This window comes from Saccopteryx leptura, chromosome 1 (assembly GCF_036850995.1).
Source record: "Saccopteryx leptura isolate mSacLep1 chromosome 1, mSacLep1_pri_phased_curated, whole genome shotgun sequence".
In the NCBI taxonomy this organism is placed as follows: Eukaryota; Metazoa; Chordata; class Mammalia; order Chiroptera; family Emballonuridae; genus Saccopteryx; species Saccopteryx leptura.
This window is the reverse complement of record NC_089503.1, coordinates 210,476,579-210,719,180: the sequence shown is the minus strand read 5'-3', so window position 1 is coordinate 210,719,180 and position 242,602 is coordinate 210,476,579. Positions and strand designations below refer to the sequence as shown.

Sequence of the window (242,602 nt, the reverse complement as noted above, 5' to 3'; positions counted from 1 at the left end):
GAAAGCGCGGCGGAGGGGTGGAGAAGCAAATGGGCGCTTCTCCTGTGTGCCCTGGCCGGGAATCGAACCCGGGTCCTCCGCACGCTAGGCCGACGCTCTACCGCTGAGCCAACCGGCCAGGGCGGTGTTGTTTTTTTTAAGGTTTCTTTTATAGAAACTCTTAATTTGCCTTGAAAATATTTGGTATCTACTGATAGGTTTCAGGATTGAGAGATTTGAGATTCTACGTGCCTGAAGTTTTCTAGTCTCTGAGGTCAGAATATGACAGTGCAGTAAAAAGCTTCAAGAGTTTTCATCTTTGGATTTAAGTTTTGTATCATAGGAATTGAGCTCTCTGTGCAACCTGCATTCACTTTAATTTTGCTATACTTTCACCTTACTGGAATATATGGAAATCTAGATTCTTGAGTTTTGATTTGTACTCATTTAAATAAAATTGGAAAATATCTAGTGCTTCTATGTTTATTCACTAATATTTATATGTATAAGTAACAGTATATATTAACATACACATATACAACATCACATAAATATTATCTAAGAAGTCATATAATCTTAGGAGGACTCTGCATATATTATACAACCTATGTGTCCTCCTGTCTATATTACATGCGGGCTGGGCTCATATTTTCCATTTCAGTTTAGCTTCGTTTAATCAATGTTTATTAAGGACTTACACTTTGTGCCAGAAATAATTTATTTATTCAACAAATATTAACAGGCCACCTGTAACATACCAGTTTTAAGTGGTGAGAATTAAAAAGAAAAAAAAAAGGACAAGAAGTCCTACCTCCCCAGTATGTAGTCTATGGTACGGTCAAACCATAAACAAAATAAACTTATTATCTACATAGTATGCCAGATACTGTCACTGTTTAAAAAGAAAAGTAACAAAAGTGAAGGGGTTGTAAATGTTGGTTAGGGGTGAGTTGGCATGTTAGGTAGGGCAGCCCGAGAAGGCCTTTCTAAGAAGCTGTCTTGTGAATAAAACCTGAAGGATGTACAAGGCACCAAGTCATGAACACATGGGTCGAGGGTGGGGGAGAATCATTCCAGATGAGAAGTGCAAAGGATTTTACACACACGCACACACACACGTACACACATGCACACACTTTTAAGAGAGAATTGCAAGGTGGCCAGTGTGGCTAACGTGGAAGGAAAAAGAGGAACAGTAGTTGGAGATGATTTAAGAGAACTGTTATGCTGGGCTGGACTGGATCACACAGGGTCTGGTAAGGTTCAGGCTGTCACTTAGAGTAAGTTGGGGAGTCGCAGTGGATGCTGTGGACGCTCTGCCTAGATCCCCTTCAGTGGGCCAGTACATTGATTCCCCGCTGCTGTGTTCACATACCCTCTTACCCCAGGCAGCTCACAGCAAAGGCTGACTGCCAGAGCTGTGCATACAGAAGGTGGGGCCCACTCCGTGGGTGGGACAGCACATGCTCAGAGCCCACCAGGCCGAAGCTGCTTTCTAGCGGACCTGACATCCTTGCATCGCTTTTCTCCCCTGTCTTACCTGGCTTTTCTCCTCCTGTTCTCCTGAGAGCACCCCTTCAATAAATCACTTGTCAATAACAGAAGCCAACTCAAAATGGGTTGAACAGCAGAAAGGTAGTTATTATTGTTTAACTAGATAGCCAGAGGTCGGGCTGCCCCCAGGGCTGCTTTATTCCCTGGCTCAAGGCTCCGTTGTCAAGAACCAGGCTGTTTCTATTATTCTGCTCTACTATCAAGAATGTTTGGTCTTTTTCCTTGGTAGGCTTTCCTCATAATCACAGGTGAGTCACCAGAATTCTAGGTATTTTGTTGATCCACAATAATGTCCACTAGAAGTCCTTCAAAGAGAAGAATTTCCTCATATTAAGAAAACATAATTTAAACACATTTTTTCCTTTTTAACATTTTATTGCAGAAAAATTCAAACAATAGTAGAGAGAACAGCATAACTTAATGTGCTCTGTATGCAGATTTACTAATGATCTTAACTCCTGGCAAACTTTGTATTCATAGTTGTACCCACTTAATCTTCTACCACCATTGCTGCCTGCATGTAAAATAATAACAACAACAACAATAATAATTTTCTAGTTGTACTAATTATCTAGTCAGTCATCAAATTTCCTCAGCTGCCCTATAAGGCTTCCCCTGCTTCAGTTTTTTTTTTTTTTTTTTGTATTTTTCTGAAGCTGGAAACGGGGAGAGACAGTCAGACAGACTCCCGCATGCGCCCGAATGGGATCCACCCGGCATGCCCACCAGGGGCTACGCTCTGCCCACCAGGGGGCGTCGCTCTGCCTTGACCAGAGCCACAGTAGCGCCTGGGGCAGAGGCCAAGGAACCGTCCCCAGCGCCCAGGCCATCTTTGCTCCAATGGAGCCTTGGCTGCGGGAGGGGAAGAGAGAGACAGAGAAGAAGGAGGGGGGGGTGGAGAAGCAAATGGGCGCTTCTCCTATGTGCCCTGGCTGGGAATCGAACCCGGGTCCCCCGCACGCCAGGCCAACGCTTTACCACTGAGCCAACCGGCCAGGGCCTTCAGTTTGTTTTTGTAATCAGAATCCAATTAAAATTTCAAGTTGTAATTTGTCAATATATTATTTGTGTGTGTGTGTGTGTGACAGACAGAGAAAGGAACAGTGTTGTAGTAATATAATGTTATAGCAATTAAATATATAGAAATATAAAAAACAAAAATATGGAAGATATATAAAAGTAATTAAAATATAATATTAAAAATGATTAAGGAAATTAAAGTTATGCTATATGGATAGAAATTAATATAGTGGGTGTAGATGTGATAAACAGACTCTGACTTTCAAGCAGGGCCCAGTTAGTGTGTGTGTGAAGTTATACATAGATAAGTGGCTTGGTGTCTGTTGGTCAAATAAGTTTGTAAATATGATATATATGTTTGCTCGCTTATAGTTTGCATTGGGTGTGGGGGACAGGCTGTAAGCAGGGAGGGTCATGATAGCCTAAGTTTTAAGAGTAAGCCTTTCCCACCCTTTTAATACTAAGATCTTCTCAACACTAAGCTTTTCCCCACACCCTTGACTGTTGCATGATGTGGGATGGTGCACTCTTATGAGGAATCCCATTACGTCTCAGATAAGTGACTTTGTTCAAATATTGATCGACTTACGACCCATGCAACTTACGACCATTCGACTTTATGAGCACAATTGCTAGCCATGACTGCTCCGCGTCTGGAGCGCAAGCATTGCCCAGCTGGGTGTACAACAGTGCTGACCATCTTCCGGCAGCACTGCCATCTCCGCGTGCACCATTTCAGCTGTTATCCCAAACTCGGTACAGCAATTTGTGTTTTGTGTCTTGGATATTTTCATCAAACCCCTCCCAAGATGTCTACCAAGAGGAAATTGTCTTTGCAAATATTAAACCAGTTATACTGGTAATGCATTGTTTTACTTAAACCTGACAAATGTAAAAGTAAGAAACAAAATGGTGTAGAGATGATACAAATGGCATAAAATGAACAAAGAAAATTATGATATATAACAATAATGAAAGAAAATTATGATAAAATATGACTTAAAGATTTTTATAACATCATTTTACAGTACTGTACATATAGCCTACTCAACTTACGACCAAATCGTGTTACAACTGGTCTGTCGGAACCAATCATGGTCGTAAGTCGAGCACTAGCTGTATCAGAGACTTCCTTGTTTGTTTATTGGATTAAAGGTTTTGATTTCTACTCTATAAAATGGGGCAGAGGAACCCATGCTGGAGGAGGGCAGAGAAAGGCCACATGGAGGAGAGGAGAAGCAGCCAAGATGGTGGAGTACTGAAGGAGAAGCCAGTTTGTGCAGTTCGTGCAGAGAGAAGGAGATGGGGAACAGAGGTGAATAAGGCTGGTAAGGTAGAAACCTTTGATTCTAGGAAACTCAGATAAGTCAGTGGCTTTGGGAGCCCTGAATGGAAAGGGAAGTGTTTTCCTACTGTGTGTATTTCTTGCCCACCGGGTGCAAGCTAAGATTAAAGCTAATTGCCCACCAATTCTTGGCTCTGTTGTTTCAATACTGTCTGTCTGAATCAAATGTGAACCTGCACGGGCCAGGCGGCTGAGATGGTGGCCGTAGCTACTGGCTTTACAGTGTCATAACTCTGTAATGTGATAAACAGACTCTGACTTTCAAGCAGGGCCCAGTTAGTGTGTGTGTGAAGTTATACATAGATAAGAAGTGGCTTGGTGTCATAACTTTGTAAGTTAACATAAATAAGAACATCTTAAAAAAGTGGTTTGATGTAACATTTCAGTAGATTAACATAAAAGGGGTTCCCTACGAGGAACTCCCAAAAAGGTGGTTTGAGGGGATAATCCTGTAGATTGACCCCTGTTAGAAGGCTTTGGCCAGAAAAGGTGCTAAAGCTGAGGGGCCCCCTGCTGAGGTAATCGCCCAGACTCCAACATGAACGTGAACTGTCTCCATGCTGCTCTGAACAAAGACAGCCGAGAAGAGCATGCCAATGGGGCCCCTTTAAGCTGTACCCAGGCACACCAAAAGGATTCGTGAGTAATAAATTACCCCTGTAATTATTGCAACCAACTCTGTGTGTTGGTCGTGTCTTTCCTCCGGTGGCATTTCTTGTTAGCACTGATTAGTAGCATCCTCATAGCTGCCTCAAGAGTCGTCTCAAAGAGGCTGCCAGCCTGCTGATAAGCAGGAGTGTCCCACTGTACAGGCAAATCAGGGATGCCTGATTGACGTAGAGCTTGGGCTCTACTGGGATAACAGATAGGGACAGACAGACAGGAGGGGAGAGAGATGAGAAGCAACAATTCTTTGTTGCAGGTCCTTAGTTGTTATTTGACTGCTTTTTCATATGTGCCTTGACCCCGGGTGGGGGGGTACAGCAGAACGAGTGACTCTGCTCAAGCCAGGGACTATGGAGTCATGTCTATGATCCCACGCTCAAGCCAGTGACCATGCGCTCAAGCTAGTGAGCCAGGGCTCAAGCAGGCCACCTCAGGATTTTGAACCTGGGTCCTCTGCATCCCAATTGGATGCTCTATCCACTGCATCACTGCTTGGTCAGTGGTCAATAAACTCTTAAGTCCCTTTTTCATTAGGCTCCCCCTACATTTTCTTTTTTTCTTTTAATTATTTTTTAAATAAACTGGGTCATTTGATCTGTAGAATTTTTCAGTCTGTGTATGATTTTTGGAATGTGTATTTTTTCGTTTTTTAATATGTTTCTCTCAGCTATACTGCCTATAAGTTAGTACAGTATTTAGTAGAGGTTTAATCAAAGTTAGGTTTATTGTTTTGGCAGGAATACTTCAGAGGTGGTGTTCTTACTTCCATTAGGCATGTACATATCTGATTTCTTTTTCTTTGTCATATTAGAAGTTATTTGTCCATTATTTCATTAGGAGTTGTAAAATAATGCTATTGCAATTTTATTATTTTTTATATATTAGCAGGACTAGTTTTTTAAAGAGGAATTTCTTTTTCTTTTTTTTAAGATTTTATTTATTTGGGGGAGGGAGTGGGAAGCATCAATTTATAGTGGTTGCTTCTAGTATGTTCTTTGACTAGGCAAGCCCAGAGTTTCAAACCAGTGACCTCAGCATTCCAGGTTGATGCTTTATCCATTGTGCCACCACAGGTCAGGCTAAAGAATTTGTTTTATCAACTGTCTGGTTACAATGCGGTACAGTTCATACAGGAAAGGTAGAATAAGTACTTGAATCATTCTTTTAATTTTCAGTTTTCAAAACAATATGATGGCTCCCTAGCATTCTCCATAAGTTATTCTCCAATACATTATTTTTAGCATTATAAACTCAACTATTTAAACATAATTTATGCACTTCAACAATTGCACTTATTGTCCTTATTGATGCTCAAAATTTCCATCATTGACAAATGGGGAATTCTTCAAGTGGGCTTCTGAATCCTTTTGACTCAAAGCTCAGTCTTGGATATCATCCTTGCTTTCTGGTATCACTTGTAATTATCCTACCCTACACCTGAAATCAGCTATTTCTTTAAGGAGCTCTGCATCTTTTTAATGTGATTGTGGTATTTAAGGATTTAAATATTTAAACTACAATCTGGGTGCTTAAGAGGTGTTCATTGCTGCTAATGGGTTGGCCATTGTATGTAGGCCTTGAAGTAGAGCTAAGAAGTTTCTTTGTGTATTTTTTTAAAGAGAAGACATATCATAAATTCATACTCATACTTTCAATTCAAAGTTAGGACCATAGGATTTTTATTTAACCTGATCAATCTTTTTGTCTACTCCAAAATTTTGCATCTCAAGGACACCAATGTAATTACTCAAGTGATTTATTCCACAACACGAACTGTACTCTCAAAGTAACAAGGACTTTTATTAGTAATAAAATTACTAAAAGCACTTCAGAATTTATTTTTGGAGTATTTTTTATTCTTAATGTATATATAGTGATATACTATAATTTAAAGTCACATGCAACAGTTCTCTGTACAGTTCTCTATACAGTTTTGCCATAACTCAAATCACAGTTTCATGTTGCATTTTAAGACTATTTTAAATTCTTCTTAATCATGTAAACTCTTTACTTGGTTCTAAAGTCAAATCTATAAAGCAAGATATATGCAGAGAAGTCTACCTTTTATTTTTATTCCTTTCATCTGGGTCCTTCCACTTTGCAGGGGTGGGAGCATTTTTCCATATTTTGGTAGAAGCTCTATGTATGTATATATCTGTTACCCTTCCTTGTTAGATAGACAGCTGTATGCTATATACACAATTCTCCATCTTTTTTCCCCCACTAAACTATGCACCTGGAGATGACTCTACATAGAGATAGTCCTCATTACTTTTCATGGTTGCATAAAACTTCATGTACAGGTACCACTGTTTAGTCTCCTACTGACGAACATTTATTTGAGTTGTTTCTAGTTTGTTTGTTTTTTGTTTTTTTTTTTACAGAGACAGAGAGAGAGTCAGAGAGAGGGATAGATAGGGACAGACAGATAAGAACGAAGAGAGATGAGAAGCATCAATCATTAGTTTTTCATTGCGACACCTTAGTTGTTCATTGATTGCTTTCTCATATGTGCCTTGACCATGGGGCTACAGCAGACCGAGTAACCCCTTGCTCAAGCCAGCGACTTTGGGTCCAAGCTGGTGAGCTTTGCTCAAACCAGATGAGCCCACGCTCAAGCTGGCAACCTTGGGGTCTTGAACCTGGGCCCTCCGCATCCCAGTCCGGCGCTCTATCAATTGCGCCACCGCCTGGTCAGGCTTTGCTATTACAAATATCGCCACAGTGAATAGCTTCATGCAATGTTTTATGTGGGGTTTTTTGCATATTTGCCAGTGTATCATTGGGATAGATTCCTGAAAGAGGGATTGCTAGGTCAAATATAGATGTAATTTTGCTAACTGTGTAACAGTCCTTCCATAGGAGCCATACCATTTTGCACTCTCAAAATCACAAAATATGTGAGTGCCTATTTCCTGTCAGAGTGTATAGTCAAGCATTTGGATTTTTGCTCATGTGATAGGTGAAAAATGATATCTCAGTGTAGTTTTAATTTCCATTTCCTTTATTAAGAGTGAGATTGAATATTTTTTTATTTGGTGAGGGCCCATGTGTATTTCTTTTTCAGCAAACTATCTGTTCATATCTTCAGTGAATTTTTAAGTGTTGTCAATACTTTCCTTTTTTAATTTTTTTTTAAGAGAGAGAAAGAGGGAGAAGAAGTAGGAAGCATCAACTCCCATATGTGCCTTGACTGGGTAAGCCCAAAGTTTTGAACCAGTGACCTTAGTGTTTCATTTTTTAAGACGTTCTTTATGTACTAGATAATAAACTTTTGCCTGTGATATAAATTATAAATATTTTCCAATTTGTCATTCATCTTCCTACTTATGGTATTTTTGTAGTGCAAGAGATTTTTAATTTTTAGGTAATGAAATTTCTGTGTTGTTTCTGAATTTTGAGCCATTGTTAGTATAGTGGACTGAGGAAAAAAAGCCACAAATTCTTCCCTCATATGCACTGTCTTTTGAAGTGTGACTTTGTATCTCCTCCCATCAAGAGATGAAGTCTGTTTACCATCCTCTTGCATTGGGGCTGGCCTTGTACTTTGTTTTGAGAGAGAACGTTTGGGACCCTGAGTCCAGCATGTGAAGAAGGCTGGACTAGCCTCCGTGAGAATGAGAGACCACACTGGGAGAGAGACCCCACCTCTAGCTCGCTCTAATCCCTGAAGTGAGGCCATCCTAGACCACCCAGCCCCAGCCTCAATGCCAGACAACTGCAATTGTCTGAGTGAGCAGAGGCAAGATCAGATAAGAACGACCCAGCTGAACACAGACCAGATTTCTGATGCACACTATTGTGATCAGATAAGATAGCTGCGTGTCAAGCCATGACAGTGGGGTAGTTTAAGCAGAAATGGGTAGTGAAGATAGGAAATGAAAGCTACCTCTGAATTTGGTGCAGACTTCCTTTCGGGTTGTTGCCTTTCACATTCCTCAGCAGGGAGGAAGAGAGAACTGGCCATGCCCAGAAGGTCCAGAACTCATCTGGCTTAACGTCCTGGCCCATTGTCATCTTTCCTGAAAACTCTTTTAGAACCACTAAATGCCAAATGTGACTTCATACCAAAGGTTCCCCTCCTATTCCATCCAATATTTCTTTAAAACAACCCTTTAAAGCAGCAGCTATCCAGTCCAAAGCAACCTATGGTCTATTAAACTTTTTGACTTTAACAAGCAATGTAATGCAAGTTTAACAACAGTATTCCATAGGCAGCACTTTTATTATCAGACCATTGACTGATTTTAATAAAATAAAAAAAATACACATTAAAAAGTCAAAGTGGCCTGACCGGGTGGTACACAGTGGATAGAGCGTCAGACTGGGATGTGGAGGACCCGGGTTCAAGACCCGGAGGTTGGTAGCTTGAGCGCGGGCTCATCCAGTTTGAGCAAAGCTCACCAGCTTGAGCCCAAGGTCGCTGGCTCAAGCAAGGGGTTACTCGGTCTGCTGTAGCCACCTCCCCACCCCCCCATCAAGGCACATATGAGAAAGCAATCAACAAACAACTAAGGTGCCGCAATGAAAAACTAATGATTGATGCATCCCCTCTTTCCCCCTTTCTGTCTGTCCCTCTCTCTTTCTCTCTGTCTCTGTTACAAAATAAATAAATTAATTTAAAAATTTAAAAAAAAGTCAAAGTGGCCTGATCTGTGGTGGCGCAGTGGATAAAGCATCAACCAGGAATGCTGAGGTCGCTGGTTCAAAACCCTGTGCTTACCTGGTCAAGGCACATATGGGAGTTGATGCTTCTTGCTCCTCCCCCTTCTTTTCATTCTCTCTGTCCCCTCTAAAATGAATAAATAACATCTTTTTTTTAAAAAGTCAAGTGGGGCTCAGAATGTGAAACTCAACCCATTGGAAAGGCTAAAAACTGGCAGCAGAATCAGAGAACCACGTTACTTCTATTTAATGAAGACAGGAATATAAAAGAAGACTAAGGTTACAAAAATGCAACACACGTTATAATGAGACGATGACCTGTAAATATTACTTTAAGTTTAAAATTAAATTAAAATATTACTTCAAATTTAAATATTATTTTAATTGTTGAAAGTAATGTATGGGCTATCATGAGCAATAGATCTGAGCAGTTACTCTGTCCATTTTGTCCATTTTTTTAAAATCTGAGTTTTCTATTACAAAGGACAGAGTATTTCAAGCCAGCTTTTGAGAGTTGCAGCTGGACTCAGGAAAGATTAGATTCTGAATGTGTTAGTAGTTTCTGTGCCAAGTATCTGTCCTGTCAGATAGCATCTGTCGACCAGAAGCAACTCTGTCCATTGTATAAAGCACATTATATAATGTTTTTCCTAGTTAAATATCCCTCTAAAAATTTCCAGAAATAAAAATATTTATTTTATTTATCTTCTTGGCTAAGTTTTGAGTGAATAAGTTAGAGACATTTGGAAAGTTATACATTAGCATTTAAATTTTTGGGCTATATTATTTTAAGTAATCATTGCCCAAATTAATGATTAAACTAATACAAAAACTTAACTTCTGTTTTCTGAGATTATTTTTTATAGATTTCTGGGGTGAGGGAAGAGAATGAAGAGAAAATTAATGTTTTTTCCTTTAACCCTTTACATGAAGATGAGAAGATTGTGGCCATTACTACTTCCCCTTTAAGAATGAGCATCTCTCCTTAGGAATCAGAAATGCTTCCTTTCAGAACTAGGGATTGCCTGACCTGTGGCAGTGCAGTGGGTAAAGCGTTGACCTGGAACTCTGCGGTCATTGGTTTGAAACTCTGGGCTTGCCCAGTCCAGGCACATATGGAAGTTGATGCTTCCTGCTCCTCCCCCTTCTCTCTCTTTCTCTCTTTCTCTCTCCTCTCTAAAATGAATAAAGTCTTCAAAAAAAACTAGGGAAAAAAATCCCCTTTAGAAAGGCAGATTCCATGTAGACTGTGGTATTATCTATATGTCTTAAGTAGAAACCAAAGAAACTAGCCAATTAGACTGATTTTTAAAATTCATCTTTAGATTAGAAAATAATTGATTGAATTTATCATGCAGTGATTTTATTCTTTTGTTAAGAGATTTAGAATAATGTTTTGCAAAGCCACAAACAAGTTATTTTAGTCATATATAACTTTCAATAAGGAAAATAGTAAATTTTTTTTTTTTTTTTTTGTATTTTTCTGAAGCTGGAAACGGGGAGAGACAGTCAGACAGACTCCCGCATGCGCCCGACCGGGATCCACCCAGCACGCCCACCAGGGGCGACGCTCTGCCCACCAGTGGGCGACGCTCTGCCCCTCCAGGGCGCCGCTCTGTCGCGACCAGAACCACTCTAGCACCTGGGGCAGAGACCAAGGAGCCATCCCCAGCGCCCGGGCCATCTTTGCTCCAATGGAGCCTTGGCTGCGGGAGGGGAAGAGAGAGACAGAGAGGAAGGAGAGGGGGAGGGGTGGAAAAGCAGATGAGTGCTTCTCTTGTGTGCCCTGGTCGGGAATCGAACCCGGGACTTCTGCACGCCAGGCCGACGCTCTACCACTGAGCCAACCGGCCAGGGCCGAAAATAGTACATTTTTAAAAAGACCTCAAACAATGGCAAAACATTTTGGAACCAGGCTCTTTTGAATTTACTGCCATCACCTCTCTCCCTCCTCCCAGCCCTCTCCATCCTCAAACTCTCCCCAACTGTTACTTTGGTTCAACTCTTCACCCCAGTAGCCAGTCTTCTTCCTACTCAATCCACAGTTATCCTTCTAAAATGGTAAGTTGATCCTAATTATCTCTCAGTGTAAAACTTTTCACTAGCTCACCAATATCCAATTGAGGATATTTAAACTTGTTATTCCTTATAGTCAAAATTCTTATTCCATAGTATAACATTCAAGGCCCTCGGCAAAACACATCTGTCCCAATTTTATTCTCTGCCCTTACTCCTATTTTCCTGCAGCCTCCAGCCACTTCCCTTCCCCCCACGATGCAGGCTGCATAAATGATTTGACAGCTTCATGACTTGAGCTCGCCATTCTGTTTGTTTTATGCCTCAAGAATCTTGTGCACATAGTTCATTCTGCCTGGAAGGATGCTCCCAATCCCTCAACTGGCTCGATTTCTAATTACTCAGTTTAACCAACATCTGCTTTGCCACTCCATTCCTCAGCAGACTGAGCTGAACCCATCACACACCTTCCTTTGTGTCAGTCTGTGCCTTACCCTATTATTGCCCTTATCATTCTGTTTTTCAATTCTTTGTTTATGTTTGAGACTTTCTGAATAGAATGGGAATTTCCTGAGAAAAAAAAGCACATTAGGACCCTCAATAAATGTTTGTTGAACGAAATTATAAGGTTCAGGGAATTATGGCCTGTTTTACAGAGTTGACCTCTATGAAACTGCCGATATTCATCCATTTTTGACCTACAGAAATAGCAGTTCCACAGGATTCAACCTAAATGTGCCCCAAGATGTAAATCTTGAGAAGAGTTCAGATTGTTAACTTCACTAAAATGATTGTAACTTCTAATGCAAACCTAGAATTTTCTCAGCTTATATGGAAACTCAACTGAAGAAATTCCCAAATATAAATGGGTTTTTTTTCCCTCATAAAAAGCCTATAGTCTTCTTCTCTTAGTACAAAGCCCACTTGTTATTCTGAATGGAATTTTTATCTGTCACTTGATTGCCTTACAATTAATATGGAGAGAGCTTCCCACTCCATTTTGAGATTGCTGGGATGACAGGATGAAAACTTTCGTATGATTACTTTTCATACATTTTGCACCTTTTTCTTAAAGAAGACATAATTTACAGATAGCTTGCTCAGGTCTCTATCCAGACGCTTTCTTTCACATCTTTGTTAATAGTTTAGAGAGGACAAGCATTGGGTTTTGGCTCAACAGTGCTCTGGGAAGCTGTTTCCGCTTTGGCACAGGCATCACCACACTCATCAACCTCCATGAGAACTGTAGCTGCAGGCAGATTCCAGTGCAATTACACCTGCCACCTCACATTATTTCAGCCTCACTGTTCCTGCAGACCTTGCTTCCCAAGTATTTATATATGATGCTTCATAACAGTAACTGGCTTCCTCCTAACCTGAAAGTGGAACAGAAGTACCCAATATCTTCATATTATTCCCCCAAACTCTTTCAAAACCCAAGTCAATACAAAAAAGTTCATACGAGAGCTTATATAAGTTCTTGCAGACATTTCATGTCCAACAATAACTTACTTCAAAAGATTTACCCATGAAAGCAGCAGTAATGAAGCAGGGTTCTGTCTTAACTGTTTTGTACCTATTGGTTATTTTGGTTACAGTAATAGTTTCTGCCTCTCCCTAAAATTCAATTTCCTGTTTCCTCATAACTCAGTATTAGCTGGAAGCAGAATTTCTCATATTCCTGTCAGCGTATGCTGTTGGCCATCATTTGGCCTGTGTGGAATATCTTCGTGTGGAATGAGCTTTGGCTAGTCAAGGCACCAAAGTTTGCAATCTAATATAAATATCTGGCCCTGGCTATTTAGCTCACTTGGTTGGAGTGCCATCCCCATATGCCAGGGTTGTGGGTTTGATCCTCGTTCAGGGCACATACAGGGATTAACCAATGGATGCATGGATAGGTAGAACAACAAATAGATGGGTTTTTTTCTCTTTCCCCCTTTCCCTCTCTCTAAAATCAATAAAGTTTTAAAAATATAATAAATAAATACATGGTGAAAAATATATGCTTAAAAAATGAAGGAGGGAGATGACGTCAGAGTAATGGCGTGGTAGAAAGCGATACTGATAAATCTCCCTCAAAACTCAACGAGATCTTCAACCAGAAACAGAAAAACCTATCCTTGGAGCCTCCAAATGTTTCGCAATACACCCGAAGGTATGGTTGAGCGAAAAATTGGCTAAATATATAATCAAAGCCCGAAGGAAATAGGGAATAAGAAATGCTCCGCCTTCCTCACTAACCTAAACAGGGCTGCTTTCTCTGGGAACTGAGAATATAGAAACTAAGGTGGGCAAAGGGGGTGAATAGATCCAGGCCGCGACACAAACGGCCGAACCAGGCTGTGGCACAGAGATCCAAGCCGAGGAAAAACTGTGCCTGTGGCAACCCAGTCAATACAAGCTAACATTCGCGCCAAACCCAGACAAAGAAAGACAAGCGGGGCAGCCATTTTCCCCGATCTCCGGGTCGGCGTGTGCAGATAGTGGGAGAGAGATTCCTCTAAGTGCCTCAGCAGTGGGCGCTAGTATTACCCCACAGAGAGGCAGAGGCAGGGGCCTTTGTGTGCGGAGTCTCCGGGCCGCCCCAGCGCCCTGAAAAAGCCGCGCACGGGGAGGGAGCGAGAGCAAATTCCAATGCTGGAACTTTTCCGTGCGGGCGGAGGTTTCACTCAGAGGGTGAGGCGGCCGGCCTGATATCCTGGTCAGTGCTCACAGAGAGTGGGCAAGAGACTCCTCTCAGCACCTCAGGAGTGGGAGCCCGTGTTATCCCACAGAGGGGCAGAGTCAGAGGCCTTTGTGTGGGCCAAAAGCAGAATCTCCAGACCACCCCAGTGCCCTGAAAAAGCCACGCATGGGGAGGGAGCGAGAGACAATTCCAACGCTGGAACTTTTCAGTGTGGGTGGGGGTTTCAATCAGAGTGTGAGACTGCTGGCTTGATATCCTGGTCTGCGGGCACAGATAGTGAGCAAGAGTTTCCTCCAAGCACCCCGGGAGTAGGCGCCCGCCCATGTTACTGGACAGAGTGGCAGAGCCAGAGGTCTTTGAGTGGGCGGAAGCCCCACCTGATTATGCTAGCAGCTCTGACTGACTGAGCCTTACCCAGAGCCTGGTGCTGAGTGGGAATAGAGTGGGGAGTTGCCAGCTCTTTGAGCCTCTTACTATCCAGGCAGAGGCAGCAGCAACCCCATAGCTGGATTATCAGGCTACTAATTGAGGAAGGAAAGACTAGGAGAGAGGCTCCAGGAACACAGACTCTCTCACTGTTGGAGCCTATAAATGCTAATGAGCCTCGACTGCCAACGAGACTGAAGCACAATACATGACATTGCCATAGAGACTTATCAACTGCAAACCTCTACCTGAGCGTGCCAAAGGGGCAGAACCCGGGGTACAGAGTCACTGACCAGGAAGAGGGAGAGAAAAGAAAAAACAAGAAGATAACCTCTCAAAATCAAGAATAATCTTCAGACTTTGTAACCTATCCCATTTTATTATATTTGTTCGTTTGTTTCTCTTATCTTCATTCTTGATTTTTTTTTTCCTCCTCCAATTTGGTCGTTTAACTCTCTGCCAGTCTTACTCTCTCCTCTCCTTGAACTAAACTACCCATAAGTGTTACATCTTCCATTATCTTTTCTTTCCTCTTCCTTTCTCTCTATGAGGGTTGCACTCCAAAACCCTTAACTCTCTCTCTCTCCTCTTTTTTCTTTTTTCTTCTTTTAGTGGTTCCCTCTCCCCCCCCCCCTCTTTCTTTTCTCCCTCTATATTAGTTTCTTCCTTTCTCCTTTACGTCTCCTCTCATTCAAACCTCAATAAGGAACAAATTATCTTATCTGGGACTCAAACTTATGTTTGAGGCATTTTGGGGGTTTTTTACTTCACCTTTTAAACTCACTAGCAGTGCTCCCATCCCTGGCTCTCCATTTTATCTAGTTCTTGTTCGACTAAATACAATAGTAACTTTTTAATTTGTCCCCCCATTTTCCTGTTTCGCTCTTATTCCTCTCATCATAACTCTTAGTCAACCAACACCTAAAAGTAAATCATTTTATTCTTGACCCAAATTTTTTTCTTATTTGCTTTTTGTGGGTCCATACCCCCCTTTTTTGTTTTTTACCCCTTTATTACTTCTCCTCAATTCAGGCCCTCCATTACAGGCATTGTTTGTTCTATTTAGTACAATATAATTCACAGTTCACCACAAGATTTTCTCAAGAAAGAGGGGAGAGGAGAGGAGAGGAAAAAAGAAGGGGGGGAATAATTTCCTTTTTTTAATTTTTATTTTATTTTATTTTTCTTTCTTTAATTATTAATTTTTAAAAAAAACAACATCTCTTTTCAATTTTTTATTTTTATTTTTTAACTTTTTATTCTTTATTAAATCTCATTAATACTATCAACAAAGCCACCCTCAGATGCCATTAAGGAAGAGAAAATCGAATATCATGAATACAAAAGAAAGAGAGGTAACACAGATAGATGAGGAAAAATCTATGGAGAAAAAATTTAATATATTGGAAACCTTGGAGTTAAACGACAGAGAATTTAAAATAGAAACATAAAAATACTCAGAGATATACAAGAAAACACAGAAAGTCAATTTAGGGAGCTCAAAAAACAACTCAATGAAAACAAAGAATATATTTCCAAGAAATTGAAACTATAAAAACAAATCAAACAGAGATGAAAAACTCAATTCACGAGCTGAAAAACGAGGTAACAAGCTTAGCTAATAGAACAGGCCAGATAAAAGGCAGGATTAGTGAAATAGAAGACAAGCAACTTGAGGCACAACAGAGAGAAGAAGAAAGAGACTCAAAAATTTAAAAAAATGAGATAGCCCTATAGGAATTATCTGACTCCATCAAAAAGAATAACATAAGAATAATAGGTATATCAGAGGGAGAAGAGAGAAAATGGAATGGAGAACATACTCAAAAAAATAATAGATGAGAACTTCCCAAGCCTGTGGAAAGAACTAAAGCCTCAAATTCAAGAAGCAAACAGAACTCCGAGTTTTCTTAACCCCAACAAACCTACTCCAAGGCACATCATAATGACACTGGCACAAACCAACGGCAAAGAAAAAATTCTCAAGGCAGCCAGGGAAAAGAAGAATACAACATATAAAGGAAGGCCCATTAGATTATCATCAGATTTCTCAACAGAAACTCTACAAACTAGAAGAGAGTGGACCCCAATATTTAAAGTCCTTTAAGAGAGGAACTTTCAGCCACAAATACTATACCCATCAAAGCTATCCTTCAAATATGAAGGAGAAATAAAAACATTCACAGATAGAGAAAAGATGAGGGAATTTATCATCAGAAAACCCCCACTCCAGGAATTACTAAAGGGAGTTCTCCAATCAGATACAAAGAACAAAAAAAGGCCCTGGTCAGCTGGCTCAGTGGTAGAGCGTCGGCCCGGCGTGCAGGAGTCCCAGGTTCGATTCCCGGCCAGGGCACACAGGAGAGGCACCCATCTGCTTCTCCACCCCTCCCCTTCTCCTTCCTCTCTGTCTCTCTCTTCCCCTCCTGCAGAAAGGCTCCATTGGAGCAAAGATGGCCCGGGCGCTGGGGATGGCTCTGTGGCCTCTGCCTCAGGCGCTAAAATGGCTCTGGATGCAACAGAGCGATGCCCCAGAGGGGCAAAGCATCGCCCCCTGGTGGGCATGCCGGGTGGATCCCGGTCGGGTGAATGCGGGAGTCTGTCTGACTGCCTCCTGGTTTCCAGCTTCGGAAAAATGAAAAAAGAACAAAAAAAAAAAAAAGAACAAAAAAAAAAACAAAGCCACAAGTAAAAGCTCCAAGAAGAACACAATAAAACCAAATTTAAACTGTGACAACAACAAAAAGAAAGGGGGGGGAAGAGGATGGAGATTAACAGTAGCAAAGGATGATGGAGTGCAAAAGTACTCACAAAATAGTGCACTACAATGAACAGGGTAGGAACGCTTTTCATTACTTAAAGGTAACCACCTTTAAAAAAACCACCACAGAAGCATATGATTTAAAAAAGATAGCAACAGAGGAAAGATGTATGGAATACAACCAAATAAAAACAAAAGATAGAAAAACGAAAGAGAAGGATCAAACAAGACACAAAACTAACAGAAAGCAAGATATAAAATGGCAATAGGGAACTCACAAGTGTCAATAATTACACTAAATGTAAACGGATTAAACTCACCAATAAAAAGGCACAAAGTAGCAGAATGGATTAAAAAAGAAAACCCAACTGTATGCTGCCTACAAGAAACTCATCTAAGTAACAAGGATAAAAAACAAATTCAAAGTCAAAGGCTGGAAAACAATACTCTAAGCAAATAACATCCAAAAAAAAAGCAGGCGTAGCTATACTCATATTTGATAATGCTGACTACAAGACAGCAAAAGTACTCAGAGACAAAAATGGCCATTTCATAATGGCTAAGGGGACACTGAATCAAGAAGACATAACAATTCTTAATATATATGCACCAAACAAAGGAGCACCAAAATATATAAGACAGCTACTTATTGACCTTAAAACAAAAACTGACAAAAATACAATCATACTTGGAGACCTCAATACACTGCTGATGGCTCTAAATCGGTCATCCAAACAGAGAATCAACAAAGATATAGTAGCCTTAAACAAAACACTAGAGTACCTGGATATGATAGACATCTACAGGATATTTCATCCCAAAGTGACTGAGTATACATTTTTCTCCAGTGTACATGGATCATTCTCAAGAATTGACCATATGTTGGGCCACAAAAACAACATCAGCAAATTCATAAAAATCAAAGTTGTACCTAGCATATTTTCTGATCATAAAGCCTTGAAACTAGAATTCAACTGCAAGAAAGAGGAAAAAAATCCCACAAAAATGTGGAAACTAAACAACATACTTTTAAAAAATGAATGGGTCAAAGAAGAAATAAGTGCAGAGATCAAAAGATATATACAGACAAATGAGAATGACAATACGACATATCAGAATCTATGGGATGCAGCAAAAGCAGTGATAAGAGGGAAGTTCATATCATTTCAGGCCTATATGAACAAACAAGAGAGAGCCCAAGTGAACCACTTAACTTCACACCTTAAGGAACTAGAAAAAGAAGAACAAAGACAACCCAAAACCAGCTGAAGAAAGGAGATAATAAAAATCAGAGCAGAAATAAATGAAATAGAGAACAGAAAAACCATAGAAAAAATTAATAGAACAAGGAGCTGGTTCTTTGAAAAGATCAACAAAATTGACAAACCCTTGGCAAGACTTACCAAGGAAAAAAGAGAAAGAACTCATATAAACAAAATCCAAAATGAAAGAGGAGAAATCACCACGGACACCGTAGATATACAAAGAATTATTGTAGAATACTATGAAAAACTTTATGCCACTAAATTCAACAACCTAGAAGAAATGGATAAATTCCTAGAACAATACAACCTTCCTAGACTGAGTCAAGAAGAAGCAGAAAGCCTAAACAGACCTATTAGTAGAGAAGAAATAGAAAAAACCATTAAAAACCTCCCCAAAAATAAAAGTCCAGGCCCAGACTGCTATACCAGTGAATTTTATCAAACATTCAAAGAAGACTTGGTTCCTATTCTACTGAAAGTCTTCCAAAAAATTGAAGAAGAAGCAATACTTCCAAACACATTTTATGAGGCCAACATAACCCTCATACCAAAACCAGGCAAGGATGGCACAAAAAAAGAAAACTACAGACCAATATCTCTAATGAATACAGATGCTAAAATACTAAACAAAATACTAGCAAATCGAATACAACATATTAAAAAAATAATACATCATGATCAAGTGGGCATTCATCCCAGAATCTCAAGGATGGTTCAACATACGTAAAACGGTTAACGTAATACACTATATCAACAAAACAAAGAACAAAAACCACATGATCTTATCAATAGACGCAGAAAAGACTTTTTTTTTTTTTTTTTTTTTTTTACAGAGGCAGAGATAGACAGGGACAGAGAGAGATGAGAAGCATCAATCATCAGTTTCTCGTTGCGTGTTGCGACTTCTTAGTTGTTCATTGATTGCTTTCTCACATGTGCCTTGACCGTGGGCCTTCAGCAGACCGAGTAACCCCCTGCTGGAGCCAGCGACCTTGGGTCCAAGCTGGTGAGCTCTTTGCTCAAGCCAGATGAGCCCGCGCTCAAGCTGGCGACCTCGGGGTCTCGAACCTGGGTCCTTCTGCATCCCAGTCCGACGCTCTATCCACTGCGCCACCACCTGGTCAGGCAGAAAAGGCTTCTGATAAAATACAACACAATTTTATGTTTAAGACTCTCAACAAAATGGGTATAGAAGGAAAATATCTCAACATGATAAAGGCCATATATGATAAACCATCAGCTAACATTCTATTAAATGGCACAAAAGTGAAGGCTTTCCCCCTTAAATCAGGAACAAGACAGGGTTGTCCACTCTCTCCACTCTTTTTTTTTTTTTTTTTTTTTTAATTTTCTGAAGCTGGAAACGGGGAGAGACAGTCAGACAGACTCCCGCATGTGCCCAACCGGGATCCACCCGGCACGCCCACCAGGGGCGGCGCTCTGCCCACCAGGGGGCGATGCTCTGCCCCTCTGGGGCATCACTCTGCCGCGACCAGAGCCACTCTAGCGCCTGGGGCAGAGGCCAAGGAGCCATCCCCAGCGCCCGGGTCATCTTTGCTCCAATGGAGCCTTGGCTGCGGGAGGGGAAGAGAGAGCCAGAGAGGAAGGAGGGGGGTGGGGGTGGAGAAGCAAATGGGCGCTTCTCCTATGTGCCCTGGCTGGGAATCGAACCCGGGTCTCCCGCACGCCAGGCCGACGCTCTACCACTGAGCCAACCGGCCAGGGCTCTCCACTCTTATTTAATGTGGTACTAGAGGTTCTAGCCAGAGCAATCAGACAAGACAAAGAAATAAAAGGCATCCATATCGGAAAAGAAGAAGTAAAGGTATCACTTTTTGCAGATGATATGATCCTATACATCGAAAACCCCAAAGAATCCACAAAAAGACTACTAGAAACAATAAGCCAATACAGTAAGGTCGCAGGATACAAAATTAACATACAGAAGTCAATAGCCTTTCTATATGCCAACAATGAAACATTTGAGAATGAACTCAAAAGAATAATCCCCTTCACGATTGCAACAAAAAAAATAAAATACCTAGGAATAAACATAACAAAGAATGTAAAGGACTTATATAATGAAAACTATAAACCATTGTTAAGGGAAATCGAAAAAGATATAATGAGATGGAAGAATATTCCTTGTTCTTGGTTAGGAAGAATAAATGTAATCAAGATGGCCATATTACCCAAAGCAATATACAAATTTAATGCAATTCCCATCAAAATTCCAATGACATTTTCTAAGGAAATGGAGCAAAAAATCATCATATTTATATATGGAACTATAAAAATCCCCGAATAGCCAAAGCAATCCTAAAGAAAAAGAATGAAGCTGGGGGCATTACAATACCTGACTTCAAACTATATTATAGGGCCATGACAATCAAAACAGCATGATATTGGCAGAAAAATAGACACTCAGACCAATGGAACAGAATAGAAAACCCAGAAATAAAACCACATATATATAGTCAAATAATTTTTGATAAAGGGGCCAAAAACACACAATGGAGAAAAGAAAGCCTCTTCAATAAATGGTGCTGGGAAAACTGGAAAGCAACATGCAAAAGAATGAAACTGGACTACAGTTTGTCCCCCTGTACTAAAATTAACTCAAAATGGATCAAAGATCTAAACATAAGACCTGAAACAATAAAGTACATAGAAGAAGACATAGGTACTAAACTCATGGACCTGGGTTTTAAAGAGCATTTTATGAATTTGACTCCAAAGGCAAGAGAAGTGAAGGCAAAAATTAATGAATGGGACTACATCAGAATAAGAAGTTTTTGCTCAGCAAGAGAAACTGATAACAAAATAAACAGACAGCCAACTAAATGGGAAATGATATTTTCAAACAACAACTCAGATAAGGGCCTAATATCCAAAATGTACAATGAACTCTTTTTTTTTTTTTTTTTTTTTCTTTTTCATTTTTCTGAAGCTGGAAACAGGGAGAGACAGTCAGACAGACTCCCGCATGCGCCCGACCGGGATCCACCCGGCACACCCACCAGGGGCGGTGCTCTGCCCCCCAGGGGGCGATGCTCTGCCCATCCTGGGCGTCGCCATATTGCGACCAGAGCCACTCTAGCGCCTGAGGCAGAGGCCACAGAGCCATGCCCGGCGCCCGGGCCATCTTTGCTCCAATGGAGCCTTGGCTGCGGGAGGGGAAGAGAGAGACAGAGAGGAAAGCGCGGCGGAGGGGTGGAGAAGCAAATGGGCGCTTCTCCTATGTGCCCTGGCCGGGAATCGAACCCGGGTCCTCCGCACGCTAGGCCGACACTCTACCGCTGAGCCAACCGGCCAGGGCACAATGAACTCTTAAAACTCAACAACAAACAAACAAACAATCCAATAAAAAAAATGGGAAGAGGACATGAACAGACACTTCTCCCAGGAAGAAATACAAATGGCCAACAGATATATGAAAAGATGCTCATCTTCTTTAGTTATTAGAGAAATGCAAATCAAAACTGCAATGAGATACCACCTCACACCTGTTCGATTAGCTATTATCAACAAGACAGGTAATAGCAAATGTTGGAGAGGCTATGGAGAAAAAGGAACCCTCATTCACTGTTGGTGAGACTGTAAAGTAGTATAACCATTATGGAAGAAAGTATGGTGGTTCCTCAAAAAACTGAAAATAGAACTACCTTATGACCCAGCAATCCCTCTACTGGGTATATACCCCCAAAACTCAGAAACATTGATACATAAAGACACATGCAGCCCCATGTTCAGAGCAGCATTGTTCACAGTTCCAGGACATGGAAACAACCAAAAAGCCCATCAATAGATGACTGGATAAAGAAGATGTGGCACATATACACTATGGAATACTACTCAGCCATAAGAAATGATGACATCGGATCATTTACAGGAAAATGGTGGGATCTTGATAACATTATACGAAGTGAAATAAGTAAAGCAGAAAAAACCAGGAACTGCATTATTCCATACGTAGGTGGGACATAAAAGTGAGACTAAGAGACATTGATAAGAGTGTGGTGGTCACGGGGGGGGAGGGGGGAGAGGGAGAAGGAAAGGGGGAGGGGGAGGGGCACAAAGAAAACTAGATAGAAGGTGACAGAGGACAATCTGACTTTGGGTGATGGGTATGCAACATAATTGAATGACAAGATAACCTGGACATGTTATCTTTGAATATATGTATCCTGATTTATTGATGTCGCCCCATTAAAAAAATAAAATTAAATAAATAAATAAATAAATAAATAAATGAAGGAAGTTGTACATATACGTGGGGTGGGTGGGTGGGTCTTACCCTACTAGATATAAAGACTTATAAAGCTATAGAGATTAAGGTAGTTGCTATAGGGATCTTGGCCGGTTGGCTCAGTGGTAAAGCATCGGTCTGGTGTGTGGATGTCCCAGGTTCAACTCCCTGTCTAGGCACACAGGAGAAGCAGCCATCTGCTTCTCCACCCCTTCCTGCTTCGCTTCTCACCTCTCTTTCTCTGTCTCTCTCTCTGTCTCTCCCCCCCTTCTGCAGTAATGGCTCGAATGGAGTGAATTGGCCCTGGGCACTGAGGATGGCTCCATGGCCTCTGCCTCAGGCACTAAGAAGAGCTCTGTTGCTAAGCAATGGAGCAATGCCCCAGATGGGCAGAGCATCACCTCCTAGTGGGCTTGCCAGGTGGATCTCAGTCAGGGTGCATGTGGGGGTTTGTCTCTGCCTCCCCTCCTTTCACTGAATAATAATAATAATAATAATAATAATAATAAAAGATGGTTCTGTTGGTGCATGGATGAACAAATAGCCCATGGAAAAGAGTTGGGGGGGGGGGCTGAGAAAGCCCAGAAGTACATGGGAAGGTGTAGTAACTACTGGGTATCCACACGGAAAAGTAAATGAAGTCAGCCCCTTACTTCATAACATACACACACACACAAACACACACACACACACACAATTGTAAATGGATTAACATTTTAAAAGTGAGGAGAGGGCCTGGCCAGTTGGCTCAGTGGTAGAGCGTCGGCCTGGCGTGTAGAAGTCCCGGGTTCGATTCCCGGCCAGGGCACACAGGAGAAGCGCCCATTTGCTTCTCCACCCCTCCCCCTCTCCTTCCTCTCTGTCTCTCTCTTCCCCTCCCGCAGCCGAGGCTCCATTGGAGCAAAGATGGCCCGGGCTCTGGGGATGGTTCCTTGGCCTCTGCCCCAGGCGCTCGAGTGGCTCTGTTGGAGGCAGAGTGACGCCCGGAGGGGCAGAGCATCGCCCCCTGGTGGGCAGAGCATCGCCCCCTGGTGGGTGTGCCAGGTGGACCCAGGTTGGGCGCATGCGGGAGTCTGTCTGACTGTCTCTCCCGTTTCCAGCTTCAGAAAAATACAAAAATAAATAAATAAATAAATAAATAAATAAAATAAAAGTGAGGAGAAAAATTCTGAATTTTTTGGAAGAAAATACTTCTTTGACTTCAGGAAAGGGAAGGATGCCTCAATCTGCATACGGACACAAAATGCTCATTAGCATGGTTTATAGACAGTGTGAGGACACATATTCACCTCAAGTTAGTTAATGATAATTAAAGAAATGTACTTTTACATTTGTTATTTAGTTATACTATTTACCTTTCTGGACTTCAAAAGGTATTTCTTTTATTGATTTAAGAGAGTGGGGAAGAAAGAGAAAAAAACATTAATTTGTTGTTCCATTTATTATATTGGCATAGAAAGGGGAATAATAATTGTTTTATTTTTCCTCTTTGGAATTTTAAGACTCAGACATTACTTGCTTCCCCCGCCCCCCACCCCCCCTTGGCAAGTTTTAATTAAAAAAAAACAACACACCACAACTTTTTCTCAGATTAGTTTGAAAATATTTGATTTTCTTCCAGGCCTTTTCTTGAAGTAATTTCCTGCTTTACTTTAAAAAATGTTAACTGTGGGATGGGGATAAAGAAAGATCTACCAGACTTTAGGACAAATAATCCTTACATCAGGCCAAATCTAAGTATCCCGAGAGAAGTACAGGCTTGCCATTTTTTACAATTGGTTAAAAAAGATGGGACTAGAAACATAAAAATCTGTCACTTGATCGCCTTACTATTTGTATGGGAAAAGCTTCCCCCTCCATTTTGAGGTTGCCAGGGCGACAGGGGGAAAGGAATCCCCTCTGATTCCTTTCTGGTGTCTGTTGCAGGTTTTGTGACTGGCCCAGTGATCAAAGACCGGTGGTTCCACTGTGCTGCGTCTGTGTTTTTCTGTCAAATGGCAGTTTAAGAACAACTTTTCTCCTTAACCATACGTGTTGCAGATTTGAGACTATAGGTGTGTGTGTGTGTGTGTGTGTGTGTGTGTGTGTGTCCCAAGGAATACTGAGCTCTGAAGAGAAGGAAAGGGCACCTCTTCTCCAGTACTTGGTTTTCATTTCCTACCAGTCATGTCCCCTCCCATACAGCAAAACCCTTGCTGAAAACACAAAAAAAGCTGTTTATCCTCATTCTTAGATTTTTCTGAGCATGAAAAGAGAGCCAAAGTGATGTCTTAGAGCCTTCTTGCAGAGAAGAAACAAAGAACACTGAACTGTGCTTCTCAATTACTTTTTTAATGAGCCCTGAAAAACTTCGCAGCACCAAGTCTTGTTAATTGAGTTCTCTAAGCAACTTCTTTTATTTGGTCAAATCAACACACTACCTTTCACAATTCTGAATAATATTTATTAATGGACATTTATGGAACGGCCTACTATGGTACTGACATTGTTCTAGTGTGGACAGACTGAGAAGTTTACATTTTAGTCGGGGAGAAAGAAGAGAAACAAAATGCTATAAAATACGTTGGGACACAGGAAGGTGACAGTGGCTATGGAAGCCTCTAGGAGGAGAGGGGGAGACTCATGGTCACAGGGGTTTTTCTGGGGAGGACAATTTCTCTCTCTCTGAGTTTTGAAGGATGAGTAGGATTAGCAAGGTGAATAAGTGGGGACTCAGGTCAGTGGGCATTCCAGGGCAAGGGAAGAGTCAGGGTGACCATTCAGAATCTGAGATGGCTGGGGTTCACAGGTGATCCTTGTAGACACCGCTACTGTTTTCATTCGAGTGTGTGCCACATTGTCTGTGGGATGCACTGCAGGGCACCTGGAACTCTAGTGTTTTGGAATAGAACCCTGATAATAACAGAGTAGGGACATGTTTGGACAGGACCATTGCCTTTCTGGTCCTCTCATACCATTCCTGCTGTCTGCATGCCTAAAGCATTTCCACGCTTTCACATGAACTAATTTTTTTAAATCTGGATGTTATAGAATCAGAATGCCAATACCTAGAGGCAATTCTTTTCGCCATTAGTCAAGTGTTTCATTGACTACTCGGTCTCAGCTAACCCATCTGGATTGCATTGTACTACTTTTCAACCATGAAAAGGTCTCCCTTTTTTTTAAGGCAATAAAACATTATGAATTATTCAGTATTTTTTTTTTTTGGTTCAGGAAACAGAAATATATAATAAGGTATTTTACTAAACATTTTAAATTTAAATCTTCATTTTCCAGGAACAATAATACATACATCTACAGCCTAAACATTACATTCTAAATATGATCCATTGAAGAGATAATTTTTAAAAAATCATTATTTTAAAGGATATTTCCTGACATCCTACCTCCCCATCCCACCCAACCCCCCAAAAAAACCAAAACTACTCAAAATTCCAACTATTTCTGAACCACACAGAGTGATCATTTGTTTTTGAAATTTGGCATGTTTCTATCTAGAAAACATTGTGATAAAAGTGAGTTTTTAAAATGCTACAAGAATATTTCATGGCTTTTTAACTTAAGCTCTTGCCAGTGTTTATTGTAAAAAGTAATATATAATTATTAAAATTAGAAAATAAACATAGACAAAAATATAAGGCCCTGGCTGGTTGGCTCAGCAGTAGAGCGTTGGCCAGGCGTGTGGAGGTCCTGGGTTCAATTCCTGACCAGGACACACAGGAGAAGTGCCCATCTGCTTCTCCACCCCTCCCCCTCTCCTTCCTCTCTGTCTCTCTCTTCCCCTCCCGCAGCCAAGGCTCCATTGGAGCAAAGTTGGCCGGGGCGCTGAGGATGGCTCCATGGCCTCTGCCTCAGGTGCTGGAATGGCTCCCAATTGCAGTGGAGCAACGCCCCAGAGGGGCCGAGACTCATCCCCTGGTCAGTATGCTGGATGGATCCCAGTTGGGCACATGTGGGAGTCTGTCTGCCCCCCCCCAAAGCTTCTCACTTCAGAAAAATACAAAAAAAGAAAAAAAATTTATAAGCCATCTTCCACTATCTGGAGGTAATGATAGTTATAATTCCAGTGCATTTTACACATTTTAACTTTTAATCTCTCAAAAACGGTTTAATTAAAATTTTAATTATATTGCCCCCAAAATATCAAACAGAAAGACAGAGTATGAACAAGTTCCTAGTTTTACCTACAATAGCATTTCTGAGAGTTAATCACTGTTAATAGGGACTATCCTAAACATTTTTTGCATACATAAACTTATTTTTTCATTTCTTTTTAATCTATTGGGGGTTATCTAGATTTGATTTATAAAATGTTACATTTCATTTTTTTCAACAGCTTTGTTGAGGCATATTTTATGTATCACATAATCCACTCATTTCAAGTGTACAATTCAATGATTTTTAGAAGTTTTTTTTTTACTATTTTACATGTGCAACTATCACCATACATGAGTTTTAGAATGTCACTCAGAAAGACCCTTCGTGCACATTTACTGCCAACCCCTATGCCTTGAGTCTTTACCCAGTGCAAATACTATCTCCTTTCTGTCATTAGAGCATTGCCTTTTCCGCACATTTCATAGAATGGTCTCATACACTGTGTAGTCTCTTTCATTTAGTGAAATATGTTTATTTTTAGAAAGTGCCGGAAAATGTTTATTGGATGCTTAATGAGTTTTATTTCAAAATAATACCTCACAAGAAGAAAATACAAAGGAGTTTTAAGTACTGTTACTATTAGAGGAAAAACAAACAGCAATTATAATTATCAGCCATTGAGAACCTGTGGAAGATATCTGTTTCTGACATTTCCACTCTTCCCCCTAGTGGCCAGGATGAAAAAAGAATGTATGTTTGTTACAATGCATCCCAGATTTTACAAAAATGTTCCTGAATGAGAGACATATTACATTTGGAAATATCCTATGAGAGATGCTTCCTTTTTGTTCCTGGAGGCCCTTTATAAAGCAAATTTCCTGGGAAGCTTAATTTATCATTTTCTTCAATTCTTCCCACCATCAAATCTACTGGTATCTTTGTGTGGAGGGCTTTAGAATGGTGTTAAGAGCTCAAGGCGGGTGCCCAACTGTGCAAGTTCAAATCTCAACTCTGCGGCTTGCTAGTGATGGACCCTGGGGCTTATCTGGGGTCCTGCTGGAGGCCGCATGGACCACTTAACACTGCCATTCACATCACTCTGAATAAGAACATCTCCACTGGAAGTGCCTGTTGACATGCCCTGCCTGCCAGATCAGAACTTGGGTATTGTGGGGGGTGGGGATGCTTTTGCCCTCTCAGTGCTGACGTATAGCCAAGTTTCACTTAGTAGATTTTGTTTATTTTTCAACAAAAACAAGGAATAAGTCCGTTCCCTCTCTTAGCACTGCCTCAAATCACTCCTACATGATAAAGAGCCTCCATCCGCCATCCCTTACCAGCAGGGCTGCAACATAGCACAGAGTCAAATAGAGGCCCACATACCATATGTCTATGTATGCAGATATTCTATTCTTATTTTAAAAAATGTTTTTCTTAAGTGAGAAGTGGGGAAGCAAAGAGACAGACTCTTGCATGCGCCCTGACCGGGATCCACCTGGCAAGCCCCCTACCAGGCGATGCTCAGCAACCAAGCTATTTTAGCACCTGACATGAGGCTATGGAGCCATCCTCAGTGCCTGGGCCCAAATGGCTTCAACTGAGCCATGGCTGTGGGAGGGAAAAAGAGAGAAGGAAGAGGGGAGGGGTGAAGAAGCAGATGGTCATTTCTCCTGTGTGCCTTGATTGGCAATTGAACCTGGGACATCCACACACCAGGCTGACACTCTACCACTGAGCCAACCAGCCAGGGCCTATGCAGAGATTATAAATCAAGTGGAAAAGTTGTTTAATAAAGTCTATCCTCCAACCTTGGAATATACCTTCAGAATAATAAAATTAAAATATGTGTAAAGCTATGGGTTTTTTTTCCTTCTTTTCCAAGTGAGAGGAGGGGAGAAAGACAGACTCATGCATGTGCCCTAACCTGGATCCAACCGGCAACCTCCAATGCTCTGCCCGTCTCGGACCATGCTTGCAACCAAGATATTTTTAGCACCTGAAGGGGAAGTTCCATGGAGCCATCTTCAGTGCCAGGGACCAATGCGCTTGAACCAACCAAGCCATGGCTGCGGGAGGAAAAGAGAGAGAGGGAGAGAGAGAGAGAGAAGGAGGAAGAGTGGGGAAGCAGATGGTTGTTTCTCCTGTGTGCCCTGATTGGGAATCGAACCCAGGACATCCAGACTCTGGGCTGACGCCCTACCACTGAGCCAACAGGCCAGGGCACTATGTTTTTTAATATGACTAAAAATTGACAAAATATGGCCTGACCTGTGGTGGCGCAGTGGATAATGCGTCGTCCTGGAAATGCTGAGGTCGCCGGTTCGAAACCCTGGGCTTGCCTGGTCAAGGCACATATGGGAGTTGATGCTTCCAGCTCCTCCCCCTTCTCTCTCTCTGTCTCTCTCTCTCTCCCTCTCTCTCTCCTCTCTAAAAATGAATAAAGAAAAAAAGAAAAAAAATCTCACTAAATGTTATGAGGTAGTTATGATTATGTTTAAAAAAAAATTGACAAAATATTAGTGATAAGTGAATTTAATTACTATTGCATGTCTGGGTGTTCTATTGATGAGTACAAAATAAAGGCAATCCAATCGTAGTTAGTAAATGTTTACATATTTTTATCTCTGGTCTTCATTTCAGCCAACCACCCATTAAGCTGTTATAATCAAGATTTTCAAAACGATTAGCCTTGCCTGACTGGGCAGTGGCGCAGTGGATAGAGCATTGGACTGGGATGTAGAGGACCCAGGATCGAGACCCCAAGGTCGCCAGCTTGAGTGTGGGCTCATCTGGTTTGAGCAAGGCTCACCAGCTTGGGCCCAAGGTCTCTGGCTTGAGCAAAGAGTCACTCAGTCTGCTGTAGCCCCCCCCCCCCCGCCACCCATCAAGGCACATATGAAAAAGCAATGAACAAACAACTAAGGGCTGCAACAAAGAATTGATGCTTCTCAATAAAAAAAATTTAAAAAATAGATAAATAAAAGAAATCAAAGTTAAAAAAAAAAAAGAATTGATGCTTCTCATCTCTCTCCCTTCCTGTTTGACTCTCTCTGTCACGAAATAAATAAATAAGTAAATAATAAAAAACAGCCTGACCAGGCGGTGGCGCAGTGGATAGAGTGTCGAACTGGGATGCGGAGGACCCAGGTTCGAGACCCCGAGGTTGCCAGCTTGAGCGCAGGCTTATCTGGTTTGAGCAAAAACTCACCAGCTTGGACTCAAGGTCGCTGGCTCGAGCAAGGTGTTAATTGGTCTGCTGAAGGCCCGCAGAGATGAGAAAGCAATCAATGAACAACTAACGTGTCACAAAGAAAAACTAATGATTGATGCTTCTCATCTCTCCATTCTTGTCTGTCTGCCCCTATCTATCCCTCTCTCTGTCTCTGTAGAAAATAAAAATAAAAATAACAATAAACAGGCCCTGGCCGGTTGGCTCAGTGGTAGAGCGTCAGCCTGGCGTGCGGGGGACCCGGGTTCGATTCCCAGCCAGGGCACACAGGAGAAGTGCCCATCTGCTTCTCCACCCCTCCCCCTATCCTTTCTGTCTGTCTCTCTCTTCCCCTCCCACAGCCAAGGCTCCATTGGAGCAAAGATGGCCCAGGCGCTGGGGATGGCTCCTTGGCCTCTGCTCCAGGCACTAGAGTGGCTCTGGTCGCGGCAGAGCTACGCCCCGGAGGGGCAGAGCATCGCCCCCTGGTGGGCAGAGCATCGCCCCGGTGGGCGTGCCAGGTGGATCCTGGTCGGGCACATGCAGGAGTCTGTCTGTCTCTCCCCGTTTCCAGCTTCGGAAAAATACAAAAAAACCCAAAAACAAATAAAAACAATAAACAAAAACAAAAAACGATTACGTTGACACTCACTGTCGAGTGCTCTTTGAGAATGGAGAAATATCCTTTGCTCTGGCTTCCTGTCCAAGGCGCCTGGCGCCTCAGCTCTTTTCACTTTCTGGTCTCCAGATGCAGAGGAAAATATTTGAATGGAGAGTTCGGGAGGAGAAGCTGAACATGTTCAAGTTCTTCCTCCTTGTTTCCTCTTTGACCTTTGTCTGCCCGCAGGGTGCACACCACTGCTCTGCTCTTCTGTGTGGTTGTCCAACACCATTTATGATGAGGTAAGCAAGTTCAATTCAGGGGTGAAATATTAGGAAACCCACTTGGCTAATCCACCTAATCCACATCCTTCAACTGCCTTTAACGGCAGTAAAGGTGGTATTTGTGCTCTCCTGCTGTCTTACTCTTTCATCTCTCAATTGGTTCCACATTTGAACAGAAAACAGGTCTCATTCATTGGGCCCTGTAAATTCTGACTGGCGGGTGTGTGTGTGTGTGTGTGTGTGAGAGAGAGAGAGAGAGAGAGAGAGAGAGAGAGAGAGAGAGAGAGAGAGAAAAGTTCCCGTGGACATCCAGTCTGGGCTTTGTGCTCCTTTCACAGATTTGCCCAAATGTGGGCACAACTATTTAATTCTCCATCTCATAACTTAAGCCATGGTTTTACTGGAGTCTCTGGGAGGGAGTAAGACACAGAAAATAACATAACCACAGCTCATTCCTGGGTTCCTGCCAGCTCCTGCACTATTGTAATTGACCCAGGACAGCTTATTTTGTGCCCTCAAACGTGCCCCACACTCTAATCTCCATACCTCTGTCTCAGGATCCAGACCCAACAACCCCCTGCCCTGCCGAGTCTCAGGAAAGGAGGAAGACCTTCTCTTTGCTGAGTCACACAGCCTACCTCTCTAAATCCTCGGCTCCTTTTCTGGTTTCTGAACTCAATTTTTCCCAAGTTGAATGACACTGGGAACATAGTTTCTCAGAGAAGAGTTCACCCCGCATGTGTAGGGGTGAATTCTAGTCCTATGGTTCTTACAGCGGAGCTCAAAAGTACATTTTCTACAGTCCAGGTTATATAGCGTTGAATATAGGTATTATCATGGTGGTAAACCAATCAGTTTCACCATTCGCAGTGAACTACATCAAGCCTAGGCTAGTTCTTTTCATAGTTGTTCCTTCTTCCAGAAGAGAAAATGAGGTCTGGGGCCCTGGCCAATTGGCTCAGTGGTAGAACATTGGCCTGGCATGTGGATGTACCAGGTTCGATTCCTGGTCTGGGCACACAAGAGAAGTGCCTATCTGCTTCTCCCTCTCCCCTTCTCGCTTCTCTCTCTCCCTTTCTCTCTTTCCCTCCTACAGACATGGCTTGATTGGAGTGAGTGATCCTGGGCGCATTGAGGATGGCTCCATGGCCTCCGCCTCAGGCGCTAAGAAGAGCTCGGTTGCTGAGCAATGGAGTAATGCCCCAGATGGGCAGAGTATTAACCAGAGTAGTGGGCTTGCTGGGTGGATTTCGGCTGGGGCTCATGCGGGAGGCCATCTTTGCCTCCCCTCCTCTCACAGAATAAAAAAAGAAAAAGAAAAAGAAAATTAGGTCTGACCCTCATTTCTACACTCTTTACCCTCTTAATTCAGCTACTCTAAAACAATGTGCAGGACTCCTTGGAAGCCAGGAGAGTCTGCTTGCCTCATGTTCTTAGTGGGACACTTAGTGACTCATGGCCTAAGTTATGACCTTTGTGGAGATATCTTTCATCAGATAGCCCAAACCTTATTATTTGGCAGGTGTTTCAGTAGGGTCCTAAGGAAAGCAGATACTGAGACAAAGTTAGGACATTTATGGGTGAAGAAAGCCTCTGAAAGACAAACGGGAGGTTATAGGGTTGGGCAGAGATAGCCATCAGAGCAATGTAGATCTGGCACTTGTAAAGGGAAAAGGAATAGGAAGCAAGATGTGACAGAGAGCGCCTCAGGCCAACACAGATCCGATAAAGCCTCAGCCAGTCCATCCAGAGCAGATTGTCTGTGAGAGGAGTCCAGCTCTGGGTGGAAGTGACCAGACCGAGAAGCCCTGCCATGCACAGTCATTGGCTGGGTCTGCCCAGGAAGAGCGAGGCTAAGCCTGAAAGCCCAGGTGAACACTTTCTTGCAGCTGAACAGCAGGTTTCTTCAAAAGAGATCTAAGCATCCTCCTCCTTGGCTTCCACAGCAGGGACATTGGTATTTCTCAGCCAATTTTCTATCTTGTTACAGAACTAAAGGAACCCTCAAAAATGTTTTGCCCAACATTTTGGCAAGATCCATTTTCTAACTATGCTTGTTCTCCTTGACCTCTTTCCATCAGTACTGCCCCATCCCAAGTCATTGTTTCTAATGCTTTTAAAAAATATTTTATTTATTGATTTTTAGAGAGAGAGGAGTGAAAGAGAGAGAGAGAGAGGAGGGGGAGGAGCAGGAAGCATCAACTCCCACACTTGCCTTGACCAGGCAAGCCCAAGGTTTCAAACCAGCAACCTCAGTGTTCCAGGTCGACACTTTATCCCACTGCACCACCACAGGTCAGGCTCAAGCCATTATTTCTTGCTAGGACTATTGCAATAATCTCTCCTGGTCTTTCTATACCCACTCTTGTACCTTCCACACTGTTCTTCCCACTGTAGTCAGTCATCTTTTCAAATACAAGTCTAATTAAAACCCCTAGTAGTGCCTGACCAGGCGGTGGCGCAGTGGATAGAGCATCGGACTGGGATGTGGAGGACCCAGGTTCGAGACCCCGAGGTCTCCAGCTTAAGTGCGGGCTCATCTGGTTTGAGCAAAGCTCACCAGCTTGAGCCCAAGGTCACTGGCTCAAGCAAGGGGTTCCCTGGTCAAGGCACATATGAGAAATCAATCAATGAACAACTAAGGAGCCACAACAAAGAATTGATGTTTCTCATCTCTCTCCCTTCCTGTCTGTCCTTATCTGTCCCTCTTTTTGACTCTTTCTGTCTCTGCCAAAACAAACAAACAATCAAACAAAAAAACCCTAGTAGCTTAGCATTACTCTGAAAAGGTACATTTAAGTCCTTGATATCACCTTCAAGGTCCTGAGCGTCAACCCCAATTATCTCTTCAGTTTAATCTCATATACTTCATTTACTCTGCTCTGACACAGTGGCCTTCTTTCTATTCCTAGAAAATGTGTCTTGCTTCTTTCTTTCCCAGGGCTCCTGTATATGCAGATCTCTTTCCCTGGGATGCTTTGTGAATCCTTTCCATGTCTGAGAAATACAGCACGATGCAGTTTGGTGTCTGTTTACTTTTTCCCTATTCAACATACTCTAAATTTATTTTTTAAAAATTAGGTAAAATATAGGTCACAGGGCAGAATTTTTATAAAACTAAAATTAAACATATCGAAAAAGTATAAATAGACATGTAAAATACTGAGGACAATATTACCACCCAAGTAATATGTAGAAAAAGTTTAACAAGGCCCTGGCTGTTTGGATCAGTGGTAGAGCATTGGCCTGGAGTGTGGATGTCCTGGGTTCAATTTCTTGTCAGGGCACACAGGAGAAGTGACCATCTGCTTCTCCACCCCTCCCCCTTCTCTCTCTCTTTCTTCCCCCTCCTGCAGCCATGGCTTGAATGGTTTGAGCAAAGTTGGCCTCAGGTGCTGTGGATGGCTCCATGGCCTCACCTCAGGCACTAAAATAGCTTGGTTGCTGAGCAACAGAGCAGCAGCTCAGAGAGGCAGAACATCGACTGGTAGGGGGCTTATGGGGTTGCATCCTGGTCAGGGTGCATGCAGGAGTCTGTATCTCCCCCTCCTCTCCTCTCACTAAAAGAAAAGAAAAAGTTAAACACAATGATTGTTTTTGAAGAAATAATTTATTAATTATACTTATTTTTCAGATTACTATAAAGAATACGTTTGCAGCCAATTATTTCTGTGGAACCATAAAAAATTATATAGTGTTCTGAGAAAACTGATAAATATAACACTTACATTTCTGGCAGGAGAGCCAGTGGGATGACCTGAAACTTCTTGCTATGTAATATCTAGAAATTTTGGATAAAATATAATTAATGTTTTTTTAAACACACATCTTGTAAATATCTCTAAGGGAAAGAGAGAAGATATTAATAATTGATAAAAGTAGGTGAGTTTTATAGAGGTGCTTTTTTTTACTTTTCTGTGTATTGATTTAGAGAGGGAGAGGAAGAAATAGATAGAGAAACATCAGTTTGTTGTTCCATCTAGTTATACATTCATTGGTTGAGTTGGTTTTTTTTGTTTTTGTTTGTTTTTTTTTTTTGTTTTTTTCTGAAGTTGGAAACGGGGAGGCAGTCAGACAGACTCCTGTATGCGCCCAATTGGGATCCATTTGGCACGCCCACCAGGGGGCGATGCTCTGCCCATCTGGGGTGTCGCTCTGTTGCAACCAGAGCCATTCTAGCACCTGAGGCAGAGGCCACAGAGTCATCCTCAGCACCCAGGCCAACTTTGCTCCAATGGAGCCTTGGCTGCGGGAGGGGAAGAGAGAGACCGAGAGGAAGGAGAGGGGGAGGGGTGGAGAAGCAGATGGGCACTTCTCCTGTGTGCCCTGCCGGGGATCGAACCTGGGACTCCCACACGCCAGGCCGACGCTCTACCACTGAGCCAACCGGCCAGGGCCTTTTTTTTTTTTTTTTTACAGAGACAGAGAGAGTCAGAGAGAGGGATAGATAGGGACAGACAGGATCAGAGAGATGAGAAGCATCAACCATTAGTTTTTTTATTGTGACACCTTAGTTGTTCATTGATTGCTTTCTCATATGTGCCTTGACCGCGGGCCTTCAGCAAACCAATTAACCCCTTGCTCAAAGCCAGCGACCTTGGGTCCAAATTGGTGAACTTTACTCAAACCAGATGAGCCTGCGCTCAAGCTGGCAACCTCGGGGTCTTGAACCTGGGTCCTCCGCATCCGAGTCCGACGCTCTATCCACTGTGCCACTGCCTGGTCAGGCTTCATTGGTTGAGTTGTTTATGTGCCCTGACTGGGGATTGAACTGGCAACCTTGGTATATCGAGATAGCACTCTAATCAACTGAGCTACCTGGCCAGGGCCTATATGTATCTGTTTTATAAGGCATAGCCTTATACATTTGAATAAGAGGCTAAAGGGTTGTTTCTCTTCTGCCTTAAGGTATTCACTGCAGGCGAAGCTAAGCTTGCTTTCCTGGCCACAGCAGATGGGGTCGAGAACTAGAGCACTAGTTATAATCTGAAGGCAACAACATAAGGCATGCAGTGGGCTGGCTGCTTTTATGGATGTTGGCTAGCATTCTGCCTCAGGATAATAAATGGTGATAAATCAACTTAAAGATCTCTTGAGGAATATAAGTGCTAGATGTACCAAAGTGAAGGTGAGTCATTTGAACTAAGATTGCTACCATGAATTGAAGTCCTGAGCTTGTGGTATGTTTTGCACAATCTCCTGAAGAATGAGCAGCTGCATGAGGCAATTTCCAGAGCTACCTTCCTTTCCTGTAACCCCAGGTTTCTACATATCCTGTGGCACATCTCATCATTGAAGGTGGTCTGCATGCATTCCTTTGATCTTCAACAAACTAACTGGTTAGCTTTCATTCTGGCAACCTTTAAGTTTATATTTTGGTAAAAATCACCATTTCACAAGAAAGCAAGTTTATCTCAACCTTGAGAATCATATCGGCAATGATCACTTTTTGGATCATGAGATCCAAAACATGTAGACACACCTGATGGCAATGTAATTTCATTGTGGTCAAGGTCAACGATACTTGACAAACACAAACCTTTGTAAAGTTATGGCTGATCTACCCGCACTTCTCACGGAACAGAATGTTAGTTCTGGGAGTTTGGGACCGGGCTTTGTCCATCTGAGTCTGGATCGTAGGGGACAGGAGGGAAGTTGAAGGTCATGCTGAGGAAGGAATCCTTGGTGGGCATTCGCAGGGTGACCTTTATGGCGTTCACATTCTCTGCTCTACAAGTATCTCTGTCTCAAATACTTTGAATGGTGCCTGACCAGGTGGTGGCGCAGTGGATAGAGCGTCGGACTGGGATGCCGAGGACCCAGGTTCGAGACCTCGAGGTCCCCAGCTTGAGCACAGGCTCATCTGGTTTGAGCAAAAAGCTCACCAGCTTGGACCCAAGGTTGCTGGCTCGAGCAAGGGGTTACTCAGCCTGTGGCCCGCGGTCAAGGCACGTATGAGAAAGCAATCAATGAACAACTAAGGTGCCGCAAAGCGCAATGAGAAAGTGATGATTGACTGCTTCTCATCTCTCCATTCCTGTCTGTCTGTCCCTGTCTATCCCTCTCTCTGACTCTTTCTCTGTCTCTGTAAAAAAAAAAAAAAAAAAAAAAAGATAAAAAAAATACTTTGAATGGACATCTTCCCCTTCTCACCTACTTATGATCAGATTGGAGGCTGCTGTAACTCTGTCTCCCTCCATCCCTCCAGCCGGTACAAGAAAAGGCAGTGGGACTGTCATCAGGAATACCCTATAAATGTAAACAAATATCCTCTTTTGTTAGAACAACTTTAAAAAATAATATTCATGTAACATACCCTGGCTAAAGAGAAAGGAAGCAAACTTAGTTTTGTCACCATATTTGGCTAAGTTGCTATACAAGGGTGCGGATGTTCACTAAATCAGAAATGTTGGGAATTCATTCATTTATTTATTTTTAAAACTAATTTGAGAATTTTTATGAGTTCATTTGAGCCAAACTGACCACACATGCCGGGAAGCAGGAAGGACCTCAAATGTCCCCAGAAATGTTGAGAATTCAAAAGGTACTAGGCATTATTTTGGAAAAGGAAAGTGAGACAAATCTGATTTTCAGACGTCCTGTTGTCGAGATAATGAAAATAAGTCCTTTTAAATTTCTTTGTTTTCCCCACATTTTTCAGAAAGTTCATTTACACAATTTTTTGTCCTGTGTACAAACGCATGAGGTTTGCTCCCAACAGTTTGAAACTTTCAGGAAGCTTGCTAACAAGGAAAATGGCTGGATGTGCACTGAAAGTTTTAAACAGAAGAGGGCACTAAGAGCGTCCAACACTTCTTTCACCCCAGGAGAGAGGTGAGAGGGAGAAAGGGGGAGGAACAGAGAGGGAGAGAGTGTACATCTGTTTCTCTCCTGGCAAATTGTGCCCAGAGACTGAGAGTGCTTTTGCCAATGACTTATTTAACACACGTCCGCTGCTGAACTTATAATAAATTATATTTCCCAAGCCAAAAGCACCCAGAATAATGTCTCTTAATAAGCCAATAAAGAAATAACATGCTCCAAACCAATGATAGATTAATAACACTGTTATTCCAAGCAAAGAAGAGATGAATAAAAGAAATGAAATCCAAATTTAGTTGTGGAGTACTTTTCTGTGAGTTGGTTTTCAGAAGAGGCAGTCCTATAGAGGGGCTAACAAGCAAACAGTCTAGGGAAGAGACAGCCCTACTGCCAAAGATTGAGGATCCAGAGGTGAGAAGCCTCTATAAACAAATCCCTGCTAATTTTACTAATTTACTGCCCTACTCCTCCATTCCACTTAATTTCCTTATTGACAACATACCCCAAACCTATGTTCCTTTGTCTTGTCAAATCCCCACACATTTAATGTTTCTTTTCTTTCTGTGTCTATAAGCTTTCTCTGTTTTTCTTTTTGCTCAATCCCTCCACCCCACAACCCAGCTCCAGCTCCCCTACCCCTGACAGCTGGCCATCAGCTTGTTCTCTATCTATACGTCTGTCTCTGTTTTGCTTATTCATTCATTTTTATTAGAATGTTTAGTCATGTGAAAGACATATAAATGGCATGTTCCACTTCTCTCACAGGTAATTATTATTTTTATTCTCTGTACACATAGCAAAAATTAGGATTTTCTCCTGTTATTCTACCTAATGCCAATTTTATTAGTAGACACAGAAACTCAAGAAGAATAGAAGGGCTATTCCCTTCTCCCCGATGGCCTGAGGGTCACAATCAATGTCTCAGACAGCAAGTTGGCTTAAGAGAATAAACCCAAATTGCCAAAAGAAAAAGAAAAGAAAGATGGAGAGGGAGCATCCTGAAAGTAAGTGTCTTTGTCACAACTGTCCTTGTCTGTCCTCTGGTTTGGATATGTGAGCCAATAAATTTGTCACCATATTTGGCTAAGTTGGCTCAAGTTGGTTTTTGTCATGGGCTGTCAAGAGTCCTGATAATTCAGTAGATGAAGTCCAAAGTTCTTTCTTTCATTTCTAAATTGATATTTAGAGAGAGAGGAAAGGAGGTAGAGAGAGAGAGAGAGAGAGAGAGAGAGAGAGAGAGAGGGACATCGATTTACTGTTCTACTTATTCGTGCCATCATAGGTTGAGTCTTGTATGTGCCCTGTTTGAGGATCAAACCCTCAACCTCAGCATGTTAGGACAACGCTCTAACCAACTGAGCTACCCAGTCAGGGCCAAAGTTCTTTCTTTATTCTTTTTCCTAAAGGCACAATGATAGTTCTATAACCCTCAGCACTAATTGCTCTCAGCATGTGCATTCGCACCAGGGAGAATGATTTTCACATTTCAGGGAGGCTAGACCAATCTAGTTTATAATGTTAAAGGGCGTGGATTCTCTCATATTTTAAAACTTCTCCAAAATGGCCATGTGCTTCTTTTTAAGTCAGTAGAAAGACCAACAAATAGCTTCTTGGAGTTTTGGCTAAGATCAAGTGTAGTATCTGTTCTACTCAGTTTAAAAAGGCCAACTTTGGGCCTGACCTGTGGTGGCGCAGTGGATATAACGTTGACCTGGAAATGCTGGGATCGCCGGTTCGGGACCCTGGGCTTGCCTGGTCAAGGCACATATGGGAGTTGATGCTTCCAGCTCCTCCCCCCTATCTCTCTCTCCTCTCTCTGTCTCTCTCTCTCTCCTCTCTAAAATGAATAAATAAAAATAAATAAAAAAATTACAACCTTACCCGTTTAAAAAAAAAAAAAAAAAAGGCCAACTTTGGTGCAGTGGCTAACCCATCAACCTGGAATGCTGAGCTTGCTGGTTTGAAACCCTGGGCTTGCCTGGTCAAGGCACATATGGGAGTTGATGCTTCCTGCTCCTCCCCCCTTCTCTCTCTCTCTCTTTCTCTTCCCTCTCTAAAATGAATAAATAAAATCTTATAAAAAATTAAAAAGGCCAAAAAAAGTTAGATCTTCAGATAAGAAAGGATAAAATGTATGTTTCTGTTTGAGGGCTCTTAAGATAGGATGTGGGTTGCCTGACTTGTGGTGGCACAGTGGATAAAGCGTAGACCTGGGATGCTTCCATTCTCTGTCTCTCCATGTCGCCAGTTCGAAACCCTGCACTTGTCTGGTCAAGGCACATATGGAAGTTGATGCTTCCTGCTTCTCCCCTTCTCTGTCTGTCCGTCTGTCTTTCTCCTCACTAAAATAAAGAAATAAAAATTAGCCTGACCGGGCGGTGGTGCAGTGGGTGGAGCGTCGGACTGGAATGCAGAAGGACCCAGGTTCGAGACCCCGAGGTTGCCAGCTTGAGCACGGGCTCATTTGGTTTGAGCCAAGGTCGCTGGCTTGAGCAAGGGGTTACTCGGTCTGCTGAAGGCCCGCGGTCAGGGCACATATGAGAGAGCAATCAATGAACAGCTAAGGTGTGGCCACGAGGAGCTGATGATTGGTGCTTCTCATCTCTCTCCATTCCTGTCTGTCTGTCCCTGTGTGTCCCTCTCTCTGACTCTCTCTCTCTGTCTCTTTTTAAAATAAATAAATAAATAAATAAAAGAAATAAAAATTAAAAGATAGGATGTGGGTAGGTGCTACAATACAGTAAAGCAATTTCTATTTTAAAGTACTTTCCCACATTTTGCTGAAAATTGTGAACATAGCAAGGAAGTTTTCTTCTTATAATTATTTCTGCTCTGATAGTGAGAAGTGGTCTCCCTGTGTTTTTTTTTTTGTTTTTTTTGTTTTTAATTTTTTTTTAAATTTTATTTATTCATTTTAGAGAGGAGAGAGAGAGAGAGAGAGAGAGAGAGAGAGTAGGGGGGAGGAGTAGGAAACATCAACTCCTATGCCTTGACCAGGTAAGCTCAGGTTTTCTCTTTTTTTTTTGTACTTTTTTCTGAAGCTGGAAACGGGGAGAGACAGTCAGACAGACTCCCGCATGCGCCCGACCGAGATCCACCCGGCACGCCCACCAGGGGCGATGCTCTGCCCACCAGGGGGTGATGCTCTGCCCCTCCGGGGCGTCGCTCTGCCGAGACCAGAGCCACTCTAGCGCCTGGGGCAGAGGCCAAGGAGCCATCCCCAGCGCCCGGGCCATCTTTGCTCCAATGGAGCCTCGGCTGCGGGAGGGGAAGAGAGAGACAGAGAGGAAGGGGGAGGGGTGGAGAAGCAAATGGGCGCTTCTCCTATGTGCCCTGGCCGGGAATCGAACCCGGGTCCCGCGCATGCCAGGCCGACGCTCTACCGCTGAGCCAACCGGCCAGGGCAGTCTCCCTGGTTTTGAGGAAAGTGCTCTACTGTTTAAAATGTTTATTTCTTATTTCCCCCATCCATTTCAGGAGTCATCATCTTGACAATAAGCTACCTTCATCTTAGTATTACTAGTAATGTAAGCCAGATGGAACTGGGACTGCCCCACCTGTCAGGGATTCAGGAAACCTTGGTGACAGCACTTACTTATTCTATGGATTTTTTCGAGAGTCCAGATCCTGCTTTTAGATTTCTGAGAATTCCTCGAAGGTTTGTTTCCTCAGGACGCCCTGTGTTTCTGCCTTAGGCTAAGATGGACATTAGATGCACACTCTTCACTGCTTTCCACTGAAATTCCATGCCCGCCAAGCACGGTGTGAGGTTAAAACTTTCGCCTGGGGCTGTGGGGTGGCTGGTTGCGAGCATCTCCCAGGACGCAGGCAGCTTTCTATGGTTGGGGCGGCTCCACCTCCACCCACGGCCTCCCCAGGGCAATCAGCACATCCCTCTCCTTATTCTAGGCTGGGCAGTGCTACCCTTAGGTTCCAGCTTCCAAGCGGGCTACTCACGGAATTTTCCCAACAAAGGTGGGTCTCATTCCTAAGAAAAACGATCAAAGCAGTTGCTAGGAGAATAACATTTCCCAGTTTGTTAAACAAAGACAGAGGAGTATTTGACACCTACCTGGGTTAACAGATCTCTATCTGGCTGACACCTCTGTTATCCCACAGATCAGAAAGGTAGTTGGGTGGGGCTGGGAGTCTTCCATTCTCTATCTCTCTCTCCACGTGGCCCATTTGGAAAAAGTGAGCTGTGAAACAGGAAAAACCGTCCTAAATAAGTCATGCATGAGGAAAATATCTCTGACAATGGAATCTTTTAACTAGTAGATGGTAGTCATATTAACAGCCTAAGAATTGTGTCAGTTATTTGTGACCGAATTTTGGGGTTCAGTTGGTGTTATTTATTTAAAAGATAGAAGACCTAAAATACAAAAAGGTTTGTAGTCAGTTTCAAATCTAGGATTATATATGTCTTGGTGCCCTGGTATCATTTCCAAGGTGCCTTCCAACCACAGATCATGAATTACTAGTTTTGGAGATGAGTTTCTATAATGAAAATGCCCCTAGTAAAACTCAGGGAAGCCAACCAAAGTCAACATTTATCCCCAAATCATTTACAGTCCAACTCTGGTACTTGAATAACTCTTTTTTTTTTATATATGCTTTTCCGAAGTGAGAAGCGGGAAGGCAGACAGACTCCTGCATGCGCCCAACCAGGATCCCCCTAGCATGCCCACCAGGGGGCAATGCTCCGCCCATCTGGTGCGCTGCTCTGTTGCAGCCGGAGCCATTCTAGTGCCTGAGGCAGAGGCCATGAAGCCGTCCTCAGTGCCTGGGCCAACTTTGCTCCAATGGAGCCTTGGCTGTGGAAAAGGAAGAAAGAGATAGAGCGAAAGGACAAGGGGAAGGGTGGAGAAGCAGATGGGTGCTTCTCCTGTGTGCCCTGATCGGGAATCGAATATGGAACCTCCACATGCCCAGCCGTTGCTCTACCACTGAGCCAACTGGCCTGGGCCTGAATAGTTCTTTATTAAGTTATTCAGTGCTAACTGGGGAAAGTTCTTGCTGTGAAGAATTTTGGAGATGATAAAGACAACTTAAAAGCGTAGGAAAGTTATTCAGGTATTCATGAATATACATTTCTTTTATTTTATTTTATGAACTTGTAAAAATTAAAATCAATATAATTCAATATTTTGGGGAGAAACATCTGATTTTACAATTTTTATTTTGTATTTTTCTGAAGTTGGAAACAGGGAGGCAGTCAGACTCCCGCATGTGCCTGACTGGGATCCACCTGGCACGCCCACCAGGGGGCGATGCTCTGCCCATCTGGGGCGTCGCTCTGTTGCAACCAGAGCCATTCTAGCGCCTGAGGCAGAGGCCACAGAGCCATCCTCAGCGCCTGGGGCATCTTTGCTCCAATGGAGCCTTGGCTGCAGGAGGGGAAGAGAGAGACAGAGAGGAAGGAGAGGGGGCAGGGTGGAGAAGCAGATGGGTGCTTCTCCTGTGTGCCCTGGCCGGGGATTGAACCCGGGACTCCTGCACGCCAGGCCGATGCTCTACCACTGAGCCAACCGGCCAGGGCCTACAATGTTTTTTAACTTTATTGATTTTACAGAGACAGAAGGGAGAGGGGAGCATGGAATGGGAAGTATCACCTCATAGTTGCTTCATATTCGTTGTTCATTGCTTGCTTGTTGTATGTGCCTTGACCAGGGAAGCCCAGGGTCTCGAACCAGCAACCTTGGCACTTAAGGCCAAAGGTTTACCCACTGAGCCACCACAGGCCAGGCTGATTTTATGATTTTTTTGAGTGACTCACATGTACCAGTACTTTTGAGTCACTGCAAGGATACAAAGTTGTGTATCCCTGTTCCTGTCCCCAAGAAACTTGAAATAGGGGAGACACAATAGTGGAATAATAATAGCCAACCCTTAAAGAGTACTTATTCTATTTTATGGGCACTTTTCTATGGGCCACTCATTTAATCCTTTATGAGCATTTGAAGAAAGGAAGACAGAGTGACTATAAGCTAATTTTTGTTGAGTACTAATCTATGCCAAAACACTATTGTAAATGCTTAAATATATAAAATCATTTCATTTTCACTGAAAGCCTATAAGGTTTGTAATATTATTTTACAGATTAACTATATTTATCCTTACAACAAGCTTATGAATTAGGCCGTACTAGCGTTCATTTTGCAGACATAAACTGAGATACAGAGAAAATAAGTGATTAAATAACTTGATCAAGGTTACATATCTAATAAGTGATGGAGCCAAGAATCAAACAAACTTAGTCTAATGCTAGTGTATCTTAACCACTATTTTATTTTATTTCTCATGAAAGTATGTTTATTAAAGCTGGGAACAGTGAAACAAAGGAGGGCTTAGGATACAAAAAGCAACAGGAGAGCCTAGGCAGAGCTGTTTGGGCTCACTGGAAAGTCAGAGAACAGGGGCCCTGGAGACGAGGGTAAGCCCAGGAACAGTTGCCAGTGCCCATTGCTCCCCTGGTTGCAAGTCTCTTGGGGTTTCTTAGAATTTAGGAGATGCTCGCCTGAGAGGGAAGAAGGTGTGGGCATGCTCCAGAGAGGGAGAGTGCCTAACCACTTTTTTTCCCCAATTTTTAATTGTTTTATTTTATTTATTAAAAAATTTTTATTGAATTTATTTGGGTGACATTGGTTAATAAAATTATACAAGTTTCAGGTGCACAATTCTACAATACATCATCTGCACACTGCATTGTGTGTTCACCCCCCCAAGTCAGGTCTTCCTCCACCACCATTTATCCCCCCACCCTCCTACACTTCTCTCCATCCCCTTCTTCCTCCTGCAATCCCCACACTGTTGTCTGTGTCTATAAATTTTTTCTTTGCTTAATCCCTTCTTTCTTCACCTGTCCCCCTAACTCTCATCCCCTCTGACAGCTATCAGTTTGTTTTCCATGTATCTGAGACTGTTTCTATTTTGTTTATAAGTTTATTTTGTTCATTAGATTCTACATATAAGTGAAATCATATGGTACTTGACTTTCTCTGACTGGCTTATTTCTTTTTTTTTTAATTTTATATAGTTTATATAGAGACAGACAGAGAGTCAGAGAGAAGGATAGATAGGGACAGACAGACAGGAACGAAGAGAGATGAGAAGCATCAGTCATCAGTTTTTCTTTTTTTTTTTTTTTTTCATTTTTCTGAAGCTGGAAACAGGGAGAGACAGTCAGACAGACTCCCGCATGCGCCCGACCGAGATCCACCCGGCACGCCCACCATGGGGCGGCGCTCTGCCCCCCAGGGGGCGATGCTCTGCCCATCCTGGGCGTCGCCATATTGCGACCAGAGCCACTCTAGCGCCTGGGGCAGAGGCCGAGGAGCCATCCCCAGCGCCCGGGCCATCTTTGCTCCAATGGAGCCTTGGCTGCGGGAGGGGAAAAGAGAGACAGAGAGGAAAGCGCGGCGGAGGGGTGGAGAAGCAAATGGGCGCTTCTCCTGTGTGCCCTGGCCGGGAATCAAACCCGGGTCCTCCGCACGCTAGGCCGACGCTCTACCGCTGAGCCAACCGGCCAGGGCCAGTCATCAGTTTTTCATTATGACACCTTAGTTGTTCATTGATTGCTTTCTCATATGTGCCTTGACTGGCAGGGCCTTCAGCAGACCAAGTAACCCCTTGCTCGGGCCAGCGACCTTGGATCTAAGCTGGTGAAGTTGGCTCAAACCAGATGAGCCTGCATTCAAGCTGGCGACCTCGGGGTCTCGAACCAGGGTCCTCCGCATCCCAGTCCGACAATCTATCCACTGTGCCACGGCCTGGTCAGGCTCTGACTGGCTTATTTCACTTAGCTTAATACTTTCCAGATCCATTCATGTTGTCACAGGAGGTAAGATTTTTGTTGCTTTTTTTTTTTTACAGCTGAGTAGCATTCCATTGTGTAAATGTCCCACAGCTGTTGTAAAGTAATGTTCTGCCGGGTTTATGTAGAGACACCAAGTCCAAATGAATTTTTAAGGAGTTTTATTAAAGGAGGAGATTTATTTATTTATTTATTTATTTTTAATTTTTTTGTATTTTTCTGAAGCTGGAAATGGGGAGAGACAGTCAGACAGACTCCCGCATGCGCCCGACCGGGATCCACCCGGCACGCCCACCAGGGGCGACGCTCTGCCCACCAGGGGGCGATGCTCTGCCCCTCCGGGGCGTCACTCTGCTGTGACCAGAGCCACTCCAGCGCCTGGGGCAGAGGCCAAGGAGCCATCCCCAGCGCCCGGGCCATCTTTGCTCCAATGGAGCCTCGGCTGTGGGAGGGGAAGAGAGAGACAGAGAGGAAGGAGAGGGGGAGGGGTGGAGAAGCAGATGGGCGCTTCTCCTGTGTGCCCTGGCCAGGAATCGAACCCGGGACCTCTGCATGCCAGGCCGACGCTCTACCACTGAGCCAACCGGCCAGGGCCAAGGAGGAGATTTATTAATATGCCGGCTGTATATGACAAACACGGGGCATAGCTGACCCAAATTGTGCCGCCCAGCATATAGCCCTGAGCCAGGTTATATACCTTTGATCGCACATAGGTCGGAGAGAAAAGGAGGAGGAGGGGAAGATGACACAATTCATTAGCAAGCTTATAACATTTGTCTATAGGATTTACAAAAAACATTTCTACTTGTTAAAACTTATAAGGTAATGCAATAGCGAGAAATGTTATTTTTCATATTAAAAGACATTTCCAAATCTTTCAGTGTTTATCTGCTATTCTTTTGTTTAGAGATATATACATTAACTATATGCTTTCCGAGAGAGGGCGGGGGAGCCTACATGGCACCAGGGGATAAGCGTTTGTGAATGGCCCATTAAAGAAGAAAGAAAGGGAAAGGAAAGGCTTTGTTCAGTCTCTTCCCCCCCCCCCCAGGTGTTTATTCTCTTCATCACCGGTGAAGAGGTAGGGGAGTCCAAGTTTCCTTTCCACTTCCACTCAAAACACAGCACAAAATCTTGCTATTTATAACTCAATGTTGTTGTCCATCCTGAGTTGGTGCAAATCACACACAAGTATAAAAATCATATTTACAAAATCTTTCTGTATGCTTAGCCCAAATTATAAAATGCCCTTTAAGCTTCCTAGTAAAGTGGGTTTCCTACACAGTATGTCTCTGCAAGCCAGGAAAATTTCACATTTCTCTCCCTCACTCCCTATAGAAAGGAGAAGACAAGAGAGGACAAGAAACCTGACTTTTTCTCTCAAAATTAATATTAATATCAATTTATCTATTCTTTGGCACCTTACCACACAGCTTTTTATCCACTCGTCTACTGAAGGGCACTAGGGCTGCTTCCAAATCTTAGCTGTAAATAACGCTGCAATGAACATAGAGGTGCATATATTCTTTTGAATTAGCGTTTTGGCCCTGGCCGGTTGGCTCAGCGGTAGAGCGTCGGCCTAGCGTGCGGAGGACCCGGGTTCGATTCCCGGCCAGGGCACATAGGAGAAGCGCCCATTTGCTTCTCCACCCCTCCGCCGCGCTTTCCTCTCTGTCTCTCTCTTCCCCTCCTGCAGCCAAGGCTCCATTGGAGCAAAGATGGCCCGGGCGCTGGGCATGGCTCTGTGGCCTCTGCCTCAGGCGCTAGAGTGGCTCTGGTCGCAATATGGCGACGCCCAGGATGGGCAGAGCATCGCCCCCTGGGGGGCAGAGCACCGCCCCTGGTGGGTGTGCCGGGTGGATCCCGGTCGGGCGCATGCGGGAGTCTGTCTGACTGTCTATCCCCGTTTCCAGCTTCAGAAAAATGAAAAAAAAAAAAAAAAAAAAAGAATTAGCGTTTTGGGTTTCTTTGGATATAGTCCCAGAAGTGGAATTGCTGGGTCGTTAGGCCGATCCATTTTTAATTTTGAAGTAACTCCATTACTGCTTCTCACAGTGGCTGCACCAACCTGCATCCCCACCAACGGTGTATAAGGGCTTCCTTTTCCCCACATCCTTACCAACACTTGTTGTTTGTTGATTTATTGATGATAGCCATTCTGCTAGGTGTGAGGTGATATCTCTTAGTGGCCTTAATTTGCATTTCTCTGATGATTAGTGATGCTGAGCATCTTTTCATATGTCTATTGGCCATCTCTATGTCCTCTTTGGAGAAGTGTCTATTCAGGTCCTTTGCCCACTTCTTAATTGGATTATTAGGGCTTTTTTGGTGTTGAGTTTTATAAGTTCCTTATAAATTTTGGATATTAAGCCGTTATCAGATGTATCAGTGAATATGTTCTCCCATTTAGTAGATGTAGTTTAATTTGTTGACCATTTCCTTTGCTGTACAAAAACATTTTAGTTTGATGGAATCACATTTGTTTATTTTTCCTTTTGGTTCCCTTGCCCGAGGTGATGTATCAGAAAAATATTGCTACAGGAAATGTCTGAGATTTTACTGTCTATATTTTCTTCCGGAATTTTTATGGTTTCAAGTCTAATACTTAAGTCTTTAATCCATTTTGAGTTTATTTTTGTGCATGGTGTAAGAAGGTAGTCTAATTTTTTTTTTGCACTTATCAATTTTTCCCACCACTATTTATTGAATAGATTGTCTTTACCCCATTGTATGTTCTTGACCCCTTTGTCAAATATCAATTGACTATAAAGATGTGGGTTTATTCCTGGACCTAACCACTCTTAAATGTACTTTCTCTACTATAAAAGCCCATTTTATGTGCATTTAATTTACATGAAGCCAACCACTGCAGTGAGAGACAGAGAAGAATTTAAATGTGTAAGGCAGTTCCTATGTTCATTTTACTCAGTTGGCTCACACTTTGGAGGGAACGTGTTCTGAGAGATCAACTGTCCTGCTCAGATCTGGTGACTCTCAAAGAATGGACATTTCATCAAGCTGAGAGTGACTGCAGGAGTCAAGGCACATATGAGAGAGAGGGGGGGGGGAGCAGGAATATCAATCTGTGTCCAGACTGGGGATTGAACCAGAAACCTCTGTGCTTCAGGATGACGCTCTTAAGCAACCAAACTATCCGGCCAGAGTGATATTTATTTATTTATTTATTTATTTATTTATTTATTTATTATTTCTATATTTTTTTGTTTGTCTGAGGAGACTAGCAGCATTACTATTTAGTTACAGTGTTAATTAACCTTCGACTATTTTAGAGAGAGGACAGGAGAGAGACAGAGAGAAACATCGATTTGCTGTTCCACTTATTCATGCATTCACAGATTGTATGTGTTTGACCCCTGGGGATCAAACCCACAACCTTGGTGTATCGGGACCAGTCTAAACTAAAGAGAGTCAGAGAAAGGGATAGATAGGGACAGACAAACAAGAACAGAGAGACCTCGAAGCAGACACTGAAAATATTTAAAAACAAACAAACAAAAAGAACAGAGAGAGATGAGAAGCATCAATCATCAGTTTTTCATTGCGACACCTTAGTTGTTCATTGATTTCTTTCTCATATGTGCCTTGACCGTGGGGCTACAGCAGACCATGTAACCCCTTGCTCGAGCCAGCGACCTTAGGTCCAAGCTGGTGAGCTTTGCTCAAACCAGATGAGCCCGCGCTCAAGCTGGCGACCTCCGGGTCTCGAACCTGGGTCCTCCACATCCCAGTCCGACACTCTATCCACTGTGCCACTCCCTGGTCAGGCCCTGTGAGGATATTTTTAGAGGAACACTTTACCTCTTTATAGCTCATCAAGAAGATTTGTATGCTACCTTTCTTTGTGTGTGTGTGTGTGTGTGTGTGTGTGTGTGTGTGTTTCTGAAGTTGGAAATGAGGAGGCAGTCAGACAGACACCCGCATGTGCCCGACCAGGATCCACCCGGCATGCCCACAAGGGGGCAATGCTCTGCCCATCTGGGGCATTGCTCCATTGCAACCAGGGCCATTCTAGTGCCTGAGGTAGAGGTCATGGAGCCATCCTCAGCGCCCGGGCCAACTTTGCTCCAATGGAGCCTTTGCTGCGGGAGGGGAAGAGAGAGACAGAGAGGAAGGAGAGGGGGAGGGATGGAGAAGCAGATGGGCGCTTCTCCTATGTGCCCTGGCAGGGAATCGAACCTGGGACTCCTGCACACCAGGCCAATGCTCTACCACTGAGCCAACCAGCCAGGGCCTGTATGCTACCTTTCTTAATGCTATCATTTCAGACTGATGTTCACTTTATAAATCCTAAAATTTTAAAAACTACGTGTTTGTTACCTAGCATACTAAATGGCCTTAGGCCCTGGTAAATATATGTATGTATACCATAAATTGTCATGTCTTTCATCTTAAATCCAATCTTTGAAATACTTTCCCCACAAGAATAGACACAGCTAGCATACCTAGAGTACACGAAAGACTTGCTTTCTTAACTCACTTTTTCATTCCTTTATCCCATTCACTTATCTCACGCCAAAAACCTGCTACTGGGAAACAGGGTCCTGGCTAAGGTATTTAAGTGGGATGAGGGGTCCATAAAGTCAATCACATATACTACACTCCTGTGAGTTAGTCATTAATCTCCTTTTAAGATACCCATTTACAGTCTAACCAGGTGGTGGCACAGTGGATACTGCGTCGAACTGGGACGTGGAGGACCCAGGTTTGAAACCCTGAGGTTGCAGGCTCATCTGGTTTAAGCAACGCTCAGCAGCTTGAGCCCAAGGTCGCTGGCTTGAGCAAAGGGTCACTCGGTCTGCTGTAGCCACCCCCACCCCATCAAGGCATATATGAGAAAGCAATCAATGAATAATTAAGATGCCACAACAAAAAATTGATGCTTCTCATCTCTCTTCCTTCCTGTCTGTTTGTCCCTATCTGTCCCTCTCTCTGTCTCTATCACACATACACACAAAAAAAGATCTATTTATAGAAAAACCTACTGTTGCCATTTAAAAACTTTGCCCTCAAAAACACTCAGTGCTACCCAGTTGGTCTGATAACCAGATGTGCATCTTACTTCAATATAAATCTGTCCCTTGCCTTCTCAGCATGCTGTCATTTGGAAGTTTAGTACTTTAGGGCTGAGAGGCAGGATTTAGTGCTTTTGCTATAGTATCTAGTTCCTGCCTAACTGCACAAGTATGACCTTAATGATTGAAGGGCTCTTTGGGTTAATGGTAAATTTAAAATATCAAAGACTAAAAATTTCAATAGAGTGATATAAAAATAATTAAGTTTTCCATCAGCGTAAGTGTTGGTAAAATACCAAAATTGGTTTATAATAAATGGAAATCACCTTATAAAAATATACAGGGCATTCAAAGGAAAAACTGAAAACCAAAATAGTTTTGAACAAATGGATATAGTTGGCTACAGACAAAATCGTCACGTTGATAACCATCTCTGTTTAAATCCACTGTTTGCCTAACCAAATTTAGCTCTTTCCTATGATTTGCCTAAACTCCCTGATTTCCCCACTCTTCCCCGCCCCATTAGAGCCAAGCCTGTTTCTGTCATTCTCCACCTGCCCTCCACGTCTCTCTCACTCCCCCTCTCTTGCTGGCCCCTATCTAGTCAATTACAGGCAGTCTGTTGTTGCCAACCTCCTTTCCCGAGGCTCAAGGACATCGACATTTCCAAAGACCTTCCTCTTCTCCAGCTCTTATCTCAGTGCGGTAAAAGAGAGCTTGTAAAAGTAAGAAAAATTTTGTATTCCAATTCCAACTCTGCTTAGCTGTATTAACAAAAGCAAGTCACATAGTATTTTGGGCCTCAAGTGTCCTCAGTGGGAAAATGAATAGGTTAGAGTAAATACCTTGTATTCCTGACAGCTCCCAGAGGCTAAGAGCTGGAGGTTGGGGACTCCCACCTTGCCTCTTTCACTGGTGGAAGCTTCCTTCTCTGGCTTGTACAGATCACAAAAGGACCCACTCAATCACACTGGGTGGGAGCAAATTAATCTTTGTTAAAATAATGATTTTCTTTCTCCACCCATGTAACCAAATGAAAAAGGAGACTTTGCAAGTGGGCTCTGAAATTCTCTACCAGCAGAATATAAGCCACTTTCAGGCTTTATTGAGTTGTGACTGGGCAGCTTCACCTACTTCAAATCCCATGTCAAAGGTATTGGCCTATTTATTCATAAGGAGAGCACAGGACAGGGCGGAGCTGGCCTGAGCAAACTTTCAACCCTGGAGATACAGTGAGGAGCAGGGGCTGGAGGCGCTGAGCGGCCCATGAAGAGCACCAGAGCCAGTAATGGTAACAGTACCTTCCCAACCGGGTTGTTATGACAAGGATTAAAAGGAAAGATAAAAAGTGCATATTCAATCAACACTTTTTAAGATGATGCTAAATTTCAAAAGCACGTTGTTGGTACTTAGGCCTCTGACCACATGTAGTGTAAGTAAAGGTATTAACAATTGCTATACCTACCTATTCATGGACTCTTGAGTATTAATTTTAACCACGAAACTATTTTTATTTTCTCTCTCTGTTACGTGAGGGGAGGTAACAGTCTTTCACGTAGATTCACAGTATTTTAAAACTCTCAACTCCCCTTCCCATTTATTCCATCGTTTTCTGTCTGGTATTCACATTTTAATTATGGTCTTCTTGTGACTATTTCATCCTCCATATTGATTGACTTCTTATCCTGGCCTTAAATTTCTCTCTCCTTTTGCTTAGCAGGCTGTCATCAGCAGATAGGGACAGTCCACTCAGCAGCCCTATGGCAGATGAGAAGAATGCAGGAGCCACAGGCCGGAGGAGAGGGATATGTTGGCAACCAGTGGGGAAGGGAGAGTCTGGAGAGGGAGTTAGGGAACAGGCCGGAAACGCTCAACTGGCTACAGTGGTGCGCGCTGTGTTGGGTAGAACAGGGATGCCAAATAGAGGTGAGCAGGGTTGCAAGGTGGCAGCAGTGTCCTATGAATTTGGGGGACTAGGACATGAGGCTGGTGTCATGAAAGCAATACTCTTCATCCCTGATGTTTGGACAAGAGCAGTGAAAAGAAGGCTGCATTTAAAAAGTACTAGTGGTTAAGAACACAGGCTCTGAAGAAGGATTCAATCTTGAACTCCAGTGTCTACCGTGGAACTGAATAAGTAGGTTAACATCTCTTGCCTTCAATGTGAATTGTAAGATAAAGGTAATTACCGCATTCCCCATGTATAAGGTGCACCTTAATTTGGGGGCCTGAAATTTGAAAAAAAAAGTATGACATAAAGTTATTGAACTCAAGTTTTATTCATCATAAAATTCATACAACTCCTCATCACTGTCAAAACTCCCATCCATTAGCTTGTCTTCACCTGTGTCTGATGATGAATCACTGTCTTCATAGATTGCCTCGTCCTCAGTTTCATCTATGGCATTTGAAATGCCACAACCACTGTTTAAGACGCACTCAGTTTTTAGACCCCATTTGTGTGTGTATGTATGTGTGTGTGTATATAGCAGCAGTCTGTTCATTGATGTATAGCATTCAATTACATGAATATATGACAACATAGTTATCCAACTGTAGGTGAATGCTTGGTCTTTTTCCAGTTTGGAGCTATCTGATGCAGCTGTAAATACTGTTTAGGATATATCGGTTGCACATGTTTTCTGTTGGGTCAAGTATATGCATATGTTCAACTTTAGGAAATAGCACCAATTAGTTTTTTGTGTTTTTTTTTTTTTTTTTTTTTTTTTTTTTACAGGGATAGAAAGAGAGTCAGAGAGAGGGATAAACAGGGACAGACAGACAGGAACAAAGAGACATGAGAAGCATCAATCATTAGTTTTTCGTTGTGACACCTTAGTTGTTCATTGATTGCTTTCTCATATGTGCCATGACCGCGGGTCTTCAGCAGACTGAGTAACCCCTTGCTCGAGCCAGCGACCTTGGGTCCAAGCTGGTGAGCTTTGCTCAAACCAGATCAGCCTGTGCTCAAGCTGGCGACCTCGGGGTCTTGAACCTGGGTCCTCCGCATCCCAATCTGACGCTCTATCCATTGCGCCACCGCCTGGTCTTCTACTTGGGGAAATACGGGTACATGGGACTGGTAGGATTAATGAACAGAAAGTATCTAGTGTTATGCTGATAGTGGCCAATATGACTGTTTTTATGACTGTTAGTATTTACTATAGCTGAAATAATGCCACCCACTCTGATTAGCTTGCCAATAGGAAAAGCTTCTAGAGAAGAAAACAAATAAATAATGGAAAAAACAAGGCTTTCCTTTGTTATTCCAATCTTTAAGGTAATCAAGGAAATAAATTTTAAAAATGCTATTATATTAACCCATTTTAACTTAGTAGCATGTAAGAAATGGAGCTAAATGCCCTGGAAAATTAGTCAGCTTACAAATATAGCAATTTATTTCAGATCATTCCCCATGAAAGACATTATCTTTGGGTTTTAATTAACTACTGTAGCATTTTTCTTGAATTTTATTTAGAAACTTTAAAGATGACTATGATCTCAAATCACTAATAAAATGTCTTCAGGTACATTTCATTTGGACTTTTTATAGTAAAGATAAGGAACAAAACCTGCTTACTAAAATTGATTTAAACATTGAAAATATTACAAATTCTAACTAGAATAAAGTGTAGTCCATCTTTTTTTTTTTTTTTTTTTTGTATTTTTCCGAAGCTGGAAACGGGGAGAGACAGTCAGACAGACTCCCGCATGCGCCGGACCGGGATCCACCCGGCACGCCCACCTGGGGCTGGTGCTCTGCCCACCAGGGGGCGATGCTCTGCCCCTGGGGGTGGGGGTCGCTCTGTTGCGCCAGAGCCACTTGAGCGCCTGGGGCAGAGGCCAAGGAGCCATCCCCAGCGCCCGGGCTATCTTTGCTCCAATGGAGCCTCGGCTGCCGGAGGGGAAGAGAGAGACAGAGAGGAAGGAGAGGGGGAGGGGTGGAGAAGCAGATGGGCACTTCTCTGTGTGCCCTGGCCGGGAATCGAACCCGGGACTTCTTCACGCCAGGCCGACGCTCTACCACCGAGCCAACTGGCCAGGGCCATCTTAAACACTTCAAATATTTTAATAAAACAATAAAATGTTCTTTATTTGTGGATAGAATTAATAAAATGCTTCCAAGTGAAGGACTATTCAAAAGAGAAGGTTGTTTTAAAATATATCAAGAACTAAAATGATGAAATTACTTTAAGTACTTATTTTATTAAAAATATTACAAGGTAAAAATTACATATGTAATATGCAATTTCCCTTGTATATTTCTGTATATTTCACCTGATTGCATTTGATAATACAAAAGCTATTCTTAGAAATTGTTTTATTGGATGCTGGTAACTTAAAATCCCCCCCCTCCCCGCAAATTATTTTGGTTTTGGTCATTCTCAAAGGCTAGTCTGTTTTAATTTGTTTAATATACAATGCTTACAATATTCTGATTCCTAAAAGGCAATACAACCAAAAGTGAGCTTGGTGAGTAGGTTCCTTTGGAGACCCAGAGTATGGGGGTTGTTATAAAAAGTAGCCACAAAGAAGGTCAGTTAACACCAGACTATGACTGGACAGTTGCCCAGAACCACTAATTTTTTAAGAAGAGGCAAAAGAAAAGATTTTTTCTGGCCGTTATTGCAAAGTCTACACAGTTGTTGGTAACGTGGGGATTTGCCACTTGTAATGAGGGAATAGAAAAATTTAAAGATTGTGTTAGTAACTCAAAATTTACAATAGTTTGGATGCATTTGTGGTGGCCAGTTCCCACTATGGTTCCCGATCGTCTTCATCTCCTGGTATTTGAGACCTTGTGTAGTGTAGTGTAACTTTTCACTGAATTAGGACTGATTTGTATAACCAATAGAATATGGCATAATGTGGCTGTGGCTCCAGAGGCTAGCTCAGAAAAGGTAGCACAGCTCCATCCTCTTGTCCTCTTAGACTATTCACTTTAAGACCTTCCAAAGATTAGCCCAAGAAAAAGCATTTCCAGTTTTGGAGGGGCAAATGATTTCCTGGCTACCACTCAAAGAATTTAGTCTTTTGTTCCTCATGTTGATTATCACTTCCACTCCTAAACTGTGCCCTAAAGGATCCTCGTCCTATTTAACATATACAAATGTGGTATAAAAACCTCCTCCCTTGGTTAACCTATTTTACTGAAGACAGGCTGAAATTTAAAAAAGGCTGTATTAGAACAAAGGGGAGCCTGACCAGGTGGTGGTAGAGTGGATAGAGCGTCGGACTGGGATGTGTAGGATCCAGGTTCAAGACCCCGAGGTTGCCAGCTTGAGCACGGGCTCATCTGGTTTGAGCAAAGCTCACCGGCTGGGACCCAAGGTCGCTGGCTTGAGCAAGGGGTTACTCGGTGTGCTGTAGCCCCACAGTCAAGGCACATATGAGAAAGCAATCAATGAACAACTAAGGTATCCCAATGAAAAACTAATGATTGATGCTTCTCATCTCTCTCCATTCCTGTCTGTCTGAACCTACCTATCTCTCTCTCTGTCTTTGTAAAAAATTAAAAAAAAAAAACCTTAAAAAAAAAGAACAAAGGGGAAATAAACAGAGAAAAGAAGTACAAAAGCATTCTGCCTAATACATGTTATATAGTCTCATTTATATTTAATCCCTATAAATGCATGGGTATGTGTGTAGATGCACAAAAAACAAGTTTGGAAGCTTAAGCCCATCATTATTTACAGTTATCTGTGGAAGAGTGGAGGTATGGTATGGCTGGGTATGTGTGGAGGGTGAGGAGTAGGAAGGGTAGTAGACAAAGAAAGGAGACTTGGCTTTCAAACAAATTTATTTTGTATTATTTGAAAATCGATGATGAGAGTATAAAAATGAACCTGTATAATTAAAAACAAATTGTGCAGTATTAAAAAAAAAGTAACGTTTAAGTAAAAGCAGTCTAGTTACAACACAGACACATCCTGTTCTGTGAGCATGTTCCTAGAACTGATGGCCACATCAGCCCTTTCCTACTGAACCAGAACTCTTTAGAATGCTATGCCGCAAACTTTCTGGGTTTCTTACTTGGCCAGCTTCCACAAGGGATGTGTCTTTCACAAGTCCTGTTATCAAAGAACTGCCTTGGAGATACCAAGTTTGGCACATTCAAGGCCAATACTAAGAGAGCAGATTGCTGTCTTCTATTGTAACAATGACGGCAACACTAACTCTGGGTAGGAAACCATCCCAAAACACAGTGTTTAACAATCCTTTTTTCCTGTCACTGGCTCCAAGCTGAGGGATAGTTCTAAACCTGCTTCAGGTCTTTCATTTTCCTTGGACCCACAGATTACCCAGGCATGTTCTTCACATTGTGAAAGGCAGATGTGGAGAGAGGCAAGCAGAATCATGTAATACTTTTTCTTTTGCTTTTAAAAAAATGTTTACTTTATTGATTTTAGGGAGAGATAGAGAGAGAGGGAGGGAGAGAGAGAGGAACATTGATCATTGATCTCTGTTCCTGTATGTGCCCTGACTTGGGATCGAACCAGCAACCTCTGCGCTTTGGAACGACACATGCAATATCTCTTAAGGTTAGGATCAGTACTGTCCCACTGTCACTTCTGTGCACAGTCCTGTGGTCAAAAGCAAGTGGAATGAGTGGAATGACCTTAAGCTCAACATCAGTGGGATGGAGAAACGTTCTATCTTTAATGAAAGGAACTACGTAACTACACAGCCACATTTCAAAGGGTATGCATGCCTGGAGCAGAGAAAAATTGGGAAGAATAATGTTATCTACCAAGGTTATCCACCTGGGGACTTCCAGCTTACTTCCAATTGGCAGTAAGGGAGATAGATATATTTCTTCAAATGGTAGCCAACAACAGTAATGATTTACTCTGCTGGTGAGATCTGCTCCTAACTCTAGGAATCAGGCTTTGTCCTTGTGTGCTCATAACACACCATGTTTTTGTCATGGAGATGCAGCAACATTGATTATTAAGTCCTTCAAATATCAAAGTGAACAATGGTTCCCACAAGTGATAGATTATTTAACAGGAAACAGGGTTAGAAATACTGCCCTAGAAAGGATGCTGTGCTTGTAGTATCCTGTTCACTGTGTATTAATGGTTTGTATGTTACAAGGCTTTATAAATTCTTTAGTTCAAAAGCATTACAAGACTTTCCATGCTTTAGAATTCAGGAATCCTAAAACTTCATTAGAGTTAAGAGAATCTTTTTGACCAACCCTATTTGCTATCCGGGTTTCTCTTTTGTTTAAAACTCGTTTAATTAAGAAAATAAGTCCCCAGAGTTGCTTTTTAAGATAGGGAAGGAAGAATCACCTTCCTCCCTCCAATAAATAAAGAAGCATTGATAGCTTTAAAAAAGAAAGAGCAGATCATTAAATTTTTAGGTTCTTTAGAGACTTAAATCGGTGGGGCCTCCTGTGGTTCTCTGACATTTGAGCCTTACTAGGGTTATTTCCATGGTTCCCACGTTACTTCCAAGAACAGCACCACTTAGACTCCTCCGGGTTTCTTCTTCGCTCAGCACTGGTTGTGGAACAGCAAAAGGAGTAAGGATAGTGCCCAGAAATGAACCCGGTGAAAAACGCGCCAGGTCCATTCGAGTGGGGCTGCAGGAGCCAGAGGGAACCAAAATCAGTCCCCACGCGCACGGGCAGTCACTGCTCTTTGTTAAAGAAACAAATACTGTACCAGAAAATGCAGCGGCGGAAAAGTGTGGAGGTGGTGTGGAAGAGATTGAGGGATTTGCATGCACAACTGTGTATAAGAAAGGTAATTAATGAGGCGCTTCTAACGCAGGACAACCCAGGGCACTGTGTCATTGGCTTTGTGCACTTGAAGGCGCGTGAGACCCTTTGTGTGAAAGTGGGTAAACCAAAAGCGTGCAGTTACTGCTGGCTTTTCATTTTCGAATTGTGGGGGTTCAGGCCCAGATACTACCGCGTCAATACATTCCGGCATTCTCGCGTCAACAATACTTGTACTTGAGTTACTTCTCCGTCGCTGACCGAGCAAGGAGCGACAATGGCTCGATGCGGCCGTTCGCAGCTCCGGGAGCCGCGCCAAGGGGCCGTCCGCCTCGCTCCGCAGCTGCGCGCTGAGCCCCGCCGCCCGACCGTCAGCAAACGCGGGGACCAACCGCCGCGCGGCCCGGCCGTTGGGCGGGTGGTAATTTCTGGGAACGGGGCGGGGCCCGCGGGTGTACAGGGCCGGGAGAGGAGGAGGAGCGGGCGGCGGGCTGGGCGGTGCGCCACGAACGTCAGCGGCCGGGGCGGGGCCGGGCCGAGCGGGTGGCGCGCGGATCCCCGCCGGTGCCCCCGCCCTGCACTCAGCCCCGCTGAGAAGTGGAGACGGGAGGGACGCAGTCTCAGAGCCTGCTAGCCCCGGGCCCCAGTAACTGTCAGACTGCCCGAGTGCTGGGCGGTCCGGGAGGAGAAGGGCGGGAGTCCAGAGCCGGGGATGGGGTGCCAGCCGGGGCGGGCCCGCGGGGCGCTCCGAGAGTGGCGAGGGTGTGTGCGTGCGGCCCCGGCCCGCTGGGAGGAGCGGGCGGGCGGGCGCTGCAGGTGCACGCGCGGCCCCGGCGCGTCGGAGTCCCTGCGCCAGTCCGGCCAGCGGCACGGGAGAGCTCCGAGCGGGGCGCGGGACGAGTGGGCAGAGTTAGCACCTGAGAAGGCGGGTTTGGGAGAAGTTGGGGGTCGGGGGCGGGTGAGACCCGAGAGAGCCATGGAGGCAGGTTTGGGCGGGCCGGTGGGGGCCGAGGGCGGCGGGCCCTGCAGGGTATATAAATAGCCGGCCCCGCTTTGACAGGCGCAGCGGTGACTGGCGGTGCCGCCCCCCCCGCACCCGCCGCGTGGGGAGGGGAGGAGCACTCGGAGCGGGCGGGGTGGGGGAGGCGGACTCGAGTGTCCTGGTGGCGGCGGCAGGAGGCCGAGGGGGAGGAGCCGACTTGTGGGGGGGTGGAGGAGGGTGGAGGAGGGTGGAGGGAGGAGAGAGGAGAGCGGGCCGAGGGCGGGGGCCACCATTGCTCCCCGCGCCGGGCTCTGTGTCGCCGCCGTCGCCTCGGCGGTTGGGGGTCGGTGGGGCGGCGCGGGCGGGGGGGCGCTGCTCCGGGCGGCGCGCGCTGTTTTGTCTCCTCCTCTCCCAGTGGAGCGGCTCGGGCTGCCGGGGAGGCCCCGGCTCCCTTCGGACGCCCGGCCGGCGGCGGCGGCGGCGGCGAGTCCGCGGCCCTGCCAGGAGGGAAAGCGACGCCGCGGTCTTCCCGGGAGACGCGGAGAGAGCAGGTAAGAGCGCGGGCAGCCGAAGCTGCGGGAGGGAGCGCCGGGGGCGCGGCAGGCAGCCTCGCCGTCCCGTGTGCCGCCTCCTCCCGCCGCGTCCCCCGCCCCGCGCCTGTGTTGTTTGCTCCAGGCTTTGCGGAGGGGTTTTCCGGAGGCTGTGGCTGTGACACCCGCCGGGAGCGGGGACAGGGGGCTGGTGCGGGCGGGCAACGGTCGAGGAGAGGAGAAAGGGGAAGGCGCGCTGCGCGCCGGCCCGCGGGGAGTGCGGGGCGTGCAGGGCACGGAGCTGGGCTGAGGGACCGGGTTACGGACCCCGGCGGGGGGGATGGGCCGCGCGCAGCTGGGCTCGCCGTGTTTACATCGCCGCGCGAGTCACTTCTGCCGAGAAGTGGACCGAACTGACCCGCCTTCTCCTGCGGGGAGGCCAGCCGAGGCGGGGGTCCGGCTCCGGAGGAAGCGCGTCCTGGGAGGGTCCGGTAGGGCGGGAGGCTGCGGCGGGCGCCGGGGCAGGGCGGCCAGCTCGGGGCGGGACCTGGGCGGTTCGGGCCGCTCGGGGTGGCGTGGAGTGCTGGCGAGCAGTTCCCTTCCCCGCGGGCTTGACCGCCGCCTCTCACCTTCCTTCCTTCGGCTGCGAGCTTGCCCGGCAGGTTGTACTCGCTCATTCTTTTATTCTCGCGCTCCACGCGGGCCCCCTGCTGCCACTTCCCCTGCTCCCCTGGGTTAGGGAAGCTTGGCTCTGTGACGGATGTTTTTAAACAAAACAAAAACGGGCTCTGTAACACGCGCACCCAGTGACTGCCTTCTGGATCCTCTCGGCGAAGCTGGCCCTCGGGGACCGTGCTACGGTCTGTTCCGGGGGGCGCAGGAGGAGCTCGGGGCGGGCTCTGCAGGGGCTGGTGGAGACTGCTCCGGCAGCTTGGCGGGCAGGGCAGCGGAGCTCCTCGTTCTCCAGTAGGGCATTTATATTCCGTGTTAGTGGAAGACGGAGAAAATATTCTAAAACGCCGAGAGTAATCCAGATTGCACAGTTTCTAATGTTTCTCATGGGCCGGCATCCTGAGCTCTCTTTTTCTAGGAGCTAGATTCACTGCGGAATAGCCTTTAAGTTTTTAGTACTTCGTTAAATGAGTAAGATGGAACACTTAGTTGTAAAGCTGTAGAATTTTCTTCCTTTCTCGGTACGTGAACATTTACTTAAACTGTGTGGTTTAAATTTTAATCCAGTGATGAGAGAACAGTAATCGTGTGTTTGGTAATCAGATTTGCTTTTTTTTTTTTATCGGTGAGTCTCTGTGGAGAGATAAATGAAGCACTTTCTCTGGAAGAGTGCTAGAAGCTTTGGAGAGTGTACTGTACACCCCTTACTAGGATAGGAATGGATGTTTTTTGTTTCAAAGTTTCTTCCTTTCCTCCAAAGGTAGGATGACTTTAATAAAGACTGGAAGCTGATGAATTACATTTAAAAGAAGTTAGGAGTAAATAATTTTATATATAGTGCAATCATTTACACAGTATGTTCATATGAATGTCATTGAGGTATCCTCCTAGTAAATGCATGAAGTAGAAAGTTGAAATACGGACATCTGAAGTAATTGATTAATTATTGCTTCTCATTAAGTCATACATACAAACTAGTGAGAGTTTCTTTGGAAAGAATTTGTAACTTTGAGGTTTTGGGTTTTTGTTTTTTTTTAAGATTTTATGGATTGATTTTAGAGAGAGGAGAGAAACAGAAAGGGGGGTTGGGAGCAGGAAGCATCAACTCATAGTTGTTGCTTCTTATATGTGCCTTGACCAGGCAAGCCTGTTTTTTTTTTCTCTTTCTTTTCTTTTTTCCTTCCTTCATTTTTCTGAAGCTGGAAACGGGGAGGCAGCCAGACAGACTCCCGCATGCACCCGACCGGGATCCACCCGGCGTGCCCACCAGGGGGCGATGCTTTGCCCCTCTGGGGCGTCACTCTGTTGCGTCCAGAGCCATTCTAGCGCCTGAGGCAGAGGCCACAGAGCCATCCCCAGCGCCTGGGCCATCTTTGCTCCAATGGAGCCTTGGCTGCGGGAGGGGAAGAGAGAGACAGAGAGGAAGGAGAGGGGGAGGGGTGGAGAAGCAGATGGGCACCTCTCCTGTGTGCCCTGGCCGGGAATTGAACCCGGGACTCCTGCACGCCAGGCCGACGCTCTACCGCTGAGCCAACCGGCCAGGGCTGGTAACAGCTTTATTGAGATATAATTCCCATACCATTCAGTTCACCAGTTTAAAGTGTAGTTCAGTGGATTTTAATATGTTGACAGAGTTGTGCCAGCCAACACCATGACTAACGTTAGAACATTTTCATCACCCCTGAAAGGAAGTACATACTGATTAGCAGCCACTTCTTTCCATTTTCCCCTAACACCCTCCATCCCAGGCACCGCTAATCTACTTTCTGCCTGTAGAGTTGCCTGTTCTGCGCATTTGATTTTTCCGGACTGGTTTCTTTCACTTAGAGTCAAGTCTGCAGAGCACATCCATCTGTATTGGAGCATGTGTCATTATCTCACTTCTTTTTATTGCTAAGTAATAGTCCATTGTGTGGATATACCACATGTTATATATTTATTGATTGGTTGAGGGGCATTTGAATTTCTACTTTTTAGCTATTATGAATAATGCTGCTATGAACATTTGTGTGCAGTTTTTTGTGTGGACGTGTCTTCATTTCTCTTGGGTATGTACACTTTAAGGAGAATCAGCCTTCTGAGTTATTTAATACCAAAACATTAATCTATTTTGAGTGCACAGTTCAATTAGTAAATATGTAGAATTGTGAAACTATCACCACAGCCAGTTTTAGAACATTTCTGATCCTTCCAAAAATTTCCTTCACTCTATTTGTAGTTAATCCTTATTCTCACCCCTAGCCCCAGGAATACACTGATAATGTGTTTTATCTATAGATTTGCCTTTTCTGAATATTTTTATATACATAAATGGAATCATGCGATATATAGTCTTTTGCATCTGGCTTCTTTCAGTTATAATATTTTTGGAGTTTATTTTTATTGTAGTATGTATCATAGTATTTTGTTGTTTTTTATTGCTGAATAGTATTTTATTATATGGATATACAACATTTTAATCTGTTGACCAGTTGATGGTCATTTGAATTGTTTCCAGTTTTTGTTGCAAAAATGCTGCTTGAACATTTGAGTACAGATCTTTATGTGGACAAATGGTTCCATATTCTTGGGTAGATACCTAGGAATAGAAATGCTGGGTGGGCCCTGGCTGGTTGGCTCAGTGGTAGAGCATCGGCCTGGCGTGTGGATGTCCTGGGTTCTATTTTCGGTCAGGGCATACAGGAGAAATGCCAATCCGCTTCTCCACCCCTCCCCTTCTTTCTTCTCTCTCTCTCTTCTCCTCCTGCAGCCGTGGCTCAGTTGGAGTGAGTTGGCTTTTGGGCTTCTGGTGCTGAGGATGGCTCCATGGTCTCTGCCTCAGGTGATAAGAAGAGCTGGCTTGCTGAGCAATGGAGCAATACTGCAAATGGGCAGAGCATTGCCCCCTAGTGGGCTTGCGATGGCTGGGGGGGGGCAGGGGGAGGATACCAGTCATGGCACATGCTGGAGCCTGTCTCTGCCTCCCCTTCTCTCACTGAATAAAAAAAAATAGAGAAAAAGAAAAAAGAAATGTTTTGGGGTCATCTGGTTACCTTTTTAAGACACTGTCAACCTGTTTCTAAAGTGGCTGTACATTTTACATTCCTAAGAACAATGTATGAGAGAGTTCCAGCTTCACAGTCTTGCCAACATTTGTTATTGTCTTTTTTATTATAGCCATTCTACTGGGTGTGAAGTGGTTAACTAATTTTGGTGGTTTTAACTTGCATTTTCCTGAAGACTCAAGGTGTTAAGCATTTTTTCACATGATTATTATCCATCTATATATACTTGTTAGTAAAATAGCTATTCAAATCTTTTGCCCGTTTATTATTATTTAGTTTTAACAATTCTTTATATGTTCTAGATGCTAGTTTATTAGATCCATTATTTGAAACATTTTATCTCAGTGTGTGTGGCGTGTCTTCATTTTCTTTTTAATGGAATGCTGTGAAGCACAAAAGTTTTAATTTCTTTCAGCAAAATTTTAAGTTTTAATGGAGTTTAACTTTCCAGTTTTTTATTTTACAGATTAATCTTTTATTGTCATAAGAACTCTGTCTAATGCAAGGTCTTGATTTTCTCCTTTGTTTTCTTCTACACATTTTATAGTTTTTGCTCTTATATTTTGGTTTATGATCTATTTTGAGTTAATTTTTATGTATGGTGTGAAATAAAGGTCAGTTGCATATTGGTTATCTTAGCACCATTTGTTGAAAAGATGGTCATTTCTCTATAGATGGTGATTTATTTCTGACTCTTAATTCTTTCCCATTATCTATATGTCTGTTCTTATGCCAGTACCATTAGGTCTGGGTTAATGTGCTTTATATCGATAGTAACTTACGCGACCAGGTAGTGTTAATTCTCCAATTTGTTCTTGTTTTTAAAAATTGTTATTCTGGGTTCTATATAAAACGGATTGGCTTGTCAATGTCTGCAGAATAGTCTTGGAATTTTGATGGGAAATGCGTTGAATCTGCACGGCAGTTTAGAGAGAACTGCTACCTTACAATATTGAATTTTCTAATACATGAACATGAAAATTTCTTTCCACTTATTGATCTTTAACTTTTCTCAGTAATATTTTTGTAGTTTTCAGTATACAAACTTTATACATTGTGGTAAGAACACAGTGAGATCTAGCCCCTTTTTTAAGTGCATAATATTGGTAAGTATAGACACAGTATTTTTTATTTATTGATTTTTAGAGGAGAGAGAGAGAGAGAAAGAGAAACAAACCGTTTGTTATATTCCACTTATTTATGCGTTCATTGGTTGATTCTTATATGTTTCCTGACTGGGTATCAAACGCACAACCTTGATGTATCTGAATGACACTCTAACCAAGAGCTAACCAGCCAGGTCATAGGCACAGTGTTGTTGTTTTGGTTTTTTTTTTTGTTTTTTTTGTATTTTTCTGAAGCTGGAAACGGGGAGAGACAGTCAGACAGACTCCCGCATGCGCCCGACCGGGATCCACCCGGCACGCCCACCAGGGGCGACGCTCTGCCCACCAGGGGGTGTCGCTCTGCCGCGACCAGAGCCACTCTAGTGCCTGGGGCAGAGGCCAAGGAGCCATCCCCAGTGCCCGGGCCATCTTTGCTCCAATGGAGCCTTGGCTGCGGGAGGGGAAGAGAGAGACAGAGAGGAAGGAGGGGGGGGTGGAGAAGCAAATGGGCACTTCTCCTGTGTGCCCTGGCCGGGAATCGAACCCGGGTCCCCCTCATGCCAGGCCAACGCTCTACCACTGAGCCAACCGGCCAGGGCCGGCACAGTGTTTTTTAAAAATATTTTTTTATTTATTCATTTTAGAGAGGAGAGAGAGAGAGAGAGAGAGAGAGAGAGGAGGGGGGAAGAGCAGGAAGCATCAACTCCCACATGTGCCCTGACCAGGCAAGCCCAGGGATTCGAACCAGCGACCTCTGTGTTTCCAGGTTGATGCTTTATCCACTGCGCCACCACAGGTCAGGCTAGGCACAGTGTTTTATAGCAGATCTCCATGTTTGCCAGAGGGTTCCTTTTTTAATCCTTGTGTCTTCAGAGTTTTTATCGTGAGGAGGCATTGGACTTTGTCAAATGCTGTATCTGCATCTGTTAGCATAACTAACTGTCACAGTTTGCCCAGGACTGTCCTCTTTTTAGCACTGTAAGTCCTGCATCTTGGGAAAACACTCATTTCTGGACAAACCAGTATGGTTGGTCATGCTAGTATCTGATGATTATGTAGTTTCTGTCTTTTATTACATTAATGTGCTGTATTATATTAATTGACTTTCAGATAATAAACCAGCCTTATATTCCTGAGATAAATCTCACTTGGTTATTGAATATCATCTTTTATGTTGCTGGATTTAGTTTGCTAGCGTTTAGTCAAACAATTTTGTGGCTATGTTTATGAAAGCTACTGGTCTGTAGTTTTCTTGTGATGTCTTTGGATTTTGTAGCAGTAATACTCATAGAATGAATTGAGATGTGTTCCTTCTACTTTCTAAGAGTTTGTGAAGGATTGGTATTATTTTTGTCCTTGAATATTTTTGATAGAATTAATCCAGTGAGAGCATCTGGGCCTGGCTTTTTCTCTGCGAAAATTTTGAACTACTAATTTTCTTTTTTTTTCTTTTTTTTTCTTTTTTTGGTGACAGAGAGAGGGACAGATAGGGACAGACAGACAGGAAGGGAGACAGATGAGAAGCATCAACTTTTTGTTGCGGCGCCTCAGTTCATTGATTGATTTCTCATATGTGCCTTGACGGGAGGGGGCACTACAGCGGACCGAGTGACTCCTTGCTCAAGCCAGCAACCTTGAGCTCAAGCTGGTGAACTTTGCTCAAACCAGATGAACCCGTGCTCAAACTGGCAACCCTGGGGTTTCGAGCCTGGGTCCTCCGTGTCCCTGTCCGACACTCTGCTCACTGCGATACCACCTAGTCAGGCGAACTACTAATTTCTTTACTTGTTGTAGGTTTATTCAGATTTTCTGCTAATTTTGAGTTAGTTTCAGTAATTGTAATTTTATGGATTTATCCATTTCATCTAAGTTACTTAATATTTTGACATACAGTTCATAATCTTATATATGTTTTTAATTCTGCTAGTGTAGACAGTGATGTTTTCTTTAATTTGTAATATCAATAGCATGTGTCTTTTTTTTACTTGGTCAGTCTAGCTAAAGGTTTGTCATTTTTGTTGTTTTTTTAAAAAAAACAAGTTTTGGTTTAATTTTTTTCCCATTGTTTTCTTATTTTCTATTTCAGTAATTTCCAGTTTAATCTTTCTAATATCTTTCCTTTTGCTTGCTTTGGGGTTAGTTTGCCTTTTTTTAGTTTTGTAAGGTAGAAGCTGATGTTATTGATTTGAGATGGTCTTTTCTTATCTAGGCATGTAAATCTACAAGTTTTCCTCCAAACACTGTTAGCTGTACCCCATATATTGTGTGTGTGTGTGTTTATGATTTTAGTGGGTTAGAAAGAGAGACAGGGAGACAGGAAGGGAGAGAGATGACGAGAAGCATTAACTTGTAGTTGTGTCACTTGAGTTGTTCATTTATTGCTTCTCATATGTGCCTTGATTATGAAGGGCTCCAGCTGAGCCTCCAGCTGAGCCAGTGACTCCTTGCTGAAGCCAGTGACCTTGGGATCATGTCAGTGATTTTATGCTCAAGGTGGTGACCCCATACTCAATCTGGCAAGCCTGTGCTCAAGCCGATGACCTCGGGGTTTCTAACTTGGGACCTTAGCGTCCCAGCTTGATGCTCTATCCACTGCACCCCCACCCGTCAGGCCCCCATATATTTTTTTATGCTTTGCTTTTTAACATTTTCATTCAATTCTAAGTATTTTTAAATTTCCTTTGTGATTTATTCTTTGACCTATAGGATACTTAGAAATGTAATGTTTATGGCCCTGGCCGGTTGGCTCAGTGGTAGAGCGTCAGCCTGGCGTGCAGAAGTCCGGGGTTCGATTCCTGGCCAGGGCACACAGGAGAAGCGCCCATCTGCTTCTCCACCCCTCCCCCTCTCCTTCCTCTCTGTCTCTCTCTTCCCCTCCCGCAGCCAAGGCTCCATTGGAGCAAAGATGGCCCCGGCGCTGGGGATGGCTCCTTGGCCTCTGCCCCAGGCGCTGGAGTGGCTCTGGTCGTGACAGAGCAACGCCCCAGAGGGGCAGAGCATCGCCCCCTGGTGGGCCTGACGGGTGGATCCCGGTCGGGTGCATGCGGGAGTCTGTCTGACTGTCTCTCCCCGTTTCCAGCTTCAGAAAAATACAAAAAAAAAAAAAAATGTATTGTTTAATTTCCAATTATTTAGGAATTCCCCAGATTTCATTGTTGTTGACTTTTAACTGAACTCCTCTGTAGTAGGAAAACATACTATGTATGAATTTTTCACATTTTTAATTTAATAGTAAGACATTTTAATAGTAAGACATTTTTATGGCTTACTATGTAATCTATTCTGAGGAATGTTTCATCTGTGCTAGAAAAGAGTATATTCTGCTGTTTTTGGTCTGAATGTTGTGTAGGTGTTGGGTCAAGTTGGTTGACAGTTTTTCAAGCCTTCCTATGTCTGTGCTGATTTTCTGTCTAGTTGTTCTATCAATAATTCAGAGTAAGATATTGAACTATAATTAAAGTGTTTATTTTTCTTTTCAGTACTATTGACTTTTGTTTCATGTTTTTTGGGTTCTGGCAATAGGTATGATATACATATATAACTGTTTTATATTACTGTTAAATTGACCTTTCATCATTATGAAAGATCCCTCTTTGTCTGTAACTTTAAAAAAAAAAAAAGAGAGAGAGTCAGAGAGAGGGATTGATAGGGACAGACAGACAGGAACAGAGAGATGAGAAGCATCAATCATCAGTTTTTCGTTGTGGCACTTTAGTTGTTCATTGATTGCTTTCTCATACGTGCCTTGACTGTGGGGCTATAGCAGATGGAGTAACCCCTTGCTCAAGCCAGCTACCTTGGGTCCAAGCTGGTGAGCTTTGCTCAAACCCGATGAGCCTGCGCTCAAGCTGGTGACCTTAGGGTCTCAAACCTGGGTCCTCCGCATCCCAGTCTGACTTTCTATCCACTGTGCCACCGCCTGGTCAGGTCGTCTGTAACTTTTTGTCTGGTTTAAGTATAGCCACTTTGGCTGTTTTATGCTCATTATTTACATTGCATATTTTTTATTTTTATTTTTGACATTAATTTTAGAGAAATAGGAAGAGAGAGAGAGAGAGAGAGAGACCGAAGTGTTATGTTTCTGTATGTGCTCTGATTGGGGATTGAACTAGCAACCTTTGTGTACGAGGACAATGCTCTACCCAGCCCAGCTCTGGCCAGGGCACATATTTTTTTCTATCTTTTACTTTCAACCTATTTGTATTTTGAATTTAAAATGTGTCTTATAGACCCCATGTAGTTAAAATACTTTTTTGTTTGTTTTGTATTTTTCTGAAATGAGAAGTGGGGAGGCAAGTCAGACAGACTCCCGCATGCGCTGGACCGGGATCTACCCGGCATGCCCACCAGGAGGCTAGGTGGAGACCCCTCTGGGGCGTTGCTCCATTGTGGCTGGAGCCATTCTAGCGCCTGAGGCAGAGGCCATAGAGCCATCCTCAGCACCCAGGCCAACTTTGCTCCATTGGAGCCTTGGCTGCAGGAGGGAAGAGAGAGACAGAGAGGAAGAAGAGGGGGAGGCATGGAGAAGCAGATGGGCGCCTATCCTGTGTGCCCTGGCTGGGAATCAAACCTGGGCTTGTACACACCGGACGGACACTCTACCACTGAGCCAACCGGCCAGAGCCTAAAATGTTTTTAAAAAAAATCTGACCATATCTGCCTTTTGATTGAAGACTTGAATCTGTTCACATTTAATGTAATCATTGGCAGTCAGATTTATGCCTACAGTTTTGCTGGTTATTTTCCATCTGTCTCACTTCTTTTTTTTTTTCTTTATTCATCTTCTGCCTCTTCTACAGTTAATAGATATTTTCCAGGATTTTGTTTTCCTTTGTTATTTTTTTTAACTAGATATTGAGTTTTCTTAGGTAGCTCTAGGAATTATAATATGTATCTTGATTTATCACAGTCTACTTCAGATGGACCCTAATTTATTTAGGGTAAAATATAGAAACTTTGCTTCATTTTCTCCCCTCTTTTGTTTGTTACTATTGTCATATATACTACATTTGCAAATATTAGAAGCCCAACAATACCGTAAAAATATTTAAACTTTTATATTTGCAAGTATATTTACTTTTTTTTTTTAGTATATTTACTATTTAAAAAAATATCACAACCTTTGCGTATGGAGACAACACTCTAAACAGCAGAGTTATCTAGCCAGGGCTGCAAATATATTTACGTTAATGTGTTCTTTATTTTTTCTGTGTGTGTGTACCAGGTTATTTTTGTTAGCTTGATGGACTTCTTTTAGGATTTTTTGTAAGGTCTGTTACCAGTGAATTATCTTAGTCTTTGTTTTCTTGGGATTGTTTTTATCTTACCTTTATTTTTCAAGAATAGTTTTGCTGGATATAGAATTCTTTATTAAAGATTTTTTTATTTCAGCATCTTTAAATATGTCATCTCCTGCTTTCTGATCCATTGTTTCCAGTGAGTTGTTTTTCTCTGTGCTTTCAAGATTTTCTTGATGGTTTTTAACAGTTTTACTATCATGTGTCTAGGTGTGGATCTCTTCGTGTTTATTCTATTTTGGGATAAATAAACTGAGATCTATAGATTAATATTTTTCACCAGTTTGAAATGTTTTGAATATAATTTCTTTAAATATTTTTTATGTCCTTCCCTCCCCCCTCTATTTTTTGTATGGGACTCTCATTACACATATGTTGTTGTATGTTCTCTGGTATCACATAAGTCTCTGAGGTTCTGTTCACTTTTTGTTTTTGTTTTTATTTTATTAAGTGAGAGGAGGGGAGGCAGAGACAGACTCCCACTAGCACCCCTGCTGGGATCCACCTGGCAAGCCCACTAAAGGGTGATGCTCTGTTGCTCAGCAACCAAGCTTCTCTTAGCACCTGAGGCCGAGGCCCTGGAGCCATCCTTAGCGCCTAGGACCAACTCACTCCAATCAAGCCATGGCTATGGAGGGGAAGAGAGAGAGAGAGAGAAGAAGAAAGAGAAGGGGGTGTAGAGAAGCAGATGGTCACTTCTATGTGTCCTGACTGGAACCGAACCCAGAACATCCACATGCTGGTCCGATGCTCTACCACTGCTAGTACATTACTCTTAAATGCTAACTTTTATCTGATAATTTTTATTTGAACACAATTAACAATTTACTTATAATTACTAATGCTTATAGATATGTAGGATAATTGTATAGGTTGAAAGACCTGCCATTAATTCTGAAATGATTATACAGTATAACATTTACTTGTTCATAGTTCTTGTTAACTAATTCCCTCATGGTAGGTGCTCATGGGTAGGAAAACAGCACAATAGAAGCCTAAGAGAGAAATATAATGTGTTAGAATGATTACAAAATATCAAAATCTTCTTATCAGCCTGCACATTTACTACAGTGGTATAGTGTTCATTTCATTTTAGGTCCTTGAAAGATTGCAGTAAACAAGGTAAATGCAGTGTCTGTTCTCACGAAGCTTACATTCTGGTAGAGGAGGCAGACGTTAACATATTAACAAATAAGATAATTTTAGAGAGTGGTAAATATAATGAAGAAATAAAATAGGGTAATGTGATATTAAATAGAGAATGACGGGGCAGCTACATGAAAATGGAATGTAATTTGGGGGAGGGGAGCCCAGAGGGAAATGTCTCTCTGAGTGGCAGGTATTGCAGTGAGCTCTGCGTGTGGGTGAGGAGGAAGGACCCTGTCTGTCCACCATCGGGGAGAGCCTTGTATCCCGGAACAGGAGGTTCAGAGGAAGCTTGCTGTGTGGTAGGAACAGGGCCAGTGCGGCTGGAGCTCAGTAAGCCAGTGAAAGGAGAGATGTGGGATGAACTTGGTCAGAGAAGTTGGGTGGGCTGTCTCTGGGTTGGTCTTTATATAGACCATATTAAAGAGTTTCGATTTTTTAAAAGTGTGGTGGGAACCTACTGCAAAAATATTGTAATGATCTTGATACTTGACTAAAAGTTTATTTACAGCTCAGTATTTAATTTTTTTCTTTAACAGTTTCCAAGTTTGAATAAATATATGTAGGATTTAAAAAAAATGATTTTAGCTTTATAAAGAATAGCAGGGAAAACAACTATTTCCTGATATTTCTTCCTTGAAATTTAACTCTCTCAGAATAAAATAAACACCAATATGTATAAAACCTTAAATTTGTAGTACAATTATAGCAATGGCAAAGTTTCTTGTGATAACAATTTTAACCAATTTATATTAGTATTATAAAATTATTTCAACTATAATTATGGGCTAAAAAATACAGAAAACTTTATGTAGTTGTATAATGACTTTCTAAATAATTTGGAATGTGAATATTTTTTATTTCACTATTTCACTAATAAAAACAATTATTTTTGTCTGGCTAACTAATATTAACAAAATTATAACTTCAAATTACTTCAGATTAGATATTGTGGAATAGAATCTTTCAAAGTTTTATGTGAATAAAATTTTTGAAGATTAGCTACCTTTTCAAAGTACCACGTATGGTTTTTATAATGTGAAGAGCAAATGCTAATATTTCTTTTTATAATGTCATACATTTTTTTATTTTTATTTTTTTTTTAGTGAGAGAGACAGAGAAAGGGACAGATAGGGATGGACAGATAGGAAGTGAGAGAGATGAGAAGCGTCAGTTCTTTGTAGCGGCACCTTAGTTGTTTATTGATTGCTTTCTCATATATGCCTTGACTGGGGGGAGGGGCTCCAGCTGAGCCAGTGACCCCCTTGCTCAAGCCCGCGACCTTTGGGCTTCAAGCCAGTGACGTTTGGGCTCAAGCCAGTAACCATGGGGTCATGTCTATGATCCTACACTCAAGCCAGTGACTTCGTGCTCAAGCTGGATGAGCCCATGCTCAAGCTGGAGACCTCAGGGTTTTGAACCTGGGTCCTCTGTGTCCCAGGCTGACGCTCTATCCACTGCACCACCTCCTCGTCAGGCATGTCACACATTTTTAATGTTTAAAGTACACCTTTCTTTAGGGAAACCAAATATGTTTCAGGTAAACCAGATATAGCAAATCAAGCCAGATACAAGTGACTCTTGAACAACACTGGTTTGAAATGTACAAGTCCACTGCCTGACGTGTGGTGGCGTAATGGATAAAGCATCAACCTGGAATGCTGAGGTCGCCGGTTCAAAACCCTATGCTTGCCCGGTCAAGGCACATACGGGAAGCAACTACTACGAGTTCATGCTTTCTGCTTCTCCACCCCCCCATCTAACAATCAATTAAAAAAATTTATATAAAAAAAGAAGTGTACAAGTCCACTTAAATATGGATTTTTTCCAGTAAATATATACAGAACTGTAAATCTATGATCTCTTCCTTATGATTTTCTTAATACTTTGTTTTTCCTAGTTTACTTTATTATAATACAATATATAATACATATAATATGCAAAATATACATGTTCATTAACTGTTTGTGCTATAGTGTGGCTTCCAGTCAACATTATGGAGTTAAAAGTTATATGCAGGTTTTTAACTGTGGGAGTCTACACCCTTAACCCCTTCATTGTTCAAGGATCAGCTGTATACCATAATTTGGAAGGTATTTTCAAATTAGTCCAATTATTTTTTTCTTTTTTTAACGCACACAGGAGAGGGACAGGAAGGGAGAGAGAGATAAGATGCATCAATTCGTAGTTGTGGCACTTTAGTTGATTATTGACTGCTTTCTCATATGTGCCTTGACTGGGGTAGCGGGGAGGCTGCAGCTGAGCCAGTGACCCCTTGCTCAAGCCAGTGAGCAGCCTTGGGCTTAAGCCAGTGAGCATTGGATCATGTCAGTGATTTCACGCTCAAGCTGGTGAACCCGTGCACAAGCGAGTGACCTTGGGGTTTAAAACCTGGGACCCCAGTGTCCCAGGTCTACGTTCTGTCTACTGTGCCACCGCTGGTCAGGCTCCAATATATATTTTTAAATTCCAATGTTTATTAAATAATGCGTATCTCAGAAAGTTTGGGGGAAAATGAAATTTCAACAGAAAGTCAGCAGATTCTCATAGTTTTTAGAGATTGGAATCTTTTTTTTTTTTACAGAGACAGAGAGAGAGGGACATATAGGGACAGACAGACAGGAACGGAGACAGATGAGAAGCATCAATTATCAGTTTTTCGTTGCGACACCTTAGTTCAGGGGTCCCCAAACTACGGCCCACGGGCCACATGCAGCCCCCTGAGGCCATTTATCTGGCCCCTGCTGCACTTCCGGAAGGGGCACCTCTTTCACTGGTGGTCAGTACTGTATGTGGTGGCCCCGCAAAGCGCAGCGTCGCTCACGTACAGCACTACTTCCGGGGATGCGGGACGCACACCTCACGGCTCCAGAAGCAAGTCATATCACTTGTTACGGCTAGCAGTGACAAATATGGAACCGGACATTGACCATCTCATTAGCCAAAAGCAGGCCCATAGTTCCCATTGAAATACTGGTCAGTTTGTTGATTTAAATTTACTTGTTCTTTATTTTAAATATTGTATTTGTTCCTGTTTTTTTACTTTAAAATAAAATATGTGTAGTGTGCATAGGGATTGTTTGTAGTTTTTTTTATAGTCCGGTCCTCCAACCAACCGTCTGAGGGACAGTGAACTGGCCCCCTGTGTAAAAAGTTTGGGGACCCCTGCCTTAGTTGTTCATCCATTGCCCTCTCGTACGTGCCTTGACCACGGGCCTTCAGCAGACCGAGTAACCCCCTGCTCGAGCCAGAGACCTTGGGCTCAAGCTTTGCTCAAACCAGATGAGCCCGCACTCAAGGTGGCGACCTCGGGGGCCCCGAACCTGGGTCCTCCACATCCCAGTCTGACGCTCCATTCACTGCGCCACTTCCCGGTCAGGTGAGATTGGAATCTTGATGGCAAATGTTCCCATCACTTGCCAAGGAAGTTCCACCCTTGCTCTTCTTCGTTACTTTATTTAGTGGAGATGATACTGATTCAGCTAATGATCCTGCTTCCTTTTGAGTCCAATTGGAAGGACTATCGCATACCAGCATGTTTGTGCAATTTATAGCCTCTCCATCACAGTTCTTCATAAGCAGTACTTTCCAACATTCATGAGTAGATTTAGAGCAAAAGCCTTTAAATTCTCTATTAAAAGCAAACTTTTTCTGATTTTTCCTTCTGGCACTTTATAAAAATCTAAATGAATTAAGTGTTGCTTCTAAATAACTGCTTTGTATTTCTTAATGGTCAATATCATGGAATTTTCAGGCTTCTGGATCACTGACATTGGTAGCGATTAATTTCCAGTCTGTTTCACCTTGAGGAATAGGAGCCAAAGTTGCCAGGCTCTTCATGTGAGTCTCTCCACAAGAAAGAACCTTTGAGCCTTTTTCACAAACATCAATAGGATCATCTCCACAACAGTCTGTGCTCTTAGCTTTTCGATAGGGATTGTCCCACCTAGGTCTGAGGGAGAGCACAGTAATTCCATATGTAATCCTCAGAAGGAAAGATATTTGCCACATGGTATATAGCTCGCCATCCTTTATGTCTTGTTTAATGGGATTCAGTGGCTCCTCCGTGACAATGTCTGTTTTAGCGTTTGTACTCTGGGATCCTTTGATAACCATGTTAAATTTTCACATCATGTTGTGCTTTCTTTGTAGAAATACCATTTTTCTCTATAGAGCCCACTTTCAGAGGAATATCATGAAAGGGGCAATGTAGTGATGAGCTTTATTCTTAAAGAGGCTGTCACAGCGGGTGGGGCTAGCCATGTTCCTCCATGTGGTACAGGGCTCTGCACTCACTCCCTCTGGCAGGCAGGACTACTCTAAGTCTGTGTTAATATCGATTTACAGTGAGTATCTGAATATGTTTCTTGTTTCTTTATTCACTAGACACTTACTCTGACTATTCAGTATTGTGTCTGGTTAAAAGGTACTTATTTTCTCCGCAAAACAATTTAAAGTGGTTTAAGGACACACACAGGCATACTTCATTTTTTTTTTTTTTTAATTATGGCAATTGTGGGTAGTCATGTTTTTTGTTTTTTTTTTAATTTTTTTTTAAACTTTATTTATTTATTCATTTTAAAGAGGAGAGAGAGAGAGAGAGAAAGAGAGAGAGAGAGAGAGAGAAAGAAGGAGCAGAAAGCATCAACTCCCATATGTTCCCCGACCAGGCAATCCCAGGGTTCTGAACCGGCGACCTCAGCGTTCCAGGTTGAAGCTTTATCCACTGCGCCACCACAGGTCAGGCGGCATACTTCATTTTATTGCACTTCACAGGTGTTGCGTTTTTTACAAATTGACGTCAAGACCCTCCACCAGCAGAATATGACGACTGGCTTTCTTGTGTTACGCAGTTTATTGCAGTGATCTGGAGCCAGACCCGCAATATCTCTGAGGTCTGCCTGTAGATATTACAGATAATAAAATAGAGGAAAGAAACCAGGAACAAGAATAAGTTGAGCCAAGGCTTAACATTGTTGTCTGTTATATGCCAGACACTGTTTTGAGAGGTATATATGCAATGGTGATTAAAATTGCAGGCCAGCTCTAATGGAGCTTACCATATTCCCCCATGGACAAGACACTCCCATGTATAAGACGCACCTTAGTTTGGGGGCCAGAATTTTGAAAAAAAAAAAAAGTATGACAAAGTTATTGAACTCAAGTTTTATTTATCATAAAATTCATACAGCTCCTTATCACTGTCAAAACTCCCATTCATTAGCTTGTCCTCATTTGTGTCTGATGACGAATCACTGTCTTCAACAATGAGTGCAAAAACAAGTGCGAAAAAGTGGGAAATGCAAGTAAAAAAAGTCTACAACCACGTATAAGACGCACCCAGTTGTTAGACCCCAAAAGTTTTGGGAAAAGGTGTGTCTTATGCATGGGGAAATGCAGTATATTTTGATTTGGGTAGGTGGGGTGGATAGAAAGATTTACAATAAGCATGTACAGTAATCTCCCTCTTATCCACAGTTTTGTTTTCCACTGTTTCAGCAACCTACGGATGGTTCATTGTGGTTCAAAAATATATATTAAATTACACAAAGAAACCGTTCATAAGTTTAAACTGTGTGCTAGTCTGAGTAGCGTGATGCTCCATCCAGCCCGGGACATGAATCATCCTACTGTCTGGCGTATCCACGCTGAACACGCCCCCTCCATCCTCACTGAGCAGCCCTTTGGTTATCAGATCTGCTGTCTAGGTATCAGCACATGTGTTCAAATAACCCTTATTTTACTTAATAATGCCACATTTACATAACTTTGTGGTATATTATAGTTCCATTTTATTACTATTGTTAACCTGTGACTGTGCTTAATTTATAAATTCAGCTTTATCAAAGCTATGGATGTATAGGGAAAATATAGTATATATATTTCTCAGTACTATTGGTGGTTTCAGGCATCCCCTGGGAGTCGTAGAGAGTACTGTATTCCCTGTGGAGAAGGGGAAACTACTATAAATAAAAATCTCACCTTGTTCTTCATTACAGAAGAAAGACAAAAAGCTGATAAAATCCAGACAGTGAAAAAATATTCTTTTTATTGCCTGAAATCTTTAATGTCCTCCATATGACTCATTTAAAATAGGGTAAAGCTAATCTGTTTTTGTTCCCAAGCTCGCATGTCTGTTTACTTTATTGGATATAAATGTGGCTAAAGAACAAAACCGAAAGGAAAACAACTTCTCTAATCTGATCATTTATGTGGTCCATAGACTTCTACTCAACCATAAGAAATGAAAATGAGGAAGCTTAGAGGAGCATTGTGGTAGATTGATTATAGGGCTAAGCTTTATAAATGATGTAAGAAGAAAAGTCACTTTCATGAATTGGGGGTATAACAAACACATAGTATAGTGATTATGGAATTAATATTAAATAACTCAGGATCTTTGGGGGTCTTATATGTATTTGAAGGGCAAAGTCCCAATGTTTTTTGAATAGCCTGACCAAATTTTGAATAATTATATTTATAACCTTGCAGTGGGTACAGTTTAGATACATGAATAAAAATGTAGGTTTTTCTTATAAAACTCAGTTCTGTGTTAAACATGTAATATTCTATAAATTCTTAAATTTCATGGTCATCTAAACTTAATTTTAGATTACAATTAGAACTAGAAAGCTTCATTTTAAAAAGGACTAGTGAATATTTTCATCTTACATTTTTTGTTCTCTCATAGTGTGCTTAGATAAACTTTCAGAGCAAGTTCACCTTTTATGATTTACAGTATTTAATAATCTGGATGAGATGAGAATGTTCCAGGAAGTTGGCCTTCATGAATTTTTACATAATATTTGGATGTGGAGATGTCGTTCTTCCTATGTTATGTCTAAGCATTTAAACTCAGTTGTGAGATCATTCTGTAATGATAAAGCATTTTAAACATCCCATATATTACACACAGGGAAGATGTTGTCTGTGTCCTCTTTATTCCAGATCATTATGGTTTCTGAGATTTCAGAAAGTTTAATTACTTGCTCTTCAGAAAATGATTAACATAGCAGGTCTGAAACGCTCTCCTTAGAAATGCCTGCTTGCAAGATTGGCCCGTGGCTGGCATCTGGGAACTTGGCTCTCAGGGTGTCCCCAGTAACTGATAAGTGGGATCCACTGTGCCTAGACTGTTTGTGCAAACAGTATGGTTTATGTTGAACACCTGCTTTCCTTCTGGGTGTGCCCCTGTGACCTGCCTGTTATGAAACTAGGTGCTGAGTGTCTGATGGGCACGCCTGGACAGAAACACTTCATACACACTGGCGCATTTTACTGCTGGAGGGAGGAGTGAGCTCTGCCTAACCTCTCCTAGGAAGGAGAGAGCAGAGGAAGCTTGAAGATTGATTCCTCCAGATTCCACCTTTTCCCTTTATGACCCATGGTATGTTCTTACTCTAGCAATAAGTGCAAGAATACGCTGGATTCCGTGAGACCCCTGACATACCTCTTCAAGACTAAAAGATTCTGCCCTGCTGAGGGTGAAGATTTGTATTTTTTAACCTCTGTGGAAGAACTCTGTTTTCCTTTGCCTGGTGATTAGAGTCCAGGTGCAATGGAGAAGATGCTATTTAGACCCTCAAATAAAAATAAGCATGCATTCGTTTGTTCGTCCATTCCTTCTGTGTTCTGCAGGTCTGTTAGTGCCGTGATTCAGGCCCTATGGAGGAAGCTGTAAACCTCTGGCTTAATTAGGCAAAGGAAGATAAATCTTATAAATAGTTGAATGGGAGTGTAGGTGCACTCTTCTGGCTGCTTTCAGAGAGGGCTGTTTTATTTAACACTATGGAAAAGTTTATGTTTTGGTTCCACGTAGTTCTTTTACTTGAAATTTGGGTTAATTTGAATTAGGATATAAGGCCTATATTTAAGAATCATTTTTTGCTAGTACAGAATTGCAGGCCAACATTTCTTTCTAAAAAACAATAAAAAAAATACAAATGCACTCTACACATAGTTGAATATTGCAAACATATAATTATATTAAGTGAAAGAAGCCAGTCACAGAAACCTGCATATATTATTCTATTTATATGAAATGGTCAGAACAAGCAAATCTTTTGACCCAGAAGGTAGATTAGTAGTTGCTAGGGACTAGGGGCTGGAGAAGGATGGAATGGGACTGCTAATGGAGGTGGCATTGGGGGCAGTGCTGTAAATGTAAAATTAGATTGTGGAGATAGCGTACAACTTTGTGACTATACTAAAAACCATTGAATTATACACTTGAAGTGGGTGAAGTTATATGTCAATTATGTCTCAGTAAAGCTGTTTAAAAATGACAAACGCATATGCAGTTTTGTTAGATATTGCCAAATTCTCCTCTCATAGTGTTATATCAGTTTGTCTTCTCAGTGCTTAGTAAATAAGTGCATAAGCTTGACCAATTTTACCAACAATATGATGTCATACATTTTGTCATTAATTTGATAGAAATGGTATATCATCTTTTTAATTATAAATTTGCATTTTTCTATGAATGAATTTGAACATCTTTCCATATGTTTAAGGGCTCTTTGTATATCTATTTTTGTGAACTGTTTACTTTCCTTGAGGTTTTTGGTGTTTTACTCCTCTTTTAAGTGTTCTTTATATATTGGTAATATTAGCCCTTTGTCCTATGTCTACTATTGTCATAGATTGGGTTTTCCTTGGTTTTGCATTTTATAAACATAAGATGATATACATAAACTTTGTGATGAGAATGTGGTCTGTACTCCAGGTGACTAAATTATAGTCTGAGCAGAATTTTCTTCTGGCAGGTACTTAGATTTGCTACCCTTTCCTGTAGAGTTTTTCTTCAGTCCTGAGAAATCCCTTAGTACTCACTATTCCAAGTTGTGTCTCTCACTGTTGCTATGCCAGTTTTCACCTATTCTTTCTTCTCAGGCCCACACCTGATGGTGGTTCCTTTCTGGAGTCTCTAGAACCGCCCCCCACCAGAGCTGACTTGGGTGCTCCTTTTGTATGTCCCCACTGCACTGTACTTTGTAGCTTCCTTTATAGCATTGACACTGTAATTGCTTCTGGGTGTTTTTCCTTCCCAGACTCCACAGTCTGTTTGAAGACTGAGTCTTGTCTCCCTTTTTGCGTTTCTGGCATAGTGGTGTTTAGTATGTAGTAAGTGCTTAATAAATATTATTGGAAGGACTGGTGCAGGAAGAGATAGGAGAGAGGTTATGTCACTGTAGGGAAAAAGTTGTTCTTGGTGGGCAAGTGAAATTTAAATAAGTGAAGAGGACATTCCCTGTGACAGAAGGGCATTGGCAAGGTGACAGGGATGTGAATGAATCCAGTGTGTGCCCTGAACAGTGGAGGTACTTGCCTGACTGGAGCGTGTTTGCTTATTGTATTCATCATGTCTTGACTACGTACCTACTATGTGAAAGGCCCTGGTTTAGGTAGTAAAACCAAAGATCTTAAAACCCAGATGCACAGGTTTTTAAAATGTGCTTTGGGAATGGTGTAGGGAGTAGATTAGGGAGGTAAAGAGGAGCAGGGCTCCAGGGAACATGGAAGGAGAGGTGTAGGCACTGGGCTTGGTGCAGTTGACAGGAAGTGGCGAGTGGATGGTCTGCTGGAGGCTGTCATTCTTTGGGTGTTTTCAGTGAGGGTGGTCTGTAATGTGATTGGAGGAAGAGAGTTATAGAAAATGATATTGAGCTCTGAGGGGATGAGGTTGCCTTCGAACTGTGACCTGTAAGACAGCTAGGAATTGGCCCAGTGGCTACACAGGGGAAGGACGTTCAGGATGAGAGAAGGATACAGGGAGCCACAGACAACTGGGGTCTAAAGGGAGTACAGTAGGAAAAGTAGGTGAGGCCGGACAGGTGAGCGTGGATGACATACATGATTTTAATGCCTGAGCATACCAGAATGGACGTTCCATAACTTCTACAAATAGACCTAGACCTCTTGCTTGTTCATGCTAAATCAGGGTGCTTGCAAAGAGGTTGGGATTTCATCTTGCAAGTGATGAGTGAATACTGAAGACTTAAGAAGGCCCTGACATTATTACATGTCGGATCACCCTGATATTGCAGGTGGTGGCCTGGAAGAGGGGGAAGATTAGAAGCAAAGAGCCAAGTTCTGAGGGTCTCTCAGCAATACAGAGAAATGACAGTAAGGACCTCAACAAGGGCAGAGGATACGAGATACTGGATAGAGAAGGAAGGGGTCAAGAGTGAGAGTACGATGGTGTGGATGTAGAAAAGAGTCATGGATCTTGGTTTTTTAGGCAGCTTGTGTGGGTTTTGGGGTAGCTTACTAAGCTAAGCACAGTAGGAGAGGTTCTACTTTTGGGAAGCTAAGCCAGGAAAAAAATGGGTTTAGTTTGGGACATACTGAACTTCTCCTCCCATACTTTCCCCATTCCATGTGACATAGCTTTGGAGTCATTCTTGACTATTTTTCTCTCACAACCCACAGCCAGTTTGCTAGCAAATCTTTCCATTTTACCTTAAAAAATATCTAAAGGTCGACCACATTTTATTCTCTCTGGGCCCTACCATGCTGATTGTAGCCACTGTCATTGCTCACCCAATTATTACAGTAGCTTCCTAACTGATGTCCCTGCTTCTGCCCTTGTCCCCTGTCTGTCCTCAGTGTGGCATCTGAATGATCCTTATGATAATCAGGTCGTCTTTCTGTACATAAAACTTTCCTCCTAGAGTAAGTCAGTCCTTGCAGAAGGCTCGCATGGCCCTTACCACTCTGTTATCATATTCTGTTCTTTCTTCCTTTTGCTCACTTCCTGCCCGCCATATTGGCCTCCTTGCTGATCTGTGAAATAGTCAGGTGTACTCCCGGTTGCAGATCTAGAATTTTATCTTTCCTTTGAAAAAGGCTCTTTCCCGAGTTATTAGCAAAGCTTACTTCTACTTTTGGGTCTTTAGTCATATGTGGCTTTTTCAGTGACTCTTTCTCTGGCCATCAATTTGAAATTGCAGCCTTCTCCCCTGCCTGACATTCTCCCTCTTTGGTTCCTTTGTCTCCTTAGCCTTTATCGCCATCTACACGTGTGCTGTACATACTGGGTTTGTTTTCATCCCTCCCCACTGGAATTTAAGATTCATAAGGACAAGGACTTCTGCTTTATTCATTGTTGTACCTATAGCACCCAAAACTATACTAATGTATAATAGGCGCTCAGTTAATATTTGTTACTGGATTAATTAATGATGTGCTTGGGATATCCTGGAATAGATGCTTATGATTTATTATACCCTCTTTAATTTCATAAAGAAATAGAGGCAAGAAAGTGTCTAGTAGACAAACTGGAGCCCATGAAATGCTTGAGATTGGAGTGAAGTCATGGCGATACAGAAGGCAGCTTAGAGAACATAGAGTCAGAAGAGGACTTGGGTGGCCTGGAAATACTTCCATGTGGGGGTTGACCAGAGAGTAGGACTGTCCCTAGACTTAGCCATGTGGGGAAGACTGCTCTGGGCCTTGTGCTTTAGAGTTGTTCATCTGGCCTCCCTCCAGCTATACCCCTCCTGACAAGATCAGGATTTGGGGGTAGCAGAGGGCACTAGTCCATCTGTTACCCATTTCTGAGTAGTTGAACCCGTGCCCACACGGCCCTTCATGGGCCTCTTTTCTGAGTCTCTTCTCTCGACTGTACTACATGCATGAGCTTCTCTAGGTCCAAGAGATGGCCAAAGGGTAGCAGTTTGCGGGCATGTGGCCAGAGCTTGGGATGTCCACAGGTGTGTATGTGCAGCTCCTGTGTGATGGAGTGGAGCCAGAGTTTGGAAGAGAAGAAGACAGGCTGCAGGCCAGGTGTGGGGGTATGGTTCTCCCATGCCCCCATAGAACACGAGGCAGTTTGAGAAATCCAAGCCAGAGCTTAGCCTTTTAGTATGTTATAAAAGTGTGTATGTCAAGATTGAAAGAAGAATAATTTAATACCTTGTTAGCTTGGTTAATAACTTTTTAAAAAAGATTTATTGATTTCAGAGAGAGAGAGGAGAGATAAAGAAAGAAAAGGGGCAGGAGTGGGAAGCATCAATTCATAGTAGCTGCTTCTCCTATGTGTATTGACCAGGCAAGCCCAGGGTTTCGAACCAGCGACCTCAGCATTCCAGGTTGCCACTCTATCCACTGCACCACCATATGTCAAGGTCGATTTCTAACATTAAAATATTTATACATGTGATATACAGGTTTTCATTTGTAATCTTGCTCCAACCTCCTTGAAAATTGGGGTGGGGGTCCGTAAGAGGAGTTGAAAAGGAGGAGCTGGGGAGGGAGAAGTAAATTCAGGCAGAGCTTCGAGGGGAGTATGAGCCACAGTGTCCGTGCTTCGGAGACGGTCAGTGCCGTGGGGACAGAAATGGGTCCCGTGAATTTGACAACCAGGATTCAGGAAACATTTCACTTTGTGGTGATGGATGACAAACCTCCATAGAAGGAGGAGTACCTGAGAAATTAGGAAGTGGAGACAGTATAGATAGATGATTTTTCTTCACGAATGTTATCTGAGAGAGGAACTGGAGCAGCATCTGCAGGGCTGTATGCAGGGTCAAGGAGGAGGACTTGGCCACGTTTAGTCTGGTAAACGTTTAGACCTCGAGGGAAAGGACCCCGTGATAAAAAAGGATAAGGTTAAGAAATAAGAGGAAAGAGTTGGTGGAGCGAGGCCGGAGCTCCGGTGCACAGGTCAGTTGATCAGCCTTTGGAAGGAGAGGGCGTTTGCAGTCTTGGGATGTGTGCATGTGTTTGGAATATAAGTGTGGAGGGGGAGGCAGGAAAGTGACTGAACAGGCAATATATATTGTCAACGTTGCTGCAGAGTAGTTTTCTTTGGCTAGTTTTTAAAAACTTGATTTTATATTTCTGGGGATTCGGGGGTGGTGGTGGTGGTTATACGTGTTGCTACTTCAAATATAAGCCCTGATGTGGGGCATAGGCTAGGTATGGTGACCCTGTCCTTACTCAGTAGTTATTATTTACAGGTAACTTGCAATTTTAAATTTGATAAAAAGTTCTGATTCCTCAATAGCCTGGAAATAAGTTGTCATTATATGCATTATATAATGTATGTCATCAGGCTTTGGCGATGGTTTGTAATAACTATGCACTGTCTGAATCACACTAATTTTGGGGGAAAATATTTTTAATAGAATTATATTAATACTGTCTTTTTTTCCCCACTACTAGTTCCAGAGAATTGCTGGTTTATGTTTTAGCTCTTGCCAAGTTGTGAAAACAGTGAAGGATGCTTAGACTACTTAACATTCAAATTGTAAGTAAAATTTATTTCTGCTATTATTATCTATATGTTTAGAAAACAGAAACTGAAAATAGTCAGCTTACATGAAAATGATGAGTTTCAGTGTGGGACTGTGGAGTTTTCTTAATTTTTATTCTTAAACTACAAATACTTTCTGCATTTTCTGTTGATAAGGTCAAAAAGGAGACTAAATTCTGAGTGGTCTTAGATAGTGAGGTGAAATTTCTGTTTTTTTTCAGGTATTTCTTGTCTGAGTTTATGGAAATTCTTTATTATTTTGTTTCCATATCTGTATGGTGCCAGTAGTTAATAGAGAACATAATATTAATGGAATGATTTATTAGAAATGTATTTTTTCCTTATATTTAATATTTCTGCACTCTTTAACTTTTATGTGAAAAAAATCCTGTTAGAAATAAATTTCTAATTTCTCCGTGAAAAATTTAACATATACAAAATCAAAGTGTCACTTTCTAAGAATAATCTAATGCATAAATCTAGATGTACATATTGACATTCATCTCTACTGAGGCAAGGTTGACTTCTGTTGACTTGAAACCATTTGCTATATTGCATGTTGAACCAATAGCAAAAAAAGTTACCAAGGAAAGAATGATAAAATAATATTAAGCATTCCAAGTGATTTCACAACTTTGTTTTCAAACCACTATTTGAAAGTATAAGCAAGTCCAGTGAATCTGTTTTATAGTTCTTGTAGTCCCAATGTGAACACAAAGTGAGTTTGCTGCCGTAGCAGAAGACAGTTCTAGTTACTCAAGTAAATAAACAAACTGAGCCAAAGAAGGGGAGTGAAGTATTTACAAACCAGTCAATTTTGAAATTTGTTATATAGGCCAAACATTTTGTTTTTAATGCATGAAAGATTTCAAAAATTTCTACGAAAATATTTCAGGAATAAAATTACATCTTCATAAAGATAGAAAGTTACAACATTTTGCTTCTTTGAATGTAAATATCATAATGTCATGAATGTGCAGTACCTTGGTGAGAACTTAGTTTCAGTATGTTAATTAACTGGAGAATGCTAAGAAGTAGAGTGCTCATTACTGCCCTCTTTACTGCCCTCTTTTGACACAGGGTTGTATAAGCCTATTTCTTTTTTCTTAGTTTATACAAATGTTAAAAATTAGGTTGCAGAAGAGGTTGTACTTTATATCTTTCCTATTTTTAATAACTTTTTAACTTCTTTCCTTTTTTAGGCTCTCTCATTAATCATCTTTAGAAGACTGGATTTCTGGATATCTACTCCAATCTTCTATTGACTTTGAAGACATGATGCAAACCTGTAACACTGGCAATCATCCATGAACCTTTAATTACACTGATTAATAGCGTTTCAAGCTTCCTCAGGGAATAAACAATGACATCAGCAGTGGTTGACAACGGAGGTTCTGTTTTGGAGCTTTCCAGCAATGGAGTAGAGAATCAAGAGGTTAGGCATCCAATGCATTATATTACTGTTTTGTTCACAGAATTCAATGCATGAACTGGTTTTGAAAATAATGGGAAATAGGTGTTTGAGAGTAGACATGTATAATGCATGATATTGTACACGTTCATGTCACGTGTCCTCATGTAATTTAGAAAAGAGAAAGTTGAGGGAATTACTCCAGGCCCACCTGAGCTGTTGGAGCATGCGTATGTTGGAATGAATGGGAGGAACAAATTGACAGAAAGAATACTGCAGGATTAGTTGAGAGATTTACCTTCCTGATAAAATGTATTGTTTTGGATGATAGAGAGTATACATATATATTGTACCTAAATTAAGTTCTTAAATTAGAACTTTGTATCTCTTTTAGTTGTTAACTTCGTTTTGTATTTTGTTCTATTTAATTCAGTGTGGGAATTCATAATATTTTAATCTAATATATATACTTAATACTTTAGATAATTGATAATTTGTAAATCAAAAGAAATCCAGGTTTTGAAATTTCATATATGTAGAATTTTTTTACATTTTAGCATTTTTGGTTATTTTCTTGTTAATAACACTTGGGAGTAGAAAAATAATAGTACCAGAAACATATGGACTTCCAGAGCCTGGTTTTTATTCCCACCACTCAGTAAAGACTAGACATTGAAAAGGAGCTGAGTTAAAATATACTAATGCTGGGACCCTAATGGACAAAAGTTTGGTAAGAGATGAGATGAGGTGGGAAAATGGAGAGTTGACTGTATTTAGAAAATCCGTTTTCTCTGTATTCTGTGACAAATACTGCTGTTCACCGGCACTCAGTACCAGCACGGTGCTATAGTGATGTGGCTGAGACACAGGTTAGATATGTGTCCTGGAGTCTGGGTTCTTTTTCTTGTTCGCATGGTGTCTGTTCAGTCTTCCAAGATAGCTATGGGCAAGTTCAGTGGGAAGAAGACAAAGCAAAGGTTGCTACTTTTTCTTTGTTTCCAGTGGACTTGGGAACTCAAATGTTTCTGTTGTATTGAAAGCTAAAGCTGGTTCAAGCCCATTAAGAGAAACCACAGCTACAGAACATACTTTATTCTTGTAATCAATGTCTGCGTCTTCCTTAAATTTTTGCTTTTTGTATCATCACTTCTAGGTGTGATTTGCCAAAGAGATCAGGGACTTGTGGAACTTCCATCCATATCACCCAAACCGTTTATTGCTTCTTCTTCAAGAGCTTTCTCTTCGTAGTGTAGTTTTACTCTATTGATATTTAATCCCACAAAGAGAGCTTTTAAGAACGATAGCAGAATATATTTACCTTGTGCTGATTGAGTGCTGTCAATATGAGAAAAGAGTACAATAATTTATTTCTGGAAGACCAATGAGAAGACTCATTGGGTGTTCTTGACCTGGACGACTGAATATTATGGAAGAAAGAATCTAATAAATGAAGTCATTTTATCAAGGCCTTATTGACTACTGATTATGTGGTAGCCTTACAGGGTGGTCATAAGCATTTTAGGTAGTGTGATACCAGAATAGAGGAAGCTGTTCTTGGGGAACTTTTTCTTCAACAAATATTAACTGACTACGTGCCTTGTGTCAAGTACTTTTCTAGGCACTAGGGATAAAATGACTGTGAAAAATCAGGGTTAGAGATGGATGGAGAGAGGTAGTCAGGGAAGGCTTCTCTGAAGAGGCAGTATTGTAGTTTAGACCTAAATAAAATAAGGTATTGGGCAATAGGAACTTCTGGGGAAAGAGAGTTCCAGGAGAAAGAAAAAGCCACTAGTCTCTGAAATAGCTTCTAATTTTACAAAGGGAGTTTTGGAGGTAGTGATATTTGAAAGATAGATTTTTATCTTATAAGCAACTTTTCAGGATTATATCTATAATATCCATACCTAAAATGTAGGGTAGGGGTGAAAAAACAACCTGTCAACATTTTATAATCATGGCTTCAGAATCTGAAGAAAGAATAAATATGTAAAAAGTGGTTGGCACTGTGCTGTAAACCTGAAACTAATATTGTATGCCAACTGTAATTGAAAAACAAATTTTAAAAAATAGGAGTTAGCTAAAAAGAAGTGGTGGGCGTTTGGAGAATTATTAATAGTTTTCCAGGCTTTATATTTTATAACTTTGTTTCTTACTATAAAAGTAATAGATTTTAAAAATTAGGATAACTCTGTTTCTGACAAAGTTCCCCCCCCAAAAAAAAACTACAATTATACTTGTGAGTATAGATGTAAAAATCATGAATAAAATAGTAGTAAATATACAAAATTCAGTTACTAAATAGGATTTAGATATATCATACAAGGATAATTCAATATTAAGAAAACCATTAATATATCTCCTGACATATAACATATGACATATTAGTAGGAATAAAATAATGAAATGGAGTTTTCTGAAATTCTTTATTCATTCCTGATAAAAACTCTTTAAAATATAAATATAGGTGTATACTTTCTTAATATTATAAAAAATAACATAACTCAGCTCTGTTTAATGGTGAAATCCTGGAGGATTTTCTTTAAAATTGGAAAGCAGATAAGGTAAAGTATTACCATTACTATAATATATTATTTTTTATTTTTCTGCAGTCAGACAAGATAATTAAAAAATATAAATATTTTAAAGGAGACCAAATTATTATTTGTAGATAATATGATACTCCACCTGAGAAACCAGAGGGAGTCCATAAAAAGTCATTAGAGCTAATAAAAGTTTGGCAGGTACAAAATTAACAAAATATATTTAACTTTATTTTGTAAGGACTATAATTAGTTAGAAAAGATCATGGAGAATAAGACTTTTTCCAGAAAATTAACAAAAAATATAAAATGTTGAGGAATAAATATAAAAGATATATGGGACTTGTTTGAAGAAAATTATTGATAATGAAGTGCATGAAAGAAGACTTTAAGAAACAAAGACATACTTTATACTTGGATAGGAGAGACAGGAAGAGCCAGTGTTGTGGAGGATGTCAGTGTGCTTCAATGCATCCATATATTCCATCTCTATCAAATGTTAGGGCAACTTGGGGGAAAAGTGATTATATAACCCTAATGGTTACATGCAGAAGTAGCTAGAGCACTGTTTGAAAAGGAAACGTGTAGCATATAGGTCTCATAGAAATAAAGGACTGATACGGGAAAAAGGGGGGGTATACTTTTAAATATATTTTTAAAAACACAGTGAATACAAGGTCTAGCAGTTATCTGCTTTCAGACAAACAGGATTGTACATTTTTCCACTTCAGATTTTAATGGAATAACAGAGACCAGATTATACTCCTACTATAAATAACTAGAAAAATGAACAAACATATGAAACTACTATTTTGAAACAGTAGTGCTGTGGTCTGAGTGTTTGTGTCCCTTCAAAGTTCATATGTTGACTCCCAACCCCCAGTGACGATGGCAGTAGGAGGTAGGACCTCTGGGAGGTGATTAGGTTATGAGGGAGGAATCCTTATGAATGGGATTCGTGCTCTTATAAAAAGACTCCAGAGAGATCCCTTGCTGCTTCTGCTGTGTGGAAATATGACAGTAAGTCTGTGACCAGTCATGCTGGCACCCAGAGCTTGGACTTCTAGCTTCCAGCTCTGTGAGCAGCATACTTTCCCTGAAAAGGTTTAAAAGCAGGCCTTGAAAGTAATCATAAGTGTCTGTCATAGTATATATTATTAAAATAAGACAACAAAATGTAGAACCTAACTGTAAAATTTACATATCAAACACACAACCATGTTAAATGCAAGTAAGCTGGAATAATAAAACCTATAACTTGGAGAAAAGAAAACTGTTAATGAAAATTGAAACACAAGCTAGAGATGATGGAATTAATGGAAAAGACTTCAAAACCACTGTTTTTGAGCATATGTATTGCTCAAGAAGTTAAAAGAAAACATGGACCAGTGGTAGAGCGTCAGCCTGGCGTGCAGGAGTCCCGGGTTCAATTTCCGGCCAGGGCACACAGGAGAAGCACCCATCTGCTTCTCTACCTCTTCCCCTCTCCTTCCTCTCTCTCTCTTCCCCTCCCGCAGTCAAGGCTCTATTGGAGCAAAGATGGCCTGGGCGCTGAGGATGGCTCTGTGGCCTCTGCCTCAGGTGCTAGAATGGCTCTGATTGTGGCAGAGCGATGCCCCAAGATGGGCAGAGCATCGCCCCCTGGTTGGCATGCCGGGTGGATCCTGGTCGGGTGCATGTGGGAATCTGTCTGACTGCCTCCTGGTTTCCAGCTTCGGAAAAATACAAAAAAAAAAAAAAAAAAGAAAACATGAACCTCAGAGGGGAGGTATAAAAGACATAAAAGAACCAAGTGAAACTTCCAGAAATAAAAAAAATATATATATATTATCTGAAAGGAAAATTTACTGAATAAGATTAAAAGTAGATTAGATAGTTCAAATGAAAGGACCAGGGACTTTGAAGAGAACAATAGAAACTACATTATGAAGCACAGAGAGAAAAAGCAAAACAAACAACAATAACAAAACGCAAAACATAAAAAACAAAGGCTTGGTTACCTGTGAGACAGTACCATGTTGTCTATCACACATGTAATCTGAGTTCCAGAAGGAGTGGAGAGGACAAGAGGAAAAAACTGAATAAATAATGGCTATAACAATTCCAAGTTTGACAAAAAATATAAACCCAAAGATCTGAGAATATTAAACCCCAAACAGGAAAAGCATGGAACAAATAGACCCTGAGGCATATCATCATAAAATTGCTGAAAGCCAGTTTCACAAAGGAAGTCTTAAAAGTATTCAGGAGACAGTTTCCTCTCATATAGAAGAACAAAGATAATGACTGCAGACATCTTGACTGAAACTATGCAAGTCAGAAGATAATGACTTCTTTAAAATGCTGAAAGACTAAAACTTTCAAGCTACAATTAGTATTCAGTAAAAATGTCCTTCAAATGAAGCAAAACTGAGAGAATTTGTCACCAGGGAGCTGTATTATAAGAAATAATAAAAGAAGTTCTTTAGGCAGAAGTAGATGAAACTTAGGTATACCAGATGGAAACTTAGATATCCATAAAGGAATGAAAAGCATTGGAGAAATAGCTAATTGTAGGTAACTAGAAATCCTTTTATCAAGCCTATGTAATGAAACCTTTGTAAAAACCCAGAAGAACAGGGTTTGGAGAGAATCTGGGTTGGTAAACACGTGGAGATATCAAAGAATGAAAATTCTGTGCCCTTTTCTGAATATCTTGCCCTGTGTGAATGTCTCCCATCTGGCTTACAATGTGAAGTAAAGATATGGCAACAGAACAAAGGATGGGTGGGAGGAGGGAATTGGAAGAATACTACTGTAAGCTTTTTATATTATACATAAATTAACATTATTTGTAGATAAACTTGGTAAGTTAAGAAGCATATTATAAAATCTAGAGAACCACTAAAAATAAAGCAAAGAAATATACATAAACCAATATTTGAGTTAAAATGGATACTAAAATTCTCAATTCGGAGGAAGACAGAATAACTAGTCCAAATAAATGTGGATATTGTCAGATTGGGTTTAGAAAGAAGCCAGACCAATTTATGTTTCATACCAGAAATTAATTTTAAGTGTTAACACAGCTTTAAAGTAAAACTATAACCATAGCTATACCATGCAAATTTAATCATAAAAAGGCTGAAGTAGTTTCAGGACAAGATTATTACCAGGGATAAACCTAGACATTTTATAAAATGATGAAAGGACCCTTTTGTCAAGAAGACTTAACAACCCTAAGCCTTGGCTGGTTGACTCAGCAGTAGAGCATGGCCCAGTATGTGGAAGTCTGGGTTTGATTCCTGGTTAGGGCACACAGGAGAAGCCACCATCTGCTTCTCAACCCCTATTCTTTCCCCCTCCCCCTCTCCCCCTCTCCCCCTCTCCCCCCTCCCCCCTCCCCTCTCCCCTCTCCCCTCTCCCCTCTCCCCTCTTCACAGAGAATCAGAGAGAGGGATAGATAGGGACAGACAGACAGGAATGGAGAGAGATGAGAAGCATCATTCATCAATTTTTTGTTGCGACACCTTAGTTGTTCATTGATTGCTTTCTCATATGTGCCTTGACTGTGGGGCTGCAGCAGACCGAGTAACCCCTTGCTTGAGCCAACGACCTTGGATCCAAGCTGGTGAGCTTTGCTTAAGCCAGATGAGCCCGTGCTCAAGCTGGTGACCTCCAGGTCTCGAGCCTGGGTCCTCTGCATTCCAGTCCGATGCTCTATCCACTGCGCCACCGCCTGGTCAGGCTCAGCCCCTACCTTTTCTTTCTCTCTCTCTCTTTCTCTCTTTCTCTCTCTCTCTTTCTCCCTCCCTCTCCCTCCCTCCCTCCCTCCCTCCCGCAGCCATGGCTCAAGCAGTTTGAGCAAGTTGGCCCCAAGCACTGAGAATGGCTCCATGGCCTCTGCCTCAGGCACTAAAATGTCTTGGTTGCAAGCAATGAAAGAGTGGCCTCAAATGGGCAGAGCATCACCCCTAGTAGGCTTGCCAGGGGGATCCCGGTTGGGACACATATGGGAATCTGTCTCTGCCTCCCTGCCTCTCATGTAAAAAAGGAAAGACTTAACAACCCTAAATGTGTTTGCACTCAGTATTAGAGCTTGAAAATACATAAAGCATAAATTGACAGATCTGAAAAAATAAATGAGTAAATCCACAGCATTAGTTGGAGATTGCAGCATTTCTCTCTTGGTAATTGATAGAAATCAATGAGAATATAGAAAACTTGAAGAACATTATTAACCACCTTCACCTAATGGATATTTATGGAACACTACCTACTAGCAGCAGATACACATTTATTTCAAGTGCAAATGGACAGTGAACCAAGATAGATCATAAGCTGGGCTATACATCTCAATAATTTTTAAAGGATTGAAATCATACAGAGCAAGTTGTTTGACTAAAGCAGAAGTATTAGAAAGTAGCACAAAAAGATGCCTGCAGGCCCTGGCCGGCTAGCATAGATGGTTGTAGCATCATCCTGACATACTGAGGTTGTAGGTTTGATCCCCAGTCAGGGCACATACAAGAATCAACCAATGATGGCAAGAAAGAGTGGAACGCCTGACCAGGCGGTGACTCAGTGGATAGAGCGTCGAACTGGGATGCGGAAGACCCAGGTTTGAGACCCCAAGGTCACCAGCTTGAGCGTGGGCTCATCTAGTTTGAACAAAGCTCACCAACTTGGACCCAAGGTTGCTGGCTCGAGCAAGGGGTTACTCGGTCTGCTGAAGGCCCCGCCAGTCAAGGCACATATGAGAAAGCAATCAATGAACAACTAAGGTGTCGCAACGAAAAACTAATGATCGATGCTTCTCATCTCTCTCCGTTCCTGTCTGTTCCTATCTATCCCTCTCTCTGACTGTCTGTCTCTGTAAAAAAAAAAAAGAATGACACAACAAAATTGATGTTTTCTCTCTGTCTCTGCCTGCCATTCTCTCTAAAAGTCAATAATAAAAAAATGATGCACTGACCTGTGGTGGCACAGTGGGTAAAGCGTCGACCTGGAACGCTGAGGTCGTCAGTTCGGAGTCCTGGGCTTGCCTGGTCAGGGCACATGTGGGAGTTGATGCTTCCTGCTTCTCCCTCCTTCCCTCCCCCCTTCTCTCTCTCTCTGTCTCTGTCTCCTCTCTCTAAAGTGAATAAAATCTAAAAAAATAAAAAATAAAATGCTTGCAAAATCCCCAAATATTTAAATATTAAACAGCTCACTTTTATATAACCCATGATTACAGAATAGTCACAAGGGAAATGAGGAAATATTGAAGCTGAATGAAAAATGAAAATATCAAAATTTTAGGTGTGCAGCTAATGCAGTGCTTAGAGGGAAACTTATAGCTTCAAATGCTCATATTAGCAAAGGAGAAAAGTAAAATCAATCATTTAAGTTCTCACCTTAACAGGCTAATATATAAAGATTACATTATTAAAAATACAAATAAATAAGTAAAGTAGAAAGTGAACAAATAATAGAGAAACTAAAGCAGAAGCTGGTTTTACCGAACATTTAGGGAAGAAATAATACCAATCCTACACCACTTTCAGAAAGCATAGGACATGGGAGCATTTCCTAACTGATGAGGCCAGCATTGCCCTATACTAAGACCAGACAAAAATACAGAGAAAGAAAACTACAGACTTCTATGTTCATGAACACAGAAACAAACATTCTTGATAAAATACTAGCAATCTAATTCAGCAGCACATAAAAGGGATCGTATGTCCCAAATGGGCTTTATCCCAGGAAGATAGGTTTAACTCTCCATATTAAGTAAAGAGGAAAAACCATGTGATAATAGCCACAGAAAACCTATTTGTCAAAATTCAACACCTATTTATTGTACAAATACTTTAACTGGTAATAAAAGGCAGCTTCCTCAGCCTGATGGTGCATCTGAAAAACCTACAGCCAACATCATGTTTAATGGCAAAAGACTGAATGTTTCCCTTTTAAGCTTAATAGCAAAGCAAAGATGTCTGCTCTAGTCACTTCTATTCAACGCTGCACTGGCAACCTGGCTACAGGGCAAGAAAAATAAAAGACCTATGGATTGGAAAAGAAGAAATAAAACCGTATTTCTAAATGATTTGTTCATGAACATAGAAATCCAGTGTACTTATACTAGCAAAAATATAACTGGAAAATGAAATTTAAAAAGCAGTACTATTAAACAGCATCAAAATAACATAGAGATAAGTTTAAGTAAGTAAAATGTCTGTACCAGAGAACTACAAAATGTCAAGATAAATTAAGGACCTGAATAAATGGAGAGAAGTGCATGTTTATGGAAGGGAAGACTTATGAGAAAGAACAAAGTTGGAGAGCTTCTATCCCTGATTTAAAGACATACTGTGAAGCTCCAGTAATTGAGACAGTGTGGCATTGGAGAAAGAATAGTCTTTTAAATGATTGATAGTTATAAACAACTGTATATACATATGCAAATAAATGAACTACACCGTTTTCTCACATCATCTACAGTGAGTAACTCAAAATTGATTGTAGAATTAAATGTTTAAACTATAAAAACTTCTGGAAGAAAACACAAGAGAAAATTGTCTCAGCCTTGAAAGAGTCAATGATTTCTTAGATTGGACATAAAAAAAAGTGAACTTTTAAAAAAAATAATGGTGACTTGAACTTCATTTAAATTAAAAACATTTCTTAAAATTCCATTAAGAAAATGAAAAGACAAACCAAAGATTTGAAAATGTATATTGACAAAGAACTTAATTCAGAATTTGTAAAATAATAGGTTGGAAATAATTCATTCAAATGGGAAAATGGTTTGAAGACAAAATTATAGGAATGGCCAATGAGCACACATAAAAATGCCCAATATTATTAGCCAATCAGGGCAATGCATATTAAAAACACAAGGAGGTATTCCTACATACTTACACAGAATGCTGAGTGTTACAAAGCCATGTGTTGGAAAGGATGTTGGGCAACTGGAACTCCTGTACATTTTTAGTGGGAATATAAAATAACCACTTTGGAAAGCAGTTTGACAGCCCTTTTAAAATGAAATGTACAGTTACTGTAGGATCCGGTAATTTGACTTGTGGGTAAATATGGGATGGAACAGAACGGAATGGAACGGAGGGAGCGGGCAGGCCATGGACAGGAGCCTCACAGCCACATGAACGTGGTGAAGAGAGAAACAGGGCATATCCTACAATAGAATTCTCAGCAATAGAAAGAAATGAACTCCTGATACATGCAGCAACAGGTACAAATCTCAATATTATGTTAATTTAAAGAACTTGGACCCAAAAGAGCATGAACAGTTCATTCCATATAAAGTTTCAGAAGAGGCGATTTATAGGGATAGGAAGCAGACTGGCAGTCGCTGGGCCTGTGTGCTTAGGTGGGTTGGGTAGGTGGCAGTGGTGAGGGTGTGACTGATAGGGGTGCATAGGAGCCTTCTGGTATGATGCAAACATTCTGTTTCCTGATTGTGATGGTAACTGCAGGAATGTCTACATTTGTGAAAATACCTAAAGTTGACTAAAAATAACTGACGTATTTTCTTTGTTGAGATAGAGTTTCCCACAAGTTTTGTATTATGCAAATCATATTTCTTTTTAAAGTTTTCAAATTACCCCTATATGCTTTAGGGTTTTTTTTTTGTTCTTGTTCCATTTGTTATTTTTAAATAAAAATATGTATTTTGAGTTTTCTTCTTGGTTATGTAGGATCATTGCTAAAACAACAGTAATCTCAGACATACTGAGAAATTGAAGATCCCTCTTTTACCTCAGTATATCTGTCTTAACTTATTTTTTCCAAACTTTTTAGTGGATATGTAAAATAAGTATTTATATAAATAGGATTATATAACAATACTCTCCTGTTACCTTTCCCACCAAGTTATTTATATCACTGATATTTTTCTGTGATGACACATAGATATATATGTACCTTAATTGTTTAATTGTGTGAATATATGGTAGTGATTCAATCCATTTCTGATGGCTGTACTTTTTTTTTCTTTTTTCTTTTTGCATTATGACCATCTTGGTTAGGGGACTTTTCCTAAAACTGTGTTTGCAATAGCAAGCACACTGCATTTTTTTTATTGACATATTTATTTGGCATGCCTTCTGGGGGCAAACAGTTGAGAGATTATGTTTTATTTATTTTTTTTTACAGAGGCAGAGATAGACAGGGACAGACAGGAACGGAGAGAGATGAGAAGCGTCAATCATCAGTTTCTCGTTGCGCGTTGCGACTTCTTAGTTGTTCATTGATTGCTTTCTCATATGTGCCTTGACCGTGGGCCTTCAGCAGACTGAGTAACCCCCTGCTGGAGCCAGCGACCTTGGGTCCAAGCTGGTGAGCTCTTTGCTCAAGCCAGATGAGCCCGCGCTCAAGCTGGCGACCTCGGGGTCTCGAACCTGGGTCCTTCCGCATCCCAGTCCGACGCTCTATCCACTGCGCCACCACCTGGTCAGGCTATGTTTTATTTTTGATAAGTTTGAAGGTGGCCTTACTTGACCACAAAAGAAGAAATGTGTAACAGATTTACGTATTTTTAATATACTCCTCAATTTCATGTCTTTCAGTGAATTTCTAACTGGTAAAAGGATTACAGTGTCCCTGCCTTCAGCCATTTATGGTATTTATCTTTGGAAACTTCTGCTACCCTGAGAGCAGTGACTTGAGTGCGTCATGAGAGCACTTTTTAGGTGAACACCGCGGTGTTGCACTTGTCCTGCCTCTTACACTAAGGATCTCTCTCTTTGAAGGGGAGTTTTTGAGATCACTGTTACTGCCTATAGCAGGGTTGCTGGATAAAATAGAGACTGTCCTGTTAAGTCTGAATTTCAGATAAACAACAAATAACTTTTTACTTAAAGAATGTCCCAAATTTTGCATGGAGCATCCTTATACCTATTATTCATTGTTCATCTGAAATTCAAACTTAACTGGGCATTTTGTGTTTTTATTTGCTCAGTCTGACAACCTTAGCTTATGGGGAACTAGCTAGACTGTGCCAAGCCCCACTGAATGTGGATTTCATGCATTTTAATGATTGCATATTTTTATGACTTGAGCCAGATTATAGTGATTCTAAGTATAATAACTTAGTGGATATGTGAGTTTGTTCTGTGTTCTTATAAAACGAAGATTCCAGATTCTTTTCTTTCCCACCCTTCCTCCCCAGTAAAAATAGCTAACTCCTGTACACAGTAAAAAGCAGTAACGACCTGCACACCTGCAGCAGTGGGCTCTGGTCCCTGTCATTTGGCAGAGGAAAAGCTCACGAAGTTAATACCTGGCGTTGGACATTAGCAAACAAATCTATTGTATGAGTACTGTACCTGTTAATATTAAAATGTGTTGAGCTTTATCATTCTTTGAACCAAGTTACAGATACTTAAATGACACTTGAGTTTATATGAAGTGCATGTTCTTGAGGATATAGAAGTTGACTAAGATCAGCACTCTTGCTCCCAGATATCTTACTGTCTTGTCAGGGAGTTGAATATATAATCGGGTAATTATAATACAGGATAATGAACAGTGGTACTATGAGGCAGACAACTCGTTCTGGAAGTCCTTGGATGGAAACACAGATTGGGGGATTATAGAAGGCACCCTGGAAGTTGGCCCTTAGTGGATGAAAAGGGTTTGGATAGTTATAGAAGGTAATTTTGGGCCATGAAATAATGGAAAAAAAAAAAGTCATAGAAGGTCTCATGTTTGGGAATTAGAACCAAAGCAAGTGATCCAACAGCTATGTAATGTAATTGAGGAAGTAAGGCAGTAAAGGCGGTGTGTTTGTTCCTTGGGGTCCTGTAACAAAGTACCTTAAACCTGGTGCTTAAATGGAAGATGTTTATTGTCTCACAGTTCTGGAGGCTAGAAGTTCAAAGTCAAGATGCTGGCGGAGTTGGTTCCCTCTGGTGGCTGTGTGGGAGAATCTCTCCCATGTCTCTCCCAGCTTCTGGTAACTTCCTGTGCTTGTAGATGGCATTCTGCTGTGTTTTCACATTGTCTTCCTTCTGTATGAGTCTCTTTATGTCCCAATTTGCCCATTTTATAAGTGCCTGCTCATTACTGGATTAGGGCTTATCCTAATGATCTCATGTTAACTGGATCATCTTGCAAAGACCCTATTTCCAAACAAGTTCAAATTCACAAGTACTGGTGGTTTGGGCTTCAGCATATTTGGGGGAACACAGTTCAACCCTGAATAGGTGGAATGAGGGCTATATTTCAAGGAGTATAAGGAGCCATTGTTTAGTATGTTAAACTTTCCTTTTAGACAGATGGGAATCGTGACAGCTTTTTGCATGAAGAAGTAATACAAACAGTTCTGATTGTAATGTGGAAAGGTGCCCTCCAAAGTTGAGAGGATGGTATAGTATGTTTGTCTACTGTTGTTACAATGTAAAATAGTTGTCACTAATTTGTGCATAGTTAATTTTTGGACTTTAAATGTGAATGTTATTATAATCTCTCTTTCTTAAATATGAAGAAACTGAGGCTTAGAGAAAAACACTGGGTGAGGAGAGGAAGAGAGATGTTGGTAACTTGTTCCAGTGAGACTTGTTAAGCTTGAAGTATTGACTGAATATTGCTGTAGTGATGTTAAGAGTTGGTAGTTTAAAATTCGGGTCTGGAGTTTAGGAGATGGGTCAGAGTGGCAAGCAACTATTTAGTAATCATCATTATAGACATGCTGTTTGAAACCGTAAGAATGGGCAAGCTTGCCTGGGATGGTGTACAGTCAGGAGTAAAAAGAAAGGAGATGCTGAGGACAGAACCTTAGTAAGTTGGCTACATTTGAGCCACTGGAGTTGGGAGACGAGTCAGAGGAGATGCTTAAAAGTAGAGCGGTAGCAAGAGAAGAAAAAAAGATGGAAGAAGTCCTGGCCAGATAGCTCAGTTGGTTAGAGTATTATCCTGAAGTATAGAGGTTCCCAGTTCAAACCTGGTCAGGGCACATACAGCAACAGATCTATGTTCCTGTCTCTCTTTCTCTCTCTTCCTCTCTCACTAAAATCAATAAAAAAAAGGAAATAATTTTTTAAATGAGGCAATGGTTAGTGTATAGTTTGCAGAATGGCAAAGGAGGATGAAGATTGAAATGGAATTGACATTTTGAGTGAGTAGTTTCAGTGAGGTGGTAGAATCCAGATTACAAGGCATATATGTAGCAAATGAGTCAAGGAGTTGGACCGTCTTTTTGAGAGGTATATGTAGGGATAAGGATCTGGAGTTTGGTGAAAGAAGAGATGTTTTCTTTTTCTTTTTTTATTAAGTGAGAGGCAGGGAGGCAGAGAGACAGACTTTTCTGCTTGTGCCCCGACCAGGATCCACCCAGCAAGGCCTCTACCAGATGATGCTCTGCCCATCTGGGGCTGCTGCTCCGTTGCTTGGCATACGAGCTATTTTAGTGCCTGAGGCGAGGCCATGGAGCCATCCTCAGTGCCCAGGGATAATTTTGCTTGAACCATTCGAGCCATGGCTGCTGGAGGGGGGAGAGAGAGGGAGGGAGGAAGAGAGAGAAGAGAAAGAGAGAGAGAAGGAGGAGGGGTGGAGAAGCAGATGATCGTTTCTCCTATGTGCCTGATCGAGAATCGAACCTGGGACTTCCACAAGCTGAGCTGACTCTTTCTTGCTGGCCAGGGCTCAAATTTTTTTTTTAATAAAAAGGATTCTTTTTTTTTTATGGTTAAATGGAAGGAACCATTGAAATACACATTAAAACAAAGATAAGAGTGGTTCCAGAATCCTAATTGGTGGGGAAGAGAGTCCTGGTCTTCTGCAGAATTCTAGTCCTCAAGTATTTAATGGTTTAGAAAATTTGACTTATTTTCTACTGGTAGGGTGGGAGATGGGTGGTTCACAATATAAAATAATCTCAGATTAATGTTACTATTAAATATACTTTTAAGATTTCTGAGGAATGAAAGAAGGCATATATCCCTTGGATTTTATATATATAAATAAAATACTTACTGCTTGGGTTAAAGTTACTAGTTCAGCTGCTATTTAGGATGCTGCTTTCTGAGTTTCTAGTGAGCAGAGACCTCATCAGTCTTGACGTGCCCCGTGCTTCTTCTCCTTAACAGCTATTTACTAGCTGGTGGTACTGCCTGGGCCGTGGTTGGGTTGCTTATAAAGCTGAGCAAGAGGTTTGGTGGTTCCACAGTTATGATATTCAATTTCGGGGAAAGAATATTTTTTAATGGTAAAAGCAGGGGTCCCCAAACTTTTTACACAGGGGGCCAGTTCACTGTCCCTCAGACCGTTGGAGGGCCGGACTATAAAAAAACTATGAACAAATCCCTATGCACACTGCACATATCTTATTTCAAAGTAAAAAAACAAAACGGGAACAAATACAATATTTAAAATAAAGAACAAGTAAATTTAAATCAACAAACTGACCAGTATTTCAATGGGAACTATGCTCCTCTCACTGACCACCAATGAAAGAGGTGCCCCTTCCAGAAGTGCGGTGGAGGCCGGATAAATGGCCTCAGGGGGCCGCATGCGGCCCGCGGGCCGTAGTTTGGGGACCCCTGGGTAAAAGATTGTATTCACATTTTTTACCTTTTATAGAATACGAAATTCAATGTTAATATTCAACATATTCTTTTTTTAATTTGCTATATCTTTGTTATTTAAAATTTTTTTGTGAAATGTTTGATGCAGAATGAAGAGTGTATAAAATACATATGTTTCAGCCTAAAAGTAACAAAAAAGAATACATATTACCTATCACTCAGGTTGAAACAGAAATAACTAGTATTTTAGAAGACTGTGTCCTTCTCTCATATTCCCACCCTGTTTGTCCCCAGAGTTGCCATTATCCTGACTTACGTGCTACCCCCCTTTTTTTTTTTTTTTGTATTTTTCTGAAGCTGGAAACGGGGGAGACAGTCAGACAGACTCCTGCATGCGCCCGACCAGGATCCACCCGGCACGCCCACCAGGGGGCAACGCTCTGCCCCTCCGGGCCGTAGCTCTGTTGCTACCAGAGCTACTCTAGCGCCTGGGGCAGAGGCCAAGGAGCCATTCCCAGCGCCCAGGCCATCTTTGTTCCAATGGAGCCTCGCTGTGGGAGGGGAAGAGAGAGAGAGGAAGGAGAGGGGGAGGGGTGGAGAAGCAGATTGGCATTTCTCCTGTGTGCCCTGGCTGGGAATTGAACCCAGGACTTCTGCATGCCAGGCCGACGCTCTACCACTGAGCCTACCGGCCAGGGCTGCTACCCCTTTTTTTATAAGATATGTTACTGTCTGTGTGTATATTCCTAAATGACATGCTGTTTACTTTGAAAAAATGAATAGTGTGACAAGCTGAGTTAGGGAAGCGCAGCACCTGCCCCGTTAGATGAAGTCTTCTAGGGAAAGGGCCGGCTGGTTTGGCATCAAGTTCAAGTTCATCAAGTTCATCATGAGTTTCAAGGGCTTCTGCTCAGGCTTCCAGTTAAGTGTGTCAGGAGTTAGTTCTTGGAAACCCAGGGCCACCCTGGTCAGGAATCTGACAGGGCTGCCGTGTGGACCCCGGGTTACGTGTTTTCTCAGCAGGTCTATGGGCATGGGAAAGAGTGCTGTCTTTGTTTTTCATTTCTAAACTCTCTGTGGTCTTGTGTCAGCATGGAGGAGCACAGCACAGCGCAGTGCAGCGCAGCGGAACACAGTGGGGAGGTGAAATGCCTGTGCTTAACTGACCCAGGGAGCAAGGCTAGCTGCGTGTGAAGAAACATCTGGAATAGGCTCATCAGGGTGTTCTGTGCTTAGGAACAAGGTCAGGGTGTCCCTAGAAGATGACAGTTTGTCATGCTGTCTCAGGATTCACATTGCTATAGTCCTGACTGGTTGTCCTTCAAACCCCGTGTGCAGCAGGTGTTCAGGGACTTCTGTGCCCAGGCCTCCTCGAGGGTCACTGTCGTCTGTCTTTTCTGCTGGCTCCCCTCTGTTCTGTATCCTGAGTCATTTTTTTAAATTAAAAATGTACTCTCTCTCTCTTTTTGATGGTAATCATCTTGAGAAAGGACGCAGGGAAGGTAAATGTTTTGAGCTCTTGCATGTCTGTGAAAACATTTCTTCTAATTTCATGAGATTGTTTGACTAGGTGAAGAATTCTAGGTTGGAAATAATTTTCCTTTATGATTTTGAAGCAGTGGCTCCAGTGATCACCTTCCTTCCAGTATGATGGTTGAGAAGACTGACCTCAGTTCTGAGTGTTTGTGTGTGGTGTGTATTTTCTTTCTAGAAGCTTCTAAAATCTTCCTTTTGCCCAAGTCCGTATTACGATGTTTTCCCAGCTGTGTGCCTCAGTGTAGGTCTGCCTTCCTTTCACGCGGGTGGCCCCGCCCTTCAGCTTGGGACAGACTTCCAGAATTCCCTGACTCTTCCCGGCCTTCCGTACCCCCCCCCCTTTTCTGGAGCTCCTCTCATTCAGAGAGTGCGCCCCTGGACCAGCCCTGTCCTACTGTTCTCCTTTCTCTCCTACTTCTTGTCGCTTTAGCTTTCTTCTCTGCTTCTTGGAAGACTGTTTTTAATGTCTAAGAACTCTTTATTTTTCATGTTATTGATTGTGTTCTGTTCTTGTTTTATGGCCATAACAACTTCTCATCTCTGTGAGGAATATGAAATACATTCTGCGTCTAGAGAACTGGTCATACGTGGCTTGTCTGCTCGTGATTACAGGTTGAGGACTGGAAAGCCAACTGGAAATGGTTTGGGGTGTAGCACTGATACTGGCAGGTGGGCCTGATGAGCCTCAGAGAAGCTCTTGCTCCCTCTCCAGCTTCTGCTGAGGGGGCAGCGCTGGCCTCCGAGCATCTTGGCAGGGCGAGTGGGGGCCGGAGTCAAAGTACGTCTGAAACAGGTGTAATGGGAACTTCCTTGGTGGACCCTCCTCCTCTGTCTCTGCCACCTGCCGCCGCTCCGTGTCCCTGTCCCTGTCCCTGTCGGAGTCCGAGAGTAGCTGGGACTGCCTCCCAGAGGCTCTCTGGCCAGGTGTGCGGCCAGGTGTGCGTTTCTCCGCTGCTCCTGCCGCCTGCCGGGCTGTTGGGCTGGCTGGGGCTGCTGAACCGCTCACCAGTGCTGGCTCCCACCCCACTTCCTGTCTGCCGAGAGCTTGTCACTCTTCTCTCTTCTCTGCTGTTCTAACCTCTCTGCATTGTTGCTCTCTCTTCTCCTCCCAGGGTTATGTCTAAAAGTCTCTTGCTGCTTCCATGATAGAGTGAAATTATTTACATGTTTTTAATTTGCCATCCTCATCCCAAAGCCCTGATTATTTAAAAAGTTTAATCTATAGAACAGATGATTAAAGATAGCCCTTTGCATCTCTTGGTTTGGTTTTCACATTCATATTGATAGTACATGAAACTCATTGTGTGGACCCCTTGAGACTCTGTGAACTCAAGGGGCTATAAGTGACTCCAGCATTTGTGAATAAAAAGGTTGATTGTTTTTTAAATTTGCTCTTGTAGGAAAGTGGAAAGGTTTCTGACTATCCAGCAGTGATTGTGGAGCCAGTTCCAAGTGCCAGATTAGAGCAGGGCTATGCGGCCCAGGTGCTGGTTTATGACGATGAGACTTTTATGATGCAAGATGTGGCAGAAGAACAAGAAGTTGAGACCGAGAATGTGGAAACAGGTAGACATCTCACCAAATGTTTATTCTTTATAACTTTCTCATTTTGTTATAGTCAACGTTACTATTGCCAGATGAATAAGATACAAAAAACCCCCCCTCTTTTTAATGCTAGTTAGTATAGATTGGAAACTCATACAACATCTCTTGTTTAAGGGAATTTGTATGAATGTAAGAAGTTCTCCATTGTAACTTTTTTGAGGTATAACAGAATCCCATATCATGGACCCCATGGACAAAATTATAGGCCCACAATAATAAAATTATTTGTATCAATTTTTTCAGGGAGTCTGCAAATTAACTAGTTGTTATTTACTAATAGAGGTATTTCAATAGGCTAGCATATGAGGGTATTTTTTTTATTTAAAAAATAAATACTTTGTTCTCATTTTATAACAGATTAATAGTTTCTTTGAATCAGTGTTGGTGGAGCAGTATGATTTTTTTCCCTTAGGTCTGAAGCATCTTGGAAGTAGTCTATCAGATTCTTGTTCCCTTTCTGTCTTCTTAGGAATTGTGGTGTTTAAGTCGTTCCATGATGAGATAATTGTGTGTTTAATTGGGGGTTAGTATGTATAAGTCTTGGAGAAACCTTTTATTTTTTGCTATTGACCATAAAGAAAATAAGAGTATTTTACCCAATGAATTGTAGCAACTATTTCATAATAAACATTAAAATTTATCTTTGGCCCTGGCTGGTTGGCTCAGTGGTAGAGCATTGGCCCAGCGTGTGGAAGTCCCAGGTTTGATTCCCAGCCAGGGCACACAGGAGAAGCGCCCATCTGCTTCTCCACCCCTCCCCCTCTCCTTCCTCTCTGTCTCTCTCTTCCCCTCCTGCAGCCAGGGCTCCATTGGAGCAAAGTTGGCCTGGGCGCTGGGGCTGGCTCTATGGCCTCTGCCTCAGGTGCTGGAATGGCCCTGGTTGCAACAGAGCAATGCCCCAGATGGGCAGAGCATCGCCCTCTGGTGGGCATGCCGGGTGGATCCCGGTCGGGCGTATGCAGGAGTCTGTCTGACTGCCTCCCTGTTTCCAACTTCAGAAAAATACAAAAAAAAAAAAAAAAAAGCTGTTACAGGTTACTATTTGAAAAGTAACAAGTTTATGCCAATGGAATTAATAATAGAAAGTTTTGATAGACTTGTTTGAGGTCCTGGCCGGTTGGCTCAGTGGTAGAGCATCAGCCCAGCGTATGGACATCCTGGGTTCAATTCCCGGTCAGGGCTTACATGAGAAGCGACCATCTGCTTCTCCACCCCTCCCCCTCTCCTTTCTCTCTCTCTATCTCTTTCTTCTCCTCCCGCATCCACGGTTCAGTTGGAGCAAGTTGACCCCAGGTGCTGAGGATGGCTCCATGGCCTTGCCTCAAGTGCTAAAATAGCTTGATTGCCAAGCAATGGCCCCAGATGAGCAGAGTATCATCTGGTAGGGGGCTTGCTGGGTGGATCCAGGTTGGGATGCATGCGGGAGTCACTCTACCTCCCTGCTTTTTACCTAAGGAAAAAAAAAATAAATGTACAGGAGACTTGTCTGAGAAGATTGAGTTGTATAGGATCTGCCTCTTCATCTTGTACCTTAACGTACTATATTTACCTTTTTAAACTTTTGCTTAAATTTATGAGGTTATATTAATAAGCTTTGCATTTTTTATGTGCAAGAGCACTGTTTTTTTTTTCTTTCATTTTTCTGAAGCTGGAAACAGGGAGAGACAGTCAGACAGACTCCCGCATGCGCCCGACTGGGATCCACCCGGCACGCCCACCAGGGGCGACGCTCTGCCCACCAGGGGGCGATGCTCTGCCCATCCTGGGCGTCGCCATGTTGCGACCAGAGCCACTCTAGCGCCTGAGGCAGAGGCCACAGAGCCATCCCCAGCGCCCGGGCCATCTTTGCTCCAATGGAGCCTTGGCTGCGGAAGGGGAAGAGAGAGACAGAGAGGAAAGCACGGCGGAGGGGTGGAGAAGCAAATGGGTGCTTCTCCTGTGTGCCCTGGCCGGGAATCGAACCCGGGTCCTCCGCACACTAGGCCGACGCTCTACCACTGAGCCAACCGGCCAGGGCCAAGAGCACTGTTTTTAATATGTTTCAGAGGAAAGCTCAATTTTTAAGATTATGGAATGTTTTAGAGAGAGCGAAGAAGGAAGATGGTTGGTAGAATTTGGATGGACAGATAGGAAGTAGGCAAAAGGCACTGTAAAGAAAGTGTCATTAACGAATGGGTGGAATATTGAAGTTCAAGGTATGTTTAGACAGTATTGAATAAATAAGACATTGACAGAGGTTCCATTAAGAGTTGTGACTAGATTGTGATATGAACCCGAGACTTAGTCATTAGTTATATAAAATACAGAAAGATTTGGAAGGTTTTTAGTGGAAAGTACTATGTGTTTAGTATTTCAGTAGATAGATGAATTGTTGATGGAAAGATGAGGGAGGAAGGCTAGCCATTGTAGTATGGATCCAGGAATAACTTGAGAAATATTAAAGCAAAGTTAGAAGCAATAGTAACAGAAGGAGCTTATATAAGCTATACAACTATTTAAGGTCTAACAAGACATGACAAATTAAGGGGAGAGGCACAGTTATTACTTTGCTTTTTGACACTAAGTGATGGTGGTATCCTGTAGGGCAGTGGTCCCCAACCCACAGGCCGTGGACCGGTACCGGTCTGTGGGCCATTTGGTACCGGTCCGCAGAGAAAGAATAAATAACTTATTATTTCCGTTTTATTTATATTTAAGTCTGAACGATATTTTATTTTTAAAAAATGACCAGATTCCCTCTGTTACATCCATCTAAGACTCACTCTTGACGCTTGTCTCGGTCACGTGATACATTTATCTGTCCCACCCTAAAAGCTGGTCTGTGAAAATATTTTCTGACATTAAACCGGTCTGTGGCCCAAAAAAGGTTGGGGACCACTGCTATTGGGATTTGAGGAAGGCATGACTATTGTGGCAGACAGGTAAGTTTGGTAACAGGTGTGTTGATTTTGAGTTGAAGCAGAACATTGATGAAGACATACTCGGGTATTTAAAGATGAACAACTGTTTTGTCAGGGTCACGTGACAAAAAGGAAGGCATTCTCAAATTAGGATAATTTAAGGGATGTTTTAATAGATGGCTAGTTCCATGTATGTGGGCAAGCGTGTGGTGGCCATGGCGATAGGGCGGTGCTCCAGCTCCATCAGTGACAGAGCTGCTTCTGTCCTTGGGTGCTTTGGCTAAAGGGAGGGAAGGGTTACCAACACCTAGGAGGAGAGGGCCCTGGGGAGAGGGTGATCTTGGGAGAACCTGGGATCAGCAGTCCAAGGACACAGCTGGTTTGAGGGTGATGCCTTACGAAGGAACCAGGGAACAAGGGCTCTGATTGTGTTGCCTTCTGTCCCTCTCCTCCCCTTCCTGTTGCTCCATTGAACTAACCCAGTCTGAGCCCAGGAGTGCTGCTGACGAAGTTAGCCTCCTGGGACCCGGGGCAGACAGTAGAGAGAAGGAAGGGGGAGACTTGATGTGGAGGGGCAGAGGGCAGCTATCGAGTACCACTGGAGCTTGGTCAAGGAAGGTCAAGGAGCCCGATGTGGGAATCACTCTAATTGAAGCCATGGAAATAAATGGAATCCCCATAGGGAATAATAGTATTGGAGAGATTTCCCCAAGGGACAAGATATTTAAGTCCGATGTTTGTCTCTGTGATCAAGAACAAAGAACATAAAATTAAGGAATTAACTCTAGGGAGTATTTACATTTCAAGGAACAAGAAGCTAAAGAGTCGTCAGAAAATTCTGGGTGACTATTCCTGAGGGTTTCCCCCCTTTTTCTTTTTGGCTTTTAGTAGCTCTTGTTATTAGGAAAGGGAAAACTATTGATTGGATTGGTTGGTCTGGTTGAAGAGTGCCACTTTATCACTTATTTGGCAGTATTTAATCTTTTCAGAGTCTGTCTCACTGTCATCCAAAAGGACATCAGGGTTGCAAGGATTACATAAATTACATATGTAAAGCATAGTGCTTGTGGTGTAGTAAGTGCTCCATAGGTGTTTTCTTGACTTCATTTACACCTTTCCATGTGCCTTCAGGTAGGAGAAGGTCTATTAGTGCATTAAAACAGAACATTTGTTTACTTCTGTTACACTTTACTCTTTCCTTTCACTTCCACTTGTTAAAGAACAAATGCTTTGTACCTCCAGTCCTTACTTTTTCCTCCTTCTCTCTTCCTTAACTCACTGTGCTTTGGCAACTACGTTTACCATCCTCCTGAAGCTCTTTGTTTATCAGATTTCAGAGGCCATATCTCCGCCAAATTAGGTGACCCACAGAATCAGCCAGAAATAGCTCCTTCTTAATTTGGCCTCCTTACCTACTGAGACAGTGTCTTGCTGTTTTTCTTACTGTCCCTGGCGTGGACTGTGCTGTTTATGCCTCTGAGCTTTTGCTCAAATAGTTTCCTATCAAGAGTGAGTTGAGGTATTACCTGTTCTTTCCGGCCTGGCTACATGAAACTTTCCACAGTGATTGTGGCCCCCTAGAATACACCCTTTCCTGATCTCTGTAACAGTTGGGCCATCTGGGTTTAAGCACCTGACCATGCAATCTCTTATACTGTTCTTGTGCGTTAACTCTTTGTTTTCAAAGTGAGTGTATAAGTCCCTTGAAGACAGAGATTGTATTTTTAAATTCTGTCAAATATTAGTGTATAATATAGTGTTTAGCACAGGCATGGCCAACAGTTTTTGCCCCCGGGCCAGATTAGAAAGAAAACTTTTTTCACGGGTCGGACGAAATACTAAAATTAAAAAATGTTAAATACAAAAACGATTCGTTTAAGTAAACAAAATTTTATTATGTAATTTGTTTATCAAATGAGTGAAAAAAATTTTAATTACAATATTTTAATAAAAATATAATTACATACCTTATAAATATCCAAACTGTATTGCAATCAATTGAAATGATATTTAATTAATAGAATGAGCTTGAAGGGGTTATATTGCAAATAAAACAATTATTTCATTTTATAAACAGCTTGGACACGTTTTCAGTTATCAACTGCAGCTATTGCCTACGCTACAATGCCACTTGATTCAGCACACTTGGCCACAAATAATGAACTGTTTGACCTTGGGTGTGCACTGGCAAACTCCGCCTAAAAGAATGTGGGTTTCACATTGCTGCTAAACGTCAAACAGTTCATATCGAGAATAGACGAGTACAAAAGTTGTAAATCTTTATAGTGGAATTAAAAAAAAAAATAAGTATCGCGAATCTATTCGACCAATTATTGGAAGTTAACCCTAGGTTAGTCACACGCGGAATTCTTTTCTGCGTATCACTGTCTTCTTAAATATCTCGATTTCCAGTAATCAAAGAGGCTTCCGCTTCTGAGTAGCTGAGATTTTAAAGTAGCAGAGAATATTAAAAATTTAATCGCGGGCCACATAAACTCATTAAGCCCACGGGCCGTATGTTGGCCATGCCTGGGTTAGCACATAGCTGTTAGGAAGAAGAGACTGAAACAAATTAAGGTTTGACTTATATTGCCATTTAATCAAGAACCATCTATGTAAAATCTTAAATATTTTTTGTTTATAAGCTAAATATTGATTACCTTAGGGTTATTTAAAAAACATAAAAATGTAAGGACCTGGCTGGTTGGCTCAGCAGTAGAGCGTTGGCCTGGCATGTGGAATTCCTGCATTTGATTCCTGGTCCGGGCACACAGGAGAAGTGCTCATCTGCTTCTCTACTCTTCCCGTCTCTGTCTTCCTCTCCCCTTTACTTCTCCCTCTTCCTCTCCTTCTCCCTCTCTTTGTCTCTCCCCCCCCACTTCCCCTTCTGTAGCCATGGCCCAAATGGTTCAAGCACGTTGGCCCTGGGCACTGAGGATGGCTCCATGGCTTTGCCTCAGACACTAAAAGAGCTCGGTTGCCAAGCATCAGAACAAGCCCCAGATGGCCAGAGCATAGCCCTGTAGGGGGCTTGCCAGGTGGATCCGGGTCCCTGTGCCTGCGGGAGTCTGTCTGCCTCCCCGCCTTCCACATAATAAAAAAAAAGTAGTCATCCAAAAGACATAAATATGGTCATCTAAAATATATCAGTCATAATGTTGTCATACTTAGATTAATATATTGAAATCATAGTAGGTTTAATCATTCTTGCTTACACCTACACTTGTCTTTTTTTTTCTTACAATGAAAGCAATACATGTTCATTGGAAAAATTCAGAAGTATTCCAAAGAATAAACAAATAGTGAAAATCACCCATAATCCTAACCAGAGAGAGGACAGTAACTACTGCTTTTCTACACTCCCTGCTGGCCTTTTTCTTTCTAATGTTCCTTTGAAATATAATTAACACTGTGTTATGCAATACAAGTAGAACTACTAATCTTTATTAACAGACATTGGCTGAAAAGGGTCTGGTAGCCTCTTTCTTCTCTTCTCGAATCATTGAGAGCAGGACTTTGGTTTTTAACCAGGTATTAAAACAAAAACTTGGACTTCGTAAATAATTATCAAGAAAACTTAGAAAACTTTTTTTGTGATCAACAAAATTGTGTTCAGAGATTAGTTGAAAAGGCCAATGAATAATAAGAATTTTTATATAATTCAACAGGAAAGCAGTACCTTGTTTTTTAAGTAAATGAAAGTTTAGGTTTATAAAAATACAGTATAAGAAAATAAAACCAGATTGCTCTTTTGAAAAATAAGATGAGTCCAATTTCTTTCTTGAAGAATCTCAAGACTTAAATTGGCTTCATGATGAGCTGTGATAATTTTTGCATTTGTTATATTGTCAGAAATTCTCCCTGTGACACAAAGGGACTCTTTTAATCAGAAAATATCGTTGCCACAGAGAGGTAGAAGATCAACATGAAAAACTGGGAACCTGAAAAGGAGTCCCTTCCCAGGGTTACCTGAGGTGAAACAGATTGAGCCCGGAGGAAGACAGTGCTGGCAGGTCGTTTTTAATTTATTAAGAATATTTACAATTTTACATATAATTATAATTATTTGAACCTGCTATACTATATTTTTATTTAAAGGGTGACAATGATTCCTCCTGCAGGAAAGAGAAATAATACTACATATATATAGTAATTTTCCTCCTGAACAGTTTGCGATCTGAGTTCTTCCCTGTCATGTTCCTAATACTTGTGTTTTTTTTTTGTCCATAAAGTTGTAGGGCTATTTCATGGCTTCACTTCCTTGGAAACTATTACTGAACATCTTCAGGTCTTTTAAAATGTTCATTTCTTGTATTTCTGCTTCTAATCTAGAGTTTTCCTTATTTGTGTGTGACAGAGACAGGAAGGCAGGGACAGACAGGAAGGGAGAGAGATGAGAAGCATCAATTATTTGTTGCGGCACCTTAGTTGTTCATTGATCCTTTTTTTTTTTTTTTTTGACAGAGGGAGTCAGAGAGAGGGACTGATAGGGACAGACAGGAAGGGAGAGAGATGAGAAGCGTCCGTTCTTCCTTGCAGCTTTAACACAACCCCTATACACTCATTTTTGGAGGCTGCAAGAAATAGGGAGGCTAATGAGAGACTGCTGGTTAATTCTGCAGTTTGTCTTAGGGGAAACAGAATTTCAAAAGATAGAACAGCCAAAAGGAGAAGAAAACAGGCTGACTTCTTGAGCTTACCAAAGGAAGGAAAAAAGGACGAGGGCTCGCTCTGCCCTGAAATCAGTTGTGGGGTTAGCTGAGACTGCCTTTGGTGTGGATGGCACTTTGTGTGTGGGGGTGGGGGAGAGGGGGGGTGAAGCTGGGGGGAGCTAGAAGAAAAAATTAGGTATGTCCCTACTGTAAAGGAGCTGGCTCTCTATTAGGGCACATATACATGAAAACAACTCTTTGTAACCTAAGGTTTAATAAAATCAGTGTTGTGAGAGTGAGAAGAGAGCTGTTAGCTATTGTGATGGAAAGTTCATGTTTTAGCCCGCCTTGGGAGAATAAATAAAATTTTGTTTGGGAAGTGTTAAGAAAAAAATTTAATGACACCTGTTAAGGCACAGCAAGGAAAACTTGATTCAAGGGGGTCTGTCATGATGGGTATAGAAACCACTGCACTGGAATTTTTCAGTGAGGGATGGAGATTGAGATTGGGTCCAACTATGAATACAGTGGACAAGCGAGGATTTATAGCCACGGAGTGGGCTGGATCTGTGGGTGGAACAAGAGGAAACGTCAGGAGTAAGTGCGGTTCTGGCTTAACTGATCTAACAAGATTCATGCTGAAGACAGGTGGGCGTGATCAGACATCACCTGGGGGGTGGTAGAGGGTAAGGAACTTAGTTAGATATTGATAGTCGTAGACATGGAGAATGGAGTATTCTGATATCTAACTAAATTGACTTAGCCTGGTCACTGATAAAACTTGATTTTAATTTTTTTTTTTTTTTTTCTCTGAAGCTGGAAACTGGGAGAGACAGTCAGACAGACTCCCGCATGCGCCCGACCGGGATCCACCCGGCACGCCCACCAGGGGGCGATGCTCTGCCCACCAGGGGGCGATGCTCTGCCCCTCCGGGGAGTCGCTCTGCTGCGACCAGAGCCACTCTAGCGCCTGGGGCAGCGGCCAAGGAGCCATCCCCAGCGCCCGGGCCATCTTTGCTCCAATGGAGCCTCAGCTGCGGGAGGGGAAGAGAGAGACAGAGAGGAAGGGGGGGGGGTGGAGAAGCAAATGGGCGCTTTTCCTTATGTGCCCTGGCCAGGAATCGAACCCGGGTCCCCCGCACGCCAGGCCGACGCTCTACCGCTGAGCCAACTGGCCAGGGCCTAAAACTTGATTTTATAAGGAAGTACACAGATGGGTCTAGGAGAAGGTCCGAGGTCCGGACTTAAGTTTGGTAGACAAAGAGTTGTTGTCATTAGTAAAGTTTTTTTCTGGTTGAGAAGTCATCATTTATACCTTCTCCTATCTAACCTCCTAGAACATTACCAAATCGTGTCAGTTTTGTCCTCAAATTATATCTTGAATCTACTAGTTTCTTGGTATCTCCATTGCTACTAGCCTAGTCCAATCTATATTTTTTGTATAAGGACTGTGTTGGCCTTTGGCCTTCTAATTGTCTTCTTGCTTTAACTCTTGTCCCTTCTTCCTACCACCCCAAGCAATCCATTCTTAACATAATAGCGAAAGTGACTTTAAAAATACAAATTGAGTCACTTAGGATAATGTGCAGGATATTTTAAGACACTGAATAATTTGGCTCTTTTCATCTGTCTAGAAACAATAACAACAATAATGACAACAGCAAAACTCCTCTAACATTTAAAATTTCTTTATTGTATTGCCAGAAATAGTTCTTAGGGCTTTAATGTTGACATTCTTCATACTCTTTATCAGCCCTGGGCTAAAGAACTTTTCCAAGGCTAGACATCTATTTAAGTGGTGAAGCAAGGAGTTAAAGTGAAATGGTAACTAGAGCTCTAGATCCCAAGGCCATAAGTATTATGATGGATTATATTGTAGCCCTTCTTCCAGAACATACCTACCCTTTTGTTAATGCACACTTCACCTTCACAGGTTGCGCATATATGCTGTTGTTTCTGAACATCCTGCTTTCCATTTTTCAGATTCTAACTCCTGGTTGGTCATCCCTTAGATCTCAGTTTGAATGTCGCTTTCTTAGAGAGAGAGGCTTTAGTTAATACTCTTGAATCTCAGTAGCGACTGTTCTGTTATTTCTGTCATAGCCCCCCATTGTTTAAAAAAAAAAAAAAAATATATATATATATATATTTATCTCGTTGGCAGCTACAACTTGTGATACAATAAACTCTCACGTTAAGGCAGTAATTAATTCCAAAAATTCCAATTGTTTAAAATATGGCATTATTGGGAGTTTTAAAAAATAACCTGAGTGTCTGCTGTGTGAAGGAGGAAGTGTGTGTGGAATGAGTTCCAGGAATCAGGGTTCAAAGGTTCAGGGTTCAGGGTTCCAGGGTTCAGGCAGCTAGCCAAGTGAGTTGAAGATCTGGTTGTGGTTTGGTGCCACCTGGTGGCATGTGTGTACTCCAGTGACTGCTGTTTGAGGACAGAGTGGAAGATGGGGAGGTGATCACCAGGTCTCTTGAACTCATGTACATGATGTTTTACTCTATTATATTTATATTTATGTTTATTTGTTGAATGTTTCCACACAATGTTTCATGCAGCCAGAGACCTTATTCGTTGTGTTCACGGGTATATGGTCAGAGCCAAATATGACGCAGGGTTTCAGTAAAATATTTGTTGAGTGAGGGAGTGAACAAGGGAAGAAGACATCATGAACCAGAACAGAACACCAGGAATTTTGTATTTGACTTGAAGACCGACAAATAATGCAATTTAACTTGAGATTAGGCTTTGTAGAGATATCTGTTTGAGAGACTAGAAAGATAAGAGTACAACCAGGTTGTGGTGGCCCTTGAATAAAACAGGAACCATGTGAAACATGATCTGGAGAAGATGAGAAGTGAAAAGAAGGACATTTATTTTAAGCAACTAGAGCATACTAAAATAATAGGGATAGAAGGGATAGCATCCAAAATACGAAGGTGGGGCGTAGGTCAGGGATTACAGTAAACTGGGCTAATCTAACAGAGGGCAACAAGGGGAGGGGGAGGACTGAAAATATAAATAAGTCAAGATAGTAGAAATAAATCTCAAACATCAGGATTTATATTAAAATCACCTATTGTGATATGAACATGAATCTGTGCTGTTTTTAACAGGTACACAAAGCAAAAATAATTAAAAAGAATAGAAAAATATATTCATCAGAAAACCAGTAGCCAAAGGAAAATAAAATATTATAAAATAAAATAAATTGAGGGTGAAAATCTTTAATCCAGACAGACTCTTCAAACTGCTAAAAAGGAACAGAATCTTCATAAACTTATATGTATCTAACAACATAGCTTTAAACTACCATTTAAAGGAAAAGCTTTCAGAATTGCAGAGAGAAGTGGACATGTTGACAAAACATTGGGACTTGAACACATCTCTGTCAATGTTAAAAAGTCAAGCAGACACAATTAAAAATGGCATCAAAGACCCTGAACCACAAGATTGACAACTTCCATAAGCTGCAGATCCATAGAACATTATACCTAATCCAATAAATTGCAACATTGTTCATTTTCTCATATATAGGTCAGTTTTTAACTGGGTGCTAGGTCATAGGGGAATCTCAACAAGGTCCAGAAAATCAATATCATTCAAAATATATTATTTCATTATAATGCAGTAAAATTAGAAATCAACAATGAAAAGACCAAAGTACATCAAAATTGGCAACCAAAAACTCACTAGTTGATTAATGGATGAAGGAGGAAATGAAAATTATAAAATATTGACAGCTAAAAATAATGAAAGCATTACATAAAAATAATGAAAGCATTGCATATGAGATGTGACAGGCACAATTCACTAGAAATTTAATAGCTCTAAATGTATTTTTTGATCATGTGTTTGATGCTAGATGTTAATAAAGGATCAGTAGGATAAACTCAAATTAAGTACAAGAAAGAATAATAAATTAATAAAAATCAATATTAATAAAATAGAAAATACAAAAGAATACATTATTAATAAAACCCTGAAGTTAATAAAAATGGATAAACCTTCGTAAAGACAGATCAAGAAAAATGAGTGCTATGAAGACCAAAAGTATGACTGTCAGATTGAAGGGTTTTTTTTTTGTTTTTGTTTTTTTAAATTTTATTTTTTTAATGGGGTGACATCAATAAATCAGGATACATATATTCAAAGATAACAAGTCCAGGTTATCTTGTCGTTCAATTATGTTGCATACCCATCACCCAAAGACAGATTGTCCTCTGTCACCTTCTATCTTGTTTTCTTTGTGCCCCTCCCCCTCCCCCTTTCCCTCTCCCATTCCCCCCTCCCCCCCCCAACCACCACACTCTTATCAATGTCTCTTAGTTTCACTTTTATGTCCCACCTATGTATGGAATAATGCAGTTCCTGGTTTTTTCTGATTTACTTATTTCGCTTCGTATCATGTTATCAAGATCCCACCATTTTGCTGTAAATGTTCCGATGTCATCATTTCTTATGGCTGAGTAGTATTCCATAGTGTATATGTGCCACATCTTCTTTATCCAGTCATCTATTGACGGGCTTTTTGGTTTTTTCCATGTCCTGGCCACTGTGAACAATGCTGCAATAAACATGGGGCTGCATGTGTCTTTACGTATCAATGTTTCTGAGTTTTTGGGGTATATACCCAGTAGAGGGATTGCTGGGTCATAAGGTAGTTCTATTTTCAGTTTTTTGAGGAACCACCATAATTTCTTCCATAATGGTTGTACTACTTTACATTCCCACCAACAGTGTATGAGGGTTCCTTTTTTACCACAGCCTCTCCAACATTTGCTATTACCTGTCTTGCTAATAATAGCTAATCGAACAGGTGTGAGGTGGTATCTCATTGCCGTTTTGATTTGCATTTCTCTAATAGCTAAAGAAGATGAGCATCTTTTCATATATCTGTTGGCCATTTGGATTTCTTCCTGGGAGAAGTGTCTGTTCATATCCTCTTCCCATTTTTTTATTGGATTGGTTGTTTGTTTGTTGTTGAGTTTTATGAGCTCTTTGTATATTTTGGATATTAGGCCCTTATCTGAGCTGTTGTTTGAAAATATCATTTCCCATTTAGTTGGCTTTCTGTTTATTTTGTTATCAGTTTCTCTTGCTGAGCAAAAACTTCTTATTCTGATGTAGTCCCGTTCATTAATTTTTGCCTTCACTTTTGCCTGTGGAGTCAAATTCATAAAATGCTCTTTAAAACCCAGGTCCATGAGTTGAGTACCTATGTCTTCTTCTATGTACTTAATTGTTTCAGGTCTTATGTTTAGATCTTTGATCCATTTTGAGTTAATTTTTGTACAGGGGGAGAGACTGTAGTCCAGTTTCATTCTTTTGCATGTGGCTTTCCAGTTTTCCCAGCACCATTTATTGAAGAGGCTTTCTTTTCTCCATTGTGTGTTGTTGGCCCCTTTATCAAAAATTATTTGACTATATATATGTGGTTTTATTTCTGGACTTTCTATTCTGTTCCATTGGTCTGAGTGTCTATTTTTCTGCCAATACCATGCTGTTTTGATTGTCGTGGCCCTATAATAAAGTTTGAAGTCAGGTATTGTAATGCCCCCAGCTTCATTCTTTTTCTTTAGGATTGCTTTGGCTATTCGGGGTTTTTTATAGTTCCATATAAATCTGATGATTTTTGGCTCTATTTCTTTAAAAAACGTCATTGGAAGTTTGATGGGAATTGCATTAAATTTGTATATTGCTTTGGGTAATATAGCCATCTTGATTATATTTATTCTTCCTAGCCAAGAACAAGGAATATTCTTCCATCTCATTATATCTTTTTCGATTTCCCTTAACAATGGTTTATAGTTTTCATTGTATAAGTCCTTTACATTCTTTGTTATGTTTATTCCTAAGTATTTTATTTTTTTTGTTGCAATCGTGAAGGGGATTATTCTTTTGAGTCCGTTCTCAATTGTTTCATTGTTGGCATATAGAAAGGCTATTGACTTCTGTATGTTAATTTTGTACACTGTGACCTTACTATATTGGCTTATTGTTTCTAGTAGTCTTTTTGTGGATTCTTTGGGGTTTTCGATGTATAGGATCATATCATCTGCAAAAAGTGATACTTTTACTTCTTCTTTTCCAATATGGATGCCTTTTATTTCTTTGTCTTGTCTGATTGCTTTGGCTAGAACCTCTAGTACCACATTAAATAAGAGTGGAGAGAGTGGACAACCCTGTCTTGTTCCTGATTTAAGGGGGAAAGCCTTCAGTTTAGTGCCATTTAATATGATGTTAGCTGATGGTTTATCATATATGGCCTTTATCATGTTGAGATATTTTCCTTTTATACCCATTTTGTTGAGAGTCTTAAACATAAAATTGTGTTGTATTTTATCAAAAGCCTTTTCTGCGTCTATTGATAAGATCATGTGGTTTTTGTTCTTTGTTTTGTTGATATGGTGTATTACGTTAACCGTTTTACGTATGTTGAACCATCCTTGAGATTCTGGGATGAATCCCACTTGATCATGATGTATTATTTTTTTAATATGTTGTTGTATTCGATTTGCTAGTATTTTGTTTAGTATTATAGCATCTGTATTCATTAGAGATATTGGTCTGTAGTTTTCTTTTTTTGTGCCATCCTTGCCTGGTTTTGGTATGAGGGTTATGTTGGCCTCATAAAATGTGTTCGGAAGTATTGCTTCTTCTTCAATTTTTTGGAAGACTTTGAGTAGAATAGGAACCAAGTCTTCTTTGAATGTTTGATAAAATTCGCTGGTATAGCCGTCAGGGCCTGGACTTTTATTTTTGGGGAGGTTTTTAATGGTTTTTTCTATTTCTTCTCTACTGATAGGTCTGTTTAGGCTTTCTGCTTCTTCTTGACTCAGTCTAGGAAGGTTGTATTGTTCTAGGAATTTATCCATTTCTTCTAGGTTGTTGAATTTAGTGGTATAAAGTTTTTCATAGTATTCTACAATAATTCTTTGTATATCTACGGTGTCCGTGGTGATTTCTCCTCTTTCATTTTGGATTTTGTTTATGAGTTCTTTCTCTTTTTTCCTTGGTAAGTCTTGCCAAGGGTTTGTCAATTTTGTTGATCTTTTCAAAGAACCAGCTCCTTGTTCTATTAATTTTTTCTATAGTTTTTCTGTTCTCTAATTCATTTATTTCTGCTCTGATTTTTATTATCTCCTTTCTTCGGCTGGTTTTGGGTTGTCTTTGTTCTTCTTTTTCTAGTTCCTTAAGGTGGGAAGTTAAGTGGTTCACTTGGGCTCTCTCTTGTTTGTTCATATATGCCTGAAGTGATATGAACTTCCCTCTTATCACTGCTTTTGCTGCATCCCATAGGTTCTGATATGTCGTAATGTCATTTTCATTAGTCTGTATATATCTTTTGATCTCTGCACTTATTTCTTCTTTGACCCATTCATTTTTTAAAAGTATGTTGTTTAGTTTCCACATTTTTGTGGGATTTTTTTCCTCTTTCTTGCAGTTGAATTCTAGTTTCAAGGCTTTATGATCAGAAAATATGCTTGGCACAACTTCAATTTTTCTGAATTTGCTGATGTTGTTTTTGTGGCCCAACATATGGTCAATTCTTGATAATGATCCATGTACACTGGAAAAAATGTATACTCAGTCACTTTGGGATGAAATGTCCGGTAGATGTCTATCATATCCAGGTGCTCTAGTGTTTTGTTTAAGGCCACTATGTCTTTGTTGATTCTCTGTTTGGATGACCGATCTAGAGCCGTCAGCGGTGTATTGAGGTCTCCAAGTATGATTGTATTTTTGTCAGTTTTTGTTTTAAGATCAATAAGTAGCTGTCATATATTTTGGTGCTCCTTGGTTTGGTGCATATATATTAAGAATTGTTATGTCTTCTTGATTCAGTGTCCCCTTAGCCATTATGAAATGGCCATTTTTGTCTCTGAGTACTTTTCCTGTCTTGTAGTCAGCCTTATCCGATATGAGTATTGCTACACCTGCTTTTTTTTGGATGTTATTTGCTTGGAGTATTGTTTTCCAGCCTTTCACTTTGAATTTGTTTTTATCCTTGTTACTTAGATGAGTTTCCTGTAGGCAGCATACAGTTGGATTTTCTTTTTTAATCCATTCTGCTACTCTGTGCCTTTTTATTGGTGAGTTTAATCCATTTACATTTAGTGTAATTATTGACACTTGTGAGTTCCCTATTGCCATTTTATAGATTGCTTTCTGTTAGTTTTGTGTCTTGTTTGATCCTTCTCTTTCGTTTTTCTATCTTTTGTTTTTATTTGGTTGTATTCCATACATCTTTCCTCTGTTGCTATCTCTTTTATCTCATGTGCTTCTGTGGTGGTTTTTTCAATGGTGGTTATCTTTGAGTAATGAAAAGGGTCCCTACCCTGTTCATTGTAGCGAACTATTTTGTGAGTACTTTTGCACTCCATCGTCCTTTGCTACTGTTAATCTCCATCTTCTCCCCCCTTTCTTTTTGTTGTTGTCACAGTTTAAATTTGGTTTTATTGTGTTCTTCTTAGAGCTTTTACTTGTGGCTCTGTTTTTTTTGTTCTTTGTATCTGATTGGAGAACCCCCTTTAGTAATTCCTGAAGTGGGTGTTTTCTGATGATAAATTCCCTCATCTTTTCTGTATCTGTGAATGTTTTTATTTCTCCTTCATATTTGAAGGATAGCTTTGATGGGTATAGTATTTGTGGCTGAAAGTTTCTCTCTTTCAGGACTTTAAATATTGGGGTCCACTCTCTTCTAGCTTGTAGAGTTTCTGCTGAGAAATCTGATGATAATCTAATGGGCCTTCCTTTATATGTTGTATTCTTCTTTTCCCTGGCTGCCTTGAGAATTTTTTCTTTGCTGTTGGTTTGTGTCAATTTCATTATGATATGTCTTGGAGTAGGTTTGTTGGGGTTAAGAAAACTCGGAGTTCTGTTTGCTTCTTGAACTTGAGGCTTTAGTTCTTTCCACAGGCTTGGGAAGTTCTCATCTATTATTTGTTTGAGTATGTTCTCCATTCCATTTTCTCTCTCTTCTCCCTCTGATATATCTATTATTCTTATGTTATTCTTTTTGATGGAGTCAGATAATTCCTATAGGGCTAATCTCATTTTTTTTAATTTTTGAGTCTCTTTCTTCTTCTCTCTGTTGTGCCTCAAGTTGCTTGTCTTCTATTTCACTAATCCTCTCTTCTATCTGACTTGTTCTATTAGCTAAGCTTGTTACTTCGTTTTTCAGCTCGTGAATTGAATTTTTCATCTCTGTTTGATTTGTTTTTATAGTTTCAATTTCCTTGGACATATATTCTTTGTGTTCATTGAATTGTTTTCTAAGCTCCCTAAATTGCCTTTCTGTGTTTTCTTGTATATCTCGGAGGATTTTTAGGATTTCTATCTTGAATTCTCTGTCATTTAGCTCCAAGGTTTCCAATATATTAAATTTTTTCTCCATAGATTTTTCCTCATCTAGCTGTGTTACCTCTCTTTCTTTTGTATCCATGATATTTGATTTTCTCTTCCTTAATGGCATCTGAGGGTGGTTTTGTTGATAGTATTAATGAGATTTAATAAAGAATAAAAAGTTAAAAAAAATAAAAAAAATAAAAAATCGAAAAGAGTTGTTTTTTTTAAATTAATAATGAAATAAAGAAAAATAAAATAAAATAAAAATTTTAAGAAAAGGAAATTATTCCCCCCCTCCTTTTTTCCTCTCCTCTCCTCTCCCCTCTTTCTTGAGAAAATCTTGTGGTGAACTGTGAATTATAACAAACAATGCCTGTGATGGAGGGCCTGAATTGGGGAAAAGTAATAAAGGGGCAAAAAAAAAAAGAAAAAAAAAAAGGGGGGGTATGGACCCACAAAAAGCAAATAAGGAAAAATTTGGGTCAAGAATAAAATGATTTGCTTTTAGGTGTTGGTTGTTTAAGAGTTATGATGAGAGGAATAAGAGGAAAACAGAAAAATGGAGGGACAAATTAAAAAATTACTATTGTATTTAGTGGAACAAGAGCTGGATAAAATGGAGAGCCAGGGATGGGAGCACTGCTAGTGAGTTAAAAAGGTGAAGTAAAAATCCCCCAAAATGCCACAAACATAAGTTTGAGTCCCAGATAAGATAATTTGTTTGTTATTGAGGTTTGAATGAGAGGAGATGTAAAGGAGAAAGGAAGAAACTAATATAGAGGGAGAAAAGAAAGAGAGAGAGATAAAAAAAGAGGGAACCACTAAAAGAAGAAAAAAGAAAGGAGAGAGAGAGAGAGAGAGAGAGATAGTTAAGGGTTTTGGAGTGCAACCCTCATAGAGAGAAAGGAAGAGGAGAGAAAAGATAATGGGAGATGTAACACTTATGGGTAGTGTAGTTCAAGGAGAGGAGAGAGTAAGACTGGCAGAGAGTTAATCGGCCAAATTGGAGGAGGAAAAAAAGTATCAAGAATGAAGATAAGAGAAACAAACGAACAAATATAATAAAATGGGATAGGTTATAAAGTCTGCAGATTATTCTTGATTTTGAGAGGTTATCTTCTTGCTTTTTCTTTTCTCTCCCTCTTCCTAGTCGGTGACTCTGTATCCCGGGTTCTGCCCCTTTGGCACGCTCAGGTAGAGGTTTGCAGTTGATAAGTCTCTATGACAATGTCATGTATTGTGCTTTAGTCTCGTTGGCAGTCGAGGCTCATTAGCATTTATAGGCTCCGACAGTGAGAGAGTCCGTGTTCCTGGAGCCTTTCTCCTAGTCTTTCCTTCTTCAATTAGTAGCCTGATAATCCAGCTATGGGTTTGCTGCTGCCTCTGCCTGGATAGTAAGAGGCTCAAAGAGCTGGCAACTCCCCACTCTATTTCCACTTAGCACAGGGCTCTGGGTAAGGCTCAGTCAGTCAGAGCTGCTAGCATAATCAGGCGGGGTTTCCGCCCACTCAAAGACCTCTGGCTCTGCCACTCTGTCCGGTAACACAGGCGGGCGCCCACTTACGGGGCGCTTGGAGGAAACTCTCACTCACTGTCTGCGCGCGCAGACCCGGATATCCGGCCAGCAGTCTCACGCTCTGAGTGAAACCCCAACCGCATGGAAAAGTTGCAGTGTTGGAATTGGCTCTCGCTTCGTCCCCGTGCGTGGCTCTTGCAATGCGCTGGGGCAGCCCGAGATTCCGCTTTGGCCCACACAAAGGCCCCTGACTCTGCCCCTTTGTGCGATAACACGGGCGCGCACTGCCGAGTCACTCGGAGGAATCTCTCACTCCCTATCTGCACGCGCAGACCAGGATATGAGGCCGGCTGCGTTTCCCTCTGAGTGAAACCCCCACCAGCACGGAAAATTTCCACCGTTGGAATTAGTTCTCGCTCCCTCCCGTGCGCGGCTTTCCCTGGCTGCCCAGAGATTCTGCTTTTGGCCCACAGAAAGGCCTCTGACTCTGCCTCTCTGTGGGGTAACACGGGCACCCTGGGGTAACACGGGCACCCACTCCCGGGGCTTAGGAAGAAATCTCTTGCCCACTAACTGCGCACTGACCAGGAGATCGGGTAAAATGGCTGCCCCGCTTGTCTTTCTTTGTTTGGGTTTGGCGCGAGTGTTAGCTTGTATTGCACGGGTTCCCACAGGATCAGTTTTTCCTCGGCTTGGATCTCCGTGCCACAGCCTGGTTCGGCCGTTTGTGCTGCGGCCTGGATCTATTCACTCCCTTTGCCCGCCTCAGTTTCTATATTCACAGTTACCAGAGAAAGCCGCCCTGTTTAGGTTAGTGAGGAAGGCGGAGCATTTCTTATTCCCTATTTCCTTCGGGGTTTGGTTATATATTTAGCCAATTTTTCACTCGACCATACCTTCAGGTGTATTGCAAAGCATCTGGAGGCTCCAAGTATAGGTTTTTCTGTTTCTGGTTGAAGATCTTGTTGAGTTTTGGGGGAGATTTATCGGTATCGCTTCCTACCCCGCCATTACTCTGACGTCATCTGAAGGGTTTTAAAATCATTAGAGAACACTGAATAGCCTGTTGCCTGAAGACCTGTGATGTGGACAATTAAAAAAAAAAAAGAATTACAACTAACTTAAGAAGAAGAAATAGAAAACCTAAGCAACTCAATAACCATTTATTTCGCACATGCATACCGTCATTGAAATAAAATTCAGACCAGGTGTATTACTAAAATTTCAAGGGATACATAATCCTTATCATATACAAATTATAGAAAACCAGTAAAAAATGAAAAGTTTTTTTCACTTATTTTATGATATTAGTTTAACCTTAACCTTAAAACTGATCAAATATAAAAAAAGAAAGCCTGACCAGGTGGTGACGCAGTGGATGGAGTGGACTGGGACACCGATGACCCAGGTTTGAAACCCCGAGGTCACTGGCTTGAGGCCTAAGGTCGCTGGCTTGAAGCCCAAGATGGAACCTAATGGGACCTCTGCTTTTTCCTACTTGTCAGACTGAGATGGTGTCGATGGCAGTGAGAGGAAGGCATAAAAGTAATTAAGAATTTTTGAATTATTTATTGACTTTTTTTTTTTTTTGAGAGAGAAACATTGATTTGTTGTTCCACTTATTTATGCATTCAGTGATTGATTCTTGTATGTGCCCTGACTGGGGATCAAACCTGCGACCCTGGTGTATTGGGATGACGCTCTAACCAACTGAGCTACCTGGTCAGGGCTAAAAATCTTTCAATCAGAGGAATTTATTTAATAAAAAAATGCTGCCAAGTGCTTTGATGTTATAGTACCAAGAAATTGCAGTCCTTCCTCAGTGCTGGAGATAGCTGGTCAGTTTCCATCCAGTCAGTAGATGAAAACAGAAAGTGCAGCCAGGTAGACTGACACACTGGGGACCAGGCCCCTCCCCCTTCCTGTGTTTTTTTTTTTTAAACACTTTTTTTCTTTTATATTTTTTTAAGATTTTATTTATTTATTTTAGAGAGAAGAGAGAGAGAGAGAGAGAGAGAGAAGGGGGGAGGAGCAAGAAACATCAACCCCCATATGTCACTGGCTTGAGGAAGGGGTCACTCACTCACTCTGCAGTAGCCCCCAGGTCAAGGCACATATGAGAAAGCAATCAATGAACAACTAAGGTGCCGCAATGAAGAATTGATGCTTCTCATTTCTCTCCCTTCCTGTCTGTCTGTACCTATCTGTCCCTCTGTCACCAAAAAAAAAAAAAAAAAAAAAAAAAAATTCTTAAAAGGAAATAGAAAACATAGGCAGACCAAAACGATTTGATTTCTGGAATATTTAACCCACAAACATACATGAAAAACTGGACATAGTAAAGCTGTTAATTCTTTCCCAGTTAATATATATTTTCAGTACAGTTCCAGTCAAAATTCCAAGAGGACTTGTTTTTGGTAGAATTAGACAAACTCTTAGATAAAGATCTAAAACAATTCTGGAAAGGAATAAAGTGTGGGTACTTGTCCTCCTATCCATAAAGAATGATTCTAAAACTATAGAAAAAATTTAAATGTGCTATTGGCCCATAGATAAATCATTTAGTAGGATAGATTAGAGAGCCCCAAAACAGAATAAGCATATATCTATTTATACCTGGTATATAACAGACATTAATTTTAACCAGTGGTAAAGGGTGGACTTTTCAATAAGTTGTATTAGGTTTGGCTTTTTATATAGAGAAAATTAATATTAGATCTGTATTTCATACCCTCTTGTTTAATTTTTGTTGATTTATTTATTTCTCTTCTCTTTCTCTACACAATCCTATCTCCCTCCATAAAAGCATCAAATCTAATTTGGTTAATGGGTATTTTTTTTACTGTATTGGGTGTATATAGCCTATGGTATATATTTAAAATGTATGTAAATGGCATTATTTATATAAATGGTATTATGTATCTCTGTTTCATACTTATTTAGTAGTCACTGTCCTTAATATCATGCATGTTGCTTTGTATATATCTAATGCTGCTTCTAACTGCTGCACAGTGTTCCTTGGTAGACGTCCCCATTTTACCTTTCTACTTGCCTAGTAATGGATACCCATCACTCCTTTCTTGTGTCAGCTATTGCTGCATAACAAAGCACCCATAATTTATTGGCTTGTGAAACCAGATCCAGTTATTGTTTCTCCCAAGCCTGTGGCTTAGCTCTATGGTTCTACTGAAATGGACTGGGATTACTGCCCTATTTGTTGTCATCTGTGGATCAGCTGGGAACTTACTGATCTAGGAGGACCTTGGCTCCGACAAGTTAGTCTTCCTTCTCTCTTCTTTCAGTCTTCATATTTCTTTCTCATTCCTTACAATATTGGACAGGAACATCAAGTGAAGGAATAATTATACCAAACAGCATCCCTGTTTTGTTCCTGATCTTGAAGGAAATGTATCTGAAATTTGAATGCAAAGTGTCATGTTTGTTGTAGATTTTACTATATAACCTATATCAAGTTAAGGAATTCCCATCTATTCCTTTGGTTTTCTTTTTGTGGTAGTCACACATATAAATATGGAGTCCTAACAGATGCGTTTTTGGCATTCTTTGATAAGCCATGATTTTTCTCCTTTATGAATATCACATAATTGACAGATTTTCAGACATCGAACTTTCCTTGCATTTGTGAATACATGTTCATCATTTTGTATTGGTTAGCTTCAGATTAAGGGCTTTTCATCAGTGATAATGGAACTATAATTTTTTTTTGTATTGTCTTTATCTGGAATCAAGATTACACTGGGCTCCTAAATAATCCAGGTTGCTTTCACTTATTTTTCTCTTCTATTTTCTGCAACAATTTCTATAAGATAAGAATTAATTTTACAATTTGCAAGAATTTGCCAAGGGACATTTAAGGGATTTCATTTTGTAGAGAGAAGGTTTTAGACTACATTTTAAAATTTTTTTCCTACTTACTATTCTATTCAATCTTTTTCTTTATACAATTTATACAGTTTCTTGATACAGTTGATCTAGATTTTAGCTATTAGATTATAATTCTCATAATACTGATTTAATATTTTTTATATTGTATCTATAGTTATTTTACTCCCTTTTGTTTCATATTACATTTACATCTTCTTTTCTTGATAACTTTTGCCAAGGTACATCTAGGTATTTTATTAATCTTTTCAAAATCATCTTTGGTTTTGTGAATCTTGTTTTTTAAAGTTATATTTCTTTATTTCACTTTTCCTGCTCTTCATTATTTCCTTCCTTCTTGTTTCTTTGTGTTTGTTCTGTTCATTTTCCCATCTTTGTGAATTTTTTTTTCCATCTTTGTGAATTTAATGTGCTTTGCTTATTTACTTTTTAAACTTTGAATTTCCTGACCTCTAGTATTATTTTAGCTATGTCACACATAGTTGGGCATGTTGTGTTTTTATTGCAGTTAAGCTCCAAATATTTCTTAATTACTTTGATTTCCTTTTATATTCCAAAAACTACTTAACATACACTGTAAAGGAAAACACCTATTAATTAAACTATATCAAAATTTAAAATTTTTATAGGACAAAGGATATAGACCAACCAAATTAAAAGCCAGACAGCAGACTGGCAGAAGATATTTGCTACTTATATCTGAATTATTATCTAGAATATGTTAATATTCCACAGGTCAGTAAGACAAAAGATGTCAAAGGATATGTATAAGCAATTTAGATTGCTTCTCATATTGCTTTGACAAGAGGGATGCTCAAACTGAGCTCATGACCCCTTGCTCAAGCCAGTGACCTTGGGCTCAAGCCAGAGACCTTGGGCTTTTGAACCTGGGACCCCAGCATCCCAGGTCAATGCTTTATCCACTGCGCCACCACTGGTTAGGCTATAGGGGAAATTTTAATAGCTAATAAGTATGTGGGGAAAAAAATCTATCCTCAGTACTTATTAAGCATATGCAAATTAATACAACAGAGTCACCCAACAGATGGCAAAAAATTTAAAAGTCTTATCATATTTTTTATTGATAAGAATGTGAAAAAAATGAGAACTCTCACACATCATTGGTGAGATTTTAGACTTACACATATACTTTGGAGAGAGTAACAGAAGATTAAAAATGCATTTATTCTTTGAACTAAAAATTCTATTTACAGGTAAACTGTGGAGAGACTTTAGCAACCATGCTTAAGAAAAAATAGATAAGATTTTTTTGCAGCATTGTTTATGAAAGTGAAAAATGGAAGCATGTACTGGAATACTTTGTAGCTTCTAAAAAGCATAGCTATATTTACTCATACCAACATGTACAGAATATAAATCTTGAATGAGAAAAGTAAATTTTAGAATAGCATATATAGTATAATGTCATTTATGTACCCAGAGTGCAAGTAATACTATATATCATTCTGGGATACACACATACACAGCTACAAACATATATACACCCCAAAAACCTAAGTGTAAAATAAATATACTGGGAGAATAGATACAAAACTGATGTTAGTGGTATCTTTGAAGAGATGGAATGGTGAATAAGCACTGGAGGTAGTAGTCAAAGATGTTATCTTCTCCTGTAATATGTTATTTCTTGGGAGAACCCATCCTAAAGCATAAATAATGAACAGTTGGTTCTGGGAATGTGACTATTTGTCATATTATTTTTTGTGATTTTATGCATGTTTTAAATCCCTCTCAAAAATGATATGAGTTTCTAAACTAGAAACACAGATCACTCATTTCTAGCCTGGGATGATAGTGATGTCATTGATAGAGGAAACAAAGGACATTTATAGATAAAAGACCTGTAGGTGTTAGTGGGTTTTCCAAGTAAAGATGCTTATCATACAACTGGAAATTAGAACCTAGAGCTAAAAAAGTAAGTCAGTCAAGCCTGGAGATGCTGATTTTTGAGACAGTACAGAAATAATTCTGAAAGCCTGGTAGTAGTGAATGGATACAAAATACCATGGATAGAACAGAGAATGAAAAGAGAAGGGGACCAAGTGTGACACTTTGGGAGAACAGTCACAATCAAGGGTTGTTTAAAAGTGGGTGAAATCAACTGAAAAGAAACAAAAAGGAATAAAAACAAAGCTTGAGAGTTTTTAAGTTTATTATGAAAATCAAATGATGGGAAGGATATAATTAACGGATGGTCAGTAATGCCATTTGTTTGGATAAGGTAGAGTCAGGTGAAGACCAACAGGAGGTCACTGGGTCAGTGTTGACCTTTGAGGAACCTATCAAGAGGTAGGGTACAGAATCTATATTTCAAGGGTGGAGAAATTAGTTAATCTGAATATTCCTTTTGTAGATTTCTTTTTTAAGAGAGAGAGACAGACAGACAGATAGGAAAGGAGAGAGATGAGAAGTATCAGCTCAGAGTTGTGGCACTTTAGTTGTTCACTGATTGCTTTCTCATATGTGCCTTGACTGGGGTGGGGGGTTAAAGCTCCAGCTGAACCAGCAACCTTGGGCTCAAGCCAGCACTCTTGGGCTTCAAGCCAGAGACCTTTGGGTTCAAGCCAGCAACCATGGGTTCATGTCTATGATCCCAGGCTCAAGCTGGCGACCCTGCGCCAAGCCGGTGAGCCCATGCTCAAGCCAGTGACCTCGGGGTTTTGAACCTGGTCAGCATACCAGGTCGACTCTATCCACTGTGCAACCACCTGGCCAGGCAATCAAAATAGAATTTAATTTAGAGTTCTGGTATGTTTATTTAAAAACTCCACTGTAAATTTGTTTCATAAATATGCTGAAAAAGAATCGTGTATTTGCCCTTGTAAAGTTTCACAGGAATTGAAAAAAGATTTCCAGATACTGAATATTCTCTAATGATATTAAAGAACCCAAACCCTTGAAATAAGTTGTTCTGTTATTTAAAATATAGAGATGATTAACTATTTTAACTCACTTTGCAAGGTGCCATCCTCAGTGCCTGAGGCCAACTTGCTCTAATAGAGCCATGGCTGCAGGAGAAGAGAAGAAAGAGAGAAAGAGAGAAGTGAGAGGGGGAGGGGTGGCAGATGGGCACTTCTCCTGTGTGCCCTGACTGGGAATGGAACTCGGGACTTGGACACGCCAGGCTGACGCTCTTACTGAGCCAACAGGCCAGGGCTCCACACTATTCACTTCCTAAGATACACATCAAAAAGCAAAATGGTTGAAGTGAATGCTCCTTCTTGAGTCAGGCTTACCTGTCACATCCAGAAAAAAGTAAACTTTTGGCTTATATTATAAATACTTTCTTCCATTCTAAGTAAAGTACATGAAAAACCACTGATAGGAGTGGAAATTCAGATTTTTATTTTAATTTTAATTTCAGTGATCTAACAACTGAAAGCCAGCAGTTACACCTTTGTGTTCCTTATAATCTAAGACCTGGAAACTTAGATGCTGCCTATCAATGGATGATCTTTATTTTAAACTGACTAGAAATAAAAGATAAAAGCTATCAGTCATATACTTCCTTTTGTCCAATGGTGGCAAGTTTACCTAATGCAGGAAAGAGATCCTTGTTTTAAGGGTAGTTGTGCTTTGTAAATGGCCGGCACGTTCTTTTTTGGGAGGATGGAGTTAATAATGGTGGTAGGGCCAAGGGAAAGGGCCAAGAGAATAATGAATAGAAGGAATAAAAAGAAATAGTCATGGCTATATAAATTTATTCTGAAGTTGCACTGAAATGTTGGCAAATACTTGTAAAATGATATTGCATTAATATTACCATCAGAAAAAAATTTCTTCTAGATTATCAGTGCAATTTATTCAATTCAGAATGTAAAAATTATGTTTTATTTTAAATTTGTAACTGCCAAATCTTGTTTGTGTTTATTCAGCAAATACTGAGCATTTACTGTGTAGGAGGCACTATTGTACCTAAATTTTGTGTAAGAACATTAGAGCAAGTTTTGTTTCAAACATTTTTTATATTGTGAACTTTTGAAGCCAGGGAAGCAGTTTTGTTTGTTTTTAAAGCAGCCTCATCGGAGTCACTTTTATTGGTTTGATTTTGTGTTATAAATGTAGCCCTCGAATGGCAATCTGTCTTCCTTTTCAATATATTGTTTTAACATGAACTTTTTTTGTAATAAGGTTTCTATCAAAAAAGATTTTTAAAAGTAGGTGATGCTTTAAATGAATGTTTATTTGTTCCCAAATGGACCAAATAGAAATGAAAGGGTCCTTGAATTTCATGACTAGCAAATTGGGGAAGGATAATCTAATCTTCCAGAGGTTGGCGTCGTGTTCTGCTGTTTACTAATAAATGCTTGTTTAGTGTGCATTTAACGGAGGAAAAAAGAACACAGTCGCTCTCTGAAAGTAGTTGGAAGCGCCTTACTTCCCAAGTACAGCTTTTAGAATATTTTGTGGGTATGAATTTTTTGGTTGGTATTCCTGTTTTGAAGTGTAGCCTTTTCCAGCGAACGGGTTACATGTTGCATAAGCTCTGAAACGGCCAAACCAAGTTAAATAGCCACCTTTATTTACAGCTGCGGGACTAGGTATTAGATCTTTTCCAGGAAGAAAATTTGACTAATGGCTCTTTTCCAGAGCGAGGACAATTGCAGACTTTTCTTCCGCAGGGCGTGAAATGCGCCCCTTCCTGCCGGGCGCCCCGCGCTGGTCCGGCCCCCGCGCGCGCAGCCTCAGGTGTCCGTGCCCCGCGGGCCGGGCCGCTGCCGGGCGGGCGTCCGGGACTTCCTGTCTGGGCGCGGGGCGGAAGGATCGCGTTGCCAGCCGAGGCGGCCCCGCCGCCGCCCCTGCCGTTAGGTGGTGGGGTTTCTCAGCCCGGCGGCGGGAGGCGGGCCGGCCTCGGCTTCCTGTCGGAGGACGCGCAAGGATCTCGGCGTCGGGGTGTGTGCGAGTGCGTGAGTGTGTGTCGGTCGCACGGCGTGTCTCCGGCCGTGGGGCCCGCCTCCTCCCCTGCCGCCGCTGCTCACGGTGTAAGTCAATGTGAAGCAGCAGCTCCAGCCCCGGGATAAACATGGCGACGTCTCTGCATGAGGGACCCACGAACCAGCTGGATCTGCTCATCCGGGCTGGTAAGGACAGAGGAACTTTTCTCCCGTGCATCGGCGCCGCGGGCGGGGGACGCACGGGGGGCGGGTGGCTCCCCGGCGGGGGCAGTGCCGGGGGCCGGTGTCCACCGCCGTCGCCGGGGCGGCGGGGTGCGGGGGGTAGTGAATGAAGTAATGGAGGCGACGAATCAGGAAGTGATCACCTTGGAGAGTAACCTGCCGCGAATCCGGCGCTGTCGCTGCGGGGCGGGCTCTACGGCGGCGGCGGCTGCCGGAGCTCCGGGCCGCGGTGAAGTTGGGGACTCGGGGGCGGGCGAGTTGTGCGCTTCGCCCCAGTTGCCGAGGAACCAGGAAGTGAGTGCGGCTGTTGTCTGTCGGCGGCGCCTGCCACGCTGTCTGGCCCGGAGGCCGCCGCTGGCCGCGGCCGGGGGCGCTGGGCTCCGTGGGGACGCTCGCCACCCCCGCCCCGTTCTCCGCGGCTCCCGTCCGCAGACGCCCGGCTTCCGCGTGGACGAAGCGGCCCGGGGCCGCGGCCGGGAGACCGCTACCCGCCAAAAAAATGCCTGACCCTCCCTCCCGTCCCCGCCTCGGGCAGCCTGGGGAGTAACGGTTCTGGGCAGGTCTCCGCGGAGACCGGGGCGCCGTGCCTCGCGGCGGCCTGCTCCCCGCCTGTAATGGGTGGCCGGGAACAAGTAGGTTTGTGCCCCTTCCCTCGTGGGCTGTTTTTCTAGGGGGAGCAAGGGAAGGACACGGGATATCGCATGTACCCCTGATCCGGGCGCTGGGGCGGCAGAGAGGAAGGTTTATTTTTGTAAACAGTGGGTGAAGGCGAAGCCGTGGGGCGGCGGGAGGGAGTCTCGGCCCCAAGGAAGTCTCAGCACGGAATTGCCCCCTTTCCCCCTCCCCCCCACACCTCCCACCATAGCGGAAGCGCCTCGGAGAGGACAGAGCGGCTCGGATTGACAGGCCTCGGGTTCCAATCTGCTCGCCGAGATGTTCCAAATGAGAACGTTGATTTCTGGGGGCGGGACTTCGGGTTCTTGCCGGGCCAATGAAGATTGGGCGGGAGTGAAGCTGACAATGTACGCATGGAATTGGAGGGAAGAGGAGTGTAAACACGGAAGTAGCCGCGGGGGTGGGGGATGTGCAGCGCCACTGCTGCAGCGGAAGGGCACGGACTTAAGTTACATAGAAAAAGGAGCTTTACTTAATAGGCAGCGCAGCGAGGGGCCCGGAATCGATGTGGCGGTGCTTGCAGCCTATTTACTTACTGGAATAATAAACATACATGTTCCTTTCCCCGGGTTCTGGTTCACATTGCCATCGATGGGAACTGGAAGATGGGAAATCTTCAAAGAGTAACTCTGTGAAAGATCTTGCCTTCTGTTTTCTATCCATTGTTTTTAGTTAGGAAACGTGAAATTAACTTTGGTTGATGAAACTGTGATTCTCTTCGATTGGGAGGAATCATGAACACCTGTATCACTAAATTTAACGGAAGACTAAGTTTAAATGAAGTCTGGAATGCTGTAACCATATGTATTGTAGAACACATAACGAGTGACCAGCCTTTATTCTATAAAATTTAGTACTAAATGTTTTAAAGGTCCCAAAGAAAAATCACGGTTTTCCGAGTAGTAGTGATTAAAACACATTTGACAGTTATTTTCTGATCAGAGAAAGAAGAGGCAGAGTACTGGGAGAACTTTGTATATGCTCAGTCCGCTAATATAAATTAAGGGATGGAATCTTTGGCTTTATATGATTGATCGGGTGGTATTTCTGTGAGTGATAAACATGTACATTTCAAGCACTGTTTCCCGTGGTGTTGAACAAACCGAGAGAACCTTAGAATAACCCCTGCAGTGAGAATTTTGAAAATTAAGGTAGTGGGCTTAACTTTAATGATGGAAAGTATATTTTCATAAGCTTTTGGAATTATTAGTGAAACTGAATGTGACCTCTTCATATTTTGCTTGGAGTGGGTACATACACAGTCTACAGTTTGAAAATACAAAAATTTTATCGCTTTGTTAAGGTGTTTGTTTTTTTTAATTGCCCATTTCCAGCCCTCTTGGCATTTCTTTAGAACATACAAACCTTACAGTCGAAGTTTGTTTTATGATATTAATGTCCTGTGAAGAATATGTTTTTCATAATCATTGTTTGCAGATTATTTCCTCAATCATGTTCATGTAATCTGAAGCTCTGTAAGCCCTATTTTAGAAGGGAATTTGAGATAGGTTTTGCTGATTTACCTAAAGTTTGTTAAGTGAGGTAAAGTTGGAGAGGAAAGGTGGCCAGAAAATGAGAGAGCCATGGATTTAAATTTTTATTGCTGCCAGTTTCCCATGATGGTGGGAGAGTACTTTGTAATGTTTGTATTTGTAAAATGGACAGAGTACCATTTTAAAATACCTATGCAGGAAGTTAATCAGGTGTTACACATAATTCTTCCTCAAAGATTTTACAGTCTAATTGAGGAAACGATCTATAGTAATATGTAAGTAAATGTGTTAATATACAGTGATTGCTATAATGGACTGATGATTTGTGAAGAATGATACTAAGGAAAATATAAGGAGAAGTAAGCTTTTAAGTTGAATATTGTTAGTGTAACTTTTTTTGTAAGCAAGTATGAAGCACTTAATATTACCACTTGTTAATATGGGAAGGTACTAACTAGAGGATATATTTTGCCTTTTTTCCTTCTTTGAGGCTTAACTTTCAACTTTAGTTACCAACTTCAGCTTTAGTTGTAAACATTTATGCTGTCAGGAGTTTGAATAAAGAACAAAGTAAATAAGCTGTTATTAAAAATCACTTTTAACATACAAAATATTTTTGTGAAGACATACTTTATAAAACTGTCACTGACAATATGATATATGAGAAAGCGCCTTAACGTTTAAGACAGGAGATGATAAAAAAAAACCATGCAAAAATTACCAGAAAAAATCATAAAAACCAAGTCAGGAAATGAGGGTCTATAATCTAGCTGTCACCAAACTCTCTGTACTAGTAACTTAACCTCTTTAAGGCTTCATCAGGATTAATTGGGTGATCTCTGATAACTTTTAAAGTTCTAAAATTTAAGTGGCTCAGAAATATTTAATGGAAGGTGAAGGCTTCTGTTTCTTTCATTTCTTTACATTATACCATGTGAATGAGTATGTCTGAGGTTATGTAATTGGGAGGTTACTTTCTTTTAGCCAGTCTTGGTGCTAAATTAGAAGTTGAATATGACTATGGTATAGTTTATTTAATAATTAGGCTCATTTCTAATTATATATATATATATAGCTTATAGGAAAAATGGGTGCCTATGGGAAAGAAAACGAACATTACTTAATATTAATGTGAAAGTTTTATGTACGTATTGTCTGGATTTTCTGGAAGGTTTTCAATTTAAAATAGTCTGCCTTCTTATTCTTAAATATACTTTCCTTGGCTGTTTTCTTTGTTCTTTCTCTGAGAATTGAGATTGAGATACAGTGTCCCCAGAAGCTTTGTTCTAATTTAAGGCAGTTATTAAATGGAGGGGAGGGACATTTTTTTCTGGGAATTTAGCCTTAGTATTTTCACTGACAAAACAAATGTATCTGGTTTGTCAGAGTTCGTCATGAAATCTGAACTTGTAAATCATTTATAATTTACTACATATTGGGATATCTAGTATAAATCTTGAAAAGAGCATCGATTTGGAAAAAGTTTAGCAGTAGGTGGAAAGATGAAGCATGTATTGAAATAAAACTGAAAGAATAGCATTATCTTTTTAAAAAATTTACTTGAAAATATATTTAAGAAATTCTTCAGAATTCATTGTAGCATTAGTACTAAAACATATAAAAACTGAGTTAAAGAGTATAACATTAGTGGGTCAATCAGGATAAGTCAACATAAAACAATGTCCTCCAGGAACAAATTTGGTTGGTGGAGAGGGGCAGGCATGAGTGTTCTTGATAATTGTTTAAACTCCTTATATTATCTGTAGATTAAATGTTCAAAAGGATGCAAAGAAATATTTATGAAAAACTTTTTTTTTTTAATTTAATTTTTTTTTGTATTTTTCTGAAGCTGGAAACGGGGAGAGACAGTCAGACAGACTCCCGCATGCGCCCGACCGACCGGGATCCACCTGGCACGCCCCCTGGGCGAGGCTCTGCCCACCAGGGGGCGATGCTCTGCCCCTCTGGGGCGTTGCTCTGTTGCGACCAGAGCCACTCTAGCGCCTGGGGCAGAGGCCAAGGAGCCATCCCCAGTGCCCGGGCCATCTTTGCTCCAATGGAGCTTTGGCTGCGGGAGGGGAAGAGAGAGACAGAGAGGAAGGAGAGGGGGAGGGGTGGAGAAGCAGATGGGCGCTTCTCCTGTGTGCCCTGGCCGGGAATCGAACCCGGGACTTGTGCACGCCAGGCCGGCGCTCTACCACTGAGCCAACTGGCCAGGGCCTATGAAAAACTTTTTAAAGATCCTTTATGTGTAAGTAGACAAAATACTGTTGTGCTTATGGAAATGGAATCATTTTTCATTTATATGTTGATGTTTATGTTTAGAAGCTAAAACTTACAGAAACAGGAGGGTAGACATGGGTGTTTATTAATTATATCTGATCAAGAATTATAGCTGCAGTTCTGAAAACTAAAATATCTGGTCTGGGGATTCTAGGAGTCTGCAGTCAAAATTGTTTTCATAATCTAAGACATTATTTACCTTTTTACTCTCACATATGTTCAGAGGAGTTTTCTGGAGGCTGCATGACTTGGTGTTACAACAGATTGAAAGAAGAAGCAAATATGAGAGTCCAACTTTTCCACCATGTATTTAAAAGATTTTTAAAAATGTAAATCAAAGCTATTCACTGAATTTTCTTTTGTTTTAGAATGATTATTGTGCATAAAAAATATTACTTATATTTATAAGTATTGGGTTTGTTAAATGAGTTAAATATATTTTAAAGTTTTTTTTTCATTTAATTTTACATACATATATGTAGGACTGTTTATACAAACAAAATCTCTTTGGTCCTGAATAATTTGGGTCTGAAAGGACCTTTTACTAAAAAGTTTGAGAATAACTGAAACATACTGTTTTGTATAGTCAACACTTTTTAGTACTGTGGCCACTAGCCAGATGAGGCTATTGATTACCTGAAATGTGGCTGAGAAACTGAATTTTTAATTTAAATGTAAAAACGGAAGCAGTGGAAAACTTTTGTCGATTACATGTTGAAATGACAATATCTTGAATATACTCGATTAAATGAAAGGTATTAATGTCATCGTGGCTACTGGAAATTTAAAAATTATATGTAGCTCATGCAATATTTTTATCAGGCAGCTCTACTTTAGAAAATAATTTTATTTTCTTTCCCTTTAAACCTTGTAACACAACTGTATTGATTAGAAAATCAGGAGAACAGGTCAAGATGGAGTGCCCCAGACTTTTCCCTTTTCCCTCTCTTCTTGATACTCATTTGTATTCTTCACTCTCTTGTTATGTTACAGCCTTGGGGCATTAGAGGGTAAGCTGTGGTAAGTCAGGTGTGGTAGTTGAGGGATGACTTTGTAATGTTAGTTTACGGTCTTGCTTGTAGGGGAATACCACTGTGACCCAATTAAGTGTTTTCTAATTTTTCTCCCATTGCTCTCTCAAACTAAATTCTATTAATTTAAATTTTTGACTTTAAGAACATTGTTATAAACTATGTTCATTGCCAGCATTCTGCAAAGTTGAGAGGTATGCCTCTTGTCAGACTTAATTACCAAGTTTGGTATTTAGTAACAGCTGCTGAGTGAGTCTGGAATAGTCTGCGATACAAACACCAGTTGATTAGAAAGCTGGAAACGGAACAGGAACACATCAATAGCAAAGGAAGGCATGTGCACATATAATGGCGTTATGATTAAAATTAAAAGTTTTTTATTGAATTTATTGGGTGACATTGGCTAACAGAATTATAGGTTTCAGGTGCACAACTCAACAACACTGTATCTGCACATTGCATTATGTGTTCACCACCCCAAGTCAGTCTCCCTCCATCACCATCTATCCCCAAAATTAAGAGTTTTGAAATTTATTTGATATATTTATTTATTCAAGGAGTGTTAACCAGCAATATCAACTACTAGTGTTAACTGAAAAGTATGTTAGATTACTTTTAGTGTCATTGTTTCTATTTTTAAAATGAGCTGCTTGTTATTTTCTCCCATATTTTTCATACACGGGTGTTAGAAAGACACCAGTAAATCAGGTTTTAAGTAAGAAAAAAGGAATTTTCAGCCTGTGCTTATAGTTTGCTTACTTTGCATAACACTGTTAAAGTTCATTTTTATCCTAAGAGCTGTGTAAAATTTTTATTTTAAATTGTGTTTGAATTATTGATCGAAACAAACTAGTATTAAAAAGTTCTTAAGGCCCTGGCCGGTTGGCTCGGCGGTAGAGCGTCGGCCTAGCGTGCGGAGGACCGGGGTTCGATTCCCGGCCAGGGCACACAGGAGAAGCGCCCATTTGCTTCTCCACCCCTCCGTCGCGCTTTCCTCTCTGTCTCTCTCTTCCCCTTCCGCAGCCAAGGCTCCATTGGAGCAAAGATGGCCCGGGCGCTGGGGATGGCTCTGTGGCCTCTGCCTCAGGCGCTAGAGTGGCTCTGGTCGCAACATGGCGATGCCCAGGATGGGCAGAGCATCGCCCTCTGGTGGGCGTGCCGGGCGCATGCGGGAGTCTGTCTGACTGTCCCTCCCTGTTTCCAGCTTCAGAAAAATGAAAAAAAGTTCTTAAAAATTACAGATACTTGAAGAGGAGAGGTATTTATTTGATTAATCTTTATTTTTTAATTTATTGCGTTGACATGATTTCAAGTGTTCCTCTCAGTATCACACCCTCTATACCCCGCATCTTGCCTCCCCTTGCCCCATGCAAAGTCTTCTCTTCCCCCATTTCTCCCCTTTTGCCCTCTCTCCTCCTGGTGGCCCCCCTCCCCCTAGCTGTTGCTACCCTGTTGCCTGTATATATATGTTATGTATACATGTTTTTGGCTATTCCCTTCACCTTTGATCCAGTCTCCTCTTCCCCCTTCCCTTCTACAGCTGTCCATCTGTTCCCTGTGACCATGGCTCTGTTTCTGTTTTGTAAGAGGAGAGATATTTTTAAATTTTCTATTATCAAAAATGACTTGTCAACCTATGTCAGTAGAAGAGATAGTGCTCACTTTTACAAAATGGGTGAAATATTCTTGGGAACTATCTATCATGGGTTCATTATTGTAAATTGACCTAAGTATGAGTTCTTCAGTGTTCATTTTTTAAAATGTGTTTAGGGTTATTTTAATAAATAAAAATGACAAAAGATAAAGTCAGTAAGCATAAAAAAAATCAGTGCTTTTCTTAAACTGTTTACAGAGTAACTAGATAAATTTTGTACTTTTATTTAGTTTTGAAATATTTTATTTTCATTTCTGAACTATTAGTATAAGCTTCACAAGGCCAGGGATCTAGTCACGCTTGTATCTCGTTTATAGCATAGGGTCTGGCACGTGATCAATGCTCAGCAACCATTGGTTGAATGTACAGAGTATTAAATCTTCTGATTGAAATGTCATAGAAAATGTATGCCCTTTCTATATCCTCATCCTAAGTTTAAAATATGAATAAGTAAATTTTCTTACTAATCTTGTACGCATTTTGTTTTAATCTGTAAATATAAAGTATTTCTGGGAAATAATGTAATAAATAATACCTTGATGTCAAATATGAGCAAGAAAGTAATTTCTACTGACATAACTAATATGAAATTATGGCAGCATAATTGCTAAGGAAATACTATTTTATTTTATAACTTAAAAAGCTGGTAAAATTCTATTGCTATATTATTATCAAATACTTGAAGCTCTGATTTTAATACTGTAGTTTTTGCAGTGTGTCTTAATACAATTACATAAGGAATTAGTTTACCCAGGATGGTTTATTATTAGCACCTAAGACAACAGCTAAATTGCAACACAAGCAGACTTTAAAGGGTATGAAGTTCCTAGTATAAATTTTAAAAACATGAAGATTTGCTCACCCAGGTTCTTTAGTGTATGTGGGTATTATAGGGAGGTACTTTGAAAAAAAAAATTGCATGAGAATTGTAATATCTTTTGTACTTACTAATACTAAGTTTTCTAAGGTTGAGCTAGAAGGACTGATTGAATCCTTTGCTTCAGTGAAGCCGCAGATAAGAGTAAGCAGGGTCACCTAAAGATAGATTTAGTTAGAGGGTTGGCTGCCTCTCTGGGACCGTTTAGCTTTGAGCAGATTTCCATAAATGGAAAGAGCAACTGGAGATCCAGTACCTTGGTTGAGAGTGTGGATGATGTGCAACAGGTGGTGAAACAGTCACTGGATTTTTTATAAATGCTCTCCAAGTGACTGGTGTTTAAGGCTGAGCCTTTAGCCTTTGGGGAATTTTGAGATGAAGTGAAATCCCCCCCCCCCCCCAATTAAATGTTTCCTGGATACAGTTTTAAAAGATTCATATCTTTAGTATGTAGAACTTGTGAATTTGTAATATGGTTTTATGGAATTTGTATAAATATTTTCTTTTAATTCCTTTAGAAGAAGACATCCTGAGGAAAATCTCTCAAATTAGGAACTGTTACATATTCGTGTTTCAGAACCTTTTACCAAGTAAAACACTCAGTATTTTAAGTCAGGATGTAAAATTAATATTTCATTAAGATAATAAATTTGTGCTTGAAATGGCCTGTTTAATGTCAGTGGATTGTTCTTAATTTCAATACATAAAGGACATACTTGCATGCCCAGTATATGAAAAGTCCACGTTAGGAACTATAACAGATAAAAAGATGAATTAATATAGTTCCTCTGGTCTCAAAGAGTTTATAATCTTATAGGAGTGATAAGAAACGAACACTGTTTATTGAATTCTTATCTATGTGTCTGTTTTTGTGGGAGTCACCTCTCTTAATTCTCATGATTATATGAGGTAAGGAATACTCCTGTAGGATACCCAGCTTTCTAAGAAATTAAATTGTTGACCTAGGCCTAGGATAACAGAAATTATAAATGGCAGAGACTAAAGCCAAGCTTTTGGGCCTCCAAGCCCAAACCATTGCTGTGTATTTTATTGCTTCACAAATGGTTTAATCAGCAAAGCATAAAAGTAAGTGCTAGGAGAGAATTACAAAAGGTGTTCAAGTTAGAAAAGGCTTCATGGGGAAAAAAACCCATAAAAAAATTCTTAAAAAAAATTTCTTGGGTAAAACCAGCAAAGTCTATTGAGGTCCTGAAAGAGAGAGAGCAAGGTTATTGTGAAGAAAATTCCCAAGTGCTCTGGTGCTGCAGCTACTGCACTCACCCAGGAGGCTCTGTAGGAACTGAACTCACTAGAAATCCATGTTGCTGACTGATTCTGATACATACTACCCTGATTTTAGTAACAGTATATCAATATAGATAATTGGCCTTAATTAGACTGTTGATACACAATTATCCTTTTTCTCCCTGGGTTGATTTTGTTCTCAAATTAATACAGGTTTAAAATTTCAGGGATTTTTCTTTGTTTTCTTTTAGATAAGATCAGGAATTTCTCAGTAATTTCTAGTTAGTCTCAAAAGTTGCTTTATAATCACCGTTCATTTGACAAAATGACAGTACTAGATTGTTTTGGTCTTTAAAGTGTTTCTGTATGTAATTTATATAGACTAATTTGAACCAGTGACTTAAGAGTTAAACACATGAGAGTTAATTTATATTTGTCTTCTACAGCAATGTGTTTTAATTTAGTAATGTGTTCAGTGCATTTTTAATTGAGTAGGACTTGTTTTCCTCTCAGTGGAAGCGTCAGTTCATAGCAGCAATGTACACTGTACAGATAAGACCATTGAGGCTGCTGAAGCCCTGCTTCATATGGAGTCTCCTACCTGCCTGAGGGATTCAAGAAGTCCTGGTATGTGAACTACCTTTTTTATATTAAACGTGTCACATCACTTCATGTATCTAGAAGGACATTTTTTTTAAAATATAAGGAGATTGTTGGTGTTATCAGGATCTTTTATACATAAATACGTGTGACAGCAGTAATCGATCTTTATTTGTCAAAGTTCCCAAGTCTTAAATACTTAGTTTGCATAAGAAATAAACGTCCACCATAGACAGACAGGTGTTTATTAAGTTGTTATTTATACTGTCATACCTGATTTCCTTAATAACTTATAAATTTATAAATCTTGTTACAGTAGTTACTAAGCAAATGGCAGGTGGGGGTGGATACCTCCTATGACCACATTCAGTTTATTACTCAGTGTTAAATAGGCAATGACTCCAGGGAACTGTCCCTGTGGAGACAAGGGCTCCTCCATTGTTTTCTTATACTCCTTTCAAACTCTGAGTTTCCTTTTCTTTTTTGGTCTCTTTACTTTTTTATTCCTTATTTTTGAAGGAGAGAGATGAGAAGCATCAACTTGTAGTTGTGTCACTTTAGTTGTTCATTTATTGCTTCTCTATGTGCCTTGATGGGGGGGCTCCAGCTCAGCCAGTGACGCCTTGCTCAAGCCAGTGACCTTAGAATCATGTTGATAATCCCGTGCTTAAGGCAGCGACCTTAGGGTTTCGAACCTGGGACCTCAGTGTCCCAGGTCAATGCTCTACCCACTGTGCCAACCACCAGTCAGTCCCCCCTTTTTTTTCTTGAGGACAGCCTTTGAGAGTAATGTTCTAATTTTTATTTGTACTGGTTTTAATATTCAGATATTAATTTGACTTGATACAGTAAGTTTGGACCATCTTCTTCTAGGTTTTTACAATAAATATTAACAGCACCTAGACTTTTAAAGTGGAATAGGAATCCTATGTATTCACAGAAGAAAATTAGAACATGTTGGTTAATGTGTTAGTCCACGAGAGTATGTATTAGCTGTCTCTTAATTGAAATAGAAATGACATATCCTGATTATGCACATTGGAAGGAAGCCAGAACAACATTATTGTATGTAGTAGAGTACCAAATTAGCAGTCTGTATGTGTTTGTTTTAGTGACCAAAATTCAGGACTGTTCCATTAAATAAAGTTTTAAATCTTGAAAGATGACATTCATTAGGCTGCAATGAGCAGATTTTTTCTTTTCTTTATATTTTAAAATAAATTGTAAGTGCTTGTCACTGAAATCACATTTCTTAGATATTTTAAATTTTGTACTATGTGTAGGAATTACTCAGTTAGAGAATATGGATGGATATATGGAAGGAAAGTAATGATTAAAGAACTCATTTTAGCCTGACCGGGTGGTGGCGTAGTCGATGGAGCGTTGGACTGGGATGCAGAGGACCCAGGTTTGAAGCCCAAGGTTCAGTTTATTGGGTTGAGTGCGGGCTCATCCAGCTTGAGCGCGGGCTTGCTGGCTTGAGCATGGGATCATAGGCATGACCCTATGGTTGCTGGTTTGAGCCCAAAGGTTGCTGGCTCGAGCAAGGGGTCACTCACTCTGTTGTAGCCCTCCGGTCAAGAAACAGGAGAAAGCAATCAATAAATATCTGTCCCTCTCTCTCTGTCACACACAAAAAAACACCTCATTTTTTATTTTTTTATTTTTTATTTTTCTGAAGTTGGAAACGGGGAGGCAGTCAGACAGACTCCCGCATACACCCGACTGGGATCCACCCGGCACGCCCACCAGGGGGCGATGCTCTGCCCATCTGGGGCGTTGCTCTGTTGCAACCAGGGCCATTCTAGAGCCTGAGGCAGAGGCCATGGAGCCATCCTCAGCGCCGGGGCCAACTTTGCTCCATTGGAGCCTTGGCTGCGGGAGGGGAAGAGAGAGACAGAGAGGAAGGAGAGGGGGAGGGGTGGAGAAGCAGATGGGCACTTCTCCTGTGTGCCCTGGCCGGGAATTGAACCCGGACTCCTGCATGCCAGGCCGACGCTCTACCACTGAGCCAACCGGCCAGGGCAAAAACACCTCATTTTATTTTGAAATATTTTCCGAATTGTCAAAATAATGCAAAGTTTTGTACAATAAACTTGAAAATACAGGGTGGGGAAAAAGTAGGTTTGCAGTTGTAGGTACGCAAAACAGAGTTTCTTCTTGTATGATCATTTATTAACTATTATTTTCTTTTTTTTGTATTATTATTATTTTTTGTATTTTTCTGAAGCTGGAAACGGGGAGAGACAGTCAGACAGACTCCCGCATGCGCCTGACCGGGATCCACCTGGCACGCCCACCAGGGGGTGAGGCTCTGCCCACCAGGGGGCAATGCTCTGCCCCTCTGGGGGGGTAGCTCTGTTGCGACCAGAGCCACTCTAGCGCCTGGGGCAGAGGCCAAGGAGCCATCCCCAGCGCCCGGGCCATCTTTGCTCCAGTGGAGCCTCGGCTGCGGGAGGGGAAGAGAGAGACAGAGAGGAAGGAGAGGGGGAGGGGTGGAGAAGCAGATGGGCGCTTCTCCTGTGTGCCCTGGCCGGGAATCGAACCCGGGACTTCTGCACGCCAGGCCAACGCTCTACCACTGAGCCAACCAGCCCGGGCCATTAACTATTATTTTCAATACAAACATCTATAAACCTACTTTTGCCCACCCGTCAACAAATGAAGAACAGAGGGAACTACTCATTCCCCCCTTACTCAGAGGATTAACATTTCCTTCAAGTTGATTTTTCTTGCATTTATATTTTCTTACATACTTCAGATCATATTGCATATTCAGCAAATTAACTTCAAGCTTTTATCCTGCTTTGATGAATTAATAAACCTTCTATTGAATATTGAATTGTCCATGTTAAGCATTAATGGGAGTGGGAAATTTTAATTTTTCAACTTTTTTTTTATAGTGGAAGTGTTTGTCCCTCCTTGTGTATCAACTCCAGAATTTATCCATGCTGCTATGAGGCCAGACGTCATTACAGAAACTGTAGTGGAGGTGTCAACTGAAGAATCGGAACCAATGGACACCTCGCCAATTCCCACGTCACCGGACAGCCAGGAACCAATGAGAAAGAAAAAAGGTAGAATATTTTTATAAATTTCTGGATAATCATGGGTGAAATTTTTTCTTGTATCATTTTTGCCATCTAGGGATGTAGGAAATGTGTACTCTAGATTTATGATTGATGTTATCTTAACTAGATATTCTCAAAGAACCAACAAATTGAGGTTTCTGTTTTGTATTTTAATATGTTTATACTGTTTTAAAGGCATTAGGATATATTTATTTTTTTTATTTCTATTTTTTTGTATTTTTCTGAAGCTGGAAACGGGGAAGAGACAGTCAGACAGACTCCCGCATGCACCCGACCGGGATCCACCCGGCACGCCCTCCAGGGGCGATGCTCTGCCCCTCTGGGGCGTTGCTCTGTTGCGGCCAGAGCCACTCTAGCGCCTGGGGCAGAGGCCAAGGAGCCATCCCCAGCGCCCAGGCCATCTTTGCTCCAATGGAGCCTCGGCTGCAGGAGGGGAAGAGAGAGACAGAGAGGAAGGAGAGGGGGAGGGGTAGAGAAGCAGATGGGCGCTTCTCCTGTGTGCCCTGGCTGGGAATCGAACCCAGGACTTCTGCACGCCAGGCCGACGCTCTACCACTGAGCCAACCGGCCAGGATATATATTTAAGCCCTAAAAGTAGTTGCCTGAAAATGAGATTATAACAGGTGTTGGACACACAGAAAGATAAGCTTATCTTCCTACTCTTTTGTGGGCATAAAAATAAAAGCCCAGTTTTCTTTTCCACACCTTCTTTTAAATACCAAGATTGCCAGTAATGGGTGTGGTTCATGGTGCCCCCAAAACAAGTACAATAATAATATCAAGGATCACAGATCCCCATAACAAATATAATGAAAAATCTTGAAACATTGTGAGAATTACCAAAATGTGACACAGAGGCACAAAATGAGCAATTGCTGTTGAAAAAATGATGCCAATAGACTTGCTTGACTTCAGACCTATTTATAAAAATGTGTATTATCTGGCCCTGGCCTGTATGCTCAGTGGTAGTGCGCTAGCCTGGTGTGTGGTTGTCTGGGTTTGATACCCAATCAGGGCACACACAGGAGAAACAACCGTTTGCTTCTTCACCCCTCCCTCTCCCCCTTCTCTCTCTCTCTCTCTTTTCTCCTATCCTCCTGCAGCCATGGCTTGATTGGGTTGAGTGAGTTGGCCCCGGGTGCTGAGGATGGCTCCATAGCCTTGCCTCAGGTGCTAAAATATCTTGGTTGCCAAGCACTGGAGCAATGGCCCAGATGGGCAGAGCATCACCCTGTAGGGGGCTTGCTGGGTGAATCTCGGTTGGGGCTCATGCAGGAATCTGTCTCTGCCTCCGTGCCTCTCAATTAAAAAAAAAAAAAAAAAAAAGTGGACCCTGGCCGGTTGGCTCAGTGGTATTGCTCCGGCCCTGTGTGTGGATGTCCCAGGTTCAGTTCTCAGTCAGGGCACATACGAGAAGCACCCATCTGGTTCTCCACCCCTCTTCCTCTCGCTTCTTGCCCCCCCCCCCCTTTCTCTTTCTCTTTCTCTTTCTCTTTCTCTCTCTCCTCCTCCCCTCATGCAGCCATGGCTAATGCTTGATTGGAGTGAGTTGGCCCCAGGCGCTGAGGATGGCTCCAAGGCCTCTGCTACTAAAAGGCTCCAGTTGCAGCCAAGTAAGGGCCCTAGATGGGCAGAGCATCGCCCCCTAGTGGGCTTGCTGGGTGGATCCCGTTTGGGGCACATGCAGGAGTCTTGTCTCCTCTCACTTAAAAAAAACACAAAGGTGTGTAATAGCTATGAAGTACAATAAAGCCAACTGCAATAAAACAAGGTGTGTCTGTATTTAATCTGAAAATAAAGTAGGCCCCCCCTTATTTGTGGTTTTACTTTCCATGCTTTTAGTTATAGTCAATGCAATTCTGAAAACAAATGGAAAATTCGAGGAATAAACGATCCATAAGTTTTGAATTGCACGCAGTTCTGAATAAGGGGATGAAATTTGGGGCCTTCCCACTCTGTCCAGCCCTGGATGTGAATCCTCCCTTGGTCTGTCCAGTGTCTCCACACTGTATGTATATGCTCACCACCAGTTAATCACTTGATAGTCAGTTATCAGACTGACTGTTTATTGTGTTATCACAGTGCTTGTGTTGAGTCACCCTTATTTGACTTCATAATGGCCCCAAAGTTCAAGAGTAGTGATGCTGGCAGTTCAGACATGCCAAAGAGAAACTGGTAAGTGCTTCCTTTAAGTGAAGAGGTGTGTAGGTATAGGAAAGAGCATAGTGTACAGGGGTGAGCAAACGTAGGTTTATAGTTGTGAGTACGTGGAACAATTTATTGTATTATTTATTAATTATTGTATTTTCCATACGAACAACTGTAGACCTAGGTTTGCCCACCTCCGTATTCAGGGTTCAGTACTTCCCATGGTTTCAGGCAGCCACTTGGGATCTTGGAACATATCCTCCCCCCAGCAGATAAGGGGGTACTACTGGGTAATAGACTCGACTAGTCCCAACTTCTCTGAGCATTCTGTTCACTTGCCAGCATTCATTCTCAGTGCTGAGGACTAAAATGCGTCTGTCTTGCGCCTTCTTTTGGGTAGAGAAGTATAGCTCTTGCTTTTCTATTTACGGTGGTTGCTAGTCGGAGAGCAGCCTGACCGACGCGAGGGGAAACAACAGTAAGGAGATGAACATTCACTTAGACGACTTGTAAAGTAATTACTTGGAAGGTTTTCTTACCCTTCTAATGTTACCTGCATGTTTGAAGTGGGGAAATTTCAACACTATGCTTAAATTCTGGTGAATTGACTGGTTCAGAACAGAGTGTATAAAATGCTATTTTTTACCTTTCCTTGTTTGAGCTCAAAGGGCTTCATAGATTATCAAACCCTTGGCAGTAGGTAGGTACAGCTTTTTCTAACAAGTCCTTAGAACAGAAAACTAAGAAGTTAGTACTAGAATCTGTTTTCATTGCCACATTGTTGGAAAAGGCTAGCTAGCAAGTTGAGGCTCTGACCCATGTACAATAATAGGGCAGCAGTGCCTGACTTCCCATATATATTGAGGTTACTACCTACTAACTGTTGTAATCTAAAATTGTACAAGTGCTCCTAATGTTCTTTTAAAAAAAATTTTTTTTCATTCACTTAGAGAGAGAGAGAGAGAGAAAAGGGGGGGAGGAGGGATCAGGAAGCATCAACTCCCATATGTGCCTTGACCAGGCAAGCCCAGGGTTTCAAACTGGCGATCTCAGCATCCCAGATGGACGCTATTCACTGCGCCACCACAGGTCAGGCACTAATGCTCTTCCTAAAAGGAGACTTTTTATATGTACTAAGTATATTAATCTACAAATTAATGTCCAGTTTCACAAATAATGTTATCAAAGAGTCTACTAATCATGCTTGTTATTCTTGTTTTTAATGTGTGGTTTCCATATATTACTTTTACAGTTGGCCGTAAACCAAAGACCCAGCAGTCACCAATTTCCAATGGGTCTCCTGAGTTGGGTATAAAGAAGAAACCCAGAGAAGGAAAAGGTAATTTGAGGAGGGCCACTTTGGAGGCAAGATTATTTTTTGTTTATTCAGGTGATATTTTTGCGTTGGTGAGAAAATGATTTCTAGCATGTGCCCTGTGGGGTACTGTCTTTAGGTAGTCCTTTTACCAGGGATGTGTGAGCACGCAGGGAGCTTCAGACGACCTGTGCCTGGTCCCTAGCCCGCTAAGATGCTGAGCCGTAGGTACATAGTAGTAGGGGGTGCGAAGGGGTGGGTGTTCATATTCCGGAAAGGGCCAAAGTACAATCTGATGGACACCCTTGAGCCAGACAACACTCATCCTTGCTTAGAGCCATTTAGAATTGAAATTAAGTTTACATCCAAGACTTATTTTTGATACACAGTTTTTTAACTGATAGAAAGCAGGGCAATAATTCAAGGCAAGCTGAATTAAATTTCCCAGTTAACAAGTATGAGTCATGTTAGGAGCGAGAACAAAAATTTACCATTTTTGCTTTAGAATTCGTATATTCTTACTACAAACAAGCCTCCTACATTCTGTGCTCTCCTAATATTTTTGGTAAGGTGATGTCAAGTAATATTTTAACAATGGTTTCAGGTGTGTTTTGGTAATCTGATAACTAAAAATTTATCCTTTTCATGAATAAATGTTTTCAGACCAATATTTAATAATTTGATCCTTTTAGATTAATATATTCAGATTTATTCCATCTTCAACAAGTGGTCTGACATCTAATTTTAAATGAAGCAAAAATTAAGTCTCTAGTAAAAATAAAAAGTCTCTAATAAGCTTACCAAGAAATAAATTTAGACCAAAAATATTCCATTACAGGCCCTGGCCGGTTGGCTCAGCGGTAGAGCGTCGGCCTGGCATGCGGGGGACCCGGGTTCGATTCCCGGCCACGGCACATAGGAGAAGCGCCCATTTGCTTCTCTACCCCCCCCCCTTCCTCTCTGTCTCTCTCTTCCCCTCCCGCAGCCAAGGCTCCATTGGAGCAAAGATGGCCCGGGCGCTGGGGATGGCTCCTTGGCTGCTGCCCCAGGCGCTAGAGTGGCTCTGGTCGTGGCAGAGCGATGCCCCGGAGGGGCAGAGCGTCGCCCCTGGTGGGCGTGCTGGGTGAATCCCGGTCGGGCGCATGCGGGAGTCTGTCTGACTGTCTCTCCCCATTTCCAGCTTCAGAAAAATACAAAAAAAAAAAAAAATTTCCATTACAGTGAACTCTTTATTTAATTAGGAGCTGATGATTCATCTTGGGAGGGATTTAGGAGACTTATTTCCTTGTCTCTCTTTGGTCATTTTACATTTCTAACATCTTAGATTTTATTTTTTAAGTTATATTGAAATCTTTAAAACTTACATAATAGTAAATATTAGAAAGCTAAATTATAGTTATTATAAACTTATTACTGTTAATTCTCATCAGTAGTATCTCTTAAATTCAAATACTTTATGCTTAATAGAGCAAAACTTTGTGATGACCTATTTTTATCAATAAAATTACCTTTAAATTTTGACCTTTATTAATATTGAGTCATTGGTTGATTAAAATTATTAAAGCCACACCTGGATTAAAAATTCAGCCAGTGTTTCTTCTTCTGCAGAATTTGTATCTTCTGTTGAGGATGGAATAAATTTGAATATATTAATCCAAAATGATCCAACTATTGAATATTAATCTGAAAACAGTTGTTCATGGAAGTGATAAATTTTTAGTTACCATATTACCAGAATACACCTGAACATTTATTACAATTTTGCATAGGTTTAATAAACTTCCTGGTCTATTAGAGAAGGCTTCCCTTTCTGAATTCTGTTTTCCTTAAAACCAGAAATAGAATTTATTAATTTTTCTTGGAGGTGGGAATGTGAATAGAGCATTTAAAGATAACCTGAGGAATGTAGATAATTGGACAGATCCAGAAGCATTCAAGTCCCTGCTATGTACAAGGCATTGTCTATGTTGTATAAAAATTCTTTCAGAATAAGTTCTCTGCTTCCTTGTTGTACTATGTGCTCATAGGACCATATAGTCTCCTGGTCATAAAACAACAATGTCCCAGCTATCCATCTGGATGGATAGTAGTAGTAAAAATGGAGGCAGAGACAGACTCCCTCATGTGCCTGAACCAGGATCCACCTGGCAAGCACACTGGGGGGCGATGTTCTGCCCATCTGAGTAATTGCTCCATTGCTCAGCAACTCAGCTCTTAGCGCCTGAGGTGGAAGCCGTCAGTACCTGGGGCCAACTCGCTCCAATTGAGCCATGGCTGTGGGAAAGGAAGAGAGAGAGAAGTGAGAGAGGGAGGAGTGGAGAAGTAGATGGCTGCTTTTCCTGTATGCCCTGACTGGGAATTGAACCAAGACATCCATGGGCCAGATTGACGCTCTACTACTGAGCCAACCTGCCAGGGCCAGTAATGTAGTTCAAAGTTATGCATGGTTTAATAGTAAGACATTTTATGCCTGACCTGTGGTGGTATTTGATAGAGTGTCGACCTGGAATGCTGAGGTTACTGGTTCAAAACCCTGGGTTTGCCTGGTTAAGGCACATATGAGAAGCAGCTATAAGTTGATGCTTCCTGTTCCTCCTCCCCGCCTTTCTTTCTCTCTCCTCTCTCTAAAATCAGTAAATAAAATCTTTAAAAAAAAGTAAGACATTTTAGGTATTGATGCTGATGTATAGAGCTTCAGAGATACAGATGTAGCATTGTGAAGTTGCAGGGTTTTTTTTTCTTTTTGTATTTTTCTAAAGTGAGAAGTGGGTGGGCAGGCAGGCAGACTCCTGCATGCGCCTGACCGGCATCCACCCAGCATGCCCACCAGGGGGCGATGCTCGGCCCACCTGGGGCATTGCTCTGCTGTAGCTGGAGCCATTCTAGCACCTGAGGTGGAGACCATGGAGCTGTTCTCAGCACCCGGGCCAGCTTTGCTCCAGTGGAACCTTGGCTGCGGGAGGGGAAGAGAAAGACATTGAGAAAGGAGAGGGGGAGGGGTGGAGAAGCAGATGGGCGTTTCTCCTGTGTGCCCTGGCTGGGAATTGAATCTGGGACTTACACACGCTGGGCTGAACCTCTACCACTGAGCCAGCCTGCCAGGGCTGAAGGTTCATCTTTTTTGATAAAGAAATGCACACTGGATTCAGCTATGGGTTAATAGATTTATTGAGTTTTTATGGAACTCCAGAGTGAGAATGAAATGCTGGAGAAGAACATTAAGGTTTAGATTGAGGAGCAGTGGCTTGGCTTGGTTTGGAACCCTCCTACCCTTCGGGGTTCTTATGTAGCCTATAACCTGGATCAGGATCTGAGGGATTGCCAGTAGGTGCCGAGGTAACCCGGGGACGCTGTAGTGGCTTATATATTATTCTCAGGATCCTTTTCTGTTCTTTTATCAATTTAAGAATATTTGCACCTAGAGGCTTACAAAGGGAATTAAAGAAAAACAGTAGCCTATAAAGCCTGGTCTTATCACCATTGCCCACTTTTCTTCCCCACCTTCCAAAAGAAAAAAAAAGTGATTTTTTTTCTTTTGTATTTGTTTTTACTTTACCTACCCCAATTCCCTCCTTTTATATGAAAATCTTAGCCATCTTCATGATGTCTTTCCAGTCCACTTTATTTTTACTTCAGACATTAGTTTCTGTCATTAATTTGAAATAGAATCATGCATTGCCTTGTGATGCATCTTACAGTTTCATACGAAATTTATTTCTTATTGTTTAACTTGTCATCTGCTTTCCCCTATGTAAGTCACAAATTTCTTGAGGCTGAGACTAGGTTTTAAATGCTTCTCTTTTTTTAAAATTTTTTCTTTATTGATTTTTTTTTTACAGAGACAGAGAGTCAGAGAGAGGGATAGATAGGGACAGACAGACAGGAATGGAGAGAGCTGAGAAGCATCAATCATCAGTCCTTCATTGTGGCACTTTAGTTGTTCATTGATTGCTCTCTCATATGTGCCCTGACCGTGGGGCTACAGCAGACGGAGTAACCCCTTGCTCGAGCCAGCGACCTTGGGTCCAAGCTGGTGAGCTTTGCTCAAACCAGATGAGCCCGCGCTTAAGCTGGTGACCTCGGGGTCTTGAACCTGGGTCCTCCACATCCCAGTCCGACGCTCTATCCACTGCACCACTGCCTGGTCAGGCTTAAATGCTTCTCTTTATTCTCTACTACGTAAAGCACAGTATGTGATAAATAAGTATTTTATAAAGAAATATTTTAATATTTTGTCATTTTTAAATTTTGCAAGTAGTATGATCAAATATTTGTTTAATCTTTGATGAATATTTGACTACGAAATTGCCATGTTTTTCATGTTTTTATTTTTACTTAATTTTTTTATTAATTTTAATGGGGTGACATTAATAAATCAGGGTACATATGTTCCGAGAAAATATCTCCAGGTTATTTTGACATTTAATTATGTTGCATACCCATCACCCAAAGTCAAATTGTTTTTCATCACGTTTTTATTTAAGGAGCTCATATTTTAAGACCGAAGCACAAATTAATTCTTTTATAATTATGTGCTTAATTATGTTAATGAATATTTAATAAATATCTATCATTGTTTTCAAAGGAAATACAACCTATTTGTGGGAGTTTCTTTTAGATCTACTTCAAGATAAAAATACTTGTCCCCGGTACATTAAGTGGACTCAGAGAGAAAAAGGCATATTCAAGCTCGTGGATTCAAAGGCTGTCTCTAAGCTTTGGGGAAAGCATAAGAACAAGCCAGACATGAACTATGAAACTATGGGACGAGCTTTGAGGTAAGCGCACAGAATTTTCAGACAAAGCTTACATCTCTTTATATTGTCTTGGCTGTTCAAAGAGAAGCTGTGAAAAACCCCCTATTTATTATAACTTTTAATTTTGAGGGGATACTCTAGAGGAGCTTCTCAGATTTGGAGATAGATGGGGGAGAGGAGTTTGGTCTGGATGTCTAATCTTTCAGTGTGATTGAAAAATCCATTTTGCAGAAAATGTGCTTTTACACTTAGGACTATTCCTTATTACAAAGTTAAGTTGTGGACCTTTAAGAAATCTAAACCCAAATGAAATAGTTTTCAGATAGTTAATTTGATGCAGTTCTTCCAAATTTGTTATAATGGATTTATCTTGACAAGTAAATTACTTAAGTTTTGTCAGTTTGGAAACTCACAAAACTTGTAGTGGCTTCTTCTAATTAAGGGTATTTCCTAAAGGAACACATAATTTATGTGAAAGTTTCACATATACTACAAATTCATCTATACTAAGCAGAGCTTAGTTTATTTTTCCACACACATATTTTTAAAAAATATTTTATTGATTTTTAGAGAAGGGGAGAGAGAAAGAATCAGGAGCACTGATCAGTTCCTCCTGTGTGTGCCCTGACCAGGGATCGAACCAGCAACCCCTGCGCTGCTATAACCAACAGAGCCATCTATCTGTCCAGGGCCATATACATCAAATTTTTATAACCTGTATAAATCAGACTTAGGTTTTTATCAGTTACTTAATCCTCTAAGTATGAACCTGTAGTTACTTCATAGATCTCAAGGTCATAGGACGTATGGCACCAGCTCCAACTTCATTCTACTTTAGATTCTCAGCTATTTATAAACGATCCAGGCAGGAAGAGCTCCTCCTTCTTATCTTACCAAAACAAGTGAATGTTTCTGTTTGTATACATTCTGCATGGTGGTGTTTGTTTGTGGGGACAATTGTAATATACTTGATTCATTTAGTACTTTTTCCCTTACAGATATTATTACCAAAGGGGGATTCTTGCAAAGGTTGAAGGACAGAGGCTTGTATATCAGTTCAAGGACATGCCCAAAAACATAGTGGTCATAGATGATGACAAAAGTGAAGCCTGTAATGAAGATTTAGCAGCAGCTACTGATGAAAAGTCATTAGAACGCGTGTCATTGTCTGCAGAAAGTCTCCTGAAAGCAACCTCCCTTCGTGGTGGGAAACACTCGGCTCCCCTCAGCTGCCCCAGGGCGGAGAAGGGTGTGGCTCGAGTGGTGAACATCAGTTCCCCTGGTCCTGATGCTCCATCCAGGTCCCCTACCACCACCTCTGTGTCAGCAGCGGCAGCTCCGAGGTGAGTGAGGGAAACAAACTGTCCGTTGTTTTTGCTGTTTGAAACCTACTTGGCACAACAGTATATTCTTTCTTTAATAGTAGCATTCTGAGAACCACTGTTGGTCAGGACTTTGAAAAATACCTGATATTTTAAATGTACTTTGTTGTTATTAAAGTGGGTGATGTCTCATTTAACCTGGATTGGTTTTATGGATTATCAGTACATACATTTTGTATTTGCATTCATCTTTTGCTCAAGAGACCTATTTTCTAATTGAACATTGAATAAATCAGCTTTGTATATTTTTTATTTTAATAGGACAGTTCGTGTGGCGATGCAAGTTCCTGTTGTAATGACATCGTTGGGTCAGAAAATTTCAACTGTGGCAGTTCAGTCAGTGAATGCAGGTGCGCCGTTAATAAGCAGCACCAGTCCCACAACAGCAACCTCCCCGAAGGTGGTTATTCAGACAATCCCTACGGTGATGCCAGCCTCTACTGAAAATGGAGACAAGATCACCATGCAGCCTGCCAAAATCATTACCATCCCAGCTACGCAGCTCGCACAGTGTCAGCTGCAGACCAAGTCCAATCTGACTGGGTCGGGAAGCATTAACATTGTTGGAACCCCCCTGGCAGTGAGAGCGCTTACTCCCGTCTCCATAGCCCACGGTGCACCTGTGATGAGACTGTCGGTACCTGCTCAGCAGGCATCTGGCCAGACTCCTCCCCGAGTCCTCAGTGCGCTCATCAAGGGGCCGGAGGTTAAGGCAGAGGCAGTGGCAAAAAAGCAGGAACACGAGGTGAAAACTTTGCAGCTGGTACAAGAAGAAAAGCCGGCAGATGGAAATAAGACAGTGACCCATGTAGTGGTGGTCAGTGCGCCTTCAGCTATTGCCCTTCCTGTAACTATGAAAACGGAAGGACTAGTGACATGTGAGAAATGAAACGGCAGCTCGGCCGTGGACGTTAGACTGTTAGTAATAGTACTAACACAAATGTGCGCAAGGGATATCACCAAGGAAAGTCACAAGGAGACTTTAAAACATTTTTACTGCATATAGGAAAACAATCAGACTTTACTGGAAATAAGTTACCTATCCCATGTTTCAGTGGGAAATGAACTACATACTGAGATGCTGACAGAAAACTGCCTCTTACAGTAGGAAACAACTGAACCCGTCAATAAGCAGCATTGAGAGGGACCAAGCAGCTCACTACAATATCAAGTTACACTAAGACTTGGAACACTAACGTTCTGTAAGAGGTTACAGTTTTCAGTGGGGAGGGGTTGGGATTGGTGATCTCATTGTTACATATAGCAATTTTTGATGCATTTTTATATGCATACCAGCAATTATTACTGTGTTCACACAGAACTCACTTAACTGGTGCTATGTGAAGACTCTGCTAATATAGGTATTTTAGAATGTGAATTGAAGAACGGATCCAAAAGCTTCAGAAAGGGTAGCAAAAAAGATCTAGTGAGATTTTTTTTTATATATATATCATATAGCTTAAGCTGATTTAAAACAAAGGCCTTAGACTAATTTTTGGTTTCTTTATTGAAATAAGCTAATGGCTTGTTTGTGTAAAGCTTTTTTTATTAAAAGAAAAATTTTAAAAATCTTGTACCTAGCACAGTATTGTTATAGAATTTACATGTAACATTTTATATGGTAGTTCAAGTCTGTCAGTTTCTTAATTGTGGACAAATTAACAGTGGGCCCTGGCCTTCTGTGTAACATGCCTGTGTCACTCACCTAGCCCTGATATCTGTGCAGACATTTGTTTCAGTTCTCCTGTCACTTGGAAGTTAAGGCTCAGCATGAATTTTTGTCAGGTAACTCTTAATACCTGAGTTTTCTTTTTATTTTATTTTATTATTATTATTTTTAGTTGAAGTTTTAAGAGGGGAAGTACCAGTGTTCAGATTTGAACTATAATAGTTTGTATATTCAACATTTGAAGTATATTCTATTTTGTTGTACTCTTGTTTCAAAGTGTATTCAAGTAGGTTTTCTGAAATATAGAAATTTATCTTGCGTTTTGGTCTCGTGATATAATTTATAACAATATTCAAAAGCTAGTGTAGAGACATCGTTTTAGAAAGAATAGAAGTACTTTTCTCCTTCCCCAACTACTGCATAAGAAATCCTATTTCTGTTTTGTTCCATTATATTAATATTTGGCAAGTATCTACATGTTGCCACTTACTTTCTATTTACTGTGAACTGTAATGTTCTACTTACCATAATGAGCTTTACTATTTTAATGTTGGCCACACTTAAAAATTTTATATTTTAAATCAAGAGCATTGGTTTCACTGTCATACTCTTCGAGGGTTAGGAAGAACAAGCTATACTCTGGCCCTTTTACAAATGAGGAGGTGGAGCCACCAGAGGGATTACATGAATATCCTAATTTCACACCAAACTAGGCCATGTGACTCCACATCTTAATGCTCTTTCTACTACAGAGAAGTTGTCTATTTTTACATCTTTTAGATATTTGAATAAACAGATACTTAATATTTTGTGGCCTTTAATTGTACATTTCATCTGATACTACTTAAGTTGACAAGATTTTTATAACAGCTCCCTTTGTACTCTTATCTTTTCCGTAAACATACCCGATAACTTTTTAATAAAAGCTCAAAGAAAAACTCACCTGATTCTTACCCCATTTGATAGTTAATCTCAATATCTACCTCTTTAAACATTATCTAAGTGTCTCAGCTTTCAAGACCTTTACTCTGTGCTTTGGCAATTGTATTTTTTGTCCTGCATTTTCATTTGTTGAGTCACATCTTCCATAATATTGTAGGACAAATTATAGATTTTACCATACCTCTACCCCTCTCCAAATGCTGAGCATGTTAGACACATTTATTGATTTTTGTAACATTTGCTAAAAATAGGTCACGTGCTATGGAGGATTGCTAAAGAAACTTAAATTTTTAGTGAGTAATTCTTTCCCCTTTTGCTAAAATAAATGGTTCTAATTAGGTTAAACCAGTTATCTAGCTTCCTCCACCACTCTACCTGAACATTTTTGTGTATCTTTCAGAATAAGTACACCTATGGCCTAGATTTGGAAACATGTTGACAGTATATACTGATCGAAGGGTTTCTGGTGATTCACTTTATCAGTTGTATGGCTTTTATCACAATCCTTTTGAACCGTAAGTCATTATACTTGATTTTTCTGTGTGGAGTATTGGAGAAGAACCACATGACAATAGCTGGATGCTTCTATATTTACCAGCCTCACCAGGTTTTGAACAGTGGTCAGCAGTCTGGCCATTTATTCCTCAGGCCTCCTCCCCGCCTTCACCACCTTGCTCACCAAATGGCCAGTACACCTCTACAGAGCATGTGGAGGCCAGGTGCTGCTGTCCCTTGCTTTGGAACCCTTGCTGTATAGAACAGAAGACCATCGCCTTATTCAAGCATCCAGCCTTCCTGCTGACTCTGGAAGGGGACAGAGGCTGTGCCTCCTTCCGGACTCGGGGCCTCCTTCCCTTTCACATCTTGCTTTCCTTGTTCCAACAGTTGGTGGCCCATCACTGTCTTTTTCTTGGGTAACTTGCAGTCTGAATTCTGGCTCAAACAGTTCTCACTGAGGTCTCCAATAACCCAGTGGTCAAGACAAACTATTTTTTTTTAAATGATCTTGTGCCTCAGCCTTCTTAAAATTCTCTTGGTTTTCCATAACACCCCTCTTGCGGTTTTCCGTTTGCTGACCAACCTGAGTGGACTCGGCTTTCCTTCACCTTTCCCATTTAGATCCATGGGGCCCTTTTCCCCAGAGTAGTTTTAAGAACTGAGATAATGATAAGGACTTGGAACCAATACCTGTCACATAGCAAGCCTCAACATAATTAATCTCACCCCAGCTTGTTTTTACTACCAGACACATTGGTCTAGCATAGACTTGAAGCCTTAGATGGGTTTATCTAGTGCCAGCTGGTTATTTGTTCCTTAACGTCCAATTGAACTCTTCCCCCTAACGTCTGTTCCTCTAAGCTCAATAAATGATGTCGCCAGGAACCTGTTACTCCTTGCCCTGCACAACACCCTCACTCTTATTTGTTGTGCTTTTCCTGGTAACCTCCCACAGCTGACTCCCCACTTCCGCTAGCGTCTTGATTTCAGCTGAAGACGGTATTCATGGTGGTGGCTTCAGCCATTTTGATGTTACTCAGTTTTACTGGGTCTTTTACCATGTATACTGGGTGTAGACATGTTTTTAAACTTTTTCTCCTGTTAATATTTTATTACAGGGATCTCAACCAAGAACCTAAAAGGATGGAGGGAACATTAGTCCCTTCCACATACACACAGCCTAAATGGGAAAGGTGTAGTAGGCTATACCTTCTTGGTTTGTGTAACTACACTATGGTCTTCACATGATGAAACCAGCTAACAGTGTATTTATCAGAACGTGTCCCTATCATTAAGTGGTAGGTAATTGTATTGGTGGACATTTGAAATTAAAATATTTTGCCTTTCTCATTCATAATTGCTTACTCAAAGCTATTGTTATAAATTCTCTTCAGGCTGGAGTACTTTGGAGTAAATAATACTTAATGCCCATTTATAAGTTTTCTAATTAGTACTGTGTTTCTCAGCAACATATGGTTTAATTGGTCATGCTAAGATTTGAACCAAACAGTACAGATGTTCATTCTCCTTGTCATTCCTACCAGGTAGCCCCAAGATTTTATGTATACAATGCACTGTGAACTTCCATTTGTTTCAAAAGTGGTTCCAATGCAGAGTATTTGGGTGAACCGTTTTGGGAATTCCAACCTTGGCAATATGAGATACATATGTAAGTAGATACCTTCATGGTGCAGCTATAATCTAGATCCGCCTTGTCCACTTTAAAGAGCCACCATGTTAACAGTATTAAAAGATCGGATTCTTTTTGGACTAAAAAGACGAGATATTAGAAGTACTAGTTTTAAATGGGCATTTATTAATCTTAAATATATACAACTCATGGATTAAAATAATTTATTACCAGTAGGTTATTTGTTGGGATCTTGTTTGGAAGGGGTGCCACCTGTCACCTCTCACTCTTTTCCCCAATGAAAGAGAATTCCAGGTTGTCTTTTTACATTCTTTCTTGGGGCTTTGAGCCAGTCACCTGGCTGTCGTAGGAAATTCCAGTGATGGCCTCATGACAGGCTTCCTAGTTTTCCCATCTCTGAAAGGAAGGTCCCGCTGACTTTCCTAGCCACTACCACATCACAGCTCCCAATCCAGTAAGGGACCTCAAATGGACACCAGTAGCATTACAATGGACAACTATACATGCCTAACAGTGGTTAATGAAGACGGACTGGCCATGGAATTCCTGAAGAGTCAAGAAATATAATAATGGGGGGAACGTGGAGGCACAAAAAGAATTATTATTAAGACCTTAAAGTCCTACTTAAAACTCTGGGGCCTCCAGGCTAAACAGTTCCTTTATATACTACTATTTTGTTAGACCCCAAATAAAGACACCTTAAAGCCTTAAGAAAACTACTATAAATTATAACTTATGTTTTGCATGGCTTTCAAGTGTTTATAATTTATTAATTTTACAGATATAAAAAATATTGCCACGCACATCTTGACATATAGAACCACAAATAAAATAACTTGAAATACTGTGTAGAGAGACTGCTCCTGTGTTGGGGACCGCAAGCCAACAGGGTCTTAGTGGTTTAGATTTTTGGGGGACAGAGGTGTGGGGAACGGGCAGTAAGCTGACGGTCTACCCAACCCCCACCTCACTTAGTGAAGTTGCTAAAGGCTGTTTTTTTCCACACCTCCATGTTATGTTAGCTGTGGTGCTGGATTGTTTATACTCTTCCTATCTCCCATGTCCTCAGAAAGACTGAGGCAGTCCTTTGTTTTGTGAAGTTAAGATGTTAGGCCTGACCTGTGGTGGCGCAGTGCATAACGCATCGACCTGAAAATGCTGAGGTCACCAGCTCGAAACCCTGGGCTTGCCTGGTCAAGGCACATATGGGAGTTGATGCTTCCAGCTCCTCCCCCCTTCTCTCTCTCTCTCCTCTCTAAAAATGAATAAAGAAAAAAAAAAAAAAAGATGTTATGTATGGTGGGGGTTTTCTGCACTTGGTAGAATTCTTGGGTTGTCTGTCTTGGAAATGTGATATCATTGATTTGCTAATGACTCTCTACCCTATAAATAAAGCCAAGGTTAGGGGTGGAGAGCAGACTCTGTTCTTGCCATCAGCTTGCAGAGTCCTCCTGATCCCACACTATTTCTCTTGAAGTTTATTTTCTTAATTCTGCGCCTTTCCCACTCAGGACAGAGTTACTAGCCGCGCAAGTTCGTAGCACTCTTGCATACTTTTTAATTGTGGAAGACTCAAATAATTTTTATATACTATTATGAACCTGAAAGCTTAAAAATAAGCCTAATTTAATGCCCTTAATTGATCTCAATGTAATGCTAAGGGGAAAAAAACAGTACAAGCCAAAAGTGGAGTGCAAACACCTTTGTGCTGTAGGGTTTAATGGAACAGGCTCATGTACCAGCAGGATTCCTTCCCAAGGACATGCTGGAAACACTGAACATGAAGGGAGACAGACTGGGGATCCTTCCTCAGACAACTTCTCAGCCTATCTCAGTTTCCGGAAACATCCCGATTAAGACTCTTGTGATTAAAAAAGACACATAAGCTTTTATGAAAGTTCATCAGGATCCTCATTAAAGCTGAAGTCGCACACTAGAGATAGGTGGTCCGAAGGATAATTGAAGGATGGTAGCCGGTTGGGTCCAATCTGTTCTTCAGTGAGCAGATCCAGAGCGGACCTCACACTCAGAGCGTGTTTGGAGTACCAGATATAGTCCAGGGTGTGCCGGCACTCCCCTGAGGTCCGGATCTTCCAGGTGGTGTAGGGAGGTTCCGACTGCCCGTCCGCACTCAGCAGCTTGTAGGCACTGTTCAGGTTGAGGCTGGAAGAAGCAAAGTGTTTGTAAACCTCTTCCGTTGGCTCTGCATTAAAGTCCCCACAAACAATAAGGGGGATCTTGGCTCCTTGGGTGATGCTCTGCAGGTTCCGGAGAAGGTCACAACCTTGAGCTGACCGAAACTGCTCCCAGCCGGTCCGTGCTTTTAAGTGGGTGACAGCGATGCAGACCTGTCGGCGGGACTCCTTGCACTCTAGGGTCTGTGCAATGGCCACCTGATTGGTTTTCAGTGTCATGGCCGTCAGCCTAATATTGGCACTGTGGACCAGCCTGAATCGGTTCTGAAGGAAAAACAAGGCACAGCCATCTGGTCCGTTGTTATGTTCTACATCTAAGCAAGGTGACCAGGGCTTGGGGAAAAACGTGCCTTGATAGCCCAGTCTGCTGAGGAGCGGCTGGAAGGTGTCAAAATAGTGGTCCACCTCTTGGAGGCACAAGATATCAGGCTGGTAGGCGAGGATTTCTTCTAGGATGAGACATTTCCTCTCTTCCCATCTGAGTGCTTCAATAGGGCACTGTACGAAATTGTCTTTGCCTTCTCCAAGAGCTGAAATGAAAAAAAGCCGGTTGGTTGTCAGCTACTACAGAACCAAGACTCCTTGTACCTGAGAGTCTCCTTGGATTTGCCTTCGAGACCCCCCCCCCCGTGCTTCCTGCTTCAGATGTTGTGGGTGATTCTTCCCGGCTAAACCACATTAACCCACCAAACTACAACTCAACTCAAGTCTCTTACCACCCAGATGAGGCACTCGACTGATTTATATCAAAGCTATTTCATAGATATACTATTTTAAGTAGTGTTCTTTGCAGTTCCACCAGGGGTCTAAACTGTCAGATGAAATAAATATATATTGAACTCCACATAATACTTCTAATACTGACCATAAGAAGCTATACGAATCAATCCCGATGCTAATCAGAACGAATGGGGCCTGTTTTAAAGGCACAGCTTTTCCTACTTTTGGATGAACATCTGGGAAAAAGAAATGAACCAAAGGTTGGAAAATCAGCAAGTATGTCCTTCTGTAAGGGGAGAAATGGATAGAAATTTGGCCTTTTTCCCTTTTTTCTCAAAAATTTGAGTGCTGCGTGAGAATACTACAGGAAGTTGACTGACATCTTTTTAAGTCAGCTGACCCAAGAAAGGATTCCTCTCGGTCAGAATAATCTTACATCTTAACAAGCAGAGGACTGAAGTGACATCTCGGTCTCGGAGTTACATAGATGCGAATGGATGGAAATCCGGTCATGAGAACACCCAGGCCCACCACCACCCATGTGCAGCTCCTGTTCCCTTCACATGCTGTCTTAGTGCTGTGCGCTGGAGGCTGGAGACAACAGAAAGGGGCCCTTAGATTCTGATGTGCTGGGAAGCAGACGGGACTCATTGTGCTTGGACAGCCTACAAACGAGGTAAGGAGTAAGTCCCGAGTTGCTGGAATTGGTGAAAACTAGATGACTGGCTGCCCTAACCTCCCCTTCTGGGGGCTCAGGCTGCCCTCGTCACCCCAGCCTACCCCTCCATCTGCCCACACCTCTTGCCTCCACGTAGAGGACGTCAGTGCACCAGCATGAGCAGAAACAGAAAGGCAGTTGCCGCAAACAACTGCTCAGGCACAAAAGCGGCGGGCATACCTTGGGCGAGGATGTTCCACTGCATGACCCTAATAGGCGGGTGGCTGCTGAGGCGATCTGTCCTCAGATCCACAAAGTCCCTCCGCGAGCGGGGAGGGCGAGTGTGCAGGACTGCCCTGCATTCCTCAAGGAGCTCTTTAGGGTCAATGGGCTCTAGATGTTCTGGGTCAGGCGACACCAAATACTCTGGGTGCTGGGAGGCAGCGCTGCTGTTGAGTGTCTTGGCGAGAGCACTGTACAGCTTGCTGGTACCGTTTCCCATGGAACACGCTGCCGGAGGGGAAAGGAAAGCGGTTACACACTTGTCTCCTCCGTCTTCAACCAGCTCAGCTAGGAGGGGAAGCCTGTCTATGGAAGTCAGGACTCAATTTAGGGCAATGCTGCCTCTAGCACAGAGGCGGGTTAAAGGAGTTTCCAGCTTGTCCCTTTGTACTAGGACAGGACATTGAAAGACCCGTTAAAATTGGCCTTTGAGAACTAAGATAATTCTTTTAAGGGGCAAATTCCTTGATCTTGATGGCCTCCTCTACCCTATGATTTGTCTTTATAATTTAGGAACCCAGTCTCAGGAAAGCATGGCTAAAACAAAATCCCTATTCTTTCTTCTCCATGTCACCTAAGAACTGGAAGACCAGCTTTGTGACGAGGCAGATGTTAGAAAGGGGCAGATGTCAGAAATTCCGGCCTAATCCCGGAGAAGGGGTTAGGTTCTAGGAGGCTGCCCGAGCAGAGCAGTTATCTGTCCTGTCTGGACCCCTCTGCTGGGAAAAGAAAAGGCTGGATTAAACCCATCTCCTATTTCTCTCTTAGACACTAACTGCCAAGCAGGGCTCTCACTTCCTGCAGAGCTGTGAACCCCCACTGAGCAATACAGTTGATAATCTGGTATCAATTGCCAGGTTTTTTAAAAATCAAAACAGCGATTGAGGGACAGAAAGGGGCAAGAGACAGCTGCCCGCATTTCCTGTGGTCCTGGAGGGAGAAGGGAGGCGCTGTGCAGGGGGTGCGCCGTCTTCTGCATTCTCATGCCCTTGGCTTTTGTCCCAATCATTCTAAGACACCAAGGAGAACAGAGCACACCCTTCACCTAGTCAGCACTGCCAAGTTGTACCTGCAGCCTCATTTGTAAGCAGATCATTGCTGTTAAGAGGCCAGCCAGGTTTTTTTCTTCAGTATGGCCTAGGTCAGGGCAAGTTTCACTTGGAACTACCTCCAAGAACTGTGCATGATGAATCTTGGTAGGAAGGCATCGGGATTTCCCTACCACATCCTTCTCTTCGCCTTTAGAAAGACACAAAATTTTCTGTATGTGTAAAGCCTGTATCCACGACCACCATCTCAGCTGCCTGGCCCATGCAGGTTCGCACTGGATTTGGACAGATGGTAATGAAACAACAGAGCCACGAACTGGTGGGCCATTATCTTTAATCCAAGCTTGCACCTGGTGGGCAAGTAAAACATGCACTGGGCTCCAAAACCCACTCATTCAGTGCTCACAAAGCTACTGACTTATCCGAGTTTCCTAGAATCCCAAGGTTATTCTAGCTCACCAGCCTCATTCTCCTTTGTTCCCCATCTCCTTCTCTTTGCATGAACTCTGCACTAACTGGCTTCTCTTTCAGCACTCCGCCATCTTGACTCTTCTCCTGGCCTCCTCCACGTGGCCTTTCTCTGCTCTCTACTCTCTAATGCTAATCTCAGGAACCGAGAGAGCAAGCTCCCGGTTTGCCCCACTTTATAGTGTAGAAATCAAAACCTTTAATCCAATATACAAAATAGGGAAGTCTCTGATACAAAGTCCACCCCACATCAAAAAGGGTGGGAAAGGCTCAGTCATAAAACCAAGCCCCAGGCCTGACCTGTGGTGGCGCAGTGGATAAAGTGTCGATCTGGAAATGCTGAGGTCGCCGGTTCGAAACCCTGGGCTTGCCTGGTCAAGGCACGTATGGGAGTTGATGCTTCCAGCTCCTCCCCCCTTCTCTCTCTCTGTCTCTCCTCTCTCTCTCTCTCTCTCTTTCCCTCTCCTCTCTAAAATGAATAATAATAAAAAAAAAAAACCAAGCCCCAGGCTACAAGGATCCTGCTTGCCCACAGTCCGCCCCCAACACACATTAATATAATTACACCCATTCCAAGCATAAAGGCAACTAATATCACCTGGGAGACAGGCTTCCACATGGGCAGTGCCATCTTTAACAAAGTGAGAATATATTTTATCTGCCCAACAGTATGAAAAATACATTATTTGGCAGGCTGAAGGACTAGAGCTGAAACTAGCTGTCAATCAAATTCATCGTGGCAGGTCACAAAAACAAATTCAAATATTTACCACCAAATGTCCTTGAAACATCAAGGCCAATAAGCATGTAATAAGCATGCTCTCTCTCCTTTTCATCAACTCCAAGTATTTCTTTTTCAGTAAGAAAAATAGATTAAAGCAATGAAACTATTTTCCCACATACATTTAAGTGTATGTTCATCATCAAGCAAGACTTCTTTCTTGTGCGCACACGCACACACACACACCTGTTTCCAAACTGATTGGAATATTTTCTTTTTAATCAATCTGTTTGCCTAAGTACATGGGTCCTAAGGAAGAAATTTTCTTGGCTGGCCGAATGTTGGTTAAGTAAGTTTGTAAATATGATTTTTGTTCACTGGCTTACAGTTTGCACTGGGGGCTGGGCAGCCAGCTATGGTGGTCTGTGAGGTTGCAGGCTGCCTTCCTGCTTGGGAGGGACCACTGTCTAGCTAATGTTTACTGGAAGGGAGGGTCTGCCCCACCACCGAGAGGGGTGGGCGAGACGACTTCTTTTCTCTCCCTGATCCCTGGTCCTCCATGAGAAAAGTGGGTTTTCTGCTTTTCCCTCGGCTTCTCTTGTGGCTTGCCTGTCTTGGTGAGATGCCAATAAACAGAATGGCCCACCATCCTCCGACTCAGTTGTTTCTTACGTCTGCCTGTATCCAGTGAGAACCTAGAACCTGCATGTGAATGGCCACGATGGCAGCGGCCCCTGGCCTTACCCCGCACAACTTAGAACATCTTTTCTGTACTTCCACATTTTTATTTTTTAAGCAGTAAAAGTCCTACTGGTTTTTCACGTGTGGTCTCCAGACCCACAGTATCAGCATGACCTCAGTGTCACAGGCCTCACTGTAGACCACAGGGTCCCAGGGCACCACACCACACTCCCATGAGCACAACGGAGTATTTTAATTTGGAAACAAACAGCAATACTTGACATCTGTCAGGCTCTAAAAACTGCCAGCTCAGTGCAGCTCAGTTTCAACAGGATTGGTCTGTGTTCCACATGTTTTTGACGACATCTTATCTTTGCAAGCTGAGTTTTGGGGTGGTTACTATGGAAAAAACAAACAAGTATGTGAAAGTGACTGTGAAAAAGAGGGTGAGCCTGACCAGACGGTGGCACAGTGGATAGAGCATTGAACTGGGATGCGAAAGGACCCCCGAGGCCACCAGCTTGAGCGCGGGCTCATCTGGCTTGAGCAAAAAAAAAAAAGCTCACCAACTTGGACCCAAGGTCGCTGGCTCGAGCAAGGGGTTACTCGGTCTGCTGAAGCCCCACGGTCAAAGCACATATGAGAAAGCAATCAATGAACAACTAAGGTCTCGCAATGAAAAACTAATGATTGATGCTTCTCATCTCTCTCTATTCTTGTCTGTCCCTATCTATCCCTCTCTCCCTCTGTCCCTGTAAAACAATTAAAAAAAAAAAAAGAGGGTGAGTTGTCCAATAGGAGTCCAAAGTGAAGCCAGAAAAACTACCCTGAACAACACTTCCTTCTAAAAATTTAGGAAAACCTTCAGATAGAGAGAATATGGACCAGAATAACATCTGTTCAGACAATGAAAGCATGCCAGAAAGACATGCCCAAGAAGCAAATCAAAACTAATGCAAAGTGAGCTGAAGGTCATTAAGAAACCGGTAGAAGGGCCGATATCAGAATTGGAGAATTCAGGTGAGGAGATGAAGCACGAGCCAGGAGCACGTGGTATGTGCTTATTGTAAGCAAAGGTGAGCCAACACATGACAACAGGTGTAACGGGAAAACCAGTGATTCCTGGGAACAAAACAGACACCAAAAACTATGAATATAAAAGTGTAAGAGCACAAAGATTCAATGATGCAGGATGAATTAAGTTGTGGAGTTCTAATATATAACATGGTGACTATAATTAATAAGACTATTACATACTTGAAATCTTGGAGAGTAAATCTTAAATGATCTCACCACACACATTCACACAAGGTAACTGAGATGACAAGTATTTAATTAGCATGACTGAGGTATTCATTTCACAATGTATATGCATATCAAAACATCATGTGGTACCCCTTAAACACGTCATTTTTTTTTTTGAATTTTTTTTTTTTTCTGAAGCTGGAAACGGGGAGGCAGTCAGACAGACTCCCGCATGCGCCTGACTGGGATCCACCCGGCACGCCCACCAGGGGGCGATGCTCTGCCCATCCGGGGCGTTGCTCTGTCGTGACCAGAGCCACTCTAGCGCCTGGGGCAGAGGCCAAGGGGCCATCCCCAGCGCCCGGGCCATCTTTTGCTCCAATGGAGTCTCGGCTGCGGGAGGGGAAGAGAGAGACAGAGAGGAAGGAGAGGGGGGAGGGGTGGAGAAGCAGATGGGCGCTTCTCCTGTGTGCCCTGGCCGGGAATCGAACCCGGGACTTCCATACGCCAGGCCGACGCTCTACCACTGAGCCAACCGGCCAGGGCCAAACATATGTCATTTTTATTTGCTAATTATACCTCAGTAAAACTGGAATAGAATTATTTAAAAGAAAAAATTATATAAGGCTAAACAATGTATCATGGACATTTTCAAACACCAATACATAAAGGTTTGTCTTATCTTTTTTTACTAAACTACATAACACACCACATACCTGAGAATATCAACCCAGAATGACCAACACCAACTGGACTGTAAAGAAAAAGAGAAAAAAAGTCCCTTGGGCATCTAGGCAAAAACAGTAAGGACATAATATATGGCTCATCTATATGTGACCCAAGAATTTTATACCCAGCAAAACAAACATTAACCCTAAGAGCCCTGCTTGAGGAAACCACTAAGCTGGGAGGGGCTGGCAAACCACAGCCAGAGGTATTACTGTACAGTCCCTGAGCTAAGAATGGTTTTAGAGGTTGTTATACAGAAACACACACAGACACACAAGTATGTGTCAGTCATTTTTGGCCCTCAAAGCCTAAAGGTTATTATTCAACACCTTTTAGAAAAATTTTGCCATCCCTGGAACTAGAGAACAAGCTTCAGACCAAAATGACCAGACAGACTACTATACAAAGATGAATGGTGGTGAGCATTAAACACATAGCTCCGTAGAAATTCAAGTCTATAGGATGTTACAGGAGAGAGGACAGGAAGAGATGATGGCTATGTGATCCATCAGTGAGTATATGAAGATTTAGTACAACCAAAAAGACGAGGGTGTGTGTGTGAAATGCAGGAACCAGGATGAGAAAAAAAAAGCATATTCAATTAAACTTTCAGTAATAATTACTAGTGGGAGTATTAGTGTTATTATTGTGAGGCTGTTGTGTGGGTGTGAGGTGAAGCAAATTGGACAGTGTAATTTGGTCATTCCTTGTCCTTTTTGGGGGTGCATATTTGGAAAAGCATTTCTAGGCTATTAGTTATAACCCTGAAGGAAAACACTCGTTAAAGCTAAGTCATTTTGGGCCCTGGCTGGTTGGCTCAGTGGTAGAGCATCAGCCTGGCGTGCAGGAGACCCGGGTTCGATTCCCAGCCAAGGCACACAGGAGAAGCGCCCATCTGCTTCTCCACCTCTCCCCCTCTCCTTCCTCTCTGTCTCTCTCTTCCCCTCCAGCAGCCGAGGGTCCATTGGAGCAAAGTTGGCCCGGGCGCTGAGGATGGCTCTGTGGCCTCTGCCTCAGGCGCTAGAATGGCTCTGGTTGCCACAGAGCAACGCCCCAGATGGGCAGAGCATTACTCCCTGGTGGGCATGCTGGGTGGATCCCGGTCGGGCACATGCGGGAGTCTATCTGACTGCCTCCCCATTTCCAACTTCAGAAAAATACAAAAAAAAAAAAAAAAAGCTAAGTCATTTTGGACCAAGAACAGGTAATAAAATCTAATCATCTATCTTATTTGTGACTTGAACTCACAAAGACTTAATAGTTTTCAAAAATTAAATCTATTGTCACAAGACCAAGCTTTAGGCCTGGCCAGGTAGCTCAGTTGGCTAGAGCGTTGTTTTAATACACAAAGTTTTGGGGTTCAATCCCTGGTCAGGGCACATACAAGAATCAACCAATGAATGCATAAATAAGTGGAACAACAAATTGATGTTCTCGCTCTGCCACCCTTCATGATGAAGCATGGCTAAGTGCTGAGGCCTTGACTGGCATGGCTTCAGAACACCAGTTCTTATTTGGAATATGCATCTAAGTTAGAACTGGCAGCCATTTCAAAAACATACCTACTATTTTCACCAGAGAACGCATATGTCTATTAAGAAAACTTGCATGTATCACTCAAAATGACTCATTTCTCTCATTTGAGACCTAGCATGGGCAGTGTCTGTCAGGTGTGATATTAGCATTCAGGCACAGGGTGCACTGGAAATGGATCAGAGCTATTGCCCTGATTTCACTGTAGATTCATTCATCCAAGAAGGATGTCCATTAGGCTACATTGTGAATAAAAGACTAGGTAGAAGGGAGTTGTTAGGGGGATGTTTACTAAGGTCCTGTCTCTGCTCCTCAGGTCTTACAGGAAACCCAAAGATAGTCCCCATGATGGACTGAAAACCACATTGTTTAATAACAACATGAGCTAGGATGTACCTCCCAATACTAAAGTGCTTGGAAGCTGATGAATGAATCAGCCTACTGCACAGGAAGCAGGAACTTGGGACAGAGAAACATTGATGCTCCTGAAAGATGTTGCCACTGGTCCACCTTTCCCCTGGAAACCCAAGGACCTCCATGTGCCAGGCTCCCCTCGCCACGCACTGGGGCTTGGTATCTTACTGTCTGAGATGCTAGTCACTGGAAAAACTCTAGTCTCAATCTAATCTAATCCATAGTCTCAGCGATACTCTGTGGCATGTAAATTGTACATGCCTATCTCCCTATTACCTGAGTTTCGGGAGGGGTACTTCACAAGTAAGTAAGTGCTGACCTCTTCCCTCAGGGAGGTAAGTGGAGAAAGAGTAATACACAGGAACTAAGGAGAGAAAAACTAAAGGCTTACTACGTGGAATGGGCTAGGGCATCATAGGGTTCAAACATGCAGCATGGACAAGAGTAACAAGAAAGCCACCGTAGCACCCCCTGCCTCGCTCAAACACAGACACCCACGAGACACCAGACACGACTCTTGCCCACTGGAAATGCATCCATCAGTAAACAGTCTCCTGTAGACCCAGTGTGAGGACATTCTGGGCCGAGGAACAGCAAACGCAGAAGCCCTGAGAGAGGAGCATGCCCGGTGAGGGGACTGGCGGGACTTACTGCAGAGTGAGTGACTAGAAGGTGAGGTCAGTGAGGAGACAGGGCCTGTAGGCCACTTGAAAGACCTCAGCCTTTATCTGAGAGGGGAAGCCATTGGAGAAAACTAGGCAGGATGAGAATATGATTTACATTAAAATCTCACTGCCCGATGTAGGACATGTTAGAGGACAGTTAAAACAATCCAGGAAAAAGACACCGGTAGCGTGAGCTAGCGGTCACAGTCACAGCGGGTGGATTCTGAATACATCTGAACTGGAGATGGCAAGTTTTGTTGCTGATCTGTACGTGGCCTGTGAGAAGAGTCATCAAAGGGCCACCGAGGTGGCCGGCTGGGCAACTAGAGGGATGAAGTTACCCATTCCCGTTAGGAAGTGGTGGGTGTGCAGAAAATAGGAGCTTGGCAACTAGACATGCTAGACATGACGTGTTCAGGTGCAAACTGGACACGGGTGTCGGGAGACGTTAGTGGACACAGGAGCCTGAAGTGAGTTTAAAGAGAAAAGAGGTCACAGGACTGAGGTGTGGGGCTGACTGGGGCAGAAATCGGTAAGGATGGCATGGCCAGAGAGAAGGGAGAAAAGGAAGGCGAGCTAGATCTTCCCGGGAACTAAGCCAAGGAGGTGTTCCACTCATGGGGCAGGTGGTTCTCTCCTGGGTCAGGAGCTACTGGACAGATACTTCGAGGAGAATAAAGACTGAGGACATCTGGGCTTGGCAACGTGGAAAATTTGGGTGTCTCAAACAATAGCGATGTCAGAGTTTTGGTGGAGTTGTGGGGAGATATGGAAGCAGGACAGCAGGAAGTATTCTGAGGAAAATTTGCCCCCAGGGGAGAAAAACATAGTGGCTGGAGATGATGAAGGCAGGAACACACCAGCTTACTGATGGGTGATGCAGGAGGGGACCCCGGGAGGTGCAGGGATGCTGACAAATCCTCTCCCCAGAAGGCAAACCATATACCTGGGTGGGACTGTCAAAACCAGCTGTTTCAGCGCTCTGGGTAGAGACCAAAGGCAGGCAACAGGCTGGGAAGCTGGTATTCCTGAAAGCCAGGATCTTCAGGTAAGGACGGTGCCACTCTGATGTTCCTCCCCTCTGCTCTGTGGCACTGGTTCATCGAGGGCAGGCAGCACAGACATCGAATTATTAGGCTAAAATCTTCCCACAAGAAAAAGCCCAGGCTGCGATGGCTTCACTGCTCAGTCTGTCCAATATGTAAATAAGAATAATACCAATCCTTCACAAACTCCAGTTTGTTCCTTCCCAAGCACAGCCACTCAGGGAGACAACTGAGCAGTTTTTTAATAATCTAAATAGATTTAACATGGCCTAGAACTCATGCCCCGAGGTATTTACCTGAGTGAACTGAAAAATTTAGGTTCATGCAAAACTATGCACGTAAATATTTGTAAGTAGTTTTATTAATAATTGCAAAAACTAGAAGCAACCAAGATGCCCTTCACTGTGCTAATGGATGAATGACTGGGTTACATCCACACAGCGCAAGTCTCTGCAGCGATAACTAAAAGCTCCTGACTTGCAGGATTCATCCGTGCAACATGGGCGAATGCGTTTTGTAACTGAAAGAAGCCAGACCCTAAAAATTATACATTGTGTGATTCCGGTCATGACATTCTGGAAAAGGCAAAACTGAATAGATTAGTGGGTGTCAGAGATTGGGGGAGGGAACTTAGGGTCATCTGACCACTCTGCAGTACTAGGGTGGTGGATACATGACTCTATACATTCCTTAGAATAGAGCCATCCCTCACAATGAATAAACTTTAATGTATGCAAATGTAACATATCCACCTGGAGGTGCAGGGATCTCACATCACAAGAAGGCATGCAGACTTTGACAAATGAATTAACCCTCAGGCTAGAGAATAACTAAAAGTGAGCACTATCAAGTCCTCACATACTATTTTTACAGATCTGGCACAGTACCAAGACTTGGATCCTCTTAAGAACTCCAATGTTAGCCTGACCTGTGGTGGTGCAGTGGATAAAGCGTCGACCTGGAAATGCTGAGGTCCCTGGTTCAAAACCCTGCACTTGCCTGGTCAAGGCACATATGGGAGTTGATGCTTCCTGCTCCACCCCCTTCTCTCTCTCTCTGTCTCTCTCTCTCTAAAATGAATAAATTAAAAAAACCCCAAAAACCAAAGAACTCCAATGTAGGCCCTGGCTGGTAGTTCAGTGGACAGAGCGTCCGCCTGGCATATGGATGTCCCAGGTTCGACTCCAGGTCAAGGCACACAGGAGAAGTGACCATCTGCTTCTCCCCTCCTCCCCCTTCTCTCCTTCCTCTCCCGCAGCTGATTGGTTTGAGCATGGCCAAGGGTGCTGAGGGTTCCATGGGTTCTCATCAGCCTCAGGCACTAAAAATAGCTAGGTACTTGAGCATTGGCCCCCACCATTGAGGGAGTCTGCCTCACTATCTCCCCTCCTCTCACCAAAACAACCAATCAAAAAGTCCCCTGCAGTGCAGTAAAGGCCATTTATTGAAATTGGAAAATAAAAGAAAGCTAAACATTATGGGGCACCTTCCTGCCCCCCTCTCATTCTAAGAATGATGCTGGTGACAGTACAGCTTATGACTACTGAATACTTAATATATGCACCATTCACAAATTCTGTTTGCTTTGAGTATATTCTCAACTAGCATCACAATCCCAGGAGGTAGCTACCTTTGTGCCCTTTTTAGGATAAAAAAATAAATTAGTAACAGGTTTCTGTCTCTCACCAGTTCTTAAAAACAGCATTCACTTTTTTTCTTTTAGAGTATCAACCATAAAAAAAAAAAGCTCTTCACACATAAGCACATGCCCGATTCCAATATTTCAAAGCATTCTACTTAAGTTTTTATGCCTTAATAGGTGTTGCCATTTAGAGCTTCAAAGAGATTGTCAAAGGTTCAGAATAGCTCAACACTGACAGCCAATTTCCTGAGGTGAGATAACACAGTTCATCCGGGAGGTAATTAAGATACTGAAAAATACAAAACCTCTGCCAGAATCTGGCACTCATACTGGCTTCTCGGTCCAATTTTATGTCTGTTGGATATGGGCATTTTCTATTAGACCCCATGTTCTGTTTGGTTTTTGCCAAAACTTCTTCCTTTTTCCCTGAGCCACTTCAGTAGAAGTATCAGCCATCACTCTGAGATACACATCATATAATTTACACAGGCAGCAGGCAGATAAAACCCTTTATTTCTTACACCTAGCTATTATCCACTTAACACCCAATCCCGTCCCTTGCCATGCCCCCATTCTGCAAGCGTCTTTCCATTTGGAATCGCTGCCTTTCCTCGGTGCATTATCATGAATACTCACTGTTCTTATACTTTAAAGGAATAAGTAATTCTTCTGAGCCTTACAGATGGCCTTTGGAGATCTGTCAGAGAATTCAGATCATGCAGAACACATGTGATCACTACACCTACGGCAAAAGCAGACCGCAGCCCCAGCTCCCGGAGTGCAGACCACCAGCAGCTGGAGATGACCAGGGCTTAACTAATTGATTAGCATGCTGGATGAGAACCCTGACAGCTGAGCCCAAACCCGACGGCCCCTTCCCCGTGGCCCTGACAGCGCAGCAGAAGGACCTCTGTGCTCAACGCTGCCCGGTTACTCAGCAATTGCTGCTGCTTCTGTTTAGGCATCACCGCTCTCACCATGAAGTTGGTGCTCAGCCTCTTGAAATGGTAGGTTGTCAAAAAAAACAAAAAACACAAACAAAAAACCCCCCGCGATTTAAAAACCCAAACTCAACCAAAGCCAAGGTTATGTGGGTACACACCTGGGAAGCTGCTGGAGCTGACCAACCTTCGGCCCAAGAAAACCTTGACCGGTCAAGTACACAAGCACTGGCCACGACGACGTCACCAGAAGGCGCCACTGCGAGAGCAGGCCGATGCTGCCATCTGGCGGCCACGTGCGGAACCACCTCGGGACGGAGGCAGCTAAGCCAGCAGCTGGCGTCGCCAGGCTCCTTAGAGTAGGTGCCGGAATCAACGTGGCCACCACCTTCAAGCTCAGTGAGCGAAACTGTTCACAGGAGAACTACTGACATAATAAAACAGCCTGGATACTGGAGAGGTTTAGGTAACTTCGCTTAACACTTGTGGCAGAAATGAGCCAAGACTCCCAACCCCCCTGCCAGCACAGGTTTAAGGATCAAGTCCATGTCGCCCTTCTTACAGCTGGCCTGCTTCTCTTCAAGTCTACGCTGATATCTGAACTACAAGCCTTGTCCTTTCACCAGACCAAGCTCCCCAGCCAGGGACTGTGTGTCTCTACCTTGCTTACCCAACCCAGGGCTTTATTTTACAGCAGAGTGTGAAACTGCAGGACATTAATTCCTGGGTCCCGGAGAGTGGATGATTCCAAGAGCCAGTTTAAGGAAGATACTCTTTTCTGGTAAGGGTCAGATATTTTCACCAGTGACCAGCCTTCAAATGCCCATCACTGAGCACCAGTCACAGACGGTGCCTGATGGTCGAAGCTTCAACTTCGCCCAGTAAAACTGGGCTCCAGATCTAGAGTCAAAACGTTCAAACACACAACTCAAGTTAGGCTGCCTGGTTTCAAATTCCAGCTCCTTTTACTAATAAAATGCTAAACAACTTTTTTTTTTTTAACCTCTCTGTGCCTCAGTTTGTTCAACCCGGGGTCAGTGCAGCCTACTTTACTGGGTTACCCTGAGGATTCAGTTACTGCTGCCACACCCAGCACTTCCTAAGTGGCCGGCTGAGTGGTAGCCACTCTGTTCCATTTAGTGAAGCTGGCTTACAGGGATTAAGGAGAAGGCTGTTAACCTCCGGCAGCCCAAGCAGGTCCTGGAGTCACCATGTCCTGGCTACCCCAGTTAAAGGGATGTAGTTTCCTCGGGATTACATAACTGGTCAAGGTCGGCACTGGAGACGGCCGCCTGCACCTTGGACTGCCCACCAGCATTTCTGACTGTACCGAGTCAGGCCAGGGGCACACGTGGGAATACACAGAGGCCGAAGTCCACCTCCTCCTCCTGCCGATGTCACTGCTGTCACAGCACGAAGTGTACAGAACGGTCTAACGCCCCAGGTGGCGCTGCTAGAGATATCAAGTGAAGGGTCAGGACTCTCAACCTAATGTGTCTAAAAATACAAGCACCTAGACACAGTGACAATCCCGATGACCTTTCTTTGCTAGGCAGCAGTCACAGAAAAGACTAGAATGCCAAAGTGCTCTCCAAACAAGGCAGGCCAGGTGCCTCTGAAAAACATCACCACGGAAGAAGAAACCCCTCCACAACAAAAGCTTAGGTACACGTTTCCTTGGTGCTCAGCCGTTAGGTGGCTGCCCAGCACCTGCACAAGCTGGGCTTTTCTGGCAGAATGCTCTGAAGTGAATGTGGGAAGACAGAAACGGAAGGAAGCTGGTGGGAAACTGCGGTCCACTCTGACCTCAGGTGTGAGTCAGGACACAATGCCCATCCGTAACATTCCTGGGAGACTCAAGGAAATGCTGCATTTCTTACAGGCATGAATGGAAATATGAAAGCTGATGTCGGGAGCCGATCAATGACTGCTGGCTGACAAGGTCACAGCAGAAGATCAAAAACTGCTGATTGACAAAGTCACTGCAGTGAAGACCAATGGCTGTGGGGTGACAAAGTCACTGCAGTGAAGACCAATGGCTGCGGGGTGACAAAGTCACTGCAGTGAAGACCAATGGCTGCGGGGTGACAAAGTCACTGCAGTGAAGACCAATGGCTGCGGGGTGACAAAGTCACTGCAGTGAAGACCAATGGCTGCGGGGTGACAAAGTCACCGCAAAGGATAGGCACAACGATACTTCCCCCTTTGACCTTTTTGAATTAATCTGGCCTTATATCCCCCCTTTTCTGGGTGTGTGCTATTATTTATGGCACAGGGATAATAGTACCGTGCTTTTCCTGTAGATTTATAGTAATTTCTTTGGAAATGAGACAGGAGGTGTAAGTTCCACAGAAAAGCCTGTAAGCCCCTTGAACTGGGCTCATAAACATAAGAGGCTGGCCATGATATCCCTCATAAAGGGTTAAGTTTGTAGGAGAATTTCTTCTTATTAATCATGTTAGAAAGAATAAAGTTAGAACTTAACTAGTGTATGAATATAGTAAATGAATAAAGTTTAACTAGACATTAGAATCTTAGGTAAAGTGTAGTGGAGTGGCCTGTTGCGTGGCCTTGGATGGGAGCGCAGCTGGCAAGAAAAGAATGTTTTGTTAAAAGACTTGTTTTGTCACTGAAGGCAGTTGCTGGGCTTTTCTCAGTAAAACATTCTCATGAGATTTTTGTATTTTCCAAGAATAAGGAGAGGAATGTGGTGGGATTCATAGCAGCAGTAGCAACTAATGCCTTCTGATATTATGTTGCTACTAGCTATCTTGCAAATGCACTCTATGTATCTTTAAGTAAAAGTTACTCTTAATACTATGTCAGTTTCTTAAATAGCAAGCCTTTTGTAGTCTCGTGGGAAAAGAATTAGGACACTGCATGAACTCAAGGCCATTTGCCTGAGCAAGCGGTGGTCCTTTGCTAGTCCTTGATGATTTCGTCTGCTATCTCTTTCTGCGCCCTCGACTCACAACAGTAAAATAGAGTTATTAATTAGTACTAATCTTTTAGAAGTTTGTACCAATATTGTTATTACTATTCAAGTTATTGTATAACTGTACTTTGAATAACTTACCACCTGATTTGTAGTTTATAGATATGAATTAACTGTTATCTGGAAATATGTAACCACAGTGAAACTAAAACAATGATGTATTCAAAATACCATGTAACTTAGTGTGTGTGCATAAAAAGAAAGCTAGACCAGCATTTAGCAGAGATGCCTGGCAGTAAATGCTAACCAGAGAATAAAGAGAAAGAAAAGAATTCGGCTCTCTCACTCGATTTTTGCCAACGCCGTCTCCTCCTGTGGGACCCCTGGATTCCCCCCGGGGCTGGACCCCGGCAAGCTGAAAGGAACATCATCCTGATAGCACAGAGTCCTTCCCTTTAGACCAGGGGTCCACAATCTGCCTGGCGCCCTGTGCACGTGCGCTGCCTGTGAGCTTGCACATTTTTAAATAGTTGGGGGCGGGTGGGGGTACCACATAAATACAATACTATTTCATGACACGTGAAAATTCTATGGAATGCAAATTTCAGTGGCCATGAATTAAGTTGATGTGTTATCTAGGACGGCTTCTGCCCTACAATGGCAGGGCTGAGTGGCTGTAACAGAGATCTACGATCTACAAACCCTAAAATATTTACAAGCCACCAAAGGGAAACGAAACATGGTTCTTCCGAAGGAAGCCTGAAGAAACTCAAAACTGAGTCCACAAAGCCTGACTGGGCGGTGGTGCAGTGGATAGAGCGTCGGACTGGGACGTGGAGGACCCAGGTTCGAGACCCCGAGGTCGCCAGCTTGAGTGCGGGTTCATCTGGTTTGAGCAAAGCTCACCAGCTTGGACACAAGGTCGCTGGCTCGAGAAAGGGGTCACTCAGTCTGCTGAAGGCCCACGGTCAAGGCACATATGAGAAAGCAATCAATGAACAACTAAGGTGTCGCAACGAAAAACTAATGATTGATGCTTCTCATCTGTCTGTCCCTATCTTTCCCTCTCTGACTCTCTCTCTGTCTCTGTAAAAAACCAAAAATTTTTATTTAAAAAAATCATGAAAGAAATCATGTGTAGAATAAACACATCTTAGCCAAATCAATTAAATCTCATCTCTCATTTGAAAGATGACATCTTCCTCTCGCCATCTTTCTATGACAGTTAATTAACATCCAAGAAAGCAAAGTGTTAAAGGGAAACAGAAAACTATATATCATATATTATATCTGAGGTGTCACTAGAACCTGAGAAGTCATTCACTCCACACGGATGCTGGACAAGGTGCCTTGAGTCCCAGGCAGGTCAGCAGACTGCAAAGGGCCCTGCCGGAGTGCTGGGGGTGCAGTCAGGGGACAGGAAGACAGTGGGAGAGTATGTGCCAAGCCTCAGGCACTACCCACACATCCTGCTGCAACAGTTCTTTACTGTAATTTTGGCTGCCAGTAACTTCAGGGACTTAAGAAAATAAGAAATTTTATTAATAAGAAGCTTCTAGCAGGCATCTTAAGAATTTAGCAACACAAGTGTCCTCCCTGGCTGTCCGCCTGGGTTGTCAGTAAGTGGCTGTCCCCTGGGCTATACTTTAGTGGCCAAATGCCCAGCCACTTGCAGACAGTGACACTTCAGAAGATCTCAATGGGGCCCGCCCATTGTTTTGGATAGTGGAAGTAGCAAAAAGGACTTGACAGAAACAGTCAATTCTGATGGTGACAATTTTCTTCAGCTCTTTCCCCGGGGCGCTCCTGCCCACATCCCCGTCAATGAACTCATGGTAGCCGATAGGCTTCAAGTGTCACTTTGAGACCACGCAGAGACAAGACGACAGCTAGCTTTTCAGTTGAGGTCTCACTCCTTCCTGTGGGAAAGCCCATTTCCTCCCCCTCCCCATCTAAAAATAAAAATAAATCCAAACTTTTTTAGCTGTTTTTCATCAAACTACAGGTGGTTCTACTACAGAGCCAAACACCTGCGAATGTCATCTTTTTTTTTTTTCTGAAGCTGGAAACGGGGAGAGACAGTCAGACAGACTCCCGCATGCGCCCGAATGGGATCCACCGGGCATGCCCACCAGGGGGCGACGCTCTGCCCACCAGGGGGCGATGCTCTGCCCCTCCGGGGCGTCGCTGTGCTGCGACCAGAGCCACTCTAGCGCCTGGGCCATCTTTGCTCCAATGGAGTCTTGGCTGCGGGAGGGGAAGAGAGAGACAGAGAGGAAGGAGGGTGGGAGTGGAGAAGCAAATGGGCGCTTCTCCTATGTGCCCTGGCCGGGAATCGAACCCGGGTCCCCCGCATGCCAGGCCGACGCTCTACCACTGAGCCAACCGGCCAGGGCCCGAATGTCATCTTTGAATCTGTTTATTCCAGTACAATAACCATTCAAGTGGTGGTCAAGGTCCATGAATTGTGAAAAGAGTAGTGACTTCTCACAGCACTGTTCTGCCTCCCTCCCTCCTTCCCTCCCTCCCTCCTCCTTCCTGGAAACCAGAACAGAACTGCCTCACTCACTTCCTTTCCATGGACATCACAGAAACCCTCGACATTATATTTATCCCCCTAATCACTCTGTAAGTAGGTCATTCACACCCACATACGCCCGTTACTTCCACCTCCAGTTATCCCCAAACTTCCAAAAATACACTAAGCCCTTCCCTTTCCTTCTCTTTCTTAACACCTGTTTTTGTTCAGGTCAAGATTCTTCCTCCAGGGTCTCCTGAAATGTCTTAGGCCCCAAGCTCGCAGATCTTATTAACACTTTTCCAGAATCCGATCCCAGTTTTCTCAAACTTTCCAGGAATCAGTATACCTTGCAAAGAAGGAGTGGGCTTACAAATTACTCCCCAAGCTTCCTGGAAAATGCACCTGGGCTACTTGGTGAACACACAACCTCACCGGGCTTCTCCCCAAAGCAAAACCCAGGAGACGTCTGAAGGAGCAGAAACTGTATGGTGACTGGTGTCCCAGGTGATTCCGGGAACACCTGTCTTCTGTCCGAGCTCGTCACTGCCCCTACACCTGTCACCTGCTTCCAGGCACCGCGAGGTCTTCTCTCCCTCCTTTCACCTGTTGAAAGCAAAGTTTCCTCCCCAAATCCAGCCACACTGATTTCTCTTTCTTCTCAATTCCTGCTGCAATTAGTCATAAGACAGTGTTAGTATTTGGCCATTTAAATGCACTGTGTTCAATGCTTGCAGGTCAGTCAATTATCATTGCATCTTATTTTCTTCTAGGTGAAGTCCAGTGTTAGGAGACAGCGTGTATGTGACCTGGGAATGTTCATGTATGTGTGTTGAATGGGATTGTGGAACTAACGGCTATTAACTCAAAAGCCCGATAGTTTGCAGTATTCAAACTCTTACCACTGAACGCTACAGGGAAATGATACCTTAGTTCTCCCACGAGGAAAGCAATTTATTTCTGTAGGAGCTCGAGCTTGGTAATTACACACTTTCCCATTTCTTCTGTCTCCTAAGCAGCTTCTTCAGTTGGGGAACATACTGAATAAAGCCGTCTCCTCAAATGAGCTGGTATTTGCTCTTAAAATTGTGCTAAGAGCAAAGTAAACATTGCAGTGGTGAAGAACAGCAATTCATTCAGCCAACCCTCCACTGTCTGAGGAGTGGGGACCTGGAGGGCAGTGTTTCTAAGTCCACGATGACTCCGGACTGCATTTTGTTCAGGGTAGCGACTGTGACAACTGCAATTTCTTTTTTTTTTTTTTTTTTTTTTTGTGGCAGAGCCAGAGAGAGTCAGAGAGAGGGACAGATAGGGACACACAGACAGGAAGGGAGAGAGATGAGAAACATCAATTCTTTGTTGCGGCTCCTCAGTTGTTCATTGATTGATTTCTCATATATGCCTTGACCGGGGTGGGGTGGGGGTACAACAGACCGAGTGACCCTTTGCTCGAGCCAGCGACCTTGGGTCCAAGCTGGTGAGCCTTGCTCAAACTAGATGAGCCCATGCTCAAGCTGGTGACTTCGGGGTCTCGAACCTGGGTCCTCCGCATCCCAGTCTGACGCTCTATCCACTGTGCCACTGCCTGGTCAAGCAACAACTGCTATTTCTTTTTTTTTCGGAGACAGAGTCAGAGAGAGGGATAGATAGGGACAGACAGGAATGGAGAGAGATGAGAAGCATCAATCACCAGTTTTTCGTTGCGACACCTTAGTTTTCATTGATTGCTTTCTCATATGTGCCTTGACCGTGGGCCCTCACCAGACTGAGTAACCCCTTGCTCGAGCCAGCAACCTTGGGTCCAAGCTAGTGAGCTTTGCTCAAACCAGATGAGCCTGCGCTCAAGCTGGAGACCTCGGGATCTTGAACCTGGGTTCTCCGCATCCCAGTCCAATGCTCTATCCACTGTGCCACAGCCTGGTCAGGCAACAACTGCTGTTTTTTTATGGGGCTGCAGTCCTTTCATGAGAAAAGGTGGCAGAACACTGAGATCATCTCCAAGGTCCCCTTTACTTTGGAATAACCTAGCATGTGATGACTCCAAAAAGGACCGTAGTCATCTCTCCGGTGACCTCTGATGGCCAAGGGGCAAAGTTAGGAAGGAACTGATCACAGAAAGGGGTCAGGTGCTGGGACTTACTATTCATACCCCCCAATCCTCAAGACTCTCTGGAGAGAACAGTAGCTTTTAGCTCCTTGAAGTCTTCTCTTGCCACATGTCTAAACTTTGGGATACGTAAGAATAACGTGGAGTTATTTTTTTTTCTTTTAAAGATCTAATGTATTAATTTTACAGAGAGAGGGCGTAGGGAAGTGAGAAGTATCAACTCATAGTTGCTTCACTTGAGTTGTTCATTGTTTGCTTGTTGTATGTGCCTTGACTGGGCAAGCCCAGGGTTTTGAACTAGTGACCTCAGCTTTCCAGGTCGATGATTTATCCACTGCTCCACCACAGGCTAGGGGTAACCTGGAGTTTTATTATGGTAGTTATTTTGTTAAGTAATATGGAATCTGGAACCCACCAATAACGATTCTGTTTAATAGACACAGGCAGCGCAGTGAGCCTCCATGTTTTTGAGAGCACCTGATGCTGGCCCTGTGGCTCTCCGGGGAAGGTGCTCTGCAAGGTGCATTCCCTCAGGCTGCTGCATCCATGCCCCACCCCCTACCCCTTTGCTCCTGGCTTCTTCCAAACAAAACCTTTTGATCTCTTTCAATCCTAACCAGGCTTCAAGGCCCAGCTCAAATGCAACATTTCTTTTTGTTTTATTCCCCAGAGGACAATGGAAAAGCTGTCCCCCACTACCACAAATTCTGCAGTCGGGTTTCCCACATCTGGGGAAATCGCAGGGGTCAGCACACCCACAGAGCATGGGTGAGCCTTGTCCTGGGCAACTCACCTCCCTGATCATGGCAGCTCCCCTGCCAAGTAAGTATGCAGTTAAAAAAACTTTTAAATGGTAGAGGAATAGAGTTAAAAAAAAAAAAAGATGTCCTCCCCCTCCACCAAAAAAAAACCCCTCATGGACACAGACAGCAGTGTGGTGATTGCTAGGGGAGGGGCAAGTGGAAGAATGGTGACTTGAAGGGTGAACAGAGATGTGTTATAGGATACAGCACCTGAAACCTGTATAATTATGTTGACTAGTGTCACCCCAAGAAAATTCAATTATAAAAATTTTTTAAAATTTATTTGAGAGCCTGACCAGGTGGTGGCACAGTGGATAGAGCATTGGACTGGGATGTGGAAAGACCCAGGTTCAAGACCCCGAGGTCGGCAGCTTGAGCGCGAGCTCATCTGGCTTGAGCAAAAAGCTCACCAGCTTGGACTCAAGGTTGCTGGCTCCAGCAAGGGGTTACTCAGTCTGCTGAAGGCCCCCGGTCAAGGCACATATAAGAAAGTAATCAATGAACTAAGGTGTCGCAATGAAAGACTGATGATTGATGCTTCTCATCTCTCTCTGTTCCTATCTATCCCCCCTCTCTCTGACTCTCTCTCTGTCCCTGTAAAAAAAAAAAAAAAATTATTTGAGAGACAGAGAGAAATCAATTTGTTGTTCTACTTGTCTATGTACTCATTGGTTGATTATTGTATGTGCCCAGATCGGGGATCAAACCTGCAACCTTGGCGTTGGCATATGGGGACAATGCTCTAACCAACTGAGCTAGCTACCCAGCCAGGGCAGCATGCAACCTCTTGAGCCTGAGAATATGGCCTTGGCTGAAAGGGACTTCCTTATTTCCTACACCCTTGTGCCATATGTAAACCTTCATCTCTTAGAATAAAAGGTGTTTAATCTCATTAGTTATTTCTTTCTGCAACTGTGAAACCCTCAAAGGCAGACTAAGGCTCACAGTCTGTTACCTCCTATAACGAAGTACCTACCGTGTGTGAGACATTCAGCAAATTTCTGTTATGACTGTGATCAGTGAGAGAACTAGTGTTCTAAGAAGTAGATGAAGCTAAAAATGCATGAAAACAGAAAAGTTGCCTAGATTTTGTAATAACCGTCGAAAATAGTTTAAGGAGCACAATCATTTCCTTATCTGCGAGACTACGTGGTTTCAGAGGACTTGATAAAGTTTTCTGAACACGCTTCTGTGCCATGTTTTCCCTCAGCTAACAGCACAGCTACGTATTACACAAACTCTCTGTGTTTTCCAGGTGGACCTACGGACAAACTCTCCCCCGAGGGGCTTCTATGGAAGCTGGTACTGGCCACACCAACTGGTTTTCTTTTACTTCTCCCACCCCAAACCTAACACACTTCCTCTCGCAAACTTCTGTCAGGAAGAAAAAACTAAGTTGTAAGGTGGTACCCATTCTAACAGTTATTTCACCGTATGCCAATCCCACAGAACTGGGGAAAAATCTCAATGACCGTCAAGTTCACCCTTTTTAAAGAACAATATAGAGTTCAGAATCTCTGTTACCTGTGGAACATCCTAATTGCAAAAGTATATGCCTCAGCCTAACATATGCCAGTCATCTGAATAGAGTGTACTCTTGGCTTCAGTCACATTTTTGATGATCACTTTCATTAATTAAAAAGCCACATTGAACACATTCTTTCAATTTGTTTTTCTAGAACGATTTCAAAAGTTTTGGAGCGAAATGTAGATATTTATAGCATACGATGGTTACACAAATGTCTGCAAGGGCAATAATAGCCTCACTTGAGCACAACCAAAATACACTTTTTTTGTGTGTGTGATGAAGTAACCGCCAGTTGGAAAGAGAGTTTCTCATTTTAAAAGTAGGATTAACTTGTGCACAATTTGTGGCCACAGTAGTGTTCTCTGGCACAAACCACCGAGGTGGCAAAAGAGGGGAAGTCCAAGGTATGTGATGTATAAAAGGAAGGCATCATCTCGACAAGCTCTGACTCCAGGACACAGAATGACGTATTCAGGATGAAGGCTCAAAAAAAAAAAAAAAAAAAAAAAAAAAAAATCCAAACAGATATAATATGAGTCATTCCGTGTTATAATATTGTTAACATACTTAAAAAAACAACAACACTCATAGAAGCCGTGTAAGCCACGTGGTCAAATAAGTGTAACTTTCAATGATTTTTTTTTTTTTTGCATAATGTTTCCATAATTAGCGCAATAAGACGTAAAGCCAACACAAATCATTTTTGGCTTCAGAAAGGGGGAAATTAGCCTGACCTGTGGTGGCGCAGTGGATAAAGCGTTGACCTGGAATGCTGAGGTTGCCGGTTCAAAACCCTGGGCTTGCCCAGTCAAGGCATATATGGGAGTTGAAGCTTCCTGCTCCTCCCCCCTTCTCTCTCTCTCTCTCTCTCTCAATCTCTCTCTCTCTCTCCTCTAAAATGAATAAATAAATAAATAATTAAAAAAAAAAAAGTTAAAAAAAAAAAAAGACGCACAAAAAAAAAAAAAAAAAGAAAGGGGGAAATTAAACGTAGCTCCAGGCGAAAAATCTTGAAGGCACGGCACCCAAGGATCAAACACAATGAACCTGAACACGATTTCCAGATGCAAGTCCCAGGCAGGGAAAGGCCAGGGGGCAGCGGAGAGCGGGACAGCAGCCTCCCGCCCGCAGCCCGCAACCCACAGCCCGCCCGCAGCCCGGCTCCCATTCATTCATTCCGCGCCGTCTCTAGGCGCGTCCTCCGCCCGGAGCCGCCGTGCACTCACCTGTTCCGGGACGCAACGTCAGCGCGCCCGAGGCCGCCGCCAGGAGCCGGGGGGACGCGGGGTTGGAGGTGGCTGGCGGCAGGGACGACTGGTGGCGCGGGCCGGGGCGGGGGCCGGGCCGGCAGCGCAGGCCGGGCGTGTCCCTCTGCAGCAGGGCGGAGCAGAGCCGCCGCGGGCTCTGATACATGCCGGGCGCCCCTGCCACCACGGCGTGGTCCCTCGCGCGCCGGAGGAACGGAGCACAGCCGAGTGAGCGGGCTCTCGGGACGGTCCGAGCGGAGGCTCCCAGCTCCTTCTCGCCCCGCTCAGACCCTGGGAGGAGTCCTGGTCAGGCGAGCCCACGGGAGAGGCTGGAGCCCGGCGCTTTGCTGCGGTGGAGGCACGGCCGACTGCGAACCAGACCTGGAAGGTAACCGATGAACGCGACGCGCTGACAAAGCGAGCGCTACCAAGCGGGACCCGGAGGGGGAACTCGTGGGGCCGGACCCCGGAGCGACCAGGCTGGGGTCCCAAGGACCGAGGTAATTTTACTTAGAAAGGAAACACGTCCTCTGATGATGGTGGAAGAGAGGCTGTAGGAGGTCTAAGGGGAAAAGGTATCTGATGGAGCGGTTTTAAAGAAACGCGCCGCCCCTTCCGCTTTCTGCAATGGAAACGCCCACAGGCTGGGAGTTCCGAGAAGGTTCCTGGGTTGGGGTTCTGGGGGCACGTGTGCGTGCGCGTGTGAGTGAGTGTGTGACTACAGCTAAGGGCGTCCGTTCCCAACCCTTCCGACGGAATATGTTACGTTAAACGAAATTAAGCATGATAAAGCACCTTCTGTGTGCGTGGGCTATATATAGCGAATATGAGTGTCCCTTTTCTCAAGGATATTTTATTCAGGCAAAGGGGGCACAAGGTCTTAAGAGAAATCAGACCATAAATTTCTACAGGGTAAATTAAGATCGATGCCAGAAAATGCCACAAGTCGCACAATAGGGTTTATAACGGGCCTGGAGTTTCTAGAAGGTTTATGAGAATTGGCATTTGAGCGGGGTCTTAACGTGGAGGAATTTGCGCGTGTGGAATTTGAGAGGGGCCTCATGGTAATTTATACACGAAGAAAGGAAATAAGCAGAAAGCCAGGGTGTATTTGGGAAAACAACTCCTTTTAGTTATGTCGGATGGAAGCTAAGGAGTAAGAAGACAGATACTTGGGTGGGTTACATTGTGAGAAGGCAGAGATTATAGTAGACTTAATTTGGTAGGAAATGGTGAGCTGCTATGTTTTGTGAGTTGGACAAGAATGTGACTAGGTCCCTGTTTTAATTGCAGGTCAGTATCTCTGGCACATACAAAGAAAGAGTAGACAAGCTGAGATGAAAGATATTCTAGACCTGCTGAAAGGAAGAAACTGATCAGGCAGGAAATGATGACCAACCAGGAATGGAAGTGTGATAAGGAGCAGGGTACCCAAGACTGGATACTTCTCTGAATGACTTATGAGCTGCAAACATTTTCTTGTTGGTTATCCCAAGGTTTTGCTGATTATCCTATTTTTTCAAACCTGGGGTTCTATGGAAAGTAACCCGACAGGGTGATCTGATCATAAATTTCTAATTTGGGAGGTCATGGTGAGTAGTCACACTCTCTAGGCACATAACCTTTTAATAAAAAGTTTACCTTTGCCTTAAGCAAGCTCTATTCTTTGTTTCTATGCATCTAGGCTGCCCACCTGTGAAATAAATGGTAGCTACCCTTAAGAGAGCAGTCATCTTGCTAACTATCCTGTAATTCTATCCTGGCTTTGCCCCCCCCCCCCCCCCTCCATCATTTCAAATGCGTAAAACAGGGGTCCCCAAACTTTTTACACAGGGGGCCAGTTCACTGTCACTCAGACCATTGGAGGGCCGGACTATAAAAAAAACTATGAACAAATCCCTATGCACACTGCACATATCTTATTTTAAAGTAAAAAAACGGGAACAAATACAATATTTAAAATAAAGAACAAGTAAATTTAAATCAACAAACTGATCAGTATTTCAATGGGGACTATGCTCCTCTCACTGACCACCAATGAGAGGTGCCCCTTCCGGAAGTGCGGTGGGGGCCGGATAAATGGCCTCAGGGGGCTGCATGCGGCCTGTGGGCCGTAGTTTGGGGACCCCTGGCGTAAAAGAAACTGCAAAACTTCTTCTCTGGAGCATTTGAAATCCTGCTCCCCAGCATGTCATCAGTTTGGCTCAAATGAACTGTTACAAAATACTTTGTAGGTTCAGACCTTGCATCAACATATCTAATGCCTAGGAGGTGTGGATGAATCCATTGGCACCAGATTACAACTCCACAGAGGCAAGCTCCTTGGCAAGTCATTAAACCCTCTTTCTTAGTCTCAGTTTCCTTAGCCATAAAACAGGTAGAATCAGACCTTCGTCATTAGAAATAAAAGGTCATACTAAAATTAGCCCATAAAAGCGTTTTGCAAACACAGGCATACCTCACTTTATCCTGCTTCATTGTGTATTGGGTTTCACAAATGTTGCCTTTTTTTTTAAACAAACTGAAAGGAAGGAAGACCTTCCACCAGCAAAAACTTTAGGGTTCTTCCTCCTGGGAGCATGCCTGTTCCTTCCTCCTCCCCCTCTGCCTCCCCCCTCCTACCCCTTCCCTCTCCTCCTCCCCCCCCTCTTCTTCTCCCCAGGCTGTTTTCCTTGCCTCTGTCTTTGCCCTAGGCTCTGGGATACCCAGGAAACCGGCAAATTGGGGGAGCAGCGGGCAGTGGTGCACATCTGGGGCTGGCTCCCGATTCCTGTCTCCAAGGCCCCTTTTTCTCTGACTTTCCAGTGAGCCAAAGCAACCTGCCCAGGCTCTCTCCTGTCGCTTCTTTCATCCTAGGCCCTTCCTTGCTTCACTGTCCCAAGCTCTGTAACTCATGGAGGAGCACTCATTCTCTGGGCTTGCCTGCTTGGTCTCTTCTGAGTGTATTCCGGCATGGCCAATAAAGTCTTGCTTTACTTGCTGCAACACAAACAAAACAAAAACATTAGGATTCACTTTATTGAAGTAGTCCGAAGTAAACTGCAGTATCTCCAAGGCATGCCTGATGGGTATAGGGGTGTTCATTTACAGTTCTCTTTCTTTTCCATATGTTTGGAAATCAAGTGTTGGGGAAAAAGTGTTTTGAATAATTAAAAGTACTGTTCGAATGTAACATGTCATTATTAAAAAGAATTCAGAGCATGTTATCCTGAAAGTGATATTGGTTTGTTATATATTAAAGACTTACTTTATTTTTACTTATTTACTGATTTTAGAGCCAAGGGGAAGGGAGAGAGATGGACAGACAGAAACACTGATCTCTTCCTGTATGTGCCCTGACCAGGGGGGGGATCAAAACTACCATGTTTTACGCATTGGGATGATGCTCCAACCAACTAAACTATCCAGCCAGGGCTTAAACACTTACTTTAAGCAATCAGAAAAATATAAATTAAAACTATCACTTTAAAACTGTATTCAGTAGGCTTTTGTTTAGTACATATTATGTAAGGGTGTACGGAAAATGAATTGAATGAAATCTGTTTACAGGTGAGTGGGTGAGGTATTCCATAAACACAACCACTTATAATATCTGATACTGAAGATAGACTCATGGCCTGACCTGTGGTGGCGCAGTGGGTAAAAGCGTCAACTTGGAACACTGAGGTCGCTGGTTCGAAACCACGGGCTTCCCTGGTCAAGACACATATGGGACTTGATGCTTTCTGCTCCTCCCTCCCTTCTCTCTCTCTCTGTCTCCTCTCTCTAAAATGAATAAATAAAATCTTAAAAAAATAAATATTAAAAAAAATAAAGATAGACTCATGGTGTGAACAAGATAGGTACTGTGGAAACACAGATGAGGAAATGCCTACTTGTCTGCAGAAGTCAGGAGAAGCTTTTGAACAAGGTGACATCCAATCAATCAGAAAGGGATGAGGCAGGGTGTCCCCAGAGAGAGAACAGCAAGGCAGGGGCAGGAGGGCTGCGCTGGGAACAGTCAGCACCACCACGCTGGATAAGGCTTGCTTCCTGGTGCGCAGCAGGGACGGGCAGATGAGATGGAAGCTGTGGGCGAGAAGGAACACATGAAGGGTTTTCATAGGAGTTTGGACTTTATCCTGGGTGTTCTGGGGACCTTTGAAAGACGATGCAGACATGTTGCACTGTCCGGGTTGCGGTTTTGGAAGCTCCTTCTGTGGGCAGTGTGGAAGGCAGGGTAGAGGAGAAGCAGTGCAGATAGGCAGAGCGCAGGCAGGGCGGGTGTTTAGGTAAAAAGACCGTCCCCCATTCAGGTGATCCTGGTGCATATCCCGCCTTGTCCCTCAGGGCTCACTCCCAGATAAATTGGGGGCAGCGAAGGTGGACAAGAGATGAGCTTAAGAACTGTGGAGGGGACGGAAACCACAGGGTAAGGAACAGATGTCTAAGGGGCCAGGGAGGGAGGAGAGAACAGGCTCAGGGTGACTGGGTGACTGGTGGGTAACAGTACCACATCAGGAAAGCTGCTGGAGATGCTTTCCTCAGAGGAGGACCAATGCTGAGTAAGATGGGCACATATCATCACGATGGGAACACCCCGGTGGAGTCACTTTGCAGGTAAATAAAACTGCGGACCTGGAGTTCATAGCAGGGTCAGGGCTCAACACCTCTGAGAGTTCCGTAACTACAGCCAGGGATGATGAGATCACCCACCAAAAGTCTTTTAAGTGAAAAAAGAAGTGTTAAGGATGAAATTCCTGTGGACCAGGTACCTTGGAGGATTGGTAGAAGGGAAAGAGACTTGAGACCTGGTCAGAGAAGGAAAACAAGAAGAGATTGATGTCTTAGAGGTAAGAGAATGGGTTTCTAGAAGGGTGTAACAGTGATGAACACTCCCAAGAGGTCAAGGTGGGGACCGAATTCATTGGAGTTGACAATTAGAAGACGGCTTTTGGGTGAAAAAGGCGAAAGGACTTAGAAGTTCAAGCGGGTAGTTACAGAGTAGTCGCGGGTATGTCCAGTCCAGCACAGGAATACAGTCAATAATATGTATCATAATAACAATGTCTGGTGTCAGATGGGAACTAGATTTATCAGGGTGATTACTCTGTAAGTTATGAGAGTGTCTGATCGCAAGGTTGTATACCTGAAACTATAGTTAAGTCAACTATAATTTAAAAACATTCACAAAAAGAAGAAGAAGGTGCTTGTGTCTCATAGTTGTAAGACAGGCCAGTGATGGTGGAAACCAGATTGCTGTGGGTAATGGGACCGGAGGGCAGGAGACCTATGAGAGAACAATGGGATCAGGAACCAGGTGAGTTGTCTTTTTTCTCTTAAAATTGCGGCAACCTCAAAATATAAGTTGCGGAGAAGGAGCCAATATACATGGAAGTTGTAATTTTTCTTTTTAAAAAATTTTCATTACTGATGGATTTTAGAGAGAGATGAAGGAGAGAGAAATATCAATTTGTTGTTCCACTTATTCATGCATTCATTGGTTGATTCTTGTATGTGCCCTGACCAGAGATCGAACCTACAACCTTGGTATGTTGGGATGATGCTCTATCCAACTGAGCTACCCAGCCAGGGCCTCAGTTATAGTTATTCTACTCATGAGACTTTCTGCTTAGCACTGCTCTTAGCAGTGCTCAAACAGAGCACTTTGGGCAGTTGCTCTGTTTATGAACATCTAACTTCAGCTCTCAGACATGAAGCCGTATAAAAAGAACACAGGCAAATTCCAGGGGAAGGAAACCTCCTCTCCTCTTCTTGTAAGGCTCCCAATCCTACTGGACAAAGGCCCTACCCTTTGTTAAAAAACAAAATTCCACTGGGTGCATTTGAAGATCTAATTAGCTTCAAGGACCTGGTGACCCCTTTTGGCAACTAGGAGGGCGCATTGAGCAATTGTACAAAATGGAAGGTTTTATAGGAAGAAAGATGAAGCAAGGGAGCTATTAGGAAAGAAAGGATTAGTTTTGGGCCTGTAACCTCTGTTGATTTAAAGTGTTCAAACCCGTAGAGAATTTTTATGAGTTTAACTAAGTCAAACTGACAACATCTGCTGGGGAGTGAAAGGCAGAAACCACGGGCTGAACCGGAAACACAAGGCTAGTGTGTTCCAAAAAGGAAAGTTTATTTTAAAAATGCCTGGGTGCAAGCAGGCTGAGAGCAGCCAAGGGTGTCAGCCCTGAGGGAGGGGTGGGGCAGGGGTTATATAGACTAATCAGAGGGCCTTGGGCAAAGGCGGCTGCTGTGGCTGCATCTGTTGGCACAAGAGAATTTCCTCGGTCTGTTGTGGCTCCACCGCTCCTCCAAACTGTCTGTACCCTGGCTCAGCTGTCCCTCCTTCTCGGGCCTGCATTGTTCTCGAGAGGGCAGCTGAGCAGCCACTTTATCTACCAGGGAGCAAGATCTTAAATGCATGGGAGAAAAATAGTTTTGCACCTTCTTTTAAGCATTTAAAATGAAGGAGGAGACATAGGGAAGATTATAGGAAAGGAAGACAGGGATTACGTCATAGATTACATGCTCTCTTGAGGTTGGTTCGAGCCTATTTCAAAGGTGTGTTTACCGAAATGTGCAAAAACAATGGACAGGACTTGCTTAAGGGCAAAAATAAAACTTTTCCTATAAAGTTTTATGTCTGGGAATGACTATCCACCATGACTTGCTCAGTTAGGAATTTATGATCAGATTATCCTGAGGATACTTTCCACAGAACCCCTTTTTCCCTTCATACCTCATTTAACCTTAATTACGTTATGAAAGGCCCTAATCTCTAAATATAGTCATATTGGAGGTTAGGGCTACAGTATATGAATTTTGAGGGCAAAGGACACAATTTAGTTCATAGACTGTCAAAGACTGGAAATATGTCCATTAGTAAGTAGTCAAAAAAATAAAGTAATGAAGACTGTAGAACCAGTAGCCACAGCCACCATCAGAGCCACCTGGCCCATACAGGTTCACATTTGATTTGGACAGACGGTAATGAAACAACGGAGCCAAGAACTGGTGGGCCATTACCTTTGATCCTAGCTTGCACCTGGCAGGCAAGAAATACACACAGTGGGAAAACACTTCCCTTTCCATTCAGGGCTCCCAAAGCCACTGACTCATCCGAGTTTCCTAGAATCAAAGGTTTCTATTCTCCTCACCAGCCTTATTCACCTCTGTTCCCCATCTCCTTCTCTCTGCACAAACTGGCTTCTCCTTCAGCACTCCACCGTCTTGGCTGCCTCTCCTCTGCAATGCTGATGGCAGGATCTGAGCAAGAGTGTCCCCAGTCTGCTTCATTTTATAGTGTATGTTGGGCAGATAAAATATATTATGCTCACTTTGTTAAAGATGGCGCTGCCCACATGGAAGCCGTCACCCAAGTGATATTAAAGTGTGTTGGGGGCAGGCTGTGGGAAGGCAAGATGCTTGTAGCCTGGGGCTTGGTTTTAGGACTAAGCCTTTCCCACCCTTTTTGATGTGGGGTGGTGCAATCCCATCATGCCCCAGATAAGTGACTTTGTATTAGAGACTTCCCTATTGTGTATATTGGATTAAAGGTTTTGATTTCTACACTATAAAATGGGGGCAGAACAGGAGCTTGCTCTCTTAGTTCCTGAGATTAGCATTAGAGAGCAGAGAACAGAGAGCAGAGAAAGGCCACATGGAGGAGGCCAGGAGAAGCAGCCAAGATGGCGGAGTGCTGAGAGAGAAGCCAGTTTGTACAGGGAGAAGGAAGGAGTTGGGGAACATAGATGAATAATTCTGGTGAGCTAGAAACCTTTGATTGTAGGAAACTCGGATAAGTCAGTAGCTTTGTGAGCACTGGATGTGAGTGGGTTTTGGAGCCCAGTATGTGCTTTTACTGGCCCACTGGGTGCAAGCTAGGATTAAAGATGATGGCCCACCAGTTTTTGGCTCCATTATTTCTTTACCAACTGTCTGAATCCAATGCGAATCTGCATGGGCCAGGCTGCTGTGATGATGGCTGCGGCCACTGGCTTTACATTTGGCATAGTCGTCAGGATTAATACAGATCGGCAAGGAGCTACCACAACCTCTGAGCGGTGGAGTAGAGGACTGGCTGCTGTTATGGTTCCCCATGGCTGTCCTTTTGGGGATCACAGGCTGGCTGACTTTTACAGCCATGTGTGAGGAAACCAAGAGCTCTGTGGAAGAGGCTGCCTGGGACCTGCAAACCGAGAAGTGGAAGGAGCTGGAGCAAACGCAGGAGAAACTGATGCTGACCCTGGAGCTGGAGGAGTAGCCTGACCAGGTTTGCGAGATTTGCCTGGAAATGGAGCAACTGCTGGAGGAGGATTCACAGGTTCGTGAGTTGCAGAATGCCCTGGACATTATGGAGAGCCAGCAGCGGCAGGAGGACGGGGCTGAGGCTGAGGGTGAAGCTGAGATCGGGTCCAGAGCTGCAAGGTCTGTGGAGCAGAAGGCTGTGGCAGACCGGGGCTCCAGACCGGCAGCGGGAGCTGGTGTTTTCAGTTCCTCTTTGGAGGATGAGGAGAATCGGGCTGGAGTTGTGGTCCGCAGTCTCCAGAAGGTGAGAGCCCAACAGCAAGGAGTACTAACTATACCTCTGGTAGGTCTCCGATTTTGGGGACATAGGATGAATGCCATCATGCTCTCTGAATCAGAGGTAGAAATGCTGACTGCCATTGCCATGTGCTCCTCTTTGGGACAGTGTAAGACCTGCCAGGATGGCAGGGATGAGGGGGGAGGCTGATGCCTCATGTGCATGAACTGATTTCCTGGACTACGACCAGAGTGGGCACTGGCTCCTTTGTTGGATGGACTTATGGATTTTGGACAATGTGAAAAACCCTGATGGGGATGGGGGGGAGGCTTTGCTGGAAGCACTCCCCTGCCCCAGGAAGCGTTTCCTATGGCTAGAAAGAAGGCCGAGGACATTTTGTGCTTTGGGCAAAGTGCTCAGAGACTGGTGAAGTGTACCTTTGTGATTATTGAAATTGTATGATTTGTCATGTTGTAATTTGTGTAATGTGCCTAATTTCCTTGCACAGGGATGCCGGTGATGTGGATTGTGGGTAGTAAAGTGAGCATAGGGGTGGATTGTTGGGCAGATAAAATAAAATATATTATGCTCACTTTGTTGAAGATGGCGCTGCCCACGTGAAAGCCATTACCACAGTGATATTAAAGTGTGTTGGGGGTGGGCTGTGGGCAGGCAGGATCCTTGTAGCCTGGGGCTTGGTTTTAGGACTAAGCCTTTCCCACCCTTTTTGATGTGAGGTGGTGCAATCCCATCATGCCCCAGATAAGTGACTTTGTATTAGAGATTTCCCTATTTTGTATATTGGATTAAAGGTTTTGATTTCTACACTATAAAATGGGGGCAGAACAGGAGCTTGCTCTCTTAGTTCCTGAGATTAGCATTAGAAAGCAGAGAGCAGAGAGCAGAGAAACGCCACGTGGAGGAGACCAGGAGAAGCAGCCAAGATGGCAGAGTGTTGAGTGACAGGCCAGTTTGTGCAGAGTTTGTGCAGGGAGAAGGAAGGAGATGGGGAACAGAGGAGAATAAATCTGGTGAGCTAGAAACCTTTGATTGTAGGAAACTCGGATAAGTCAGTAGCTTTGTGAGCACTGAATGTGGGTTTTGGAGCCCAGTGTGTGTTTTTACTTGCCCACTGGGTGCAAGCTAGGATTAAAGATGATGGCCCATCAGTTTTTGGCTCCATTGTTTCTTTACCGACTGTCCGAATCCAGTGCGAATCTGCATGGGCCAGGCTGCTGTGATGATGGCTGCGGCCACTGGCTTTACAGTATAGAAATTAAAGCGTTTAAACCAATATACAAATAGGGAAGTCTCTGATACAAAGTCACTTATCTGAGGCATAAATGGGATTCCTCATAAGAGAGCCCCAACCCACATCATGCAACAGTCAAAGGTGTGAGAAAAAGCTTAGTTTTGAGAAGATCTTAGTATTAGAAAGATGTTGAAAAGATCTTAGTATTAAAAGGGTGGGAAAGGCTTAGTTTTCAAACTAAGACTCAGGTTATGAGGACCTTGCTAGCTTACAGCTTGTCCCCCAAACGCAATGCAAACTATTGAATATAAGCGAGTGTTGGGCAGATAAAATATATTATGCTCAATTTGTTAAAGATGGCGCTGCCCACTTGGAAGCCCGTCCCCCAGGTGATTGCTTGGGATTGGTGTGATTGTATTAATGTATGTTGGGGGCGGGCTGTGGGTTGGCAGGATCCTTGTAGCCTGGGCCTTGGTTTTAGGACTAAGCCTTTCCCACACTTTTTTTTTTTTTTTTTTGTATTTTTCTGAAGCTGGAAACCGGGAGAGACAGTCAGACAGACTCCCGCATGCACCCGACCGGGATCCACCCGGCACACCCACCAGGGGGCGACGCTCTGCCCACCAGGGGGCGATGCTCTGCCCCTTCGGGGCGTCGCTCTGTTGCGACCAGAGCCACTCTAGCGCCTGGGCCAGTGGCCAAGGAGCCATCCCCAGCGCCCGGGCCATCTTTGCTCCAGTGGAGCCTCAGCTGCGGGAGGGGAAGAGAGAGACAGAGAGGAAGGAGGGGGGGGGGTGGAGAAGCAGATGGGCGCTGCTCCTGTGTGCCCTGGCCGGGAATCGAACCCAGGACCTCTTGCACTCCAGGCCGATGTTCTACCACTGAGCCAACCGGCCAGGGTTTCCACACTTTTTGATGTGGGGTGGACTTTGTATCAGAGACTTCCCTATTTTGTATATTGGATTAAAGGTTTTGATTTCTGCATATAAAGTTGGGCAGACCGGGAGCTTGCTCTCTTGGTTCCTGAGATTAGCATTAGAGAGCAGAGCAGAGAAAGGCCATGTGGAGGAGGCCAGGAGAAGCAGCAAAGTTGGTGGATTGCTGAAAGAAAAGCCAGTTTGTGCAGAGAGAAGGAAGGAGTTGGCGAACAGAGGTGAATAAGTCTGGTGAGCTAGAAACCTTTGATTCTAGGAAACTCAGATGTAAAGCAGGTGGCCATGGCCACCATCATAGCAGCCTGACCCATGCAGGTTTGCATTGGATTCGGACAGTCGGTAAAGAAACAGTGGAGCCAAAAACTGATGGGCCATCATCTTTAATCCTAGCTTGCACGTGGGGCAAGTAAAAACACACATTGGGCTTCAAAACCCACTCATTCAGTGCTCACAAAGCTACTGAGTTATCCGAGTTTCCTAGAATCAAAGGTGTCTACCTCACCAGCCTCATTCTTCTTTGTTCCCCATCTCCTCCCTGCAAAAACTCTGCACAAACTGGCTTCTCTCTCAACACTCCACCATCTTGGCTGCTTCTCCTGGCCTCCTCCACGTGGCCATTCTCTGCTCTGCTCTCTAATGCTAATCTCGGGAACTAAGAGCTCAAGCTCCCGTTCTGCCCTCATTTTATAGTGTAGAAATCAAAACCTTTAATCCAATATACAAAATAGGGAAGTCTCTAATACAAAGTCACTTATCTGGGGCATGATGGGATTACACCACCCCATATCAAAAAGGGTGGAAAAGGCTTAGTCCTAAAACCAAGCCCCAGGCTACAAGGATCCTGCCTGCCCACAGCCTGCCCCCAACACACATTAATATTACCTGGGCGACGGGCTTCCATGTGGGCAGCGCCATCTTTAACAAAGTGAGCATAATATATTTTATCTGCCCAACATCAGATAAGTCAGTAGCTTTGTGAGCACTGAATGAGTGCGTTTTGGAGCCCAGTGTGTGTTTTTACTTGCCTGCCGGGTGCAAGCTAGGATTAAAGGTAATGGCCCACCAGTTCTTGGCTCCATTGTTTCATTACCATCTGTCTGAATCTAATGCAAACCTACATGTGCCAGGCGGTTGTAAGGGTGGTTGCGGATACTGGCTTTACACAATCAGATGTAATCCTCCATGTTGATGGGCTAAAGAAGAATCACCCAATCTTATCAAGTTGTTGGGCAGATAAAATGTATTATGCTCACTTTGTTAAAGATAACACGAGGAGGCCGTTGCCCAGGTGATATTAGTGTGTGTTGGGGTGGGCTAAAGGCGGGTAGAATCCTTGTAGCCTGGGGCTTGGTTTTGGGATTAAGCCTTTCCTACCCTTTTTGATGTGGGGCGGTACAATCCAATCATGCCTCAGAGAAGTGACTTTGTATTAGAGACTTCCCTATTTTGTATATTGGATTAAAGGTTTGGATTTCTACACTATAAAATAGGGGCGGAACAGGAGCTTGCTCTTGGTTCCTGGGATTATCGTTAGAGAGCCGAGCAGAGAAAGGCCACGTGGAGGAGGCCAGGAGAAGCAGCCTAGATGGTGGAGTGTTGAGTGAGAGGCCAGTTTGTGCAGTTTGATGCTGGAGAAGGAAGGAGATGGGGAACAGAGGAGAATAAGGCTGATGAGCTAGAAACCTTTGATTCTAGGAAACTCAGATAAGTCAGTGGCTTTGTGAGCACTGAATGTGACTGGGTTTTGGAGCCCAGTGTGTATTTTTACTTGCCCGCTGGGTGCAAGCTAGAATTAAAGACGATGGCCCATCAGTTTGTGGCTCCGTTGTTTCTTTACCGACTGTCCGAATCTAATGCGAACCTGCATGGGCCAGCAGGCTGCCAGGATGGTGGCCCTGGCCTTGGCTTCTGGCTTTACACAAGTGATGCAGAAAGAGCATTGCACAAAAGCTAACCCCCGTGCTCCATAACAATTTTTAGAATAATAGGCATAGAAGAGAACTTTTTAAACATTTAAAAAAAAATATTTTATTTATTCATTTCAGAGAGGGGAGAGAGAGGAAGGGGGGAGGAGCAGGAAGTCTCGACTCCCATATGTACCTTGACCAGGCAAGCCCAGGGTTTTGAACCAGTGACCTCAGCATTCCAGGTCAACACTTTATCCACTGTGCCACCACAGGTCAGGCGAAGAGAACTTTTTAAAGAGCCTTCATGAAGAACCTACAGTCAATGTTTTACTTGAAGATGAAAAGCTACATGCATGCTTTCCCCCTGTACTGGTTCTCTAGGACTGCCATAATCAACTACTGCAGACTTGGTGGCTTCAAAAACAAAAGCTTATTTTCTCATTGTTTTGGAGGCTTGATGACAGGGTTAGCAGGGGTGATTTCTTCTGAGGCCTCACCTTGCTGATGTCTGTCTTTGCTGGTGGCTTCCCTCTATGAGTCTGTGCCCTAATCTCTTCTCATTAGGACACCAGTCACCTTGGATTAGGGCCTACCCTAAAGACCTCATTTACATATTTACATCACTAAAGGCGCTATCTCCAAATATAGTATAGTCACATTCTGAATACTGGGGGTTAGGATTTTAACATATGACTTTTGGGGAAGGGTGGGGGTGGGGTGGAGGTGGACACAGTTTTAGCCCATAGCACTCCTTAATACGTATTGGGAACAAGACAAAGATACTCACTTTATCTAAGTATAGTGTTGGAAGTTCCAGCCAGGACAATAACACAAGAAAAAGAAATAAAAGGCATACGGATGCAAAGGAAAAAATAAAATTGTCTCTATTTGCAGGTAACATGATTTTCTTGGTATAAAATTCCAAAACATCTCCAGAAATTTTAATAAATAACTAAATAACTAAATATAAACCTCCTGGAACTAAGTGAGTTCAGCAATGTCACAGGATACAAGATTAGCATACAAAAATCCATTGATTTCTATATGCCAGCAATGGACATATAGACACTGAAATTGAAATTACAAGATCATTTATAGTGTTTTTTTTTTTTAATGAAAATACTTTGGTGTAAATTAGTAATTGCACTCCTGGGTATTTATGCCAAAGAAATGAGGACTTGTGTATAAAAATGTGTACATGAATGTTTATAGCAGCTTTATTAGTAATGGCCAAACCTGGAAACCACCCAGATGTCCTCCAACAGGTAAATGGTTAAACAGTTAGTGATATGTCCACACAGTAGAATGCTACTTAGCAACACAAAGAGAGAACTACCGATTGTAAAGCCAGTAGCCAGGGCCACCAACACAGCAGCCTGGCCCATGCAGGTTCACATTGGATTCGGACAGTCGGTAAAGAAACAACAGAGCCAAAAACTGGTGGGCCATCATCTTTAATCCTAGCTTGCACCCGGCGGGCAAGTAAAAACACACACTGGGCTCCAAAACCCACTCACATTCAGTGCTCACAAAGCTACTGACTTATCCGAGTTTCCTAGAATCAAAGGTTTCTAGCTCACCAGACTTATTCACCTCTGTTCCCCATCTCCTTCCTTCTCCCTGCATAAACTCTGCACTAACTGGCTTCTCACTCAACACTCCGCCATCTTGGCTGCTTCCCTGGCCTCCTCCACGTGGCCTTTCTCTGCTCTCTGCTCTCTAATGCTAATCTCAGGAACCAAGAGAGCAAGCTCCCGTTCTGCCCCCATTTTATAATGTAGAAATCCAAACCTTTAATCTAATATACAAAATAGGGAAGTCTCTAATACAAAGTCACTTATCTGGGGCATGATAGGATTGTACCACCTCACATCAAAAAGGGTGGGAAAGGCTTAATCCCAAAACCAAGCCCCAGGATACAATGATCCAGCCTGCCCACAGCCCGCTCTCAACACACATTAATATCACCTGGGCAACGGCCTCCACATGGGCAGCGCCATCTTTAACAAAGTGAGCATAATATATTTTATCTGCCCAACAATCCACCCCTATGCTCACTTTACTACCCACAATCTACATCACTGGCATCCCTGTGCAAGGAAATTAGGCACATTACACAAAATACAACAACATGGCAAATCGTATAATTTCAACAATTACAAGGTACATTTCACCAATATCTGAGCACTTTGCCCAAAGCGCAAAATGTCCTCGGCCTTCTTTCTAGCCATGGGAAAAGCTCCCGGGGCAGGGGAGTGCTTCTAGCAAAGCCGCCCCCCACCCCCATCAGGGTATTTCACATTGTCCAAAATCCATAATCCGTAAGTCCATCCAACAAAGGAGCCAATGCCCACTCCGGTCATAGTCCAGGAAATCAGTCCATGCACATAAGACCTCGGCCACACCCCTCATCCCTGCCATCCTGGCAGGTCTTACACTGTCCCAAAGAGGGGCATGTGACAATGGCAGTCAGCATTTCCATCTCTGCTCCAGAGGGCATGATAACGTTTAGCCCTATGTCCCAAAATCGCAGGGCCGTAGTAGGTGCTCCTTGCAGCTGGGCTCCCATCTTATGGAGACTGCGGATTGCAACTCCAGCCTGATTCTCCTCATCCTCCAAAGAGGAACTGAAAACACCAGCTCTTGCTGCTGGGCTCGAGCCCCGGGCCACCGCCGCCTTCTCCACAGACCTTGCAGCTCCGGACCCGGCCTCAGCTTCAGCCTCAGCCTCAGCCCCGGCCTCCTGCCACTGCTGGCTCTCCACAACATCCAGGGCAACCTGCAACTCACGAACCTGTGATTCCTTCTCCAGCGGCTGCACCATTTCCAGGTGAATGTCACGAACCTGGTCGGCCTCCTCCAGCACTTCCTCCAGCTCCAGGGTCAGGATCTGTTTCTCCCACGTTTGCTCCAGCTCCTTCCACTGCTTGGTTGGCAGGTCCCGGGCAGCCTCTTCCACAGAGCTCTCAGTTTCCTCACGCATGGCTGTAAAAGTCACCCAGCCTATGGTCCCCAAAAGGACAGCCATGGGGAACCATAACAACAGTCAGTCCTCTACTCCACTGCTCAAAGGTGGTGGTTGCTCCATACAGAACTGTATCGAATCCTGCCGACTACGCCAAATGTAAAGCCAGTTGCCAGGGTCACCAACACAGCAGCCTGGCCCATGCAGGTTTGCATTGGATTTGGACAGTCGGTAAAGAAACAACAGAGCCAAAAACTGGTGGGCCATTATCTTTAATCCTAGCTTGCACCCGGCGGGCAAGTAAAAACACACACTGGGCTCCAAAACCCACATTTAGTGCTTACAAAGCTACTGAGTTATCCGAGTTTCCTAGAATCAAAGGTTTCTAGCTCACCAGACTTATTCACCTCTGTTTCCTATCTCCTTCCTTCTTCCTGCATAAACTCTGCACTAACTGGCTTCTCACTCAACACTCCGCCATCTTGGCTGCTTCTCCTGGCCTCCTCCACGTGGTCTTTCTCTGCTCTCTGCTCTCTAATGCTAATCTCAGGAACCAAGAGCGCAAGCTCCTGTTCTGCCCCTATTTTATAGTTTAGAAATCCAAACCTTTAATCCAATATACAAAATAGGGAAGTCTTTAATACAAAGTCACTTATCTGAGGCATGATAGGATTGTACCACCTCACATCAAAAAGGGTGGGAAAGGCTTAATCCCAAAACCAAGCCCCAGGCTACAATGATCCTGCCTGCCCACAGCCAGCCCCCAGCACACATTAATATCACCTGGGCAATGGCCTCCACGTGGGCAGCGCCATAATTAACAAAGTGAGCATAATATATTTTATCTGCCCAACACTGATACTCATACAACCTGCATGAATCTCTCTACTATATGATTTTATACTATATGATTTCATTTATTATTCTGTACTGATAAACTTGTAGAGAAGGAGGAGAGGTGAATGGTTGCCTTGGTGGAAGACGGAGGGAGGGAGCTGAGGCCACCACGAGGGGTCCTGGCAGTAATGGGGCTGTTTCACATCTGGCCTGCACCCCTGTCAACATCCTGGTTGTGATTTATATAGTTTTTCAAGATGTTGGGAAGTCAGCGAAAGGCCAGACAGGAACTCTCTGTATAATTTCCTACAACTGCATGCAAATTTACACTATTCTCAAAATAGTTCAATTAAAAAAAAAAGACAAAAGTCTGCTTGCTCTGTTCTCAGGCTCCCTTCCTTGGCATTATCCCTGACTTCTTAGAGGGGCTTTGTTGTTCTTCTCTTCCTGGGCCCCAGTACCTGTGTGAGTCCATCCGAAAGTGTTTTTTTTTTGTGTGTGTGTGTGTCTTTTTTTTTTTAAATAATTTTATTTTTTTAATGGGGTGACATCAATAAATCAGGATACATATATTCAAAGATAACAAGTCCAGGTTATCTTGTCTTTCAATTATGTTGCATACCCACCACCCAAAGTCAGATTGTCCTCTGTCACCTTCTATCTTGTTTTCTTTGTGCCCCTCCCCCTCCCCCTTTCTCTCTCCCATCCCCCCCCCCCCCCCCCCCCCCCCGTAACCACCACACTCTTATCAATGTCTCTTAGTTTCACTTTTATGTCCCACCTATATATGGAATAATACAGTTCCTGGTTTTTTCTGATTTACTTATTTCGCTTCGTATCATGTTATCAAGATCCCACCATTTTGCTGTAAATGTTCCGATGTCATCATTTCTTATGGCTGAGTAGTATTCCATAGTGTATATGTGCCACGTCTTCTTTATCCAGTCATCTATTGATGGGCTTTTTGGTTGTTTCCATGTCCTGGCCACTGTGAACAATGCTGCAATGAACATAGGGCTGCATGTGTCTTTACGTATCAATGTTTCTGAGTTTTGGGGGTATATACCCAGTAGAGGGATTGCTGGGTCATAAGGTAGTTCTATTTTCAGTTTTTTGAGGAACCACCATACTTTCTTCCATAATGGTTGTACTACTTTACATTCCCACCAACAGTGTATGAGGGATCCGTTTTCTCCACAGCCTCTCCAACATTTGCTATTACCTGTCTTGCTAATAATAGCTAATCGAACAGGTGTGAGGTGGTATCTCATTGCAGTTTTGATTTGCATTTCTCTAATAGCTAAAGAAGATGAGCATCTTTTCATATATCTGTTGGCCATTTGTATTTCTTCCTGGGAGAAGTGTCTGTTCATATACTCTTCCCATTTTTTTATTGGATTGTTTGTTTGTTTGTTGTTGAGTTTTATGAGTTCTTTGTATATTTTGGATATTAGGCCCTTATCTGAGCTGTTGTTTGAAAATATCATTTCCCATTTAGTTGGCTTTTTGTTTATTTTGTTATCAGTTTCTCTTGCTGAGCAAAAACTTCTTAGTCTGATGTAGTCCCATTCATTAATTTTTGCCTTCACTTCTCTTGCCTGTGGAGTCAAATTCATAAAATGCTCTTTAAAACCCAGGCAAAAGTGTTTTTTTGATGACTCTTCTCAATGTGTCAATGGGGCCTGCTGATTGTCAGCCTGTGTGGGAAGTAGTGCTCACGCTTCCTTAGCAGAATGTTGTGATTTTAAGTGGTTGAAGTTGACAACAGGCACACTAGGGATTGACAACGTGAATTCCCCTAGGAGACTCTAGGAGGAGAAAAGGAGAGGTTAGAGCTCTCTGTTCTCTTCCCTAAAGCCTGGGAAGAAGAAAGTGGAGACAAAACAGTAAGCCAGGTGTAAAGCCAGTAGCGGGGTCTACCACCACAGCAGCCTGGCCCATGCAGGTTCGCATTGGATTCGGACAGTTGGTAAAGAAACAACAGAGCCAAAAACTGGTGGGCCATCATCTTTAATTCTAGCTTGCACCCGGCGGGCAAGTAAAAACACACACTGGGCTCCAAAACCCACTCACATTCAGTGCTCACAAAGCTACTGACTTATCCGAGCTTCCTAGAATCAAAGGTTTCTAGCTCACCAGATTTATTCACCTCTGTTCCCCATCTCCTTCCTTCTCCCTGCACAAACTCTGCACAAACTGGCTTCTCACTCAACACTCCACCATCTTGGCTGCTTCTCCTGGCCTCCTCCATGTGGCCTCTCTCCCCTCTCCTCTCTGCTCTCTCCTCTAATGATAATCTCAGGAACCGAGAGAGCAAGATCCTGTTCTGCCCCCATTTTATAGTGTAGAAATCCAGACCTTTAATCCAATATACAAAATAGGGAAGTCTCTAATACAAAGTCACTTTCTGAGGCATGATGGGATTGCACCACCCCACATTAAAAAGGGTGGGAAAGGCTTAATCCCAAAACCAAGCCCCAGGCTACAAGGATTCTGCCTGCCTACAGCCCACAGAGACACACATTAATATCACCCGGGCAACGGCCTCCACGTGGGCAGAGCCATCTTTAACAAAGTGAGCATAATATATTTTATCTGCCCAACACCAGGCTCTGTGGATTTTCAGCTTACTGCAACCTTACCAAGTCTCTTCATCGCCTCCTCATCCCTCCCACTGGAAGAGACGTTTGAATTGAGGTGGCTGCCCCAACATAGTCATCATTTAGTTCATTCTTGGATTGTTTCTTGATAATTTTTGTCCTTTCTTTTTCTTTTTCTATCAGTGTTGGGCAGATAAAATATATTATGTTCACTTTGTTAAAGATGGTGCTGCCACCTGGGAAGCCCGTCGCCCAGGTGATGGCATTAGTTGCCCTTCTTGCTTGGAATGGGCATGATTATATTAATGTGTGTTGGGGGCGGACTGTGGGCAGGCAGGATCCTTGTAGCCTGGGGCTTGGTTTTGGGACTAAGCCTTTTCCACCCTTTTTGATGTGGGGTGGTGTACTCTCATGAGGAATCCCATTATGCCTCAGATAAGTGACTTTGTATCAGAGACTTCCTTGTTTGTATATTGGATTAAAGGCTTGGATTTCTACACTATAAAGTGGGGCAGACCAGGAGCTTGCTCTCTCTTAGTTCCTGAGATTAGCATTAGAGAGGAGAGCAGAGAGGAGAGCAGAGAAAGGCCATGGGGAGGAGGCCAGGAGAAGCAACCAAGATGGCAGAGTGCTGAAAGAGAGGTTAGTTAGTGCAGAGTTTGTGCAGAGAGAAGGAGATGGGTATCAAAGGAGAATAAAGCTGATAAGGTAGAAACCTTTGATTCTAGGAAACTTGGATAAGTCAGTAACTTTGTGAGCGCTGAATGAGTGGGTTTTGGAGCCCAGTGTGTGTTTTTACTTGTCCGCTGGGTGCAAGCTAGGATTAAAGGTAATGACCCACCAGCTCTTGGCTGTTATTTCATTACCGTCTGTCTGAATCCAATGTGAACCTGCATGGGCCAGACGGCTGTGATGGTGGCCATGGATACTGGCTTTACAATCAGTCTTTGACTTTTTTTTAAATTAAGAATCACATAATGCATGCCTGGTTTAATAAGGCAAAGGGGAAAAGAAACTCCTGTCTATTGAGTGCCAATATATTGTGCTAAGCATTTTACCTTTATTATTCAATCCTCTCAGGAAGGTAGCACTATTTTCCTCATTTCTCTCCCTCGCCCCATATTCTAGATGAGGAAATTAAAGCTCAGATAGGTTATGTGACTTCTCCAAAGGTCAGGCAGGCAGTAACTATCGGAGGCAGCCTAACAACACAGGCGGACACCTGACGTTAATGCCCTGTCTATCTATCTATCTATCTATCTATCTATCTATCTATCTATCCATCATCTCCTTCCCTCCCTCCCTCTGTGCATCTATCCATCCCCGATGGTGAAAATCTACATTATATATGGTGAACTTTCACACGGATGGCATGTTAGTTCTAAGTTAATATATTAAGTGCATTTTCTAGGGTGACAAAATATGAGTTTGAAAGCAAGTTTCTAGCTCAGGTAAATGTTAACAAACTGCGTTAGAGTCTCAAGTGGCCTCTTTGGTGAGGAAGAGCACCCATGACCCAATGGAATTCTCCCTGCTGATTTGCTCCTGTCGTTTATACTGACATGCTATAAACCGCAGACTTCTAGCACTGGCACACACTCATGTTTAACTTCTCTAGTTTATAGATAAGGAAATGGAGTCCCAGAGCAATGAACTGGCTTCACATCGCCCAGTGGAAGGACCAGGATTAGTGCCCAGGTCGACTGTCTTCAGTCCAGTGCCCAGTGCAGGCGAGCATGTTGCTAGGGAACGAATACTGGGATTGCTTTCTGTGCTCATGACCTCTGTACGTGGCAGAAAGCCTTGCCCAGTGGTTAAGATCACACACTCTGAAAGCAGCTGGCTCTACCTCCAGTATATGAGACATCACGTAAGCTATTAACTCCTCCAGGTCCATCTCCTTGTTTTGTGAACAGGAGTAACAATAGTATCAACCTCCAGAGACTGTGGTGGGGATTAAATGAAATACCAGATGGAAGTGCCTAGAGCAGAGCCTCGTGCCCAGTAAGCACGATACACTGTAGCCATGATTTAAGTAAGGGGTTTGAGAGCATGTCAGGAAGGGCTGTCCAGTGCTTATGGAGATGATCTCTTTCTAAGGCGTTGGAGCCAGGTGTCCACCTGTGTTCTGCCGCCTCTGACACTCACTGGAGTCACCTAACCTGTCTGAGCTGTAATTCCCTCCTCAGGAAAATGGAAGAAATACTTCCTCCTTTACACAGAGAATTAAATAACGAAGGTACAGGGTTTAGCACAACAGTCTGGCGCTCAGCAGACAGGAATGTCTTTCTGCTTTTTGCTCCTTGAAACAGCTATGTGGCTTTTGGTTTGAAATGCAGTCTTTGGTTGCCAAGTGGCCGGAGGGTTCTGTCACCAGGAATGTGGCCATAATTTAATTTGGAACAAAACTGGCGTTACAACTCACTGGTCTAAGCTAGACTCAGACAAGCGTGTTTTGGAACATACGCGATAGCCACCTTTTCATGAACGCTCTGCTCGTTTTAATGCTGCAGGAGAACCGGTTGCAGCCTCCTGGGCTTTGGGCTCCTAGGACCGTGGGCAGGGTTGTAGGGTGTCAGTATGCTAACTGCGGGCTCTGGGGCAGGGTTCCTAGGCACTGCTTCTTGTTCAGGGATCAGAGAGAAACACACAGCCCTTGAAGGGCTGCTCTGAGGATCAAGCTTTATATAACACAGGAAAGTAATGAGAGCTAATATTTACTGAGGATTTATTATGTGCCATGCCTTATTCTGATTAACTCATTTAATTGTCACAACCATCCAATGAAGTGGGTACAGTCACCACCATTTTTGGATTAAAAACAGGCACCAAGAATTTATATTCCCTGCCCGAGATTACACAACTAGCAAAAGGGTGGAGTCTGGATTGGAACCTAGGCATTGTGGCCCCAAAGCCCGGCTTTCCTGTCACCTGGGCATGGAGTAGGTAATAAATAATGTTAGTTTCCATCCTTTCACCTGAGACAGGCTTTTTGCGTTGTAAGCCATTTTGCAAGTGGGGGATATTAGTGTCTGTTGGTCAAATAAGTTTGTAAATAATGATAGATATGTTTGCTCGCTTATAGTTCGCACTGGATGGGGGGGGGGGGCAGGCTGTAAGCCAGCAGGATCCTTATAGCCTAAGGCTTAGTTTTAAGCCTTTTCCACTCTTTTTGAAGTGGGGTGGTGCACTCTCATGATGAGGAATCCCATTATGCCTCAGATAAGTGACTTTGTATCAGAGACTTCCTTGTTTGTATATTGGATTAAAGGTTTTGGTTTCTACACTATAAAGTGGGGCAGACAGGGAGCTTGCTCTCTCGTTACTGAGATTAGATTAGAGAGGAGAGCAGAGAAAGGCCACGTGGAGGAGGACAGAAGAAGCAGCCAAGATGGTGGAGTGCTGTAGGAGAAGACAATTTGTGTAGTTTGTGCAGAGAGAAGGAGATGGAGAACAGAGGTGAATAAGTCTGGTGAGCTAGAAACCTTTGATTCTAGGAAACTTGGATAAGTCAGTGGCTTTGTGAGCACTGAATGAGTGGGTTTTGGAGCCCAGTGTGTGTTTTTACTTGCCCGCCGGGTGCAAGCTAGGATTAAAGCTAATGGCCCACCAGTTCTTGGCTCCGTAGTTTCTTTACCGACTGTCCGAATCCAATGCGAACCTGCACGGGCCAAGCGGCTGTGATGGAAGACGGTGGAAGACGGAGGATACTGGCTTTACAGTGCTTCCCCCCCCCCCCCCCCCCGCCATTTCAGAAAGGATGAAATAGCTATTTAACAGTGAGTATAATTTCTTGGATTTAATGTTACAACAATAAACTCCAGGAGCACAGCAGAATTTGAATTAGTATCTCATGAAATATATATTTTTAGATTTTTATGGAAAAACCATAAACCAGAACCAATGGGAGAAGGCGTGATTGTAAAACTCAGGATGGATAAACAAGTCACAGGAAAGGGAATGAATATTGATGGAGCATCTGTTATGTCCCAACAACTATGCCGGATGCTTTACCAACCTGGTTGTTTTTCGTTTCCATAAACGCTCCTGAGGGGGGGAGGAGGGAGAGAGAGAGAGAGAGAGAGAGAGATTGCACTGGTGTGTGGATGGGGAGCCTTTGGTCCACGGAGGCTGAGAAACTTGCCGGAGCTCACACAGCTGGCAAGTGTCAGAGCCAGGGTTCAATCAGCATCCACTCCATCCCCACCTCTGTTCCCAAAGCCACGTTCCTCATGACCCTGCCATGTTTTGTCAGTCCCAGTGTGCCCTTGGCTGTCACGCTCAGTGCCTGTGCCTGTGGAGACGGTGCTCTTCCGTACTGTGTCGTTGCCGTGCCTGGATGGGTACAGAGGAGGCTCTCATCCCCTCTGAGCCACACTGCCACAGAGGACAGTCAGTGGCTTGCTCGGAATTTGGCAGGGGTCAAAGATTGAGATGTGGTTCTGTTGCTCTTAAATGGACACAGGTCTGGGGGCTCGTGGTTCTGTTGCCCTTAAATGCACACAGGCCTGGGCTCGTGGTTCTGTTGCCCTTAAACGCACACAGGCCTGGGCTCGTGGTTCTGTTGCCCTTAAACGCACACAGGCCTGGGCTCGTGGTTCTGTTGCCCTTAAACGCACACAGGCCTGGGCTCGTGGTTCTGTTGCCCTTAAACACACACAGGCCTGGGGGCTCGGGAAGGCCCACTTTGGTGGGCTCTCCATGGGTCTATTGATATGAACCACAAGGGAGGCATCTGGCAAAGAACTGTCCCAAAGTCAAAGGGCCTCACGGCACACACACTTGATCTAAGCCTTCGCTTCCAGACACAGGGAAGAGAGGTTTGATCTTTTTGCCAAACCTGAAGGACACCAGTCTTGAGCCGTAGGGAGCAGGGTTGGGAGTAAGCAGTAAAAGAACAGTTTGACTAAAATCTCCGGGTCAGGAATGACAGCGCCAAGGCAGGCCTGGGGTGGGCAGAGGCCTCAATGGCACCTTGCCGCAGGAAGCCAGCACCCAGCAGGGGCCACGCGGGAGACATCTCAGGAGGGAGGACAGGATGCATGTGTGAGCACGTGGCAGATGCCCCCTCAGGCTCCTAGAACCCCAGAAAAAGGGGTCTGGAACTGAGTAAGAAGGGCCTACGCCAGCAAGTGAGGTAGATTCATTGCGATACTTTTGATATTATTCCACAGATGTTATCTGTTCTCTGGGGCTGATATGGTGAAGAAAAGATGGGTTAGCATCTGCCTTCTCCTGAGAGACGTCATTGACCCCTTCATCTAATAGAGGAGACAGCTCATCGATGTTAATGGAACAGTCCCACAAATATGTCACTTCAGGTTGTGAGAAGTATGGGATGTCCTGCTGGTGTATGAGGGCGGCTCTGACCGGGGCTGGGGGAACTAACAGTAAGGAAAGGTTTCCCTGAAGAGGTGATGTTTGCATTGGGGTGTGTGTGTGTCAGCCGGATATTGACCATCAAATAAAGAACAAACCTTTATTTGCACAGATATTTGTTTAAAGCACAAGACTTAGGAGATGCTTCTTGTCTGATTTGCAACACAGAGTTGCATTTATGAAAGCAGAAGTTAGTGCAGGAAGGGTGTGTCTTCCGCAGTTGGTCAGCTTTGCCTTTCAGGGCCTGTAGACTGGGGGCATCCAACAGACTTTATTCTTATGACTCAGTTACCGACAAGTTGCATGATTTTATTTATTTATTTGTTTACTTTTAAAGACTTTATTCATTTTAGGGGAGAGAGGGAGAGAGATAGAGAGAGAGAGAGAGAGAGAGGGAGAGAGAGAAAGGTGGAGGAGCAGGAAGCATCAACTCCCACATGTGCCTTGACCAGGCAAGCCCAGGGTTTTGAACTGGTGACCTCAATGTTCCAGGTCAATGTTTTACCTCTGTGCCACCACAGGTCAGGCAAATTGCATGATTTTAAGCAGAGTTTGTAACTTCCATTTTTCTTCATGTAGGTGAGTGAGGGCAGAGAAAGGAGTGCAGTCTCCCAGGTAATCTCTACATTTCCTCCTGGTGCTGAAAAAATAGTTCAGTTTAAAAAAAAAAGAGCTTTTCCTTCTGATTTTCTAATTCCTCAGAAGTGCCAACCTCTCCCGTTGACTCTCAGAGTAGGCCTTAGGATAATAAAGCCTATTTTGCTATCATGTGAGGTCTCATTTCTTTATTGAACACATGTTGTCATTTATTATTTAACACCTGTGCCAAGCATGCAGAGGAGAAATGCATGTGTCATCGCCCCACCAAGTATCCCAGTCCACTGTCAACGTCGAGGACAAAGCTGTCACCAGGTAATTGGAGCCTGTGGTGAGAGATGCATTGCAGAGATACAGAGGAGTCATGACAGGGGACTGGAGGAAGGCCAGCTAATGAGTGTGTGAGTGTAATATAGTGGGTTGTACCCGGAGACAGAACAAATAGGTGTGAAACTTAGTGGATGCTTAATACAGTGTGTCCGTAAAGTCATGGTGCACTTTTGACTGGTCACAGGAAAGCAATAAAAGATGATAGAAATGTGAAATCTGCACCAAATAAAAGGAAAACCCTCCCAGTTTCTGTAGGATGATGTGGCAGCATGTGCGCATGCGCAGATGATGATGTAACACCATGTATACAGAGGAGCAGCCCATGGCCATGCCAGTCCAGATGTGGACGGTACAGAGGAAAGTTCAGTGTATTTTGTGGCTCGCTAAATTTGAATCCGTGACCAAAGTGCAACGTGAATATCGGCACATTTATAACGAAGCGCCACCACATAGGAATAACATGACTCGGTGGGATAAGCAGTTGAAGGAAACCGGCAGTTTAGTGGAGAAACCCTGTTCTGGTAGGCCATCAGTCAGGGATGAGTCTGTAGAGGCTGTACGGGATAGCTACCTAAGGAGCCCTAAAAAATCTGTGCATGAGCCCACAACGAACTGCACTGAATAGGTATGAAACTGGGAGAGTTTTCCTTTTATTTGGTGCAGATTTCACATTTCTATTGTCTTTTGTTGCTTTCCTGTGACCGGTCAAAAGTGCACCATGACTTGACGGACACACTGTAGATGGATATGGCTGAGCCAGTGAAGGAATGGTATTGATGTTATTCCAACTTCCAGTGGTTGGATGGCTGCTTCTCAGACCCTCTTTACTGATCTTTCATGTCACAAAAGGGAAAATAACCATGTAACAATGGCTGCGAATGTTATGATTACAAAGAGCAACCAGCCTCCGTGTGCATTCACCTGGGTAATGTCTACCTGCACAATCCATTTTTTTCTAACTTCTCATTTGGTGATTGTTTCTACCATTAATCTTTCTTCCCAGAGACGAGAAAGACAGAGCCTTGGCCATTTTCATCTTGTCGTGTTAAATCTTAGAAGGGAATGAGTTCATCATGTAGGACACAGGGATAGGTAGGAGCGGAAAACCCGGGGTAGAGAAATTCAATAAAAGTTTCCTTCCCGAGGACAGGATTCCCGGAGGGGGAGGTATGAGTTGGTAAAATGATGCCGATGCCATTCTTCCTGAGCTGCCGAGATGGCGAGGCTGAAGGTTTAGAGCTTTCCTCTTTCCCTTTAATTTGCTCTGAACACTTACTGTAGGAGAAAATGTGACTGGAAGCCCTAAGTGCAAATCATCAACCTCAGAAGAAAAATGTTACTTTTATGCTTTCCATTAAAACATTTACCTCCTCCATATGCTCCAGCACTTACCGGAGAAAGAAGGATTTGCCCAATGAAAACTGAGAGCACATTTCTGAGAAATTGTTTTCCATATATCTTGCAAATTACCGCAATCAAGTATTCTAGGTTGTAGCCAGCCAGACCTCCGGGGAGTGATTACCAGGGAAATAACCACGGAGGGCAGTAAGATCTTGCATGGATTTGACTAACAACACCAGGATGTGACCTTTTTTGTGCAGGAGGCATTCATGTGGGTCTCTGGAGCTGCCAGTAGCCCTGTAATTAATGGGGCACCAGAGAATGGGTTCTTCTCTATGAGCTGCTAATTCGTCTTCCCGGGGACATGTGTCCCTAACCACATCCAGGCTGTCACATTTCAACTCCTGCCTGCTGAACGGAATTAGATGAGTGTGTGTAAAGCCAGTAGCCGTGGCCACCCTCACAGCCGCCTGGCTCTTGCAGGTTCGCATTTGATCCGGACAGACGGTAATGAAATTTTGGAGCCAAAAACTGGTGGTCTATTTTCCTTTATTAGCTCGCACTTGGCAAGTGAGTAAAAACACACAGCAGGAAACACTTTCCTTTCTATTCAGAGCTCCCAAAGCCACTGACTCATCCGAGTTTTCCTAGAATTAAAGGCTTCTACCTCACCAGTCTTATTCACCTCTGTCTCCTAGCTCCTTCTCCTGCACAAACTGGCTTCTCCTTCCCCATTTCACCATTTTGGCTGCCTCCTCTACGTGGCCTCCCTGCCTGCTGCACCATGGGCTCCTCCTCCTCTCTACAAGAATGTGATCCCTCTCCTCAAAGTGGCTTCTTAGCTCCTCCTTTTAAAACTTTTTGGCGGGACAACCCCCTCCTCCAGTACACATTAGCATAACCAAGCCCCTTCCCAAGCAAGAAGGGCAATTAGCTGTATCACATGAGGGCAGCGGCCATCTTTAACAATAAGAGTGAGAAAAAATAACATCTGCCCAACAGTGTGCGAAAGGCAGAGCTGATTAAATCCCAATACCACATCGCCACTATCCTGGTCCCAGAGGCTGCATTTTTAAGCACACATCACACTGACTCTATGAACTAACTGGGCTTTTATAGCCCAGAAACCAGCTTTATCATTTACCAGCCAGCAGTCACTGAAATTGTGTGAGAATATGAAGTTGAGGCAGACCTTTGGAAACCAAAAATTAAGTTAGAGACCAGGGTATTGCCTGTGATTGGTATTTGCTGGAGAAAGATGCATTCACCCTACTACATATACCACACCACATTTTAATTCTCCCATTCAATGTCAAGGTCTTTAAGTACATAGATGGGGTTATTTGTTCACCATCTCAGCATTACAGTTCACTTTTGGTTAAAAACTTACAGGGCTTAAAGTACGAGTTGGCAGATTATGAAGCCACAGTGCTGTAAGCAACAATATTTGGCATTCAGGAGATGTTGGCATGTCTTCCAGAGAGACCCGAAGTTCTGGTTCACCTGGGGAAAGGTGGCGTGGTAGCAGATGTTTAACATCATTGGCTGCAATTCTGCTGAACTGGTCTTCTCAGTGTCCTTGGCAGCGGTTCATTGGAAACACCGTGGGCTTTAGAGGCAGAGGCTTGGCCTCAGTCCTTGCCAGCTGAGGGAGCTTCAGTGTATTACTTAATTCCTGAGCTTGAACTCCCTCATCTGTAAAATGCCTTCTTCCCAGAGTTATTGGAATGAAATAAAATGCATAAAGTGTCTCCTGGAGCATTGGACAGTATCATCAGTTCTCAATAAATGTTAGTCTTCCCATCCCCCCTGAAAAATCTTTAGTGACTTCTATACTAGTTTCTGAGGACTGCTGTTTCAAAGTTCCCCAAAGTGGGTGGCTTAAAACAACAAAAATATATTCTTACAGTCCTAGAAGCCAGAAGTCCAAACTCAAGGTGTTGGCCAGGCTTAAGCCTCCAGGAGAGACTCCTTCTTGGTCTTTTCCAGCTTCTGCTAACCTCAGGTGTTCCTTGGCTTGAAGCAGCATAACTTTGTCTCATCACTGACTTCCATGTCTGTGTTGTCACATGAGGTTCTCTTTGTGTGTCTGTGTCTGAATTTCCCTTCTTTTTTTTTTTTTTACAGAGACAGAGAGAGTCAGAGAGAGGGATAGATACGGACAGATTCGGACAGACAGACAGGAATGGAGAGAGATGAGAAGCATCAATCATCAGTTTTTCGTGGCGACACCTTAGTTGTTCATTGATTGCTTTCTCATATGTGCCTTGACCGTGGGCCTTCAGCAGACCGAGTAACCCCTTGCTTGAGCCAGCGACCTTGGGTCCAAGCTGGTGAGCTTTTGCTCAAACCAGATGAGCCCGTGCGCAAGCTGGCGACCTTGGGGTCTCGAACCTGGGTCTTTCCACATCCCAGTCCGATGCTCTATCCACTGCGCCACCGCCTGGTCAGGCTGAATTTCCCTTCTTATAAAACACTAAGCTCATTGGATTAGGGCCCATCCTAATGATCTCATCTTAACTTGATGACATCTAGAAAGATCACATTTCCAAATAAGGTCACATTTGCAGGTACCAGAGGTTAGGGTGTCATCATATGTTTTTGGAGGACACAATTCAACCCATAACAACTTCCCATTATTTGTAGAAAAATAATAATGATTGTCTAGTAATTTTTGGGTTTCTAGACAGCTTTTTTTTTTTTTTTTAATCTCTGCCCAGGGAGACAGGACTTTATATTTTCTTTAAAGGCAGAGACTTCCATTAAAACCAGGTGGTGCTCTGTTAGAGGAGATGAGGATGCCAATATAGATTTGGTGCAAAATTCTCTTGTTTTGCTAAATATCCTGAGAAAATAGCATTTTTTTCCTACTTAAGATATCACCATAATCATTTCTTAGTTTTCATAATTTTCACAATGATATATGATCTAGTTGATGTACACAATTTATTCTGTGGTTGTTAGATTTTTACAAGTCACTAATCAAGAATGTCTTGATTGGTCTTGACTGAATCAAAAATTCAACTGCTGTTATATAACTGTACAATAGCACCAGGCCAGGCTTCCTGATGGGCACCCTGTTCTCGGCGACTGAGTTTTGTAACAAAGTACGTTGTTGAGTCAGACAGGCCAGGAGTCACATCTCAGTCCCAGATCTTTCCTGCTATGTGAACTTAGCATATGAAAAAAAAAATAGTGGTAGACCAATGTTTAAAATAAGCATGTATTTATGTTCATATGAACAACTGTATCTGTGTCTGGCACAAAAGGATCTAGAAGGGTCCATACAAAAAAAGTAAAGCAAGGGAAGTGCTGAGGAGTGGGGATGAAAATGAATCGGGCTGAGGAGGACGTTTGCATTCTAGTACATGTATATTAGATTTGTTTTCTTTTCCTTTTCTTTTTTAGCAAGACAGAGAGAGGGACAGATAGGGACCGACAGGAAGGGAGAGAGATGAGAAGCATCAATTCTTTGTTGCGGCTCCTTAGTTGTTCATTAATTGCTTTCTCTTATGTGCCTTGAGTCGGGGGTGGATACCCAGCCGAGCCAGCGGCCTTGGGTTCAAACCAACGACCTTTGGGCTCAAGCCAGAAACTATGGGGTCATGTGTATCATCCCATGCTCCAGCCAGAAAACCTGCGCTCAAGGTGTTGAGCCCTTGCTCAAGCTGGATGAGCCCATTCTCAAGCCAGTGACCTCAGGGCTTCAAACCTGGATCCTCTGCATCCCAGGTCAGTGCTTTATCCACTGTGCCACTGCCTGGTCAGGTAAGATTTGTTTTTGAAAAGAGTGTATTTTTTCCTAGTTTTTACAGAACCAATATATATACATATATATATTAAATATATATATAAATATATATATATAAATATATATATATATATTTTTTATTTTTAGATAGAGGAGAGAGAGAAAGGAGGCGGAGAAGCAGGAAGCATCAACTCATAGTTGTTGCTTTCCTTTTGTGCCTTAACCAGGCAAGCCCAGTGTTTTGAACCAGCAACCTCAGCATTCCAGGTTGATGCTTTATCCACTGTGCCACACAGGTCAGGCACTATAGAACCAATTCAATTGACCAAATCAAAATTAAGTCAACCAATTCAAAAACAGCACCTGTTTTAAAAGCAGAGAATCATTTGGAACCTAAGGGAATCTGACACTTTAAAAATATCTATACCAATTCCTCTCTATCACTTAGCAATTATGGAGAAAAGACTTTTTTAAAATTTATTTATTAAATTTAATGCAGTGACATTGATAAATAAGGGTACATATGTTGAGAGAAAACATCTCCAGATTATTTTGACATTTGATTGTGCTGTATACCCCTCCCTCAAAGTCAAATTGTCTTCTGTCACCTTCTATCTGGTTTTCTTTGTGCCCCTCCCCTCCCCCAACCCCTCTCTCCTTCCTCGCCCCGTCCCCCCTCCCCCCAACCCCCCCACCCCCGTTGCCATCCCATTCTTGTTCATGTCTCTAAGTCTCTTTTTTTTTTTTGGTGCTCAATAAATACTTGTTGATGGGGAAGGAGAAGGGGACATGCAGGCCACCCACTGTCCCCAGTCCAGCCTGCTGGTCAGGGCGAGTCAACAGGGGACCGCCAGGCTGCCCTGAGCAGGGAGGCCCAGCCCTGAGGGGTGATCAGGGTGGGTGGGGAGGTAGGGCAGCAGCATGATGGGGTCAGAGGTCAGGCCAGGTCAGCCCACAATGAGGTTCCAGAGAAACAGGTTGGGGGCTAAAGCACAGGCCCCCAGCCATGTCCAGACTGCCCGCTCTAAGTCTCATTTTTATGTCCCATCTATGTATGGATTCATATAGTTCTTAGTTTTTTTCTGATTGACTTATTTCACTCCGTATAATGTTATCAAGGTCCATCCATGTTATTGTAAATGATCCGATGTCATCATTTCTTATGGCTGAGTAGTATTCCATAGTATATATGTACCAAAGCTATTTTGCTCTCGTCCTCTGACGGACACTTGGGCTGTTTCCAGATCTTCGCTATTGTGAACAATGCTGCCATAAACACGGGGGTGCATTTCTTCTTTTCATACAGTGCTATGGTGTTCTTGGGGTATATTCCTAACAGTGGGATAGCTGGGTCAAAACGCAGTTCGATTTTTAATTTTTTGAGGAATCTCCATACTGTTTTCCACAGTGGCTGCATCAGTCTGCATTCCCACCAGCAGTGCAGGAGGGTTCCCTTTTCTCCACATCCTCGCCAGCACTTATTCTGTGTTGTTTTATTGATGAATGCCATTATGACTGGTGTGAGGTGATATCTCATTGTGGTTTTAATTTGCATTTCTCTAATGATTAGTGATGTTGAGCATTTTTTCATATGCCTATTGGCCATCTGTATGTCCTCTTTGGAGAAGTGTCTATTCATTTCTTTTGCCCATTTTTGGATTGGATTGTTTGTCTTCCTGGTATTAAGTTTTACAAGTTCTTTATAAATTTTGGTTATTAACCCCTTATCAGACGTATTGTCAAATATGTTCTCCCATTGTGTAGTTTGTCTTTTTATTCTGTTCTTATTGTCTTTAGCTGTGCAAAAGCTTTTTAGTTTGATATAGTCCCATTTGTTTATCCTGTCTTTTATTTCACTTCCCCGTGGAGATAAATCAGCAAATATATTGCTCTGAGAGATGTCAGAGAGCTTACTGCCTATGTTTTATTCTAATTTGCCTATAGTTTTAAGGCTTACATTTAAGTCTTTTATCCATTTTAAGTTTATTTTTGTGAGTGGTGTAGGCTGGTGATCTAGTTTCATTTTTTGCAGGTAGCTGTTTAATTTTCCCAACACCATTTTTTAAAGAGGCTGTCTTTACTCCATTGTATTTCCTTACTTACTTTGTCAAATATCAGTTGTCCATAGAACTGTGGGTTTATTTCTGGGTTCTCTGTTCTGTTCTATTGATCTATGTGCCTGTTCTTATGCCAGTACCAGGCTGTTTTGAGTACAATGGCCTTGTAGTATAACTTGATATCAGGAAATGTGATACCTCCCCCTTTATTCTTCTTTTTTAAGATTGCTGAAGCTATTCGTGTTCTTTTTTGGTTCCATATAAATTTTTGTAATATGTGATCTATATCTTTGAAGTATGTCATTGGTATTTTAATTGGTATTGCATTGAATTTATAGATTGCTTTGGGTAATATAGACATCTTAATGATGTTTATGCTCCCTAACCATGAGCACGGTATATACTTCCACTTGTTTGTATCTTCCTTGATTTCTTTTATCAATGCTTTGTAATTTTCCGAGTACAAGACTTTAGTCTCCTTGGTTAAGTTTACTCCTAGGTACTTTATTTTTTTGGTTGTAATTGTGAAGGGGATTGTTTCCTTAATTTCTCTTTCTGACTGTTCATTGTTGGCATATAAAAATGCCTCTGATTTCTGAGTATTTATTTTATATCCTGCCACTTTGCTGAATTCATTTATCAGATCCAGTAGTTTTTTGACTGAGACTTTAGGGTCTTCTACAATATATACAGTATCATATCATCTGCAAATAATGATAGTTTTACTTCTTCTTTTCCAACTTGAATGCCTTTTATTTCTTCTTCTTGTCTGATTGCTGTGGCTAGGACTTCCAGGACTATGTTAAATAAGAGTGGTGAAAGGGGGCACCCCTGCCTTGTTCCTGATCTTAAGGGGATTGCTTTTAATTTTTGCCCATTGAGTATGATGTTGGCTATGGGTTTCTCATAGATGGCTTTTATCATGTTGAGGTATGTTCCCTGTATTCCCACTTTGCTGAGAGTTTTGATCATGAAAGGGTGCTGGATTTTATCAAATGCTTTTACTGCATCTATTGAAATTATATGGTTTTTATCCTTCTTTTTGTTTATGTGATGAATCACATTGATTGATTTATGAATATTGTACCAGCCTTGCCTTCCCAGAATAAATCCCACTTGATCATGGTGTATGATTTTTTCCATATATTGTTGGATCTGGTTTGCTAATATTTTGTTGAGGATTTTAGTATCTATATTCATCAGAGATATTGGCCTATAATTTTCTTTCTTTGTGTTGTCTTTGCCTGGTTTTGGAATTAGAATTATGCTCACTTAGAAGGAGCATGGAAGGAGCTTGGAAGTCTTCCTTCCTCTTGAATTTTTTGAAATAGTTTGAGAAGGATAGGAGTTAGTTCTTCTTTGAATATTTGGTAGAATTCAGTTGTGAAGCCATCAGGCCCCGGACTTTTCTTTGTTGGGAGTTTTTTTTTATAACTGTTTAGATCTCATTTGGTGTAATCTGTCTGTTCAGGTTTTCTGATTCTTCCAGATTGATTTTTGGAAGATTGTATGTTTCAAGGAATTTGTCCATTTCATCTAGGTTGTCTAGTTTTTTGGCATACAGTTCTTCATAGTATTTTCTTACAATATTTTGTATTTCTGTTGTGTCAGTTGTTATTTCTTTACTCTCATTTCTAATTCTATTTATTTGAGTCCTCTCTCTCTTTTTCTTGGTGAGTCTAGTTAAAGGTTCATCAATCTTGTTTACCTTTTCAAAGAACCAGCTCCTAGTTTCATTGATCCTCTGTATTGTTTCTTTAGCCTCTATGTCATTAATTTCTGCTCTGATCTGAATTATTTCCTTTCTTCTACTACATTTGGGCTTTACTGGCTCTTCCTTTTCTAGTTCTTTTAGATGCAGGGTTAAGTTGTTTATTTGAGCTTTTTCTAGCTTCTTAAAGTGTGCCTGTAGTGCTACGAACTTCCCTCTTAGTATTGCTTTTGCTGTGTCCCATAAATTTTGAGTTGTTGTATGCTCATTGTCATTCGTTTCTAGGAATTTTTTTATTTCTTCTTTGATCTCATTTTTAATCCATTTGTTATTTAACAACCTGCTATTTAGTTTCCATGTGTTTGAGAATTTTTGAGCTTTTCTGTTGTGGTTCATTTCTAGTTTCATGCTGTTGTGATCGGAGAAAGTGCTTGATATGATTTCAATCTTCTTAAATTTGTGGAGAGCACTTTTGTGCCCTAACATGTGGTCTATCCTAAAGAATGTACCATGAGCGCTTGAAAAGAATGTATATTCTGCTGCTTTAGGGTGAAAGGTTCTGAAGATATCTATTAAATCGAGTTGATCTAGTATATCCAATAAGTCTGTTGTTTCTTTGTTAATTTTCTTTCTTGAGGATTTATCTAGTGATGTTAGTGGAGTATTGAAATCCCCTACTATTATAGTATTGCTGTTGATCTCACCCTTTAAATCCACCAAAGTCTGCTTTATATGTTTAGGTGCTCCTATATTAGGTGCATAGATATTTATAATAGTTATATCTTCCTGTTGGATTACTCTCTTTATCATTATGTAGTGGCCTTCTTTATCTCTTACTATATCCTTAGTTTTAAAGTCCAGTTTGTCTGATATAAGTATTGCTACCCCAGCTTTTTTTTCATTTCCATTTGCATGAAATGTTTTTTTTCCATCCTTTTACCTTCAATCTATGTGTATCTTTTGTTCTAAGGTGTGTCTCTTGTAGACAGCATATGTACGGGTCCTGTTTTCTTATCCACGCAGCTACACTATGTCTTTTGATTGGATCATTTAATCCATTTACATTTATGGTTATTATTGATATGTAGTTGTTTATTGCCATTTTATTCTTTAAAGCTGTATTCCTCTTTTGCTATATTCTTTTTTCACTTTGATCTGTTTACACCATGCCCCTTTACATTTCCTGCAGCATTGGTTTGGTTGTAATGAATTCCTTGAGTTGTTTTTTGTCTGGAAGCTTTTTATTTCTCCTTCAATTTTAAATGATAGCCTTGCTGGATAAAGTAGTCTTGGTTGTAGGTTCTTGTTCTGCATTACTTTGAATATTTCTTGCCATTCCCTTCTGGCCTCAAGTGTTTCTGTTGAGAAGTCGGATGTCATCCTTATGGGGGCTCCTTTGTAGGTGATAGCTTTTTTTTCTCTTGCAGATTTTAATATTTTCTCTTTATCGCTTAGGTTTAGTATTTTAATTATGATGTGTCTTGGTGTAGGTTTCTTTGGGTTTCTCTTTAATGGAGTCCTCTGTGCTTCTTGAACTTGTGAGAGTTTCTCTTGCATTAATTTAGGGAAGTTTTCAGCTATGATATGATTGAACAAAGTCTCTATCCCTTGTTCTTTTTCTTCTTCTTCAGGAACCCCTATGATGCGGATGTCACAGAGCTCTCTAAGAGTTTCCTCAGACTTTTTGAGGAAACTCTCTTTTCTTTTTTCTTCTCTGTTTTCATGCCTTCATTCCAGTTGTCCTGCAACTCGCTGATTTGATCCTCGGCTCTATCTATCCTGTTTTTAATTCCTTCCATTGTGGTCTTTATTGTATTTGTCATCTCCGACTGATTCTTTTTTATACTTGCTATTTCTTTATTTAGGTGTTCATAATGACCATCCATTGTTGTTCTAAGATCCCTAAGCATCCTTACAATTATTATTTTGAACTCCACATCTGGAAGTTTGATTATTTCCATATCACTCAGTTCATCTCCTGAAGGTATCTCTTGTGGTTTCATTTGGATTGCACTTTTTTGTCTTCTCATTGTGTTTGGGTGTTTTATTTGTAGAGCTGGTTGAGGCTAGGCTTGGTGTTGTCTGCCTTCAGTTTTCAGTTGTGTTATTTCTAGGTCTTCTTGGGTTGGTATCAGCTGTTATTTTTAATCCACTTTTGGATTTGGGCAGCTTTGAAGTCTTTATTTATTTGTTTTCTTAACAGGTGATAGTCTTGTTTATTGATCTCAGCAGGGGGCTTCCTTGAAAGTGTATCCAGGAATGCGAAGGGTGTAACCTGAGACTCTGATGGCCTCTTCAGCCAATCTCTCTGGGGGCAGGGTGTTTTCTCAGCTTCAGTAGGGGGAGGTGTATCTCAGATCTCCATGGAGACCTGAGTTACTGCCCCTCCTCCCCACTTCTTGTTTTCAGCTGTGTCTTGTTGCACTGATTGGAGCTGGAGAGATGTCTGGAGATCTCTGATCCGGAAGCAATTTAGTACTGTTTTGTGGAAGGTTCAGTCCCTTCCTCAGCTATGACCGCCTCCAGCATGGATGAGTCAGCTTTTTTAGTTCATTTCCTGCATTCCTTAGCCCCTCACAGTCTGTCCCTCTCCCTGTCCTTTCCACTTGGGAGATAAGCTGGTCTTTTCAACACACCTCGCTCCCTGGTCACCAGGCAAGTGGCTGTGAGCAGTATTTTCTACTCTTTTCCCTTGGGTAGATCCCCTCTGCGCTCTCAGCCTCCCCCTCCCCTCCATTCCTGTAAGCAGAGGAGATTCAGGCGCTCCCTACCAGGTTTGTTGTGGCTTCTTCTTTGCTCCTTGGTTTTTGAGAGCTGTTCTTGTAGTCCAGAGTTGGTTTTTCACACTGATTTTTCCTAAGTTGATTTGTATTCCAGTTTGGTGGTGAGAGCTGGGCGTCTGTGCGTCCGCCTACTCCGCTGCCATCTTCCCATCTTCGAGAAAAGACTATTTGAGAAGTGAGTTAGGAAAGAGAAATCTTTATTTTTTTTATTATTGTCTGTAACTCAGTAATAGTTCATTCAGCTGAGTCTGTTTGTCTTCATTTTTAGAAATAGAAAACACTGGAAAAAATTTTTAGAAAGCCAATACATTCTTTCATTAGAACTATTGAAGAAATATTTGAAATTTTGTTTTTGTTGTTTTGCTGATACAATTTTTTTTAAAGAGAGAAGAATGGGAGAAGAGAGAGAGAGAGAGAGAGAAAGAGAGAGAAACATTGTTTTATTCTATTTATTTATGCATCATTGATTGATTTTTGTACATGCCCTGACTGGTGATCAAGCCAGCAACCTTGGAGTATCAGGACGACGACACTCTAACCCATTGGGCTATCAGGTTGGGGCCTGATATAGTTTTTAATAGGTTTCATTTTTCAGTTGAAACTTGGTTTTGCATTGTAAGCAAATATTATCCTTAATTTTTTATGTAAAATTATCCCTAGTGTAAAAATTTCTGGAAAGTATATATCCAGTAAAAACTTCAAAATTATTACAAGTCTCCTGGATATAATAATGATTTTTCAATTAATTTTTTTCTACATTTCTGTCCAACAAATTCTGTTTTCTCAAAAGATGCACTGCTCAGCGTCACATGTCATGTGATACCTCCAGTGTCTGGTTTGGAAAGTAGTGTATGCTGGTTTCAAAGATGAGGATTCTTCCATTTTCCTCTTCCCACTATTCTAACAGATGCTTAACAAAATACTGGCAAATGTATTAGTGATGTACCTAGGAAATAAAATTACTTTCAAAAATATAATTTCCTTATTTCATATTCTTCAGTATCATTGTAATGTTACCATTCATTTAATTTCCAGTTGGCTTATAGAACAGATCTTTCTTTATAAGAGATCATTCATTTCTGATTTATAGCTGTTGAAAGGTTATAAATCAGCTGTTGAAAGGTTATCAAAAGTTTTCATACATAACTGGGCCTGACACTTTTATATTTGCTTCATAAAGTATGTATTAATGTAAATGAGTTAGGGATGCTTTTAGTAAATATGGGAAGTTTTGTAATCAATCGTTGGCAGGTTACAACAGTTCAATTTAATGCTATTTGAAAACCTGACCAAACACTCCCACCCCTGCCAAAACCCTGGTGTGCTTCTAAGAGTAAAAACAAGAACTAAGTTCAGGTTGAGAGGTCATTGAGGATATTTGGAAACAATTTGAACGTCACTGGTAAGGATACAAAGATGGTGTAAATGACCTTATGTACATATATGGTTATACTTTGATTTGGGTAGTGCTTCTTGGTGTTGCTGGTGCTCTAACACCGTCATCATCATCATCATCATCATCATCAACTTTATTTAAAAAGAACTTATTAGTCACCTAACTGTAGACACCATAGGAGGCAGTGCATATACTCAAATACAATTTGTGGCTGCTGTTAAAACATTTGACATTGTGCCAGATACATACAGCGTGTCATATGAACATGAGTTAAGTATACACATGGCTTCTCTCTGAGGTCAAAGTTTAGGAAGATGAGATCCTGAGGGTCCGTGTTGCTTCACTAGATTGCGGACTGACTGGGCTTAGGCATTTTGAATCTCTTGTGCCAGCAAGCACAGAACCTGGGAGCTAGCTGCTTCATAAATGCTGGTGGCATGACAAGGCGACCTTCAGCTGAATGCAAATACAAGTGTCAAGGAGACAAAAGTCTCAAGAAGGTGACTTTAATGCTGAGGCCACATGCTACAGTGCCAACTTGAGTAGTTACTTTTTAGAGAGAAACAAAAAAAAAAATGTATTCTCCAGGGGTGACTAATATGTAACTAATATAATCAGATTTCATTTTCAAATCTTCTTAACTAACGTAGGATAAAAATAGCATTTCTTGCCTGACCCAGGCGGTGGCGCAGTGGATAGAGCGTCAGACTGGGATGCGGAGGACCCAGTTTCGAGACCCCAAGGTCGCCAGCTTGAGCGTGGGCTCATCTGGTTTGAGCAAAAATTCACCAGCTTGGACCCAAGGTTGCTGGCTCAAGCAAGGGGTTACTCAGTCCACTGAAGGCCCACGTTCAAGGTACATATGAGAAAGCAATCAATGAACAACTAAGGTGTCGCAATGCGCAATGAAAAACTAATGATTGATGCTTCTCATCTCTCTGTTCCTGTCTGTCTGTCCCTGTCTATCCCTCACTCTGACTCTCTCTCTGTCTCTGTAAAAAAAAAAAAAAGGCCCTGGCCGGTTGGCTCAGCGGTAGAGCATCGGCCTGGCGTGCGGAAGTCCCGGGTTCGATTCCTGGCCAGGGCACACAGGAGAGGCGCCCATCTGCTTCTCCACCCCTCCCCCTCTCCTTCCTCTCTGTCTCTCTCTTCCCCTCCCACAGCCGAGGCTCCATTGGAGCAAAAGATGGCCTGGGCGCTGGGGATGGCTCCTTTGCCTCTGCCCCAGGCGCTAGAGTGGCTCTGGTCGCGACAGAGCGACACCCTGGATGGGCAGAGCATCACCCCCTGGTGGGCGTGCCGGGTGGATCCCGGTCGGGTGCATGCGGGAGTCTGACTGCCTCCCCATTTCCAGCTTCAGAAAAATACAAAAAAAATAAAAAATAAAAAATAAATAGCATTTCTTTTCTTTTTTTATTAGAAATTTAAAATATATTGAAAAAATTGAGCACTATAACCCCAGTAAAATAATGACATTTCAACATTAGAAAATCCAATAATGCAAATTGGCTCACATACAAATAAATTAAAGGAAAATAATCAAATGAATGCATCAGATACTGAAGAGACACAGAGATTTCAATATGTATTTCTATTTTTTTAAAGATTTTATTTATTCATTATAGAGAGGGGAGATAAAGAGAGAAGGGCGAGGACAAGAAGCATCAACTCCCATATGTGCCTTGATCAGGCAAGCCCGGGGTTTTGAACCAGCAACCTCAGCATTTCCAGGTTGACACTTTATCCACTGCGCCACCACAGGTCAGGCTGTATTTCTATTTTAAAGGAAACTTTTATTATGCTTGATAAAGACAGAGACCACTGAAAATATGATAATGAGACATTAGGAAGTTCCCATTAAAGATGGGAACAGGCTAGAAATTTCACCATCACATTGTTTCGGATTTATATTTTATAGCACATTTAGAAGTATATTCCAAGCGAATTAAAATCCAAATAAAAAAATTCATGAAAGTACTAGAAATAAGTTGAGGAGTTTTTTAAATTTTATTTTCAAAATAATCTTCTGTCTCCCAACCTCCCCTCACTCCCATTCCATCCTTCCCTCCCTTTCTTTCTTTTCAGTATTTTTGGTGTTGGGCAGGCCAGGAAAGGGGGTGGGGCAGAGACATTGATTGACGTGACCAACGGAATCAGAGGCTGGTCTGCACGTACTGCTTCTCCTTGCATTTCTAAGAACCTTCGGTGCACTGTAATAGCCTCCGGCAGTCTCCTGGCAGCCAGCCAGGAGGTAAAGGAAAGAATTTGGAACCAGGGAAAGTTCCTGGCTCAGCACAAGTTCCCCAGGGGTGGGAGTGGGGGCCCCTGCTGATCAGAAATGCTGGGTTTCAGAGCGAGCTGGAACAACGCAGCAGGAACCGGGAGCCAGGGGCATTGCAGAAACCCCACGCTTATATAATTCCTAGGGAAGGTGGGGTGGTTTGTTTTCTTGTTGCTGTTTTTTGAGACTATTTTAAAAGAGACATTTTGAATTCTTTCTCCTGAAGATGTTTTGGTTGATCAGAATTAGAGAATTCAGAAGAAAATAAAGGGGGGGGGGTGTCTCTGTTTCCCACCTGAACAGAATACTTTCCTCATTATCGGCAAGCCCGAGTAGAGGATACTTTAATACCCCAAGAGCAAAATCCTTACTTTCTTCAGTAAGGTCATTATCTGTTTCCACTGTCCAGTTGCATGGTACCTCTTACGTTTCTTTGTTGGTTACAAGCTCCCAATAACAGGGAGACAGGCCATCATCTTGTGCTCCTTGGAATGTTTTGTTCTATAGCACTGTAACATTCATCTCCTTCCTAACTCAGGCTTTATAACACCTCTGTCTCGGTGTGTCTCTTCCCCGGCACCTTATTCTTGTACATACAGGAGCAGGGAGCAAGCATATTCCTCTTTGCAGAATCTATTTATAATCCCTCCGGGCTGGCAGGTATGTTGAAATATTGTTAGAGCGATATTGAGGTATAAATCTTGCTCCCTCCACTGCCAAGTCTTCAGTCCAGGTCAGTGATTTGCTATTGCTTCACTACACATTGGTGGCTTTGGTAGAGATTACAGGTCAATTAGCAGGTTTTGGCCAACCTAGCATTTCCCATATGGTATATGACCACATTGGCTCTTAGGGGAGGGGGTGTACTGGAATCTAAGGATATAGAGTGTTTATTTAAAACTCTTGTCTCACCTGTGGCTGCATTTTACAAAAGTTTTGTTTGTTTTGTTTCATATGTTATCACCTTGACCTGTAGTGTTGTTCCAAAGTGTTGTTTTTCTTTTCTTCCATTTTGATTGTGGGGTGTTCTTGCTCGAACACCCCCCAGAACCCCAAAACCCCTTGATAGTTCTCATTTCACACACATTTCTGAAGCATCAGGGTCCGCCTTTTGCTCCAACTGGTACCAGTTTTGAGAGCATGAGATTCCTTCTTAAGGAATCCCATCTTAGTCGTGCCGAAGAACAAAGTCCCCCAGAGTGAATGCAGAGATCTCATTGGCTTCATTTCATGAATCGGGTAGCCTCCCATCCAGCCACTGCAAAAGCTCCCATGAATTGTACAAAATGGAGGGTTTTTATCAGCAGAAGGAGGGCACCTTCCCTTTGGGGACGTCAGGGGCTCTTAGCAGGCAGGTCACTTCTCCAGTACTGACCAGGAAATGTCAGACTGGTTTAAAGTTCTGCTGGGGGAGTCTGAAAACTGTGACTAGGTTGGTTTTTAAGTTTTGGTTTGGTGACTGGACTTAGTGAAAATGACTCCATATGCAAAGAAGCATTATTTATAATAGCCCTCAAATGGAAGTAACCCAAATGTCCATCCACTGATGAATGGATAAGCAAAATGTGGCATAGCCATGTAGTGGAATATTATTTGGCAACAAAAAGGAATGAAGTACTATAACATGGATGAACCTTGAAAACATCATTTTCAGTGGAAAAAACCCCCACCAGATACAAAAAGTCACTATTGTATGATTCTGTGTGTAGCAAGTGTCCAGAATAGGCAAATCCATAGAGACAGAAAGTAGATTAGTAGTTGCTTAGGGCCAGAGGGTTGGAGGAGAGAAGGGAGTGACAGCTAAGAGGTAGGAAGTGTCTTTCATGAAAATGATCTAAAATTAAATTGTGATGTTTGTACAACCACGCAAATATATTCGAAGTCAACTAATTCTAGACCTTAAATGGGTAAATTGCAAGGTATGTAAAGTATTTGTCAACAAAGTTGCTCTATTTTTTAAAAAAGGAACACATATAGAAGGAACTGTGAAAATCTGGTGTTGGCAGCAGACACCCAGATCTGCGTGGCTACCAGGAAGCCACTCCCTGACCTAGTTTCCTTCCTGGTATGGCCTCCTGCCTCCCTCCCTCAAACAGCTCTTCCTAAAGTCCCGCGTTTCTCGTGTCAGAACTGTTACTCCGAGCTATAGCATTGATGCCTGGCTTCCCAAATGACTGTTGGTCTGAAACCCACCTTTCCAGCCTTGTGTCCTGCATGAAACGCATAGGATGCAGGGGCCCCCATTTTTAGAAAAAAATTACAAATAGAAAATAAGGTAAGAAAGCAAATGAGAACAAGAAGGAGTCATGTAGATGAGGCGTCCAGACACGTAATTGTCCTTATTTTCAAGAAGAATCTGCTTCAGCTGATCATAAAAGGTTTAGATTTTTTCCTGAGGCATCCATGTGCCTTGCACATGTGATGGCTATCATTGCTCTGGGAAGGTTTTCCTTGTGTCGTATTACAGTGTGGATTGCAGAATCAGCCACTTTTCCTGTGTGCATTAGTGGCTAGATATGGATTAGATTTAAGTCGATACGATAATCAGCTTCCTCTTTATTTTTCTGAGACAAGTAAGTGAGCCTTCTGTCCAGGGGAGACCCACTTTTATCTCTGTATCTCAGTACCCCGTATAAGATCAGTAAATATAGCAGGCTCCTCTCTGAGTGTGAAGTTAAAGCTTTGAGTTTTTTTTTTTTTTTTTTTCATTTTTCTGAAGCTGGAAACAGGGAGAGACAGTCAGACAGACTCCCGCATGCGCCCCACCGGGATCCACCCGGCACGCCCACCAGGGGCGGTGCTCTGCCCCCCAGGGGGCGATGCTCTGCCCATCCTGGGCGTCGCCATATTGCGACCAGAGCCACTCTAGCGCCTGAGGCAGAGGCCACAGAGCCATCCCCAGCGCCCGGGCCATCTTTGCTCCAATGGAGCCTTGGCTGCGGGAGGGGAAGAGAGAGACAGAGAGGAAAGTGCGGCGGAGGGGTGGAGAAGCAAATGGGCGCTTCTCCTGTGTGCCCTGGCCGGGAATCGAACCCTGGTCCTCCGCACGCTAGGTCGACGCTCTACCGCTGAGCCAACCGGCCAGGGCGAAGTTAAAGCTTTGATACACGTGCTTCTGGGTGTTTTCCTAGCAAGTGTGTTTAAACTAGTTCATTGTCAGTCTGTTGGCTCTAGGGTAGGGACAACAAGCACTAACGTAAGACCATGAACAGTTGTCTTTCAGTTATTGTCTGTTCTAGATAAAAAGCAGCGCAGGTGGGTGTGGGGTGATGAACAGGCCCCCTCTGGAAGCTGGGGATCTGTCCTGTCCCCCTTTAGGGCTGTAGACTGCCATCCATTCTCTTCAGAGCCCCCAAAGTGATGGCCCGTATAGATCAAGACCCTGGGAGTCAGCTGTTTATAAATTCAGTGGGTTCATCCGCAGTTGCACAGAATTCCTGGGAAATGACAAGGTAAAAAATGCAGAAGAGGAATTCCTTGGGGGAGTTTCTGGGGGAAAAAAGCATTCCTTTCTCCTTACAAAGTCTGAACTCTGCTGCAGCTCTCTGACTCATGCTTTATTGTAAAAGCAGAGCAGAACTTGTTCTTTAAAAAGTCATTCATGAGCTACATTTATTTTTAGGTTCGGTTTCAATCACACACATAAATGAGAAACTATTATTTTGAAATAATAAGAAAAGGTCATGATGCAGTTTTTATATTTAACCCAAGAAACATGGCATGAAATGAACTAAAGGGGGTCAGGGGTAATGCACTGCTTCAAGAATCAGACTTCCCGAATCAACTTCTGGTCTCCGCTACTGTGGTTTGTAGATGAATAAATCCCTCTGGAAAAGAAACTACTGTTTTACCTAATTATAGAAGCAATGTGTGTACATCGGAAGAACATTTTTTAACTACAGGAAAGAATGAAAAAAAGAACTCCCAAAATGTTCTGTAATTCTACTACTCAGAAATCATTTCTGTAAATCTTTAGGTTAATATCTAAGTGTATTTTCCTTCAATGTTTGGTATAGACAATAATTTTTATATAAAAACATACAATCTGAAAAAAACAAACAAAAAACCAAAAAACATACAATCTGAAAACTTAGGGACTATGTCAAACAGACTTTGCATTCAAGAATTTGACATTTAGCCTGACCAGGTTGTGGTGCAGTGGATAGTGTGTCAGACTGGGATACAGAGGGACCAGGTTTGAAACCCCGAGGTCGCTAACTCAAGTGCTGGCTCACCAGCATGAGCCCAGTGTCGCTGGCTTGAGCAAGGGGTCAACTCATTGTGTTGTAACTCACCCCACCCCCAGTCGAGCACACATGAGGAAGCAATCAATGAACAATTAAGGTGCTACAACAAAGATTTGATGCTTCTCATCTCTCTCCCTTCCTGTCTGTCTGTCCCTCTGTCTCTCTCTGTGTCTCTGTCGCAAAAAAAAAAAAAAGGAGAGAATTTAACATTCAGAGTTGTATGTATTTTTAGCATCTGAGAGGTCCATGACGTATAGAAACACAAGTTTACTGGCAAGCTCGTTGAGAGCAATGAGTCAACTGGCGGGTGAGTCACACAGTGGCTGCCAAGTGTCCACATTTCAATTTGGCATTGCTGTTCTCTACAGGGGAAGAGCAACTGATGGACAACTTGTGGTCACAACACTTAGTACCTCCCAATACACATTCTTTTCTTCCTCATAGATTGGACATATTGTTGCCCTGGAAGAAAAAATAGTCCTAAATTCCTTTGTAAATAAGTGACTTAGTTTTGGCCAATAAAAGGTAAACAGAAGTGTATACAAATATGGGAAAGTATTGTTTTCCCATTTCTCCTGGGTGGAATATGGTTGCTATGGCTGGAGCTCAGCAACCACCTTGGACCTTGAGGATAAGTGTTTCTTTTTTTTTTTTTTTTTGCATTTTTCTGAAGCTGAAAACAGGGAGAGACAGTCAGACAGACTCCCGCATGCGCCCGACCGGGATCCACCCGGCACACCCACCATGGGGCGACGCTCTGCCCACCAGGGGGCGATGCTCTGCCCATCCTGGGCGTTGCCATATTGCGACCAGAGCCACTCTAGCACCTGGGGCAGAGGCCACAGAGCCATCCCCAGCGCCCGGGCCATCTTTGCTCCAATGGAGCTTCGGCTGCGGGAGGGGAAGAGAGAGACAGAGAGGAAGGCATGGCGGAGGGGTGGAGAAGCAAATGGGCGCTTCTCCTGTGTGCCCTGGCCGGGAATCGAACCTGGGTCCTCCGCACGCTAGGCCGACGCTCTACCGCTGAGCCAACTGGCCAGGGCGAGGATAAGTGTTTCAATTTAAAGGAAGCTGACTGTGAGCTGGAAGAATGATGGTTCCTACAGCTTTGTGGAGCCACCATATCAGTATTGGGCTGCCTACTCTCCAGATTTATTTTCTGTAAAAGAGAAATATGTTTCTATCTTTTTTAAGCCAATGTAAAAAAAATTTTTTTTGTTCTTACATTCTGTTAAACTTGACCCTATTGGATACAGGCTTGTTCAATGTTATTATTTACCTGATGTGAGGAGTTGTTGACTCACATGTGGAAAAACTAGGAAACAGTGATCTCATTGTGGAGGGTAAAGCCTGAAGTCATCCTGATCTTGGTTCTGTGTCTATTCATGTCTGTTTCTGCCATGTCCTGTCTCGTGGGACCCAGGGCTCTGGACCCATCAACAAACAGAGCTCTTAAAAGCTGAGTCTTGATCTGTGTTTCTGGGGTGGGTTCAGCTTGGGTTTGGGCAAGAAGTCCCTCTAACCTTAGAATAAAGCCTGTAATGGCCAGGGAGGAGTACAGTCAAGAGCAAGCAGAAGATGAAGGCATCACAGAGGGGTTTTTCCTAAGGCAGCTGTTCTTCACGTGTGTCCAGGGACCCCTGAGGTCCCCTGAGACCCTTTCAGAGAGTCCATGAAGTCAAAATTACTTTCCTAATAATACACATTATTTACCTTTCCCCAGAACTTTGAGAACTGCTATTTTAGGTTTTCCTTAAAGAGAGCTTTATCTCAACCCCAGTGATACCACAAGGGTTAAGAGCAGCAGCTGGAGAGGGTTGTTACATCCAGAGGTGGTGAATATTTCTTCCTAAAGACCCTCTCTGGGCTCTGTGATCTCCAGGGAGGATTGACCCAAGGAACATGGGCAGAGGAAAGAGCACCAGGTCCAGGGAGGGGGTGTTATGAGCTGAAATGTGTCCCTGCCGACTGCTCATGTTAAGTTCTAGCCACCAGTTCCTCAAAACATGACCTTATTTAGGAGATGGGTGAAATTAAAAAAAAAATTTTTTTTTAGGTTTTGGTTTGGCAATGAATATCTTTTCTTGCCTTTTTTTTTTTTGTCACCGACTGCCAATGATAGCCAGGTATGAGCCTGACACTCCAGTGCCATCCATTTTCAGGGCTAGTTGATTGGCAGGTGAGTTGTTACACACTCCTTAGCGGATTCTGATTTTCATGGCCACCATCTGGCTTTCTTTGCTTCTTTTTTAAATTGAGGTATAATTGAAGCCCTGGCTAGTTGGCTCAGTAGTAGATCATCAGCCCAGCGTGTGGAAGTCCCAGGTTCGATTCCCGGCCAGGGCACACAGGAGAAGTGCCCATCTGCTCTACACCCCTCCCCCTCTCCTTTCTCTCTGTCTCTCTCTTCCCATCCCACAACCAAGGCTCCATTGGAGCAAAGTTGGCCCTGGTACTGAGGATGGCTCCATGGTCTCTGCCTCAGGCACTAGAATGGGTCCGGCTGCAAAGGAGAACCGCCCCCTGCTGGGCTTGTTGGGTGGATCCCAGTCAGGCACATGCAGGAGTCTTGTCTCTCTGCCTCCTCGCTTCTCACTTCAGAAAAATACAAAAAGAAAAAAAAAGAAAAAAAAGAGGTATAGTTGATATATGACATTATATTAGTTTCAGGTGTATAACTTAATCATTCATGATCATTACAGTAAGTCTAGTTAACATCTGTCACCATACATAGTTCCTTTTTTGTCTTGTGATGAGAACTTTTAAGATCTACTCTCTCAGCAATTTTCAAATATACTATATAGTATTTACAGTCATCATGTGACTATACATTTGAAATACTCCTCATTGAAAAATTTTAAGTTGTTAGTTTCCCCAAATTTGAAAACAGTTCTGAATGGTTAAATGGAAAGAAATTTAGGAGTTATTTTGTACGAGAGTCCATAGGGCCCTAAGAGGACGTCTCCTCCACTTTCCGGATTTTACAGATAAGGTGTCTGAGCCAGACACGGCTGCCCGGGGTGGGGGCTGGGGAGCCCACTACAGTACTGCTTCCTAGTGAGAAAGTGGGTTAGCAGCCCGTGGCGTCAGGTACCTCAAATGAATCTGGATGTTTGTCCTAGACCCCATAACGGGGTTTGGGGTGTGTGTGGGGCAGGCAGGAGAAAAGCAGGAACCCTGTGTATCTCCTTCTGCCTATCCCTCTGCCCCCTTCCTTCCCCATACGGTTCTCCCGAGGAGAAGAAGTGAGCATTTCTCTTTTACGTCATCCTTTTCAGTAGGACAGTAAGCCTCATGGGTGAGTCAGGTCACTAATGGTCCTAGTTAGCTTGGGACTAAGAGTAGTCAGCCTGTTAACACGGGAAGAGTCCCCGGCAGTCTGGGAAGAGGGGGGTGACCCTAGACCTGGCTCTTTTAAGCCTGGGGCATTTATTCCACATGCATTGAGATGTGGAATAATCATCTGTGATAACAGCTTGTCACTCCCTGGTTGTTTGGCACTTTTTCTCTTTATGTTATATGTTTGTTTATTGAAATAACAAACGTGAGGGAATTAAAATGTAATATTTCATCAAAGGTATAATGTGTTTTATGAAATGAATAAATAAATATTACAAGCATGGTTCCGTCAAATTTTTTTCACCTGTGGACGGAATAAACATTATTACAGGAGCTTAGAATATGCTGTTGCTCAGATGAACGTTAAAAAGAGTAAGGAGGCCCTGGCTGGTTGGCTCAGCGGTAGAGCGTTGGCCCGGTGTGCAGGAGTCCTGGGTTTGATTCCCGGCCAAGGCACACAGGAGAAGCGCCCATCTGCTTCTCTACCCCTCCCCCTCTCCTTCCACTCTGTCTCTCTCTTCCCCTCCTGCAGCGAGGCTCCATTGGAGCAAGGATGGCCCGGGCGCTGGGGATGGCTCTGTGGCCTCTGCCTCAGGCGCTAGAGTGGCTCTGGATGCAACAGAGCGATGCCCCAGAGGGGCAGAGTGTCGCCCCCTGGTGGACGTGCCAGGTGGATCCCGGTGGGCGCATACGGGAGTCTGTCTGACTGCCTCCCCGTTTCCAGCTTCGGAAAAATGAAAAAAAAAAAAAAAAAGAGTAAGAAATGTAAATTTGTGGTTGAGGGCAGCCACCCACCTTAGGGAGAACCCTGATTACAAGTACCATTATCACAACCAGTTCTCCAAACTCAACAAAAATTAGATATTGGTTCTGTTGAACCGGTGAGAACTGGCTGAATCTCAGCACTGGGTGCATGTGTCTTTGCGGACCAATGTTGTCGAGTGTTTTGGGTAGATACCCAGTAGAGGGATCTCTGGGTCATATGGTAACTCTATTTTTTTTTTTTTTATTAAGTGAGAAGTGGGGAAGCAGAGACAGACTCCTGCATGTGCCCCAACTGGAATCTACCTGGCAAGCCTCCTACCAGGCGATGCTCTGTTTGTCTGGGCCACTGCTCTGTTGCTCAGCAACCAAGCTATTTTAGCACCTGAGATGAGGCCATAGAGCCATCCTCAGTGCTTGGGGCCAACTTTGCTCAAACCATTTGAACCATGGCTGCAGGAGCAGAAGAGAGAGAGAGATGGAGGGGGAGAGATGGAGAAGCAGATGGTCGCCTCTCCTGTGTGCCCTGGCTGGGAATTGAACCCAGGACTTCCACACGGCGGGCCGACACTCTACCACTGAGCCAACAGGCCAGGCAGGTAGCTTTATTCTTAATTTTTTGAGGAACTGCCATACTGTCTTCCATATTGGCTGTAACAGTTTACATTCCCACCAGCAGGGGATGAGGGTTCCTTTTTCTCCACAGCCTTTCAACACTTGTTATTACTGGTCTTGTTGATAATAGCTAATCTAACAGGTGTGAGGTGGTATCTCATTGTAGTTTTGATTTGCATTTCTCTAATAGCTAGTGAAGATGAGTATCTTTTTACATATTTATTTATTATTTGTACATCTTCATGAAAGAAGTGGTTGTTTAGGTCCTCTCCCCATTTTTTAATTGAAGTGTTTGGTTGTTTTTGAGCTTTGTGAGTTCTTTATAAATTTTGGATATTAATCCTTTGTCAGAGCTGTTGTTTATGAATATCAGCTCCCATTTAGTTGGCTTCCTTTTTGTTTTGTTGTTGGTTTCTTTTGCTGTGCAGAAGCTTTTTAAAAGTAGTCCCATTCATTTATTTTTGCCTTTACTTTCCTTGCCTTTGAGGTCAATTCATAAAATGATTTCTACGGCCAAGGTCCATGAGTTTAGTGTCTGTTTTCTTCTATGTAATTTATTGGTGGAAATGTTTCTTATTGTGACCCTAGCTTCAGTGTGCCCTGGCATTTAGTGGGGTACAGAAATGAGTATGACAGTTCCCACAAGGAATAATTGTTCCACGTAAAATGCCAGGGTGTCAACTCGTTGAGCCCGAGCAGATTTGCCTATGCTTCGGTTTCAAGCTCAGTCTTGCTAATGTGGTCCTGTCCCTCTTGTCTCTTGCTCTGGGACTCCAAGTTGTGGTATCATGCCCAGGAAGTGGAAGGTTCTGAGAGGGCATAGCTTAAAGGAGGGAAATGATGTGCAAAGGGAAAATATTTGCAAAATCTTACCTCTTTACAAAACAAAAGCCTCAAGCAAGAATGAATCCCTTTCCGTGGGCTCACAGGTCATAACCAGCTCCACCGCGGGGAGGACCTGGAGGCTGAGTCCAGAAACGTGTGTGTAACTTTTACAGATCATTGTATAACTGTGTACAATTCTCATTAAAGAGCAAATGCATTTGTCATCTTCACAAAATTCTAGCTTACAGTAAGTGTTCAGGTCTGTAACATAAAGGAGTGTGGACAGGGCAAGTTTAGCATTAAGATTCTGAAGCTCAGGGTAGAAAACAGGTGAGAATTCCCTGATGGAATATGCTTTCCCCCTGCTGGAGGTACCAGATGGTGTAGAAGCAGAAAACCCCTGCAACAACTCCAGCTCAAAAGGACTCCCAAATTTCACAGAACCTCTTTCTTTACTTCTAATACAATCATCATAATACTTCTTTGATAATCTTTTTGGAATATAATTTATCCATGACCTCCCCAATGTTTACTGAACTCTTGTTGCAACCCCCTTCTGGCCTGTCTTCCTAATTTACTAGAGTCAGGACAGCTAAAAATATTTCTCAGACTTGCTTGTAACTAGCACAACCAAATGTATCGTGTCCAGTGTATGTCTGTGGTCATGGTGTAATTATTAAAAGTGCTCCTTCACCATCCTGGTCATCACTGGAACTTGGTGGTGATGATTGGCTGTTTTGGCAGGTCCCTGAGTGGAGGCATTAGTTCTAGAGCAGCTGTAGCAATTTCTGAGGTGCTATAGGTGTTCGGTGACAGGCAGTGGTGGTAATGCTGTCTTTGCTGGAATGGCCCCAGTGGGTGGTTGGACATTTTCCCAGGGTGCTTTGCTTCTGGCTGAGTGGCATCTACACCTGTTTCCCTGGTCTTTCTGGGAAATCTATAAGCTTTCTAGTATATTTTATCTTATTTCATGAATTCTAAGATGCACATTTCCCCACATTTTTTCCCGTTTTGAAATTGGAATGCTTCTTATGTTTAATGACATATTATAGTCTAATTAGCAGTGTTATATTTTTCTTAGTGATTTATAAAACAATGGTATGCCTTACAAATGGTGGCCTATTAACTTCAATGAGAACCTGTAATAAACACCTTCCACTTGTCTTAGTCTGCTTGGACTGCCATAACAAAATACCATACATACACCGTATGCTTTAAACACAACAAGCTTATTTTCTCACAGTTCTGGAGGCTGGAATTCCAAGATCAAGGTTCCAGCCAACTTGGTTTCTTGCAGACAGCTGCCTTCTCACTATGTCCTCACATGGATTTTCTTTGATGAGTGTGCCTGGGGGTTGGGTTACAGGGAGAGAGATGAAGCCTGACCCCTCTCTGGTGTCTCTTTTTACAAGGACACTAATCCTATTGGATCAGGGCCATACCCTTATGACCTCCTTTAACCTTAGTCGCTTCCTTAGAAGTCCCATCTCCAAACACTGACACACCGCGGGGTTAGGGCTTCAACCTACAGATTTTGAGGTGACAAACATTCCATCTCTAGTACTGCTTAAATCAAGTAAAGTAGATTGTATTGTTTGCAGCCAAACACCCTGGATAATACAGAATGCAAACAAAAATGGAACTTAAGATACATAACTGAGTCCTAGGTCACTTTTTTTCTTTTTAAATTCTACGCAGTTTTCTAAGAAAAGAAAACAAAACAAAAGTTTGTAAGTGAGAGTTTTCTAGTGTAAAATATGCAATATTTTGCATTGCCTCACAGTTTCTTAAAAACCTGTACTACTTGCTCACATCCAGAGTGGCCTAACTTTTTCTTTGTCACTTGTTTTCCATTCCTTTACTGTATCTGAATTTCTCCCAATTCTTCATTTTTTAAATCATAAGTGAAAGTCACAAGATAACAGTTGTCCAGTTGTTATATAGCATTGTGAGTATGTGTGTTTTAAACTGTTTTTCCAAACTGTAGTCCAGTCATTCTGCAATATGACTATTGTTATTGTCATTGATATTGTCACCAAAAATATTGAAGCGTGTAGGTGATGACTATGGTAAGTGTCTGTCATTGAGCCTGACTGTTCTTATTTCTGACATGTCTCCTGAATTTGATTCCTTCCCTTCCCACTGGCACCGTCCTGGCTGGGATCTCAGCCTCCCACCTGGTAATTGGAATTGCATCTGAGTGAGCCCCAGATGTTCTCCTGGATTACAAGTTCTACAAGAATCAGAGGGTTCTCTTGCATCATCTTCCAAACCCCGAACTCACTGACATTCCACTGGAAATGGATTTACTGTGAGGCCAGGGAGGCATGAAGCGTTAAGGCCACTCCCTCACGTGGACCCTTTGAGGTTCTGGGAGATTCCTAGCTGTGTGTGCACATGGACATCTGAGTTTTGTGAAGTTGGGGATTGTAAGCTATTGTAAGAAGTGTATTTGGAAAAGAATTTTGTAACATTTTAATACTTTTGAGAAGTCATAGACTTGATTTGGACCGACATAAATGGCATCTTCTTTAGTCATCTTGAACGTTTTTATTTAAAAAAGGAGAAAATTATGAAAAAAAGTGGAATGTGAAACTAAAGTGCTTAAGAATAGTGGTAAAATCAGTTGAACTTATTCTGTTATCAAGCAGTTAAGTGTAATAATTTCAAGTCCTAACTAAGGTAGTAGACCACTGAGAGCAAGAACTAAATTTCGAATAGAAATAACGAGTGAGGTCTTAGATTGTTTGATAATACAACTGATGAAGAGGGTCAGTCATATAAACCCGTTAATGATCTATATTTACACTTCTTGATTGTTTGATAAAATGCTCATATTGGTGAAGACAATATGAAGTTCATAATATGTCATTATGGGTATATTGATAACGAAGTATTTAAATGAAATATCAATTAGTCATTTAAAGCAGTGGCCCCCAACCCCCGGGCCATGGACCGATACTGGTCTGCAGAGAAAGAATAAATAACTTACATTATTTCCGTTTTATTTATATTTAAGTCTGAACGATGTTTTATTTTTAAAAAATGACCAGATTCTCTCTGTTACATTCATCTAAGACTCATTCTTGACGCTTGTCTCAGACACATGATACATTTATCCATCCCACCCTAAAGGCTGGTCCGTGAAAATATTTTCTGACATTATACCGGTCCGTGGCCCAAAAAAGGTTGGGGACCACTGATTTAAAGTATTTATGATTAGCTGCCACTCAAGAAAACCTGAAATGCCCTGAGACTTTGCATCTCTTTTATAAAAGACACTTGTTAGAGGTATTTTCAAATTTGACAACATTTGTAAACATTTAAGATGGCTTCAATAACGAGTTGCAAAGTTAAAAGAAACCTTCCTAAACTGTCATAATAAAAACACATTTTGATCAGTCATAATGGAGGAATGACTTAATTATCTCTTCTATAGAAAGTGATTTTCTAAAAAACTCATGATGTGAGGAGACAAAGGAAGTGGCTAAAAAATGTAGTAAGAAATCTATTATAGAAGTGTGTTGGATAGTCATTAGTAGAACAATCAAGTTATTCTAATTTTGGTGATTATGATGTTTGACAGGTTTAAAATTTTATTTATTTAAAAAAATTTTTACTTATTGATTTTAATGACAGAGGAAGGGACACACACACACACACACACACACACACGGACATAGATCTGTTCCTGTATGTGCCCTGACCAGGGATCAAATCAGCAACCTCTGTGCTTTGGGAAGATGCTCTAACCAACAGAACTATCCAGCCAGGACTAAAAAGTTTATAATCAGCTGAGGTTTCTCTTTTGGTTCTAAATTAATGTTTACCTAATTTAAAAATGTTTTTTTTTATAGAGTACCCCAAACTATAAGTGTGTCTGGCTCCCCACAAACCTGTTTCCTTTTTCCCTTCAAGAACTTGAGAGGGTCACAGAGAGTAGCATGATGTAGAGAGGGCTACAAGGTTGAATCTCACACCGGGCTTAATTCAAATTTGTGTCTCAGACAAAAGACCACATCTCATGGGTCTTCAGAGCTGCCTGAGTATCCTGCTACCTCTGATGTTGGATTAGCAAATTCCAAGCATTTAGCGTATGGGTTTTGGCCTTAGGGAAGATGACCTGATCTTCTTAGAAAAAGTAGTCCAGTGCTAACTTTAGAGTCCAAGATCTCTCAGATAGCCTTATTTTGTGATTGGATGCTGTTTTTCAAATGTCCTATTCCCCTGCCTCAAAGGAGAAAGGGCCTCTGTCCTTAGAAACTGGGAAATGCAAGTCAAGTAGATGGGACAGGGCCTGGCCGTGTTTCAGTTGATCAATAAATAAGTCTTGAAATTTGCATGAAAGCAGCCGTACATTTCCATCTACTAGCAAGTATTATTGCATCCGCGTGGAAACATTCTAAAGTTCCAGTTATAAACCTAGGTCTTGGGCCCATATCCACATTTTTTTTGTACTTCATATTCTTGTATTGCACACTAGATGTCACTCTCCACCCAGTGAATTTATTTCAGAGCTAAGCGCTGTGGTGAGTTAATTAGAAAAGAAAGCTGGAAGAGAAAAGGGTGACGTCACGGAAATGGCGCCGTGAGCAGCACGTCCGACAGACCTCCCCAAAATCTCAACAAATTTGTCAACTAGAAGCAGAAAAATTTATCCTCGGAGCATCCACACTGAAAGCAGAGGGACTGTTGCCCAGGAGGGAATACGCCTGGGGTGAGTAAACCCACACGTGCAGCTGCCCCCGCCGCGTCCCGGGGAGTGCCGGCAACCACCGGCGTGCTCTGAAAAGCCCGGCGCGCGCGCGCGCCCCGAGCCGCGTCCCAGCGCCCCGAGCCGCGTCCCAGCGCCCCGAGCCACGTCCCAGGGAGTGCCGGCAACCACCGGCGTGCTCTGTGCTCTGAGGAGCCACAGGCGCGCCCCATCCACGTCCCAGGGAGTGCCGGCAACCACCGGCGTGCTCTGTGCTCTGAGAAGCCGCGCGCCCGCGCCCCGCGTCCCGGGGAGTGCCCGCAACCACCGGCGTGCTCTGAGAAACCGCGTGCGCGCCCCGACCCACGTCCCAGGGAGTGCCAGCAACCAACGGCGTGCTCTGAGAAGCCGCGCGCCCGCGCGCCCCGGGGAGTGCCAGCAACCACCGGCGTGCTCGGAGAAGCCGCGTGCTCGCGCCCCGAGCCGCATCCCGGGGAGTGCCGGCCACCACCGGCGTGCTCTGGGAAGCCGCGCGCCCGCGCGCCCCGGGGAGTGCCAGCAACCACCGGCGTGCTCGGAGAAGCCGCGTGCTCGCGCCCCAAGCCGCATCCCGGGGAGTGCAGGCCACCACCGGCGTGCTCTGGGAAGCTGCGCGCCCGCTCCCCAAGCCCCGTCCCGTCCCGGGGAGTAGCGGCCACCACCGGCGTGCTCTGAGAAGCCGCGTGCGCGAGCCCCGCGTCCCCGGGAGTGCCGGCCACCACTGGCGTGTTCTGAGAAGCCGTGCACGCGCGCGCCCCGTGACGCAGTCCAGGAGGGGCGCCAAACCTGTCTTTCCTAGTCAGGAGATTCTCTCCGTGGACGGGGCACCTCACCCAGCCATTCGAGCTAACAATCAAGCGTTGGGATAGGGGCGCGCAGGCAGCCTGAAATACTCTCTGGAGCACAGCTGCGGATCCAATCACTGAAATTAGCTAAACCCACAAAATCTACGCACCCACAGGGCTCTAATTGATAAGATCTCTCCCAGTTCAGCGATCCAAGACAAGAGGCATAATATTTTTCACTGCCTTTCGCTAAAGGGGCGGGGGCAACTTCTGATTGACAGAGCCTCTATATTCAGGGATATACCTAACAAGAGGGACTTGGCAGATATTAAGATCTATATAGCAAGCAGCGAATAGTGCATCTTCTTCTACAAACGCCAACAAGCCTTGACTACCAGTGAGACTAAAGCCAATTATATGACATTGCCATAGAATCCCATCAACTGCAAATCCCTACCTAAGCGTGACACAGGGGCAGAACCTGGGGTACAGAGTAACCGACCAGGAAGAGGGAGAGAAAAGAAAAAGGAAGAAGTTAACCTCTCAAAATCAAGAAAAATCCACAGACTTTATAACTTGTTCCACTAATTCTTTGTTGTTGTGTTTCTCTCTTCTTTCTTATTGTCTTTATTTGTATTTCCTCCACCTCGGTCCATTTATTCTCTGCCCATCTTATGCTACCCTTTTCTTGAACTACACTACCCATAAGTGTTACATTTTATTTCTTTTCTTCATCCTTACTCTCCCTTAGGGTTACACTCCAAAACCCTTAACTCTCACTCTCTCCCCTTTTGTTTTCTTTTTGTTTTTTCTCCCTTTCCTTTTTTTCTTCCTTTGTTTCTCTCTTTTTCTTATTTTTTCCTTTCTATTCGTTCCTTCTTTTCTCCTTTTACTTTTCCTCTCATTTAATCCTCAATTACGAACAAATTATTTAATTTGGGACTAAAGTTTTTTTTGTTTTTGTTGTTTGTTCTTTTTTTTTTTTTTTTTTTTTTTTTTTCTGCTTTTGTTCTTGGTTTTCCTTTATTTGTTTGTTTTTGTGGCATTTTGGGTACTTTTTACATTGCTTTTTAACTCACTAGCATTCCTCCCAACCCAAAGTCTCCATTGTATTTAGTCTTCACTCCACTTAATACAACAAATTTTTACTTATTTTTATTTTTTTTCTTCTTTAAATATTATTTTTTCTCTCCTTTTTTCTGTTTCCCTCTTATCCCTCTCATTATATCTTTTAGTCGACCATCACTTACAAGCAAATCATTTGATGCTTGTCTAAGATATCCTCCTTTTTTTTTTTTTTTTTTTTTTTGCATTTAGTAGGTCCCTACTCCCTTTTTTGCACCTTGAACTCTTCACCCCAAATCAGGCCCTCCATTATAGGCAATTTTTGTTCCATTTAGCATAATATAATTCACAGGTCATCACGATATTTACCTAAAGAGGTGAGAGGAGGGAAGGAGAAGAAAGAAAAAAGGGGGAAATAATACATCATTACTTTTTGTGTGTGTGGAGTGTTTTTTGGTTTTTTGTTTTTTATTTTTTTATTATTTTTTTTTTCTTTTTTTTCCCTTTTTATTCTTTATTAATTTTAATTAAGAATATCAACAAGACCACCTTCAGATGCCAATAAGAAAAAGGAAATCGAATATTATGGATACAAAAGATAGAGAGGTAACACAAATAGATGTGGAAAAATCTATGGAGAAAAGATTTAGCTTACTGGAAGCCTTGGAGCCAAATGACAGAGAATTTAAAATAGAAATCTTAAAAATACTCAGAGATATACAAGAAAACACAGAAAGGCAATTTAGGGAAATCAGAAAACAACTCAGCGATCACAAAGAATATATTACCAAGGAAATTGAAACTATAAAAACAAATCAAACAGAAATGAAAAACTC

General features: G+C 42.6%; 2 protein-coding genes, 3 non-coding genes and 1 pseudogene across 14 annotated transcripts; 2 read left to right on the top strand and 4 right to left on the bottom strand.

Annotated features, from left to right (window-relative positions):
* The first annotated feature begins 39,250 nt into the window (after positions 1-39,250).
* On the top strand, positions 39,251-39,440 carry LOC136390084 (U2 spliceosomal RNA). The gene has a single exon (XR_010748586.1). It is a non-coding gene; the product is annotated as a U2 spliceosomal RNA (small nuclear RNA).
* A 20,040-nt stretch (positions 39,441-59,480) lies between these two features.
* On the top strand, positions 59,481-156,353 carry ELF2 (E74 like ETS transcription factor 2). Of its 7 annotated transcripts, none has more exons than XM_066385261.1 (10): positions 59,481-59,756; positions 84,168-84,252; positions 85,461-85,693; positions 103,652-103,817; positions 141,095-141,208; positions 144,121-144,258; positions 147,674-147,760; positions 152,322-152,514; positions 153,492-153,836; positions 154,137-156,353. In XM_066385261.1, exons 3-10 carry the CDS (start codon positions 85,622-85,624, stop codon positions 154,762-154,764), a joined length of 1,743 nt encoding a protein of 580 aa, XP_066241358.1. In that variant the 5' UTR covers positions 59,481-59,756; positions 84,168-84,252; positions 85,461-85,621; the 3' UTR covers positions 154,765-156,353. The 7 variants fall into 7 exon arrangements, with proteins under 7 accessions (XP_066241358.1, XP_066241342.1, XP_066241390.1 ...); XM_066385245.1 differs by having other exon boundaries at positions 59,483-59,756; positions 144,085-144,258; XM_066385253.1 differs by lacking the exon at positions 59,481-59,756 and adding an exon at positions 60,207-60,226 and having other exon boundaries at positions 144,085-144,258.
* On the bottom strand, positions 74,413-75,263 carry LOC136388205 (inorganic pyrophosphatase 2, mitochondrial pseudogene; annotated as a pseudogene).
* Positions 105,798-105,873, bottom strand: TRNAT-AGU (transfer RNA threonine (anticodon AGU)). Its single transcript has one exon. It is a non-coding gene; the product is annotated as a tRNA-Thr (tRNA).
* Positions 156,354-158,777: 2,424 nt separating the features above from the next.
* On the bottom strand, positions 158,778-185,311 carry NOCT (nocturnin). Of its 4 annotated transcripts, none has more exons than XM_066385326.1 (4): positions 184,742-184,795; positions 167,371-167,408; positions 162,449-162,718; positions 158,778-161,360 (listed from the first exon to the last, which is right to left on the bottom strand). In XM_066385326.1, exons 3-4 carry the CDS (start codon positions 162,708-162,710, stop codon positions 160,525-160,527), a joined length of 1,098 nt encoding a protein of 365 aa, XP_066241423.1. In that variant the 5' UTR covers positions 162,711-162,718; positions 167,371-167,408; positions 184,742-184,795; the 3' UTR covers positions 158,778-160,524. The 4 variants fall into 4 exon arrangements, with proteins under 4 accessions (XP_066241423.1, XP_066241415.1, XP_066241400.1 ...); XM_066385318.1 differs by lacking the exon at positions 184,742-184,795 and adding an exon at positions 173,786-173,835; XM_066385303.1 differs by lacking the exon at positions 167,371-167,408 and having other exon boundaries at positions 184,742-185,311.
* Positions 181,852-182,014, bottom strand: LOC136390032 (U1 spliceosomal RNA). The gene has a single exon (XR_010748560.1). It is a non-coding gene; the product is annotated as a U1 spliceosomal RNA (small nuclear RNA).
* Positions 185,312-242,602: the final 57,291 nt, after the last annotated feature.

Excerpts from the sequence above, each read along its gene's own strand:
- ELF2 (XM_066385245.1), top strand. The coding sequence starts at position 85,622 with ATGACATCAGCAGTGGTTGACAACGGAGGTTCTGTTTTGGAGCTTTCC. Across the intron at positions 144,259-147,673 it reads ACCAATGAGAAAGAAAAAAG|TTGGCCGTAAACCAAAGACC; the intron begins GTAGAATATTTT and ends TTACTTTTACAG. Across the intron at positions 147,761-152,321 it reads GAAACCCAGAGAAGGAAAAG|GAAATACAACCTATTTGTGG; the intron begins GTAATTTGAGGA and ends TTGTTTTCAAAG.
- NOCT (XM_066385303.1), bottom strand. The coding sequence starts at position 184,928 with ATGTATCAGAGCCCGCGGCGGCTCTGCTCCGCCCTGCTGCAGAGGGAC. Across the intron at positions 162,719-184,741 it reads GACGTTGCGTCCCGGAACAG|CGTGTTCCATGGGAAACGGT; the intron begins GTGAGTGCACGG and ends CCCCTCCGGCAG. Across the intron at positions 161,361-162,448 it reads GTGGAACATCCTCGCCCAAG|CTCTTGGAGAAGGCAAAGAC; the intron begins GTATGCCCGCCG and ends TTTTCATTTCAG.